This window comes from Delphinus delphis, chromosome 6 (genome assembly GCF_949987515.2).
Source record: "Delphinus delphis chromosome 6, mDelDel1.2, whole genome shotgun sequence".
NCBI classification, from domain to species: Eukaryota; Metazoa; Chordata; class Mammalia; order Artiodactyla; family Delphinidae; genus Delphinus; species Delphinus delphis.
Genome location: NC_082688.1, coordinates 3,740,487 through 3,977,639, shown reverse-complemented (window position 1 = coordinate 3,977,639; position 237,153 = coordinate 3,740,487). Strand labels below are relative to the sequence as shown.

Below are 237,153 nucleotides of genomic sequence, written 5' to 3'. Positions count from 1 at the left end.
TGTTTTCCCTGTAGGGGTTGGGGGGAAGTGGGGCCTGGGAGGGGAGGCCCTGATGGAGTTTCAGGAGGTGCCTGCGCAGCGTGAGGGGAGAGAGAGTCCGGCGGCTGAGCCACGAGGCAGGGGGAGGTGCAGAGGCCGGGATGCTGCCTCTGGAGAGAGGGCCCAGCCCCGGGAGGTGCTAGGGCAGGCCCAGGGCTCGGTCTGAGGTGACGGGGCAGAGGCAGGAGGGCAGGCCCGGAGGCCTGGCTTCAAGGACCCCAGCTGCCGGCTGGCACGTCACTGGCTACCGTGGCCAGCGCCAGGGTCAGATCTTTGCTGGAGGGACTCTGGGCTGCTCCAGGCTGGAAGGGGCTTTAGCCATTAGGCGTAGAGTCCCCAAGCTGCCCAGAGCCCGGAGGCTGGAGTCCTGGGCCCCGGCTGGCCTGGCCTGCTGAGCCCCGCGGGCAGAGAGCACCAGAACACCGGGTTCAGGTGTGCCACGGACCCGGGTGACCTCAGGCAAGTCACTTACCCTCTGCGGCTTTAGTGTCCTCTTCTGTCGATGGAGGGAATCACCCAAGTATCCTTCTAATGAGGTAAAAAAAATGGTGGGGGGAGGGGCTCATGAAAGAGGATCAAGAGCTCTGTCAGCCTAAGATGTCACTGTCCTGTCCCTCCAGGAGCTCCTCCTGGTCCTGTGGGCTCTGGGGGACCCAGAGGGGCTATTTCGGTGGGAGGTGAAGACAGGCCTTCCGAGGGGCTCCAGCAGGTCTCAGGAAACAGCTAAGTGTGTCTAGAGCTGCCTGACATGGCAACCACTCACCACATGTGGCCATTTACATTTTTTTCTTTTATATACTTATTCATTTTATTTATTTTTTTGGCTGCGTTGGGTCTTCGTTGCAGTGAGCGGGCTTCTCATTGCGGTGGCTTCTCTTGTTGCGGAGCACGGGCTCTAGGCGTGCGGGCTCAGTAGTTGTGGCGCACGGGCTTAGTAGCTCTGTGGCATGTGGGATCTTCCAAGACCAGGGCTTGAACCTGTGTCCCCTGCATTGACAGGCGGATTCTTAACCACTGCGCCACCAGGGAAGTCCCTACATTTTTTTTTTTAAGCAAATTTACTTTTCCCACAGATCAATTTCCATTACCAAGGAAGTATTTAATTTTAATTTTTTTTTTTTTGGCCGCACTGCTTGGCATGTGGGACCTTAGTTCCCCAGGCAGGGCTCGAACCCAGGCCCCCTGCATTGGAAGCGCGGAGTCTTAACCACTGGACCACCAGGGAAGTCCCCATTTACATTTAAATTCGTGAACATTAAGGACAATTTTTTTTTTTGGACAATTTTAAAAACATCTCAGTTGCAGTGGCCATGTTCCCCGCGCTCAGCAGCCACCTGCAGCCCGTGCCGTGTTGGACGGTCAGAGAGCATAGCCCTCATTCCAGAGAGTTCTACAGGACAGGCTGCTCTAGAGACAGCGGCTTCGGTAAACTGCATTTCCTGAGAGCACAGCATGTGCCAGGCTCCGTGCTGAGCGCTTCACCACCATCATCCCGTTTAGTCCCAAAGCAACCCCGTGAGGCAGGGACTGTTGTTACCCCGTTTTAGTTGTGAGAAACGAGGGGCTCCGAGGATCGGGTGACAACCCCGGGGTGCACAGCACATTGATGCTGGAGCCACAGCGCGTCCCAGGTCTGACCTGGTCCGCAGCACTCTGCTTGACTGCTCGCCGGGACTTTGCCTGTCCTGTGCTCCCAGACCCCCACACGAGGCAACCTTCCGGCCGCCTCACCGTCAGGACACACGAGACTGCACTCCGCACTCTTTATTGGCTGAGTTTCCAGAAGGTCGGGGGAGAAGGGTTCACTTTGTTCCCCTGGGGGATGCTCCTTTGCTCTTAAGCCATCAGGGAACTTTCTTGGGCAGGGGATTAATGATCCCACTCTCTATGTATTCAAAGACCGTGTACGGGTCCTGGTCCCCGTTGAGGGTGATGGCCTGCCCATAGAACTCCCGCAGCTCAGCGGAATTCCTGTAGAACTGCTCCATTCTGAGCCTGATCTGCTCTTCAGAATCCTTTGGGTTCTGCAGGAGGCGGGCCTGGATTTCCACGGTCGGAGGTGGCTTGTACATGAGGTGGTACCTGCGAGAGGAGGGGAAGCAGGTGACCCCTGGTCCAGCTCAGAGGACAGGGCAGAAAGGGGCCCTCTGTCCTACGGCCGAGCAAGCTGGTCACCATCACCGCCGCCACCAAACATTTACTCTGCACCAGCCGTGTGCACACCCTCAGCTGGGTCCGGGAGCCGCAGACAGACCCAAAGCCCAGGCCCTGCCCAGGAGAGAAAAATGCAGATCAGTAATAGGACAGAACATAGTAATATACCGAGGACCGAATGCCTCTTTCTTTCATTCCCTTCCTTCCTTCTTTCTTCTCTTCTTCATTCCAAACGATATTTATCCGCTGCCGTGGACGCCTGGCACACGTTTGCTATTGACGACGCAGTGGCAGGCAAGGCAGTTGCCTCTGGCTTTATGGAGTCCAATGGGGGATGGGACATTATAACACCAAGTGTGAGCAGAGATGACGGGAAGTACCGCCGTCACTGCTGGAGCGACCCCAGGGGCATGGCCGCGTGAAGGTCATGGTACTTGACACAGGTCAGTGAAAGGATGTCCCCCAGCAGCAAGGCGACAGATCAGACCTATAGTTCAGGATAATCCTGGTATTTCCTTCGAGCCCCTCCTCACTCCCTACTGAGAAACGTGGTCTGGTGACCGAGAAACAGGGCCTTGATTACTGGGAAGATGGAAGCGTCTACCTCTTTGCAATCGCAGAGACTGTACACTGGATTTCAGCACCAACACAGTGATTGTACTTGGTCAGATGCGGAATAGAACTCAGGATTTACCCCCGTAGCTGTGGGAGGGCTCGAAGGTGAACGGGTTCCCGAGGGGACGCGTCTGAACAGCAACCACATCTGGGATGTACTGTGGTCACAGCAGAGGCCTGGAGCGCCATTTCACCCGCTGAGCCCAGGACAGAGCCGGCGAACATTTCAACAACTGCTGTGGAGCCCCGGACATTAATTTTCTTGCTGCTCTTCCAGGAAAAGAGGGGCCGACAGGAAGCGCAGAGGAGCTATAGCTGGGGGAACCCCCTTTCTAGAGTCTTCTGTCAGGCGTCACTGGCATCATCCCTGGAAACATCGGTCAGCTACATGGGGAGAGGGAGTCCCTGGCGGGGCGTGGAGCCTGGCACAAACCTTTCTCCTGTGACAGGGTCGGTTCTTCTCAGGGTCAGCCGCTCAATGATGGAATCGTATGGCACATTCAGGAAAAACACCCTACGAGGAAGAACAAGCACCATGGTCAGCTGGAGGGAACCGCAGGCTGCACTCGTCCGAGACCAGGGTGGGCAGCAGCCCCCGAGAGTGGGTGGAGCCTCGGTAGCCATCACTCAGGCTCGGGGTATCAGTCTCTGGACGGTCACCTGGGAAAGATGCAGGCGCGGCCTCCCTGCCGAGGAAGCTCTCCGCACCCTGATTCAGGGACGGTGCCCAGCGCCCATCTCTCCCGGGGGTAGGGGAGACTCTATGGGGGGGGGCAATCACTCAGGTGAGCTTCGGGGAGCAGATGCGCCATCCTTGTGGCAGGACAGCGTGTTCTCTGGAGTCACACAGACTTGGGTTAGAATCTCACCTCCACCATGGACCTGCTAGGCGACCTTGGGCCACTAACACAAACCCTGTCAGACTCAAGTTTCCTCACCAGCAAAATGGGTGCAGTGATAGTTGCTGGTGTTGAAGATGTAAGGAAAAGAAGCATGTGACAAACTTAGTGCAGGGCTTCCTCACTTTCTCTTTCACAGAAGAGTCCTGGACCCAAGGGAGCAGGACCCTCAAAATCAACAGTCCCAGCAGAAAAGACACAGCTCTCACTTCTGATAACTCAGGACTCCGACTGGGCCTGCCTGAGAATCCATCTCCTGAACCCCTAGTTCAAATGGTTTAATCCCTTCCCTCTTTGGCGGTGGAAGTCTTTCTTTCTTTTTACTTTTTTATTTTTATTTTTTGCAGTACGCGGGCCTCTCACTGCTGTGGCCTCTCCTGTTGCGGAGCACAGGCTCCGGATGCGCAGGCTCAGCGGCCATGGCTCACGGGCCCAGCTGCTCTGCAGCACGTGGGATCTTCCCGGACCGGGGCACGAACCCGCGTCCCCTGCATCGGCAGGCGGACTCTCAACCGCTGCGCCACCAGGGAAGCCCTCCTTTTAAAACTTTTATTGGAGTATAGTTGATTTACAGTGTTGTGTTACTTTCTGCTGTGTAGCAAAATCAATCAGTTATACATATATCTATTCTTTTTTAGATTCTTTTCCCATATAGGTCATTACAGAGTATTGAGAAGGGTTCCCTGTGCTATGCAGTAGGTCCTTATTAATTATTTATTTTATATAGAGTAGTGTGTACATGTCAGTCCCAATCTCCCAATTCATCCCACCTCTCCTTCCCCCCTTGGTAACCATCAGTTTGTTTCCTACATCTGTGACTCTATTTCTGTTTTGTAAATAAGTTCATTTGTACCATTTTTTTTAGATTCCACATACAAGAGATACAATACGATATCTGTCCTTGGGAAGCCTTTCTTTATATAAAACCTGAGGAGAGAGGCTTTCAATCAGGGCCGATGTTGCCCTGAGAAGCTATTTGGCAACATGTTTGTGGCTGTCACAACGGGGGGCGGGGGGAGTGCTACTGGCATCTAGTGGGTGGAGGCCAGGGGTACTGCTCAGCATCTCACTCTGTGTAGGACAGGCCCTACCGCAAAGCATTACCGCCCCGTGTCAGTCGGGAGGCAAATGGAACCGGTGGGAGGTGCCAGCGCTCTGGCTGGGGTCCGGCTGGGGGAAGCGGGTCGGGGTGAAGGACCAAGTGTCCTGGCTCTTCCCCACAGATCTAATCCAGGGCCTGTCTTCTGGCATCAAACCATCTCAGTTTGTTTGTTTTGTTTTTTTTTTTTGGTACGCGGGCCTCTCACTGTTGTGGCCTCTCCCGTTGCGGAGCACAGGCTCCGGACGCGCAGGCTCAGTGGCCATGGCTCACGGGCCCAGCCGCTCCGCGGCATGTGGGATCTTCCCGGACCGGGGCACGAACCCGTGTCCCCTGCATCGGCAGGAGGACTCTCAACCACTGCGCCACCAGGGAAGCCCTCAGTTTGTTTTTAAAAAAATAAGTTCTGGAATATTCTATGGCTCACTTACGGTTTATTCATTACTCTAATTAATTCATGCCTATGTTTATTGAGTGCCTGTCGTGTGCCAGGCTCTGCAGTGAGGCCCTGTGGTTACCAGCCCATCGTATGGGCCTGAGACAGGACATTTAACAAGGTTGTCATCTCGGACATCAGCGTCCCATGACTGATGCAACTTCCACTGGGGACGACATCCGTGACAGTGGTAGCGGTGACAGCCTCACTGTGCACCCAACAGCTTGTTCATGTCACTTCCGAGGAAGTAAATTCAGGCGAAAAGCACCTCTAAGTGTAAGAGAAACGTACTCGGCGATTTCCCGCCTTCACAGGTGGGTGGGAGTCTTTTCAGGGCGGATCCTCTGTCTCCTCCTAAGTTAGTGAACAAGAAGCCTTCACCGGCGTCCCAGGAATTCACCAGGTGTGTTGATCAGGCCGCCAAGAGGCCAGGCTTTAGTGGGTCCAGTGGCACATTGGTCCCCATGGGCCCTGGACCAGCCTCTTGGGCCCACGTGCCAACCCTAGGGCCAGAGCCATGACCAGCCCCCAGCCAGTGTCCTGACACCCGGGAAGCACTCAGGAAAGGAAGGAGTAAGTGAACAGGTGGCACACCATTCTAGAGCTCTATTTATGTACTCTCTCTGCCTCCTGACTGACTTTCCTCCATCCCAGCCAAAGAACTCAACCAGCTGGTAGAGGTGAGAATGGTGCTAAATTCCGGAGTTGGAAGGGATCAGCGTTTCCCTAATTCCCGGGGACCAGGTGCATCAGAAGCCCCTTGGGAGACTGTGACTCTGCTGCATGCCAACACCCTGGCCCAGAAATGCTGATTCAGCAGACATTGGAGGTCGCCCAGTATTCCCCCCTCCCCACCACCCAGTGCCTGGAATCCGCTGCCTTGGAGAACACCTGGGCCAGGCACTCTTGAAGGTCCTGTGACCCCTGGAAATTACACACAAACTATGGAGTACGTGTGATTTTGGGGAAGGGATAGATCCATGTTCCACAACAGATTCTCAAAAGGGTCCTGGTTCTTAAAAAGGGTTAGGTGTCACCGGTCTGAGTTTCACAGGGCAATGAAGGATGTGGCCACAGCCGACGTGAGGAGGTGGCAGAGCTGGGCCGCCCCAGATGCCGCACTCTGTCTTCACACTGCTTCCTGGCGATTTTCCTGAGCCCCTCTGGGGAGCCACCCCGATGCCCACTTATCCCTATGACTTGTTTGGAGTTATCTCATCCCCGGGCTGTGGGGCTGGGCATGAGGGAGGCCCAGGTGTGGCCAATTTGAGTGCCAGCTCCTGCTGGCCACAGAAGTTGGGTCAGGGTGCAGACTGATCGAAGCCAGGCCAATGAGAGGCTGCCCCAAGGCTTGCCAGAGAGAAAGGAGCTTCACTTTTTCTGGGGCTGCTAAGCTGTTGGCACGGGAGCCTGGGGTTGCCTGGGGCCTGCACCCAGAGACAGCCTACCTGAGAATAAAGCCCACCCCGAGAGAGCAGAGAGATGGTGAGAGACACTGTTTGGGGCCCTGGATCAAGCTGTACCTGAAGCCAAACGCCCCTCAATGTTTCCCCGACATGAATACATAAATCTCTTTTGCATAAACCAGTTTGAGCTGGGTTTCCTGCAATTGTTATCCAAAGGCCATCTACTATATCTAGTCTCTCCACACCTGCTTCTGGAAAATGTGTAAATTAAAAAAAAAAAAAAGAGTCAAACGTGAGCCAAATGCTCTCCTTCAAGACCACCATCTCCCGGGCTTCCCTGGTGGCGCAGTGGTTAAGAATCCACCTGCCAATGCAGGGGACATGGGTTCAAGCCCTGGGCCGGGAAGATCCCACATGCCGCGGAGCAACTAAGCCTGTGCGCCACAACTACTGAGCCTGCGCTCTGGAGCCTGCGAGCCACAACTACTGAAGCCTGCGCGCCTACAGCCCGTGCTCTGCAACAAGAGAGGCCACTGCAATGAGAAGCCCCCGCTGGCCGCAACTAGAGAAAGCCGTTGTGCAGCAACGAAGACCCAACGCAGCCAAAAATTTTAAAAAAGACTAGCGTCTCCCACTGACTTTCTTCTCGTTCTCTCTTTTTGCCCACACCGTTTGCTGAGGTTCACTTCTGCCCAGTTGCCAAGAAGCCCCTCGCTGGTAGCTGATGAAAGCTGCAGCCTCCCTTCCACGAAGTGAGCACAGCCTGGGGTGTGGGCGGGAGCCATGAAAACCCACCTCTTCCCCCGCGCACATTCTCGACAATGATCTCCATTCCCCACGTGCCTCGAAATAACAGCCCCCAAATAAAACATGCGAGATCAGGAGCGTCTGAACACCGGAGCACAGATGTTTCAATGTGCTTTCATCTCTTACACTCCAAACATGCCTGCCCCCCCCGCACCCCCAGAACTTGAGAGGCCCAACAGCAACACCAAAACGTGGCTGTCACCGCAGCTGGCGGCTGACGGTGCCGCTCCGGATGCCGACGCCAGTAGAAAGGGAGCCAGTTTGGAAATCCGTGATAATGGATGCTACTTCATAAACAAAGGAGCCCCCGTTGAAAGATTTTTAACCCAGCATATCAAGATCGCTTGTCGTCATTCAAGGGAATGGCTTGTGAAAGGCTGGCGAGATCAGAAGCGCAAAGGACACCAAATTGGTACTTGAAACACGTCGCTGGGAAAAGCCTCTCTGGGGAGGAGCTGTGCTTCCACGCTGGAAGCTTCTGATTAGCCAGGCTCACGGCGACCTGGTGCCACAGCCAGGTGGCGGGGAGAGCGGGGAGCCCACTCGGCTCTGCTGCCCTGTGCGTGCCCCACCTGCCGGTTTCGGGTATCATTTACAATAACAGCTAGGAAAGACAGAATGTGAAAGCAAAGAATATTCAAAGCAGGGCGCACCGGGCAGAGACACCCCTGGCATATGTGCTTGGGTTCACCGGGGCAGGGAGCTACGCCTGCCTTGGGGTTTGCAGAATTTCAGGCTGGTGGCTGCCTCAGGAGGGAGCTGGAAGGTACCTCTAATCCCTCACTCCTCACTCCTGGACCAGCAGCAAAAGTACCAGCCCCGCCACCCACCCACTGAATCAGAGTCTAGAGGGATGTGTGTGCACATCGAGGCTGCAGAAGTGCCGCTCTGATCGCGTGTCTCCCAGATCTGCCTGGTGTTGGGGACCATCTGCAGGGCTTGTCTAAAACACAGATTCCGACCTGAGACTAACACAGTATTGTAAATCGTCTATTCTTCAAAAAATAATTATTAAAAAACAAAACAAAACATTCCAGGCAGCCCTCCCAGAGCTACCAAGACGAAACCTCCACGGGAGGGGCTGCGGGACCTGTATTTGTAAGTCAGCAGCTCAGGTGATCCTCCTGCTCAGGCAGGTACGGGAAGCATGGCTGTTATCCCAGGTCTCACCTTGGCCAAACCTTGGAACCGGAAGGGGAGCTTTGAGAATACTGAGGCCTGGGCCCCACCCGTAGGGATTCTGCTATAATTGGCCCAAGGGGAGGCCTGGGAGCGGAGATTTTTAAAAGCTCCCCAAGTGATTGTTGTATGCAGCCAACTTTGAGAACCACTGCTCTGATTCAATCGCTCAGCGTACAAGATGGGGAAACTGAGTCCCAGAGAGGAGAGGGCTCACACACTGTCACCCAGGGCACTGATGACAGACAGTGAATGACAGCGGGGAGCTCCTGACCCACCCCCATTATGACCCCTCTGATCATACTGCCTGGGGCTCTGTCTGGGGAGCAAAGGAAGCCTCTTCCTCAAAGGCCTTGAAGCTTACCCCCTGCTCCAGAGCTAAACTCACTGGGGACAGAGGGATAGAATTTTCTCTGGACCCATGGATAGATTTGATAAATTGAGAGATATGACATCTAAGAACTGGCTTTAAATAAATATGATGTCCCGTTCTGTCCAGAGGCAGGGGTCTGCCCTTATTAGCCTCTTGATCTCAACCAATAAGTCTCTACTCTGTGCAAAACTCCATACAAAGCACCATGATGTAACTACAATGAGATACCACTTCACACACAGCAGGGTGGTTATTATCAAAAAAACAGCAAAGAGACTTCCCTGGGTGGTCCAGTGGTTAAGACATCGTGCTCCCGAGGCAGGGGGCCTGGGTTCGATCCCTGGTCAGGGAACTAGATCCCGCACGCGCCAACGAAGGTCCCGCGTGCCGCAAACTAAGACCCGGCGCAGCCAAATAAATAAATACTTTAAAAAACAGCAAATAACAAGTGTTGGCTGGTGAGATTGTGGAGAAAGTGGAACACTTGTGCATTGCTGGTGGGAATGTAAAATGGTGCAACAAGTGATCCAGCTACTCCACCTCTGATATATACCCAAAATAAGGGAAGGCACAAATTGCAACAGATATTTGCACACCCAAGTTCACGGCAGCATTAGTCACACCAGCCAAAAGGCAGAAATAACCCAAACGTCCATCAGTGGATGACTGGATAAACAAAACGTGACATACACCCACAATGGAATATCATTCAGCCTTAGAAAGGAATGAAACCCTGACACCTGCTACAACGTGGATGAACCTTGAAGACATTACACTAAGTGAAATAATCAGACACAAAAGGGTAAGTATTATATAATGGCATTTATATGAGGTACCTAGATTAGTCAAATTCATAAAGACAGAAAGCAGAATGGTGGGGGAACTTCCTGATGGTCCAGTGGTTAGGACTCAGCGCTTTCACTGCAGGGGACCCGGGTACGATCCCTGGTGAGGAAACTAAGATCCCGCAAAGCCAAGCAGCTCGGCCAAAAAACAAAAAGAATGGTGGGAGCCAGGGGCTGGGGGGAGGGGAAATTTGGAGTTGTTGTTTAGTGGAGATGGAGTTTCAGTTTGGGAAGATGGAAAAGTGCTGGAGATGGATGGTGGTGACGGTTGCACAAGGAGAATGTACTTAGTACCACTGAACTGTACACTTAAAGATAGTTCAAATAGGGGACTTCCCTGATGGTTCAGTGGTTAAGACTCCAGGCTTCCACTGCAGGGGTACATGGGTTCGATCCCTGATCGGGGAACTAAGAGTTCACATGCTGTACGCATGGCCAAAAAAAAGAGGTTAAAATATTAAATGTTATGTTATGCATATTTTCTCACAATAAAAAATAAGCACAACGGTGTGGTTAATAGACATTATGATGAAGGTAGGAGGAGGGGTGGATTTCTAGCCCTGAATAAGTTTACAATTTAATGAGGTTCTTAGTATACATATGTATACAAATAAATGGATGGACCAGAAAATATGAACCTATAATAGTACTAATTCTATACTAATTATAAGGCCAATGCTATACATACTCAGAAAATAGAAAAGGAAAGAATAGAACTTAATTAATTAGGCTGCCTTTCCCTGATACCAAAAACCAGACAAAGACACTACAAGAAAACTATAGACCAATATCCCTCATGAATACAGATGCAAAAATACTCAATAACATATTAGCAAATTGAACCCAGCAATACGTAAAAAGAATAATACATTACAATAAATGGGGTTTAGCCTAGTGATGAAAATCTGGTTCGATATTTGAAAATCAATCAATATAACCATATTATTAGACTAAAGAAGACAACTGTATAATCATCTCAATAGATGTAGGAAAGCATTTAACACAATTTTATATCAATTCCTGATAAATATTCTAAGCAAACTAGAAATAGAAGGTAACTTCCTCCTCAGTCTAATAAAAGGTATTTACCAAAAAACTACAGCTAACCTCAAGACTGAATGCTGGGCTTCCCTGGTGGCGCAGTGGTTGAGAATCCGCGGGTTCGACAGGGGTTCGAGCCCTGGTCTGGGAAGATCCCACATGCCGCGGAGCAACTAGGCCCGTGAGCCACAACTACTGAGCCTGCGCGTCTGGAGCTCGTGCTCCACAACAAGAGAGGCCGCGACAGTGAGAGGCCCGCGCACCGCGATGAAGAGTGGCCCCCACTCGCTGCAACTAGAGAAAACCCATGCATAGAAACAAAGACCCAACACAGCCAAAATAAATAAATAAATAATTTGAAAAATAATTAATAAATAAATAAAAGACTGAATGCTTTCCCCTTAAGATTGGGAACACAGCAAGGACATCCATTTTCACAACTCCTATTCAACATCTTACTGGAAGTCCTGGATAGTGCAAAATATCAAGAAAAGGAAATAGCAAGCATACAAATGGAAAGGGAAGAAATAAAACTGTGTTATTTGCAGATGACACGATCAGCTAATTCAAAGCCCCAAAGAATCATCAAAAAGGTCACTATAGCTAATAAGTAGGTTTAGTGAATTCACAGACTACAAAACCAATAAACAAAATATAAACCAACTTTTCAAGACACTAGCAATAAACAACTGGAAACGGAAATTTTAAAGTACCATTTACTATAATATAAAAATGAAATACTTAGGTATAAAGCTAACAAAATATGTATAAGATCTGTCTGATGAAAATTACAAAACACTGGTGAAAGAAACCAAAGACTTAAATACATATGGGGAGCTATACCATGTTCATGGACTCAGAGACTCAATAGTGTTAAAATGTCAATCCTACTAGATCTGCAGATTCAATGCAATTCTAATCAAAATTACAAGAAGGTGTTCTGAAGATTCCACACAAGTTAATTCTCAAATTTATATGGAGCGTTTTTCTGGAAAAGAATTAGAATCACTAAAACACGTTGAAAAGGCAGAGCAAATTGATTTTGAGGCTTACTACAAAACCACAGTAGTCAAGACAGTATGAGTGTTAGTGAAAGGCTAGACACAATGGATTAAAGAGTCTGGAAGTTGACTCACACAAATATGACCAATCGCTTTTCAACAAAGCTACCAACACAATTCAATGGAGAAAGATGGTTTTTTCACCCAGTGTTGCTGGAATAATTAGATGTCCATATGCAAATAATGATAATAATAATAATAATCTTGACCCATACCTCACACCATACACAAAATTTAAATCAAAATGGATCATGAACCTAAATAGAAACCTGGAACAATTAAACTTCTGGAAGAAAATCTCTGTGACTTTGGGTTAAAGAGTTCCTACATATGACACCAAAATCATGACACATAGATTTTTAAATTGATAAATTAGATTTCATTAGAAATCTAAAAATTAAAGACTTCTGCTCTTCAGAAGACCTTAAGAAAATGAAAGAGATGCCATAGACTGGGAGAAAATAACTATGAAATCTATGTCTGATAAAGGATTTGCATCCAGACTACGTACAAATGTGAATTACACGCACAACTAATGACATAAAGGAGGACGCACAAATAGATCCCTTAGTACCTTGTGTTTCCAAATTTGATGTTCAAATTGGGAAAGTCTGGTCCAGGAAAACAGTTTCCTGAAAAAGGCTCAAACGACTCCTCCTTCCCCAGTTCCTTCAAAGCCCGGAAGGAAGGCAGCGGAATTACCCACGCTTTAAACCAAGACTCAGCCTCTGCCACGCGGAGCCCTTTTTCGGGGCTGGAGCGTAGGCAGCAGTGGCTCTCAAGCTTTGATATAATCAAGGGGTCTTCTCTCAAAGGGGAACTTTGCCATGACTGCCACTGAAGCAAGGAAACAGAGAGAAAGGAGAGCCACCAAGAAAAAAGGCCAAGGGACACTGTACCGTAGAATGGTCTGCTCATCTTTAAAACGTGTGCCCCGACACATCAGAGAGGTGAGGCAACATCAAAGCTATTGCAAAATAGTCCTCACATGACCGCAACAAGTGGGGCCGTTGGATAGCACAAAGCAGGAGTAACCATTGTTATGGACGCGTCAGGACAAGGCCTCCGCCTAGTCCAAGGGCAGGGAGAGGCCGCATCGTGTCTAGAGGTGGCTGCACGTGGGGACGGCAGTGAGGGATGGGCAAGCTGTTAGAGGACTCTAATGGGAATGATGAACGGAGAAAGATGGTAGGACTTGGGAGAGAGTGGTTCGAGGGAACAAGTGAATTACGCACAGACTATCAAAAAACCAAAAAATAAGAACTGGGTCAGCTGCAGAAGGCTCCACACCTCTGAGTACACTGTGGGAGGAGCTGTCTGAGGACAGGGGCTGGGCTGCCTTGTCTGTGCTGCAACCTTCGTACGGGGATGCGGGGAGGGCTGAATAAACGTGCAGCGAATGAGTGGATTAGCACATGAGGGAACCAGCTGTGATGCCAGGCAAGGCCCTATTCCATCTCACAGGGACGGCCCCGTCAGCTCTCTGGGATCGGCCCCCGGGTCCACCCAGCCACAGGTGCAGGCTGATTCCCGTCACAGAATGCGACGCTGGACAGAGTTTGGAGGCAAGGCCTCCCTGGAGACCGGAAAAGTCCCCGGCCACAGTTTTAAATTTTTTACTATGTATCTTTTTTACTCTGACAAGAGTACAATTTGAAAACAAAAGGCCAAACGTCTCAACCTCATTTTAAACCCCTGCGCAGCATGCCTCCTGCCCTCAGGTAGCCGCTGCAGGGTCCCCTCCCCGCCCGCTCTCCACTCCTTCAGAAAACAAGGCTCCCACTGGCCATTTCTTGTTTAAAACTGTGCATAATTGATAATGGCAAATCTACACGGCCCACCTCTAAAATCTCTCCAGGGGCAGGAAGAACAGTCTCCACGACTGTCATTAACTGGGAAATTAACAAGCACGCCTGGCGGTTCAGCATGCGCTGTGCAAAGTGCCCCAGTCCGGTGTAAGGAGAATGACCCCAGGTTCAAATTCCTGCATAATCCGTCTCCATCTGAGAGTCCTTGAAACATTTCTGCCTCCATCACCACTGGGAAGAAAGAGAATAATTCCTCTGTACACGGCCACCCAGACACTTCCTAGATGATCATGAAATGCACATCATTGGAAGTCAGAAAGTTCTGCAAACTTTTCCCAAAGAGAAAGGCAGATGAGCTTAAGGCAAAGAAAATGACAGTGGACAAGTGGAAAGCAAGCTAGAGCTACACTCCAGGACTAGCCAGTCTCTGCCAACTCGGGGCGCCAGCTATACCAGTGGCTCTCAGACTGGACGTGTGTGGACACAGGAGGACTCTAAAAATTCTGGCTTCCCCCGGGTCCAGGCAGGCCCGGTGTCCAAACTCTGGCAACACTGCCCTCTCCCCGCATCTGTCGTGCCCACACAAGGTCAGCAAGTCAGCCATCAGTGCAGGGCAATCACCTGGGCGGGGCCAAAACGGCTCTCAGGGGCCACTGGGCACCTACACTCATCACTGCCTTTCCCTCGGTCGTCCTTCAGCTCCGTGTCTGTGTTTGAGGGGGCCTGGCTCACCACCCAGCTGGTCTTCTTCTGTGTGAGAAGTTCCTGTGTGTTCCTGGAAACCCGTCTTCCCTGTGCAGTGGCCAGAAGCCACGCTGTGCCTTCTATCTTGCGCTCAAGCACCTGCAGCCGCACCAGCACCTGGCTGCCTTGGGGTCCCTCCTGACAGTGGGAACACAGATCAACGCTGGTCAACCGTGACGCATGCTGGCGTGGACACCAGTTCAGTCCCGAAAGGACGACTGGGCTGGTGAACATTCTGTCAGTGCCCCGTGGTCTGGCCGACACGTGGACGCTCCGTCGGATCCGCCGCTTCAAGAAAGAATTTGTGTCTCAGCTGTAAGGGGCAGGGTCAGCTGACAGCCTCCAGCTGTAAATATCTTCCAGGGACTTGAACCCTATGTTCTTTTTTTTTGTTTTTTTAAACATAGCTACTGAGATATAATTCACCCCCCTAAAAGCATACAATGCAGTTCTTTTTAGCGTATTTACAGCGTGTGCAACCGTCAACGCGATATAAGTCTGGGGGATTCTCATCACCCCCAAAGGAAACCCTGTACCCGTGAGAGGGCTGTCCCCACCCCCCCGCTCCCAGCCCCTGGCAACTGCTAGTCTGCTTTCTGTCTCTGCGGATCTGCCTCATCTGGACACGTCATACACATGGAATCACACAATGCGTGGTCCTCCAAGTCTCCGTTTAGGAAAATTAAGGAAAAAAAAAAAAAAAAGAGGACCTCACAAGGTCGTTTTAAAAGTTAAACATAATAGTGCATATAAAGTGCTTAATGCATAATAACAACATAGAATATCCACGTGGCCCTACGTGCCGGGCATCCTTCATTTAGCCTAATGTCTTGAAGGTTCATCCCCATTGTGGCATGTATCAGAACTTCCTTCCCTTTTATGGCCAAATGGTGTCCCAGGGTATGGATAGACCAGACTTTGTTTATTCATGCACCGACTGATGGACCTTTTAACCCAAGCTTTTGAGCAAGGTCACATTCTTCTGGGGTGGCCCTTGGCCAGTGAATGAGCACGGTCGGGTACCAGGGCCTGGCCACTTCTGCCCCACACAGCCCTCCCTCAGGAGGTCCCTGCTGGGCCGGTGGAGTCTGGGTCAGCCTGCCTCCTGATCCCATGGCTCCCCCTGCCCCATCCTGCTTCATCCCTTTTCCTGGCTCAGCTCTTACCTGCTCACAAAGCCTTTTCCACCCCATGACTGTCTCAGCCTCTGCTTCCAGGAGAACCCAACCTGCGACATGTGCCCTGAAAGGCACCAGGAGCCTTAAAGTATGCGGTCCCATTTATGTGAACACAGCTTCCTGTTTGCATGCCCATCCTCCACCAGGCTATCAGCTGTGAGGCAGGGACCAGTGCATTCGTGTGGCAGTGGAGAAAAGGGGACTGGCTTGGACATGGGTTCTGAGGTCAGAAAGACCTGGGTTCAAATTCCAGCGCCACCTTCTGGCCCACTGTGGGACCAGCCATTTTTACCCTCCAAGTCTCCATACGTGAGGATTAAAAAAAAAAAAAGTAACTTGCAAAGTTATTTTAAGGATTAAATATGAAAATCCATACAAATTACTTAGTGTGTGATGATAAGACAGAATATCTATGGGGCCTACATGGCAGGCAGTCTTCTAAGACTTGACCTACCTTAGGTCATAACTCCTCATTGTGACCTTACAAGGGGATTATTATTATGTCCATTATAGCATATGAGAAAACCGAGGGACAGAGAGATTCAACCTGCCATAGTGCCCCGGCTAGAAAGTGGCCATGATGGTTAATTTTGTATGTCAACTTGAATAGGCCATAGGGTACCCAGATATTTGGACAAATATTATTCTGGGTATATCTGTGAGAGTATTTTTGGATGAGATTAACATTTAAATTAGTGGGATACAGAAGAAATTAATACAATATTTTAAATCAACTATACTTCAATAAATAAATTAACAAAATTAATTAGTGGAATGAATGAAGCAGATTGCCCTCCCTAATGTGGGTGGGCCTCATCCAATCAGTTGAAGGTCTAAATAGAACAAAAAGGCTGACCCTCTCCCGAGTAAGAGAGAATTCCTCCTGTCTGCTTGCTTTTGAATTGGGACATTGGCTTTCTCCTACCTTCAGATCTAGTGGGGTGGAGGTGGGATTGACAAGCTCATGTACCCCATCCTCAAGGCTCACTGGACCCCACTTCAGCCTTCCTGCCTTTTGGCCCTTCCTGGGGCTCCTGCTTTCGGACTCACCCCACAGATCTTGCAGCTTGTCAGTCTCCATAACCACATGAGTCAATTCCTTACGATGAATCTTTCTCTCTCTATATAATACACATCCATTGGTTCTATTTCTCTGGAGAACTTTGCCTAACACAGTGGTGGAGCCAGGATGCAAACGCAGGCAGCCGGCTCCAGTGTCCGTGCAGCTGAGCACAGCACACCATCATGAATCTGCTGAAAGATGGAGGAAGGAAAGAAGGAGGGAGGGAGGCGGGGAGGGAAGAAGGAAGGGGAGAGGGAGGGAGGCAGGGGAGAGGGAGGGAGGAAGGGGAGAGGGAGGGAGGAAGGGGAGAGGGAGGGAGGAAGGGGAGAGGGAGGGAGGGAGGAAGGGGAGAGGGAGGGAGGAAGGGGAGAGGGAGGGAGGAAGGGGAGAGGGAGGGAGGAGGGGAGAGGGAGGGAGGAGGGGAGAGGGAGGGAGGAGGGGAGAGGGAGGGAGGTCTTGGTGTCCACTGCTCAGCGCAAACCCCAAACCTCAAATCCCAAATGTGTGGCCCAGCTTGAGCTCTCTGGGCTGAGCTGCAGAGTCAGCTGGAGTCAGAGCCACCTTCCTCTACTTTAAGCAGATCAACTGGAAGGGCTGTGGGGCAGGAGATGGGCAGACGCTCTGGCAAGGGGGCCTCCACCATGTGCTTTCCTCTCAGCCGCCCTGCTACCGGGCGCGCATCCCAGGCGCTGCTCCAGGAGCAGGAATTCGCTTCAGGGACCAGAGAGCAGGGTGCGCAAAACCTGGACCCTTGGACCGCCTGGGAAACAAGTGCACTCACCTCGTTGCCGCTCCCCGGAAAAGGGAAGCCGAGGGAGGGGGAGGGGAATTAATTTGGAGGTTTCCTTTCCCAGAGCCAGTCTCCCTCAGTGACAAATGGCACATGAAGACCTGTCCTGGTGAAGAGTTACATAAGCATGTCCCGGCCACCATCCGAATCTCCACTCTTGACTTTTCCACTCTCTATTTTTGTTAATAAGGTGCTGCAGAGAAGCTTTTGCTTTAACCCTTTCCACAGCTGGAGATTTCCTCCATGAACCTCTCTAGCAAAAAGCATTTTACTTCTCGGCTTCAATTTTTAACCCTTTGCCGCTCATTAATCTCCTCCATCACCATCATCACCTTCATTGCAAACCTTTCTATACTTACTACGTGCCAGGCACCTGCACTAATAAGCATATTACACATGTGTGTCGCGCCATTTAATCCAAGTAAGGTCCTGTGATCCTGCCCATCTCAAGGTGAAAAAACTCAGGCTCCCAAGAGGTTAAGTGCTGCCTCCAGGCTGGGCTCCAGGTCCAGCTGCCTTTAGGTCGCTCTTTCACTACCTTCCTACGTGTAAAATAACATCACTTGTTCCCTGCAGCTGTTGGAACATCCCTGAAGTCTCTGGTGAGAATCAGAAAGTGGGAAAGGGACCGACCCTGAAGCAGTTTAGGAGGGGAGCAAGTGGGGTGAGGTCCACACTGTCCATGCATCCCAACCTCAAGTTTCACTGAACCCCACCTCAGACTCCTTCGGGCCAAAGTCACTAGCTCATCTGTGTCCTCCATCACCTGACCGACAGCTCCCCAGCCGCTGGGACACCTGCCTCAGTTTGTCTCCCTGGGGACGCCGTGCACAGCTGCCTCTCAGGGTTAAAGATAAATAATGTGGATTCCAAAAGATCCTTCATCCCCAGTCGCAGCTGTCTTGCCTAAGGATTCCACCACTGTGTTTGTTAAACCCACACTTTAATTACTCCAAAATTATGTTAAAACCTTGCACCTTGCATAAATATTGCAGTGACATCTTCCAAAGAATTTCATTACAGCAAGTTGGGCTGCTGCCAGAGCTTCGGTTAAAAAGTAAGAGGAGAACAGACACATGCAGAAAAGATATTGTTTTCAAGATAAAAAGGCAGGGAGGTCATCCTTTGTCAGATCACCCAGGTGTCAAAGAGAAACAGACTCTCCCATTTCACAGACTGAAGGGGGAAAATGCCCTTCGGCCCTCCCACCTAATAGGTTTTACTTCTCGAAAAACCTAAATCTGATTAAATATTAATAACCAGTGGTATTAATTAAGGGGGAAAAGTCCATCAAGAGAACCCCAATATGTTTACAGTGTCCCCAGGAAACTGGGGAAATTCACAATCAAGTGTGTAAATGTTCTAAAAAAGGGTCCTGAATATTTTATGAATATTTGTCATAAAACAGAAATAATAACCACTGTGCAGAGCTATTAGAATTAATATTTATGCTGCCCGCCATGAAATATTCATGGGGACAGAGAAAGGGGGGGCCGTAAGACAAGAATTAATTTACATTGGGCTCGGTTTACCCGCTGGCTTGATGTTTAAAGACGGTTGACAAGCCTTCGGATGAATCCGCCAGTCACTTCCCGAAGCAGCCAGTGGAGTGGAGGGGGTGGGGACGGGTCCGGGCTGCTGACAGCTCACAGATTGAGTTTCTGACAGCCCTTAAAAAACCTAAACGGCCCCCCACCTTTTTTTCCTTCTTCCATTGCCCAAGGCGCTCTGTTCTGCCACCGCGCATCCGAGCTCCCCTTCCATCTGCTGAAATTAACGAATTAATGAGCGCGACCCGCTTTACAGCGGGGCCCTATGAATGTTTACAGGCGATTAAATTATAATGCGGGGCGGCTGTATAATTCATGAACCAATTAAAGGAAGTGTTAGTTGATTTGATGGGATGAGGACGTACAAAATGCATTTAACTAATGGGGAGCCACGGGCTGCGAGGGCCGGCTCCCTCTCTCTCGGATTACGCGGCTAATTGCCGCGCTTTATGGGGCTGTCACTGATAGCCATGCATATTTCATCGTTCTCAAATACTTCAATTGTGCGCGTCCGTGTCGCGGCTGTAATATGGAGAAGCCCGGCCAAACTTGGCTGTAGTTACAGCGGCCGGGCTGCGACGGAGGCTGGAAACCCGAGCCGGGGCATCGGGTGTCTCCTGCCATTAGGTGATTAAAAGGGCTCAGCGTAGGATCGCCTTTGCTTTTACTGACAATTCCGATGCTGGCTTCAGGACAGTGGCCACACCAGGGCCCTGACCCCCTTTTCTGTGGGGGAGGGGGGAGGGGAAGTCCACAGCCGCTGTATTGTTCCCAGCACGCCCACGTCTAGAGTTCAGGGGTCCCTTGGGTCACCCAGAGGGCCCAGTGTCCCCCAGGGCAGTTCACCAGGGACGCATCCTGAGCTAAGGGTTTCCTCCAGGCCCGACTTTGTCCGTCGGCACAAGGTAGCTGCTCAGGGTTTCATTATTCGCAGTTAGGGGCAAGCCTGGACCCATCGTGAAGCTCTGCCAATCAGCACGCTGCCGTGTGCTTGGAAGGAAATCGCAGAGAAGAGGAAGCCTATTCTGCTGCTCCGGAAGAGAGAACTCGAGTCCACGGTTCTGGGCCTGAAGGGCAGGGAGAACGCGGCCCAGCGGGTGCCTGGCTCTGAGAGACGCCACCTTCATGCCCACCATCCCGGTTCACTCTTCGAGGCCTGGGCGAGCGCCCCCCAATGCACCCCAGACCATCAGAGCTCTGCCTCAAGGGTCTGCTGCTCTCAGTAGCCTGGCCAACTGGCCGGCCTCTGAAATGGCTCCGCTCTCTCCCCTGGCTTCTAAGTCTGGATTTCACGGGCGCTAAACACACGTGCGCACGTGACACACACACCCCTAAAATAAATGATTTAAAAACCCTGGGGTTCATATCTTCGATCCCCCGGTGGATGCCTGAGAAAGAATTTCTTCTGCTTCCACTTTTGGCACCCAGAGCTGGGAGGAGAGCCTGGCCAGCGGCCAGAGCTGCACTCTCAGATCAACGCTCACATGCTTTCTCCACATCCGCGCTCGAGAGCTTTGTGACCCTGGGCAAGCCCCAGGCTCTCTGGCTCCACGATGGGGATGGGGTAGAAGAGACTCGGCCCCACACTTAGGGTTGGGTCCGGCAAGTAATAACAGCCCACGTCATTTCAGCCAATATTATTATCGTGTGATATTAGAGATTCTAACTTATGCAAGGAGGGAGGCCCATCTCGCCACTTTTCTCCTCTGCAATGCACATTGTGGTCAGGGTCGGCCTCCACCCCCCAGTTGCACACGAATGCTCTGCTGTCCAGTGAAGTGACTGCTGGTCTATCAGAAGGCCCAAGGAGTCAGCAGACCCTCCTCTTACAAGCACGGGGTGTCTCTTTGACTAGATCCAGGTGGAAAGGCTGCGGGAAGCGAGGGACCACAGGTAAGAAGAGCACCCAAACGGCTGCCTCTTCAAGGATGGAGGAAGGGCCAATGGCAAGCTAACAGAAAGTAAGTTAACTCGGCCTAAATTATCTCCTTGCAACCTACACTTAAAGAGCAATGGGTAGTCCAGGTGGATTTAACGCATTCTGGTTTAAGAGAAAACGAAAGTATCATTCATCAAGTGCTTACCATGGGCAACCAACTGTCCTACCTATTTTGCAAACATGACCTTATATCATCTTGCGAGGTAAACAGTAGTATTCTCAGTGCACAAACGGGGAAGCTGAGGCACAGGGCAACCGACCACCTTGGTTCAGGAATTTCTTCCAAGCAAACACTTGTGTTGACATTGGTGAAGAGGCCAAGACACACTCTTAAATTTAAAACAAAAAGTTATATAATAACATATATTATATGAGCCTGATTAACAAGAGAAGTAAATCTAGAAGGATGTACACCAAGCTAGCCATGATGTTTATTTTGGGGGGGAGGGAGTGGGGCAAAAGGGGACTTTTTGCTTTATACATATCTGCTTTTTTTTTACAATGAGAATGTATTATTTCTACAATTAGGAAAAACGCTAATTATACAATAACAAGAAAAAGCTAATTTTTAAAAAGGGAAATTATCGATGTTAAGCTAAGGACCAGCATGATGGTGCGAACGCATATGAGTGGACCAGGTTTTCTTGTGCCCACAATGTACAGAGTTATAGTTTCATGGGTCCAGGCACCAGCCTGACACCCTGACATCATCATGGAGTCAGCACGTCATTTCACAAGAGCGGACAGACTGGAGACAGGACACCACAGATGGTGGCCACCGAGAGCCACAGTGAGATGAATCTGTGTGTAGACCACACTGCTCACCTAATCTCCCACGTGCCCAGGTGTCAGAGGGGCCAGGTGAGAAAATAGCTCAGTGCAAACCAATGCCTCTGCTTTAGGAGAATCAACTTATGTTCATTCGTTAAACAAATATTGACCCAGTCCCTCCTGTGTGCTAGTCACCCCCTGTCCCAGGTACCACGGACCTAGCGGTGAACGAGCCAGACACGGTCCTGTCCTCACAAAGCTTCCAAGGTGTTCTCGTATACATACGAACAAAGATTTCCTGCTCTTGGCACTTGGGTTTGGTTCTGCTATTAAAAGATTAAAACATGTAGTATGAAAAGACCAGTTGGCAACCAACACAGAGATGAGATGCACAAGGTATTTGGCAAACGTGGTTCAGGCAAGGCGGGCGAAGCACACCCTAATGTCTTAAGTGAATAATTTTCCAATGAAATGGCTGTTGTTAATCAGCTAATGTTGACAGTGTTTGTTACGGGCTAAGCATGCTACAGATATAGCAAGTCCCCTACACATGAACGAGTTCCGTTCCGAGAGTTTGTAAGTCCAACAAAGTTAGCCTAGGCACCCAACTAACACAATCGGCTAGATAGTACTGTACTGTAATAGGTTTATAATGCTTGTCACACAAATAATAGATAAAAAGCAAACACAAGAAATAAAGACATTTTTAATCTTACAGTACAGTACCTTGAAAAGTACAGTAGTACAGGACAACAGCCGGGATACAGGGGTGGCGTCGAGTGAACAGGCAAAGAGAGTTACTAACCAGAGGAGGGAGAAGAGGTGGGAGATGGTAGAGCTGAAGGATCGTCAGCAAGAGGAGACAGAGGGCGAGCTGCAATTTCACTCACGCCTGACATTCGCATCTTTGAAAGTTCGCAACTTGAAGGTTCGTATGTAGGGGACTTACCGTATAATGTTATGTCATGGAATCTCTCCCTGTACCAGGCAGAGATTACATGACATTAAGCCCCATTTGATGGGTGTGGGAACTGGGGCTCCAAGCAGTGAGTGAAACTCCCAAGGTCACATCCTCATTAACAGCAGACTTTTTTTTTTAATAAATTTATTTATTTTATTTATTTATTTTTGGCTGTGTTGGGTCTTTGCTGCCACGCGTGGGCTTTCTCTAGTTGCAGCGAGCAGGGGCTACTCTTCGTTGTCATGTGTGGGCTTCTCACTGCAGTGGCTTCTCTTGCTGCAGAGCATAGGCTCTAGGCGCATGGGCTCAGTAGTTGTGGCACGCGGGCTCAGTAGTTGTGGCTCACGGGCTCTAGAGCACAGGCTCAGTAGTTGTGGCGCACGGGCCTAGTTGCTCCGCGGCATGTGGGATCCTCCTGGACCAGGGCTTGAACCCGCATCCCCTGCATTGGCAGGCGGATTCTTAACCACTGCGCCACCAGGGAAGTCCCAACAGCAGACTTTTTGAGTTCAGGTTAGTCGTACACCCCAGGCTGAGCTGTAACCATTGGGCCACAGTGCCCCTCCGGACGCTCTTGCGCAGAGCACCTCGTAAACAGCTCTGGCTCCTCAGATGTCCCGTGCCTGGCATCACGCTGAGGATGTGCGGACACCACCTCCCCATTTCACAGACGAGGCAACACACTCCATCGCCCTCCAGAGCATTTTCACTGCCTGTATTCAAAGGAGGCCTGTGCTCTGCTTTCTGTCTCTGTGGGCTTGCCTGGTCTGGACATTTGGTATAAGTGATGTCACATAGGGCGTGACCTTCCGTGACTGGCTCCTGTCACTCAGCACCGTGCTTTTGAGGTCGAAGTCGTTCTGAAACCAGCCCCATTTTACAGATGAGAAAATGGAGGCTCCACAGAAGGGAACTTGCCAAGGCCATGAAGCCAGTCAAGGGCAGAGCCAGGCTCTGACCGGGTCCATCTGATTCAAGAGCCCATAGCTGTACCAGCTCCGTGGCTAGGCTCTCAGTTTCCTTTAGATGATTTGTTTCAGGAGGGACCGACTGAACGTGTGCACGTGCTCAGCTCAGCTGCTGGGTGTTGGCTGCTCACAGACCCCCAGCCCCTCCACTGCCCCGGCTCCTGACTCCCCGGCCACACGGCCTCCTTGCTGCCAGGAGCACACCCTCCGCACAGGTGGCCCCTGGCCCTCGGACTCCCAGTGGCCACGGGGCCGCCCCTTTCATTGATCCAGAGCTCCGCTGAGACGTCTCTCCCCGGGCCCCAGTGGTGAGCAGGGTCCCGGCGTCTCACGCCTCCTGCTTTGTTCCCCTCAAAGCCGCCCTCCCTGGGAGACATCACAGATGCATCTGTTTGTGTTTACTCTCTGTAGGCACAGATGTGTCTGGGTTGTTCTCTGCCCTACTGTCAGCTCCTAGAACTGGGCGCAGCACACAGGAGGTGCTCAATAAACGTTTGTTGACTCAACTATGTTGTCCTCAAGAATCTCGCCCTGGGACTTCCCTGGTGGCACAGTGGTTAAGAATCCGCCTGCCAATGCAGGGGACACGGGTGCGAGCCCTGGTCCGGGAAGATCCCACATGCCGCTGAGCAACTAAGCCCGTGCGCCACAACTACTGAGACTGCGAGCCACAACTACTGAAGCCCGTGAGCCTAGAGCCTGTGCTCTGCAATAAGAGAAGCCACCGCGATGAGAAGCCTTTGCACTGCAACGAAGAGTAGCCCCCCGCTCGCCGCAACTAGAGAAAGTCCGTGCACAGCAACGAAGACCCAAGGCAGCCAAAAATAAATAAATTTATTAAAAAACAAAAATAGAATCTCGTCCTTTGAAGGGTGGGCTGGAGCTGAGGGCGGCTGGAAGAATCAGGGGGAGGGTAGCCACAGCCACAAGCCATAGGGACATGGCTACAAAGGCCACCACGCAGGGTGGATAGGGCTCGGCGCCTGCATGTGTCTCCTCTTATCTCCTCCACCATCTACTTCCCCTACCTTCCTCTGCATGCTGGAGTCACACTCAGCTCACCTTTACTGAGTTTCCGCCGTGCACAAGCCTCTGGGGGTGGGCCAGGCCTCACCCACCCGCCGTGTCCCCCTGAACTAGCCTCTCCTCTGTCGTGCCTCCACCAGCTTCACTTCGTCCACGCATTTTTCCAAAGCAGAGGCCGCAGAGACCCTATGGGAGACACACCTCCACGGCATTCCCGACACAATTCAAAGGACTTCCCAGAATGTTCCAACTCTAGGAGATCCCCTCTGAGCTTCCATTCCAGGAAAGGTACTTCCTCTTTCTTCTCAAATGTCTAAAATATGACAGGAAGCTCATACTTGTGGGCTAGAAAGACAGGCTCAGATTCTACAAAGCCAAATAGACTCCACCTGGAGAATCCCGGCACAGCTCAGACCTTCCCCCGTGGGCAGCCTCCGAGAGGGGCGCCCTTGGGCCCCGTCCCCTCCTGAATCTGCACCCAACTTCAGGGTGCATCCAGAGACAGTGACTAATGGAAGTTGGGTAGAAGCTGAACCCGGAACTTCATTGATCGAAACCGGAGGAAACTTCGATGTGGGGGATGCAGGACGCCTGTCCTGGGAGGCCTCGCTCAAAGCACAGCCCCGAGGTTTGGCACTGGCAGTGCCAGGAGAAGACGCCCCTGATCGCCTACTGAGGAGAAACCCAGGGTTAAACTGTTTATCTGGTTACACTCCTGGGTTAAACTTCTTAAGTGAACCTACCTATGAGGTGAAACCTGAGTCTCCAGTTAAAGCTTTTCCACATCCTTGGCTGCGGACACAGGTCTGCAACTTGAAACTTCTGGGTTTCGATAGTTGCCTAGGAATTGTATCTATTATTCGAGCCCAGAAGCCTACGGGCTCTGGAGTCATCTACCCCAAGGGCATCTCCCTGCAATAATCCTGTGTCTGTGTTGGGGCACAGCCGCTCTCAAAGGAGAGCTGTGCGGCCACTAACACAGGGGCCGGGAGAGTGTTTGTGAACAGGGATTCACGACACATTAAGTGCAAGAAAAGGATGGGATACAATGTATGTAGTTAAAACCCTGTTTTTGTAGCATAGCCCTGAAAATGCCAGAATGTGCACGCTATATCAAAATGGTAACAATGACTGTCTCTGGGTATTGGAAATATTCTTACTTAGCTACATTTTCTAGCTGTTCTACAAACAAATGGATTCCCTGTGTAATAAAATGTTTGAAATATACAGACAAGACCCCCAGGCGACCCATAGGTCCCAGGGGCCTCCCCTGGCCTTGCCCCGGCTTATGAAGGGCTGGGTCTCAGCCTCCCCGCTACGCCCTACCCCCGCCCCAAGATGAGCTGCCCTGGAACCTGCCTGCATGGCTCTTCCTTCCCTCTCCCCACCGCTGGCTCCTTTTCATTCAAGTCTTGGCTTAAACAGCCCCTCCTCAGAGGCGCCTTCCCCTTAGAACCTGCCACTTCGCCCTTCTCCGCCACACTCGGCAGTTCACCTCCCCCCGGGGCACTCTGTCCTGGCACACATTTCCCCTTTGCTTGTGTGTGTGGTGTGTGTCTCTGTCCATGGGAATGTTTTGTTCACTGCTGTAGCCCCAGGGTCTGGGACAGGGCCTGGCAAAGATCAGCCCGTAATAAACACACATGGAACGGACAGATCAACGCGTGGGTGCTTTCCTTATTAGTAGGAAAGGCAGCTGCCCAACTGGGCTCTGAGTCGACCGCTCTGCCCAGGGAATCACACGGCATTCCCACGGGAGAGGAGCCAGTCTTACTCTTGGCCTCTTTCAGTGACGACGAGTCAAACGTTCAGAGAGGCAAGGTCACCACCAAAGTCACCCTTCAACGAGCGTTCACGTCCTGGGCCTCTTCATCTTGCCCCTCCATTGCCAAGATGCCCACTGGAGGGGGTAGGCCTGGACCCAAGGGCGGGGCCCTGGAATATCTATCGGGGAAGGGCTTGGGGCAGTGGCCTGGTTAGAAGCGATGCATGGGACGCGTCTGCAGAGTCTCGTGCTGCTTAGACGATGGGTGGGAGCTCATGGGGGGAGGGGGCTGAAGCCGTCCTGGACTCTCCCCCAGGTGAGAGTCCTTCCCTATCCTCGGTAGGGAAGGGCCCGCTTAGCTCCAGGACATACTAGTTTCCTTGTGGGGGACTGGAGGTCATCCCCCTGAGGCGGCCCCCCTTCCCCCGCCTGCGGGGGTGGAACAGGCACCTTCACGTCGTGGGGCCCTGGCGACCACAGGAGATAAATGCGCTCAGGGCCCATCCCTGCAGCCTCCTGGGGTGGCACTACGGTGACAGTGGGTCGCAGGTGGCAAGCACAAAGATGTCCTGCCAGCTCTGAATTAAGAACTACTATCACCTCCATTCTTCGATGCAGAAAAGGGGCCTGGAGGAGAAATAACTGGCCTCAGTTAGTGCAGCTCAGAAGGGGCCGGCCCTTCGCTGTCACTCCACGGGGCCTCTCCCTCAAGCTGCAGGCCGACCTTGAGAATCCACTCAGCGCAGCACAAACTCCGGGGAAGGAAGAGACAAGGATGCCGACGGCCAGAATCTCTGCGCAACGGCTCCCAGAAGACGGGGACGTGCGAGGTCGGGGAGGGGAGACGCCCAGCAGATTGCTCTCTGGTGTTTCTGAAGTGCCTCGGCCGCAGGCACGCACACAGGCGCATCCTGGTTCAGGACAGAAATGGCTATTTGCGTTTCATTATCTTTGAGCAGGACTGCAGAGACAAACGGGGTGATGATGGAGCAAAGCAGCTTGCTGTTGGGCGGGGGGCGGGGGGAGCCCAAGGTGACCCCAGCCTGTAACACTGTCACTGCGTCACCGATCGCTCCGGATGATTACGTTTTCCTAGAAGATGGCTCAGCACGCAAGTGAGGGAACAGCCCCAAGCTCCCAGGCCTACCTGAGTGGACGTGGCGGGTGTCAGGAGCGCCTCCGCCTTTTAACAGCACGTCTCCATCCGGCCAGGTGGTGTTTGGGGCTCCCATCACTCCCGCCACCGCGCTCTCTGTGGCTGCTGGCTCGTCCTGCGGCCGGCCGTTCCACGCAGGGACACCTCAGCCAAAGGCAGCTGCCCTGACTCTTCCTGCCCAGCCATGCCTGCCTCGCAAAGCCAGCTGACTTCTTCCCTTCTGATTCCACTTTTCCCCAACCACTTACAGAAGAAGGCCTTGCGGCCCAAACATGACCGCTGACCCGATTAGCCGTGCTTTGCTGATATCTCTATCAGCATCTTCCCTTCTTCTAGCTGACAGCAGGGAGCGCTCACCGTCGGGCTGGGATATTTGGATTATAACTTGCTCGTCTGAAATACTTAACAGGGTTTCGTATTTTCCGTGTGTCGGGGACCTGGAAGGTCACGCGTCCTTGGCTCCCCCTCAATTGTTTTCCTGTTGAGGGTGTCTTCCCAGGGTCGAGTGCCCTACCCTACACCCCAGGAAACACCCCCAGGAGACACTGCTATGGGTTGAGCACCCGCGAATCCCCTTCTGAAAGGCAGACTTCCGGGGGGAGGGGACCGCGTCTCACCCATTTTGCATTCCCAGAGCCTGCACTGTGTGCACGCAACACTCATCATAGGGCTAATCCTAAATTTGCAGAATGAATAAATGACCTTCCTATTTGCTGAGATCCATGCCCATGAGCTCCAGAAGCGCAGCCCCAGTAGCGGTGCAGTATAGCACCCCAGAATCAAAGAGAAACCCAGAAGCCCTCCAGTTCTGCAGGCAGAATTGCCTCGGACCAGTGACCATCGCTAATTCTCAAAGATTTCCAAGGGAAGAGTTATCCCTCAGAAGCTTTGCTTTTTTTCTCTTATCATCACCTTTACAGACACAACAGTTCTTTTTGTCCAGACTCTTGTCCATTTCAATTCTGTTTCCCTTTGTTTTCCTCTCATAGGAAATCCCAAAGCAGCAGCTCACTCTTTATAGGTAGAGAGAATTACCCTCCCAAAAGGAGCCCCAGGTTCTACAGAGAAAAAGCTTCAGTTTCAAACCCTCTGGCCTTCTTCTGCGGCGTCCAGAGGAAGGACAACGCTCATTCGGGCACAGGGATGCTGGGCACGGAGGGGAAGCAGGGCGGGGCGTGGGGGGCGGGGCCTGAAACCTATAAGAACATTAAGTAAATCATTGGCGTATTTTTATTATTATTATTTTTTTTTTTTTTTTGCGGTATGCGGGCCTCTCACTGCTGTGGCCTCTCCCGTTGCGGAGCACAGGCTCCGGACGCGCAGGCTCAGCGGCCATGGCTCACGGGCCCAGCCGCACCGCGGCATGTGGGATCTTCCCGGACCGGGGCACGAACCCGTGTCACCTGCATCGGCAGGCGGACTCTCAACCACTGCGCCACCAGGGAAGCCCCATTCGCGTATTTTTAAACTTTCACTGTTCTTGGTAACAAATTCCTTCTGACCCACCTGCCCACCAACCACAGACCCACATCTCACCCCACAGGGCAAGGGTGCCCTGGCAAGGGGAGGGCACCCCGGGGGCCACGCTCCAAAACACACATCACACTTGAACCACCCTCCCGCCAGAATCGCTGGCACCCCTGCTGGCATCTTTCCAGACAAGTCCGAGTTCACTGGATTATCTCACTCTTTTTTTTCTGCCGCGCCTCACGGCTTGTGGGATCTTAGTTCCCCGACCAGGAATCAGTCCATCCTGGGCCCTTGGCAGCGAGAGCTTGGAGCCCTAACCACTGGACCGCCAGGGAATTCCCAATTATCTCACGCTTTGGAGCTGAAAATGTGCTCTCCTACGCAATGGACATGCATCACCTAATTGATTTCTCACCAGCCCGGGGGGCAGGTGCCATTATATCACGCCCACTTTATAGAGGAGGGGCGTGGCCTGCCCGAGGTCCATGGCCAGTAAATGGCAAAGCAGGATTTGAACCTGGGCAGTGTGGACGTGACTGCCACACGGCTGCTCTACCCAGCCTCAGGGACCACAGCAGGTCAGGGCTTCAAGGCAGGTCTTGCCCTGCACAGGTACACACCTGGCTGACCTTCTGGCTAACGCGGCGCTGTGTACCGGCTGGTACCCCCAGCCAGCTGTAGCTCTGCCCCTCGATTCAGGTAGCTGAAGGGCACACAGCTCGAGGCTTGGTGTGAGGCAGTGCCGCCCTTGTGGCTGTGCTCGTCAAACTAATGTCTGCACACCCATAAAACGGCGCACTCACGATCGTTACCAACCCTACGGATACAGCTCACTGGATTGGTATCTAGAGAGTTCTGCCCGCTGATTTTCTCTGTTCTTCTAAGTACTCCACAACTAAATGTTCCACAAAGCCATTTCCTCCCCAAATGTTTATGTTCTCAAATGCTTATTAGCCTCTCTATCATGATCAAGATTTTATGAGCACTCTACACCAACTGTGAATTAAAGACATAATTTCGAATCCATCAAATTCCAGGTTGGCGCTACATTTGTCTCTATTACGCTGCAGCAGTCGTCATGGGCGCCCGGCAGATGACAACTGAAAGCATCTGTCCAGGGGCAGCTGAAGTGACTGATGTTTCAATCCGGAAGCAAATGGGGGATTGGTGTCTACCGCCAGCAGCAGCAGAGAAGTTTCCACGGCTCACTGACACGTGGAGGATTTGAGAGCAAAAGGCAAATCTCCGGACGACACTCTCCCACCCTCGTTCTACCAACCAGGCCGCCCCCAACCCACTCATCTCTGGGACAGGAGGGCCGGCATCTCACAGCAAATGAAAAAGACAGATGGCAAAAAACAAGCAAGGCTGTACCTTCCTCTGATGAGCCTGCCTGGGGGCCTGTTGGCTAATCCAGTTCTCTTTCTGAAACACGGAAGGAACAACAGCTCACCAAGCTGGCACAGAAGTGCTAACTGCTACCGTTTATTATTCACATTCAGTAGAAGCCACCTCGTTGAACCTAACAGCGCCTTTACACCATACAGGCTATTAATTCCACTTTGAAAATTCCACTCCCACCTAGAGGGTAAGCTGGTCCGTCTGATCTGTTCACTGTCCCAGCACACAGCACGTGCTCACTACTTGTTTGTCCACTAACACCAATTCAAACTCAAGTCTTTCAGCCTACGGAACGGGAGAAAATATTTGCAAACGATGAGACCGACAAGGGCTTAATTTCCAAAATGTACAAACAGCTCATACAACGCAATGACAAAAAAACAAACAACCCAACTGAAAAATGGTCAGAGGACCTACATACACATTTCTCCAAAGAAGACATACAGATTGCCAAGAGGCACATGAAAAGATGCTAAACGTCACTAATCATTAGAGAAATGCAAATCAAAACTACAATGAGGTACCACCTGACACCGGTCAGAATGGCCATCATTTAAAAGTCTACAAATAACAAATGCTGGAGAGGGTGTGGAGAAAAGGGACCCCGCCTACACTGCTGGTGGGAATGTAAATTGGTGCAGCCACTATGGGAAACAGTACGGAGGTTCCTCAGAAAACTAAAAATAGAATTACCATATGATCCAGCAATCCTACTCCTGGGCATATATCTGGACAAAACTCTAATTTGAAAAGATACATGCAACCCAATGTTTATAGCAGCACTATTCACAATAGCCAAGACATGAAAACAGTCTAAATGCCCATTGACAGATGAATGGATAAAGAAGATGTGGTATACATCTACAATGGAATACTACTCAGCCATAAAAAAGAATGAAATCGTGCCATTTGCAGCAACATGGACGGAACTAGAGATTATCATACTAAGTGAAGTAAGTCATAAAGAGAAAGACAAATACCATATGATATAACATATGTGGAATCTAAAATATGGCCCAAATGAACCTATTTACGAAACAGACTCACAGACATAGAGAACAGACTTGTGGTTGCCAAGGACGGGGGCACAGGGGAGGGATGGACTGAGAGTTTGGGGTTAATAGATGCAAACTAGTACATGTAGAATGGATAAACAACAAGGTCGTACTGTATAACACAGGGAACTATATTCAATATCCTGGGATAAACCATAATGGAAAGGAATATAAAAAAGAATATATATATGTATATGTATAACTGAGTCACTATGCTATACAGCAGAAATTAACACAACTTTGTAAATCAACTATACTTCAACTAAAAAAAAAACAGGGCTTCCCTGGTGGCGCAGTGGTTGTGAATCTGCCTGCCAATGCAGGGGACACGGGTTCAAGCCCTGGTCTGGGAAGACCCCACATGCCACAGAGCAACTAGGCCCGTGAGCCACAACTACTGAGCCTGCGCGTCTGGAGCTTGTGCTCCGCAACAAGAGAGGCCGTGACAGTGAGAGGCCCGCGCACCACGATGAAGAGTGGCCCCCGCTCACCACAACTAGAGAAAGCCCTCGCACGGAAACGAAGACCCAACACAGCCAAAAATAAAAAAATAAATAAATAAATAAAATTAAACAAAAAACAAGCAAAAAAACCCCTCGGGTCTTTGAGTCCAAAGCTCATGTCTTTAACACTAAACCTACGGCTTCTAGAAGATGTCATGGCAACGCCAGCCAGAGGTCCGCCCCCAGGGGAGCCGAGCGCGCCTGCTTCCAGGTGGAGCTCTACGTCCATGCTCTTCCGAGGTGCACAACTGTTCTCACAAAGGACGGACGAGCCTGGCATGTTTCTGCCACCGGCACCAAGACAGGCAGCCTGAACGAAGAGCAGAGTTTCCAGGGCCTTGTCTTCCTGAAGGCTGGATGCCTGGGTCCCATGCCAGTGGCGAGTCGGCGCCCATGCAGACAGAGGCACTGAGGTTTCTTGGAGAGGCAGCACGGCTCTCACGAGAACCACTTTCTTTCACGATTGGCCTTTACGTTCATAAGCCTGTCATGTTTTAGCTGTGGCTAGAGGCTCAAAGCATTAAAAATTGGAATAATTGTCATTACTTAAATACTCTAAGTAAATCAAAGAGGAACTGCCGTGAGCAATACAACCATTCTTGAAAGAAAACATTTAGGCATCTTTTAAATCCATCATCGAGCCTAAGAAAAAAATATGCTCCCTAAAACTTAAGTTTCCTGCGGTCAAACATTTCCACGGCTTGAGCATTTGCGTGGTGATTCAGCCGAACTGTGTCACAAACCTGGGTGGTTCCAGGGACCCACTTTGCTGCCTAGGTGTCCTCTGGAGTCCTGCAGCGTGGTATCCCCAAACCTACATGAAGCCTTTGTTCCTTGGATGGTCTAGCGGTTTCCACACACACACCTCCTTTGGTCACACAGTGCTTTATCTCCGCCAGTAGAGTCTGGAGCTCTCGGGCACTTCGGTAGCACCCACTGAAAATAAAAATTACAATCCAGCAACTCCACTTCTTAGGATTTTAATCTGTAGAGATAGTCCCATGGATATGCAGAACCACACTACAGGACATCAACTGTAGCAGTGCTTGCAAAATGAAAGAAGGAACACAGTCTAAATGCTCTTCAGTAGGGACGTGGTCAAATTGCTTACTGCCTAGTCTAAGGCTGGAACACTATGTGGCTATTAAAAAGGATGAGGCAGAGCTAATGTGCTACATGGAAATATGTCCAGATACGGTGCCAAGAGAAAAGAGAAAGTAAGCAGTGTGTGCAGTATGTCTCCATCTATATAAAATAAATGCATATATTTATAATCTCCTCATTGATGCAGAGAAATTTTCTGGAAGAATACCCTAGAAACTACGAAGAGTTGTTGCTTATGGGGAAGGATGAGAAGAAAATAGTTTCCCCATTTCTTATTATGACATATTTTGATACATAAAAATAAGTTATGTAGCATATAATCATTCAGGCCACAACTCTATTTTTTTTTTTTTTGCGGTACGCGGGCCTCTCACTGCTGTGGCCTCTCCCGTTGCGGAGCACAGGCTCGGGACGCGCAGGCCCAGCGGCCATGGCTCACAGGCCCAGCCGCTCCGCGGCATGTGGGATCTTCCCGGACCGGGGCACGAACCCGTGTCCCCTGCATCGGCAGGCGGACTCTCAACCACTGCGCCACCAGGGAAGCCCCAGGCCACAACTCTTTCTGGAGCACCTACTATGTGCCAGGTATTATTATTTTAGGAGCTTGAGATAAATTGGTGAATCAGACAAAGAATCCTTTACTAGAATAATTTCTATTCTGCTGGATACGGTCACTTAAGAAATGCATCCCTCCAATATTGACGCACTCTGGATGCTCCTAACCCATCCCATCCCTCTGTCTGCACACACACCCCAGGAGAACCACCATCATGAATTTTGAAAAATGCGTATGAACACTTAAACAACACATTACTTATATATAGTATCATGTCATTTGCATATAATGACAATTTTATCTCTTTCCTTCCAATTTGGATACTTTTTATTTCTTTTTCTTGTCAGATTGCTATGGCTAAGACTTCCAATACTCTGTTGAACAGAAGTGGTGAGAGTGGGCATCCTTGTCTTATTCCAGATTTTAGCAGGAAGGCTTTCATGTTGAGTATTATATTAGTGGTGGGTTTGTCATAAATAGCTTTTACCCACTTTGGTAAGAGTTTTTATCATGATTGGATGTTGAATTTTATCAAATGCTTTTCTGCATCAATTGAGATGATCATGTGGTTTTTGTCTTTTCTTTTGTTGATGTGGTGTATCATGTTGATTGATTTGCGTATGTTGAACCATCCTTGTGACCCTGGGATGAATCCAACTTGGTTGTGGTGTATCACATGGCTTAGTTTTGCTTGTTTTTGCTATCATGCTGTATATGTTCTTTTACAACTTGTCTTTCCACTGACCATAACAAATGCATAAATGTGTGTGTGTGTATACACCATTGTTGCTGCATTGTTTGTAGCAGAAAAAAGAAAACAACTGTAAATAACTTAAATGCCTGCCAACAGAGGGCATTTAAAGACCTTATAATACATCTGGACTATGTAATCCTGTTCATAAACTATTACTATGTAATAGTTTGCAGTGTAATACTATGCAAGCAGTTAATGAGTTATAACTTTACGTAAGGATAGAGAAAGATGTCCAAAATATTTTATTAAGTACAAAAGCAAGTTACAAAAGGACATACACATGATTTTATTTTATTTTATTTTTAGACAAATTCATTGGAAAGCAATTTGGGTGTTAGTCCCAGCCACGCCACTTGAACAGTTCCCTACTTGGTTCAATCATCTATTTATCAAAGGTGAGCATGATACAGTCTCTGCCCTCATCGAGGAGAAGCAGACAAGGCTGTGAGTGGAGGGGGAGGGGCTTCAGCAAGTTTCCCAGGAGACAACACTAAATACTCAAAACACAGTGCAGCGGGGTTGACGGAGGTGCTGAAAAGGCAGGACAGTCCTGTGGGCAGGGGGCGTAGGGCAGAGCCGGGAGCACCAGACCCCATCCCACTGCCACCACTCCCTGCCAAGTGACCTTGAGCTCCAACCTCCCTGAGCCCCCAGTTTTAGGGGGTAAGAGATTTGAACTGACGATCCTTAAGGATTCTTCAAAGTCTGAAATTCTCTGCTGACATTCGTCAAATGCAAGGTTGACTCAGGGCGGAATCCCAAACCTCTGGGGGAAGCTGGGGGTCTTTAGCCCAAGGGAACCCTCTACGGGGACCCTCCCAAGGGCAGGGACTCCAGCCTCGCAGGCCAGAGGCACTCAGTAAATGTGAGTGGAATGAATGAATGACGGAATGAGTGAAGGCAGCGTGCAAGGAAGTGCATAACAGAAGGGTTCGAGCACGATTTTAAAGGGAAAATTTTCTAAAATGGTTCTTCAAGGTGATGGTGAGCTCGCCTCTAACACAGCCAAGTGCTGGGAAGAAAAATCAGCAGACAGGGCTCCCATCTCTCATTTCTCACAAAGCCGAGGCCTTCTGCCCACTGCCACTTGCCACTCCTGCTAGGTAATCAGACCGTTGTTAATTAATAAAGCTGTCAGGTGAATCGTCCTCTCTGGTCATTAGTGTCCTTCCAGAAAGAGGATCCTGCTATCACTACCCCATCCACCCCTCGGCTTGCAGCTCAATTAACTTAATGCTATGCAAATGAGAGGCTCTTCTCATCATTAGCTTATAGCCCTCGAATGTTAATCGCGTAATTGGGCCTTCAACAGGGTAATTAGACACGATTTCGTCCATTAGTCTTACAAGGCTAATTATTGTTGAGAGGAGAACGGGGGACGCTCCCAGAGCTCCACACGAAGAGGGGCCTCTGGTTAAAGCAAACACAAGGTGGAAGCTCTTGTGGAACCTCCACCAGGTACAAGGGCGGCCACATTCCAGGCCGTCCCAACCCAGCATCCTAATCCGCCGGGGGTCAGGCGAGGGAAGGGAAGGGGGACATGGGGAAGGACAGCAGGTGTGCCGGGTGGAGAAAAAGAATACACACGGCATTTAAAAGCAAAACAAGAGAGCGTGGGCCTCCCTGGTGGCACAGTGGTTAAGAATCCGCCTGCCAATGGGTTCCAGCCCTGGTCCGGGAAGATGTCACATGCCGCGCAGCAACTAAGCCCGTGCGCCACAACTACTGAGCCTGCGCTCTAGAGCCCGCGAGCCACAACTACTAAAGCCCACGTGCCACAACTACTGAAGCCCGCGTGCCTAGAGCCCGTGTTCCACAACTAGAGAAGACACCGCAGTGAGAAACCCGCGCACTGCAACGAAGAGTAGCCCCCGCTCGTCGCAACTAGAGAAAGCCCGCGCGCAGCAGTGAAGACCCAAGGCAGCCAAAAATAAATATAAATAAATAAATAAAAATAAAGAGGTGGTTAAGTTAAATGAAGTTGTCAGGGTGGGCCCTAACCCAATCTGAATGGTGTCCTAGAAGAGGGGGAAATCTGGACACACAAAGAGACACTTGTACACAGAGAAGAGAACACATGAAGAGGCAGGAAGAGGGTGGCTGTCTGAAAGCCAGGGAGAGACGCCTCAGAAGAAACCAGTCTTGCCAGCATCTTGATCTTGGACTTCCAGCCTCCAGAACTGGGAGGAAATGAATTTCCATGTTTTAAGCCACAAAGTCTGCGGTATAGCAGCCCTGGGAAACCTGTTCAGATTTCCTAATAGGTATCTCACTCTTACCATGTCCAAAACGGAACTGGTGGTCCCTTCCCCCAAACCTGCTCCTTCCACACCCCTGGTCAGTAGATGGCCAGCCCATTCTTCCCGTTTGCTCCAGCAAAAACTGGAGTTGTCCATATCGACCGTGTCTATTCTGCCTTCAAAATGTAGTCAGAGCCCAAGTACATCTTGGCACTTGCATGGCTACTACCCTGGGCCAGGCCACCAGGATCTCTCACCTGGGTGATGCCAACTGCCCCCTTCCTGGCCTCCTTGCTTCTGCCCTTGTCCTCATGCCTACAGTCCATTCTCCACCCAGGACTCCGAGTAATCCTTTTAAAACATAAGTATCACCACTCAACTGCTCATCACTCCCCACCCCCAGTGGCTCCCACCGGACTCAGAGGAAAAGCCCAAGTCCTCCAGGAGGCCTGTCTACCTCTGACTCACCACCTCCCCCCCCCCCCACAACGTCGCCGCTCCACTGACAACAGCCTCCATGATGCCCCCTGAACTTGCCAAGCACATTCTCACCCCAGGGCCTTTGCACTTGCTGTTCCCCTGGCCCGAACTGCTCTACCACAGATCATCCCAGGATTTGTTTAAACCTCTGCTCAAATGTGCTCGTAACAGAAAGGCCATCCCTGACTACCTTCCAAGCAATGTGCTACCCCGCCCATCCCTCTCCACCTTCCTGCCCACCTTCCCTTCTCCCCTTTACTGTTTTACTGCTCTCCATGGGACCCAACATAGGATGCATCTGTTGGTTGTATATAGCCTTTCTCACGCCAGCAGGAATGTAAGCCATGCGACAGCAAGTATTTTCGGTTTTGTTTCCTTTTGTTTTCCCAGAAGTCAAGCAGTACCTGCATGTAACAGATGCTCTGTAAATATTTGGTGCTTATCTGAACAAAATCATCTCTGTCTTACACAGGAGGAGACTGAAGTTCAGAGATGATAAAAAAAAAAAACCCTGCCCAGCCTCACACAGCCTATATGAGGCAAAGCCAGGTTTCTGAGGCCTCTTGCTTAACCACTGTCCTGTTAAGCTGCTTCCCATCCGCAGGACAACGTGTAAAGTGCCGTGAAGGTGCAGAGCAAGGAGAAGCATCAGGGAAGGCTTCCTGGAGGTGGTGGAGTTTGAGCTAAGCCTTGTAGGAAAGATAAGATTTGGACAAAAACCCAAGGTGCTCTGAAGGAAGACACATTAGGAGCGAACACTCGGTGTTTAGCAAGCAGGAAGTAGGCAGGTGTGCTCAGGTGCGGGGGCAGGAAGGGGAGGGATGGGTGGGAAAGAGGGAAGCCCTCCTCTCCTGATGCCCACCCCACTTCCTACTCTGCGAGCGGGAGTTCCAGGCCGGATGGGTTTCTTCCCAATGCACGGAGTCCTTTCCTAGGATCTAGAACCTACGCTTCATGAGACAGAGGCCCAGAGAGAAAGCCCCCAACAGCCACATGGGGGTTCCGACCCACTTGCCCCTGGGGGAAGGGGTGGGTGTTGGGTGGGGTCTGGAATCTGCAGACACCTCAAAGCCAACAAGGAGGCAAGGCCCAGGGTTCTATAGTCTCAGAAGAAGTAAGGCTGAACTTCAATTTGCGGGAGACCTTCCTAAAAGTCTTTTTTTAGTATTATTAAATAATTTCTGTGATATTTAGGGAGGAGAGCTTCAAGCTTTTAGACATCTGCCACACGAATCTAGCAGAGGCCCAAGCTTTTAAAGCACGAGCGGGGTTCAACAGTTCAGCACTTTATTCATGCCTCCAAGGAAGATGGAAAATTGAAGTACACTCTGATGCCTCCCGAAGTCTCCTATGGGTAAAGGAAACAAATATGATTCCTCCAGGTCATCTCGGCCTCCGTCCTCTTGTCTTTCTCTGGGAAATGAACTTAAGTCAACGGTCTAGAGTTGCACCTGCCAAAAATGGGGGCGTCTTCATCAGAGCTGGACTCAAATGCCAACTACCCGGGGCTCCATTCTGCGAAAGGTCACCTGTCACTCTCCACCGGGGCCTGGAGATGGCTTTAGATGTCTGATAGCAGGGAAGGTGTGTTTATCTCCCCTGATGTCTCAGTCACCACCGACTTAGGCCCAACTGTTACTGTTGGATAAAACCCGTTGCACCCCTAATAAGAGCTTAGAATCCACAGGGGAAACAGAAATTGAGATGTGCTTTGTCAATGAAGAATAGTCAACCTTGATGGGGGGAAAAGGGAGAGCCGGGCAGGAGAGAAATTTTCATGGTTAATAAATACACTGAGTTAGGGGCTCCCTTGCTGGCGCAGTGGTTAAGAATACGCCTGCCAATGCAGGGGACACGGGTTCGAGCCCTGGTCCGGGAAGATCCCACGTGCCGCGGAGCAACTAAGCCCGTGCACCGCAACTACTGAGCCCACGCGCCTAGAGCCTGTGCTCCGCAGCAGGAGAGGCCACTGCAGAGGCCTGTGCACCACAGCGAGGGGTGGCCCCTGCGCGCAGCAACGAAGACCCAACACAACCAAAATAAATAAATAAACAAATACACTGAGTTTCAATATACTCCAGCAAGACGGTTAGCGTCAGTCTTTAACTAAGAAAGTTACTAAGAAAATACCACGCAAATCCCTTGTTACATGTGTGCCCTGTTTCTTCCTAAAGACTAAACTCCCCGGCCCTCCATCACCCAGCACAGGCTGCCTCTTACGCCCCCGGACTGCCAGCTGCCCTGAAGTTTCCTGCCACCAGCACACCACGCACGCTGCCTGCTGGGGACAGCAGAGCTAAGCCTGTGGTCGTCTGCGCTCGCTCTCTTTCTGAGAATTCACTGTACTTTTATATTTCATACTCTGCAAGATGCTGGAGGCTGCAGGCAAAGAGTTCAAAGGTAATGTACATTTTTGATGTCCCTGCTTCAAAAGTAATTGCTCTTATGCTCTTCCAGACAGACGACAAACCTTAGTAACAGACTGTCATAAACTAAGTTTTAACCCTCGAAAAAAAGCGGGGCCGACCTTCCACATTTGCTCAGAATCATCCTCACCAGACTTTTTCTTACACAAACATTGGAAATAAAGTGGTAAAATGTCAACAGTCCCTAGGCGGGAAAATAATGGGAGAACTTCCCTTTTTCTACTTCAGTCCTTATTTACCGAAGGATTAAAATGCTCCAGCCCCGGGGGCCCCGACTCCACCACTGGCCACAGTCTTGAGCTGGAGGCCCAGGGTGCACCTCCTTTCCTAACTCCAGGCCCGGTGACCCAGCCACCGGCTCTGAGAACCACCGCCTGCATCCCCTCCGACCTCCCGGGTGGCTGCCAAATTCCCATCACCAGCTAGTATTTACTTTTGCTACAAGGAAGCGCAACACGCACTCTCAGAGCCGAGACAGTTGCTGCGTGCTTTCACTATGTGCTAAGCGGCTGTGTAACGAGTGTAGTGGAAACTGAGCTGGTGGCCTGGGAAGATGGCCTACGTCTTGGGGGGAGTAGGCGAAAGCGAGGACAAGGCAGTTTACCCGAACGGGACGCCGGAGCAGGTGATGGCAGAGATTTCAGAGACGCTGGAGAGATGCAAGTGTTGCCGGGATGCAAGACCCTTGGGCTGAGTTTTAATCTCTTCAAGGCTGTCTCCAAAAGTATGCCTCGACCGTGGAAAGGTGAAGCATACAGAATGAGGACAGGTGGGCAAAGTGCATCCCAAGAAGGACAGGTGTGATACGGCATTTCATAAGTGCTGTATCGACCCAGTTTTCAAGTCACGGCTCACAACCCTCTTGGGCAGTTTGCCAAGCCCCACTCCAAGCACTCGCCTTCCGGGACTCCTACACTCCAGCCGGGGACAGCCCCCAGGCCCCAGAGCCCCTGAAATTATTTAAATTAGCCAATCCAGCAAAAGCCTGCAAAACCTAGCTAACTGCCCTCCTGCCAGACAGAAGATGCCTTCCACGGCTCAGCTGCGGTCACCCTGTCCCCAGGGTGAAGCCCCCGCACGGCCCCATGTGGCAGCCACCTCTCGTTTGGAACTGTAAGTAACAGAGTTCTGCCTTACACCGCTCTGAGCGTCATTTGGTTGTGTCCTGCCATCAAAAGAATCTTTAGGGAATTCCCTGGCGGTCCAGTGGTTAGGACTCGGCGCTTTCACTGCCGGGGCCCGAGTTCGATCCCTGGTCGGGGAACTAAGATCCTACAAGCCATGTGGCATGGCCAAAAAAAAGAAAAAAAAAAAAAAGGAATCTTTAAATCTTACAGAACAACAGGGGACAGGTGACGCACGCTTTTTCACGGCCGCCACACGATCTGCGAGACTGTTCTAGCATCCCGATTTCCCTGTTTGTCTGGCTCCTTGGCTTCTCTGACAAAAGTGCAGTTTTGTCTTTGTGTATCTGCAGGATCATCTTCTGCCCCGCCCATCGCAGGTGAACAAGGAAGTACCTTCCTCCACCCAGAGGGGAGCAGTGTGCTCCGAGCAGCCGAGAGGCCAGCCCGGGCCACAGTTCCTTGGTGAGGAACTGGTCTGACCTTGCTTTGCAGAAGCTCTGGTCTCCACGCACAGGCCCAGAGCTCCCAATGTTTTAGGAATAAATGCGGCTCCCACACCCGGAGGCCCTCGTCCATACGCCAGGCTCTGTGCAGAGTGCTTCCCCATCACCGCCTCCTACCCCCGACCTGACGTCCCCAATGCCATGGTCCCTGGTCCTCAGTTGAGGAAACTGGAGCGCAGAGAGGATAATAACTGGCTGCAGGAAATGCAGGTTTCGATATGTATCTGTTGACATCATCATCTTGGCTGTACGGAGCATTTTCTAATTCCTAGTCCCACCCATATGCATTTTCCCAGCAAATACGTACATGAATTCAGCAAAGGTGAGGTAAGAAGGGCTGGGTTATCACCCCATTTGACGGATAAGGAAACCGAGGCTTAGAAAGGTTACGCAGAGCCCCCGGACCGCTTACCAGCGAGCCGCAAAGCAAGATTGTCAGAAACGCGTGTCGAACTATCAAGAAGGGGAAAGACGGATGAAAAAGAGACAGCTGCTGAATGATGAAAGAAAGAAAGAACCAGAAGAGACAAGGCCTGGAGCTGCCCCCACTCCCACCTCCATCACATGCACACTTTCTTTTTTACCCTTGACCCCATTTTGTTGAGACAATGGCTACTTCCTCCAAAGCCCTCGAACCCAAGTGGACATCTGCCCAGAGGGGCCAATGGACACCATCGCTTGTGCGACAGAATCCGAGTGGTTGGGGACCCTGCTGTGGACAGGTGCACAGCGACTCTGCTGTTAGGAGGGGCCTTCCGGCTCACCGATGTTTAGGGAAGATCTTTCTTCCAAAAACAAAAGGTGCCGTGGAGCACGCAGTCCATGATATGTATTCCAGCCCATGTCTGGTAAACTCTCGGATGGTGGCAGCAAGGCAGGGTCAGCCGGGTTCTATTAGCTCAATTAATGAGGAGTAAGATGAGGCTAACATCCCACTCGTTGGGCGGCTCGGCACAGGGCTGGAGTAATGGAGTTATTAACCTCAGTCAGCCACTGAATTTTGCCGCTGATTCCAGCTCCATTTCCTAGTTCAGGCCTCCATTAATGGGCTGTTTATCATCCCTAATCCACATAAGGATCAGCTGCAGAAATATGAGAGCTTCCTGGAAGGACCAAGTGATAATAAAAAGGAGAGAGAGAGAAAGAGAGAGAGGAGAGGCGAGAAACCCTCTCGTTGCGCATTTTAATTTTTCTTTGGTCCGACTGCTGCTCTCTTGAGAGATTATAACAACCTTTTCACTTGGGCACACGTCAGAAACGGCGAAGCCGTTCTCTGAGGGTTTCGCTGTGTTGTCCTCCGGAACACAGTGTCATGTGCAACTAAAAAATAATAAGCTTTCAAGTTAAATTAGAGAGCTCTGGCATATTAACTATATACCAGTTCAGTCTTTACTTTCATAACATACCATGAGTTTCCATTGTTTACATTTAACATAGCTGAACCCAAGAAATCAAACCAGCATTCAGCAGAATAATTTATCAACATCGTTCAACGCTCTGATCACAATTTTCCAGGTTGCCTGGAACCACGGGGCCCTTCCAGACAAAAGGGTGATTTTTGTCTTTGTCTATTTCAGGGCCACTCTCTCATCCCACGTGCCGCCTGGTGAATGAGGAGCTACCTTCCCCAATTCCAACCAACGGGCGTCTTTAAAATGTCTTCTGTAGGTAAGAAAAGCAAGCAGATTGTGACTAGATGGAAAATATTTTGAGTAGAAATGAGTTATTTGTACCAGCCCACAGTACCAGCCCACAGAGTAGATACAGCAATTACTCTCTGACGGTCGTCCTTCAGAGTATAACAGTATTTGCCATTTTAGCCTCTTTTTTTTTTTTTTTTTTTGCAGTACACGGGCCTCTCACTATTGTGGCCTCTCCCGTTGCGGAGCACAGGCTACGGACGCGCAGGCTCAGCGGCTATGGCTCAGGGGCCCAGCCGCTCCGCGGCATGTGGGATCCTCCCGGACCAGGGCACGAACCCGCCCGCATCCCCTGCATCGGCAGGCGGACTCTCAACCACTGCGCCACCAGGGAAGCCCCATTTTAGCCTCTTTTTTTGTGTAATAGGAATTCAAAAGCACATGGGTAACAATCATAATAAATGTTTGCCTGTTTCCATGCTTCTTAAAGTGTAGGCAAATCAGTAGCTCACCTATTTAGGGCATGGAGTGTGTAATTTATTTTGTGACAACAGGAGAGAAAACTATATCCTACACTTTGAATGAGAGTCTGTCCTCCCAGAAAGAGCTGTGGGAGGGATATTCAGAGCCAGCTCATAGAGCCCCCTGCATCCACGGCACCTGCCAATTATAAATCACACTCACACATATTCCACTTACTCTCCAGAGCACTGGTGCTGTCAGGTTAAAAGGGTAGAGGTTATTGCTCCATTTGACAGACAGGAAAACTGAGGCTAACTGTAGTTTTTTTCAAGCCAGCAAGCCAGGGGGCAGGGATAGATGCTCATCGCATTGCAGAAAGGGCACAATGGAGCCGTTCAGAGCAAAGAGCTGGGGTCCCGGTTGGTCTCCTCCACGTGGCCTGGGGCAAGGGACACGGCTCCTCTGAGCCCACATGCCTTTTACTGAACCAACCTACTTTATGGGGCTACTGAATGGATTAAAGGAGACGCAAAGCAGGCACACAATTGGCACTCAGTAGACACCAGATACCACTATCATCATTCTTGTTGTCAGGGTGACGATGAGGGTCCAAGATGAGGGGGCAGGACCGGGAAGGGGAGAAGTGTCCTCAGGGACGAACAAGGCAGGACCCCTGCAGAGCAGAGTCAGAAACTGGATGCGAAGATGCAGAGGGGAGAGGAGGAGAGCAAGGGATCCAGCAGCAGCCGCCTGGTCTGAACATTCTGGGCCGCCTCCGACCACTAAGCAGAGGCTTGTTTCAAGGGTCTGGCCCAGGAAATATGAAAGCTTTCAGACCCACGTGTCTGAGGGGCCAGGCTTGCACCGGGCAGGCTCCGCTTGGGTGTGGGAGTCCCAGCTCCTCCAGGCTGGGAGTTCACATCAGCCAGCCTGGGTCCCTTTGGCAGCTCTGCTCTCCGGTTCCCTGGGGGAAAGGGCTATGCTTTTAGCAAAAGCCAACAAGACACCCAGCACCAACTGGGATCCAAGTGCAATGAGAGGAGACCTGTCACTGCTTTCCCAGGGACAACCGAACCCCTCTGGGCTCCCACAGTTATGTGGGACACACAACTGTCTAGTTTAAGAAATAACAATAAACAGGGGCTTCCCTGGTGACGCAGTGGTTGAGAGTCCGCCTGCCGATGCAGGGGACATGTGTTCGTGCCCCGGTCCGGGAAGATCCCACATGCCGCGGAGTGGCTGGGCCCGTGAGCCATGGCCACTGAGCCTGCGCGTCCGGAGCCTGTGCTCCGCAACGGGAGAGGCCACAACAGTGACAGGCCCGCGTACCGCAAAAAAAAAAAAAAAGAAAGAAATAATAAAAAATTAAAACCCACCACACTCGAAAAGGAACCTATACAGCAGTTGCCAGTTTGCACAAAACAACCTGGGACACAACAAGCTAATCGAAAATGCCTTCCTTGGGTGATTTCTTCATAGCCCCAAATTTAGTCCAATGGAGTAGAGAAAGAGAGAAATACTAAAGAAAACAGCAATAATAAAATCTCTGCTACCATTCTGCTCAATTCTATTGCCACTGACTCAGCGAGGGTCCCCTCTTTTACCCTCTTTCTGGGGATTTCTGAGAGACGCAGCAGCAGCTCTGACCTGGGACCTTGCAGTTGGACGTGACCCGGACCTTGCCCGCTGGGCCTGCAGCGGTACAGCCCGGGGGCCGGGGGAAGAGGTTCAAGGCATGGCCCGCCCCGCCCCCTCCGCACAGCATCAAGGTGAGGCAGGATGCAAAGGAAAACAAACAAACAAACAAAAAACCACCAGTCTGTCTGATACACTGCAAACTTCCCGACATCAATCAGAATCCTATACTCCCTCTCCATAGTAAACATTAATTTTAAAAGGAAATACCGTGCTACAAACTTGCAGCATGAAATGAATTATTTTATAGCCAGGCAGAGGGCAGGTTTCTGGATGGAGCCTTGGATACTTCTTTCTTTGTTTCTTTCTTCTTTCTTCTTCTTCTTCTATTTTTTTTTTACTATTATTATTACATTTTAACAAACTTTATAGCCCATTTTATTTGTTCTCAAATAACTTTTTCTCCTTCTTTGTGACACATCAATTACTTGGTTTGTTTCCCTCACTGTGGGATGTTGGAACCAGGAGTTGGATGCTCCGCAGAACATAATTTAGTATTATGTGCCCTGGGTTTATGAGGTAGAAGTGAAACAAAACGTGGCATTTGAACACTATCCATTTATTAGCTCTAAGAAGAGACTCGTATTTGACAAGGAGACAATAACTTTGTTCCCTGATAAGCCAGAGGGGTCTCTTTCTGTGTCCAATACAGAGTAGCTTACCCTTCCCCAATAACTCTATTTACTAGTATGAATATATTTTACTAGTAAAATTGATAGATATGTAAATTTATTTTAATCTAATTTCATTGAATCCTCCTAAAAACAAAAAGAGCCTTTGTAGACTGTTTTCATATCTGAATTATAGATTTCTGTATCGTATTCCCAGATTGATTTCTAGGCTATAATTCTGTCAAGATTTCCTCCTGGTGTCAAAAACTGCAGCACCACAGCTAGACTGCTTTATAATTGGCATCACAACCGAACCAGAATTACAGCCCTGATACTCATCCCAGTGCTAGGTGGGTTCATTTTAGAATGTTTCTCTCTTCCTTAGCCTATATCTGGACTTGAAGGTTCATGGCTAAAATTACTTTCTGAATTAATCATAAAAAAATACTTAAGAGCAAGCTAAGGTGGAGGAAATGGATTGGTCAGAGGTGACAAAGAGGAGGAGAAAATACACCCTCAGTGATGGGAGAGAAATACAGAAGGATGACTGAACAGTGGCATAGGATTAAATCTATGTTGTAAACAAATATCTTTTTTATTTCTCTGCTTGTCCTCTGCCTTAGGGTCAAATAAATTAAATTGGCATTATTTACTAAGTCTTTAGAAACTGCTTTTTACTTCGTGGTGAACGGAGAAGTATTTCCTTGCAAGCTTGCCCTAAATCAAGGAGGTTCTTGAATAATCTTCCCTGCGGTGCTTTTCATAAACACCGTGTCCTCCCCCTGTTGGTCGTGCAGTCCTGGCATGGTGCACAGGGCTGGTAAATAAAACGGGTCTTCTTCCCCTCGGGGTTCAGAAAAATGAGCACTAGGTTCCCTCCCTACGTCTTGTCAATGACCCGCCCCCAGTCTTCTTCTAAGTGACTGTTTTTGCATTTTCCCTGATGCCTTTCATCTTCAGGTAGATGAGTTTACTCAGAAGCTAATTATTGACACCAAAGTCTGTTCCATCCCCAGCATTTCCCAGGGTGGAAACTTCGCCTCATAGCACTGTGGTCCCCTGGAAATTCCCGGTCAACACAGGTGGAAAGACAGGATGCTCAGGCTGCCTGCTGGGTCCCTGCTGCCCTAGAACTAAACAGACCTTTCAGTCTTCTAGGAGGAAGCTCTCCGGACCCAACTCCAAGGATATAATTAAGACAGAATTGAGGAGAATCCAACCGTGAGGGACAGAATAATGCCCCCCACCGAGAGGTCCACCTCCTAACCCCCAGAATCTGTGAATATGTTACTTCACATGGAAAAGGGGATCTGCACATGAGATTACATTAAGGACGTTGATAGGTAAGATTATCTGGGTGGACCCAATCCAATTACACGAGTCCTTAAAATCTGAGAACTGTTCCCAGCTCTGGTCAGAGGGAGATGTGGCCACAGAAGAAGACCAAGTGTTGCAACACTGCTGTCTTTGAACACAGAGGAAGGGGGCAGTGATCCAAGGACTGGGGGCAACCTCTAGAAGCTGAAAAAGTGAGGAAATGTACTCTTCCTAGAGCCTCCAGAAAGGAACGCAGCCTGTCTGATGTATTGATGTTAGCCTTACAGAATTGTAAGACAATAAATGTGCACTGTTTAAGCCACTGAGTTTGTGGTAATTTGTTACAACAGTCAGAGAAAACGAATTTTCTGTCTATTTTCTAAAACCAACTCATGCTATTCTTAGACAAACCACAGAGCTATTCAAGGACAAGTGATTTGCAAAATAAACCCACCTTGGGACTCAGGTATAGACATTGCCAAATAAGGGTCCTAAAAGTTAAAAGAGAGAGAGAGAGAGAGAGAGAGAGAGAGAGAGACATAGACAATGAATACCCTTTGGAAGAAGAAGTACTCTAGGAAACAGCAGAACATTTTAGATAAAACCTTATCAATGTGCTCAAAATAATTTAGAGAGAACAGACTCTGTAATACAAGAAATCAAAGAAAAGAGGATGAGATAAAATTTAAAAGGAGATGAAAGAAAACTGATAACGTTAAGGGAAAAAACTAAGGGAAACGTAAAAGCATTATAGAAATGAAAAATAAATTAGAAGCAACAAGAAATAAATATGATAAAAAATAAAGTTATCATGAAGGACAGATGTGAAAAATAATACAGAAAAGGGCTTCCCTGGTGGCGCAGTGGTTGAGAGTCCGCCTGCCGAAGCAGGGGATGCGGGTTCGTGCCCCGGTCCGGGAGGATCCCGCATGCCGCGGAGCGGCTGGGCCCGTGAGCCATGGCCACTGAGCCTGCGCATCCGGAGCCTGTGCTCCGCAACGGGAGGGGCCACAGCGGTGAGAGGCCCGCGTACTGCAAAAAAAAAAAGAAAAAAGAAAAAAAAACAGAAAAGAAAAGGAAAAGATAAAAGCTGCTAGAAAGAAATTGTAATTACGGAAACAGATAATAAATATCCAGCATGGACGTAATTGGTCTTCCTGAATAAGAACAAGTGAACGAACCAGAAAAATATTAATATATGAACTGGAAGAAAATTCTCCTGAAATAATGGAAATGGAAAGGATTCATAATATTCCAGAGAAAAGTAATAAAGAGAACCAAGACTGAGGCACGGCCTAGTGAATGTAAATGAACTGGGAGACAGAGCATCCAGACGTAAGAAGCACATCACCTATAATGGAAAAGAATCTCGCTGGCCTCAGACATTACTGCAAGCCCACAGGGGTCAGAGCACAGCATAGAAACGGTACAGGATGCTCAGGGGTAAGAAATGTGATGGGAGAACGTTTTACCTTGCTAGATGCTGTTGACAGATGAAGCTGACAGAAGGACATTCTCACATGTGCAAGCACTTAGGAAGTTTAGCATGTCTGTACCCTTGCTGAAAATGACTCAAAGACATAATCCATTCAAATGAACAATGAATCAAGACTGATAAATGGAGAGGTTGAATCATGTAAACAGCTGGCGTTGAAATCTGAATCCAGTTGAAGAGAGAATGAAAACTTCACAAGTACAGTAATACAGCTAAAAACAGAATGTAATTGTTATATTTCTAGAAAGAAAAGCTTAGCTATCTTAAAAATAATAATCTGTGTATAATAGACTGAGGCCAAAAAATTTCAGAATGTGTCTGTCCCTCCCCACCCCCAGCCCCAGCCTGCCACAAATGGAGAGTGGATGGGGGAGGGGAATGAGGAGGTGGTACATATGGGAGTATTTTTTTCTTTCATCTTTCACTGACAGAGTCAAAATATTCTGTTTCATTTCAGAACTGACAAATTGAGAAATACAAGTTTAATCAAACCACCTTGACAAGAGTAGTAGAACTAGAAACAGATTATCTTCGAAACCAACTTGGGGGGAGAGGAGAGAAGCCAACAATAGCAATAATAAAAGAAGGGGCTTCCCTGGTGGTGCAGTGGTTAAGAATCCACCTGCCAATGCAGGGGACATGGGTTCGAGCCCTGGTCCGGGAAGATCCCACGTGCCGCAGAGTGACTAAGCCCATGCGCCACAACTACTGAGCCCACGAGCCACAACTACTGAAGCCCGTGCACCTGAAGCCCATGCTCTGCAGCGAGAGAAGCCACCGCAATGAGAAGCCCGTGCACCACAATGAAGAGTAGCCCCTGCTCACCACAACTAGAGAAAGCCTGTGTTCAGCAACGAAGACCCAACGCAGCCAAAAACAAAAATAAATAAATAAATTTATTAAAAAAAAAAAAAAGGAAAACGCAGGCCATTAAAAAAAGATGGAAAACAAAGGAAACCGTGATGAAGCATAAAATAAAGTGATGAAAGTAAAAAATAAGTGGGATAAATTCAACTGTTCAAAGGAAAAGACAAGCAGGTTGAATAAAAAATGTTAAACCCAATTTCATTCTGCCCTACGTGACAACTTGAAATAAAGGAAGCAAAGGAGTTGAAGCTAAGAGACATGCAAATGCAACAAAGCAATCAAGGGTTGAGTTCCGGGTAGAAATGGCGCGTTGAAACACGCATCACATTCTGTTTCCTCCCCAAACCCGACAGAAGATTGACAGGAAAGGGATTCTGAGAACCTACAGCGACGACAGGGAGAAGAGCGGAAGGGAAGGCAACTAAACAAGTGTTTTTGCGGCTGGAAGGCAGCTGGACCTGTGACAACAAGCGACGGAGACGTCAGCAAAGGCCAGATCCCGAGTCAGCAGCAGGAAAAGCTGAGAACAAACCCGGAGTCCTCACCAGCACATCCTCAAAAGGCTCAGGCGGAGGTGCTGAAACGGAGCAGGGCCCTGCGGTCCCTCCTTCCATGTCCTCCACCTGCCTTTTGTCTGTGGAAAAACTTTAGCCAACGAATAAGTGTAATCAGAGAAAACGCAGAGGCAAAGAAAACAGTCAAACAAATAATCATAGTTTAGTCATTACGCAGAGTCAAGGACCTTTAGCTCCTCCTCAGGGGCTACGGATAATATTCTGAGCCGTATCCTGTGAACTGTCTCCTAGATACTGAAACCCCACCAGGTGGAAGAAGCTAACTACATGATGACCAGGCTGTAGCCATGACATAAGCTGCCACAATTCTGAGAACTGGCCTCAAGGAAATGGGAACAAACCGACCCTGGAACTGAAGACTAACTGTACCTAAAACAGTCAAGATGACGCTGGTCAGAGCACCGCAGGACCAGTTTCAAGGTGAGTGTCAGAGCTGACTGTGCTGTTGCTACATGTAGCGCCCTCCCTCCGTCTACAAAAGCTCTTGGCCCCTGACTGTCAGTAGGGGGAGTCAGCCTTTGGACAGGAGTCCCGCCCCTCCCCCGCTGGGTTGCCAGCATTGGAAATAAAGCAAACTTTCCTTTCCACCAAACGTGCCTCTTTACTGGCTTTTGAGCAGTAAACAGCACCCGTAACAGTCCACTCGGAAACTGGGTGGCTAAAATAAGGACGATTGGTTGAACTTGCTTAAGGAGAGACTAAGCCCCAGATGCCCTCCTCACTCCACCCAGCTGAGTGAATCAATCCTCCTCCGCTTTGGTAGAAATGGGAGGTTTATTCTCTAGAGAGGATATAATACAGGCTCCTTGGACTTGAAGAATGCTGAGCACAGCTGAGAGTCTGAGTCTGTAACCAAAATTAGGGGAATTAGGTTAAAAAAAACATATGCATATGGCGTGCAGTGTGTGAGACCTCTGCCCACCTTCTCCCAGTCTCCACTGTCCTGCTTCTCCCTCGGACCCCAGACCTTTACCCTCCAGCAGGAGATTGGGTGAGTCCTCTGTGAGGAATCTGACATTTCCAGAGGAAAAGACTTAAAGATGTTGAGTTGGTGGGAGGATTCTGCACAAAAGGCCCAAATCGTTCATCCTACACTGAAGACAAATTCTATGAGCTCCATCTATGCCCTCAGAGCTCCCAAATAGTTTTTTAGTTTCCCGTTCTTACATGTGAGCAAACAACCAAGGGTAACGCAACATCTTTCTACTGAGAAACAATGAGACCAAGACAAACAAAAACTCAGTAGGAACAGACTATGCAGGAGGGGAAAAAACCTCTCCTCATTACCCTCCTGCAAAAACAAGCTTGCCATTAACATCTTCAAGAGATAAAAAAAAAAAAATCCATGAAATAAGATCAAGAAGCTATAAAAGTAATATTCAGATGACAAAAAAAGACCTCTTGAATGTTATAAAAGTAAAAACTGCAGCAGAAGTTAGAAATTCAGTAAAAGAGTTGAAAGAGAAAGTTGAGGAAACCTCCTAGAAAGTAGAACAAAACAAAACAAAGGCAAACCACACACATACACAAACACAAAAACAACAAAAGATATAGGATAGAAGAGAGAAATTTTTTTTTTTTAATTTACAAGGCCAGTCCAGGAGATCTAACACCCAAATAGCGGGTTCCAGGGAGAACAGAAAAAAAAAAAAAAGAGAGAGAGAAAAATCAACAAAATAATTCAAGAGAATTTCCCAGAACTGAAGGACATGGGTTTTCACATTAATTTTTGGCCCGATGGAGTAAATGAGACCCAGACAAAAGAAATAAATGAAATTTCAGTGTGAACTTCTTCAGTCTGGAGCACACGTGATGAGGGTGTAACAGCCTACTCTCATCAAACCATCTTTTTAACTTGAGAAGCAACTGGAAGGTATGCTACACTAAAACAAGAGAGCATGTGAGAAAGAGGAAGATGTGTGATTCAGGAAACAGGGACTCCAACTCAGAAGACAGGCCAAGGGAAGCCCTCTAATCACAGTGCAGAAAAGTCCTGGAACAGCCCTGCAGTAAGCCTACAGAAAAAGCAGTCCAGACAAGAAAGGAACGGGAGTAAATAAGAAAAACCTGGAACTCACAGTTTACGTAATATGATGGACTTTGTGGACTATTGTTCTGAGGGACTATTATAAGCTGTAGGAATAAGTAGCAAATAGATACAAAGAAAACTAGGCAAGCGAAGAAACAAGGTGATTATTAACATCAGGAAAAACAAAACGAGAAGAGAAAGGGAAAACAGACAAAAAGGACATAAAAGACCTCCTTCCAGCTGAGTTAGCTCTCTGAAAGCAGGTTTTCCGGAAATTACACTCACAACTTTGTGCTTATATCTGATTGTCCAGAACTTAGTCCTGTGGTTCTACAGAGCTGTAAAGGAGGCTGGAAAATGAGGTCTTTCATTTCAGCCACCAACGCGCTCTACTGAAAACTGATGTTTCGTTACTGAGGAGGAAAGGGAAAATTCATGTTGGAGGAGACAAGTAACGGTCCTGTCACAGACAGTCGCTTTCATCAAGATGGCACTGCACAATGAAGACACAGCTGACAAAAACCTTTATGAACTAAATAACATGGCACCAAAATATATAAAGCAAAAACTACAGGAAACACAAAATCAAATCATTAATAAGCTACCTCTCCCCCAAAGGGTCAGCTCCAAGGAACAGTTAGTGTTTTAAAAACTATTCCAGATACGGGGGAAGAATGAAAACCTATGAAATGATCACATCCTTGATCCTATAAGCCTGACAAAGGACAAAAAAAAAAAAAATTCAGACCCATATTATATATGCATATTAATGCAAAAAATCTAAATAAAATGTGGCCAATACCATCCAACGGTATATTAGTTTCCCATTGCTACTATAACAAATTACCACAAATTTAGTTGATTTAAAAAGTTCAAACTTACTATACTACTGTTCTGTAGGTCAGAAGTCTGGTACAGGCCTAACTGCACTAAAGATCAAGGTCGCCCAGGATGACCTCCCTACTTTAAAGCCAACTGATCAGTTACCTTAATTACAAAAGTTCCTTTTGCCATGTAATATAACATTCACTGGCATGACATGGCAGGGAGGGGGACTGCTCACTTTTGATGGGGAATCAAAACTGTTCCTGCCACAAGCAATACATTGAAAGAATAACACGCCAAGACCAAGTGGCAGTCATTCTAGGAATGAAAGGCTGACTTATTATTAGAAAACCTGCTAACATAATTCATTATATTCATACATCAAAAAGGGGGAAAAAAACACATTTGTCTTAGAAGATGCTAAAAAGGCCTTCGAATAATATTCAGCATCAACTCCAGATATTTTAAATTCTAAGAGCTATACTTCTTTAACTTGATAAAAACTGTATATACCTCAACTGACAGTAGTGCCTTAGTGGTAGAATGCAGGACAGTCCTTCAGGTCAGGGAAAAAAAAAAAAAAACCTGTCCATCATGACTCAGTTCTGGATGTAATTAGACCAAAGAGTAAAATGATAAATATAAATATTGGAAAGGAAGAGGCAAAAGGATAAATATTTATAGATGTGACATGATCACCACCCTGAAAAGCCCAAGGGAATCAACTGAAAAACTATCAGAAGCAGTAAGAAAGTTCTAGTAAGGAAGCTGGAGTATAAAGCAAATAAGAAAAATCAATATCTTTCTTATACTCCTGAGAAATCCAGTTGGAAAATAAAATGCGTGAAAATACCCGCTTATCACAACACCAACAAGAAGAACAACAGGTAATATAATACCTAGAAATGCACTTAAAATGAAAAGCATGGGCCCCATAAAGTGTCGGTCATTTCACGAAGGGGCCAAGAGAGGACAGGGCCATAGACTGCAACAGACCAAGTGATAAACCTACTGCAATTCTAGTTAAAATGTCAATGGCAGGGACTTCCCTGGCGGTCCAGTGGGCAAGACTTCTCGCTCCCCATGCAGGGGGCCCGGGTTCGATCCCTGCTCGGGGAGCTAGATCCCGTGTGCATGCCGCAACTACGAGTTTACATGCTGAAACGAAGGTCCCACGTGCCGCAACTAAGACCCGGCGCAGCTAAAATAAATAAATAAATAAATATTTTTAAAAAGTCAATGGCAGTTCAGGATCAAATTATCATAGTACTCATTTGGAATAACAAACGTATAAAATAGACAATAAAGAAGAGTAATGAAAGGGCTTTGTCCTGCATTGACTTGAAATACATGATAAAACTAAAGTAGTTAAACAGTGTGGTACGACTGCAGAAACAGACTTGTGGGAAACAATAGAAAGTTCAGAAGTACAACCGAGTGTACTGAGAGACTGTATTTACGAGCAGACGGTGTTCAGACCATATGTAAATACCCACCCCCTGCAGCCACCAGCCCAGGACCCAATCACCATCTGCAGCAATCAGCCCCCAACAGCCAGGACTTGATCAGTCACTAACAGCTTCCCTAATTTTGCCACCATTTCCAATTTAGAACCAAATGAGAGAAAGCTGAACATGTTCCCCTAACCAAGCACATAGGACACCCTGCTTCCAGCTGGCCGCCCCCAGCTTCCCCAGGCCCACAGCCTCGCTCAGGGAAGCCCTGAAGCCTTACCTTTCCCAGTAGAAGGCTCTCCCTCCCCTCTGCCTGCCTTTGAGATCCGGCCAGCTCCCTTGCTATATATAGCAAGCTCTGACTAAACAGCCTTTGCTTTTTTCATTTAGGAGGTCTTTGTTTATTTCCACAATATCTACTGTGGCGGGGTGCCCTCAAGTTCAAGTGAGTGGGAGAAGGACAGAGTATTCAACAATATTCAACATTTGAGGGGGGAAAAAAAAGAGATTTGTACTGCATACCCACATCAAAATAAATATCAGACGCATCAAAGAACCAAATGTAAAAAAGGAAGTTGTGAAAACAGTAGAAGGAAACGTGGATCGCTCGGCACCACAATCCCATGAGGAAGGCCAGACTGGTTGATGCGTATTGTCATTCACAGGTGAGACGCTCAGGTCCAGCAAGGCGAGCGGCAGAGCCAGGATCTGAACCCAAGCTTGACTCCCAGCTCCCAGCGTAAAAGGGACGAGTGGGTGGGAATGGGAATGACTAAGAGACGCTCCCCTTCCAGAACGTGGTAAGGCTCCGGCAAGCTGCCAGCAGTCAGCTGGATCTGGACAGACAGTGCCTGGGGGTGGGGACCTTCCTGGGAGGCGGCGTGGCCAGGGCCGAGGCCCCGTCGGAAGCGGACTGCTCACCTGTTGGGCTTGTAGCCCATGCTATCCATCAAGCACGCCTGGTCCCTGTCTCGCGGGAAGTCGTGCAGCACCCACCCTCTCTCAACGCAGTCCTGCTGGTCCAGGCGCTGCTTCAGCACCTTCATGATGACGTAGCTGGGGACTGCAGAGAAAGGAAGACAGCTGGTCACTCTGCCGCCCTGGCCACCTCTCCTGACCCAACAGGAAGGTGAGGGAGCGTCCGCGGCCATGGCCCACGGCCTTCCTAACTTTATTTGACCCTGATTTGAACAGGTGAAGAGGCCGTTTTAGGTGGACAGGGCTGTGGGCGCCCGTTTCCCAGGACCCTCCGAGGTCCTAGCGATGGGAAGAACATGGCTACCCAAGAAGGGAAAAGAGCACTGGGTGACCTTGACCTTGAGCTTGAGTTTTCCCTGACTTTGACAGGATATATGCCCATCGGCCACCAGGGTAGCTCCCAGCCCTCCAGTGATATGTGGGCCTCCCTCCCCGATCCCCCTGCAACCACAGGGATCCAGTTTTTGCAGCAAAAAGACTTTTCACAGAAGCATACCAATCCCCAGTGGAAGGTTTGGTTTTCCTCCAGTGGGATGGCAATGGTGCCCCTGAGGCTCTCTGCTAATTCACCATACACAAGCCACCCCCTTCTTTTCCCCTTGCCCCAGTTCTCACCTCCTTGATGTTCAGAATCAAATCTCTCTCAAGAATCACAGCTTTAGTTATAACCAGAGACTGAAATCAAGTCTCACAGAGAAGGAGATGTTGAGAAGCCCCTTGTTTACATTACTGCAATTGACATTTTCCTGAAATTTATACCTCTCTTCTCAGATTCATTAAAAGGCCTATGTTGCTAGTGTACTGCGTTCTAGCAATTTGCACTGCATTTCCTGCACTTTGCATTCATTTTTCCAGAGATACTTGGTAAATATTACCATTGTTTGCTATGAATGTGGGCCCCCCCCCCCCCACCAACGAGCTGGTTTCCTGGAGCTGCAGTGACAGGCGGCTCAGCAGCCTTTCTGGAGATGCCCCGTTCCCTCCGTGAGTCAGCCAAGTGGCCCTAACGCACATGCCAAAGGCCCCCGGCTGACAGCCAGGTGAACGTGGCGGTGAGAGATTCAGAAAAATTACTGCTTTCCTCCATGGCTGTGACGTGCCTGGTTACTGCCCTGTGGCCAAGAACCATAAACCTCATCTAAGTCATTTGCATTTCCCTGATTTTGTTCTTTCTCACATCTTCAGCCTTTCTTCCCCAGTCCCTAGGAAAGAGCAGGAAAGGGATTTTGCTCTAATGAGAAGATTTGGCTGAGACAGATCGGTGAGAAGTTGATACAGCTAATCCCATCCCTTCCCTGCTCAAACCTGCCATGGCTCCCCAATGCTCTGGGGATAAGAGCAGTACCCTTCCCCGTGGTCAACAGGGCCCTGCAGGACCCAAGTCCTGCCTCCCCTCCCTGTGAATCTCCCCCAGCTCTTCGCCTCCCCTTGAATGTGCCGGTCCCTCCATCCAGAGCATCCTTCCCTCATGCCTTGCCCGTGGCCAGGCCCCAGAGGAGTGTCCGCTCCCTGGACGGCCCGTCGCTGGGTTAGCACCTGGTCTTCTTCACCTTCACTTGCCACCCCTGTTATTAACTCTCTGGCTAATTCTTTGTGTAACGCTGCCTCTCACGAGGACAAAGGACCATGCCCACCTCGCTCTTCCATGATAACACAGTGCCCGGCAGATAGGAGGCATGGAGGAAAGAGACAGGAACCTGCCCTTTTCAAAGCTGCAATGCAACTAAACAAAGATGTTAAAACCAACTCGACCAGGCTTTGGGGAGCTCAGAAGAAGAGAGGAAGGGAAGGAGCTGGGCTGGAGGCACACACGAATGCGGGGGCTGGTCTCAGCCCTGCCCTTAGGTGCCAACCGACCTCAGTCAGGCAGGCTCTCCCAGTCTCAGTTTCCTCAACCGCCAAAGAGGATGCTGGGACCTCTCACCACAGGATCAACACGACGCACAGCTCCAGGCATGTGGGAGATGGCACTCAGATGGGGGCTGGTACTTTCCAGTTTGGGAGATGTATGTCAGGAAACAATGTTTCATGAATATGCTCATGTTTTCCCCAAGGTCAAGGTCACGGTGTGCTGAGTTGGCGCCTGGGATAAAGGATGGTTGACTTCAAACAAGCCTGGGCAGTTAAAGATGGAGAGACTTAGGGCTTCCCTGGTGGCACAGTGGTTGAGAGTCCGCCTGCCGATGCAGGGGACACGGGTTCGTGCCCCGGTCCGGGAAGATCCCACATGCCGCGGAGCGGCTGGGCCCGTGAGCCATGGCCGCTGAGCCTGCGCGTCCGGGGCCTGTGCTCCGCAACGGGAGAGGCCACAACAGCGAGAGGCCCGCGTACCGCAAAAAAAAAAAAAAAAAGAGGGAGAGACTTAGGGACCTCTGTCCTGAGTCCTTTGTTCGTATTCCGGGGGTAGTAAACATACTGATCCCCCTGCCTCCACTCCCCAGGGGCTGTTTACATTCAGGGCAGCGGCGGGGAGGACAGAGGGGCAGCTGTCACAGCTTCGGCTTGTCCACCCCGTGCCCCCCTCCCCGCGCATGCAGGGCGCACCGGCTCCCACCGGCGGCCCCTGTGAGGAGTCAGGGTGCGGGGAGCCAGCACTAAGGCTACTGTGTGAATAAATAAGGGGTCTTTTCTCTGATCCAGAAACCTCATGTTTTCTGTCAAGAGAAATACAGATTAAAGACAATGTGTGCTAAGAATCTACCATAGAGCTTTCCAACCCAGGTCTACCCCTAAATATGTACAGATATCCTCAGTGAAGTAGTAACTAACACAAAAGCAAGCCTGTCCCAGGGATCCGTCCACTGGGGCGTTACGAGCATCTGTGCTGTGTCCAGGGACAAGGGCTTGACGCTGCCACACACACAGCACACAAGAAGCCAAGGGCCCTGCCCTCCTGAGGCTGACGTTCTAGCCAGCGAGACAGACAATACATGGATAAATGCCCATTTCAGAGTCATAAACACTATGAAGAAAGCAAACCAAACGATGGGATGCTGCTGCTTTGACCGGGTCCAGGATGGTCTCTGAGGTCACAACCGGCCGAGATCTGGACGGTGAGTCCAGCCTCATGAGATCTGGGGAGGATGTTCGGGGTGGCACTGGCAAAGGCCCTGAGGCTGGAATGACCTTGGCGCGTGGAAGGGATGGAGGAAGGGCCAGTGTGGCTGGAGCAGAGTGATCTCCGGGGAGTGTGGGTGGGGAGGCCCTGCCAGGTCTTCAGGAAGGAAGGGGATCTGGCCACCCCCAGGCCATCTTGGGAATGCCCATGCGCTGGCCCTTGGTGCATATCTATTGAATGAACACGTGGGGGTTGACCTCAGGATCCTGAGCTAGGACGTCCCGGAACGCGCGCTTTGCCACGTTCGCACAAGGACTGCTTATTTTGTGGAATCAGCCAGTGGAGTCCCCAGCTGGGGTCCCCAGGTCCCATGGATGTGGCGAGTGAAGAACACTTTACCTCCTAGAAAGTCTGCAAAGAGCTTGGGCTGAGGACCCCTGAGTGCAAACCAGCTGTGAACAGCTCCAGCTTTCTAAATTTCTAAAAGGAAACCAAAAATATTTTTTTAAAAAAAGGAATTCCCTGGTTGTCCAGTGGTTAGGACACGGTGCTTTCACTGCGGTGGCCCAGGTTCAATCCCTGGTTGGGGAACTAAGAGCTTGCAAGCCGTGTGGCACAGCCAAAAATAAAAAAAATAATAATAAATAAAAGGAAAGAAACCATCTTTTGCTGACCCCACAGGCACAGCGCCCTCAAGTCCTTGGGCACCCTGAGCAGCTGAGGGGCGCCACAAGCCTCCAGCGGCACCCCGTTAGAGAGAGGCCGGCTGTGGCAGAAAGAGCTCTCTGCACCCCTATCCCAGTCCCAGTCTCTGCGTCAGCAGACGGGGAAGGTGGGTGGCCTGAGCTCTAAGTGGGGGGCTGCAGGAAGATTTGTAAATACTGCTGCTTCTATGAGAGTTCCTTAGAATAAAACCCAGAAAAACTCAGCTCTTAGCTCCCCTGGGTTCCTTTCTTCAAGCAAGTGTGAGCGGAGAGCCCAGTGGTCCGGCTGTGGGACCTCCCTGACCCTCAGAGTCCTCCTCTGGGACACCTGCCTCACTGGCTGTTATGGGGCCTGGAGACAACTTGTGGGAGCTGCCAGATGAGAGCTCTTCTTAAGGGGTGGGTCCTCGCTGCGCGCGGGCTTTCTCTAGTTGCGGCGAGCGGGGGCTACTCTTCGTTGCGGTGCGCGGGCTTCTCATTGCGGTGGCGTCTCTTGTTGCCGAGCACGGGCTCTAGGCGCGTGGGCTTCAGTAGTTGCTGCACGCGGGCTCGGTAGCTGTGGTGCACAGGCTTAGTTGCTCCACAGCATGTGGGATCTTCCCTGACGAGGGCTCGAACCCGTGTCCCCTGCATTAGCAGGCGGATTCTTAACCACTGCGCCACCAGGGAAGTCCCTGTGTGCGTATAGTTTTAATTCCTCCTAAAAGTTTACCCAGATTCCCATCAGATGGCTACAATGAAGCTACTGGCAAGAAAATGGGACCTTTAAATTACAAACATGAAGTCCAACATCTGAGCTTGAATCTGGCTTTAGGAGAAACGGGCTTGCCCTTGGGAGAGGAGGTCATTGGGTAATTACTTTGCTGACCAGTGATACCCCAGGCCCATTAAGGCCTCAGTTGTTTGGTGGTGAGAATGGCATTGGGCCAATAATTTGTTTTCTTCAATAGTCAGGGCTTCCCTGGTGGCGCAGTGGTTGAGAGTCCGCCTGCCGATGCAGGGGACATGGGTTCGTGCCCCGGTCTGGGAAGATCCCACATGCCGCAGAGCGGCTGGGCCCGTGAGCCATGGCCACTGAGCCTGCGCGTCCGGAGCCTGTGCTCCGCAACGGGAGAGGCCACAACAGTGAGAGGTCCGCGTACCGCAAAAAAAAAAGAAAAGTCAGTGCTGTTTGGAAACCAAGCTGCACTCCAGGAGGGATGTCTGAGCCACTGGGCTTCTAGGGGCAACAGTGGGCTGCTCGTGCAGCTCGCAGCCTTGGCGATTCAGAGAGGGAAAGACCTGGTAGTTCATCCCTTTGACCACCCCCCTCATTTCAAAGTTGAGAAACCAAGTCCCAAAAAGATTGTGCCTCAAGTGACCCACCCAAGCCAGTTTCTCAGCCTGGAAGAAATCTGACTTAAGGTCAAGAAATCTGACCAGATAAAAACACAAAGAGACTTTTTGGTTTGGGGTGTTTTTTTTTCCCTATTAAGTTGGCAAAGATTTCTAGAGGGAACTTCCCAACTGGCATCAAAAGTTAAAATGTACATGCCTTTTAGCCCAGCAATCACGTTCCTAAGAATTTACACCTAAGATACAACAGCACATACGACCAAAGATGTGCACATAAAGATGTCCATTTCAGTGCTGTTTATAATAGTGACAATCGGAAACGATTTTAAATGTCCGTCAGTAGAGGACAGCTTAAATAAAGGATGCACGTCTATGCAATGTGATATTAGGTAAGCTCTAAAAACTCATTTATATTTATGTTGACTCGGAAAGAGGCCTAGAACAGAATATCAAATGGGAAAAAAGCAAGTAAGCGGCTTGTATGATACGGTCTAATTTAAATGCATATTTGACATACATATACACACATGCACATATCTACACACGCACGGGGGAGAGAGGAGGGCCCCACTGATGCCCCATGAGTGACAGACGGTCCCTTGGGGGCTCAGGGTCCTGGAGTTGAGAGAGACAATAACACAAGTCAACACATCCTGGCTGGAAAGGCCTGAGGACATGGGAGGCGTGGCAGTGCTGAGCGCTTTGGAGGCGTGCAAGGTCACATTTCTGGAGGACTGGGGAAGACGACGGATACTCACACGGACTCCAGCTTCGAGCCAAAACCAAAACAAGCCCCTCTCTTCAGGCTCTCAGATTAGCCCTTCTCCTCCGAGGGCCGCACCACAATTGTGAATCAATCATTACTGGTGCAGTATTTGTTTAATGCCTACATTCCCACCCTCACCCCCCTCTGGAGAAAGCAGGGACCCCGTCAAGGTGGTTCGTTACTAGACCCGCACATTCGGCATTGTGTCCCGCACATGGCGTAATAAACACACTTAGAATGAATGAATGAATGAATGCAGAGTACCAATTCCCCCAAACCTGGAGCTCTGAGTCAAGTCCTGTGGCAATGGGAAACAGCCCTTCCCCCAGGGTTCCCTTCATCCATGCCACAGCCCACCCGTGAATTAAATATGCAGTCAACAGAAGACGTGTTGACGTCTGGGATTTGTTTCAAAATACTCCTGATGGAGAGGGGGGATCTTCCTGGCGGATTCCACATGCACCGGGGGTGACCATGAGCTCACATGGGCTCCTCATACTGGTTATGGGTCCCTTCATGTTCCTTATTCTATTCTCTCTGCTTTTTGCATACATTTAAAGGCCTCCATTAACAAAGTGGGTTTTTTGTTTAAAGGAAACAATTGAAAGGCCTAAAGGAGGTGGAAATGACCACTGTGAGAGACCACTGCAAAACGACAAAGGATGAAATCTCCCTGGAGGTCTGTCCTTGCACCCCAGAAGCGGCTCCACTTTGGGGGGATCTGAGGGCTGGACGGAGCCCTAGCCCTTCTGTCACTCCGCTCTGGGCCCTGGAAGCACTGCCCAGGAGCCTGGCATCTGCACGGATCTGCCTTCCTGGGCAATCCCGGGGAAGCTTCTCAGACCCGCACACCAGGCCATTACCCTCTCTGTGTCTCAATCAAGGTTGAACGTTGGTAACTGGGGCTCCTGGGGCCTGGGAGACAGAGGCTGCGAGGCCACGGAGGTTCGCTGGTCACCTCCCCCTCCAGCACGGACAGCTCTGGGCAACACCAGGGGTCCCCTCGCAGGGACGGGCTGTGCTCCCCCATTGGAGGCTGGGAGACACTGCTGGCGGCGAAAACAAATGACAGACCCCTCTGGATACCGCCTCGGGGGCCCTCCCGGACACAGACACGGCGTGCGGGCCCAGGGGTGAAGGGTAAGGTGGGAAGACCCTGCCTTAAGTGCATTTCCCGGCCGAACCCCTACAACTCCTGTATCAGGTTTTCCGCTCTGTGCCTTCGTTTGGCTGCCGCCTTTTTTCCCCCTGTAGGCCATCCGCTCACTTTTCCAACCCCACATGGTCTGACCAGCCGGTTCAGCAAAAATGCAGCCTTTTCAGAGCAGATCTCGGCCGCCGTGTTCTGCTGGAAGTTGAAAGTCCCCTTGATAACGCTGTCCATCGCCCTTCATCCCCCTCTCGGAGAGAGAGATTTTCAGTGTAGTCGCAAGTCTTTCTCCACTGAGTCAGGTGCCTCAGGCTTGATTTCTGGGCTTGACAGTTAACATCTTACCCTGCGTATAAGCTACTGCCAAGGGCTACCTCTCCGGAATGTCCTGTCAACCCTAAATTTAGCAAAGTGCAAGATATGAATATCCCATTATTTCGTAAAGGCCACATCACATGGTTTCGGGTGTTTTTTTTTTTTTTTTCCTGCAAATCTTCCATAAAAGATGGCAGTCCTCACGTTGACCTCGAGGTTATTAAAATCTCAATCCACGTATTCCCTGCCGGCCGGCTGTGCTCAAGGGGTGGACGGGGAGCCTCGGTCACAGGCGAGAGGTTCCCAGGTCCCCCACCAACCCCACCCGGGACACCCAGCCCACCCTTGGTCTTGAAGGGGAGGCGTTCCTGTTCAAAGGCCTGGGCCCCAGGTCAAAGCCCCCGCCTGCATATCAATCCTACGGCTCAGACGGAAGAAAGTACCCCCCTGAGTCAGGCTACCATGAGGTGACTGGACAGGACTCTTCTTCCCAGGCTGCAGGTGTAACATGCTCAGTCAAGTCCAGCTCAGAATGCCAGTGGCATTCGTTAGCCAGGGCCCCGAGAGAACAGCTAAGCCAGCTCATGATTTGTCCTGTGGAAACCAGAGCCGAAGGCAGAAGGGACTCTCTCGGAGCCCTTCCCCCGACCCCTTCCTGCCGCCTGTGGTCCAAGCCTCTGCATCCCTGACCCGGGGCTCCGCTGCTGGGGGAGGGGCCCGAGGGGCACCGAGGTTGCTGGCGCTGGCCCTGAATGGCTAGGACGGAAAGTGGAGAAAAGGAAAGAGCTCCCTCAGCCGGTGCTTCAAGGTAAAAAGACCCAAGGTTGATGGACGCACCCAGGACAAGCCATTTAACCCTCCCACCACCCCCGGGCAGATCAGAAAACGCTGAGGACCTCACCACACACCCTACACACTCCCGACACACACACTCAGAAACCCACCGACACACTACACACACCCAGGCACTCACCTATAATACCCCTACACACCCCTACAGGACACGCACGTTACACACCTGCTACACGCGTACCTGCACCCTACACACGCTATCCCCCCTTGCGCAACACACACGCTCTACGCCCCACACCCTCCTACACACAATACAGTGCACGCGCTTACCCCCTCCCCTACACACACACACGTGGACGCACACACACGCTCTACGCCCCACACCCTCCTACACACAATACAGTGCACGCGCTTACCCCCTCCCCTACACACACACACACGCGGACGCACACACACGCGGACGCACACACACACACACGCACACACATACACACACACGCACACACACATACACACACACGCACACGCACACACACACACACGCACGTGGACGCACACACGTGGACGCACACACACGCACACACACACACGCACACACACACACACGCACGCACACACACACACACACACGTGGACGCACACACACGTGGACGCACACACACGCACACACGCACACACACACACACGCACACACACACACACGCACGCACACACACACACACGCACACACGCACGCAGCCTGTAACTGCCCCTGCAACGTCTTTCCCTCTTCAAGGCCCCATTTGAAAGCAAGTAAAGGGGACACTTGGCATCTGTCGGGGGTTGTGGGAGACTCAGCATTCCCCCCCCCTTCCCAACATCCCGGCGCAGCCCCGGACCCCGCCCCCTCCTGATCAGGCCCAGTGGGAGAGTCTTGGAAAGGAACCCAGCTGCGGAGGAGAAAGAGGGGTTGCTTTCGTTTCTGTTTTTCATTTCCATCTCATGCATACTGATGCTCCAAAGAAATGGGGCTCCCATTCCCCCCACACATCTGTCTCTTCCCCACATTGCTGGGGGCTTGACCCAGGATCTGGGTTGGGCTCTTCCGGGCCCCGACTTACTATCACTGTAATTCAGTGAAAGCTAAACTCCACTATTTCTGGGAGACCGTTACCCTTCGGATGACACTGATTCCTGGCAGCTGAGGCCTGCGAGCCCTCCTCTCTGCTGTAACCAGGAATCAGGAGTGTCTTAGAAGGACCTGTAGCGCCACAGTGCCAGGACCTCGGGCCAGGCTTTCCATTAGCGACGCTCTTTGTTTATTATTTACTGCCACCTGCTGGTCAACCATGGATCCTGCGCCCCAAGTGAGCACTTAAAATGATAAACAGAACATTTCTAAAACTCTTACAGCAGATGACAAGGAGAAACCAGCTTGTTCGAATTGGCTGTACTCCACAATTCTCTGGGGGGAGCAAGCCCCTGGGAGAGCTTGCCTCTTTCGAAAACTCAAGTCACTTCCCCCGGCCAAGTGCCTGCCTTGGCCAGCCAGTGTTTCCCAGGCACAAGATGGAACGGATGTCTTTTAAGACTTCTTCAGGTTCCAAAAGTCTGTATCCTAATATCTCTATTACTTAACAACAACATTTAAATCTGCTTGGCAGACAATGGTGCCAGGAAATAATGATTTTTAAAAAATAATTTAAAAGTTTTTGGGACTTCCCTGGTGGTCCAGTGGTTAAGACTCCACACTCCCAATGCAGGGGGCCTAGGTTTGATCCCTGGTCGGGGAACTAGATCCCAAATGCTGCAACTAAGACCCGGTGCGGCCAAATAAATAAATAAACAGATTTTTTTTTTCTTTCTTTTGGCGGTACGCGTGCCTCTCACTGTTGTGGCCTCTCCCGTTGCGGAGCACAGGCTCCGGACGCGCAGGCTCAGCGGCCATGGCTCACGGGCCCAGCCGCTCCGTGGCATGTGGGATCTTCCTGGACCGGGGCACGAACCCGTGTCCCCTGCGTCGGCAGGTGGACTCCCAACGACTGCGCCACCAGGGAAGCCCAACAGATTTTTAAAAAATAAATAAATAGAATAAAAGTTTTATTTCCTGCCACAATTAGCAAATGGGTTTCAACAGGAAGTTTTCTTCTTAGAGTTGACAACAATTTTTTAATATTGGCTTTTTTTCCAAGTCCAGAAGAGTACATTAGGCCTGGGACTCTGACCAACCAGGAGGCTGGTCTGTGCTCCTCATCCCTCGGTGAGCGGCTGCCCGCTTTCTATCACTCCCCTCTCTGCCACGTCTACCGGGGCCAAAAGCAAAGTTAAGACTGAGGTGCCAACATTGCTGACCCATTCACAGCTGAGAGGCGGCTCTCCAGCAGTGGCCCCTGGGCTTCTCTTGCTAATGAGGTTTTAGACGAGAAAAAAAAGACCATTTAAAAACATCCTTCTGGGGTGGGGTGGTGGCGGTGGTGGGATGAACTGGGAGATTGGAATTGACATATATACACTAATATGTATAAAAGAGAGAACTAATAAGAACCTGCTGTATAAAAGATAAACTAAAATTCAAAAACAAAACCATTCTTCTGTAAATAAATGGGGCTTCATTTAGCAAATTAATACGACTTTTAATAAAAATGCTCACTTAGACACACTGTGGATAATGATTTGGTAATTAGTTAATCTTAAAACGCAGCTTTACATCTTTCAGTGGAAAGTGAGAAGAGGCCAGCAGTCCAGGTGCGGACCAGACTGTTGTAAAGTGCAGAGTATTAACATTAACGGTATACTGCGGATCAAAGGGTTTAAGGGGCACGGTTTTCCTTCCATTTTAATGAAGTCGGGGCTCAGAACCAGTTACTTCCGCCCACATCTCAAGGGCAGCGAGAATGCCGTTGCCCACATGACCTGTGAGGAGAAAATCAGCGACTACTGGGAAACCAGGAAACAACCATAAGCCCCGTATTCTGGGGTCAAAAAGACGCGACGGCATATTACTTAACAAGCATGTGTGCCAGTGCTTACTATGAGCTCAGCTCTGTTCTGAGCATGAATTTTCTCTGATACAAGTATTGATTCATGTAATCTTCATAACAACCCCATTTTACGGATTAGGAAACTGAGGCACAGAGAGAGGAAGTAACTTGCCCAAGGCCACGCACTAATAGGTCGTGGAGCCCAGAATTAAACCCAGGCCATCAGGCTCTGAGGCCACCTGCTCCACCTCTGCTCTCTGCCTGCCTTTCAGGGGAAGAAACAGCATGAATTCTGCCCTCCGTTCTGCATTTCGTTTGCAGCGTGCCCTTGGGTGAGTGACTTTACCTCCCAGCTGGGGTTTCTTCCTCTTTAAAAGAGAACTGGACTCTCAGTTCTCTGAGCTCCCTGAAAGCCCCTACGTGGCACGTCTGAAGTCAGGCCACCCCCAGCTCTGAGGACCCATGAGGCCATCTGGGTTCAGCCTCACCGAGTCATGGGATGCAGCTAACCCTGAACCAAACCAGAATGTTCAATGCAAGCTTTCCCTAGGGTGGCAGATTAGAGGTGGCCACTCCTACCGCTGAGAGGGGACTCTAGCCCCCCCCGCCCCGCCTTGAATCTGGGCTAGTCTTATTGACTAGCTTGATGGAAGTTCACTCTGGGACTTCTGAGACTGGCTCAGCAGAAGACATAGCTTACCCCATCCACCACCCCATCCACCACCGCCGCCCTGGGCCTCCTTGGGATGCTTGTTCTGGGGGAAGCTAGGACCACATAAGGGTCCCGAGGCCGCCATGCTGGGAGGAAGCCCAAGCTAGCCGTGTGGAGAGGCTGTACAGAGAGAGGTCTGACCAGCCCCATATGGTCCAAGCATCTCACTCCAGGCCCCAGCAGATGCAATAGGGAGAGGGGGATGAAGAATCCTGCCCCAGCAGATGCAATAGGGAGAAGAACCAAGGAACCAGGTTGACACCAGAACCGAGAACAACATGTAGGGCCCCAGAGGAGCCAGCCCAGTTGCCTCTAGCTGTTCAAGCCATGCCAAGTAAGGCCCAAGGAAGTGCGGGGTGGAGCCGTCCCTGCCACACCCTGCCTGAAATCCTAGTGCACGAAATGAGGAGCATAATGAAACAGATGTCCTTTTATGCTGTCACATTGCAACAGATAACTGAGCCCCAGACGTGGAGCAGACTGGGCTTCTGCCAGTTCCTGGTGACCATATAGGGACCAACCACCCAAAGCTGACATTAGTCACAGGAAGAGAATACGATACCCAGAAAATCCACATATGAAACATCCGTCTACCGAACAATCTTGCTGCTACTACCGTGAGTTCTCCTACAATTACGACAATGAAAACACCGTAACTATTAATAATCATACTAGTAAGTATCGAGTAAGTGGCCTATCGTGTGCCATGCACAGTGCTAAGCATCTTACAGACACGTTTTCATTCAGGTACCTAACACGCCATGACTTGGATACTGTGAAAAGCTCCCCCTTGCAGATGAGGAGACCGTAGTTCTGAGCGGTCGGGTGACTTGCCCAAGGTCACGCAGCCGGGCAGTGGCAGGAACCGAGCTGGAATCAAGTGGTGATTGCACAGCCCAAACCTGCAGCCGCTCCCCTGACTGTCGAGGAGTGACCGTCGCTGGCCACCTGTCTAGAAACCCGTCAGGCTGCCTGCTGCCTTCTATCGCCTGTTCTCCCTTTGTTCCTTTGAGACAAACGGGGTCTCACCTACACAGAAATGCAGGCAGCAGAGGGGAGCTTCTGGGCCCCCGACGCCACAGGGCGTGCCTGCCTGCTCTTGCCGCCCCACACTGCCCCAGGGCACGTGCTGGGCGCTCAGCTGTGAAATCGTTCGTTCACCCACGAACAGTAGCTGAGCTCCTGGTATGAGCCACGCTGGCCATGGGGACTGGGGGGCAGACAGAGCAGAGCAGAAGCAGAAGCAGCAGCATGCAGCGGGAGGTGCTGGGAGGGGTCCCAGACGAGGTCTTTCTTGCCTCCCGGTAACCTAACCGTGACCCAGTGGAGAGAGGGTGGTGAGATCAGAGTTCTAGCAGCCAAGGTCACAGCTCGGGTAAATGGAGGTCTGAGGTGAGAGGTGACGAAGAGGGAGGTGTCTCTCCCCGCCCCCTCCCCTGGGTCCCAGAGCAGGCCCCAGGGAGGAGGGGTGGGAGGGAAGGGCACAGGCACTTCCCTATACGCTCTGTACTCTCCCTCACCTCCCGCTTCCTGCGTTTCTCTGCCCCAACCCCCCCTCCCTTCGTTCTACCCCGAGCCCACTTCTCGCTCAGGGCAAAGCTGGAGGGCATGGCCCCCGCACTCCCCTCCCCGGCCGATCACAGCTGTGCCACGTTCCCCATGGGGAAGCTGCAGCACTGCCTTCTAGCTGACAAACCCCATCAGGTCTCCAGGGACGCGACGTGGCGACTGTCCGACGTGTAGGGGCCAGAGAAGGTCACCGAGGGCAGCCTCCCCTCCACACCTCAGGCCTCACTCACAGCCCGAGGAGAAAGCCGGTGTCAGCTCCCCCTCCGGGGCATTCTGAGAGGGGAAGGGGCTTCGAGCTGCACCTGCCTGGAGGGGGTCGTGAGGGGCTGGCCAGACGGTTGCGCAGGGAGACCTCCTAGCTGGAGGAGAAGGCTGGGCCTTGGGGCCTGGCCTGTCGAAGACGATTTCACAGCTGAGTGGCTCGGAAACCACCAGGGCTGCCCGTGGAGGGGAAATGCTTCCAGAAGCTTTGGTCGGAGTGAGAAGGACACCCTGCACCTCTGGGCTCCCCTTCTGTTTTGTGATCTGCACGCCTGACACACAGCAAGCCCCCGATGAACATTCAGCCCAACAAAAACAGCTGAGCTGCCCCTCTTTGGTGACACGGCAACAGTAGACAGGCCCCACTCTTGGGGGGAGAGAGACGTTTCATTGACCAGATGAACGAGTGAACTGAGAGCCCCTCACTGCCTCAGTTTCCCCGCTGCTCTGGCCACTGAACAAACAGCTTTGCAACCTTTTGGCCACAGACTTTGGGCTGATGCCCCAGCAAAGCATCATTTTAATAATGATGCTTTTGCAAATCAAAGTCTAGTTTTTACAGACTAAGAGCTGGTCCCCCTAGGGGCGCAAACCTGTTGATAAAGCTTTCTACGGCTGTCCTCATTACAGGCCTCTGGCCCTCACGACGCACCCCGACTTTGAGACCCACTGCTTCTGCTGGGCCGTCTCAGCAGGAAGACTCCTACCTAGTTTCCAGAAGGAAACCTTTGTAGTAGTCCCAGCGGAAAAGTCAAAAGTTTGACTGGAAAAAAGGAGCTACTTCAAAAGCATTGTCAGACCGCGAGGTGCGGGTGCCTTCAAAATGCATAAATTACAGGGGTGTCCATTCATCAACCGACAGGCGGCCCGACAGTGGGGCTCTGGGTGGGGGCACCAAGGGGACGTGTGGGGACACATGCGCGGGAGGTGCAGTGCGTAAAATACACGCTGGATAGAAGAGTAAATTAATGTGTTTATTACTCACTGCTTGGAGTGCGTGCGCGCGCCCGCGCGCATGTGTGCGGAAAAATGAAAGAAAAATGTAGAGTTTTTTCAATAATAAAAAGGGAGTTGCACTGCGGGGCCCCTAAAGCTTGTGAAAAATTAAACTCGATGGATTCAAACTGTCCTATTTCCACTTCAAAAGAGAAGAGGCACTGAGCTCTTCCCAAGTTATCTTCAAACGCCCAGCACCCTAGAAAGTTTCTTTAAAAAAATAAAGGCTCCTGTTCCCCCAAGCACTGTACCGGTTACTGTACCCACTGTCTCTCCCTCTTCTAATTATACCCCTGTGAGTCTATTAATCAACTGGTAAATTATTTAGAGAGTCATGCGCTGTCTTCAGCTGGTACAAACACACCACATGCAAAGACTTGCTGGAAACGGGCTGGGGTCCCTCGGGGTCTCCCCTCTGCAGTAAGACAGCTTGCAGCTCACCAAGGCCGCACTGTCAAAAAACAAGAAATGGCGTTCCGCTTACCTCCTCGGATGGGAAGATTTACTTTGTCTTTCAACTCAGCAACTCTTTGCAAGGTTTTAACAAAGGAGAAAAGCGGATGTATTGTCGAATCTTTGGTGTGCATTTAGTGATGAGAATATTAATTCCCCCTAAAAAAAAAAAAGGCAGCACTCGGCTGAGCTCTGATCCATGCCTCCTGGGATGTGGACTCGTGGAAGGCTCTCGAAAACGCTCATAATCATGCCAATTTGGGGCTGGTTTGGCTTGTCTGTGCTCCGATGGCTGCGTTGGCTGTGGTGAGGTCTCATTACCAGAAAGGGTGCAAATTAGAGACTGGAATCTCCCTCAAATCTCCCACCTCTTCTCAGGTTCTATTAGGCCATGAGGGACCTTCTCCAGATAGAAATATTTCAGAGACACGGGGTATACGGGAGGGGGCACAGGTAACACTTGGTAATGATCTGTCTTCCACATTACCTTTTCTACACACCAGGACTTGCGCTTTCAGGGGAAAGTTATTACGCCAATTAAATAGCTGTTTTCTCAGCTGAAAGTCAGTATATGTGTGGCATGTGCACCAAGGAGTTTGGGCCTTTTTTAATTGAATCACTCTAGCTGTTGGAGTGCTGGCAGGGGCTGGTTACAGAGGTAAAGTGACTTAGGAGCTCCCTGTAACTTGGCCAGTGAGCCAGGTTGGCAGGTGCTGGGGTGCACAGTTCTCCCTTCCAAGGCTCCTGGAGAGACAGGAGATGGGAAAAGCTGGGGTCTAACCTGAAAACCCCACCCCAGGGACACGCCCTCGCCAGCGGTCCCCCAACCTGACAGTCCCAGCACGTTCGGAGCGCAGTGGGGACGGGTCTAGACAAGCATCTCACACACTTAGAGCAAAGACTTAAACCAACGAGGACAAAATATGCCTTTGGCTGTTCTAATATCTCCCCTGGGTCACCGGGCTCCGGAGGAAGCGCAAGCAATGTTCGAGAATGAAAACAAGGCCCAGAGCCCGGGTAGAAGGCAGCCCTGCTGAACCAAAGAGACGGTGGTGCACCACTAATTAGACCCAGCAATCTGGAAAGAGGTTACACCTACTGCCAACAGCCACGGGACCGTAAGTTATGGCCGAAATTCCCAGGAGAAGGACTAAAAATAAAGCAACGCAGACTTCTTTCTGATGGGGTGAGTTGAGGCCCATGAGAAGGGCTGGTTTTCATACTAAGTGAAACTTGGGAAATGAGACATTCCGATGGGCAAAGACGGGGGCCCCCTTCCTCGGGAAGCTCCGCGTGCTGAGGGTTAAGGAATGTCACCTTCCAGAAGGCCCTTTGGTAGGGATGAAGCCCAGAGAAGGCTCAGGGCACATCATTTGCAGGTGGTGGCCTCTGTGACTCACCGGTGATTGAAGCACAGAATTGAGCTCTAGCTGCCCCTTTGCCCGATTTGGGGGAGAAAACAAGAACAACTGCACACGTGGCCCTAGTGCGCACTGGCCATAGCGCTCACCAGCACCGACCGCGGGACTTTAAATGGCATACGAGCAGCTGAGAAGTTATTCTTCCAAAGGCCCAGAAGAGTTTTTACATGTTCTGCACCCACGTAAAAGCGACGGGAGCTCCCGGGCCGTCAAGCCTGCATGACATGCGGCCTGGCCCTGCGGGTCATGGGCGGGCCCCGCTCCGTGGCTGCCGGGGAGGTGGCCACGCTGGGAGCGCCGCATGGAGCGCAGCTCAAGTCGGAACGAGTTTAGGAGGTCAGACCTACATATCTCAAAATCCGGAGCTCGGAATAAGCATCTCCCCACAGCATCCAGAGAGGCCGCCAAAAGCCCAGGATCAAGAGACTTAGGACGAGCTAAGCCGGGGCCCTGGAGTCCTTTGCCCAGTACATGTGGAAAGACGGGAAAGCAACAGTTATTAATTTGCTGCTGATTTGAAAGGAGGAGGTGTTGGCAGCACCTGTGAGGACAAAAAAGAACGTAACTGAGCCTGCAGAGGTCACGGCTGGGACATCACATCATGAGGCCCCGCCCGGGGGAAAGAAGAGGAAGTGGCTCCCTGGGGGGAAGATGGCATCTGGATCTCTTCTCGGAGCTGCTGGTGGCGGCAGGGACCTTGAGGGTGGCCGGGATGCAGTGATAACCCTGCTGCCCGTCGCTAGGGCTTGCAGCTCCGAGGCACGTGGAGAGAGAGAGATGGGCAGCGGGTGAGGCCGAGTCAGCCAGCAGCCAGGAGCTGGGGCAGAGTCCCCAGTGGAGGAAGTCCAGCCCCTGGAAAGGCACTGCCTGACTTCAACGGGGGGGGGGATGAGGGGGGCGGCTTCTACACTAGGTTGGCTGCAGGGCAGGATGTTCCGGCAGTGACATCCGCCAGCTCCGAGGTGCTGGGGCTCTGCCCCCGGGGGATGAGGCCGCTGTGTCCTTATAAGAATCTCTGCCCCTTTAGATGAGCTCCCTGAACCTTGTAGGATTTCTGGAACCTTCTGGATTTCACATGCAAACCACTGGCAGGGGCTTCCCAGGAATGCTGCTGACACCCAGCAGAGATGTCCGACACACGCCCAGGGTTCTGAGAAGGGAAATCTGCATCGCCTCGATGGTCCCACAAGGCGGAGAGGCAGCCGTGTCTCCTCCTCCCAGAAAATTCCGTCAACGGGCTGAAAGCGTTCGGGGCCACGCCTCGCTGCTCATGAGGATTCGGGAGGAACCTTCTGATCCAGGGCAGTGCTGGGAGGATGTGCTGCCTCCACCCCGCCTCACTCTTGCCTGGAAAGGAGAACCACTCATCCGACGGGCCTTGTCCCTCCAGCTGGCAGGCCCTTCGCCCCTGGTGTAGAGGGATTCCCTTCCCACTTAAGCCTCTACTCAGGGCTCTTCCTGGGGAGCCTGGGCTGTTCTCCCCATCCTCACTGTCGGGGTGTGGCCGTTTATTGTAAGGTGTCACCCTTGCATCCAAACTGGCTTGTCCCCAGGCCTGGATTTGGGGGGCGGGGTTCATGTTAGGAAGCCCAGCTGTGCCCTCAGATCCCGGCCACATTCTCCATCCGATGCTCCCAGCAGACCCTGGGTCTGTCTCCTACTGGGTTCAGAACTCAGGTGTGATGTGGTTGATTCCCACCCCCAGATCTGCACCTGCACCTGAGACCCCAATGCCAGATGCCAGCGATGCTGGCTTCCAGAAGCTGTCAGCCGCTGTCATGAGAGGTGGCCACGCAGAGCTTCCGGGTTCAGTCTGACCTCGTTTTCAGAGCCGACTTCAGTGGAGAATCATTTAAATTTTGGTCCTGTTTCCGCTGGTGGTGATGCGGGCGGCCAGACCCGGGTGGTTCCCGAGCTCGTCCTACCAGCCGAGCACTTTGGTTCTCCCGGCAGCGTTTCCACAGCCCACTAATGAGCCCCTGTTAGTGGTGATGAATGTAAATGCATTCTTTGTTATCCCTGTGAGATCGGGATTAGTGAAATGACAGAATTTATTGCTTCTGTTAGGAAGATATGATATTGGTGGTTGTTGTGTCTTTCATTCTGTAGGAAGTGCAAAAGTATAGAGCTACATTGTCTAAGTAAAGAGAAGGTCGCAGAGGGAAAAATTTAGCGCAAAGCGTTGAAGATCGAAGCTACCAGGGTCTCGCTCACTTTATAGGAAATTGGGAATTTTGCACCGTCTCCTAGGTATACACCAAAAAAAAGAGAAAAAAACAAAACAAACCCCCTAAACATCTCTGCCTCTTGCCCACCAGTGAAAAGGCTCCTTGGGTTTATTTTCAGGGGCCAGAGAGAGAGAGAGATTGGAAGATGCTGTACTACTGACTTTGAAGACGGAGAAAGGGGCCTCTAGCAGCTGGAAAAAGCAAAGGAAACAGATTCTCCCCAAGGGATTCCTCAGGAAGGAGTGCAGTCCTGCCAACACGTGAGTTTAGGACTCCTGACCTCCAGGACTGTAAGATAGTAAATCTGTGTTGTTTTAAACCACTAAGTTTGTTTCAGCCACGATAGAAAACAAATAACCTGGCAATACCCAGAGATGGCAAAGCCGTGGAGGACTCGAGCGTTCCGGGCACGGCTGGGAGGGGGACACCTTACTTCAGTGTCACGAGTCATACCCGCTTATGGGTCCCAGGCATCAGTTCATCCTAAGATGCTTAGGGGTGTCTGCAAACCCGTGCCGGTACAAGAGGATGCTTCATAGTATTGTTGAAGGAGTGCAGATTTGGAAACCACCTGAATATTCACTTTCCGTAACTTTTTATGTTGAAAAAAAATTCAAAAGTACGGGAAAGTTGCAAGAAGAGTCAAGGAATTTCTGCCTCCCCTTGTCAGAGATTTACCCACTGTCAACAGGGCCTCATCTGCTTGGTCATCGTCTCTCTTCCTGAACCACAAAATGCTTTCTCGTGGAGAATTAAACATTACCCTCCAGTCTGTGCAATGGACTACTACGCAGCAACGTTTACAATGACATAAATCTATTAACTTGTTATCCTATTCACTCATTTATGCAACAAATGTTCTGTGGGGTGCTCATCACCTCCCCACCCCCCTGCCCCAGTAAAGGGGAAGCTGGCCTCGCTGGAGGGCAAGTGTGCTTGAGGGGGTGCCAGGCCCCCGTCCCTGCTTGCTGCTCCCACCCCTGGGTGCACACACCCCAGCCTGTCCTCACGGCAACCCTGCAACCCGGGGTTTCTGTCTCCATCTCGCCACTGGGAGGCCTGGGCTACGTGGCCGGGGTGGAGGGCAGCGGGATCTGAACCGGACAGGGAAGCACCAGAGCTGGCACTGGTTTTCACTGGCGCCCAGGGCTCCTGTTCACACATCATCCTCTTCACCACCCCAGTGACTCAGGAGTGAACAGACTCGCCTGCCGAGATCATCATGTCTCACCACGCAGATCCCTGTGCCTGAGGGATCCCATGCTGCCTCACCTGAACTTCACCCTGGAGACTAGAACACCTCAAGGAAGGCCTTGGGAGGGCCAGGGCGGGACATCCTTCCTGGGGGGCTCTTTGGGCTGAGGTCAGGAGCAAGCGGCCTGTCCCACGCCTCCCAGTCACAGCTTACTCCATCCGGAAAACGGTAGGAGAAGGGGAGGGCATCCTCACAACACGCGCACTGCCCATCACAACGGCCCCTCCTCTCTGGGTCGGTTTTCTTCACAGCAAGTACCTGTCCATATCAGACGTGATAACGAGCCTGTACTGATTGCACAGAGGAGCTACAGCCCTTTACATAAGAGTGGAAGAGATGGGTGTGGGAAACGCACTGCCCGGGGATGAGCCCAGACGTGAACTGGCTCTGAGGCCCTCAGTACCTCGGTCCCTTCTCTGTGGCTCCTTTGTGGACTCAGGAGACTGGAGAGAGTGGTCTCAGTGGTGCCCTTCCTGGGGGTCAGATCTGGGGGATGCTTTCAGAGCATAGGTCACAGAGGGGTCTGGAAAGATGATCTGGTCCAGCCTCCCCTGAGGACCAATGGCTGGTCAGTCCTCCCTATCTGCAAAGCTCTCTGAACCTTCTAGCTTCTGACTGCTGATTAAATTGGAATCTTGCCCGATGGTATTTTTCTGTACACCAATTAATGAGGTGGGCGGTACTATGGCCTCTCCCGGCTCCCAGGTTTTTTTTTGTTTTGTTTTATAAATTTATTTTATTTATTTATTTTTGGCTGCGTTGGGTCTTCATTGCTGCATGCGGACTTTCTCTAGTGGCGGCAGCTGGGGGCTACTCTTTGTTGTGGAGCACGGGCTCTAGGCACGCGGGCTCAGTAGTTGTGGCTCGCGGGCTCTAGAGCGCAGGCTCAGTAGTTGTGGCGCACAGGCTTAGTCGCTCCGTGGTATGTGGGATCTTCCCGGACCAGGGCTCGAACCCGTGTCCCCTTAGTTGGCAGGTGGATTCTTAACCACTGTGCCACCAGGGAAGTCCCCCCTGCTCCCAGTTTTAAGCGTTATCAGTTATGGAAAGCAAGCATTCTTGAGAAACAGGAACATTCCACACCACCAGTGAAATGCATCATGTCCACAGACCCCTCCCCCTCACTTGGAAGCCAAAGGGACCAACCAGGGAACAAAACCAGAGCCTTTGCCTGCCGGAAAGCCCAATTTCCATTCCCTGGTTCTTTTCCCCAGTTTGGGCCCCCGCGTGCCCAGAAAGCCTCACACAGAGGGCTCTCTCTTCAGAGCCTAGAAGGTCGTGGCAGTCATGGCAAGTGTGGCCTACCTGCGGTCTCCTTTTCGAAAAAGGGCTGGATCATCTCGCCGTACTTGGACTTGTCTGCCATGGCCTCTTTGAGCAGTTGCCCACAGCAGACTAGAGGAGAGAGGAACAGAAAGACGTCCGTTAAATTTTAAATAGAAGGAAGAATGAGAAAAAAAAGAACCCCTCCCAGTGCTGCCTGCTGCGGGGGGGAAAAAAAAAGGTCACTGAAAAAAAATATAAAAGTGTTTTTCTGAGTGTGGGTGTGTGTCCAAGTGAAAGTAAGTATCAAAAAGGAATAAAAAAGAAGCCAAGGAGGAAGATGCGGAATGAAAAAGAATGCATTTGGCAAAGAACATATTAAAAATGGACGGTGTGGAGAAGACATAACAAGGAATGTCACCACCAGAGAAGGCCCCGCAGGGCCTCGGTGACACCCAGGATTGCTGGCCCCAGCCCCGGAGGGTGTTGAGAGTGAACGTTCTGGCGGAGAACCGCGTGGACCTGCGTGACATCCATGTTCACGCTGTTATCACGCAGGGGAGGGTGGGGACGCTTCTTGTTTCCATAGCCCCCTGGGATGACGGCTCCACAGACATCATCAGCTTCTATCACAAAGGGACACACAGGTGCCTTCCTGTCACAAGCACCACTGTGTCTCTAGACCCCAGCCGGGGCCAACACACAGGGCGTGTCAGTTAACTAGTGTGGAAGGAATTAACACAGCTGCCCTCTCCTTGGCTATGAAAACCGTAACAGCCAAAGCCAGAAGGGCCCAGCCATGTTTTCATGAGTTGGTAATTGCACAGGCTTACTTTTCTTAACTTTAAAGCTAAGGACTTTACTTCCTGCCTTAAAGAAACCGAAACCAATCCTAAAATTAACTGCATAAAGGGAATGTTTAAGACAATGACCACCACCAAAGACGTATTCTTCCGTAATGACATGTTAATTCACTGTGTGATGGCGGTGATCGTATCCAGAGTGGCTGGCAGCTTCGCTCACTAAGGGAAATGTAAGGACTAATAAAGGCTGTCAGCTACTGAGACCTCTAGTTACGCCAAGCACTATGCTGGGCTTGCTTTGTATTGTCCAGTCCTCACAACAAACTGTTGCTTTGTAGATAAGGAAACTGAGAACTGAAGATGCTGTACATACTGTTCTAGGTCACAGAGCCAGTAAGTGGCGGAGCTGGGATTCACACCCAGGTGCGTGTGACATCAAACCTAGGCTTAGCTTCCAGTTCAGGACAGGAGGGAGGTGCAGGTATCATATTCACCTTCTGTCATACAAAGCCATAAAACTTAACAAAATATAAGAGGCAACTCTTTTCAGGCACTGGACAAGACAGGCACGGGCTGTGATCCTTGAGAGACGGGATACACACAAAGTGAGACCCTCACTCGCCCTGGATTTCGACCTGTGGGCACTGTCCAAACCATGGCTCCGGAGGAGTGGAACCCAAACACAGCAGCAGGAAACAAGGATTGGAATTTGGGGCCCTGAGGCAGCTGGACCATGTGGGACAGACTAATGGAGGGGGGGGTGGGGCAGGAGGGGTTCCGGAATCTGCCTGAGGGCTTACTTGAGTCACTAGTCAATGCAAAGCTGCACGTGTGCAGGGGAGACGCCACAGGGCCTGGGAGACAAAAGCTATGGGGAAGCTGGGCACTGAGTGGCATCTGCCAGCCAGAGTGAGAGATCTCGCTCAACACCCCAGACAGGCAGCTGAGACTCCAGGAAGGCCACGCTTCAGGTGTAGGGATACACGAGCCCTAGGGGAATCCCACCCTAATCCCATAGTAACAAAGACTAAAAATAAGCCTCAGTGGGGTCAGGTTGGTCCTCCAGTTACTTAACCGCCTGTTAGAACTCAATTCTTTTTCATGCAATATTCTCAAAGCAGGATCACACAGTCCAGACTCTCAGGAATGTGAGAACCACAATGTCCAGCATATAATAAAAAACTACTGGAGAGGAAAATACCACCAGGAAAGTGTGACCCCTACAAGGAGAGAAAACAGGCCATAGAATCAGATCCAGAGATCACACAGATATCAGAATCTGCACATAAGAACTAGAAAATGTCTATTATGAAAATGTTTAAACTTTAAAAGATGATTAAAATGAACGAAAAGATGGGGAATCTCAGCAGAGAAATGGAAACTATAAAAAAGAACCAGATGGAATTTCCAGAATATCTTAAATGGAAAACATCACTGGATGGGCTGCCATCAGTGAATCTGAAGACATGGAAAGAGGTACTAGAAAGCATTCAAACTGAAGCAAAGAGAAGGTGGGGAGGGGACCGGAAATAAAGAAAAGGAATAAAACCTCAGGGAGTTGGAGGATAATAGCAAACAGTTTGACAAACATGTACCTGGAGTTCCAGAAAGCGGGGGGGGGGGGGGGGGGGGGGGGGGGAGGGGGAGAGAGAGAGAGAATATCTGAGAAAATAATGGGAGGAGAATTTCAAAATTTGAGAAAAAATATCAACCCACAGATCCAAGATTCTGATGCCCAAGCAAAACAAACACAAAGTAAATCACACTTTGGTACATCATCGTTAAATTTCTGAAAACTAAACAGAAAATATTAGAAGCAGTTATGGGTGGGAGTAAGATACTTTATATATAGGAGAAAAAAATAAAAATAATCTCTGAGTTCTCATCAGAAGCAATGCAACGGAATGCATCAATGCAACAACGAAATGACATCTTGAAAGTGTTAAGGTTGGGGGGGACCCTGTCAACACAGATTTCTATAAGCAGCAAAAACATCCTTCAATAAGGAAGGTGAAATAAAGACATTTTCAGACAGATGAAAGCTGAATTTCACCAGCAGACTTGCACTACAAGAAATGTTAAAGGAAGTTCTTTAGGTTGAAAGAAAATGATATCAGATGGATCTTAGATCTAAACAAAGGAGTGAAAAGTGTTGATATTGAGTATATATAAAAGCTCTTTCCCCCCATATGTTGACTTAAAAAAATGACTGTTTAAAGCAAAAATAATTACAATGTACTATAGGGTTCATAACATATGTAGAAATGAAATGTATGACTACAGTTACACAAAGAACTAGAGCAAGGTGAAGGGAAATACACTGCTGTCAGGTTCTTGTGTTATACATGAAGAGGTATAATATTAATTCAAGATAGACTGTGATAAGTAATGGATAACAGTTAACCCCTAGAGCAACCACAAAGAAAATAAAGCAAAGAGATACAGCCAAAAAAGGCAACAGAGGAAATAAAATGGATTACTGAAAAAATACTTGATCAATCCAAAAGTTGGCAGGAAAGGAGGAACAAAGAACAGATAACACAAGTAGAAGATAAAAAACCCAGAATGGTAGACTTGAAACCAACCATATAAAAAATTACTTTAAATGGAAATGGACTAAACAATTAAAAGGCAGAAAACGTCAGGCTGAATTTTTTTTTAAAGCAATTATATGTTGTATTCAAGACACATATGTAGAATATAAGACACATAGTTAAAAAAAAAAAGAATAGAGTATATACTTATCAGACAAAGTAGACTTTGAGAATTTACTGGAGAGGTAGAGGAGCATTTCCTAATGATAAAAGGATGATTTCATCAGGAAGAGATAACGATCCTTAGTGTATACCCACTTAACATAGCGAAGCAAAGACTGGCAGAGAAATAGAGAAATCCACAGGTAAAGAGTTGGAGATTTTAACGCACCTCTCTCAGTTACTGAAATAACAAGTAGAGAGAAATCATTAAGGACGCAGAAGAAGTGAACAACACCATCAAACATCTTATCCTCATTGACATTCTTAGAGCACAATAGTCAACAAAAGCAGAATACATATTCTCTTCAAGTGCACATGGAATTCACCAATCGAGAGCATATGCTCGTCCATAAAAAGTATCAATACATTTCAAAGGACTGAAATCATATAGGGTATGTTCTTCGACCAAAATAGAATTAAAGAAACAAAGAAAAAAAAATCTGGAAAATTTCCAAATATTGGGGAAGTAAGCAATACACTTCTAAATAATACATGGGTCAAAAAAGAAACCACAAAGGAGATTAGAAAATATTCTGAACTGAAGGATAAGACACAACACATTAAAATTTGGGGAGAGGCAGCTAAAGAAGTGTTTGGAGAAAAGTGCGTAACGGTAATGTTTATATTAGGAAAGAATGGTTTAAAACTCCTGTCTATAGCCACCTCATTCTGCAAGATCCTATGAAGACAGTACTGTTAACGGTCTGCTCTTCCTAGAGGTTCCAAGTGCTAAGGCTTTAGACATACATGACCTGGGACAGTGTTGGGAGGAGCCCCGCCCCACCTCATTCCTTCCCCCAGCAGGGCCCACCTCCATCCTGAAGGGCCTCTCTTCTTCTTTCTACATGTTCCCTATCTGTGTACCAAATAACATGCACTGCATATAGCAAGCACTCAGTGAGTAAAATTAATAGTATTTTAATAAAATGCTCCATGGTTGTTCCTTGTCAGAAAATTCATGCTCGGTGCAGGGAAAAAAAAAGTCAGAATCGTGTAATACGTGATTCTACAGAGATAACCAGTTTGGTCCTTCAGCTGTTTTCTTGAACATAGATTAACACATTTTTTTGAACAAAAATGAGATCATTCGGGCTTCCCTGATGGCACAGTGGATTACAATCTGCCTGCCAATGCAGGGGACACGGGTTCGATCCCTGGTCTGGGAAGATCCCACGGGCCGTGCAGCAACTAAGCCCATGCGCCACAACCACTGAGCCTGCGCTCTAGAGCCCGCGAGCCACAGCTTCTGAGCCCGTGAGCCACAACTACTGAAGCCCGCGCGCCTAGAGCCCGTGCTCCGCAGCAAGAGAAGCCACCGCAATGAGAAGCCCGCTCACTGCAACAAAGAGTAGCCCCCGTTCGCCGCAACTAGAGAAAGCCCGTGTGCAGCAACGAAGACCCAACGCAGCCAAAAATAAATTACAAAAAAAAAAAAGAGACCATTCCCTGAACACTGTTGAGGGACTTGCTTTCCACCCCGCCCCGACATAACAATACCTCACAGACATCGAGTCACTTTGCAGGTTTCTTTTTAATAGCCGCCCAGAGCTTACTTTAACTAATCCCCTCGCGAACAGAGTTTGGGGTTGCCTTTATTTTTCATTCTGCATCCTTCACATCTCTTGCTGAATACTGTGGGGAGTGTTTCAGCAGAATAAAGTCCTGGGCGTGAAATCACTGGACCAAAGGGTTTGCACAGTTAGCCTGGAAATCAGTAGTGGCCTTTATCTTTCAAAAGGTTGTACCTGTTTATATACTCGCCGATTATAGACAGGAGCCTTTCAATAAACCTTGTTGGAGTGAATGCTGGTTATTTGTCTGGAGATGTATTCCCACGACCAAGAGGTTCATAAATGTGGAGATAAGAGCCAAGGCAGGGGATGGCCAGGGGGGCCGGGCTGCAGCGGGGCTGGGCGGGCAGCTCCTGGAGCTCTGGGTGCAGACAGGCCTCTGCAGAGAGACCCCAAAGGACAGCTCAGTGCTTGCCTCTGCAGACCACAGGTCCCCTAAACAGGTTTACGGAAATCTCATGATGTCTTGTATTTCTCAAGAACACCTTTGAGAAATGTCAACTTTCTGAGCCAGTCTCCAATTGCTCAGTTATTGAAAAGAGGCCCCAAATGGCTCTTCTGCTGCAAAAGCAAAAATGATGGTGAGCTTTTCTATTTTCATTTTTGGAAAAATCTGGGCAGGTAATTTCATTTCTTTATGATTGGTGTGCTGAAAACAATTTAAACTTAAAAATACTTTTCTTGAATGGGAGTGTCTGCATAAACAAACTTCGGCACAGTGATAATTATTTAAATTAAGCTGTGCACTATATTAAGGTATCACTGTTGTGTTTTTCAGACCCTGCCTCTGCCATTAAGGCTCTTCTCACTGTAACTCTTCATATGTCTTCACGTAACAATAAGTGCAGGCACGTAAATAAATGTGGGTGTGGCCACAAGCAGACTGTGGCCCATTCTTTACAAAGTCATCCCTAACCACAGCTGGAATTTTATTCTTATAATACTCTTAAGAGGAAAACTCCGAAGGAGAAGGAATTATTTGAATAATTCCATTAAAAAAAAACCGTTGATACAAGCAAAGCATTTTTTATCATAAAGTAGCCAGGTGAGTTTTCCATACTAATTAAATCAGAATACTACTATTTAGCATTTTTACTAAAATACTAATACAACTATTAGTGGTTTTTTTCCATACTAGTCAGAATAATTGCTCAGTTCTCCACCTTCAATCTATGGGTATGATATTTGTCATTGATTCCTGGCTGGGAATCTCAGTGGCTTTGGAATCTTAAGCTGGAGGAGACCTAATTGAAAAGGATTTTTATTCGAAACTTGATCTTTCTGGGGTGGCATGTATATATTTGTGCATGTCAGTATACATGTATATCTGTATGGTGTATATATATCATTTGCGGGCATATACATGCATATTTCTGTATTTGGGGGTGCAGGTCTCATGTCTCCTGCTTAAATAGAGGTTATTGAGGCTTCTGGAGCACCGAAGTGGGAGGGGGTCAGTGCCCTTAACTCCCTCCAGTGCTGTGTGTCTGCTATAGCCTCCCTTCCAGCCCTTTATCCTCCTGAAACCACGCTGGCATCCAAGACCATCTGGGACCACCCCAGGAAAGACCTGGAGGACTAATTTCAATATTTTCTCTCTTCCTGGTAAAATATTTATTGAAACTGTGCTGAACTAGAAGTCTTCCTCCGGTTCAGAAACTGTTTGCCTGTAAACACACTGACCTGGGTTTGGGGAACCAAACAAGACCGGAGAAAATAAATGAACAGCAGGTCCACATTATGCAAGAACTCCGGCTTCTGGGGAGACTGCAGGGGCAGAGCACAGAAAAACCACTGCGCCAAAGGACGTAAAAAATGATGACCAGAAAACGTTCCAGCTCTTTGGGCTGCGGGCGTGTTTTTATTGGTTAATGTTTTTATGGCCATATTCTTTGGGAGGCAAAAACCTTATCCCTGCAAAGATGGATTAAATGAAAATTGTTCGCAGCAGAGAGCAAGAAAGAGAAGTGATGCCGACCTCCTCGCCGCTCCCGTAACACGGGGAGGTCTGGGAGGGCAGGAAGCAGGGGAGGCTCTAGAAGCCGGGTGGCCGCCGGGGCACTCACCGTTGACGAGGCCATATTTCTGGGCCAGGAGGGCGGCCTGCCGACTTTTCCCGCTGCCCACGGGCCCGCACAGCAGCACCCTCGGGGTGAACGGGGCGTTAGATCGATGGATGGTTTGGACATAGGTCAGAGCTGGAACGAGAGGATGTGAGGATAATAAACCAGGGTCCTAAAGAAAGGGAACCAGCTTACGACACCTCTGCCTGGGCTCTTTTAACGGCAGTAATTATTTCTCTTTTACAGCTCCGTGGAAACCCTCTGTGAATCTGCCGGGTAACCACAGGGTGAAGCTGCGGGGAAGGAATTACCCTTCAGGCCGGGGCACCAAGGCGGGAGGGGACAAGGAGAGGCACAGAAGCCACCCTCCGAGCAGAGCACTGCCCTGGATCCCTCTGACACAGCACAGGGGCTGTGCTGCCCTCCTGGTCAAAGGACGGCTGGCCGCGTGGTTGGGGGCTGGTCCCAGGACACAGAACACACACTGAATACTGGGTTAGGGTGTTTCCAAATTGAATCCGGGCTGAGCCTCACCCTGAAGCCCCGGGACCAGGCCGACCTCCTAGAGTCAGACACGGGCTTTGATAAACACGACAGGCCACGCGGGGGCCTCGTACTCGGGGACTTCTAAAGGCCTTCGGAATTGGTGGAGAATAATTTGCAGCCGCGCTCCAGTGACACCAACTTTATTGCAAGTCTCCAAAGAGGCAGTGAACAAATGGGTCCCGGGAGTGGGCAGATGTCGCCCTGGCCCAGGGTGCCCCTGGCAGCTGAGGAACAAAGAAGTAGGGAGACAGGGCTGAGGCGCGTGCACCGTGGGGGGCACTGGATGCCCAAAGCGACTGAACATCAAACCAGGTCACCTCCCTTGAGAGTGGAGGGCAGAGGAGGGGGCACGGGTGGGCTGAGGAGGCTGCTGAAGGGCAGCCACTCGGCACCTGGGTGAGGGGAGCGGCCCGCCCGCTGAGGCAGAGGGCGGGGGTACCTCCTCCTCAGTCCCCCTTGCATCCAAAGGGGGTCTCCCTCCCCGGCCCCGCCTCCTGCCCGGGTCCCCGGACCATCCTGCGCAGGTGCCGGGCTGCCTGAAGTCAGCATGTTGGCCCCTCGCCCAGGATGGAATCCATCCGAAGACAGGAAGGTGTCCCCAGGCACCACCTCGAAATCCGCGACAGGTGTGCAGGGTCTTCCAACCTTGTGCTTGACGTCGGGGCACCTCCCCGGCCTCTGCCCACCAGTGCTGTCACGCTCCCTAGCTGTGACAGCCACAAACGTCTCCAGACATTGCCACGTGTCCCGCTGTGGCTAGAGGGCAACATTGAGAACCAATGACGTATATTCACTGGGCAAATTCTGAACGCTCAAATCTTTGTAGGATGTTTTCATTGGAAGGGACATGAGAGATGCTACGATTCCCCTCTGCTTTAGAACTAAAGGTGCAAGTAAGTTACCTGTCTTCAAGGTCAAGATGATAACCAGCATCTTCACGGCAGGGATGCATCTGCTGCTAAGCTAAACTCTACCGGCCTTACCTTATCTGATCCGTGCACGGTCCCACGAGGGATGTGCTTTCCTTGTCCCGGTTTTACAGACAGTTGGCAGGGCTGGGGCAGCTCTCCCAAGCCCACTGCCACGGGTAACACTTTCCATCAGCGAGACGAACCCGGAGGAAGAGATAAAGATAAAGACAGCAAGGCTGTCTTTATCCTCAGACCTTCCAGGATCCAGCCCGTCTGAAGAGCACGAATACTACAGGCAAAGCAGCCTGCTTACAAATGATGCTTAATTTACAGTAAATAACCAAGTTAATTAGAAGTAATGATCCCCCAGACAGTCTCAACAGCTAATTATTCTTTTGAAAAATATGTGGTTGCTGGATGCATAGCAGAGATATTAAAAAAAACAACACAGAGAGGATTTTGCATTCCAATGTTCAATTTCTCTCTCTGCATTATTAATTAATAATAATTAATATTCAGACACTCACATTTTTATTTACAATTTCAGGCATGAATTCTTTATGAACGATCGTATGAACTTTTAAATTTAATTAAGTAGTTTGGAAGTAATTAATGTGTAAATTCAGAATCATGGCATAAGATAAATGTTGTGGTTGTTTATCTTCGGAGTGCAATGTTTGCTACTAAAGACTCTTCCGAGATGCGAAATCGCTGGAAATTTATAAGGCATCCATAAGCCTGGCATTTTTCAAAGTAGCATCACTCTCCAGACATGCCCCCTCGTATACCGACCCCCTTCGGAGAGCGGGGCTGAGCCGGCTCTGGCTCTCGCTCTCGGTAAAGCAAAGCCGCTCAGACAACAAGGCCACCAGCAGGTGGGGGCCGGTGGGAGGGCCGCTCCGGGGAGCTCAGGACAACCTCCCCACCAAAAGTAAACGTCTCTTGAAGAGATTTGAGAGAATATACCAAAAAAGGGCATCGTAAACCATCAAGTGTCTTAAAGTCCCTGCGGAGCTATTTTCATTGTGTCAGGCACCGGCATCGCACAGAAGGGGATAACTGCTTGTGGAGACAACTGAAGCTCGGCAAGACTTTTAAAAAATGAGGGAATTCCCTGGCGGTCCAGCGGTTAGGACTCCGCGCTTTCACTGCCAAGGGCCCGGGTTCGATCCCTGGTGGGGGAACTAAGACCCCCAGAAGCCACACAGCGTGGCCAAAAATAAAATGAAATCAATAAAAGAAAATAATAAATTAAAAAAAATAAAAATGATAAATGCAGCTGCTTTGGGGGAGAACTCTTCTAACTTTCCTTGTCTTTCGGGACTGGATGTTGAATCCTGATGATAGCAACGTCCGATGTTTACTGAGCCGTTCTCTGCACCAGCTACTGGGCTCAGGGCTGCAGATACCTGCGTTGCAGGATCTCACAGAGCCCTCACCTAAGTCCGTGAGGAAGGAAGGATTTCTGTTCCCATTTTGGGGATGACAAAACTGAGGCTCAGAGGGGTTAAGAGAGTTGCCGCAGACTGCAGAGCTGACGTGTGGTGGGGCTGAGGTCACCTGGCTCCAAAGCCTCGGGACTCAATGGTCACACCCCTGACCCCCAAACAGGCCTCTTTCAGCCCATTTCTGAACATCTGTTACTGTTCCCAACGGCAGGGCCGTGGCCGGCATACAACTGCCTATCCCTGCCCTCAGTGGGCTCAGGACACCTGAGTTGTGTTGTGGTTTTTTGGGTTTTGTGGCGCTGGTGGGTTTGGTTTGTACGTTTGTTTGTTTGAATATTTATAAATTTTCTCTTCCTCTTCCTTCATCCTCAGGGCAAGACTTCTTGCTGCATGTCCCTCCCACCCCGGCCCTCACCTCTCCTTGCCCCCGCCCCCCCGTCACTGTCAAGTCCGCTGACCATGCGGGCTATAGAATATTAGCCCAGGGTCTCAGAGGACAACGCTCCCAGGGACCCCAGACTTGTTTCTGGGCAGGGACCTTGGGCCTTCCGTGACTTGACTCCCGGGCTCCCAGGCACACCCCGGACACTGGACACCGGACACTGGCATCACTGCCAGAAGAAGTGACACCAGGATGAGAGGGGCCGAGGGTCCACCTGGATTTACCCTGGTAGAAGACGTCCACGCACGGCTGGTCGGCAGTGATGACTTTCACGATTTTGGGGTACGAGGGGAGGATCCTGACGATGTTCCTGTGATACTCCAGCAGCCTCCGCGCCGTCTCCCCTTCCGAGATGCCTGCTGGCACTATCAGTCGGTTCTGGATTTCGGACTCGGGGGGCCAGTCGAAGGTGGTGTGATAAATCTCTACCAGAGAGAGGGACACGTTTAGAGTTGCCCGCCCGACCTGGGGGCAGAGCCTGCGGGTCCCAGGGGCGCTCGTCCGCCCACCCCGGCAGCACCGTGCTCGGCTTTGGCTCCGGGCCCGCCCCCCCGTCGCTATTAACGACAACAAAGTGGCGATGATGCTCAGCGCGAGGGGAAGGGTGGCCGTGACTTTCGGAGCGCTTCCTCTGTGCCAGGCTCCCACCCCCAGGCTCTCATGTCATCCTCACAGTGAGCAGATCACAAGGCAGGGCTCAGCGTTTCCATCCTCAAGTCCAGGTGAGAAAACTGAGCCTCAGAGACACTGGGCGACTTGTCCCATGTCACACAGCTAGAAAGGGGCAGGGACCACAAACCCGGGTCTGTCTGCTGCCCAAGCCTGAGAGTAAGTGCTCAGTGAGGGGTGGGCAGGGCTGTTACTAGGATTCCCTGTGAGACCCCACGGGGTGGTTGGGGGAAGGTGGAGACAGCCGTACCTCCTGTCTGAGGGTCGATTCTCTTCCCCAAATTTCTCTCAATCAGGACCGTGTCTGGAGCGCTCAGCACGACTGGGTAGAGAAGGAAAGAAGCAAAACCAGGCGTGGTGGGCAGCCGACCTGCTGCTGTAAAAGGCATTAGAGCAACCACCATCTCCCATCCCCAGCAATGCCTTAAAAGAGAGGTCAGAACACAAACACGTAATCTCAGGACAGAGGAAGCCCACGCCTGAACACTTCGCCCGAGGACAGGCTTCAGTGACATATTTGTGCAGGACGCTTCTGCCACATTTGGGGATTATTTCCTAAAGAGAGTTTCTCAGATGTGAGATTCCTGAAACAAGGAATCACCAGGGTCAGAGTAAAACCTCACGTTTCTCAGAACAAGCCCCGAATGCATTTAGCTCCGTGGAAAATTCGACTGTGCTGTCCTCCTTTTTCCTGTTGGCCCATCAAACCCCCTTCGTGGGTGGTGCCTGGGCACCGGGGAGCCGCTGACGCAGAGTGGAGCGCTCACTCGCGGGGGCTGCAGGTCTGGGGGGAGGGTTCTCCAGGCGCGGGTGGGGCTACTCACTGACATGTCTGGGGGAGACGCCAAGGGTCTGGATCAACAGGGCCTGCTCCCGAGTTTCAGGGATGCCATCCAGAATCCAGCCCTAGGCAAAGAATGTGGAAAGGTGCTCACCTATGTTTACTTTTCCAGATGTTTTTGGAACTATTATAAAAGGAACATCATACCTTTGTAGAAAGACTGGAACTTTTAAGGTCAGAGAAAATAAACGTTCCTGACAGCCGCCTCACCTCACTTAACAACTCCTCTCATAATATCACATCCCCTTCTGAATCTTACGTTTAAAATGATAGTCACACCATACGTATTTTCTGTCCTGATTTCTTCCATCCCGCGTTATAACCACCACTGTATTTTTCCTGTCGGCCCACCTCCTCGCTGGCCATATAACATTCCACCGAGTGAGCTGCCTCACGCGCTGAGCCGCGCCCCACGACCAAACGCTTCACCTGCGGCGCGTTCGCACCGTTACCAATAACACCGTAAGAACATCTCTGTGCTACAGCTCTTTCCACATTTCGGATTATTTCCTAAAGGGAGTTTCTCAGATGTGAGAGAAAAGGAACCACCAAGGGCAAAACAAAAACCCACTTTTCTTAAGAACAAGTCCCGAACACAGCATTAAGGGGCCCGAGTTCAAGTTTCTGTTCCTAAGTGAACTCGTTATACGGCTGAAATCCCTCAGGCGTCTTCTTGGATCGGCTGGGGAGCTGGTATAGAAGATTTATTTTCATTAACCCTTTAAGTCCAATTGTGAGAGTCACATATGATTGTTGTACACTCTGTGGGAACACTAAAGAGCTGAAATAATAATGCTAGTCACTGGTAACACCACCGACCCAAACTAGCCACTGTTAACACTAAGGTGTATCTCCTTCCGGGCTTCACATAGAGATATCTATTCTCCTGGCTGGCGGGGGGGGGGGGGGGGGGGGCAGGGGGGGGGTGGTGGAGTAAAGTCACACTGCACATACTACTTTGTAGTCTGTTCTTTTCACATAGTGAGAACGTTTCATGCATATTTCCCATGTCACAGAATGCTCCTCTCCTGGGAGTTTCTGTAGCTGCCAGGCATTGCATGAATTGACCTGCCAAATGCTAACGTACTGCTGCTCATTTAGTTTCATTCCATTATTAAAAAAAACAAAAACTATTATTTAGGGACTTCCCTGGTGGTCCAGGGGTTAAGACTCTGTGCTTCCACTGCAGGGGGTGCGGGATCGATCCCTGGTGGGAGAACTAAGATCCTACCTGCTGCGCAGCCTGCGGCCGAAAAACAAACAAACAAAAACTATCGTTTAAAAAGTGCTATAAGTACATCTTGAGGTACACAGAATATCCTCATGATAAAGTTCGGAAAGTTGATACCTTCTTTTATAACTTTTGACACCTTTTGCCTCATCACAGTTTCAAAATTGCCCACCAGTTTCTGAATCCAATGGCAGATCACCTGCTTCCCTGCATCTTTGTCAATGTCAGGCTTTATCCTGGGGGAAAATCTGTCCAGCAAACTAGAGTACACGGTAGCTGCTTTAATTTACATCTCTCTGATCACTAAGGAGGCTCAACGTTTTTTCCATATGTGTATTGGCTATTTGAATTTTTTTCTTTTCCAAAATGTCCATTCATGCCGTCTATTCACTCTGCCCTTGGGGTTTGGTCCTCATTTGTTTACAGGAGCTCTTTACATATTAAGAATATTAACGCGTTTTGGCAACTGCTACCACAGACTCTGAGAAAAATGATGTTGCCAACATTTTCCACAGTTTGTCTTTTGTGTATGGTGTTGTTTCTGTCACACAGGTTTTTGGCCAAATCAATCAGCGCTTTCCTCTTTGGATTCTGGTGTGTGGATGTATAAAAAGGCCCTTGCCACTGCCAAAGCTGATACGCGTTCACTTGCATTTAAGCTGAGTTCTCTTAACGGTTTACTCTTTACACTGAAATATTTAAAAGAGCCACATTTTATTTTGAAAATGATGTGAGCCTTGATCTCATCTGTTTCTTTGTGGATCTCCAACTGTCCCACGGTCATCTATGAAATAGCCTGTCCCCTCCCCTCTGAATGTCACCTTTTAGTCACAGCTACATGCTGATACGATGTTGGCTCTGACATCTTTCTGCCTGTAGACTCTTGCGCCATCCTCACACCATCTGAATTATCGCTGTTTTGTAGTTTATTGTTCTATCTAATAGGAGATGCTCCTCCTTCTTTTTATTTTTTCCAAAACTTTGTTCCTCCAAGTAGGCAGAAAACTATTTTGTCAAGTTCCAAAATATAAATTCTACAAGGTTGGGAATGACATTAAACGTATAGAGTAATTTATGGAGGATGGACATTTTTACAATATCAAGTCAACACATTACCTTCCTGGGAATCTCCTGGCTGTCCAGTGGTTAGGACTTGGCGCTCTCCCTGCCGGGGACCCGGGTTTGATCCCTGGTCTCAGAACTAAGATCCCACAAGCTGTGCGGCCAAAGAAGACCACAAAAAACCCCAAAAACCATGATCTTCCCATTTGCTTACGCTGTTTTCTTTTTAATGTACCTCAGTAATAGTCACATTCAACAATTTCTAAAGTCCTTTCAAATCCTATGAGCCTAGAGTTATACACACATACCCTAACGCCTTCAACCTGACGGTCAGATAAAGTAGATAAAGTGAGCTTTGGAAGAGTGAAATAAAGCCGCAAATTGTCTCAGGTCTCCATTCTTTTTTTTTTTTTTTTTTTTTTGGCTGCAGTAGAAAAGGATAGCTTTATTACTTTGCCAGGCAAAGGGGGACACAGCGGGCTCCTGCCTCGAAAAACTACGTGTCCCCCTCAGGTCTCCATTCTGCGGTGAGGCGGGGTCAGACAGCCCCAAGTAGAAGCCCAGGTTTCTGATGCGGGCTCCCAGAAGGGGCCCCCTGCTCTCAGTCATTAGAAGAACTTGCCTGCCGTAAGGTCAGAGGATGGACTGATAGGGTGAACTGAGACCCAAGGTCACCCATAACTCATAACACCTGATGTACAGAACACCGTGTGGTTGAGGGCAAGGAATGTCTTTCTTTTTTAAAAAAAATATGGGGGGAGAGCACATTTCTTCAATATTAAAATATTTAGGTTCCAACAGCCTCAACTGACAGTTAAAAAAAAAAAGCTAAACAAATTTACAGAGTAAAGAGTATTGGAAAAATCAGGCATGCTTTCATTAATTCCTTAAATTATGCAGGAGAACGCGCAGCCACGGAGCCCCTGGATTCTAGAACTAATGAAGCAAAACTGCAAAAAAAAATTTTTAACAGCCTTTTGCTCCCTCAAGTCCTTGTTATAGGCAGCCAAGCGCTGGCTGCAGCTCTTACAAAGAGCAGACACCTACAGATGTGCGCACCCCTCCAGGAATCAGGAAGCACAGGGTCTGAGAGCTCCCCCACTTACAGTTCTGGAAGCTGAACCCAAATGTTCTGAACTTTGGCTGCATTCAGACCCCTTTATTTTTTCCTTATTTGGAGGGGAGGGAGTCAGAGCCCCCTGACTGCTTCTTCTAGGACAAGGGCTGGTAATTCTGTTTCGAATCCCTTTTTGAAGCTGAAAGAAGGTTGGAACCCCGCCTTCACTCAGCACTGAGAAAGGCCTCCGCTTTTAATATTGCATTACTGAGCAATCATTATAATCTTGCCCATAAATTTGCAGCTGGTATCAGTATGTGGTCCAAAGCTTTTAGAAGTATTCAGGGGAACAGCTCTCGCCGACTGGAGAAAGCGGGCCTTCCAATTACACAGGAAAAGTGCAGCAAAATGAGGAACATCTCCCTAATTAACTGGCCTCATTGGTGCCTCATTCTGGTTTGGATGTGAAATTTAAGCAAGGAGAAGAGAAGGTGGGTGGGGCGTGCTCGAAGCGAATCCCAGGCCACCTGCTCTCTGGGTTACTCTTTCAGACTCAGGGAGACAGCACCATCACCCAGGTGCAAAGAAACGAGGGCCCTGGAGGACCTCTTAGGGCAGCAACCCCACCCCACCGGTGCAGCTGTGGAGACCCTTCACCCCCGCATCAGTCCGCTTGGGAAGGAAGGGCACAGTGACCACGGCCTCTGCGTCACGGAGTGTGGGTCCTGGAGCATCCTCAAGATGGGAGCCCCAGGCTTAGCGCCTGCCAAAGATCTTCCTTCCCAGAGCTCTTGACTTTATAGAGGTTACACGCAACTGCCCAGTGGCAAAATGGACCACACTTTCAAGGCGAAACAGCACTTCTGGTTGAGAGCAAGCTAATGGCTGCAAATTCTGGCAAAGCAAGGAGTCACCGATCAGTCAGTAGCATCCCATGCCGGGATGGGACGCTGGTGAGGTGCATCGCGAGGGTCGCGGTTCTGACTTCCAGGAACGGCTGGATGCGGAGAGAGCAGTCAGTCCCTAATTAGAATACATCATCCATCTTCCTGACACTTCAGTGAAATGTCTGTTCCACTCTGGAGCTGCAGCTTTGTTCAGAGCAGGTTAATTGATATTCTGATGCCTTCGCTCGCCGTACCCCTGTGGCTCGCTTCTGTTTTATCACACATCAAAAAGGCCGTATGCTCAGGGCACTCCCTGCACCGGCACAGAGCTGGAGGTCTGCACAGCTGCGAGGGGTACGGTATCACAGGAGGGACAAGCACCGAGCAGATGTCACAGATGAAAAAACGGGGAAGAAAAGCAGCCAGCCAGCCTAGGGAACGTGGCGAGGCCCGGCAGAGCGCTGCCGGATGCCGAGTGGGCGGCCCGCCCTGTGTGAACACTGGCCTCTTCTGCCCTTCTGACTGTTATTAAAGCGCAGTTAGCAACTTCACGCTGCAGGACTCTTGCCCTCTGGGCCCCCCGCCTGTTTGATGCGGTGCCCCTTGTCTCCTCCCCTCTCCTCAAAGACCAGAGCGGGGTGCTCCCCTGGGCGCTCCCTAGGACGCCCTGATCCAGCTTCCGGCTCCAACCGCAGCCTCTGGAGCCTCCATCCCAGGCGCTCCCCGGAGCCGAAGGCTGATTCCTCACCGTCCCAAGGAGGCCGACTGAGGCTGAAGGTTTGGACTCGATCAGACCCACTCAGCTCAGAGTGTGAACCGGGAGACACACCGCAAGAGGCATCATGGGCCGCCACCTCCCTCGCTTTTTTCTGATGAAACGTTATACGGTTTCCCAACATATAAAAGAGGAAAAACCGGGAGATTTTTATCAGCCAGAAAAGAAATGCATATTAAAAGATCAAGTTTGGGAAACGGATGTGTTTCAAGACAATCGGTGAGAACAATTTCGATGAGTACAAAAAAATGTTGACATCAAATTGCCCCAGTACTGGTTCCTTTGGTTTATACAGAAACATGACAGTCTTAGCCTGCCATGGCATCTTCGGATGCCTTCCACATGCAACTCATCTGAAAGGTGACTAGCGGGAAGTTTTACTTTCAAGTTTCATCTCAAACAATAGGCAGCAGCTGCCGGCATTCCTGACCACGTTCAAGCACGCGCTGCAGCAGGGTGAGACACTCCTGTAACTCGCCGGCACACGGGCTCTGCCGCCCCACCGAGGCTCGGCCTGGCCGTTTCCTGTGCGCAGCCCAAAAACGCACGTGCCCAGACAGGCTGAGACGGGCAGGAGAGATGTTTCTGAACAACTGACAGTGCCAAGTTCCACCCTTGCTAGCAAATCGGTGGACACAGGCCTGACGTTTTCCTATACAAAGGTGAATGTGGGAAAATCCGTACTCCTAAGTCTGCAGGTTAGAAGCCACTGATCTCCAGGGTGTTAAAATTCGGTAAAGCACAAACGTGAATGTCTAAGAGGCTTTTTATTCGTTCCAAATAGCTAAGAAAATGTTTTAAAGTCAAATTCATATAAAATGTCTGTGGGGCCACTCTGCAGAGGAAGATACAGTCAGAAAAACACACTGTTCCATCCCCAGCAGACCAGTCCCACCCCAGCTCCAAGGCTGGGCGATGCCGAGATGACCCACCGCAGAGATAACGTGCTTCACGGCATCACTGTCTCGTTCCCAGGTTCAGACACAGTGGCCTCTGGTTGAAAGCACAAGAAGTGGATCATCCAACAACGTCCAGCTAATGGGTCCATTCCTTTCAAACACTTCAGAGGATGTCTGTGGTGTGGACCCATCTCTTCAGAAAGACGATTAGTCTGTTAGGGTGTCAGTTTGTCATATGCTGGTGCAGAGCAGGGGCTTGGGAACCAGCCTGTGCCACTGCCAGCCGTGGGACTTTCAACCAGGGACTCAGTCCCTTGGGGCCTCGTTCTCCTTCTCTGCAAAACGGGGACACTAACAGCAATCTACCCCACAGCTGCTGGGACGATTAAATGAGGACCATAAACAAACAAACACATAAACAACAACAAAACAAGCACAGTGCCTGGCGATGGGGAAATGGCCCAGTCCATGTGAACTGGTTTTATCATTATTATACTTTTGAGCAAGGTGAACTCTGTTCTTTACCTCCTGTCAGGAAGGAACCCCACTTAAGACTGTAGAACTTAAGGGACTTCCCTGGCAGTCCAGTGGGTAAGACTTCACCTTCCAATGCAGGGGGTGCAGGTTCAATCCCCGGTCAGGGAGCTAAGATCCCACATGCCTCAGGGCCAAAAAACCAAAACATAAAGCAGAAGCAATATTGCAACAAATTCAATAAAGACTTTAAAAACGGTCCACATCCAAAAAAAAAATCTTAAAAAAAAAAAGACTGTAGAACTTAATATAAAGAATTAATATAAAGAATATAAAGAAAAGGCAATCTCAGGACTTCCCTGGTGGTCCAGTGGTTAAGACTCTGCACTGCCGATGCAGGGGGCACGGGTTCAATCCCTGGACGGGGAACTAAGATTCAACATGCTGCATGGTACGGCCAAAAAAAAAAAAAAAAAAAGGCAATCTCTTGGAAAGAGCAGTAACTGGCATCCCAGATGTGAACTGAGGAAAGCTTTCTAATCGACGAGGACTTGGGAAAAACACATTTCGGTAAAAGTGAGGGAGTCTAGCGAGTCGTGGGCCAGCGCACGCTCACTCCAGTGTGCTCAGCCGTTTTCCAGTGCCTGCCCAGGAGCCACCTGGGGCGCCAGCCTGGGTCCAGCAGACGGGAAACAACCACCATGCTTTTACAGTGGGGTGGGCATTTCCACAGGAAGACCTGGGGTGCATTCATTCATTCATTCACCCATCCATTTATCAACTCATTGCCGTATTTATCCACCACTGTGTGTGGTACACTGTTCTTTCATATTGAAAAGGTCAGAAGCCCTGGGTCTGGGGGCTTGTCCAATAGATAGCACCTGGGGGTGGTCAGTCACTGGTTCATGTAACTAACTACCCCCCCCCCCAAATCTGGCTGACCCAACTCTGTTACTTAGGACTCTTTCCTAATTGGCCATTTGACTTGTGCAAGGCACTGAACTTCATCTGTAAAACGAGAGGATTGGACCAGGCAACTTCTAGCAAAGACATTTATGGTCTAACAAAGACATTTTAAGAGTGAACAGCTACTCATAATTATGCAGGGAAAATAGGCATCAACCAGGACGAGGGACTGCCCTGCCTCTAAGGGTCTTTGCACATTAAAACATGATAATTTACTTGCAATCATGCAGCCTGATTCTCCTGTGAAATTCTGCCAGCTCTCGAAATCATGAAAAGAAGGGGGAAACCCCCGTAGGCAGTGGGGGCAGACCTTGGGGGCCGCTGACAAGTTACCTGGGTCTGATCAACACCTGTAATGACTCTTCTCCCAGGGAATTCCGAAGTACACGCTGAAGGTCAAGTGCTGGGTCTGAGCTGGGTGCACACGTCAGCCCAGAGCTCCTGGCCTCATTCTCAGAGGTTGCAGTGGCCCGAGTTCACTGACCCGATGGTTTCTCAGGCCTCATTCCTCTCTCTCCCTTCCAAATCCACTGATCCTGGCACGGCTCGCAGCCAAGCAGCCAGCCTGTAGCTTCACGCCTCCTCCTCAAGCTGGTGCCCTCTCCCCCTTTATCCTGGGGCCGCCACACCTGTCCATCTGGGCCCTGGTGCAGGGAAAGCACTGGCCATGGGCAGAGTTGTGGCTGGGTCCACAACTGGGCTCCAACCCTGGAGCCTTGTGACCATCGATTACCTAAGCCTTGAGTCTTAGCCTGTAAGGTGGGGGCAGTCAGACCCACCTAAGAGAAAATCCCTGTAATGATCGCACAAGATTATTGATGACACGTGTGAGGACAAAGCTCCTGACCCAAAGCAGGCACCTCACAGACACGGGTGCCTTTCTCTCTCCTAAGAACCGTCTGCAGTGCGAGGGCATTTGCATTTCCGCAGGACTGAAAGAGGCTGCATCTCCAAGTGGCTGACTTTACAAGGCTGCCGTTTCAGGCCCCAAAAGGTGGGCAGTAGTCTGGGGGACGCTCTGGGCCTCACCTTCACCAGGAACAGCTGTCCCTCCATCCCCTCCGTCGGTGGGTGCTGGTCACCACTGGTCACTTTCCCTCTGTCTGGCTGCCCCTGGAGTGTCTGGGTCATTTCCTTCAGAAACACACCCCATTTTCATTCCCTCTCTCCCAGTCAAAACAGCCTTCCACCGCGGGCTCAGTTCCTTGGGGACATTCACGCTCAACCCACCCGGAGCCCTGGACCACTTTCCACATCTTCCTGAGCTCATCTCAGCTCAGGCCTGTGTTCTCCTGCTGCCAGAGACCAGACACCACAGTGTTGCTCCAGGAAAACCCGACCTGACCAGCTGTGGAAAGCGCAACGTGAGAGGATCGATGACGTGTTCAGAGAATGAGAACTCATCAGTCTAAAGACTAGTGAATTCCACACAGTCTCAACAAATAAAAGGCACGCCAAAATATATATATATGTTTGCTCTGGTATTCTAACCAATACTCTCATTTATAATTAATATTATAGGTAGTACGTTTATAATTAAAATTGGGGGTACTTAATATGTTACAGATTATAGCTAAAATTCATCCACTTTAGTTTCCACAATTCTTCCAAATCCCACTGACTGACGGTATCAAGCTACAAGTGGACCCCCAGACTCCCACATACCAACTGTTTAACAATCTCCTTATCTGCAAAGTAGGGATAATGCTGACGGGCCCACACTTCCTGGTGTTCAAGGTTAGGCGCAGTGATGAGCGTACAGGGCCAGCTCAAGGTCTGGCCAATTGCAGGTGCTGGAGAACGGCAGCAGCAACCGTCTCCGGTCTCTGGCACACGCCACGTTTTCACAGTTGACAGCTAGCTGCAAAACTAAGCCACACCAAGAGCCTGGGAATGGGCGATTGAGGATGCCCCTCTGTTCCGTCCTCCTGGTGGGCGTTTCCAGCTCTCGGGAGGCAGGTCTCTGATCCGGCCCCTGGATCCGACCTCAACCTGCCGAGGGTGACGTGGTTGGTGGTTCTGAGTCCAATGCGGTCTCCAACATCACCAGTCCTCTCCAACGCTCTCTGCTGCTCCGAAGTCCACTTACAGTGGCTCGAACATCGGCCTCTGTCCTGCATTCCAGCCATCTTTTTTCCCTCCCCGACGGCAGTTAGAAGGATCCTAAGGGCATCCCAGGCATCAGCTGCCCGCAGAGCACCCGGGGTGCCTGCTGCTTAGCCAGCAGATAGGTGGGCCACACACGCCATGAACAAGCCCGAGACCACACCGCAGGGTCCAGAAACACCCACAAACGAGGGACCCACAAGGGGGTACTCACGGCGTCCAGCCCGGCCCGCAGAGCCCTGCCTCGCTGTGACGCATGCCGTTCAGTTTTCCGAGTGGAGTTCCGACCTCCCCTCCAGATGCCCAGCCATCCTGACTGCATTTGTGTTAGAAAAACACACAGCCCCGGGCCTCAGCAGAGCTGTTGATCAATAAACCCGCACTCCTCAGAGGACGCGAGTGACATCTACAAACCCGCGAGTGTCAGAACAACGGCAAGAAAATCCCGCGTTCCCACCGTCAGAGGATGGGAGCTGGGTAATTCATGCCAGCCCAGTGACGCCGCCAGGAGAAGTAAAACGAACAGCGGGGGGTTCTGTAGACCAGAATCGGGCTTCTGCGTTCCGTTAGCGTTTCCACCATAAAACACTCACTCCCGTTACGCGCAGGGACGCGTCAATCTGGGACCAGACAGGAAAAAGTAAACAAGAGTCTAGAAATCTGCCAAGTAAATGTTAGACTCTCGGTTCTACAGTCAGAAGTGTGCTCCCGCAACATCTCCTAAGTAACGGAGCATCTCCACGATATGAAATGAGATCAGAAAGAAGTTGACCTGTGAACGCAAAGTCTCACTTTACATTTTCTGTAAAGGAAACACATGCACTGATCACGGGGGGCGGCGGGGAAGCGACCCCCTTCCAGGGTGCCTCGGAGACCTTCTTCTCCCTGACTTAGCAAGCTGGGGGCGTGGTCAAAGTTTTGCCTTTGGTGATGTCGTTCTGCAGCTCAAGGAGATGGTGTGGTGCCAGACACCGGAACTTGCTGGATTTCTGGAAGAGCAGTTCTTTTTTCAGGCAACACACGGATCCTTCCTTTGGGTCAGCAGCGGGGGTCCGGCACTGCAGCCTCCTTTTCTGTAAAGTGGGAGAATCACAGTGCTAAACGCCTACCTGCACCACTAGCCACGGGCCCGTGAAAGCGGGCACTCTGTTTCCTTCGTTCTGTTTTGTCCCTCACACAACCTAGAATGGTCCCTGTCACACAGTAGGTGCCTGTAAGTCTTGGTTGTTGAAAACCTCGCAGGACAGCTGTGCGGATCTCACCAGAAAGTGCTTCCGAGCGTGGCAGTGACTTGCACCATGTGCTGGTCAAGGCTGGTTAACGACTATTGGTACCTTGACCTCAGTGGACCCGCATTGCTGCCCAGCACCTGTGCTGGGCTCAGTGTTGGCCTCTCCGGTGTTTTGTTTTTTAAATATTTATTGGAGTAGAGTTGACTTACAATGCTGTGTTAGTTTCAGGTGTAAGCAAGGTGAATCAGTTATACGTATACATATACCCATTCTTTTTCAGATTCTTTTCCCATATAGGTTATTACAGAACATTGAGTGGAGTTCCCTGCGCTGTACACTAGATCCTTATTGGTTATGTATTTTATATATAGTAGTGTGTATCTGTTAATCCCAATCTCCTAACTTATCCCTCCCCCGCCCCACGTTTCCCCTGCGGCAGCCACGTTTGATTTCGAAGTCTGTGAGTCGGGCTCTTGTGTAGATAAGTTCCTCCATATCACTTTTCATTAGAGTCCACACGTAAACGATATCACACAATTTTTGTTCTGATCTTCACCACAGTCTCAGACCTGACGAGTCATGGGCTGGGTTGATATTTCCTGAGCTCCCTGAAGGAGGGGCCTGCTTGCATCCCATTTAAGTAACCACAGGTCCCCGGGGAAACGTTCCGTTGTTCACGCCTCTGCTTTTTGTGGAGGCGTTGGGAAGACTTCCTGACCAGCGGCTGGGGATGAGGGGGTGGTGAGAACTCAGCACCCTGAGCGCAGGCGGGGCAGCGTCCCTCCGCAGGCCTCTGCCGGGCCGCCCCGGGGGACGCGGACGCAGCAGGTGAATATGTGTTATCAGGGTGTGTTATCCGCTCGGGTGGGTGGGACTCCAAGCACCCTGGTTTGGGAAACAGAAAGGAGAGGTGTTGCAACACAGAGCGCGACCGAGGGAGGTGCCGACTACCACGTGAGCGTGCCGATCCCAGCCCAGGTCACACTAAAGGTCGCTGCCGACGGCCCCGCTCAGCCTGCAGGGGCTTCTGGCCTCACACCTGGCGAGAACCAGCCCTAACCTCTGGAGCAGTGAACTCCAGCCCAAGTGGACGCTCACAGAAGGAAAGAAAAGCCAAGGCCAATGGACAGAAGCCAGGGCCGGGGAGGCTCCAGGTAGTTTTGAAATTTCATTGTTTTTCCCTCCAGGCACTACAATTAAAAGACTGCTGGGACTTCCCTGGTGGCGCAGTGGTTAAGACTCCACGCTCCCAATGCAGAGGGCCTGGGTGCGATCCCTGATCAGGGAACTAAGATCCCACATGCCGCAACTAAGAGCCCACATGCTTCAACTAAAGATCCCACACGCTGCAACTAAGACCGGCACAGCCAAACAGATAAATTAAATTAAAAAAAAAAAAAAAGACTGCCAACTCTCGTCCATGCAGGTACGGGATGTTCCAGAGCTCACTGGAGCAGTGACTCCAGAAGCATGCTGTGGGCTCGCTGGCGGGTCAGGAGCCAAGCCCGGAGGGTACAGGACCCCTGCCTAACACACAGGGAGGCCCATGGGGGCAGCAGGCTTCCCCCACCCCTTAGTGATCCTGGTTTGCTCTCACTCGGCTCACTTCGCATGGGAAAGCGGGGTAACCCTGCCCAGTGGGCCTCAGGGCCAGGCACGGTGCTTGTACGACGCGCTGCGCACCCCAGAGCCCTCGAGGCCTGCCTGCAATCCCCGGGCGCCCACACCGAGCCGCACCGAGGCCCGCCCAGCTCCCCCACCAGGTCCTGCTGCCGCCCACCAGCCCAGATGTGCGAGGGATGGCACAGACCAGCAGAGGCAGACACGAGCCATCCGTGGAGGCCTCTGACTTTTCATGGGTGATGAAACTCCTAGTGCCTGACAAGCCATCATCGTTGGGCACAGCTGCTTCCTCCCCACAGCTGGGCGAGGTGGCTGGCCATACACGGAAACATCTCTTCTGTCTCTCTTAGCCTGATGGTCCCTGTCTGTGACATTCCAATCGGCCTGGTCCTGGTAATGCAGAAATACCTTTGTCAAAGGGATGGCACAGGGTCCCGGGTTCCCGGGCTGAAGCCGGGCCTGGCAGCCAGGTGTGGTGGCAGGTCCACACCTGTCCTGGCCCGCTGGTCCCCTGACCTAGGCTAAGTCCCTTCCTCCATTCGGACCTCAGTTTCCCCTTTCATAAAAGGTTTCAGGTAGGAATAGTTCTCAAGACAATGTTTAAAAAAAAAGTTGATGAGGGCTTCCCTGGTGGCACAGTGGTTGAGAGTCCGCCTGCCGATGCAGGGGACATGGGTTCGTGCCCCGGTCCGGGAAGATCCCACATGCCGCGGAGCGGCTGGGCCCGTGAGCCATGGCCGCTGAGCCTGCGCGTCCGGAGCCTGTGCTCCTCAACGCGAGAGGCCACAACAGTGAGAGGTCCACGTACCGCAAAAAGAAAAAAAAGACAGATGCTTCTCTGTGTAACAAATACTCTTCAGAAGAATGTTCTTTCAAGGGAGTGTTAACAGCAGCTGACTCCAGGTCAGCTTGGTTCCAGGGAAGGGAACCAAGTGGCAGGGGACAAGAGTTTGAGGGGGACCTGGGTACCTTTTGAATTTTGAACCATATGAATGTTCTGCAGTCAAGAAATAAATCTGTTCATTTTTTAAAGCAATCTCTCTGGCAGCGATATGAAGGCAGGACTAGGAGGAAAGAGACCACGGTGGCTGCAGGGAGATGGATTCGGTGTCAAAGAAGGGAAAGGGATTCTTGGTAATCCAAAAAAAAATGGAGAGCAAACGGTGACTATGGTGAAGGTGAGATTTAGATTCTCTTTGGTACTGAGCCTTTCCCCTCACATTTCCTGAACTCCCTGCCTTACTTCTTAGCTTCCCTTTGCCCTACAGATGTGGTCTCAAGAACTGGGCACTCCCGGACTCCAAGAACTCAGCTGCCCCTAAAGAAAAGCCAATTGGTCCCTGAACGTACTGCCCACCTGCTTTCGATAATTCCAATACAAAGTGCTAATTTCTCTTTCTCTAATGTATTTGATGGTCACTTCAAAGACATTCTTCAAAGAGATTGCATGAGACCAAAAAAAAAAAAAAAGAAAGAAAAGGAAAAAAGGCAACATTAACTACAGAATCCTGAAGGGTTATGATTGCATTCTTTTTCCCTGAACACTTCCCTGCCTCCGTTTTGTGCTCTAAATTACCAGTTCTAGTCCCTGCGAAGTTAAATAATAATAATCACCATATAAATGAATATGCATATGTGCCATTTTTCTCCCTAAAAGCAAGAAAGCCTGTTTATTTTGGATGAGGGTTCGTTTTGTTTCTGAACAACCACAGCACATAATTAGGACCTCATCTCTTACTCTTGAAATCCTGTCTCCACCGGGAAGAGATGAAAAAGGTACTGGATGTCCCTGGAAGCTCAGAGAAATTTTCGAACAAATTAAAGAAGATATTTCTTTACTCTGCAGGGAACAATGGCTTGGACACGATCAGAATCAGAATGTCAGGCCAGAAGGAGCTCCAGTGCTCGAGCCCGAGTCCAGTGTTTTACAGATAGAGCAACAGAGGTCCCGGGAAGTGAAGTACTCGCTGTAGACACACAGCGTGTGATGGTCAGACAAGTACAGAGTGGCCCAAAGCACGACTCCACGTTTGTATCCTGGTTCTGGGACTGACTGTGGGGCTTTGTGCAAGACTCTGCGAGTCTTAAGATGCTACATCCCTAAAACAGGGGTGATGACAGCCGCGAGGCTCCATTGCGCTGTCGTACAAAGGAAATGAGATCGCTGATGTGGCACTCAGCCCTAAACCGCCAATCAGCGGTCACCATCAACAGTATAATAATTACAGCCTCTCTGCGTGGGGTACTCTCAGTGGGGTGTAGGGGACCAAGTGCCAGACCGGGGCTCCCAAGCCTCTGTTTGGAGTCCAGACAACATCTGCCACCATCATCAGAATAGGAATGATGATGATAATGAATATGATAAATATTAACACAAATAGTATTAATTCCACCGACAGTGTTAAGTGTAATGCACAGTACAGTCACAGAGTACGATGTAACTAACAGTGACATCACTTTGATATAATTAATTAGTAATGCTCATAAACGTTATGACCATTTTGAGGATGGTGGTAGCTGTCGGCAAGGACCTGGGATGCCTGGGCTCACGCTGTGTCCGTGCTGCAGGTGAGCTGTGCAGCCTGGGCTTTCAGAGAAGCTCAAGAAAGCCTTATAGAAGTTAAATGTGTGTTTGAGAGACTATTCTAGATTACTGAGGGCAAATCTGGGATGTCCAGTTGAAATCACAGAGAAAGTCATCCTATTTTCCCCAGAAACCATGACTCAGTGACTTACAGAGGTTAAAAAATTTTTTAAATAGACAATCAGGGCTTCCCTGGTGGCGCAGTGGTTGAGAGTCCACCTGCCAATGCAGGGGACGCGGGTTCGTGCCCTGGTCCGGGAAGATCCCACATGCCGCGGAGCAACTAAGCCTGTGCGCCACAACGACTGAGCCTGCGCTCTAGAGCCCGCAAGCCACAACTACTGAGCCCGCATGCCACAACTACTGAAACCCGCACGCCTAGAGCCCGTGCTCCACACAAGAGAAGCCAACGCAGTGAGAAGCCCGCGCACCGCAACGAAGAGTAGCCCCCGCTCAACCCAACTAAAGAAGGCCTGCGTGCAGCAACGAAGACCCAGTGCAGCCAAAAATTAATTAATTAATTAATTAAAAAAAAATACAGCCCCCATCCCGCTGAGGGGTTCTGGTCTGGGTGACTTGGGTGCACTCATACCAAAGGAGTGACACCCACCACGTGACAAGCAGTGCTGGTGAAGAGGAGAAACAGCTCAGCTCTGAAGAGCAAAGAGACGGAAGGCAGACCCAAACGCTTCCTGCCTGGGGATCCGCAAGGCCTGAGTTGAATTAGACTCGGCAACTCATAACCAATTACGGATTAAGGCAAAGAGTGTTTTGTACGAGAAAGTCCCGTCCCGTTTCCAGTCACTTAGGGTGCTCTGCCCTCCCCTTCACTCCTGACAAACGATTCTTTCACCATTTCCCAGATAAGAGGGTGACCGATGGGTGGGTCAGTTTTAGGAAGAGTTGGTCTGAGGTTGGTTGAACTAAGGTGGTGGTAGGGGTCAGGGGAGCTATATTCCCAGTCCTGCCTTGTCTGCCTGCCGGCCCCTCTGCCCAAGACAGCCTCTCCGCAGACTGCCCCGCCCCCATCTCGAGAGGCTTCGGTGACAACTCGACTCCCCGGGGCCTGGTTTCCCTTCACACTGTGTTTGTGGCCCCATCACGAGCCTTCCCAGTCGGCTTTGCTTTGAGCACGTGAGGCTCTGTCTCCAACTGCATGTGGTGAGCGTGGGGCCCAGGGTACCACCCTGCTCGTGGGGAATTGCGAAGGGTGAGTGGGGGCAGGGGGCAGGGTCCCAGCAGGATGGACAATGCCGTGCCTACAGCGGGCACTTGACTGGAGTGGGTGGAATCGAGCCGGGGGGCTTGGGAGCCGGGTCACTAGGAGGGAACTTGGTTACAACCAAAGTCTGTGGTTAAGTGGCCTTTCTCCTAACATTGCTGGAAGGTGGAGGTCTGTTTTTTATTTAGAACTGAAGAGAAAGGGTAGAAGTGTTTTTATCATCGTGTGAAAGTATCATTTAGGACAAGGGTTAGCAAACCACAGCCTGATGCCAGTTTTTATAAACAAAGTTTTACTGGAACAAACCATGCCCTTTCGTTTATATATCATGTATGGCTGCTTTCACATTACATCAGAACTGAGAAATTGCGACAAAGACTGTACAGTCTGCAAAGCCTAAAATATTTACTATCTAGCCTGGACAGAAAAGAATGTGTCTACCCCCGACGGAGACTGGCCTCTGAGCTCTGGGCGCTTGCCTAGGCCTGGGCAGCAAGAGACAATCAGCTCGCTGGGAACAATCTGAAGTCAGAGGAAATGAGGCTGTTCAGACCAGACTTTGAAACTCAGACTGCAGCTTACTTGAGGCTCTCTCGTGATTTAGACCCACGCGGCTGAGGACCATGCAGAGCAAGCCTGTGAGAACTGCTCCTCCTCCACCAGTGCCCTGGGAAGGTGCCCAGGCATCCTTCCAGATGTGGGCCTCTCAAGCAATTTTTAAGCAAGAGAGTGTATGTGTGTGTCTGTGCGTGCGCGCACACGAGTTCTGGTTCTGGGCAAGACAGAGTAAGCCCACTGTAACCTGTCACCTCCACTGAAAGCAGCTACGATGCACGGACAGAATGCAAAGGGCAGCCGTCTGAGGACTCAGAGAGTATAAATACAGTAGTAGGTGAACTGGGGAAGAAGATCAAAGTTCAAGATCCCTGTAAGCCGGCGTCCCCGAGCTGGTCTCTCCAGGCAGCCTGAGACCTGAGATGGGCAACAGGGAGGGACAGAGACGGGGCCAGGAGCCCCTATTTCTGGCTCGAGAAGTAAGAAAGGGGACTCCCGGGCTTCCCTGGTGGCGCAGTGGTTGAGAATCCGCCTGCCGATGCAGGGGACACGGGTTCGAGCTCTGGTCTGGGAGGATCCCACATGCCGCGGAGCAACTAGGCCCGTGAGCCACAACTACTGAGCCTGCACGTCTGGAGCCTGTGCTCCCAACAAGAGAGGCCGCAACAGTGAGAGGCCCGCGCACTGCGATGAAGAGTGGCCCCCACTCGCCGCAACTAGAGAAAGCCCTCGCACAGAAACGAAGACCCAACACAGCCAAAAATAAATAAATAAATAAAATTAAAAAAGAAATGGGACTCCCAACACGCAGAGAGAGCAGGGGAAATCTCCCTGTGTTTTTTTTTCTTTTCTGTTTTTCTGCACTCCTGTCTTGAGGCCATCCTGCCTGACAAAGGGGGCCTGCGGGGGCCTGCAACTCTTACAGCGCAGGGGACCCTTCCTCCCCAGTCCCTAGAAAATGTAGCAAAGTCCCATGAATTTTTCGTCTCACTGTCCTTCCGCCACTTGGCCCTGGTCACAAGCATTGTCACAGGAAGCCTGTGACAGAGCCAGGTAGATAAAGGCCCAGCTTTCTGGCCAAAAGATCAAATAGAGGGACACCAGGGAACTGGAGGTCACCAAGAAGACGGCAAAGAGGGGAGCGCGGGAAAGCAACCAAATGACGTCGTTTATGGACTCCCGGCTCACCCCCGAGGTGTGCACGCATGGGGCTGACCCCGAACAGCCTTCCAGCCTTCCTGAGAAATGACCTCCAGCACAGCCGCTGCCCAGGCCCCCCGGGTGGCACCCACACAGCACAGAGCTGTAGAGAACCACACAGCACTGCAAAGGCTTGCGAACAGAACTGAGGTGGAAACCACAGCCCAGAGAAGGTGGTTAGAACTTGCGACCCGAGCCCAACTGAATCAATTGTCTGCTAAGACGAAAATATCAACATACGTATTGCCGTAGGATTGCCGTAGGATTCAAGCAAGACCCAGAGTCTCAGGGCAATATTTTGCATGTTCAGGGTACAAAATTACTTAGCACAGGGAGAACCAGGAAATTTCAGCTCACGTGGGACGGGACATTAGACACCACTACCAACGTGACTCAAGGGCTGGAACTGTCAGACAAGACAGTGGAGCAGCCATTACTGAAACAACGACAACGACAAAGCTCCCTGTAGACAAAGGCACATAGAAATCCTCGGCAAAGAAACAGAAGACAGAAAGGAGAACCACATGGAATTGGCAGAACTGAAAAATACAATAATCAAAATTAAAAACTCACTGGGCGGGCTCAGGAGTAGCCTGGAGATGAGAGAGAAAAGATTTAAGGAGCCTGAAGCTAGTTCAATACAAATTATCAATCTCATCAACAGAGAGGAAAAAGGATAGAACAAAACAAAACAGAACAAAACAACAGAGCTTCAGCGACCCATGAGAGAACACCGGATGGCCTGACCTTCATGCCAGAGGAGTCTCCGAGGGGAGAAGAAAGAGAACGGTGTGGGAATTTAGTTGAAGAAACAACGGCCGAAAGCTTCCCAAGTTTGGAGAAAAACATAAACGTATAAATTCAAGGAGCCCCGCAGAGAATAAATCCCAAAAAATTCACGCCCAGACGCATCATAGACTTCTGAAAATACAAACAAAGAAAGCAAGCTTGAAAGGGCAAGAGAGAAAGGACACGTTATTTATGAGTTTGAATGACTATGGGTTTTCACCAGAAACCACAGTGTTAAAAGTGAAACATTCTGCAAAGGGCTGAAAGCAAAAACTGTCAGTCTAGAATTCTGAATCCCGAAGAAACTATCCTTCAGGAATGAAGGCAAAATAAAGACATTCCCAGATGAAGGAAAAGCGAGAGAATTAATTGCCGGCATACCTACCCTAGAAGAATTGCTCAAAAGTTTTTCAGACGGAAAGGGACACTTGGAACATCAGGAAGGAAGGGGGAACAAGAGCAATAGTAAATACCTGAATAAATATAGCAAACTATTCTCCTCTCGAGTTTTTAAAATATGTTTGATGCTTGAGACCGAAAATTATAACATTTGCCCGATGAGATTTTTGATGCATATAAATGAAAACATAAGACAACTACAACATAAAGAGAAGACAGGAAAGAGACCAATATTGCACATTCTGCCTGAAATGGTAAAATACCGACTCTAAGTAGACTGTGGAAATCTAAGTTTGTATATTGTAATTGTTAGGTCATCCACTAAAAAAAAGAAAAACAAAAACACCTACAAAGAGATAACAGTAAAACACACAAGGGAAAAATTAACATGGAATACTAAAAAATTCCCGAACAACTGATAAATTGGACGAAGACCAAACACACATTTCTTCTTATAAATCACAATATCACAACCCCCGTCCACGCCCCAGGAGGCTGACCTCCACGGACGGCCTCACCCGGACCCCTGCCCTCTGGCTTCACGGGGTCTGGTGGAAGAGAGCGCTGGCGAGAGGTCAGAGGATGGAAGGAGAGTCCGGGGGCCCCCCAATCCTCCCTCTGCCCCTCCAGGTCCGGGGCGTCTCCCTCCCCACTTCTGCAGCTGTCCTTCCATTAAAGGCTCTCCTGTGACCCCGTGGGGTGGGCCAGCTCTTTCCTACAGGAATCCCGATGGGCTCCCCAGATGCCACCTTGTTATTTTTCCTCCGTCCAAGGTGAAATCCACGTGTACAGCCTGACCTTCACCGAGTTTAGGTTCTTACCCTTCTCTGCAGGTCATCTCTGCTCTGGGACATAAACACACGGCCCTCAGTCTCCTTCATCTGGTAAAGGAGGCCCCCTCTCCCCGGAGCCCCCGCTGGCTCCACGCAGGGCTTCTCACCCGCCTGACGCAGTCCTCTTCCCTCAGGCGTTCCTGAAGCAGTCTGACGAGCAGCATGTTGGGCAACGTCTACAGGAAAGATGACACAGGATGAGAGTCTGACCTTCCGTGTGGGGCTCAAAGGGACACAAGCTGGCAGGCCAGCGGGCTCGCTAAGAACCAAGGACCCGGCCCTGTGGACGCGAAGCTTCTCCAGGTCCCGGACCAGGGCCCTGTGGCCTCTATGAAGCCCAGGCCCAGCCTGCGGCCCTGCCCTCGTCCAGCCTGGGCTCCTCTTTGATGACCCCCCCCAACATGCATGCGCGCCCACCTCCATGCTCTGGCTTCTCCTGAGCCCCCGCCCCAATGCTCTGCCCCACCGCCACCTGGGCGACTCCAGGTTCCCGCTGAGCCTCAGCCCCAAGTGCCACTGCCTCCAGGCAGCCCTCCCTGACCCTTCCCGGGCTGGGTCGGCGGCTGCCATAATCCTCGATGGCAAACTCTGTTACTGCACTAACCAGACGCCCTTCCAGGGGCCTGCTCACATGTCTGTCTCCCCAGAAAGTTTCACAGTTCCTGGAGGAAAGGGACTGAGTCTTACTCGCTTTGTCCCCCAGACAACGGTGTACGAGAGGGAGCCGGTGGTGCACATCTCTTCCCAAACCCACGTTCCGTGACCCCACGGTGGTAGCCTGAAGCAGGCCCTGGTATTCTGTGGCATTTGTACCACGGAAATAGGCAAATGCTACAAAGGAGGGCTTTTTCCCTCAGAGAGCTGGTTGTGAAACATTGACCAGCACACCTCTGCCCCTGTACCAAAACAGCGTCAGGGATGGAGGAAGCCCCTGCTGACTGATGACTTAACGAAATTTCACGTTCCCTACTTCGCTCAGTAAGTACTGAAAATGCTGGTGGTTTCTGCTGAGCGTGTGCTGGGTGCCAGGCTACAGTAGTCAACGTTTACAGCTCTGTGCAGTCTGTACTATTTTCATCCCCTTTATACGGATGGGGAAGCTGGGCGCCAGAGAGGTTAGGTCACCTCCCTGGGCTACACAGCCAGGCAGGAGCAGAGGCAGGACCTGAACCCGGGCCGGCCAGGTTTGGGAAGGACAAACAGGCAGCGGTCGCGGGGGACGCGGAGTGACACCTAGAGTGGCCTTCCTTCTGCTTCCTCTCTTCTCAGCTGTCTCTCTCGGATCAGAAGTGACATCCCATTTTTCACAACCAGGTCTGCTCTTTCTAACAAAACCTCAAATGCCCCAGAGCCCATGCCCCTGGAAAACCCACTCCCAGGTGTCCCCTTGACCTCCGGTCACTAAAAGCGGGTGCTTCTCCCCAAACTCCCCAACACTCGGCCAAGGGAGACTCCTGGGCCAGCCCTGGGCCACACATCCCAAGCTATGTCCGGGCTGACCAGCCTCCAGGAGGGGGCAGGACCTCTGCCACGTGAGGGTGAGGGCCGTCAGGGCCACGGCCCAGCAGGGGAGCCCAGAGGCACCCAGCTGTGCAGTGAGGGGCAGGGGAAATCTACCTTACACTCCTTTTGCCAAGCTGGGGACCCTGAAGGGGGAACACGTAGGCCCGGGGGAACGAGCACTTTTCCCTAATTTCCCGAAGTATCCTTAGGGCAAGCGGTGGGCCTGGCAACATGTCAGTGATGCTGGAGAAAAGTCTGGACCTCTCATTTTAGAGCCAGCGTCCAGAGTGACCAGATCCTGCCTCGGGAATGCTGCCGTGTCTGCCTGGAGTGATGAAGGAGCACCTAAAGGGACAGAGAGCTGGGACATCATGGAGCCTCTGGGACAGGCTGTGGGAACGCTTGGGGCTGCTGACTTAGAAATGGCGCTTTAATAAGCGTCCATGCACGTGGCAGAACCCGTCCACACCTCACTCTCGTTATGTCCTGGGAGCGAGAGTCAGGGGAATAGACAGCACTCGGCCCCCTCCATGTTTACCTGCGCGCAGTGAAGCGGCTTTGGTCAGTTCGCACACAGAGCGATTCCGAGAGAGGGCGTGGGGAACCAGATGTGCAGAGAAGGGCTGGGAGGTCGGGGGCCAATCCCCACGGGGGCTCGAGTTCTCCTTGATTCTACAGGCGGCACCCTGACCTGTCTTCTCTTTGAGCCGTTGGAATGGGTTCCCCGACAAGAGCAGGCTGGGCCTGGGCATGTGGAGGTGGCAGTGAAGGGTGTCCCGGGAACCGGCTCACAAGGGAGGGCCAGGGGCTAGAGGGGGAGGAGGTGGAAGGCCTGTGAGCTGTGATCCAGAAGGCTCTCTCCGGCTTCAGGAGAAGGATGGCCCGAGTGGGGAAAGAATGTTCCCAGGGAGCACCTTGGGGGACCACTGGATTGGCCGGGGACTCAGACACTCATGATTTGGACCTTGGTCACCTGCTGAGTGACCCTGGACAGTGCCTTCAGTGCTCTGAGCCTCACTTTCCGCGTCTGTAAATGAGACGAAGACCAAGTGCTTCAAAGAGTTGCCATGAGGATTAAATGAGGTAATATACGTGACGCCTGGGACGTGCGTGGCCCCCAGCAAGGGCTTGGTGCTATGGAAATTGTTACCCTCAGGCCCCCTTAATAAGCCCTGCACCTCCTTCCTCAGCAAGGATCTGGATGAGGAAGCAGCTCTGCCCAGTGGGCCACTGACGCCTGGGCCCAAATCTCTCCCAACTCCCACTCACACCTCTGATAAAAGATGTGGGAAGTCAAAATAAATTCCAAATGCTAAGGCCCATTGCTGGGGGGTGCGGGATTCCTGGAACAGACGTTTTTATGTAGAGCAGAGACTCACCCTCAGCATGAGGGCTCATCCCCCCAACCCCTGCCCAAGGCTGGCTCCATTCATGGTTCAAACTCCCACCTCTTGCCTACATAATGGCTGCTGCAGCTCCAGCCAGTTGGGTGACCTTGGGACTTGCCCTCTTCAGACCTCACACACTACACCAGTAGAAATGAGTAACAATACATCAGTGTTTGCTTTTATTTTCTGCCCAGCATCCATACACCCCACCTCCAGTAATATACAGTCCCCCAGAGTTCCTTTGAGGCCACACTGTCTTGTCCTTCAGCCTTTACAGTTTCTGTGGGGTCAAGCCCACCATCAGATCCAGAGGAGGGCCCTGATTGGTCCAAGCTGATCAGCATATCCCACTCCTGGCCACTGTGATTGTTTCAGAGGCTGCCCAAGGCCCAGTCCCAGCGAGTGAGAGTCAGGCCCAGGACATGAGTGCAATCATCAGGGGCAGGAACCTTGCTTTCCACTGGATCTGGAGCTGAGAGGATGTAACAGCTGGAGCTGCAGCAGCCACTTTGCAGGCACAGGGGGGAGTATAAGGGAATAAAACCAGTACAAAAGGGGAGAGAGAAACCAGGTCTCTCAGCCCCAGAATGGCTTTTCCAGGATGTGGAATTGGAAGAGGAAGAGCAGACAGCAAGAGGATAAGGGAGGGGGCGCCTCTGATGGGAACTTGTAATGTCTCCCCTTGAAAGTTATGGGGCCACTATGGCTTCTAGAAGTGGACAGCAAAAGTCAAGAACAAGAGTGAGCGGGGGAGAGAGAATGAATGAATGAGTAGGCCAGAGACAAGAGGGAGGCTAGCCGGCATCTGGTCCCTGGTTTCAGTATCTCCTAAGACATCTCTGTGTTCTTACATCTGCCCTCTGCCAATTTCCTGCTTAAGCCAGTAGTTCTCAACTTGAACGTGCGTCCCGGAAGAGCTTGTTAACTCACAGATCACTGGCCTCGCCCCAGGGTTTCTGACTCGGCAGGTCCGGGTTAGGCTGGGAATCTGCATTTCGAGTAGGTTTTCAGGTGATGCTGAGGATGCTGGTCGGGGGACCACACCTGGAGCATCACCGACTTAAGCAAATTCCAGCACCCAAGACCCTACCCCACGTGGAAGAAGTTGCTGGAGAGGGAGAGTGTCCTGCTGGTGCCCATATGCCCCAACGATCCCAGGAACCGCCCCACCCCCGAGGCTGCCAAGGGGAACAGGGAGCAGCCCTGCCCCTCCCCTCCACATGTCTTCTACCCTTTCCTGTCCCCTGGTGTCCCCCGCCGACCCCAGGCACAGCTGGTTTCCATCCTGAGATTCCTCTCCCTTCCCTGCCATCACCCATTCGGGAAGCAGCGTTCAAACAGGTTCTGGGATGCGGGAGACGAAGGGGGTGCAAGCTAATCAAAGAACACGGGTTGAGGGCTTCCCTGGTGGCGCAGTGGTTGAGAGCCCGCCTGCAGACGCAGGGGACGCGGGTTCGTGCCCCAGTCCGGGAAGATCCCACATGCCGCGGAGCGGCTGGGCCCGTGAGCCATGGCCGCTGAGCCTGCGCGTCCGGAGCCTGTGCTCCGCAACGGGAGGGGCGCCAGCAGTGAGAGGCCCACGTACCGCAAAAAAAAAAAAAAAAAAAAAGAACACGGGTTGAAAGGCGACAGGCCCGGGTGGAGCGCGGCGCCCCCCACGGCGGGGGACAGGCCGGCGACTTTGAGCGTGGCCCCTCGCGAGTGCTCTCCCCGCCGCTCACTGCCTCTGTGCTGTCTCGGTGCCAGCTTTGATGTGTCACGTCAGCAGCGGGGGCTTCCCAGGGGCCGCTGCTCGGAGTCCTGCCAAACTGTCTTTGCAAGAATCTGGCTCCCTCCTTCCCGAGCTCTGCTGTGCTCTCCCACCCCAGCCCCCAGAGCCTGGCTTTTGGGGGACAGTCAGGGACAAACGGATGGAGCCCAGTGCAGCCCCTGCTGGTCACCTAGAAGGCCCAGCCCAGGTGCAGGCCCCTGGCCCCCCGGCATCCCACTCGGTGGCAACGCGACCGCCAGCCTGCCTCCTTGCCGTAAAGGGCAGAATCAGCTGCGTTGGCCCCGGTTTGGACCTTTCTTCTCCTCCCAGCTCCCAGCGCCCAAGCCCGGGGCAGAACTGCTAGCCTGCGAACCTCGGAGGTGCCGCCCCTGCCCCAAAGACGCAGCCCCTGGAGGCTCAAGCCCTGGCTCTGGCCCCTGGGGCACCTCACTGAGCTTCTCCAGCCTGGGCTTCCTCCACAGGATGGCAGCAGCCCACAGGGTCCCATCACCAGGCCCCAGCCTCAGGGCCCCTGACGTCACTGTGTCACCTTCGGGTAACACTTGCTCAGGAGTTGTGGGCATGTTGTTGATCAACTGTATGAACTTCCATCTGGAGCAAAGCAGAAAGGGGAAGAGTTGAGACTCCTGGTCTGCCAGGAGGGGAGAGGCCTCCCTAGAGGGGCTGCTGGTGGGGGAGGGAAGGCCCATACTTGGACTTGCGCTCACTTAAGAACTGATCCGAGAATCCTTTAAAGACAACTCTCCTTTCAAAGTTTCTGCTGCTACTCGGGGCTGTCAGAGCAGGTTTACACGGCACGGACTCTCCTGGTTCTGAGAGGCAGAGCCCAGGCAGAGTCTGGAATGGGGACAGGAGGTGAGAGGAGGGAGAGGACAGGAGATGAGGCTTTGAAGGGAGAGCAGAGACCCCACCACGGGGCACCGACAGGCCCACAGAGGGAGGTGGCCGGGAAGGGAAACCCGGTAGTGGGAAAGGCCAGCGAACTTTAAAGGAGCTACAGACACTGGTCTTTGGGTTTCTCTGTCTCCATCCTGGGCTGTCCCCATCCTCCCCCCGCCCCAAACCTTCCAAAAAGGACCATTCCGCACCACTGCCTTGGGTGTCGGACAGGGAAGGACAGAGTGTGCGGGCTCCTGCTGGCTCTGTCTGAACACAGCCTCCAAGACAGAGAGCAGCCAGGTGGGAGATGGAATGGCCGGAAGGGAAGGAGACAACCCAGAGGACTTGGAAGCCAGGACTGCGGGGCAATCCCGGAAATCCTCAGAAATACTTGCAGGGGACTACACCTCTCTGTGTAGACAGACGCAGGATAAGGGCACAAGCGCTATTATTTGGACGTTAAAGAATGGTGACTGACAAGTGGAGGCTGGGTACATCATGTTACACCAGGTTCTTAAGTTTTAAACGGGACTGAAGGTGGGAAGAATCCAGCTTTGGCTCCTTCTGGTCTGAGCAGCCTTTGGAGTGTGGCTCACTTATTCACTCAACAAACACAGGCAGTCTGCTCTAACGCCAACAAAGAAACCTTGACTTAGCAATAACTGTGCTGTAAAAGTAGTAACTGCCATGAGAAAGGGGGAATGGTGTCTGGGCTGGGCTCCCAGATGACCAGACGAGAACTCCCTAGGGAGCGTGTTTAAATCCAGATGCCTGGTCCCCCACTTCCAGGGATTCAGACTACAAGAGTCTGGGGGGGCCCAGGTGAGTCTAATGTGCTGCTCAGGTTGAGCACCTCTGGACTATGCAGTTTTAAATTTGCAAATACATATGCTTCCTGCGGGGATTTCAATAATAAAGCTTTCCTTTTCTTTCTTTTTTTTTTTCAGTAAAAATCTAATACACTCTAGAGCAATCAGCTCCATCCAACTCCTGCTGCAAAGAAATGTCCTTTCCCCATGGAACCTGTACGCTCTTCCCCGCCCAGAGCCACGTCTAGGGCTTAGCAGGTGCTCAGAGGACACTCAGTAAATGAATTAGTCAAGCGAGCCACCGACTGACTGCATGAGGGCTTTCTGGCCCTGCATCCTCGGTTGGGTACCCTCGGTCTCCCCCACTGGCTAGAAGTTCCCAGGGGCGAGGAGAAGGAACTCATCTCTGGGTCTCCCACGGCACGGCACGCAGGACGGTGCTTGGCGTACGGGAGGTGATGAGGAAGTGTTTCAGAAACCATTTGGAAATTCCGAAGACGGAAGCGTCTTGGTTAACACCCGCTACATAAGAGAATTCTGTATAGGAGGGCAGAGCCAAGATTAGCAGGAGAAAATCATGTATTTGAAGGTATTATTGCTGCTTGCAGAAAGAGCTATGAAGGCTCCAGGTCAGCAGATGCTCTAAAGACAACACTTAATGAGTGGCCTCGCTGGGCGGCTGCGTCTGCGGCAAGGCCACGCACCCGCCCCCACTCCTCAGAGCACGTCCCTCCTTGATCAGTCCTGACGCCTCGGCCTTTCATCTTCCCTCCACCCGGCTTCCGAACCAAAGAGCCCCAACAAGACACCCTTGAAAGCACTTCGATGTAGTCTGAAATATGCTGGTAATTAGAGTAATGAAACCCAGGAGGAATTTCCTTAAACGCCCTCCTCGCCGTTGAATTTTCTAACCCTAATAAAAGCGTCTTTATCCTAGAAATGAGCCTGCCTCTCCCACCCTGAAAAGCTTATCTTCTGCAGGAAATGAGAGACCCACTTTCTTTCTAAAACTGAATTCCCACCCCAGAAGCTGGTATCCCCCAAACTCTGACCACACGCTCTGACTCCTGCAAGATGGCAGGGCAGTGCAGGGGCGTCACTTGCTTGCCCTGAGAGTCCCGGCCAGGTGATGTGGGGTCCGGAAGTGCTCTGGGTTAAGCGGTGTTCGAACCGGTTCACCATTTGGGTAGCGGGGCGGGGGGTGGGCACTGACCTTGCTGAAGGAGGTTTTCCTTCACTTCCCTCAAACTGTTACTATCGGCAAACTTGAGGTTGGGAGTTTGCCTAAGTGACACCCTCATCTCCAGGAACTGCCGGCACCCTGCCGGGCCCTCCTGGCCATGGCCGCGCTCCATGGCCTTGATGCACCTGCTGTGCACACCCCTCACCAGCTGGCCTGGCCCTGGGGCCATCCGACCAGCTAGCCCACACAAATCCCTTTTCTGGAAATTTGGCCTTGCAGCTGCCTCTGTGGGTGGTGTGAACCAAAGACACGGGAACCTGGATGAGGATGGTGGTCGTGAGTGGCCGTGGAAGGCAGAAGACGAAAGGAAAGGAGAACCACAGGGAGAATGGAGACAGAGACAAGCAGCTGCACGGGGCAGAGGAGGCCAGGGTGCTGCCCAGCTTCCGGCCACAGAGCCAGGGAGGTGGGTGCTCCCTCCATCCGGGGCCCAGGAGTCACTGCATCCCCCTTCCGATCCCCTTTTCTGCCCTGGGCAGCCCGGGCGATCTCTGCTACTTGCAGCCACGGGCTGGCCGTCTCTGCTACTTGTCCCACCAGCCATCATTCATGGGCAGCCCACGAGGTCAGGAAGCTTTCTTCCGAGTTCTTGGAGGAACAGTGAGCACACGGCCACATGGTCAAGACCCGGTCTGATGACTGAAGATGAACACAAGAGGGGCGGCGACCAGCTCTCGGCTGCGGCCTCTGCAGAGACGGGCAGAGAGCCAGGGTTCTCACCCCGACTGGCGGCCCGAGCCCTGGGCAGCCCCGGGTGGGGCCTGAATCCTGCCCTGGCCCTGGGCACTTACTCAACCTCACCAGGTACCAGCACACCTTGCAGGAAAATCGTGAGGCGAGGAGGGGAGGCCTGCGCACACTTAGCGCTCAGCAGACACCAGGATCCCTACTCTTCTCAGCTGTCTCCCCTTACAAACAAGAGAAAGCCTGCGTGTCAGCACAGGACACCTGAAGCAGCAGCCCCGCTGCTCTGGGCTGACGCCTGTGCCCCCGCCACTTCATGTGCTGAAATCCTCAAGGTGATGGTATTGGGAGGTGGGGCCTTTGGGTGCCCTAAGAAGAGGCTCCAGAGAGCTCCCTGCCCTCTCGCCACGTGAGGCTACCGTGAGAAGACGGCTGTCGGCCAACGCTGAGCCTGCGGCGCCATGGCCTTGGACTTCCCAGCCTCCAGAACTGTGAGGGACATTCTGCTTCCAAGCCACCCAGTCTCTGTGACAGCAGCCTGAACGGACTGAAGCATCTGCTTATGCTCCAAAGGGGATTTTGCAAAGATATTTGGAAATTTCTATTTGCATTTAAGAGAACCAACATGATCAAGCCCTATATTTCCCTTTTAAAAATGTCTTTCGGGCTTCCCTGGTGGCGCAGTGGTTAAGAATCCGCCTGCCAATGCAGGGGACACGGGTTCGAGCCCTGGTCTGGGAAGATCCCACATGCTGCAGAGCAACTAAGCCTGTGAGCCACAACTACTGAGCCTGCACTCTTGAGCCCACGAGCCACAACTACTGAGCCCGCGTGCTGCAACTATTGAAGCCCGCGCACCTAGAGCCCATGCTCCACAACAAGAGAAGCCACCGCAATGAGAAGCCCACGCACCACAACAAAGAGTAGCCCCTCCCTGCTTGCCGCAACTAGAGAAAGCCCACGTGCAGCAACAAAGACCCAACGCGGCCAAAAATAAATTTTTAAAAAAGTCTTTCAAATATAGTGTTGGTGGGATTTTAGAAACAGACCCCTGATCCTCCTGGGATGCCACAGGGTGCCCACCCTGAGGGGCGGAGAGAAGTGCCCCTGAGCCGCAGCACTCAGCGTCTTTCCACTCTGGGGAGAGCTGGACCACTGCCCTTTAAACTCCCCGCCAGCTCAGGCCTGCAGGCCCTGGTGCAGGCCAGCAGGCGCATCACCTATGGGATGGAGACCCCTGCCCTGCCCCCACCCACTTGATCGGGCTGACCCTAAGAAGAGCAGGGCTGGGCCACTCCATCGGTACAGAACAGCATCCTCACGGCTACTGATTCTTTCCCACCACAAACCCCCCACCTCCGTGCCCACCGGGACCTGTGTGCCCTACTGAAGAATTCTCTCCTTCCTGCTGTCACATCCTTCCTATATTCCATTTTACCCCAGTATTTTCTCTCACTTAATCCACCAGGAAATGGAAAGAGTGGGGTAGGTGATGGGGGAGCCTTCGGAGCTCTCACCCCGTCCTGCTCCCCAGGACCCATCCTACCTGGAACTTCTGATAATGCGTCCTGGCACTTGCAGCCAGAGAGGAACATTCTTTTGCTATCAAGCTCTCCAGGCTGAGGAGATTGCTATTCAGATGTTTGCCAAGCCACATTGCCTGAAGAAAGGAAAGAGGAAAAGAACATTTTTGTGAAAGGAATAATTAAGAGGACACCATTACAATGCCCGGGTCCTTCCATATGCTACTAGAAAAGGCTGTCACAGGGAAGCATAATTATTTCTGGCTGGAAGGAGGCCACCAAGGGAGACAAACCCATAAAACCCCTCCCAGCCGTGGAATTCTGCTTGCCTGCCAGTTCTTCTTCAACCAGCCATTGACTCTAAATGGACCTGGGAAACCTACGCTTTACTGCCCTGGGCCTGCCTCTTCAAGCTCTGTGGACCATGAGTTCTTAACTCAAGAAAGGTTTGGAACAGGAAACACGGGGACAGGCCCTAATAGGGGTCACGACCCATACTCAATGTTCCTTTTTTCTTAAAGAATGGGGGATGGCATATTCTCGCCAAGTGAATGTTTAGTTTATCAATGGCCACTATATATACTCTACCAGGGAAGAACACATTTGAAGGTATAATCGTGCAACAAAATGTTCTTAACACCAAGATTATACTGATGACCATTTCAGCAGCGGGATGATTCAAAAGGCCCCGGAGGGGGAATTCCCTGGCGGTCCAGTGGTTACGACTCGGCGCTTTCACTGCCGGGGCCGGGGTTCAATCCCTGGTCGGGGGACTAAGCTCCCGCAAGCCTCACGGCATGGCCAAAAAGAAAAAGAAGGCCCTAGAGGTCCCCCAGGGCAGGTATGAACCCTCATCTTTCTGTTCCTCGTGCTGGGAAATGTCAGCGACAAGATCAGGAAAGAGCCCATTAGGCTTTCACTAGGTATCATCTTATTGTAAAATGAGATTTGTGTGTCCCTACACAGCAGACAGGGGTGGGAACAGTGAATTTGCCCAAAGGCTTGTAGCTGAAACACCAGTTAGCGCCAGAGACTGCCAGGTCCCCAGGTCCAGGAGCCCCTGGTTTCTAACAGTGAAATGGTGATCGGGAGGGTGGACTGCGGACAGGAGTGAAAGCTGACAGCCTGACCCTGAGGAACGAGGCAGAAAAACTACAGAGAGATAGACGGATGGATGGATGAACGGATGGACAGACAGATAGGTGACAGACAAACAGAAGAGCTGGCTATCCTAACTCCAAAAGCAGGGCAGATGCACGTGGTTTTATGTAAGGACCAGACATCTTAATTCCTTTTCAGAATAAAGCCAGGCGCCAGCTAGTCGGGGGAAACCACCTGCCGCATCATCTGGGCCCAGGAGGAGAGCTGACAGCGATGATACAGTGATCAAGGAAGAGTTCGCTAATGTTTATTTTTTTAAGTATATAGTTGAGTTACAATGTTGCGTTAGGTTCTGGTGTACAGCAGAGTGACTCAGATGTATATATATATATACTTTTTCAGATTCTTTTCCATTATAGGTTGTTACAGGATATTGAATATAGTTCCCTGTGCTCTACGGTAGGACCTTCTTGTTTATCATTAACTTATGTTACCTGATGCTCACTAACCAGGCTTTTGCAAACACAGAGTTCCATCTCGGATGAGTATAACTGAAGACGCTTTGGCACTTCAAAAAGGAGCCGAAAGATTAAAACCATACATGGAATGAAGCTTCAGCTTCACGACAGGGGTTGCCTCCAAGGAGGGAGAGACAAAAAGGAGTGAGGGAAGTGGGGTGAGGTATTTGCCGTATCTTTAAAGTTCTACTATCTTTGAAATGAAGAGAAAGTCGTCAAAGCAAATATGACAAAATGATAAGTACCTGTAAAATCCAGGAGTGGGATACATGAGTATCTCTGGTGTAGCTTCTCTGCTTTTCTGACTGGTTAAAACATTTCATAATTAAAATTTTACGAGTGAATCTGAAGATTCCACACCAAAAGTCTTTGCAATGTGTGTGCCATTTGACCCAACGCTTCCCCTTCTAGAAATGTATCCTAAGGATGGAACCAAGGGTTTGCCAGGATGGTGGCCATGTAGCCATGAGAAAACCCTGGAAGGAATATCCCACACATTCAAAGAATGCTTATCTCTGGATGGTTGGGGAACTCCACTTTTGTTTTCTGTATTTTCTAGGTTTTCTACTACAAACACATACTGCCTCTTGTCATGAGAAGATAAGAAGTAGGAGAGAGAAAAGATGAAGAAAAGCTCAGTTATGTTGAAAATTCGCAGACGTGCAGTCTCATTCCGTCTCTGCAGGACAAATGAGATACTCCCGTATTACCACACTTAATATGATACACTTACTATAGTTGTTTTCCCCGAGGCGGGTGGACCTAATATTACAATCTTCGGCACTGTGGAATAAAGAGATTTGAGCGTCACCATTCAATATGACAAAGCAACCTCCCGCGTCTGCAGAGCTCTGGGTGTATGTATTTCTTTCCTCCCCAGATTTCATTTTCTGGGAGTGACGCGGTCGTTTGTAACCCAGTGGCTCCGAGATGCTCCCACCACAGAACACACTCTCTGTGTTTAGAGAGGTAAGTGATCACTGAGATGGTTTATTTTTCTGTCTCCAAGGGGATGTGGACAGGGTAACTTGTTTGCCAAACTAATAAATATGAAGAAAAATTGGGATTTCAAACACCATAAAGCATTTTAAACAGAGACTCTGTCTCAGGGACATGCTCTCAAATAAAGCTGTATTCTATGTAAATCGACCTTCAAAGGTGGTTTTTTTTTTTTAATATCTATGCCTTTTTATTTAGCAAATTGTATTCCCCATCATTTTACAGAGGGAAATAATGGGGAAAAGCCTGGAGTGTACGGGCCAGATTTATAAAACCCCAGATAGAAAAGGCTTTGTTTTCAAATATGGGCATTTCTATGAGGATGGAAACCACTGGCTTCGGTGTGATACTCGTGGATCTGGAAGGCTCCCGACCCTGCAGAATTCCCGAAGACACTACCAGACTAGCGAGTAGGTACTGGCCATTGGAAAAGAAAAAAAAAAAAAACCCAGCATCTTAAGAAAAGTGCTGGAAGGCTTGGGTCAAAACGAAGGAAACGTAATGTGGTGTCTGGACAGGTGAACCCACGCTGGTTCCTCCCTGAGTGCCACCTTGATGATGTCATCCCTCCCCCAGCTGTGGGAAGCGAGGGGTGCAGCACCCAGGTTGGGGAACCAGGCCTCTGCCTCTGCCTGTCAGCCTGGCCCCAGCCCACGGGGAAGGATGAACAGGTGTGCACAGCAACTCACAGGTCCCGTTCCTGCCAGGCCTCCGAGAGGGAGCCTCATCCAGGTGGAGGACCTCCTAGTTTGGGAGTGGACACAGAGAAGGAACTAGAGGGTCTGGCCCCCGAGTTCATGATCATCAGCAGACCTACACCTGGCCAGGCTGCTTGGGTCTAAACAGACTTGTGCCCCAGTTCTTCTCACTTTCAGGGGAAACGCAGAGGGCAAGTTCAGGATAATTCACTGATTCACTCCACAAACACCCATCGAGCGCCTCATCCAAGCTCGCACTGGGCTGGATGCCGCCAAGGAAAGCAAGGTGGCCTGAGGCCCGCACCGGGTCCGCGAGGTGATCGCGTTAGACCTGAGAGGGAGGGCCGGCCTCTGCCCCGTCTCCGCGAGGGAACTGCCTCTCCCCAAGCCCACGAAGGATGTCAGACACACGTCACAGCTTTCTGCTGCTGCCTGATGTCTGTGTGCCTCCAGCTGACGGCCTTAGAGCAAACACTGCCGCTGTCCATGTTTCTAACTCTGGGCCACTGGCCCCACTGTTGTGAAATGTAAGCAACTTGCTTCCCGGAAGCCCAAAGCCTTTCCTGGGGCTGGTGATGTGAATCAGGGCTGTGGGACAGGAAGGCCCTGGTTGGGGCAGCACCTGGCCTGCTGCCAGGAGGCACGGCCAGGCTCCAGCTCAGCAAACCCCTGCACATACCCTTTCTCTCCAGGTCACGCTCGGCAAGGGAGCCTCCGGGCCTCCTCAGCAGGGCGGACTCAGCTGCCAGTGTCCTTCTGGCCAAGGGGCTCTGTGTTCCTTTAAGACCCCTTGGACCCTTGTTGAGGGGCCTGACCCTCACCAGGAGGCTGGGATGTGTCCTGGCATCCTAACAGCCTCGCCTAGCTGGGGACCCTGAAGGTCGCCCAGGAGCCCCGAGCAATCCTCTCCCTTGACCTTGGACTTCCTCGCTCTTCTGATGATGTTCTTCCCATGTCCCTACCTTGTCACCCGTCACCTCCCCATCAGGAATGTCCTCCTCACCCCAACCCCCCGAGCCCCACTGGCTTCCTCTTCTGAGATCCTCACCCCACTCCTGATTAAGGGGCTGCTGCAGCCTTGGTGAGTCCTGTCGCCCTGCTGAGCAGCTGAGCGGGTCCCCAGGGGGCGGCAACCAAGTCTCATGCTCCTTTCCTGCACCGGCGCTGCGAGGAGCCACACACGCAGCAGGACCTTTGGTGGCCTCCTCCTCGGCTGCTGCCCTCTGTGGCCACTGAGTGTTTGGTTACCTTTGTCTCCACCATCACTACCTCCTCACAAAGGCGTCTTCTGCCAGCTGGCATTCTTGGTTGCAAGCTGCAGGAACCAGATGAGGCTGAGTCGGGTAGAGAGGGGTTTATTCAAAAGGCCAGCGTGGCTCAGAGAATCCTGCCCAGGCGGGAGGTAGGCCCGGGGCCACCCACCAGGAACAATGCCCCACGTGAGGCCACCAAGGGGTGTGGGCGGAGCAGCACACACTGTTGCACACACTGGGCCCCTGACACTGCAGCCTGCGTCCAGAACGCCGCTCACGCACGGCCACGGCCACCGGGAGCCGGGCTCTGCAGGGCCGCCAGGGACAGCACCTCCCAGACCGTGTCCACAGTCGGGGCTCCACTGAGTGGAGCAGCTCAGGGCACAGGCCCAGGGCAGGCAAGGCACTTTCGGCTCCGGGGGTGGGAGCCAGGGCGGGGCTTCACAGCCCATTCTCTGCTCTGGCCTTATAACCTGGGGCAAGGCCTGCCGGGGCCCTGCAACCTGAGGGGAGAAGCCACAGCAAGTGGAAAACACTGCTTATGGGATGAGCCTGGAAACCAGGTGGCTTGGGGAACACTTGGTCAGGGGAGATCGGAGCTGGGATGCCACGGAAGGCTGGCGGGGAGGGGCAGGATCAGGGCAGCAGGGAGGGAGGTCGAGGGCGGAGGGGACTGGTGCGCTGACGCAAAGAGCTCGCTCGGACCGCGGCTTGCCGAAGCCAGAGGAAGACAGGGCGGTGGGGCGGCGGGGGGAGGATGCGGGTCTGGCTCAGGTGCCTGACGCCCTGCTGCCTGTGCAGGGCTCTAACCCCAGGCCTCCGCTGAAGCTCCCTAGAACTTGGGCCAGACGCAACAAGGCCCAGGGCCTGAGGGACCGGGCAGACGGGGCTGGCCGCACCTTGACAAGAGCATTTTGGGAACGAGCTGACTCCCAGGTTGCACGTTCATTTTGACAAAAGTTATGAGGCTCCATGGCTGCTGGGGAAGCCCTCCCCTTCCTGGCTCTGTAAGTGGCACCCAAATTGTACACATCTATGAAAATACTTTAAAAGGGGAACATCCACGGCCTTTCTCCCCACCTAATTTCTTGCACACATTTATGTGATTAATTTCAGTTTCTTAAAATCTAACACCTTGAAACTCCAGGCCTGCTCATGAGTAATTATTTATAAACAGTGTCATAAAAGGCTGCTTGACTGCCAAGAGTAATCAACTTCTTCAACCCACTTCAAAGGAAATCAAAAACCCTTTCCATCCACAGAGCCTTTTGAGGTTTAACTAGGAGCATGATTTAAAATGCACAAGAAAACCCTTAGGTATTGGAGCTCTAATACACAGCTTTCTTGGACAAACGTTTGATAAAAAACGAAACATACCATTATACACACCATCGCCTTCTTTCATATTGCCCAGGGCTACTGTAAATGCTCACTTTGTACTAAATCTGGTTTTCTTGCAGCGAAGGGGCTGCCAGCCCCTGTGCCGGCGGCTCCCCTCATTCCCTCACATGCACGCTCACCGCCAAGAGTCCAGAGCCTTCTGTCCCTCTACACTAGCCATTGGCCATGCCACCGTGCGTCACAGCGAACCCCTACCCACCCGACGCCCACATCCAGGAGGCAGAGGGTTGAGCACCCGGCTGCAGTTAACACGGGCCACTGCGTGGCCGGGAGAAGGCAGGACCGACCAACCCACTAGCCCGGGGCTGCAGAAGTGCTCACTGGACATCAGGGGACCTCTCCAGGCCTCCTGTGCTCTTCTAGAACCACAAGGGTTGGGTGAAACTCTTTTCACCTTCGCCCTCTCCTAGAGAAATTCCGGAAGCATGGTCTTCTCCCCTCCTCCTCCGGCCCCACATTTTTCTTCACTTGCAGGTGGAGGCCTGGGCACGGAAGGGGAACTCAGAGATGCCCCTCTCTTCATTTAAGTGGTTGAGCCAAGGGGCAAAGATGTCCCAGCGCCCCTCAGAGCTGCCGGCCCAAGGCCTGGGAGTGGGGATGGAGGGCTCTGGGAACAAATCAACCCCGCAAAACAGTGGTTACTGGGATCCAGTGACTCGACTCCCTGAGAGAGCACCTGGACCAAAAGCCTGGACTCCAGCCATGGGGGAGGACAGCCAGGAGGCCGGCCCCCAGCTCCAGCTGAACGGGGAGTATCTGAACTCTCCACCCCTACTGGAGAGCAACAGAGCAGGGCTCTGTGGAGGGCAGCCTTGGAAAGGAGGCCCCGGCACGAATGTAAAGGGGTGCTGAGGAGGGTGGAGGGAGGTGGGAAAGGGCAGAGGAGCAGGTTCTTACAGGTGGCTGCAAGGCCAGCGCCCGAGAGGATGGTCCCGCCGATGCCGACTGCACTGCATCAGATGACATGTGAACTTAAGAATTCTGGTCAAGTGGCTAGTTTGACACTGAAACTCATTTCTGCACACAGAGGAGCAAGAGTAAAGCATAAAGATGGACTGTGCCTCAAATTTCAGGCTCTTGAATTTCTAGCCGGGAGACTAACGAAGCCTTCAGGTCTGTGGTAGAACACACAGTGTGGCGCACACGCCCCTAAACAGAATTTTTCAAACCATAAGTAGCAAAGGGCCACCGCAACCCAGCTCAGGTTCAAATGGTTGTATTATTATCAAGTGTGGTTTTCATTTAGAAAATCCTCATTAAGCTTTTTCACAAGTGGACACTTGCGTGGCACCACCTGAAGCCCGGCGGCAGCATCAGGGCCTTGTCATCCCTTCCCACGGTGTCACTGACCAGTCGCCATGGATGAGGCCGGAGCTTTGCTGCCTCCGTCTCTGTTACCAGACATGCCCATTTTACAGAGGAGGAAACTGAGGCCGAGAGAGAGCAATGATCTCTCGCCGTTTCGTCGCACTTAACTAGGAGATGTGAGCACAGATGTGCTGGAGGGTCCCTGGTGGGGGGGATGGCGGGAAGGGACACCTCCCCGAACTGCGCTTCCCTGCACTTCCCTGCTTTTGCTTCGCTCTTCACTTTGAGTTTACTTCACTGTTACTTTACCTTTATCTGGCCTTCAACTTTTACTTCTTTTGACTTTGCTTTGCTGTATTGATTGGGCGGGGGCAGTACGAGAGGGGAACACGGGCAGAAGTGCTCCCAGCAGCCCTCAAGTAACAGAACTTAGCAACACCGGGCCCCGCGAACAGCCGGGGGGCAGGGGGCTGCAGAAACGTCTTCCTCCGGCCAACGGACGCCACTTGGTGAGGCCAGGGCAGCAAGCTGGGGTCCGGAGCAGGGACCACCAGGAAGCAAGGGGACTTCTCACCCCACAGAGCACGAGCCTCCCTCCCGCCCCGACCAGAGCACCAGGGAACAGAGGCCCCTTAGAAGACTCTCCGCGGGGCAGACTGCAGCCCCCACCTCCGTCACCCCCCCAGCTCAGTCTCCGCCTGGGGCACACGCGCTCACACTCAGCGTCCATTCTCGAATATGCCTCCCTGGAGGCTCAGAAAATGGCACTCCTGGGGCTCTCCGCACCACACTGAACCGCCCTGCTTAGGCCTCTGAAACGGCCCCTCACTCCGATGCCCTGACCCTGCCCAGGCCACGTGGAAGAGGCCAGGTGTCCCTGGCAACCTGCAGGCTTGGAGTCTCCTCTCTCCCCGTTTCTTTTTTAAACTACTTAGCATCCCCTCTCATCTTAGGCCTCTGAACCCCATCACGGGGCACCTCAGGCCTCCATCCCTCTCGACTGCACCAAGCCCTCACTTCACTGGTGCGCTGGCAGCTCCTTCAAAGCGGCTTACGCTCCGGTGAAAGAACCATCACAGCTCCGAGACACTGGCCTCCCTGACAGCTCACACAGGACGGCAACGAGCCTCCACGTGGGCCGAAGCGCCTCCTCTCCCACCTCCCTGTCAGGGGCTCCGGCCTTGGGTCTGGTCGGCCTGCGCTCGCTTGGGCCAGGTTTAGGGAGCTCTGGAACTCATTAACGGGCGCCGACAACAAGACCATCAGGAAAACCCGAGTGTTGCCTGTCTGGGTAGACCAGAAACCACATTTACACCTGACAAGTGGAGTGATCACAGAGCTTAAACCCAACAGGCGACAGCAGCTGGGGCGTGCCAAGGCATTAATAATTAATTCTGCGGGCCATTCTGAGGTTTTCATTTTAATCACTTGGCAGGAGAATTTGTATGAGTTGTGCTCCAAAAGAAATTAAGGCATTTTTCAATTAACCACCTCCCCAAGTTGGCAAAACCTTTCCCCACCCTGTTCTGACCTCCCTTTAGACATGGGGAGGACAGAGTGGTTCCCAGAGGTTCCCAGGAAGGGGAGGGGAGGGAGACAGAGGGGGAGGGGGGAGGAGGCCCACTCCAGTGCTCACCGTAATCATTGTCTCGTTGCAAATGCTCAATCATGAATGTGATGGGGTCCTTGGGCTGCTGGATCAGGAGCTGCTCCAGCATGTTCTGTGGGCACAGGGCAGACACCCAGGTGGTTAGCACCTGCATGAGCACCCAAGGCCCCAGGCTCAGGTGGCCCAGCACCCTGGTATCGCAGTGGACACCAGTTACGGGGCCTGATCTCCCCCCTGCCCCCCACCCTAGCTGGCATCTGTTTGGGTCCCTGTGAGCAGAGGCGTGAGGGAGGGGCCGTGTGGGCTTTGCTGGGGAGGCACCCGGACGGAGGCGGAGCTGGAGGGATGGAGCGCCTGACTCAGAGCAGGCAGTCTCGGGGCCCTCGCCCCTCACTTCCTTGGTGACTCCCAGACCAGCCTCCTCTCGGTTTCTCTCCCGCGCTGCACCCGTTCACCCCTCAGAGCCCTAGCAAATGCTGTTCCTTCAGCTTGGAACACTTTTCCTCAGGCCTCAATGGAAACATACCTTCCCGATGATACTCACTAGGTCAATCCTGTCCTATGTCCCTGCAGCCCCCGTGCATTCCCTTTATCGCCTCCCCCTTGTCCCAGTGCCCGGCACAATCCCAGTAGGTGCCCCACGCGGACGTCTGCTGGGGGACGTGGCCATCGCTGCTACCTGTGTCCCTCCAGAGTGGAACAGATATCTAAAAGAGTCCTGGGATTGTCTGGTTATTTAACTCTAAGGGAAAGCAGCTTCCACGGTTCCAGAACAAAAGGCTCAGAAATTAACCAGGTGGCTGACAGCAGCCGGGCTGGTGCACTGAGGAGCAGCCTTATGCCCTAGGGACAAGCAGGGAGGGGCTGTAGCCCTTTGTGGGCAGAGGGAGAGCAGGGCAGTAAAAAACAGCATGAACCATGAGAAGTCCTAGCCCCACTCCGCTTCTCACCATCAACACCCTTCCTTTCTCTGGGCCTCAGGTTCCCTGCCCATTAAAAGGCACAGTTGGACGAGATCCCTAGTCATGTATCACTGGTGAGACGGTGTGAGATGATTTTAGATGGTTCTCAGATGAATATTTTAAATTTCACTCGGACACAGTTGCATATCTAATGTGCATTAGAAAAATCAGTATGTTGGGCTTCCCTGGTGGCGCAGTGGTTGGGAGTCTGCCTGCCAATGCAGGGGACACGGGTTCAGGCCCTGGTCTGGGAGGATCCCAGATGCCGTGGAGCAGCTAAGCCCGTGAGCCACAACTACTGAGCTTGTGCTTCTTAACGGGAGAGGCCGTGACAGTGAGAGGCCCACGCACCGCGATGAAGAGTAGCCCCCGCTAGCCGCAACTGGAGAAAGCCCTCGCACAGAAACGAAGACCCAACACAGCCAAAAATAAATAAATAATAAAATAAATAAATAATCTGGTTTATACTTAAAAAAAAAATTCAACTTGATGGCAATACACTCTGAAGAGTAACTTTAAAAAAAAAATCAGTATGTCAAACCTATGATTTCAAGAACATTGCTTAGGATGAGGTGAAATAAGTTAATATTTTTAAAGTGGGTTGATTTAAAGAAATGATTAGGTTAAAATGGAAATCTGGTTTTGGTTATATGAATCTATACCTGTGATAATATTTCATAGACTCATACCCAAAAAATGAGTGCTGGTAAAAATGGATGAAATCCAAATAAGGTCTGTACTCTAGTTAATAGTATTGTACCAATGTCAATTTCCTGATTTTGACAATGTACTACAGCTACCTTAGATGTTACTACTAGGGGAAGCGGGATCAAGGGTACACCAGAACTCTGTACGATTTTTGTAACTTCCTGTGGGTCTAAAATTATTTTAAAATAAAAACATTGGGAATTCCCTGGCAGTCCGGTGGTTAGGACTCAGTGCTTTCACTGCTGTTGCCCAGGTTCAATCCCTGGTCAGGGAACTAAGATCCCACAGCCTCGCTGCACAGCAAAAAAAAAAAAAAAGCCAGAAAATGGAAATGGTAAAAACCATGGAGGGAGCACACAAATGACTAAGGACTGGAACTACTGGACCGAAAGCTTCCTCAGGCTGCTCCTTCCAACAATTGCTATGAGATACACCAGATTCTCTAGAGCGCAGCACAGTGCTCCCAGGAGTTGCCCCATCCTGCCCACCACCCGGTGACTTAGGACTCAGCTAGCCATCTTCTTTAGTTAATTGGCCACTCAGTTTTAGAAATCTCTCGTGTGCCCTCTATCAGTTAACACTTTCCAAAGGAAGCCTGTGTTTGCTGGAGAGATGGAGACTCAGGTTTCTTAGTCTGAGTTCTTCTCTCAGAGCTGTCAGAGGCTCAAATGGCCACTGGCATCACTAAGGAGGTGCCTCTGGGGACGGGGTATACCCGGAGGAGCAGACAAACGCTCCAGCTTCCCTTTGGCCCTCAGAACCTCGGAGTGGCTGACAGTTCCTCCAGTCCGGCTCCTGAAAGCCTTTACTTCCACGAGATGCAGAAGGGAAACCTGGAGCACATGCAGGGGCACGGCTTTGCCTAAGGTCACACAGGGAGTAGGTAGGTCAGGTCAGGAACTCAGGATGAGGGCTTGGGAGGTGCCCTGAACTCTTGGCCCTGAGGAGGAAGGGCCAGGTATGAAATGCTGCTGTCCAAACCACAGGGCTGCTGTCCCAGGAGGTGGCCCTCTCAGAGGACGGAGAGGGCCACCTTCAACGCAGACACTCCCCAGCTCAGAAACCAACACTGCAGACGGCCTGGGAATTGTCAGCACCAGATGAGCCCCTTGGAAACCACCTCTTGCAACCTGGCGTCTCACTGATGGGGGAACTGAGAAAAGGAAGGGACCTCTTCCAGATCATGGACTTCACTGGGGCGGGGCCAGGACCAAATCATGGCCAGCATGGCCTGCCCCCTTTCCTCCCTCCAGGGAGGGTCAGGGAGCATCTTTTGGTCGAGCGGTCCCTTGGGATACGATGGCACAGGAGTCGAACAACCCAATTTGGGCGTCCTCTTGGGTAACAGACGTGACCCCTCCCTGATGCGGCGTCGCCGGCGCGCAGCCGGACCGCAGCAAAAGGTTCCCCGGCCACCGCCTGGTGTCGCGACAGGGCAGGGCTGCCCGGGTCACCTGCATCAACTCGAAGACGTGGTTCGCCTCCCCATACTGGGGCATTTCCGGGGGTATGCGGTGCGGGGCCGTGGTCGCGTCCATATCGCGGTACAACGCGTCCGCTCCCTGGTGACCGCTGTCGCTAGGGCCTCGCGTCATCAGCGCGCGCCGCTCCCTGGTGACCGCCGTCGCCAGGGGTGCCGCGCCGTTGCGTCATCAGCACGCGTCGTGCCCGCCCACCGGCGAGGCTGGAGCCTGGCCCGGGCACCCGCTTGTCCTCCGGCGCGCTCAGCCGCCTGGGGCAAGTGCTTCCCTGCCCTGGCCTCGTCCGCGCCCCTCTGCGCGCCGCCAGCGGGGCACCTCAAGTCTCCTCCAGCTGTGGCCTTCTGGGGTCAGAGGTGTGCCCTGATAGGGCCCCCCTGTGCTGAGAGACCCCAGTTAGGAGCTCCTTGAGCCACCCCGGCTATGCTCTCAGGGCCTCAGTTTCCCCATCTTTAAAATGAAGACGCTGAGTAGATGTGGGACAGGGTGCTTGAAAAAGGAGGGGCGGGAGGGTCGAGGGTCCCGTCGGAAACCCTCAGCCCAGCTTGCACCTTCTGAGCCCCCGAGACCCCGCCACTTGCTCCCGGGGCGGGGCGGGGCTGCCCCGTGACCCGATTGCTATGGCACCGGCGGTAACAGTCTGGCCCACGGCCCCGCCCCTTCTCACCTCAGATCTCCCCACCCCACCCACCCCTTCTCCCAAGCCCTGGGAAGGGCCTCCCCGCCCCTCCGGGGCCCCAGACACACACGGAGACACTCCAGCTTCAGGGCGCTCTGTGAGTGAAGGCCGCTCTAGGACAAGCAAGGTTAAAGCAGGCCCGGGGAGGGCCCACCCAAGCCCTGGATTTGGAAACTGGAGGGTGAGGGGGGTGGAGAACGGAGGGGGCCGCCGCTGCTGCCGCTGCCCTGAGAGAGAGAATTGGGGTGGGACGCGGAGGGGGGAAGGAAGTCTGCGAATCGTGTTAATGCCCGGTGGGCAGCCTGGTAGCTGACGCGGCACTGAATTGGGAGCTCTAGCTCTTGTCCGTTGCTATTTTTAGGAGGAGCTACCGTAATGTGAGCATTATGGAGCGGGAGTATGACATAGTCAATACAGATTGCCCAGAGTTCAAATCCTGGCTCCGCCCTTACTAGCTGTGCCAGCCTGCTCTGTGCCTCACTTTCCTCCCCTATTAAGTGGGGATTACGGAAGGTTTCCATGAACTAATATGTCAGAAGTATTAGTAACTGGTGTGTAGTAAGTGCACAATGCATAGGGGCTACTATTAGTAATATATCTCATTTAATCTTTGCACCAACCCTGAGAAATAGGTACCTTCATTCCCATTTTACGGGTGAGAAATTGGAGGCTCAGAACGGTAAAAATTTGTTAGCTGAGCCATTTCCCTTTTCTGGACCTCTTTCCTCATCAGCTGTTGATCATGGAGCGTTAGAATCAGACGAGCCCTTGAAAAGCCTCTAATCCAAACTCCCTCATTTTACAGATGGATAAACTGAGGCCTGGAAAGGGGGAAATTCTAGGCCAAGGTCACTTGTTAAAGGTAGAGCCAGGCTGGAACTACGCGTCCTGACTCCTAGCCAAAGCCTTTTCCAGCAGCTACCAGCCAGGAGACATGCCCTCCAAGGGGAAGAGGCTCGCTCCCCCTCAGAACTGCCTTCTCAGAGCACATACACACTTTGGTAGGCTTGTCAAATTCAACTGCAAAGACAGCTGGGGAAGAAAAGGAAGCTGCCTCACCCTGAACAAAGAACACAACCACCAAGCCTGCAATTTGCACTGGAGAGGTTCAGTTTGCTTCCTGGACATTTCTGAAATGACTTGCCTTCCTCCTCATTTATTTTAAGCCCTAGGCGCTTTTCATACCACGATTTAATCTTCTTTAGCAGCCTGAAAAAATACAAATCAATTAAAGCCTAAAACCTATCGGGTAATCAGTTTTTTCCTTCCTCCTCCCCCAGATCAAGAAGTGCCTGCACCCTGCGCCTTTCATCCAGACTAATCTGGCTGCAGTGACTCTTGTTCAAGGGACGATCACTTTGGATAGCTTATTACAGCTCCTCTCACAATACTCCTGGTGCGCATGTCACAAGTCGATAGGATCAAGAACCAAGTCGGTTTTGCTCTCAGGGGCTCTTGGGGCCACCAGTCAAGGTAGGGCTGCTGTATCCCTAGAGAACTTGGCAGTTCCAGGAGGGTGGCAGGGAGCTGGGCACACAGGGCAGCCCCCTGAACGCTAGTCCTCGTTGCTCTGCGATGGGGAACAAAGAACAGTCTCACTCGAGCGAAGTGAGGCCCAAGGGTCTAGGTAGTGCAGGCCCTTGGTATCCACTCCCCCCCCCACCCCCAGCCACAGTCCATCTGGTATCTGGCGTGTTTCTCTCAATGGGCCATCACTGGGGGCTGGGGGGCGGGGGAAGGAAGGGAGGTATCCAAGATCCCAGGCTAAAGTCGGGCAGAACTGAGTGGGGGAGCTGGCTTGCTCCCGTCCTAGCTGCCTGACCTCGGCTCTGTCATCTGTCGTCTGTCATGTGGGGGTGATCGTGGTACCCGCTGAAAGGGCTGTAGCAAGGATCTGAGGTGATGCCTGTCCAGGGTTTACCCAGAGCCTCATCGAACCAGCTGGTATTAGGAGGATTGGGCCGAGCCATCTGGGATCTCAGCTCCAGTTCACCCTGCCCTGCACCCACCCACCTCCTGCAAATGCCCCTCTTGCAGACTGTGTAGCCCTTCTGGCCATTCCCATCTGGCTTCCCTGCTTGCTTTTCTCCTTCTCTAAACGACCGTTCACTTCACTTATCCTCATTGTCTGCCTCCCACTCTTAAAGTCCCTCCAGGGTAGGGAGTTTGTCTATTTTGTTCAATGCTGTGTATCCAGCCCAGCACCCTGCAGGTGTCTGGCACCTGGTAGGCACTGCGGCATAAATGAATGAACGAATGAATGAACGCCTGGAGTGCTCTGCACCTCCTTGGCTAGAAGCTTCTGTGTTCGCTCCCACAGCTCTGCCCGACAGTGGGCCCTCAGCCTCACCCTGCCCACCGCCCCCGCACCTGCTCACGACATTCCCTCTTCCCACCCTCTGCCCAGGGTCCCACCCCTCCGCCCACCTGCCCTCCTCCTCTCCAAAGCCGGCCTTCTTTTCTTTTCTATAAATTTACTTATGTATTTATTTATTTTTGTCTGCGTTGGGTCTTCGTTGCTGCACACGGGCTTTCTCTAGTTGCGGCGAGCCGGGGGCTACTGTTCGTTGCGGTGCGTGGACTTCTCATCGCAGTGGCTTCTCTTGTTGCAGAGCACGGGCTCTAGGCGCGCAGGCTCAGTAGTTGTGGCGCGTGGGCTCAGTCGTTGTGGTTCGCGGGCTCTAGAGTAGTTGTGGCGCACGGGCTCAGTTGCTCCGCAGCATATGGGATCTTCCGGGACCAGGGCTCGAACCCGCGTCCCCTGCATTCTTAACCACTGCGCCACCAGGGAAGCCCCCGGCCTTCTTTTCAAACCTCCCCTCCCCCAGGAGGTCGAGCCCTCAGCAGCCTTGGCTTTTCAGGGTGCACATCACGCCTGCTTTTACCTGTCTTGATTGCTGTGTTTCTGGCACCCGCTTACCTTTTGCAGCAAGGTGTGGGCCTCGCTCTCCTTGCCCTAGGCCAGGTCCTGGTAAGCCTGCCTCCATGCGAGGTAACAGAAAACCACTGCACCCCAGGTCGACTCATTTCTGCCTCCAGGATGGGGCTGGGGGGCCTTGGCTGGCTGTGGCACGTGTTCAACAAACAGCGGGTCCCACAGCATCCCCACAGCCCGGCTCCCCTCTCAGCTTGTGCTGAATGGGGCGGAGGTTAAGTAGAAGGAGGCCACTGCCCTGCGTGGCCCTGGACCAGGCCTGTCCCCAGTGGAGCTGCGCTGCTCTGTTGGCAAACACAGGCTACGGCTCCCAGGGGTGGCCTCAGGACGCTGCCGCTAGAGCTGCTCCATTCAGTTTGCAGTAGACCCACCTGGGCTGGTGGGGCACGATTGTTGGGCCCCCTCCTGGCATGGTTCCTTTTTTTTTTCGGCCGTGCCTCACAGCTTGCGGGACCTTAGCTCCCCGACCAGGGATTGAACCCGCGCCCTCAGTGGTGAAAGCTCAGACCGCCAGGGAATTCCCTGGCGCGGCTCCTTTATGGCAGCGGGGCTGCGTTTAGCTCCCAGCCCAGGACTGCGGCTCCCAGCTCCAGCTCTCCAGCCCTCCCTCCTGTCCTGTCGTGGAGGCCACCTGGTGGTCTGTTCGCCTTTCATCCCCCTGATGCCGTCTCCTCTTACCACAGAGACTCCCTCATTCCGGTCCTGCTGTGTGAGGACGCTGAGGGGGACCCATTAGAAACAAGCCTCCTCTCCAGCTGGGAGCTGGCAGGAAGCCTGGCTGTGTTCTCCGCACCCCCACCCCAGTGTTCCGGCCCCTTCCACTTGCAGCATCCCACTGGGGCCCCACCTCAGCGCAGCCTCCTCTGACGCGGGGCACGTCCAAGCCTGGGCTCCATGTGTGCCAGGGCCTCGTGGTGCAGGGACAGCCGGCTGTGGCACCTTCAAGGATGCTGGTTAGACATCAGGAAACCCAGGACCTAGTGCGTCTCTGGCACAAGCTTGCTGTGACCCCCTGGGCCTCAGTTTCCCCCGGAAGTTAAGGGGAGTGGATCTACTGAGCTTCCTTCCAGCCTAAACGTTCCATAAATCCGTGACCTGGAGCAGTTTGCACGTGCCCAGCAAACCTGTGGTGCCATGGAGGGCAGAGCCCACTGCCCCTCTCTGCTCAGACGAGATTCTGGGCACGTCGCGCACCTCCTGGATGGCACTGGGACAGTCTGTGAGGCACCAAGAGACAGCACTCCCCGCAGCGTCAATGTTTCCAACCAGGGTCATCCCTGCAAACTCCACAGGAGGCAGGGAGGGGGCACCAGCGGCCAGCTGAGGCCCGGAGAAACTCACGTCTACAGCTGAGGGAAGGAAGTCTTGTTTCACGGCAAAGAACGTGCCCCTGGAGGGTAAAAGGGCTTTGGGTTGGGCTTGGCTCCGTCGCGGACAGCCTGCCGGGTTCTTGAGCAAGTGCACAGCCTCCTAGGGCCTTGTTTCCTTCTCTGCAAAATGGGGATGAAAACAGTCCCTGCTCCCCAGAGTTGTGGGGAGCTGCTGAGCCCTGTGCGCCGCTGAGAGGGGCCGTGGGCATCTCACAACCCCCGAGCTGGATCCGCGGGTCTGGCCCTGGGAGCTCGACTCTCCTCTTCCTTGCACAGACTCCTCCTCGCCTATGAATGAGCAGACAGGATGATGAATGAGGTGAAGGAATCCCTTCGAAGTGTGGAGCAGAAGTACCAGCTCTTCCAGCAGCAGCAGTTCACCTTCATTGCTGCCCTGGAGCACTGCAGGGAGAATGCCAGCGACAAGATCCGGCCCATCTCCAGCATCGGGCAGGTGGAGGCTCGCGGGCTCACGGGCGGGGCCGGGCCTCATCCCCTCACTTGAACGCTGAAAAAAAAACCCAAGGCCCAGAGAGGGCCAGTGCATGTGTGCCAGAATCAGGCTCAGATCCTAACTGGTGGAATGAGCCGTTCACTCGTTCCCTCACCAAATATGTGAGTGAATGGCAAAGCGGTTGAAAAGTGTGGGCTCAAGACTCAGCCGGCCAGGGTTTAGGTCCCGGCTCTACCACACGCCACCTCTGTGACTTTGGGCCAGTGATTCATCTCTCTTTATACACTTCATCTGGGAAATGTATAAAGAGCAGCGCACACCTCCTAGGGCTCTTATGCGGATTTAATGAGATCATCAGCAGAACCCACTCTGTTGGCACCTGGTGGTGTCGGCCTGGGCTCAGGACAGGGATGTATGGGGAACAGATGCACACGGTCCCAGCCACTGGGTTCCACTGCGGTTTAGAAACTGCGACCTGCCACGCACATTGCTAGTCACATTTGCAGACGTTGCAGACAGGCCAGGAGAAGGGGATCACAGACCAGTTGTTCCCAGAAGCCCAGGAAGAAGTGGGATGTGTGGAGCCCGGTCCCATGGGCGTCAGCACCACCAGCGTGGTTCCCTAATTCTGAGCCCTGGGGAATCCGCAGCACAGAGTACCAAATTCTGGAGGCAGCTGTTTAGATACTAGGGTAAAAAGAGTCAGAGGGGCTAAACGGTGTACTTGGGAGTGATCAGAGCAGGCTTCCACAGCTCGTGACCCACGCCTTTCACACCAGGATCTCCTGGGGGCTCCTGGGCCCTAAACCCGCTCAACCACCATGTCTGGCACCGAGAGCCTGGCCTGGTGGGCGCACAGCTCTAAAACCTCCCAGGGGGGTTCTGCAGCGGGGGCAGCTTTAGAAACCCCTGCCCGAGGTCTGGGCCGCGGCACGGGAGTCCCTGGGGCAGGGCTCAGCCGGCCCCTCTTGCCGCCCTGCAGGTGCCCTCCCGACATGGCGAACTACCTCAGCTGCCACGAGGCCAGGAACCACTGTGGAGGCGTGGTCAGCCTCATCCCCATCGTCCTAGACATGATGAAAGAATGGGTCGCCCACTCGGAGAAGCTGCCCCGCAAAGCGCTGCAGCACGTGAGTGAGCCCCAGGCCACAGGCACCCAGCCTCGGCTAAGAAAAAACAAGTGGGCAACCGACACAAGATAGCCTCAAACCTATAGGGGCAAAACAGTGTTCAAAACCGCCCTAGAGACCAGCTGGTGGGAAACTGTAACTCAGCTGGTGACCTGCTTGATCCCAATCCCATCCTGTCCCATCCCATCCCGTGGGGCACTTTGCTACTAAGCTTGGTTTCCACTGGTTGATCCATTTCCACTGGTGCCCACAGTCTTTGCCACTTATTAACCCCCAAGGGGACCGCCCCACGTATGACTGAGAACCTCTTTTCCTCTCGTGCTGTAACCTCTAACTTTTCCTCGCCTCTGAGCGTCAGGCTCCGTACTGATGAAGAGGACCCTCACTTAGTGTTGCCTGTAGAGGGTGTGCCGGGGAGGCCGGGAAAGGGCTAGGGCACCGACTGTCCCGCCCAGACCCAGCTTTCCCAGCTGAGCCGTGCAGCTGGAGGAGGCCACTCAGCTCCCTTCCCGCCGCAGCGGCAGCCAGAGGCGAGACGCCACTCTCTGCAAGACAGGGCTGCTCCCGCCTCCCGGGATGCTGAGGGCAGCATGCTGAACTGCTCAGTGTGATCAGGTCTCTGGACCAAAGCCCAAAGGGGAACGAACCCACCTTGCCTCTCCTTTACTTGGGAGAGACTGAGAGAAGCCGGAAGAATTGATTTTGTGGTTCCCGCCCGAGGACAGTTACCTGGTTTTCACAACATAATTGAGGCCCAGACATTGTAAAATGCGTCACTGGCTTCCGAGCTTGCCAGAAGTACTGTCTGACTGTTGGTTTTTGCCTCTTCACAGGGGGCGACTTAGCTTCTGTATTCTTGCTTCCTAGGAGGCGACAGTCAAGAATAAAAAGCGTTCTGCCACCTCTTTGCCTGGCCTGGTTTCCTGGGACTTATCCCTTAAAGAAAACGACATTCACCCTAAGACCCCAGAAGATGCTGGGCAGTAGCCTCACAAGCAAAACCACTAGCAAAGCGCTACCACTGTGGAGGGGAACACACCCCGCTCCAAACAGGGTCCGCTGTGAAGAGGTTTCTGCCAAAGGCCCACAGAAGGCCAGCCCAGTAACTCCTTGTATAGTTAGAGACCTACTCAGACAAGAACATCTGAACTTTCCAGACAAAACTTACAACTGCCACCTCGATGTCCTGTCCCGAAGGAGCTGATCCCGCTGTTAAATGGGCAGAGCTGACCGATTTCCAGGGCAGCTGGGCAGAAGCGAGCAGTGGAAAACCACACTGCAGACGTAGCTCTTCACCACTGGTCCTTTCCCAGTAAGGCCAGGGTGGATCTTGCAGTCGTTTAACGGTAGTTTCCCTCCTTCCTCCAAACACCTGATGGCGTAGGGAAGGTGGTGGACGCGAGCTGCACTCCCTCCTCAGCACACTCCTAAGACACAATCGGCAAGGCTCAGGGTCTGTAAGCGTTTGACAACTTCGGTGCCACCTGCGCTCCTCCAAAAGGGCTGTATTAAACCCGATGTGCCGGCCAACCCCCAGGAAGGCAAGCACACACCAAAAGCAAGGCTGGATGGCCGTGCAGACCCGGCCCGCCACCTGGTTTTGAGAGCTTCTGGTAGCGATGGCTCCGGTCACCTCCCCCCACACCACCATGACACTTGGTGGGAAGAGCGTGAATTTGAGGCAGATGCAGGTAGGATTTGTGGCTCTTTGCCAGAACAGAAGGATCTTACAGGGACTAAAGCCAGATTCCACTTGTCAGCACCCGCTCCAGCCACCCAAGGTCACCAACCAATCCAGACCCTGAGGCTTTCCATCTTTGGACAAGTTCCTACTTTGCCTATAAGCCCCTCAGAGGCCAACGTGAGTCACTTCATGTCAATGCAGCAAAGTAGTGCAAAACAATAAATTTTTATTTGTTCACAGTTAAACACAAGCAACTGCCTTGACATTTTAGAACGTTCTAAGAAGGACAGCAAACCCTTTTGATTCCAATTCCCATTCACTAAGATTGTACCATTTCCTCTTGCAGTTCGCATTTATGGCATCTGATGTGGATTGTTTGACATGCTTTTAAGATCAAGACGGGAAGGTGTAAACCTTTTGACAAGAGATGACTTCCTTAAATTTAGCTAAAAGCAGTCAGCCAAAACAAATGTTTTTCAGTGATGGGACCCCTTTAAACTGCAAGTCAGCCACATATGGTTGATCCATGATTGAGTTACAAAACTAGATTATGTCTTAGCAAAATCTGTTCCTCCATAATGTATTTATGGTCCATAGACGTCTTCTGAAAAGTGATCACTGATTCTTCCTAGTGCAAAATGCCTGGCTGCCTCTTCAATAAGCCAAAGTCTCTGCCGCCAAGAGCAGCGCCGTACCCTCCTGTCCAAACACTGTATCGAGGTGGGGAGAGGGAGGAAGGGTTGGCCTGGGGGGGAAGGGTCTCCTCTAAAAGGTCTACTCCAATGGTTCAACTAGTCTACTTATCCCCGAGGATGGACAATTTTGTGGCACCGGGACGGGAAGGGGGAGAGAAAGCTCCTCTGCCTTCGTTAACTCGTTTCAAGGCCAGAAGCCGTCGTGGGCCCAGGTGCTCGACTATCGCAGGCAGGTTCCCCTTGTAGCTACAACCATCTTCTCTCAGGGCGGCACATACAGACTGCAGGACGGAGTGGAGAAGACGGAAACACCACTCCCCCGGGCACATCAGAGTCACGGACGGGGAAATGAGCCACGTGGGGACAAGGGTCACAGCAGCAGCCCGGGGGCCAGGCCCCAACCTCAATGTGTTCTTTCATCTATAAAGAAAAGCTTAATCAAGTGCAATCAATTCCTCTGTTGTGGTCTGGGGGAGGGCAAGGGCACATGTCAGAGAACTCTGGATGTAAACAGATACGCAAACATCTTCGCATACTCGTGGCTGGTCAATTTTAACGCACGTACCTCGAACAGTGAAAATGCCCAGAGTGAGACGTGCCGATTTGGGTCATTCCACGAAAGACAGCTTTCTTCCCCACGCGAGACGCACACTTCTGGGTGGGCTCGGGCTGCTCCCGGAGCCACTCTGAGGAGACGGCGGCCTCTCAGAGCATCCGCACAAGCTGGGTGGCACTCCACCTCGAGAGCAGCTCTGGACTGAGTCTTCACTCTGCCCAAACCCTCCTTAGACCTGTCCACACTTTCTAACACCTCTTACTGCTTTTGGTTAGAAAAACCGCATCTCCACGTAGTACTGTCTTTCACTTGTTCTTCAGTTATTTCTTTCTGGCTTCAAGTGGTATGTTCTAGTATTTGGTGAAAATTCACATTGACTGGTCATAGCACTTTTGTTATATTCTCTACACAGAGACACCAATTTTTTACTCTTAACCGTGAGTCTGAACATCTGTGGTCTCCACGGACCCTCTCTCATCATCATGATCATCTTATTTATCCTCTTTACAAAACTACTAGAGTTTTATCTTTCTCAGCAAAAACACTGGAAACTACATGTGCTGTTGCAAATGGGGACGGCCCAGGTCTGGAGTTTTGTTTCCCACTGTCCTGGTTTTGCCCAGTGGGAAGCCGGCCTCTGTGGCCATGGTGGCACGGTGGGCTAATCTTTCCAACTGTCAGTGGCTTCCAGGACACTTCCCTGGATTGTAACAGTTTACCTTTTAAGAAGAGTTTGGACTATTTCCACCTAAACACATGACATATATTCTGGCTCACAAAGCAGCTTATCTATCACTTCTCTCTCCACTCACAGAGCCTAATAGGAACCTTCAGCAGCTTATTCCCAAAGGTTGGGCAGTTCTCCCTCCTGAAAAACCCTGCTGACAAGCCTAGGGAGGTCACATCTACCCATCCAGCTTATATGGTTGGTCCCAGCACTCATCTCCAGGGAAACCTCTGACCCAAGAAATGGTCTTCATCTCCTACCTTTGGATTTCAGTTAGTTTTCTTATTCATGACCAGATATTTCTTCCAATTCCACAGGGACAAATTTCATAGACTTGTGACAGAACCTTGTCAAAAGCTTTTAAAATCCGTGAAAGCTCTGTCTGATAGAGATTCATGTACTTACCTACCTGTAGTAGATTCAGGAGCCCATTCTCTCTATGGAGACCATGCTATCATCTCCCCTCCCGCCCTCCGCAACGATGCTGCAGTGCTCCCTTTTAAAACAAGGGTTCACGCTCCCAAGACTCCCAAGAAGCAGACTCCAATCTTCTCTCAGGGTCTACGCTGACCCTGGTTAGTGTCAAGTGCTGAGCGGAACAGGTTATGGACACTTTTGGCCAAACAGCTCTGAAGCGGAGGCAAGCCTGCTCCAAGCGACTCCGGTGGAGGTTAACCCTAACGTCTGTGAATACAGGCTCTGCCTTGAATGTGACTGTTCTACTGCCTTTGCCCTGCCTGTTCCCAGGCCTGAATTCTCTCTCGGGAGTTCCTCTACCACTATCACCTTTCCATCCTTAAAAATACTCACTGCAGCATAATCGACTGACCCGCTGACTCTTGGCAAGTCTATCATTTTCAAAACCAAACCAAACTTCACTATCGATTTACTATCGACTCAAGTCCTCTGCAATATAAAAGCCTAAATGTTCAGGCTGGGTACCTTCAGCATGACTCCAGGCCTCCGTCCCCCAGCCGTGGCTGAGTAAAATCCATGGCCTCCTAGAGCCCAGAGGAAGCTGCGTGCAGCTGCTGGGGTCGGCCACGGTTACGAAGCTGAGCAAACGCATGCCCCGGCGGGAGGAGCATGCCAAGGGCCTGCAGCCCGGGGCCCCAGTCCACTGTACCACGCCGCCTCCTTCTTCCCTGTATTTTTACAATCTGTCCATTAAACAAATGTTCTCCTTTCTTTACATTGGCCTCCTTGCTTTTGCAGTTAGGGTAAAGGCTTTGATTTAAGTGCCTGGTACCTTTGTTCTGTGGCACAGATCTCCTGGGCTTGGGGAGGGGATAAGCATTTAGAAACAGTTTTAATAGTTACCTTGTAACTTTTCTTTTCCTGGATTTGTTCACGTTTTCCTTTTCTAAATAAAACTGTAATAGGAAACCAGAACGTATTGGATTTTAAGCTTTCCTTTGGAAAAAGCTGAATTAAACATCCATGGTGTCATTAATACTCCACATCAGGCATCCAGCGGCAATTGCTGGCCCCGCGCTGGGCTGGAGCAGTCGGGCACACACCCTTCCTCAAGCAGGGATCCATCAGTCACACCCAGAAATCCTGTCCCAAGGAGGTGGTCTGCCAGTACAGCCATGGTGACGTGGAGCCTCATTCTCTAGCTCCCTTTGGTTATTTAGGAGGCTAGAATATTTATTGCCACACTTTAAAAAACAGACTTTAACCCTCATGTGCTGGAAGCTTCCATACGCACTAAAGTTTCGTACCATTTCAGTTCGCCGTTTCCCTCTTCATGGATGAACCCTTCTACACTTTTAACTGAAAGATGAGAAAGAAAAAAGCCAAGTTCACTGGCTCTTTCCTACCAGTCTCCCCCTGCCTCAGCCTCGGCTGGATCACCAGGCAACAATTCTTAGGCTTCTAGCATTCACTTCGGGAGCACCTGCTGAGTTCAGATTCTCTGCCACGACCCATGTTCTGACTTGCGTCACCTCTCCCGAGCATGTGCAGGCAGCCCACTGGGTCCAGGCAGCCAGCTCTGTCAACCCTCTCCAGGACTCTGCTTTAATGCTCTGCCATGACCAACATGTGCAAGGGCAGCAGCATCAAGCCCCCTGCAGGGTCGGCCCCTGAAAGTCAGCATTGGTGTGAAAAAGCTGTTACCTTTTTGGTGGCCTAGAATCTACTATAGCGAGGCAACTCTCACAGCCTGAGACACGATGGTCGTAAAACTTTGAAGAAACTCTTTGGACCTTCAGAGCCTTTCTGCTGCAGCATCCCAGAGAAGCTGACGTAAACAGGAGGCACATGGGACAGGGAAGAGAGGCAAACAGCTAGCACCGCCCCGCCTGCAGGGGCAGGTCCTCAGCCCCGCACTTTCCTTTTCAGGGAGCTGCTCCAGCCACCATCCTCCCTCCTGCAGAGAGCACGCCTGACCACCCACACCCCAGCCTGTAATCAGAACAGTACCAGCTTTCAAGCAAACGCCACATAGGCAAGAGGTAGTGGGGCAGGGGGACAGAGCGTTCCCGAAGGGGAGCATGGTCTCCACAGTGCCAGCTCCAGACTTTTCCAACAACAGACCTTTGTTCACATGGAACTTTCTAGGAAGCTTATCAGAACCGCCAGAAGAACTTAAGAGAGAATAAACCATCGTTTTTCTGGATCTGCGGCTTTAGATGATGGATGTTAGAACCAAAAGCAGTGACAACATCTCATTTAAAAGCTCTCATGTGAAGATGATCAACTTTGCATGTCACATCCTCCTGGAAAGGGACAAAACCAGACTTACCTGTGATGCCAACAATGACCTGGGCTCACAGAGAGCCCGCCCAGCTAACTGAGCTTCAGGAAAGGAGCGGGTGGTGTGTTAGACTCCAGGATTACATTTGGCCTCATATTGCACAGGTTCAAAGGACACAACGATTTGGGGGGAAAAGGAAGAAAATAAAGCTAGTGAGGAACGCACCCTGGCCCTCGGGTTAGTACACGCTGCCAGGTAAATGAAAGAGAGGGTGGCCGAAGGGAAACCGAAGAGGCATTTCAATGCCAGCTGCAAAAACCGTTCTGCATTCAGTCAACCGTCAAAGGACCCCCATCCCATTTCCTCTGCGGGAGCTATAGCCCCTCAACGCCTGGAAACAGGAAAGCTCTGAAACGGGCACTCGCGCCTCCCGTTCCAGGCCGGCGATACACAAGTTAACACTGATTGACACCGTCCCTAGCTGTGCTCGTGCTGCGCCTCATTGTAGTCCATGATACGGAGCTGTCCCACGCTGTCTGGCTTTGGGGGAGGTGGCTGCGGGCCGTCTAGGTTCAGGGGTGGCTTGGCTTCCACACCCGAGTCTTTGCCCAGCTCTGTCTTTAGGGTCTCAGAAAGGCTACTGCTGGTCAGGCTGTCCTCATCGCACTGGCTCTCACTCTTATTACGAAATAGCTCTCGAGCCTTCATGCCCAGGAAGCTTTTTGAACTAGGAAGTGAGCCGACAGTCATAGGGATGCCCGTAGTGGGCTCTCCCACGGCAGTCTCCCACCGACTGCTGCATGGGCCCACCCTCGGGTTTGGGGGTTTCTCTGGGGTAGAAAGCTCACTGCCGCCGCTGCTGCTGCTGCTGCTGCCGCCTCCGCCTCCTCTACTTCCGCTACCGCCCCGGGCGCCGCCGGGCCTGGGGGGCTTGGTCTCCCCGTTAGGGCCAGATGCCTCTTCATTGTTGTGCCCTGTCACAGAATCCGAGCAGCCGTCACGACAACAGTCGAGCCTGTAAGAAATCCGAGGACGAGAAAGGGAGCCGGTGGTTGCAGTGCCCGTGTTTGGGAAGCATGGAATTACCCGGACGCGCGCTCGCCCCGACGCTGAACTCTGCCGGCCCCCTCTATGTTCTAGAAGAGAGGACTCCCGTGTTGAGAGCTCATGAAGAGAAACCTAAGCCACAACGAGGGATATCAGATGGCGATCTTAAATAGGAACGCCTCCCAGGACCATTATCAAGTGCCTCGGGCCCCAGGACAAGGAACTCAGAAGGGTGGCTGGGTGCTCTGAGGGATGCAGCTGAGAGCTGCAGGCTCGCCTGTCAGGCTGGGACCGCTGCTAACACCACGCAATGCCTCCCTGCTCTGTCAGCGGCAGCCTCACGATGAGGCCATGGCTGCCGACTCTTTGCTCCTACCTTTCTTCCGCCGCTTCGGCTGCTTCTGTTTTTTCTTCTTCAAGTTTTTTCAGGAGGCCATCCTTCTCCAACCTGCCGTATAAATCTAAGATCTCCAATTCAAACACTTGGGTGATCCTCTTCTGAGCTTCATACCTGCTCTCTGCGGCCTGCAGCTGTCCTCTGAAAGATACAGACCACCCCAGAATGTGGGAAGTTCTACTTAAATACATCACAGCAAAAACCTTTCCCCCTGAAAGTTACCTTGCCTGGAGTTTGACATCCTCTAAATATTTTTTCTGTTCCAAAAGAAGGTGGTCTTTCTTGGCTAGATGAGATTCCAGTTCCAAAATCCGTTTTTGAGCAGTATCCAGCCTCTGATTCTGCTGGAGAACATGGCTTCTGTTTTTTTCTAGTTCTTTCCGATATGCAGTTTTCATCATTTCTACTTCCTGATAACAAAACAAAACAAACAAACAAAAAAGGAATTGGAGTTAGTACTTTTAAAAAATGAACATGCCATATCCACTTTGAAACATCAATGTAACAAACACTGAGAAGGTACTTTATTAGTATATTGCTAGTGGAAATAGAAACTAGTACAACTCTCTGGAAAGTAGGCTGGCAGTAAGTACCTACTAATCCTTCCCTGAAACCTATCCCTTAGGAAATCATTTGAAACATGAATAGACATTTGGGCACAAAAATAATCAGCACAGCATATTCAGAAGAGCAAAAAACTAGAAACTATGAAGTCTAACGTCAAGAAAGTAAATTAAAGTACATCTTCTATTTAATAAGATTTTTAAAATTATTTGTATCAGTAAAAGATAAAAAAGCAGATTATAAAGCCACGTGAATAGTGTGATCAACTATGTTAACACACACATTCTGAAAACACGCCAATATTCAGTTATGATTTCAACACAGTGGAGGCGTGGGCCGGCACAGTGGTGGTGCAGTTCAGTGCAGTGGAGGTGCAGTTCAGAGTGGTGGCGGTGTAGGCCGGCGCAGTGGCAGTATGGGTTGTTTGTTTTCTTTTATACTCTTCTCCCTCCCCTAATACCAACTAAGATAAAGCTAGAGACGCAACAGGAATGAACATCTGCAGACCAGGTACCCTGACAAGGTTTGTCAATCACGCCAGGAAGACAACCTGCCTGCTGACCGATGGAAACAGCAAGTGTGCGCTATGCTCAGAGAGAGGTGGAAAGGATGCTCTTCTAACAAGTATATGCTACGTTTGTGTTGTGTGGCTTTTTTATTGTGGTAAAATATGCATAAACTTGAAATTACCATACATTTGTCTTTTTAAAAAAGATAATAAACCATACGGAGCAAGGAGATGAGCTTCCCTGAAGGCACCCCACCTCGAAGATGGCCAGCAAGCCCAACGCTTCCTCGGTCAGAACGGGATCGAGTTAAGCTCAGGACTGGGACCAGATAATGCGGCCGCTCCAGCTATGCCTGATGGCTCCAGGCTTCGGCATAGGTTAGGTAAACAAACTGAACTCTTGTCGGAAACGACAGTAAGTACTTATGGAGAATCAAACAAAGCACTGAACTAGGAACATCTATGCACTATCACTAACTCTCACAGCCACGTAAGAGGGGCTACACCCAGTACCTACCAGCCATTCCCCACCTGACGCTCAGATACCCATTCCTCGTCCCCTACTTGACTGAACAAGAGGAAGCCCAGCTCCAGGTCCAAACACAGGTTCAAAGCCATGGCTAGCTAGGGATGGACACATGACATAATCGTGGCCAATAACAAGGGTGGGAGGTCTGGTGGAGAGTTCCTGGGAAAGGTTTCCTTAATGAGAGAGACCTGCAGGAGGCGATGCTCTCCTCCTCCAGGGGACATCATGACATCTACCTGTGACAGTGTTCACTGTGGCACACACTTTGCAACCAGGAGCACAGACTGCCCAAAGACAAGGTTGAGAGGATAGGTCGAGTGGTGCAGAAGAGGGGAAAGAACGAGGCTCCTTGCTGCTGTCCCTCAGCTGCTGACTTGACCAACCTGGAACTCACCTGCCTCGGGACTTCTTGTCAAGAGATATAATGAAACTCTTTATGGCTAAGCCGGTGAAGTCTTTTTTTGTTGCTGCTTACAGCTGAAGGTTGCAAGTCAGTATCACCATGCGCATTTTATGAACTGCGAAGCCAGGCCCAAAGAGGTCAGGTGGCTTGCTTGAGGTCCCAAGGGGGTAAGTGTTCCAACCAAAAGACAGCACCGTGGCACCCATCCACATTTCTCTCGGGAGAGTTAGGAGTGTGTTTAAGTAAGCTTTTTCAGAGGTTCTCTAGTCCCTCAGGTCTCTTTTCCCTTCTTTCTTTTTCTGAGGCCATTATACTTCCAAAATTAATGAGAGCTGGTTTCTAGAGAAAGTTCCACATTTAACATCCTTCTAAAGGGAATCTGAATCTGAGAGTTGAGAGAAGCTGAGAAATAAGAATAACTATTATGAAAATTCCATCTCTCTGATTCTAAGACTACTCCCTACATTTGGCCAAGGGAAAAGAAAACAAAGCTTTACAAAGCAAAAGCCCAAGAAATCCTAAAAAGAAAGCCTGTGTGTGATGAAGAAGTTAGTGACAGGAAGCATCTAAGCATTTATTCTTAAAATTCCATTCCCAACTCATTCACCAACATTACCCGAGGCTATTTACAAAGTGACATGAAACTTCTGCCTCGACACCACTGGTAAGGCACTAATTAACGTAAGATCATCCCGACACTGGCCTTGTTGCCAGGCCTGAACCACCATCTGCTGAAATCAAATTCAACATTACGAAGAAAAAAAATATTTCTAGCAGTATAAACCCACAGCCCAGAGAGTTATATGCTAAACAGAATTGGCTCCCCATCCTTTTTCTTTATCTGTTAGCCTGTCTCTCTCTCTTTAAAGACGGGGGCATGGGTAAGAGAAGGAAAACACTTTTGGGACTTCCCTGGTGGTCCAGTGGTTAAGACTCCACGCTTCCACTGCAGGGGGCACAGGTCTGATTCCTGGACAGGGAACTAAGATCCCGTATGCCACGCGGTATGGCCAAAAAAAAAAAAAGAAAGAAAAAGAAAAAAAAAGAAGAAAAACACTTCTATCACCTAGTCTGTACCAATTACCATTATGTGCTTTCACATATAACTGATTTAATTTCAAAGCAACCCAACTAAGGGAAACAAGTCTGTGTGACAGCTGAAAAGGGCCTGTGTTGCCAGACCAGGGAGAGGTGGAAATGACATTAGGTCTGCCACGCCATCTTTCAGGAAACAATTCATACGCCATTCTCTGTGCTGTGCCATAGACATATTGCCTGGGTCCTAACAGCGTCCCAGGTAGGGTCTGGTTCCTCAAGCCCACATACCTTTGTGGTGTCTGAATGCTTGTTCTGCAGTTGTTCCAAATACAGCTCGTTGACTTCCCCGAGAACCAACAGCTGCCTGTTCAAGAACTCCATCTGCTGTTGGACCGACTCACTATTTGAGAGCTAACAAAAACACAGAAACAAGCAAAGTGAAAGATCTGACGACACAAAGCTAGCAAATGGACATTCAACAGGGAACCAGCTAGGAGCACACTATTTCAGGGCTGAGTCAGTGTAAACAAGCCCCATGGTTTCAAAGGCCACACCAAAACGGCTGGTGGGGAGGAAGGGATACAAGGGCAACAAAAATGGACAGAAACGTACTTCAAAATTGTCCCTATGCAAAGGGGAAGAGGCGCAAATGCTCCACATCAAAACTGGCCACCCACAGGGCACCTCGAGGAGATGGGTATGTACACAACCACCACAGCAGGGACGTTAGGTCCAGTGGGATAAAGCCCTGGAGTAAACCCACAGGTTCTTGAGTAAGTGATTTACATATGAGTGCAATGACTTCCAAAGAGGGAAAGATCATAGCTCAAAAGCCTGAATGAACTCTTCACATTTATGTGAACGAAGTATTAAGAACAAGTTCCCAGGATACACACAGACCAGGGCTCAGGCTAGGTAGTTCCCTGCTGCAGGGCCGTCCATGCACTGTCTGATGTTTAGGAGCACCTCGGCCCCTCCCACTCAATGTCAGTAGCATCAAAAACGTCAACCAGTGGTGGTGCAGTGGTTAAGAATCCGCCGGCCAAGGAAGGGGACATGGGTTTGAGCCCTGGTCCAGGAAGATCCCACATGCCGCAGAGCAACTAAGCCCATGTGCCACAACTACTGAGCCTGCGCTCTAGGGCCTGTGAGCCACAACTACTGAGTCTGCGTGCCACAACTACTGAAGCCCGCATGCCTAGAGCCCATGCTCTGCCACAAGAGAAGCCACCGCAATGAGAAGCCCGCGCACCACAGCGAAGAGTAGCCCCAGCTCACTGCAGCTAAAGGGGGCCCACGCATAGCAATGAAGACCTAATGCAGCCAAAAATAAATAAAACACAAAACAAAACAAAAAACGTCAGCCAAAAATGTCTCCAGATATTGCCCAATGTCCCCTGGGGGGAGGGGAGCAGAATCACTCCCTGTTGGGAAGCCCTGACACAGACACACGAGTACTACGCGTGTCCTGTCTGGAGGAAGGACATCAGCAGTGGTGTGGGCATGGCCCAGCTTGCTCGCCTCTTACCTTCTGAGACACCTGGCTGAGCAGCAGCTCGGTGTGGCACACCTTGCTGTTGGCCTTCTTCAGCTCTACGCGCAGCTCCGCGATCATGTTCCTGCAGTCCTCCAGCTTCGTCTGCCCAAGGAGACGTGCCAGGAAGTTACAGGGTGCCAGCAGGCCAGGCCACGGGTGCACCTGGCCATCGGCCCACAGACAACCGGGAAAGCCTCGTGCCTCTGTTGCTCTACTATTCTTGGGCCATCAGGCTTAAAACTAACTTAGCTTTAAAAAGTAAGTTATAGTTAATTTCTGAGTTTCTGACTGATTATCAAAAGGAAAAACAAAAAAGCGCTTATTAAATCTGCAGTTCCCAAACTGTGCACCAAAGAGCCCTGGGGCTACACAGCAGGCTCACAGAGGCGCTGTGGGGCTAGTTTTAAATTTCGAGGGAAACACAGCGACATCTACTGGTCATGATGTGAACTACTAGCTAGAGGGAGCTCAGCGTTTCAGTTATCAGGTGCTCTACGTGCCTGTGGAACACGTATTATCTTTGCAAAGCTGGGCTTGCACATGGTTGCTGTGATAAACATCACCATGAGAAAACCAATGTGAAACAGGAATTGAGGGCGTCAGTGTCTCATCTGATTCCAAGGTCTGAGACTCGGCAGTGCCCAACAGGTACACACACTGCATTTGTAAGTGACCATGGTCACTCAAAAATGAGATTGAAAATTGAAAAAAAAGTATGTGTATTATTTTCTAACAGCTACTAAGTCATTAGGACCTAAATCCTAAGTTGTCTGGATCTACTTACTAGGCAGAACTGTTAGATGTTTCTTTTGGCTGTGGAGTACCAGGAAAAAATTAATGAAATGCCGACAGAACCGTGAACCCAGAAAGCTGGGGACCCTCTGCCCTAAATAAAATGTACCTGACGTGAAATCTACGTGCCACGATTTCAGAGCTGAATCAGGTGCCTTCCCGCCCTTTCCTGGCGGCCTCTGCCGGGCGCCGCAGCGCGTACCTGTAACTCCTGGCTCTGGTTGTAGAACTCCTCCCGGTCATGCTGAAGCTGTCTGATCTGGCTGTGGAGCTGGGTGACCACCGTGTCTCGCTGCTCCTGAAGCTGACTGTATCTGGCTTGTTCTTTCTGCAGACTAACCTTCCATATCTGGATGTCTTTCTCTTGTAACTTCAACTGGTCTTTCTAGCAGAGACCAAAGAGGCCATCATTTTAGCTGCCTTCCAGCACGGGCAGTGACCCTCAAGTTCAATGCATGCTGCAGACACTTCATCTGAACAGGCACGAGCTAACCACAGGCCCAGAATCTGACAGCTCACTGCTGTCTAACTTGGCTTTTGGGCAAGGGTTTCCAAATTCCACATTAGCAAATGGATCAAAAGTTGCTTAAAGGACTTTTCTCAGCGATCAACTTGCTCCTGATACTTTCAAAAGTCCTAAGCACCAGCAATGAAGTAAGTGCTGGTACTGGCCAAGGTCGCTCAAGTGAGGAACACTGACTGAACGCTTACCTTGCACCAGCAATGCGCAAATGCTTACTGACACGGTTTTTTTAACCACCACAGTTAGAAAGTAGATGCTGCTATTATTATTCTCATTTTACAGAATGGGTAACAGAGGCCTCCAGAGGCTAAATGACTTTCCTAAGGTAATGAGTGTTAGAGCCAAGGTCACTCTCCAGGTCTGACTGGCTTAACTGCCCTCCAAGTTTCTGCCATAAAACTGCTTCAGGAGAGCCGGTTTTACATTTGGAGAAACAAAATCACCTTTGCCTCTGTTATCATCATAGCCAATTACAGACCAACAGACACAAAAAAATCACTTGTCCCCGTGGATTAGAAGAGCTGCAAGGGAATTCAGGGATGTGGCCGTTCACGTATTAACCTCAGAGACGAAGTGACCTGCCCCAAGCCGCACGAGCGGGCAGAGGCAGGATGGAGAGCTCTGGCCTCGATCCCCGCCCGGGCCCCGAGGTGCTCACCATGGCAGCGTTGTGCTCCTCCAGAGCGGCTGCCCTGGTCACCTTGCGCAGGAGCCGCCTGTTCCGAAGCGCGTGCTGCTGCCTCTTAAAACGCTCATAGAGTAACTGGTTGTGCAGTAAAAGCAACTGGTTACGGAGGGAGCGGGTCTCATCTGAGGGAGCGGAGCCTGATTGTAAAGCAGAGGGAGGGTGGCAGAGACGCCTTTTACACAGCGTTCAGTCAAGCCCCAGCCAGCGGTTTGTTAGCTTAAGAAACACGATTCTTGAAGAAACAAAGTCACTCACTTTGCAAACGACCACCTGGTTTCCAGCCACAGTCACTCAATGGGGAAGGGGGAGGGGCAGTACCTACTACCCATCTTCCTTTTAAAGGAACGCACAGGGGTACAATGTAGGATGGCTCTTTGAGAGCTCCAAGTGTTTTTCCCCACAAATCTGCTATCTATCATCTATCTATCTATCTATCTATCTATCTATCTATCTATCTATGACTCCATTTCTTGCTTCTTGGAAGGTTATCGCTCAAGAACTGTCCCAGCACCACTCACTTCACTTAGATCTTTTCTAGGGAAGGCTGGCATGAGGCCTGCCTCTTTGCACTTCTGTTCTCAAGCACGTGGTACTTGCCACTTTTCAAAAATAGGAAATGCTAACTTTGCAACACGTGAGAGACTCTGTACCCAAGCAGATAACCCAGCTGGAGCAGTAGGGAAGGGGAGATGTTTCCTATAGGGCACCTCCTTCAAGGACAGAAAAGGCAACAAAGCAGGATCTCTATGGGCTGGATTTGGAGCTAAAGTAACAACTTTACCTCCGAAGTGGGTCCAGTCGACAGACTTGCTGGGTAAAGACAACCTAGGAAAAAAAAGTTTTTGAGTGAGAAAGTTACAGATCTTACCTAGAAAAATTTAACTGGACTTTTAATTGCAGCAACATTAAGTCACTTCCTTGTGGTCACAAGTGCACAGGCATGAGAAAGTTTCAAACACAAAGCCCACCTGGGGTAAGAGGAGGGGCCTTATAGCTGATGGAAGGGGCCCCCATTAAGCACCACCAAGTTTCCAGAGTGGAAAGGCCCTAACTCGGAGCTCATACTGTAGCCTCTGAACTTTGGTCAGCTCTCCAAGGCAACTGAGTGATCGAACACACTGAGAGCTGTTTTCAACCCTCTCTGTTGAGAAGCTACTGTCACCCAAGGTTAAGGAAAAAGCAGGTAATTTACCTGAGTCTATTACACTAAACTTCATTCAAAAAGGGATCATAAACATTAATCTGTCAAATTCCACCTTAGGTTATTCTACAGAAGAAAAATTAAAACTAGCATTCCCCAAGAGCCTGTTTAGAAATGGCATCACTGTGGACTAGTGATTCCCTTATTCTTTCTCTAGATCACCTTTAAAAGTGTAATAAAGAAGGGGTGAGAACAGTGCTCTCTGGCAGGTTCTTAACCCATGTGAGCAGGGGCAGGCTGCCATGAACTTGCATTGAAATGCTGACGGTGTTTACCTTCCATCTAATGGACTATGTTACCAAAACAAAACAACAACAAATCTGCAGCTGGAGAAGGAGACTTCGTGACCACTATTTCTATATTATTTGAACACCATAACCTCATCCTCAAATTTTCAGAGAGCAAAGATGAAAGCATTTGAGCTTCTTCACAGCACAGTGGCACAAAACAGCCCAATATAAAAGACTCATTTTTAAATGGCCTGTAACCTAAGGAATTACCTGAGTTTAACGCGCCTGTGTGGAGGATACACACATTCATGTACGTCAAAGGCAACAGGCTAGAAGGACGCCTGACAAAACAGCGAACCAACTGCCTCTGGTGAGCACAAGAATAATTCCTGTTTCCAACCACCAGCTTCTTGTAGTTTATAATCAAACGGAACGTTTAAAGGAAAAGAGAACAGCGCTGCCGCGCCTCACCTGTTGAGCTCCTTGCTGTGCGCGTCTGCCCCTTGCTGTATCAGTCTGTCCAGCACTTCCATGGGGGAGGCAGAGGGCATGAAGTCCTCCTCCGTGTTCCCTTTTGCTTTCTTTAGCAGTCCCTCCGTCTTCTTGCTGACAAAATGACGGGCAGTCTTTGGCAGTGCCACCTCAAAAAGATGATCGTATGGGGGAGGTTGCCCACCGCCAAACCCCACTCCCCTCTGAGGTGGAATTTTAAAAGGGCTGGGAGTGAGGATGCTGCTCTCCAGAGAGGCCTGGCGCTCTCTGTCCCCGGCAGGGCTCTCCTCGGCGCCTCCGCAGGGCAGGTCTATGGGGGTAAAGGCTTGCTTTGGGGTGTCAGGCCCCAGCCTGTCCAGGGCGGAGTTCAGAGGCTCAGGGTTCGCACCGGTGCCCTGGGCACTGGAGACGGCTGAGTGGGTCTTCCGCGGGCAGCCCGGGAGACTGTCCCGGTAGAAGGGAGAGTCAAAGCCTCCGCGAGGAGCTAGGGGCTCGGCGTCGGCTGTTGTGATCTCAGAGAGTTCTTTAGATATTGCCGCTGCGAGCAGGGAGGGAGAGAAGAGACAGCACAGTCAACAGGCCAACCTGGGTAAGGTCAGGCAGTGTGGGGTTGCACGCTGCCCTGGGCCCCCCAGAGGGACAGATAAACAGTGGCCTCCCTTTACTGGGCACAGGACTCAGAATACAACTCCCATCTCCTCCCCCAAGAGAAGAAAAACCAAGCAAGCCTGTGTGTGTTGACGCTAAATCCTGGTACTAGGGCACAACGAGGGCTTTATCAACTCGCAGCGATCCCACGCAAGGCCAGAATCCCGCACGTGTTACCTTCTTCTTTATCTTTTTCAATACTATCTTCTTCAGAAGCCAGGTCACCTAAAAACCCTGGAAGATCACTGAGAGTGACAGACCCTTTGCTCCCAGGTAGCTCTTCTGAAGAGAAACAAAGACAAAGAAACACACTGGTCACCCCCGTCACTGTGAAAACTGCTTCCACTGTAACAGAATAGGTCTACTATGGTTCCTTCTGCTGAAGACAGAAAGCTACCACAGAAAGCCAAAATATGACAATCATCTAACTAAAGGTACCAAAAAAGAATCCCACAGAAAATATAACTCTCTGTTCTTAACATCTCAGAGAACAGATGAAGCCACAGTTCGACCAGCTCAAAACACAGGCACTTAAGAGCTCTGGGGGCTGTTGTTATGAGGCTGGCTTTTCGAATTAATTATGTTTCATTATCTCTGGGCTTCAGTGATTTGTGGTGCTCCAGAATGTCCCTGTCTCCACACATAGCCCGTCAAGAACCAAGCAAGGTCTCCTGTTACCCGAGGTTTTACCTAATCCTCTGTCATTCGGAAGATGGTGTTGTCTATGTAGACAGGGCCTTGCAGAATCTGTTCTCTCTTCCTGAAAAGACAGGTACCACTTATATCACAAGGCAGAAAATTGTGTACATGTTCTCTAATATTAGAGAAATATCCTAAACACCTACAATTTTAGCATATTGTAGCGGAGTTTAAAGTTTAGCCCCATGGTTCTCAAACTGCTTGGTCTCAGGATGCCTTCCTATTCTTAATAATGATTGAGAATCTCAAGGACTTTGTTTATGTGGTTATACCTATTGATAGTTATCATGTTACAAACTAAAACAGAATTTTAAAATTATTAATTCACTTAAAAATAACAAACCCAGGAATTCCCTGGAGGTCCAGTGGTTAGGACTCCGGCTTTCACTGCTGAGGGCAGGTTCAATCCCCGGTCAGGGAACTAAGATCCCGCAAGCTGTGCGGCGCGGCCGGAAAAAAACGACCCAATACACGTAAACATAAATAACATTTTTATGATAAATAAAAATAAGTTTAGTGAGAAGCGTCAAGCTGCTTCACATTTGTGCAATCCCTTTCACATCTGGCTTCGGGCAAGAAAGCTGGGTTCTCATGTCTGCCTCTGCTCTGCTGCTAGGCTATTCTGGCTCAAGTGTATGAAGAAAACTCTAGGGCCCACAGATAAGTAGTTATAAAAAGTAAACAGACTGTTTAGATAACTGTGGATAGCCATCTTTGATACTACACTAAAACTTGACAAGGGGTGTTTCTTCAAGGTTAGTTACAGTGCAGAATCTGGAACCATGGCAATTCACTCTTCACACCGTGTCGAGATCCACTGGTCTGCCTTGTCCCCCAAATGCGTCTTTTACCTACGTGTGATTCTATAACATATACACTGGGCATGTAGAATACTGGGTCACCAAGGTATGCAGATCTTCTAAGTGTGGCAACATTTCATTATACAATATCAAAAACTCAAATTATTAACCAAGCTTCCCAAGACTTTTCAATCTCATCATAAAAGACTTGGGGAAACTGTTAAGCTCTTGGTGCCAGATATCAGTTTTTTAATATTCTAGTTTCACCTTTTTATCACTGGCAACAAATACCGTCAGTTGTTTGTCTTGAAGTGACAGACCCAGTTTGTCATCTAAGAAGCTAACTGCCTGCCAGACACTCAGGTATGAGTAACCATAGTTTGTCACCAGCTGTTCTTTCAAACAAAACTGCTGCTCCATGAAAAAAAGCACCTAGTTCAGCTCTTAACTCAAATAACGGCACAAGTGCTTGTGGTGGCCACCGCACACCGGTACGCACTCAGGTGCTTGATGTCCATTTCCTACTCCATCACAAACAATATTAAACATATGCGTTCTTTCTATGGAATACTCAAGGTTTGTTTTGTTGTTGTTTCTTTCCTTCTGTTAAACTGAAAGAACGCATCGAGGAAGAAGAATGCAATGCCTACTAGGAGAGTGTGATCGATACTAAGGGGCCAGCCCTTTTACCCACCATTGTTTCTGTGCCATGAGTATAAGTGCCAATGTGGTAAAGAGGGCGAATAACCACTTAGTATTACTAAGAAAGGAGTTCTGACCTGGCAGATGCCCTTAAAGCGTTTGAGCAGTGAGCAGATCTGCAGTGAGCAGATCACACTCTGAGAGCTGCTGGTTAGTCTATTTTTTCTACCTCAACAAAATAAAGGCCACATAGGGTTAGTCTATTTTGAATTGATCTGATTCAAACCCATTACATTTTAGGTCAAACTTCTATCTGGCATAACAGGCTTCACAAAGTGAGGCTGGAAGCACGTCACCGTGCTCGGGCGGCGGGGTGGGGAGGGCAGCAGAGGAGCCCAGGCAAACCTTCTTGGGGGCTGTGGCCATGGCCTGCGGGAGTGAAATGTGCACGTAGTCGTCCGAATGGCAGGGTGGGGCTGGAGGAGGAGAGGTTGCAGGGGTTCCCAGAGGAGTTCCTTTTCTACCTGCTCAGAGACAAGAGCAGAATATACACACTTGGAGGAAGTAAAACAATTAGGAAAACTGCCAAATTTGTTTCCGCTTAACTATTACTGCAAAGAAAGCTGCTAGAGTTAACTTTCTGGGGATCTAGATCAGTCTTTTTTTTTTTTAGATTCACTTTATGTGTTCTGAAAGCTCCAGGGGTTTGTATTGTCAAAAATAGGTTTACTACTACAAATGGCTCTCAAACTCACTATTAGATCTAAGAGATAGTTCCTTATCATAAAAGGCCGGCCCCAACCAACCAGTCAAATCTAACCTAAGACATACATACCCGCTGTACCAAAGACTTTACTGTAAGGGTGTGACAAATCAGGTGGGACATTTCCAGGAGAAGTTGGAGGAGTGGTCATCCCACAAACCACAGATGGGCTCCAAAGAGTAGCCTAGAAGTTAATAAGGCAGGTCAGCGATGAGGAACGAATAGCTACACCTCCCGAGTTTTAAGTCCACGATCAATGATCTTAAACTTAGCCTTTCAACTGGAAAAAGGCATCTTATTAAAGCCTTATCAAGAGACACATTGCATTTTGTAAGTCTAGACTCCAAGAGAAAGCCAAGTGGCAACAGTAACTTTTCTTGCAAATGTCATGCATCCTTAAAAACTAACTCCTGAAATGAGCAGTGAGAGATTTTCCCAACCATAGGCTAAATCCTGACCCAAATGGTCAGCTTCACCAGCAAGCAGAGAAGAAAGCAGGCACACTATTTGACACCATACTTGTGGCGGCTCAGTTAACAGCCGTGTCGACAGGGAACTCAGAGTCTGAGGTAGCTGCCCTGGCGTGTTTAACAACATCAGCCGAGAAGTAGAGTGAGGGGTAGAAGTAGCACTGCCTACAATGGAAGGGAAAGAACACAGGGGGTCAGCGTGTGGCTTCAGATTATCCTGATAAAGAATTACGGTCCTCGAGACCATTTGATCATTTAAAAGCCTCTTTAAATACCCTTTGGAAATAAAGTTTAGTAAGGTTTGATGTCTAGTTAAGCTTTAGGATAACTTGAAAAAGCACAACCTGTATGACAACTTTGCTGGGTGCTACCTATAGATAAGCCTAGACTTTTACATGAATCCAGTTCTGAATTGTCCAGGTTCATTCAAAACTGTGTCAATGTGACAGCCCAGAGGGCCTCACTAAAAGTGTCTGAAAAAATCTAAGATTCCTTTATGAGCTGGAGCCTAGAAGCCAAATCCTTTAATCCATTTTCTTTGTTAAGTGTTGACACATCCCAAGTCTGCTGACATACTATCAAGAAGGAGATCAAGGACATGGGACTGTAAATTAAATTTAGGGGAAAATGGAGCCAAATTCAAATTTTAAATATTTGGGAAACAGTTCCTAGGAGCTGACCTAAGTCTTATTCTAGGAAAGGGAAAAAAACTCAACAAAAATAAACAATGCTTTCTAGAGACAAAGTTGTAAAGCAGATAAGTACCAAAGTCACTTTTTACCATAGCTATTCTGTGTGTCAACATAAGAGCTGGCGGTGACATCGGCTGAACGATGAGGAAAACGGGCTGAGATTTGGTGAGACACAGAATAGCCATCTTCATATGAGGCTTCTGTAGGGTCCAGAGAGATTTTGGCACATTCTATGACAACATCATGTGTTTCTAACCTCTTCCACCTGTGAAGGCAACGAAAGTCAAGAAGTGCACGTTATAATGCATTTATTCAAACCATCAAATGCTGAAGAGTGCTAACTCAGTGCCAGCCACTGAGCCATGGCTAGCAAAGAACAGGCAGAACCGCGCCAGCCCAAGTACTAATCAGCACTATGATATAAAGAATTAGCCGTTCATTTTACAAACCTATACCCTCCCTATTTAAAATGGTTATATCAAGTTATCAGAAACTAGTCCGAAACAAAAATTCCATCAACAAAAGACCAGGCATAGCCTCAGAAGAGAACACAAACTATGCAGAGCAGCCACCAGGGGAAACTCTCCTTTGGCACAAAGGTAATCAAACAAGAGGGAGACCTGGAAACCGCCAGGTAGCTGAGGCTGACTTAAGGTCTCCTATCAAAGCCTCAGGATTCTAATCCATCCCTAGACCAGAAATACAATGCAGCAAGTCTCAAACTGAGAGAAAGCCCATGAGGATATCTGAAGAATTGTCTGAAGAGTCCTGTTATGTGATCCAGAGTTCCACTTCTAAGAATTTAGCCTATGGAAATAGACACACATCAAGATGGACAACACTCAGCGTAGCTTGTAATAGAAAGAAGAAAGGTCCAACCAAAGAGGAAGATTCTACAGAAGAAAAATTATTACACCACCGTGAAAAAGCATGCTTTCAGCAGATCAGTGGTTGCCAGGAGTGAGAGAGGAGACTGAACACCCCTCAAAGGGCATGAAGGAACTTTCTGGGCAGCTTCCAATTTTAGCTGCTTCCAGCTGAATTGTTACCCTACCTCCATATTTCTATGCTTCAAATTTCCTGATATCTGAATTTTTAGACATCAACTATTTTTTTAATTAATTAATTTATTTATTTTTTGGTTGTGTTGGGTCTTCCTTGCTGCACGCAGGCTTTCTCTAGTTGTGGCGAGCTGGGGTTACTCTTCGTTGCGGTACAAGGGCTGCTCATTGAGGTGGCTTCTCGTTGCGGAGCATGGGCTCTAGGCGTGCAGGCTTCAGTAGTTGTGGCACGCGGGCTCAGCAGCTGTGGCTCGCGGGCTCTAGAGAGCAGGCTCAGTAGTTGTGGCACACGGGCTTAGCTGCTCCGCAGCATGTGGGATCTTTCCGGACCAGGGCTCGAACCCATGTCCCCTGTGTTGGAAGGTGGATTCTTAACCACTGCACCACTAGGGATGTCCCAAGACATCAACTATTAAGGTCCTTATGGTAGGAGAGGAGTTAGGTCACTTCCGTATATCCTTTTCCCTTCTCCCCAGTGCTCTCAAAACAGTGTATCATTGTTTTGTTGTTTCAAAATTGATTTTGAACAATTCATTATAATGACTAGATAAGCACCACTCATGGCTGAGCCAAAGAATATACTACAGTATTTCCTTTGCTGCTCAATCTAGTTTCTCCTGGAGTTTGAATGTTGTTGCTCCTTTTCCTCAGTCTTCTAATGTGTCTATTACTAATCCTTCCTAATGTGGCTCTAGCAGTTCTGAAATAATGCCTAATATAATTTGTTCATAATGAAATGCAAATAGTCTACCAGGATTATTCACCCTCTCCTAAAGAGCTCCCTGCTGGAGCCCTCCCTCTCCCACTGGTTGTTCTCAGCATTGCTGTGTTATACCAAGACTTCCCTTGACCAAGACCCTAAGTTATGTCCTCCATTTCGTGAACTCTGTGTCTTCCTCGATTTTACTCTCGTTTTGGTGGAAGACATGCTCTAGTGGTTCACTGAGGAAGGGTACATGTGAGGTAAATTTGAGTCCTTGCATGTCTAAAAATGTCTCATACTTGATAGGCAGTTTGGTTGGGTATAGAATTCTAAGCTGATAACCTTTTTTCTCTCAATTTTGAAGGTGTTTCAGAAGCTAACCTCATTCTGATTTCTGATCTTTATAGTTTTGGTTTTTTCTCTCTGAAAGATTTATCCCTGGTGTACTGAAATTTCACAATATTGAGGCTTAGTAGCATTCTTTTTCATTGACTGTGCTGGGAACTAGATAAGCACCTTCAATGTGGAAACTCACATCCTTCAATTCTTGTATTTTCTTGTATCATTTTTACTTGTACTGGAAATTTTCTTCTGTTATTTCTTTCACAATTTCTTCCCCCACCAAAGTTTTCTCCTCCCCTTTAAAGACTTCTTTACTAGACTTCCTGGACTGATTATTTTAAATTTCTTCTTTCATTGTACTCATCTCTAGCCTTTGATTCTGCTTTCTGAGATATTCTCAACTGTACCTTTCAATTCTTTTACTGCAATGTTTATTTTGGCTATCATTTTTCATTTTCAACAGTGCTTTCTTTAGTCTCTGACTGTGCCCTTCTGTGGCATCCTGACCTTTATCTATGCACAAATGCTTCCTCTCTGTAGCTACTGTAGATGTTTTCTTCTGCTCTCTGTATTATCATTGTTTCTAGCTCCTTTTTCTTCTCTTTACATTGGTCTCTTATCTTTGGTGTTAGAACTTCCTTCAAAGGCCAGATGACCCATCTATCCAAGGTGAAGGAGGCTCTGTAAGTTGATCCAGGAGGCTTCCGAGTTAACACAGATTGGACATACACATCCAATTGTAGACTCTCCCCAAACCCCACCAAGCCTAGAGTAAAGATTCCTTTATTTGTTTCCTTTTAAATATAAACCCACAAGAAAGAGAAGAATGAGAAAACAGAGAACAGCACCACATGTTTTTGAAACTAGAAAGCAGATAGGCAAGTGGTGACTGACTCAGTGAATCCAGGAAAGCAGAATCCTAAGCTGCCAATGTTTCAAAGCTAAACGTCAACCTGATTTATACTGAGGAACCCTTAAAAAGCTAAAGAATTGGTATACGTCGAGTACTTCTGTACACCTGTACTTCTGGAGATGAGTGACAGGTAGGTGAGGGCAGCTAAAACCAGTAAGACAGGGTAAAATCTACCGAGGAGCAGTTAGAGCCCTGAGACTCTGACTCTACGCTCCCACTTTTCTCACCAGAAATCCAGATTATTCTCTGAGGAGGTTAAACAGAGAGTATCGGGACTGAGGTACTCCAGAAATGGCTGAGGGCACGAGTACTATTCAAACAAGAGGATTAAGTGAGCATGTACATTCTGAATGCCAAGACTACTAACCTCTCCCCACCAAGCAGCCTCTTCCCTCTAGGAGTAGCCAAATCCTGGCCAGATTAGACATCAGAAGACCCTTTCCTGAAAAAGTCCGACCAGCTCAAATGGAAACCAATACTGACATCAGCATCTCCAACAGATGCTCAGATCGACCTACAAGTGAACAAGCCCCATCCCTGTGAGCAAAGCTTTTTAGTCTCCTCACCCAGATATAAACCAATCTCTGCAGAAAGCCTCAAATTTTTAAAAAGAATAACAAAAGAGCAGTTTAAAGGAAACAGATTATGTAGGGAAAAGAAAACCTTAAAAAAACGCCTATCAATCTTATCAAAGACATGAGAGACTCCATCCATGAAATAAAAACAGGCTACTATAAAAAAGGAGCATTCAGAGAACTAAAAAGAGCTCTTAGGTACTGAAAACGTGGCAGAAATGGAACTATAATAGAAAGATCAAGAGCTAAAGACAAGGAAATCTTTAGGAATATTTCCTAAAGAGAAGAGGAGAGCAAAGAAAAGCAGAGAACTGCTCCAGGAAGTCCCAAGCAGAATACTAAGAGTTCCAGAAAGAAAGACAGAGACAGTCAAGGAAAAGAAATCAAGCACAAATAATTAAAGAAAATTTCCTAGAATTTAAAGATAGGAGCTTCCAGATTGGACAATGAGAACACATTCATATCAAGGGACATCACTAGGAAATTTCAGAATATTACAAGAACAACCAGAAGACAGTAAACACAGATGATCAGAAATCAAAATGTCTTTTGATTTCAATAGCAGCATTGGAGGCAAGGCAGCAATGGAATAATGCCTTCAAATTGCTGAATGAGAATGACTCCCAATCTAGAAATCTATACCCACATAGAAAATGACATCCTTTCTCTAAAAGCTACTAGAAGATATATTCCATGAATGTAAGAGTAACCGAAAAAAGAAGGCATGAGATACGGGAAATGGGAGAACCTGCACAGGAGAGAGGCACAGAGAAGCCCCAGGAGAACAAGATGATAGCTGTGTACGAGGCACAGAAGACAACCTGGTCAGATCAGAACAGACATGCCAAGAGACAAGTGTGTTGCAGGCCACCTCTAAGGTTTCTGCTGCCACCATACCCTCTTTGTAACTGAGGGACAGAGTGTCTAGGTGACAATAACTTGTTGGTACTGAGCTTGTCTTGTTATGCACTAATGAAGTTCCTACTCTCCCTTCTCTGCCAGGATCAGCTGAGGACATTCATTTCATCCCACAGAATGATTCTGCTCTGACCTATTCCTGGAAGCAGCCACAGTGAGTTCAGGAGCACAAACAGAGCAGTCCCCTCCCTCTGCCATATTTCGGCAGCACATCCAGCCCCTGGCCCTCACTATCTGGCCTCGCCAGATGCCCTGACTAGGGGAAGCCTTATGTTTCCCAGGACTTGTTCATGACTTTGCCCACCGACTTCCCTGGAAGGGACTCCTGTAAACTCTCAAGGAAGGGGACACCCAACCAAGACTCAGACACTCAGTTCCTCCTCTCGCCTCCTGGGAACCTTCACCTCATGATGACAAGACGGCCTTTTCCAAGGCCAGACTTTGCTTCCTAATTAGCTTTTCAAAATGAAACGATACATGTGGTCAAACTATAAAGAAAAGAAAGAGAATGATTAAAATAAAAGCAAGAATAGTAGGTGCCTCTGAGGTGAGACATGGAACAGGGAGAAAGATGGCTGCAATTGCGGAGGTTAATGTCCCATTTTTTGCAGCCAAGTGGTAGCTACACAAGTACCCATGTGTTATTACTAAACTTTTCTTACACATTTGCTATGTTTCTCTACATATATCTCACAGCAAGTTGCTTTAACCTGAGGTTCGTGTGGCAGAAGGAGGGCTCGTAGAGAAGTGAAATTTGCTGAAGGGGGATCATGCCGTGAGCCACCTTTCCCAGTGGGAGATCCTCCAATGTCAATACCCGTGGTCCCCTTGTCCCCCAGAAGGCTTCAATCCCCAGCCTGGGGAGCATGAGGCTGGCAGCCAGCCAGAGAGAAGCGGCGGGGAGGGGCTGAGCCTCTCACAGCTCAGTGTGTAGGATTTCACCCTGGTCCCCCCTTTCCAGTCATGACTCAGCTCCACCCTCCATCATGCTTGGCGTCCTCAAATCAGGAGCCTTGCAGGCTCCACTTCCCCAGAGAAGGAACCTGGGCACTTCTGCCAAGCCCCGTGGAGGATGGCAGTCGCTTGGCTAAGCAGGACAGAGAAAGGGACCCGGGGAGCCCGGCCACTCGACGTCCAGACTCTCCACAGTGCACTTGGTTCCAACCACACACCTCAGCGCCCGCCTTGCACAATCACACTGAGCTGCGAGCCTTTCTGGGGTTCTGCGGCGTGGGTACCTGCACCGCAACCTCCTCCATCCTGTCTGTGAGGAATACGCTTTAGACTCACGCATACAAAGTTATTTTACTGTAAAAGTCCATATGGACTTTTATGGAATGATTCCATAAACAGAAGAACATGCTTCCCCAACAACACCTCAGAAGGGACATCTCCGAGGTCACATTTTCAATTTCTTAAGTGAGCCTATAAAATTCTGTGTCACTAGTTCAGTTTCTATACCTTCGAGGGTCCAGTTCATGGTCCTTGGATCCAGTCACTAATTCTGGGTGAATTCGCACATGCTCCATCATTGGCTGGAAGAGTTTGGGTTGACAAGTTATAAAAGGCTTAACTTTCTATGGTATTTCTACACAATGAAATATTATTTGACAATAAAAAGGAATGAAGTACTGATACATGCCACAACATGGATGAATCCCGAAACATTATGTTAAGTGAAAGAAGCCATTAACAAAAGACCACATGTTATATCATTCCATATAAATGAAATGTTCAGGACAGGCAAGTCCTATAAAGGCAAAACACAGATCAGTGGTTACCAGGGCTGGGGGCAGTGGGCAGCACAGGGAGAAGGCTGAATTTCTTTTCAAATTTCCCTATCATTTAATACAAAAGTTATAAATGCAGCCTATCTACACAGTTGCTATGTAGCAAATAAATGAGTTTTTGCTACTTACCTTGACCACCTCTTCAAAAGTCTCCAGGTTCTCCTTCATACTGTAGTGAGAACGTAGGAAGGAGACAAAGTTGCAAGGGTACATCCCATACAGGCGATGGAAGAGAGCGTAAACGCTGGCGTGGAGGTGGACGAGATAGATTTCCGTTACGTGGCCTGAAAAAGAAAACATTGAAAGGAGTCACCGAGCTGAACACAAGACTGATGTGTGTGAAACAGACACGAGCACAGGGCTGCCAGCGTGACTCTGCGTACGTGTGCTCCTACCCTGCTCCAAAGACAGTTAAGTAAGTAAGAGCGGTTTTCTAAAATCCAAATCTGAACACACCAGACACCCCTGTCTGAAACCCATCAGTGGCTCCCCATGGCCTCTGGATAAACTCCCATCTACTTAGAGTGACCCATAAAGGCTCACACCGATCTAATCTCTGCGCTCCTCTCCAGTCACCCCTAAAATAGGACCCCAGACATTCTCATAATACTGAACCGCCTTTACAACGGTACTCCCTGAAATCTGTAATCACACTTCTCCACGGCCCTCCTCAGTACACGTCTCTTGAGAACAGCACTGACTCACTCACCTCTGTACCCTTAGTGCCTCGCACTGGGCTTGATGCGTGAGAGGCGTTCATATATTTGTGGAACGAATGTGTGAGAATGTTTTAAAATCAGTTTGTAGTCTTAGCTATGCAGATTTGTAACTATAGAGTGAAAAACTACCACCCAGAAATTAGCTTAAAGAGCTAAGAGTGGGAGAATTAGAAAATTTGATTCATCTAGCGTTACCTAGACCCTATGGAAAACCCCAAGTCCACAGTATACATAAAGCTCCTCTAAATTAATGGACATCCCCAGGAAAAGCCTACGAGACAAGCCGGCATCACATGCGCCTCAGGCTTGTCACTTAATCCTGCACAGGAAGCCAGAGTATTCCATTTCCCAGGGCTGACACATTTCATTCTTTCAACACGAATATCTCATGCTGGGATGACCAAAGGATTCCAAATTTTGCGTGTTTATATAGCTTCTGAATCATTTTGATAGAGCTGTACTACCTGTCGATATGGAAACAAAACCCCACTGTATTGGAAACTAGAACACTAATTAGGACGTGCTGCATTCTCTCTGCTCCTTCCACATTTACGATGGACAAGTTCTCTGAACCTGAAGCTTGTGTTCTGTCACTATAGACCAGCAGAGGAAGACAAAGATGTACCACAAGCTTAGTCCTATACTGCTATGACACAGATTGAAGTTGTTTTTCAGTTTATTGAAAATCAGGAAGTTGTACCCACCACTCAGTTTCTCTGACAACTAATCCTTCTAAGCCAACAATATAAGGAAGGTATCTCAACAGTCGTGCTGCTTCTTTTTTTTTTTTTAATTTGTTGGCCGTGCCACACGGCATGTGGGATCTTTGTTCCCTGACCAGGGATCGAACCTGCACCCCTTGCACTGGAAGCATGGAGTCTTAACCACTGGACCACCAGTGAAGTCCCAACAGTCATGCTTCTTATTTGTGCCTCTGGTGGACGTACCTGAGGTATTTCCTCATCTGGCTGGTGACAACCAGCCATTTGAGCTTTAGAATGCTACAAGTCCTTCCCTTCCAGCACATGACCTGTTAACCAATCATGAAAGCACTCACTTGGTGGGGCATGACAGGTAAAGAAGGAGATCTTTACCTGGTTTCTTCAGGCACCATGACGAAAGACGGCCAAAAATATCAAAGAAATCACGAAGGTGCTGCTTCCCCGACTGTGGAATCATTGGTAGCACGGTTACCAACACTAAGGCCCCTGTTGTGAGGACAATGGCGTCAGTGTCCACCTGCAGGAGGGACGGTCAAGAAAGAGGGAACACCTGTCAGGTGCAGCATTAGAATCCGCACGCTTGGAGGTTCTAACACCAAGGGGTCACAGGTTAGACGCCCAGCACAGACTCATCCTCCTACCCCTAAGCGTGGGGGCACAACACTGAAACAGACGCCACCAAAAGCCACTGGGGACCAGCCCGGCCATGCTAAGTCTGCAGGGACCACGCTGACGCACCAAATTCATCTGGGGTAGGGGCCTGAGCGGGGCATGGGGACACCCAAACCCAGAGACTTAGGATATGCTATTTCTAGCCCTTGGAGGGAAGCACAAGAAGTTGCTTTTTAACAGAACAAAAGAACGCTGCTATTCTTGTTCATTCAACCAAATCATAAAATACTTACTTTTTAAAAGTCAATTAAAAAGAACCTTATACATTGACAAGTCGTTCACTATTTTCAAAGGATTACAACAGAAGTATAATTTAACAAGAAATTAGTATAGCACTAACAAGTCTACTTAATGGCTCACCTTCACAGCAATATTTAGAGACCAGCAAATAAAAGAAGATATGGTGACCTCTGACCATGTCTACAGTTTAAATATCAAGTCATATAAAGTTAGACTAATTGAAGACACTTAATAACCAATGAATAATGAATCAACTCAGACTAGCTACAGCAGCTCACATGATCCATAATTAAATTATGAATGTTTGCCAAGTAACTGGAATTCAGATTGAAGAAACAAGATATTAATCAAAAGACTACCATGCAGGCTAAGACATTCATTATTCCTACTAAAAAAGGAATCTACGAGTCTGGAAATAAAGTTTTAAATATATTTAGCTTTTACAGCAAGCACCAAGCCATTTGTTGTGGCGGATATCTAGTAGGAAGAACATACAATACTGGTAGGAGAATCAAGAATCTATAATGAGTTTGGATAAAAAGGACTAACCCTAATTTTGGTTAACAAAACATTCTTACTGAAGGTTTGAATAACAGTCCGTAAGTAATTTTCAAGGTTTATCTTTTTGGAAAAGATAAGTATTTTGCAATCTGAACTAAACAGTGTGCCTCAAAATAGGATTATATTCTCGTCGATCCATTCACTTAAAAAAATTGTTAAAATTGTTCCTGCTTTTCCTTAACATTAAATGCACATTTTTATGATACCCTACCAATATGACTCCTTGAGATCCACCTCTAGGGAGATTAAAACAGTTACCCTTGTTGGCAGAGACAAAATCAATTTGCATCGTGCTGTGTCAGATGACTCCAAAGGCACTGCCATTCTGGCACAAACACTACTGGATATTTTCATGTCGTATCTCTGTGAGGTACAGGTAGTTCATATTAACCACATTTCCTTATTTTATAGATAGGAAACAAGTCCAGGAACTAAAACAGACTAAGCAAATAACGCTGAGTATTTCAGCAAGCCACGGTCAAAACTAAAAGCACAAAGTTCTACTTAGGTTTTGACTCCCTCTGTAGAAAAACACACTACGGTTAGTGCAAAAACGTAGAATGCAACTCAGCTGCAACCAGAACATGCTCCTAAATAGCTGGAAGAGCCTTTCAGCCATTTTTCTATTAGCCAAAAGAGAACTTAGAAATGGGGGTTCCCTCAAGACAAACCAGTATGTTTTCAACAGAGGAAAGGCTAGACAACGATGAAATCAAAAAGGGCTGCAACAGCATAATGTCAACCAATCTGACCGAAATGTTACCACATTTGCTTGGACCAAACATATTGCAATAGTCACAGAGATGCACTGAGAGCTTACTAAGTACCAATTTTGGACTACGTTACATTCGAGAAAAACCAAATGTCCAGAAGTTTTCAAACTCTCAAAGTTAAAATCTAGCTTGCTTGCTTTAAGGTACTCAGAATTTCAGAAATTATATTCACAAAGCTATTTCGTTCAAATCCTTACAAACACTGTACCTTGAGACATTTTAGTAAAGAAGGCAAAAGAGGTGCTTGAGAGAGCTTATGCTTCCAAGACGGCTGCAGCCTCACAACGTGGCCCAGTAACGAGAGGGTGGATAACCGAGAGGCGGCTTTGCCCACGTATTCATTCATTTTGTCCAAGAGGTGCTGAAAATGCACAAGAACAAGAGAAATATATCTCAGTAAAGCTGGGAAAAATCAAGGGAACCAAGGGAAACGCACATATGAATGTATGAAGTTCACACAAAGAGAGGCAGCAGTGATACAGCCCAGTCTCTCAAGTCTTCCCTTTGATGTAAAGAAAGGTTCATGCAGGTAGAGATCAAATTCAAGATTTTTTAAAACCATGCTAGCAAACAACACACTGTTGCATTTGGCCTGAGAGAGGGAAGCCAGTTTGCAACTTCTGAAAGAGGATCCCACAATACAGGTCTATAAGCCGGGGGGAGACTCCTTCATAGGCCCTCTTTCTGTAATACATATAGGCCACTTCTTATAATAACCAATGTTATAATAAGCCTGTGGTAGGTTGCTGAAGCTTCACGGGATCCTGCTGGAAGCAGTTACTTATTGCTCCCATAGCCCAGCCTACATGGATTTGGCCCCAGATATAAATCAGGTAGTAGTAGAAGTTAAAATTCGGCCCAGAGTTTAAAAAAAAAAAAAAACACCCAAGATGTACTGTAAAAGGCAGACAATGGCAAGGCCTTCAAATCCCAGTAAAGTAAATCACTAACACATACAAACTCAAGACGTACCAAAATCTGTAATTGCAATGCTTTGTTAGCTATTTACCATCAATAAAAATAAAAACAAAACATGAAGGAGTCTTCCAAGTGCCTGGTGCTGTGAAACAGCACTAGTCAATTAGCCCCATTAGTTGCCCACACTTACAGATTCTGCCATATTGATTAAAAGTCTGAAAATCCTACTCAGAGCATGGGTTTAAAGATGGATACCTTATGGATCAAACTGTCACTATACAATTATAGTTTAGGATTACAGGATTTCTTTAAGCAGAAAGAGCCTTAAAAGCCTCTTGAATATGTTGTATTTTGAAAACTTTTCAGGAAACATAGGTCCTGACAATTGTTCTTATATGTAGTTATAATCTGGAGGCAGTATCATCAATGGCACGCATAAGTTGAAGGAGTGAGCTCTGGACAGACTGTGCACTGGGGCTGCACAGACACTGTCACACCACTCATAGAAAATGTATCAAATCTCTACCATCAGTTCCAGCAGTTACCTTATCATGTGGCTCTTGCAAGGTAGTCAGGATGTGCAATACAGGCTGAGAATTGGTTTCCAGGTAATAATCCACCAAGGTGTTCACAAGCATCGGACCACGGTCTAAAGAAAGAAAAGGGCAGTTTATAATAATTCCCTTTAACATTCTAAACTTACCTCAAATAGTTGCCTGTCACAAAATCCAGAAAACGTCTCTTTGTATGCTACCCAAAGTTATATGAAGTGTTGTATTTCTGCTTCCTTAAATGAATTTAGGTTTAACAATAGGATAATACCAAGTTTATTTGCCTAAATAGCCGTAAGAGCACATGAAATACTATCTTCTTTTTTTTTAATATTAATTTATTTATGTATTTGTCTGCATCGGGTCTTAGTTGTGGCATGTGGGACCTTTCACTGTGGCGCACGGGCTCTCTAGTTGTGGCGCGCAGGCTCAGTAGTTGCGGAGCACAGGCTTAGCTGCCCCGAGGCATGTGGGATCTTAGTTCCCCAACCAGGGATCGAACCCGCGTCCCCTGCACTGGAAGGTGGATCCTTAACCACTGGACCACCAGGGAAGTCCCCTATCTTCTTTTTTTCTTGCTTTTTTAATTACAAAAAGAATTCATGTCTATTGTTAACAATTCAAGTTATATGAAAGTACATAACATGCAAGTGAACATCTTCCTCACCACCTGCCTCCCAACCCACTCTCCAGAGACAAACACCCTTGGGTTTGGTTCATGTCCTTTCAAAACTTTTCACACTTGTACAATCACACACACCTAGGCCCCATGTCCATATACCCATGGTCTGTGTATGTGTGTTTTTTCCACTCAGCAAGGTGTTGTAGACACCTTTCCATGACAGCATCTATGACTTACTTCATTCTCTTTACTGAGCTCCTTGTTCTCCACTGCACGGCTCTACATAATTAATTTAACCATTCACCTGCTGAAGGATACTTAGGTTTTCCCAAGTTTCCACTACATTTCATTCAAGGCTATAATGAAATACAGATTCTTGTAAGTCTGTAAGCCAAATGGCACACGCCTTTACGTTGATGACAGATACTCCAAAAGGGCAGAGTACCCATGTATTCGCCTGCTAACAGTGCCCATTTCTATGACCAATATTTGATTCCTGCCAGCCCGGTAAGGAGGAAAGGGTACTGCTTAAATTTATATTTCTCTGATAAAAAGACAGGTTAAGCATGTTTCATATTAAAAATTACATGTGATTTACAGAAGAAATGATATACCTGGGATTTGCTTTAAAATACCTGGGTGGGGGGAAGTCAGGGAGGTAAGATGAAACAGGAAAGGCTGGGTATATGGAGTTCATTATGTGACTCTTACTTCTATGTTTGTGTGTATATTTGAGTATTTCCATAACTAAAAGCTTGAAACACATGTAGAATGTAGAATGCATCCACCGATGTATGCTTTTCCTTGGTGGTTTTAAAGACTCTCTTTAGAAGATGAAAACCAAAATTTATCAGTAGGATTCTAGTCATCTCTAGGTCAATCTTGTCTGATTAGCAGATAAGCTAACCAGGGTACGATTCTGCTTACCAGAATTGAGGTTCTCTTTAAAGACAGCTGTTACATCATCACGCACACTCAGCATGGGGGAATCCAACATGGAGAGGAGCTCCCCAATATTTGCTTGTTGGGCCATTATCTTACACGAATGCGCTGTGCTGGGTCCAGGATGTGTGTTAAAGACTTTGAAGGCTCTTCATTGGTGCCACTACCAGACTGAAAAGAAGAAGAGGAATGGTGTAACAAAATGGCCCCATTTTTCCCCACAAAAAACTACCTGCCAGACAAACTGAGCATATATTCGAAACAGTGAAAAGTTTGTCCAGAACTTTGCTGATAAAAGAAGCTAGGGCGTGTAAATAATTCTGTCCTTGACAAATTTATGAAGAGGAGTTCTAGGGAATGCAACAGAGAGAAACCTAAAAATAAAAACAATACCAGTTGGAATCATCACAGCAACTTAATGATGGGACTAAATCTAAGTTTTATTCCTACTCTAAGTCTACCTTGGGTTTTGGCTAAGACTATGTTTATGTTTCAAATCAGTGATCTAAAGAGTAGATGAACTATTTTCAGAAAAAGAACTGAAAGCATGCTATCTTCTTCTTGACAACCCCATCAGAGTCTAGAAGTTAGTACGGCCAGTTAGGTCACAAGTGCATAAACCTCATTTGAACCAGGGATGGTTCCTCTATTTTTAGTGTGCGCGCCTCACCCCAGACATCTACCACACACTCAAATGCTGCTGGTTACAGGGAAGTAGGCATGAACGGGGGAAGCCTGCACCTTCAAAAACTCAGTCCTTTATGGCAGTGGATCAGTACCTTATCTCTATAGAGAAAAAGCAGCTCATTCTCCAGTGTCACTATACACATTCACAATTATTCATTTCTCCCCACTATGGTCCCTAAAGCTATATTTTCAAAACCAAGTAAAGACAGCTACCATTTATTAGACAGGCACTGCACACCTTTCACAAACATCATCAAATACACTCCTTATATAACTACAGTATGACTGGCTCTTTTGTCCCCATTTTACAGGGAGAGGAACAAAGATCAACCCCATTTGCTTACGGTCAGAAAGCTAGCAGGAGGCAAAGCCAGGGAGAACTGAAATTTGAGCCGAAATCTGCTTCACTCAAAGCACTAAGCCCATAAATGTGACATTAAACTAACTTGTGGTTTTGATCCTCACAGCAACTGTGAGGTAAGCAGATATTATCCTTATTTTACAGATGAGAATATGGATACTCAAAAAGGATAAATAATTTTGCCAAGGTCACATAGTAAAGCAGAACTTAGATGCCTCAGCTCCCAGGCCAACAACTGTATACATCACTTGCAGTCACATCAGAATATATTCTTATTTTCTATTTGCTTGTCTTGGGTAAGCTAAAGTAGCAGTTCTCAGGCTTCAGTGTGTATCAAAACCACCTCGGATCTAACTTCTGGGCCCATTCCAGAACTGGATTGTGGGCTTAGGAATATGCATTTTAATAAACACCCCAGAATAATTCTTATATGGGTGATAAATAAGCCGCATTTGAGAAACACCACGCTAAGGAAAAACTCCGCTAAAGAGTTAAGCTCCTACAAGGATGCCAAATGTAAAGTAGCAATGACCCCTGAAACTGGCGAGTATTAACTTACTATCATCTATGCTCTGGTTCAATTACAACCTGGTGATATTCACTTATTTTGCTCTTGGTGAATCAGAAATTCATTAGCCAGAAAAATCAATTAAAATGTATAAATGTATTTTTGATAGAAAATCCTGATGTAGAAAGTATGATGTAGGAATATAATACAAATTTATATTTACATAAATATAAATCTTACAGGTAAATCATAAAGGAAGTCAATTTCAAAGGACTCAGAAATGTGAGACCATAACTGGTAAGATTTTATTGTAAAAGTTCAAAGCTGAAAACAATAAAATTTCACCTTATTGTGAGATGGATTAAATTAAATTTACAAGTGAAGATAATACCAACCTGTCAGGGTTTATTCTTCACCAAGAGGATTAAATGACACAACGTGTATCACACAGTTAGCACAGCACCCGGCACAGATAAACACTCACTGAGTAGTACTCACATATTATCAGAAAGAATACTGGTAAAAATCTTCGGGCCACCACTTTCAAGATGACTGGAATAGCACATTTATCTAGCTAGCCTCCACATTCATTTCTACTTCAGGTAAATCACAAATGATTCTCAGGCTTAAAAGTAATTTGTCCCTAAGTTTCGTTTTGTTCCAATAAAACTGCTACTTACCCAGTCTCAGGCTAGTGAGACTCCACGTTTGTCTTCTGTATATTCAGAAGACAGTAATGTCAGAGCTGTCCCTCCAAATGCAGGCAGCCCAGAGCAGAGCGCCATGAGCTCAAATCTAAACAAAGATGGCGCCCATCCAGTCACCTTGGCGATACTCAGGGCTGACCGTCATGGGTCACCTAGCTTGTTTTTCAGATTGTAAATGTAATTTAGGTATAAAAGTCTGATTTCTGGAGCCTACTCTTTCCAGATGCTTTACAGAAAGCAAAAATAAGGTTTTATTCTAACATACATTAGTATCTATTTTTGGCAACAAGCTTTTGTTGCTCTTCTCTCTAGTTCTAAAATTCTACCTTTTAACCATATTGTTTAAACCTCAGAAAAAATATAAATCATGGGCTTTGTGTGGGATTCTTCATTTAAGTGCCTCAAGTTCAAGGATTTTTGACATTCTGAAAAGCCCTCACGGGAGTTCAAGCATAAGCTTTTGGAATTAGTTCCATGATTGGAATATCTCCCCTTTTAAACTTATTCAAATATTTCGAGGGACTGAGTGCAGGATGCTAAGTAGGAAAGACAGACTTAGCAAGTGCAATGAAGAACTATATGTACACGAGCAGGAAATGGACATGATTTAGTGAGTACACAAAGGAGGGAAGGGACCAGCTTCACCTGGATGTGGTGGGAATGGGTGCACACATGTTAAACACACTTTACAGCCTAGAGAAGATAAGGGGAAAGTCCCTGAGAGGTTAGCACCACAGGCACATGAAGCATCCACTTCAGCCATGAAAGTCTCTCTTCCATCTTGGAAGTAACCAAGTATAGAAAATAGACAGGAGAAGCCAAAAGTCAATATTTAGTTAATACATTTCTGTATCCTACACGCCAAAGCCACATTCCATTTAGTTTAATATTATCTTTGGGGCTTCCCTGGTGGCGCAGTGGTTGGGAGTCCGCCTGCCGATGCAGGGGACACCGGTTCATGCCCCGGTCCGGGAAGATCCCACGTGCCGCGGAGCGGCTGGGCCCGTGAGCCATGGTCGCTGAGCCTGTGCGTCCAGAGCCTGTGCTCCGCAGTGGGAGAGGCCACAACAGTGAGAGGCCCGCGTACCGCAAAAAAAAAAAAAAAAATTATCTTTGGCGCCCACAAGCCACAGTACCGCGCTATCGATGATGCTATTTACATTAGGGAGCCATGACTTCCAACGCCCGCCCCGCCCCCACCCCAAGACCTGTCACTCTGATAGTCTCCTGGACTTCAGTAAAAGGCATGGTCGTCAGTCTCTAGCAAACGTCTAGGTGACATCCGTGCTCTTCCACCACTCGTACCCTCACATCTAATCCGCTGGCAAACCCACTGACTTATCCCTTTTGTTGTCACCCCAGCCCAAGCCCCCATCATCCCCCCTTGGAGACAAGGGAGCAGCAGGCTCCCTCACTACCCTCGCCCTACAACTTATCTGCCACCAAACAACCACAAAAGACTCTGAAATAGGGAAATCAGAATCTTTCACTCCCCTGTTTAAAATCATCCAGTGGCTTCCCATGGAGCTAATAAGCGCCAGCTCCCAAGGGGCTGCAAGGTTCCACCAGATTGGGCCAGTTGTGAAGTCCCCACTCCCTCTGCCTCCGTTTCACAGCACTCCACCCCCTCGTCTCTCTGCTCTAGTCTCAGGCTCCTGAAACTCAGGAAAACAGCTTCTTGCTCAGGCCTCTGCACTTGCTGTTGCTCTTCTCCCAGATCCTCGTGTGGCTGTTTCAAGTCTCTGCTCAAAATGTCACACCATCTCTGAGAGGCCTCCCCGACCACCCAATCTAAAGCAACAGCGGGGTCCTTAGTCACCACCTTTGAATAAACCAAACTGAAACTCTACACTGGTAACCAGATTTGAGATTTATGGTTGGAAAATAGAGATTTACCAAAGTTCGATTTTAGTCTCTATACTTGGCCAAAATCTGGCTGCGGCCTTGGTCTTTAGGACTGCAAGCTGAACAATCGCCCACTTCTGCAGCATTTCTGGCATCTCTGACTGTGTATGTGTGACCAACAACTATATGTTAATGTTACCATCATACCTAATCCACATGATGTCAGTATTGCGGACAAGGCATGCGTACAGAAGTACTATTAATATCTGAATAAAGGTAAAAACATTCTAGATGTAACATCTAAGTTTTGTGTTTTATTAAGTTGAAATTCTGTCAATACAATACTTATTTATACATTTATTATTACAAAAATAAAAGCTTCAGTTAACGATGTGATTTTTATGTTCAAAAACAATTAAGGACTTTCAAACAGTTAAATATATTAACTAATATTATGAGTATTAAGAAGGTAGATTCGCTAGATAGCTTTACAAATAACAGTAATTATTCTTTGAGCCAAATGTTTATAAAAATTTTAGTAACACATGGTTAAATAACAGAAATTAAACTGTATTTTAATTCTAACTTTTATAGAATTGTTTTATAACATTTATTACGAACAGAATAATCTTTAAGAACTTCACCTAATTTGTAGTCCTGATTTGTAGTCTTTCAAGAAAAAGTCATATTTGGGAATACCTCACATCTTGTGAGGGTGAATTAAAAATAAAATGCCAACCTGTCACGTCAATTTTATGACATGAAAAAAAACCCAAAATCACAGTCAACAATATCCATGATAAATCATCTTCAAGCCAAACATAAAGAATATATAGAGGGGCTTCCCAGGTGGTGCAGTGGTTGAGAGTCCGCCTGCCAATGCAGGGGACACGGGTTCGTGCCCTGGTCCGGGAAGATCCCACATGCCGCGGAGCAGCTGGACCCGTGAGCCATGGCCGCTGAGCCTGCGCGTCCGGAGCCTGTGCTCCGCAACGGGAGAGGCCCGCGTACCGCAAAAAAAAAAAAAACCAAAGAATATATAAAGTATGAAGAAAACAATGTTAAGAAAAAATGAAATACTCAAACACATTTTGTACTCACTAATAAAATTTCAAAACAGACTTTACAAAACTGTTTTAAGAAGACAATTTCTTGTAGTTGTGTGTATACGGAGGCTAAAAATTTAATCAAAAAGCTTTTCAAAATGATTGGTATAGGGCTTCCCTGGTGGCGCAGTGGTTAAGTGTCCGCCTGCCGATGCAGGGGACACGGGTTCATGCCCCGGTCCGGGAAGATCCCACATGCCGCAGAGCGGCTGGGCCCGTGAGCCATGGCCGCTGAGCCTGCGCGTCCGGAGCCTGTGCTCTGCAACAGGAGAGGCCACAACAGTGAGAGGCCCACATACCACAAAAAAAAAAAAAAAAAAAAAAGACTGGTATAGATTGTCAACGATTTTTAGTAGCTGAAGATGAAGGATCCTCGAGGCTTGCCCAAGCTATGAATCCCAGGTACAGGTTCCTTCCAGAAAACAATTTACCAGAAACTCTCCCGAATTACATTCTGCTTTGTCTAAAAACGTTAGTGATGGGACTAAACGTGGCAGCTGAAGACAAATGTCCTTCCGGTATCAAACACGTGTTAACCCAGGAGCAATCTAGCGGCTGACACAGCTGACCAATTTGCTAAAATTTCAAATTTTAACAATCTGACTACTAAAACGGAATACAAATGCAATACTGAAAAATGTTTAATAAAATCTGAGATTTGTGGGACTTCCCTGGTGGTGCAGTGGTTAAGAATCCGCCTGCCAATGCAGGGGACACGGGTTCAATCCCTGGTCCAGGACGATCCCACATGCCGTGGAGCAACTAAGCCCGTGCGCCACAACTACTGAAGCCCGTGCGCCTAGAGCCCATGCTCTGCAACAAGAGAAGCCACCGCAGTGAGAAGCCTGCACGCCACAATGAAGAAGCCCCTGCTTGCCACAACTAGAGAGAGCCTGTGCGCAGCAACGAAGACCTAATGCAGCCAAAAAATAAATAAATAAATGAATAAAAATTTTAAAAAAAATCTGAGATTTGTGATGTGTGATGTTCAGCTTGGGTCTCAATGATTTGATCATGACCATCTGACACTGGGTTCAAATTCATATGCAGTGGATTTCCGACAAAGGACAGGGTGAAGTACACATAAAATATTTTAAAGTAAAAAGTTAAACTTAGAAAGCTTCCCCTACTCGTGAGGGAACAATACTTCCACCTTCTTGTTAGACAGTCTACAATCTGTATTAAGTCCCTGTTTGTGAACAGACACCAATCTTTAAGGCAAAAATCTCCACCTTATTTCACAATTCCTAGGAGGTAAGGTGAGGAAGACAGTGACAGAACACAGCAAATAGCAACCAGTGAGGCATTAAATGAATCCCATTAGCCATCTGTGTATAAAGACAGCAGACCAAACACTTCCCTATCTCCCCTACACCCTTCCTGCAGACACGGAAAGCTGTTGCACTGCACACTCCTGCCAGTAAACTCAAAATTAGAGCTCAGGGATCAGTCAGGTCACTCAGACTACACTAGTATCCACAGAAATGCCAAAGTCTCAATATTTAGGAAGGATATATTCCAGGGCTCTGAGAATCCTCCAATTCCCAGAAAACACGATAGCATGCAACTCATCCCCAAAAAACTAATTAAGACAATTAATAAATAAAGCCACGTTACAATGTAAATGCTAATTCCTTAGCTCAGGGGTCCTCAGCCCAGAACGTACATTAGAATCACCTGGAGAGTCCACACGATCCTGAGCAGGTTAAGGGGTGGGGTCCAGACAGGACGTCTGGCTTGTTTTATACGCCTGTGTGGATTGTTAAGGCACAGCCAGGGTTGAGAACCTCTGTTCTAGTTAAATGACTTGCTCAGACACACAGGCTTCAATTTTATCTAGGCGTTAGAACCAAATTCTGCTGCTAGATTGAACTGATTTGAGTCGCAGGTACACCGGGTACTAACTATACAACCTTAGGAAAATTACGTAACATTTCAGAGCCCAACTCCTCATCTGTAAAACGGAGATACACCAAAAGTGTGGCTGTGAAGAACAAAATAAATAACCACAGAATGCACTTAACACCATGCCTGGCACTGAATAAGCAGTTAAAAAATTACCGGTAATTTGACTAATTACTTCACGACACAGAAGGTCTAGTTCCTGGCAAGTAGCTAAAACCATCAACGTTAATCCTGAATGCAAAGAAATATCTTTGCCCCAGTACAACCACAGACAGGATAAATGATTCTCTTCCACCTTCTCCCAACCACTGGATTGAGTTTGCACCTTACCTGTTCTGGGGACAATTGGTACTTCAGTTTCCAGTGCTGTCAACCTGGTGTCTTTCATGGTCACTGAAGAGAAGAAACACGCATCTGTCAATATCAATCTCACAATGAAGTGAGATCCCAGAAGCAATCAGAGGAAGTTCAGGATTCACTGGCTTCCACCTCTTTCCTACTGCACATCCCTGACAGGTGGCCATCCGGTTTCCGCTGGAATGAACACTTATAATCACTGGGTGCACATGCCTCTCCCCGTCTACATTTCTGAACAGTTGGTTGCTGGAAAATTCTTTATATTGTGCTGAACTTGTAAACTCTGCCTTTTGTTAACTGTCTTTATTAGAGCTATAAACGAATGGGCAGGAAATGCATGGGCAGGATGGGCTCCAGAATTAGAGCTCCGAGTTGAAATCCAAGCTCTGCCACTGAGTAGCGGTGTAACTTTGGGTGATTTATCTTATGTCTCTAATGTCCAACCTTAAATTACGTCACTGTACAGTGAGAAGAACGGTGGCGTCTACCTCACTAATCCAGGAGAGGAACGCCCATAGCCCTCGGCACGGTACGTGGCACAGAGAAACCACCCGAGGAGCCCAAGAGGAAGAGCAGCGCCAGGCACGAAGCGCTTGGTGGGTCTGCATCACTTCAAACCCACCACGCCCCCTCCCTCCCCACGGCCCTGCCCCACTAGCCACACAGTCTCTCAGCCAAGCCACACATGTCCCCACTTCAGGACCAGGTACATGTTGTCCCTGTGCCCAAGAGACTCTACCTCTGCCCCCTCCCAAGCTCAGTCTTCACCCTGAAAAACCTCAGCTTAAACATGCGCTTCATCAGAGAAGCTTTCACTTCCCTCCACTCAGGACCAGACCAGGTCAGGCCCCATCACATACTCTCAGCAGCCTGTATTTCTTGGTGTCACGGACCACAACCGACTAAGCAAGTGTAATTAGTCACTGAATATGTCCCCCTCACCAGAACAGCAGTTCCAGCCAGGGAGAGACAGGGGCCTCTCCAGTACTGTGCCTCTTGCAGCTGCCACAGTGCCTGGGACTTGTTCACTGAACGATTAGGAGTTAAAATATTTCTTAAATAAATGTACAAAGTTGAATTCTGCCTTTGAAACCACACAACCTTAATCTAATCCTTCTACATGACAAGCATAAAATATTTGAGAACAGCTATCATTTCTCCCTATTTTCTTTCCCTTTTTGCCCTGCTTTCTACCTAAATTACCTCATATTAAATATCCTTGTTAAATATGAGTACATGTAAATACATTCCAGTTTGCTTTTAAAATGTGGGCCCTTCAAACTACGTTTAGGTACAGCCTGATCACTAGATTGTAAGCTCCATGGGGACAGGGACCCAGGGCCTATTGCAGCATCTGGCACACAAGGGGCAAATATACCCCGTTCAAGTCAACAAAGATTTCATCAGCTTCTTTGGTAGCCATTCCAGGGTTGAATACAGATATGAAAAGCTGAACCTCATACACTATATATGCCTAATTACACTGAACACGGAAGAGGTAGGAAACGAGACGTTCCACATACAGTCCTGGTCAAAGTTGAACTAGTGTGTTGAGCAGCTCTCTAACAATTAAAACCTCTTGCTCCAGATGACGCGGTAATTATACTTCCCTGTAGAACACATTCTAGGCACTAACGCCGTTAACTGTGGTCCTCAGTGGCATACTGCAAGTGTGTGCAGAGCTGGAAGGCGGGCTGGCTTCCCAAAAAGGCCAACGAAACCATTCACACAGGGGGTGCTTGCCCAGCCACAGTCACTCAACCAAAAGAGCTAGAATTAAAACACTGGAGCCTCTGATCTTTAGAATCTTAACTTCAGCTGTTACTCCACTGAGTCATGTAGACTTCCTCTTGCAATTAATCCCAGTTGGATCTTTTACCTGAAAAGGAATATCTAAGGCAAGGGTAAAATTAGGATGTATACAAGATGAGATCTTATAGCTGCCTAGCCAGGATCACTGTCCTATATAAAGGAACTGAAATAGGAAATCAGAATGGTTTTTGTCCAATGCTCGACATTAAGACTTCTTACCTTCTTTATTGCTATGCTAAAAAATGGTAATGGTGATAAATGTTGGCCAGTCAGGGGCTACCTGGCATTATTTATATTTTAAGTGTTTACTTATTCATTTATATTTAAATCCTGCCCTATGGAGGTACTACTAGGTAAAATCATGCAACCTGTGAACTTCCTGATCAGAAGTGAGGAACGGAGAAGACCCTCTTCAAAAATGTGTACCCTTGAGGGGTACGGATGGAAACACCTGTCAGAGCATAACAGGGCCAATCCATGTTCTTATCTTCGAAAGCCAAATTAAAAAAGAAACATGCCCTCAGATCTGGACTCTTCCTCTTGGACCCAAAAGTTGTATTCTCATCAGAAAGCAACACTGTAATTGCACTTCTACAAGTCTTTTTGAATAGAAATAAAGGGTAGGTTTGGGGAAGATGACAGCTCTGTGCTTTAGCGTTTTGAGATTAAGCAGAAGGAATATAGGTCAACTTGTTTTCACATTTCACCTTCATTTCATTCTGTAGGTGTCTACAGAGCGATGGTGTGTATATGTGGGGTGCACACAAACTCCAGCTCAACAGCCATGTAGAGATGTCATTAGCAGGACTTGTACACATTTTTTCACACATCTCTGCCCTAGGCAAGATGCATTACGAGGCATGAGAGACCTGAGAGCTGTAATATACCTTTATGAAATACTATTGGCAGGTACCTAAATGCCTTCACGAAGTATTTTATCTGAAAATATCAGCTGAATATTCAGACTTTTGGAAAATCAGTGTTGTGTGTGGCCTTCTATCCCCTAGAACTCCTCAGAACCCCAAATCACATAAAATATGTAACTGCATATCACATCGCCTAGATAATTTTGTGCAACTTTTCTATGATGTAAAAACACAACTACAGGTATAAACGAAAGCAGATGTCTCTTCACTGTAACTTGTTTTCTGTACTGAGGTTTTTATCTAAAAGTTCAAAGACAATTCAGATACAGGTTCAGGCATAGATAGACTATTTCATTATCAAGTACAGTATAAGTAGAACAGAAACATTACACAGATAATACAGATAATAATAATATGTCAATAACACACTACTGGGATTCCCTCGTGGCACAGTAGTTAAGAATCCGCCTTCCAACGCAGGGGACATGGGTCCGAGTCCTGGTCTGGGAAGATCCCACATGCCGTGGAGCAACTAAGCCCGTGTGCCACAACTGCTGAGCCGACGTGCCACAACTACTGAAGCCCACACGCCTAGAGCCCATGCTCTGCAACAAGAGAAGCCACCACAATGAGAAGCCCATGCACCACAACGAAGAGGAGCCCCGCTCGCAGCAACTAGAGAAAGCCCACGCACAGCAACGAAGACCCAACACAGCCAAAAATAAATAAATAAATAAATTTATTAAAATTAATAATACACTACTACACAATTACGTTTGGCTCAGCAACGCTCAGGTGATTTCTTAGAGTAATATTCTATCAAGTGAATAAAGTTGCATTCAGCACAAATGCATCCAAAAAAGGTAAGCTACAAGCTCCAATTCACTCTTCCTACCAATGCACAGAAGGAAAGAAAGGGGTAGGAAATACCACTCAGTGTGTGAAAGTAAAACAGCTGGTAGCAAAACCTGCCAAACTGTGTAGTCACGTGTGATTTACATGGTCTCAGCAGTTGTGGTCTCTCTCAAGGTTGTATAAACAGGGGCAGGGGAGCTCCAGATTCTCCACTCTGAACTTTTGCCATGAGGGACCTGGAAGGACAATTCACTGAAGCGTATACCTACCCTATTTCAGAGGTAAATCCTCTAGTAACTTGCCTGCAGGGACAGAGCTTGATTTTGGTAAGGTGTAGCTCTTCTATAAATAATGTTTCTTATGTTTTAACTTTCTATTAGCATGAACAAAATTATTTACCAAGAAAATAAACCAAATATCATGTATGTTTCAAAAACAGAGCTTCCCTTAAAAGAAATCTGAGAGGGGCTTCCCTGGTGGCGCAGTGGTTGAGAGTCCGCCTGCTGATGCAGGGGACGCGGGTTTGTGCCCCGGTCTGGGAAGATCCCACGTGCCGTGGAGGGCTGGGCCCGTGAGCCATGGCCGCTGAACCTGCATGTCCAGAGCCTGTGCTCCGCAACGGGAGAGGCCACAACAGTGAGAGGCTCACGTACTGAAAAAAAAAAAAAAAAAAAGAAATCTGAGGGAAACTGTTAAGATTTCTTTAGGTTTCAAGTTCACAAGACTAAAACAGAAATATCCTAGGGAATAAAGGCACAGGGTTTGATAGTCTAGGACTAACACATGTGGTTCTCAAATGTGGTCCTCACACCAGCAACATCAGCGTCACCTGGGGATTTGCTAGAAATGCAAATTCTTGGGCCTTGAGCCTTGGTGGCCAGAGACCTCTGAATCTAGAAGTGGGTCTTCCTGGCGATTCTGATGCCCACAAGAGGTTGAGAACCACTAGTCTAGGAAGAAGGATGAAGGCAAGAAATATTAAAAATATCTATTTTATATCTATTTTATATACACTTTTGAGGTTCTAAAGGAAAAAAACAGTGCATAAACCCTGGGGAAAAAAGCCCAATGGAATTCTGCCAGGTGCTAAAGGTACACATAGACCGAATGCCAAGCTTGACAAGCATTTAGCAAGTTACACACCTGAGTTCTCCACTTATAATTTTTTTTTAATGTGGCACCTAAGGTTGATCTCCCAGTGAAGTGTAAAGAACCTTTCAATATAAAAGTTTAAGAAAATGATTTATAATACAAACAGTACATAGTCCATCTTTAAAAGACGTGGGCCTTTCCTATCTACTGTTTTGTTTGTTGTTTGTTTCTTTTTTAAAGCCCAAGTCCATTTTTAAGAGCAGTAGTCTATCTAGAATGATCAGCTGGGCTTTAGGCTGGGTCTGTAAAGTTCCTGAAGCCATATCCAGAATTTCATATCTGTATGAATTTTGTTCTTGGTGCTGATGGGACAGAAAACGATATTTGGTCCACAGCTTCCCACAAATCCTCAGAGGGTAACGGAGGCCCCCCCAAAACTTAAGAACCATTGACCTTTGAGTTAGTTTATGAGATCAGCAGTTCAGACAATTTATCACAGTGCAAGATTAAATGTGTGTGTTCTGGAGTCAACCAACAGGGCTCAAATCCCAGCTCAGCCACCAAATAAGTGACCTTAAGCCTCAGCGTGCTCATCTCTCTCTCCCGCCCCTTAATGCTGTGGGAAGAGCTAACAGGATCACGCATGTAAAAAACATAGCACATTGTTTGGCACTGTGCCAATAAATATAAACTTTATTATAACAATATTACTACTAAACAAAATGGGTACATAAGCCTTGGAAGTCTACATTTAATAACTTATACTTGAAACACTGATACAGTCATCCTGTAGCTTAAAATGGATACACTTCATGTGTGTTGCTGTACTCATGTGCTCTGTGGAACTACTCAGAGCAGCACAGGTCTTAACAACTGCAGACATTACGGTCACCACATCTGTTTTTTCTTACCATGGCCCATTGTGTCCTCTATCACCGACCAAAGGGTAAAGTTGTCCCTTGTTACTCAAACACTTCTTGGCTTCTATTGCCATTATCTTTACTCTAGAAAGTGACCTGTGAATTCTAGGCCAGTAACTACCATGTCTTGCTCTGTATCAAAGCTAGGTTTTTAGGGCACTTTACTCATTAGATGACAATCTGAATCCACTCAACCTTAAAAAGTGTTCTATAACCTTTTGCTACTTCCCTGTATAGAACAAAAGTTAGTACTGCACAAGAGAATGGACAAGAAGAAATTAGCAAGGTCCTGGGATTACATATGTTTCATATATACATATTTTTTTAAATTCTCCCCCTCCCAAAAATAGACACTAGACATTAAATTACTAATGTCTAGGAACTACACGCTTAATAAGTAAATCAGAAAAAGAATAATCTAAAATTGCTGATGGTAATTTTAAACCAATTTAATTGGTCTAAAACCTTTTTCAGACCAATAGAAAAAATCAGTATTTCATGCAAACTAAACACTGAGGGGGGAAAATTCAGTTTTTGAGTATATGCTAATTATAAGTATATATGTATTTTTAAAGCAAAAAGCTCGAGGTTTAAATGCTATCGAGTACACTTTTCTTTCATGCTTGCAGCTACTTAAATGACAAACAAAACTAATACAAATAAAACTAATCTCTCGAAGAGAGATTTATAATATGAGGAACTTTTAAGGAATACCTTCTTAAAAATGTGACATAAAGGAAAGGATAAAAACAGGTCGCGCTAAAGGTCATCCGTTTGCTCAGTTATTATAAAGCCATTAACACTTTGATTCAATCAATGTAGAATCTTTAACTGAAGCCCCAGAAGGACTTGAAATCTCAGAAATTTAGACTTTGAAATACTCATTTACAATCCAACTCTCTCATTTCACAAATGAATAAACTGAAGCTCAGAGAACTTAGTGGCTTGTTAGAAGTCAAAAGCTATCTGACTTTTAGAAAAGCTTGAAATGGTTGATGTATTGCTGTATTTGGCTCATCTGCAGCCAAGAATATCCAGTTAATTCCAGAAAAAGTTAACTTTAGTCTACCATGGCCCTAAACCCGGAAAAGAACCATACCTGTACCTTAACAAACTCTGAAAGAAGACAGATCTGTACGATCAAGTCAGCTGTAATTCAGAGCCCCAAACTTACCCACCACTATATACACCAGAGGTTAGAAGCTATTTTAAGAAATGCCTCTGCAATAAATTATAAATTAAAAGAAAAATAGCCAAAGTGGCTACTTTAGCCACTGGTCCGCAACCCCTGGTGCACATCAGAATCACCTATGACTTCTTCCAAAATACACTTAAAGACCAAATATGCAAATCTACCTACTACGGGGCCAGATACCTGTGCATGAAGGTTCTGATGGACGTTACCGTTAGAGATCTCTCGTTTCCAGTAATTTCATTACTCTATAAACATCCCATAGACAGGCATGTATTTGATTTGTCCTAGTAAGACTGTTCAGTTTCACCTCACAAATGAAAACAGGTATGCACAGAAGGCATCTTATTACACCCGGACAGCAGCAGCATGGGACATCTTTGCTCTCAAGAAACCAGTGAGGAAGAGTACAACTGAGTCACAGGATTTGAGACACTCCAATTTCATGAAAACAAGTAAGAATGCATGTAGTTGCCTAGGAATCTGTCTAGCTAGGCAATTAGGAACATCCCAAAGTCTTTATGACACCAGGAAATGCGTGAAGCAAAGAAAGCTTACGTCGTTCGCCCTTCCATGCACGTGACGTAAGAGCGTCTGGGTAAGATATATAGTTTGGTAAGAGGATAGTTTCCATTGACACCCTCTATAAATACCCCTTAAGTTTACACCAGGTGGTTAGAGGGCGAACCTGTGACTCCCCAGAGAAATAGCAAAGAATCTGTCAGTGTTTCTGAGGCACCTCATTGGCCCGATGCGTGACTGTTAAAGGTGCATTTCCCCACTCGACCCTACATCAGTTTTCACACGTGCATGTTCCAGGTTTACTCAGGAATGGGCAACTTAAGAATCACAGGTGGTTGCTCTGTAAATCAAGGGCTCCCACAAGGGTTGGTTTTATGACGCTTCTCGAAATTTACAGCTCCACTCTGCCGGCACGTGTGGATTCAGACGACTCCAAGTTGATCCCCAAATTATAAACCGATGAATCTCAGAAGAGTATTATACTATTTTAGTACTTTTACAGCTTACGCTATGTAAAATGAAGGGCTATTTCCATGCTTTCTATAAAAAAAACCCAGCAAAGATTTTAGCACGACTTCTTTCTGCAGTAAACGCGTGAGTTTTATGAAAACATCAAATACTTTCCGGCGTAATTTAGACTAACATGTTTACAGGCACAACCCTGCCACCCCCAACAAAAGCTAAGGTATATAAGCAAGGGTGTCCCTCCTCAAAATTAAAGACACACACACACACACACACAGGCACTTATGCGCAGACCTCGGCCAACTGATTAATTCTAATCACCTACTTAGAATGACGGGCCAGCTTTGATCAAATAGATAAATAGAGAGTCATAGGTGTACAAATAGAGACAGGAGCACAGTCTGGGAGGCAGTTGGACCCCAGTTCCAGTCCTGGCTCACATAATCCTAGAGGGGTGACCTTGGGCAACGGACCCTCATCTCTCGGGGCCTCAGTTTCTTCATCTGAGAAATGGAGGCGTTAAGAGTGGCTGCCTTTCCCCTTTGTCTCGAGGGCTACAGGAGAGGATCAGTGCAAAGCACTTGCACAGCGAGCGCCCCATAAACAAGCTGCTGTTGTCGAGAGGACCGCGCCCCCTCCAAAGCCTCCCCCCACACCCCCAAATCCGAAGCAAAACTCTTGCAAAGGAAACACAAAGAAACAGCTTTCATTCTCAAAGGGCTCTCTGACTGCGGGCTCTTCACCCTCCAGTTCCTCAAATGAATGAATGAGCGTCTAGGAGTGGCTCTGCAAATAGCTGTCTCTTAAGAATCACCTCTGCTGACTCGAAAGCAACTGTCTTTCACCGTCGATTAAATACCCACGAGCACACCCGGAGCGACGCGCTCGGTCATGCAAATTTCAGCGGAGACACCGAGTCCAGGCGGGTCCTCGATGCCCACAGGCAGCCTCCATTCATCCCCCGCCCCCCCAACCCCTGACCCCTCTCAACAAGCCCGGGCGCCAGCCCCACCGCCCGGCCCCGCCCTCCAGCCGAGGGTCTCTCCCCCGCTCTCCGCACCCCGCGGGAACCTGTCACCCCACCCAGCGAGGGGCTGGCGACCAGGCCCACCTCACCCCTGCCCTCGGCTCCGCGGTGCGGGGGTGCAGCCGTCCCCTCCGTCGCCGAAGAGGGGCGACGTGCCGGCCGGGGCCGCCTCTCCTCCCCAGAGACCCGCCAGCCTGGCCGGGCCCCGCCGGAGATAGAGCGTAATAAGAGGGAGGGGAAAGCTCTCCGAACCCCCCTTCCCGGAGTCCCTTCTCCGGCAAGAGAGCCCCTTGCCCCAGCCCCACAGGGCCTCCCAGGCTGAGGCCATGGTGCCAGGACTGCCCTGAGAAGCCCCCATGAAAGGGAGGGGGCGACACCCTCAACCTCACACACCGTCTCCTCCCCCTCAGCTGTTTACCTCACAGCTCCTCCAGCCTACAGGGCGCCGCCATCTTGGACGTACAGCACCTCCCCCCCGTCGTGAAATGTCCGCGGCCGCTGCAGCCTCCGCCACGAAAAAGAGTCCCAGCGGGGTCTCGCCCCCCACCCCGTCGAACCCGACGACAGATGACCGCGGTCGGCAGCACCTTTGGAAGGAAGGGGAAGTTCTGCTCATTACTGATGATGCTAACCAGTCGAGAAAGAACCAAGGAGAGTTTGTAAGGTAGGGGGGCGGGGACGGGCGGAAGGATTCCGAAAGGGAGCCGCTGAGAGGTCTTGTGACTGCGAAGGAGGCAAAAAGAAGGGCCGGCGCGGCGGGAGGAGCTACGCGAGAGAGCGAGGGGCGGGGCGGCGGGCCGGGCCGGGCCGGGCAAGAGGCGTAAACAAGTTGGCCCGGCTGGGTGTGGTTGGAGTCCCTCACGCCTTCCGGAGGTTCCTTCTCCGCTCGCAGACCCGGGTGCCCCTTCCAGGGTCTCCGTGTGCCCGGCCGCAGAGCTGCGTTCATGTTTCCCGAAGAGCCCGTAGGGCCCCTGTGGGCGAAGGGTCTGCTGTGGAGCCTTGGAGGAGTGGCAGCTCATCTGCGGAAAGAGAAAAGCTGCACCAGGGCAGCCTTCTTTCCTTCGCGGAGTATTTACAGAAGCCCACTTCTGGGCCTACGGAGACCCACGGTGGCTTCTACCCTCAGATTGCTGGCGTTTCAGACCTGGTCGCGACGTCTATGGAAAACCACCCTGATCAGAGCAGGCAGCTTTAAAAGCAGAACCCCTCAGTTCAGTTCCTGCTCCTCTGCTTCCTAGCAGTGTAAACCTGGGCAAGTCTTGAAGGCCCTTGAGCCTCAGTTTCTTCCTCTGTGAAATGGGCATAAGAACAGGAGTGAAGTGAGGATTCAGGGAGAAAAAGTATGGAGCGTATTTAGCACGGCGACCCGCGCCGAGTGAATGCTTGAAGGGTGATGGCCCTTATCAGAGGCGGGGGATAGCGGACGCTGTGACTGGTGCAAAGCAGCCTGAGAGAGGCCGCAGTTGAGCTGTGGTGTCTGAAAGGCTTTCTGAAAGAGTGAGCATCCCGCCGGGTTTTCAAAGAAAGGTAGGTTTCAGGAAATAGGAATGGGAGAGGCGTTTGGGAAGAAAAGAACTAAAGTTTGGAAAGAAAAGAACTAAAAGAAGCAAGGGCCTGCCGGGCCGGGGGAGTTATGGAAATAACACGTTTGGTCATGGGAACTAGTTGGGTCACGAGGCAAGGCGGCATATGGCTTGAGGGGCCTGCTGTGTGAGTCGCTAGCAAGTTGGGTGCTGTCAGAATTCCAAGAGGCCCAGGGGGGTCGGCTACTGTTAGTCCGTGGGTTGCCTTTGTGAGAATTAAAAAAAAAAGGCACTCCTTCTGGGCCCATAGCCCACGTGAGCAGAGCCCGGGCTGTATTTTGGCCTCTACCCACCTACCCGCACCCACACTCCTCCTGGGGACCCTTGAGCCGTGCACATCCTGTATAATCATTCTGGCTTCTGGGGGAGGTGAGCATTGACCTGGAAATTCCACCAGCCTAACACACCATGGAGGCAGCTGGGGGAAGCCAAGAGGTCGTGATTCAAACAGACGAGCGTGAAGGCAGGTTTCTGCCATCGTGCGGACTGGGTGAGCCTTAGTTTCCTCATCTGCAGCATAGGGGTAATAATAATGCCTACCTAATGGGGTGGATTCAATGGGACGTTAAGATGTAACCAGCATAGAACCTATGTCAATAAAGGTTAGTTTTGTTAATTTGTTAACTGCACTCACAGCATGCAGCCACTGCCTGGAGTCAGGCCACCCAGTGCTGACTTCCGTGTAGTTACCCAACATAGTCGGCTCGGGGCCCAGAGATGGATAGTTTGGGGGAGAAGGGGTGGGGTGGTCTGGGTTCAGGAACAGATTCCTGCCTTTGCGTTAGCACCATGGCAGGAACTCAGGGACATTCTGAGACCACCAGTGAGTGGGAGAGTTAGGTTAAGGGATGGAGTCGGGGGATGGGCACTGCTCCAGAGCTCCAGCCCAGGAACCCCCCTTCCCCACCCACAATCTTCCTGGGCTCCGTGATCTCATCCTGCTGGAATGCTCTCCTCCATGGAAGGGAGCAATGATACAGGAGCCTCATCAGCTCCTGGACCTCGAGGGGGCCATAACCACGCTGTTACTGTTTATACAGTGTCTGGAAGAAGAATGGTAATTCTCTCAATATGGACCACCAGGGGCTGTGAGAAGAAGCTGGGAAGAAAGGCAGAGGCAGCCCTGCCACTGTCTCCGTCCACTCCCCAGGGGCTGCCTTGCTCTTTTCTGCTTTTCTGGAGTTGATTTTTGTCATTGGCTAAATAGACGTTAATCAGACCACTACCTTCCACGTACCACCCTGGAGCCTCCCCATGGCAGGGGCTTCCTGACCGGGCTTTCTCCAACCATCATGTCCAGCCTGTATGAGTGTGACAGAAGACAGAAGCGGTGAGCCCTTGGAGGCAGGTGGCACCCACTTGATGTGTGTGAGGCATTCATCTGTGCAGCAGCTCCCCCTCCCCTTCCTGGGGACAACCACAGCATCACCCTCAGGCCACAGGCACCTGGACCAGGTCTAGCCAATCCAAGGTCCTGGGCATCCAGCCAAAGGGCTTGGTACAGTTGGACATGTGACCCAAGTTGGGCCAATCAGGGTGCTTCCCTGAGTCTTTATACATGGATGCTGAAAGAGATGTTGTCTTTCCTCTGGGGTCACTAAACTGGGATGAGAAAGCTGTGACCCTCCCCCTCTCCCTCACCTACACCAAACGCTGTGAGGAGTCCAGCCAAAAGATGGAAAAGACACAGAGAAACAGAGACAAAGAGAGACGGAGATGGAAAGAGAAATGTAGGTTGCTACCCCCTCAAACTCCGGAGTCCCTGATGCCAGCTTCACCCTGGTCCTCCGAGTTCCATGAGGCAAAAACTATTTCCGCTGATGTTAGTTTCAGTTGGGTTTCTGTCCCTCACAAACAAAAGACCTTCCAGATGCAATGAGATTTGAAGGCCTTTGGAAGGACACCACTAGTCAAAAATATGTCCTTTTCTATGTCATAAGTTCATCCATTTGAGTAGTTCTCTTGCTTCAGCTTTCTGTGTGGCAGCCCCTTGCTTTCAGGGGTCACACATTTACTGGAGGGTGGACTCCAAGCTCCTGGCAGTAGCCCCTGAGACTCTCGGCAGCCCTGGCCTCTCCAGTCCTGTCATTGTCCTCTTGCTGTCTAGCACTGTGTCCGAATGGACACATATGTATATAAATATATGCATATATTTTTAACTTAGTTGAATGGATTATGTCATAAATGGCGATCTGCTTCTTACTTTTTTCCCCACTCAACTTTATGTCTTGAAGCTTCATGTTCCTTGCCCTGTATATGTGCAGCCAATAGCTTCTAACTGCTGACGATGATTCAATGATGTGGATCTGCCCTGATCTGCTCTCCACTCTCCCAGGGAGCAACACCCATAGTGCCACCAGAAACAACACTGTGATAAACTTCACTACTTGTTCCCGTACGCGTCCAGCTGAGAATTTCTTTGGGATACGTAACTAGGACTAAAACTGGTGGATCATAGACTATGCATGGACTTACTCTGTTGTTTTTAGAGGAAAAAAAATTAGCTTTACAGGGGTATAATTGATACACAAAAGATTAATGTTATATCTTGATGACTTTGGACATGGCATGCACCTGTGGTACCATCACCACAGCCCAGGTACTAAACATATCCATCACCTCCAAAATTTTTTTTCTTTATTTTTATTTTTATTTATTTATTTTTTTTACCTCCAAAATTTTTACACAGACTTACTTTTAAGAAACACCACCCAACTGTTCTCCAGGACAGCTGCCCCAGGCTACAGTCTCACTAGAAGTCTACAAAAATGCCCACATCCCTGCCAACACTCTTAATTGTAAAGTATAATAGGGCTATAGTGACCCATTCTTGTTTTAACTTACCTCTCTCTTAATGAGATGGAGCATTTTTTAATATTCTTGTCAGTCTTGTGGGTTTCATCCTCCATAAATGGTCAGTTCTTATCTTTTGACCATTTTTCTCTCAGGAGTTACTATCTTTTCCTTGTTGCTTTGCAGGATTGCAACACACGGAAATGTGTCCTTCGCTGACTATAGATATTTCAAGTGTCTTCCCCCACTTGTTATCTTCCTATTAACTATATTGTACTTTGCTGGAAAAGAGACATTAATTTTGATGTAATCAACTCCTCCTTTTTTGACTTATAATTTGGGTTTCTGTGGTTTTGTTCAAGAATGCCTTTTCCAGCCATTACTCATAAAGGACAGTTGGCATGGCGGCCACAGGTGTGCAGTGCGCGAACCAGCATCTGGGGAGGACAGAGGGAGTAAGGCTGAGTTGGGATCCTGGTTCTACAACTTGGCAGTGTGCCCTGGGTGAGTAACCAAACTTCAGTTTCTATACCTGGACGTGGGGATGCCACCAATAACCTTAAATACCCAACTCAGAGGGTCACTAGGACGGTCCAGTGAGAGACTCATGTAAATGCCTATCAGAGCGCATGCCAAAGTGTGGGCACCTATGAGTATCGTCATTACTGTTCCCTGATGCGTGAGTGTCCTCAGGCTGCTGTGACAAAGTACACAGACCGCGTGGCTTTAAACCACAGAAGTGCGTTCTCTCTAAGTTCTGGACGCCAAACGTCTGCAATCAAAGGGTCAGCCGGGCTGGTCCCTTCTGGGGTCTGTGATGGGGAATGTCCCGTGCCCTCTCCTACCTTCTGGGGGTTGCCAGCCGTCTCTGATGTTCTTGGCTTGCAACTGCGTCCCTCTACTCTCTGCTTCCCTCTGTGCGTGGCCGTCTCTCTCCCTGTGTGTTTTCACATGGCCTAAATTTGGTCACTGGGTTAAAGAGGTGACAGCAGAGAGGCGACACACTTCTCTGTATGTGTCACTGCGTGTCCTCTCTTTTTATAAGAACACCAGTCATGGGGAATTCCCTGGTGGCTCAGTGGTTAGGACTTGGCGGTTTCACTGTCGCGGCCCCAGGGTCAGTCCCTGGTCAGGGAACTAAGATCCCACAAGCCACGTGACACAGCAAAGAAAGAAACAAAGAAAGAAAGAACACCAGTCATTGGGTTTAGGGCCCACATCAATTCAGTATGACTTCATCTGAACTGAATTACATCTGCAAAGACCCTATTTCCAAATAAGGTCACATTCTGAGGTTCTCGGTGGGTGTGAATTGGGGGTGGGGAGAGAACACTTGTCAATCCCCTACACCTGCTTTTAAGGTGCATGGAGTCCAGCAGATGAGATGGAAGGGGGACCCACCGCAGTGTGACTCAGAGTCAGGTCCAGCCCAGAACCACTTTGCAAAGTGGCTGCACTTGGAACGATGAGGGCAACTTATTGGTGGGGATGATGTTTGAACTTTGCTTCCAGTTTAATCAGAAGTCTGATAAATGGTGTTGAGGCAGGTGGGCTTTTCAGGAGGAAGACCCAGCTTGAATAAAGGCATGGACGTAAGACCACGTAAGGCTCATTGGCTGATAAATTGTCAGATTTAAGATATACATGAAACAGGAGATAAGAAAGGCAAGGCATGGAGGGTCCCGAGCTGAAAAAAATAACGAAGACTGATGGATATAGATACGCTACCAAATGTAAAATAGACAGCTAGTGGGAAGCAGCCGCATAGCACAGGGAGATCAGCTCGGTGCTCTGTGACCACCTAGAGGGGTGGGATAGGGAGGGTGGGAGGGAGACGCAAGAGGGAGGGGATATGGGGATATATGTATACATATAGCTGATTCACTTTGTTATACAGCAAAAACTAACACACCATTGTAAAGCAATTATACTCCAATAAAAATGTGAAATAAAAAAGGAAATAAGCCTGAACTGTATCTGGAGGCAAGGAGGATCCTCTGAAGGTTTGAGAGTTGAGGAGAGAAGAGGCGGAAGTTGTCTGTTGAATATTGACAAAGGCTCAATCTTGACTTTCATGCTTACCAATGTAACTTTGAAATCCTGGGCTATCTGTCTCCTTGGCAGGCCACTTCCTCACCCAAATCCCCAAGCACATCTCTGTACACCCCTTGCAGTATGATGTGTAGGACCACAGTACGCAGTGTTCTCCATGTTTAAGAGTTTCCTGGGGCTTCCCTGGTGGCGCAGTGGTTGACAGTCCGTCTGCCGACGCAGGGAACGCGAGTTCGTGCCCCGGTCCGGGAAGATCCCACATGCCGCGGAGCGGCTGGGCCCGTGAGCCATGGCCACTGAGCCTGCGTGTCCGGAGCCTGTGCTCCGCAACGGGAGAGGCCACAACAGTGAGAGGCCCACGTACCGCAAAAAAAAAAAAAAAGAGAGAGAGAAAAAAGAGTTTCCTGGCCATCATGAGACCGTCCCCTTCCCCAAAGCAGAAGCATTCACAACCAGGGGTTTTATTTTAGCTGGGCCCCCCTTGAAGAATATGCAGGGACTATTTGGAAAAGATAAATCTGGATCCCTACTTCACACCCTGTAATCAGGAAAAAACTCCAAAGGGATCAGAGCTCTTAGGTGTCAAAAGTGGAACCATAAAAGTGCTAGAAGAAAACAACACAACAATTTTCTGTAATCAAGAGTGAAAGGGTGGGATAGGGAGGGAGGGATAGGGAGGGTGGGATAGGGAGGGTGGGAGGGAGGGTGGGAGGGAGGGAGACGCAAGAGGGAAGAGATATGGGAACATATGTATATGTATAACTGATTCACTTTGTTATAAAGCAGAAACTAACACACCATTGTAAAGCAATTGTACTCCGATAGAAACGTTAAAAAAAAAAGTGAAGAAAACCTTTCCGAAAATGGCTGAAAAGTCAGAAGCAAAAGAAGAAATGGCTGATGAATCAGACGACCTCCAAAACAAAGTAAAAAACAAAACAAAACAAAACTCCTTTTGTAAGGCAAGAAGAAAACAAGCAAAGACAAAACAAATAAGCTGAGACAAAATATTTGCAACTTATTTCACAAATAAGCCTCCTAATATAGAGAGAATTCCTTAACGTCTTTTTTTTAACTCACTTATTTCCTAGAAAAAGAGGGCAAAAGACATGAACAGTTCACAGAACAAGAGATGTAATTGATTTCAGACTTCCGGCCTCCAGAACTGAGAGAGAATACACTTCTGCTGCATAAGCCACCCAGTTGTGGTCGATTGCTAAAGCAGCCCTCAGAAGCTAATACACTGACCATAAAAAGGAATCTTTGGAATGTAATGTAAATCACTGAAAAAATACAAATCCATGAGTTCATAGTGATACTCAGAATTAAGGGGGGAAAAGGAGAGAGAAAATTTTAAAAATCCAATTATGCCAACACCTTATTATGGAAATCAGCAATTAAAAAGAAAAGATGAATCATTTACACCCTGATATTTGGAAGAACTCTGGCTCATCCACAGTTAATGAGGGAAAGCTCATCTTTACAGGAAAAAAACAAAACAGTTAATAAATGTGGAAGGAGTGGAAGAATTAGAAGGATCACCATTTTGCAACCATCAATGAAACAGTTGATTCAGCGGTGGAAGCTGAACCCATTAGGAGAAGCTGTGGGGAACAGGATGCTTGCATGACGACAAAGTCCTACTCGACAGCCTGCTTCTCACCTCACCTTTATGATGGAGAGAGCTGGCTGTCACCTCTTTAACCCAGTGACCAAACTTAGCATCACTAAGGTGGGACAACCTGACATTAGGTACCGCCAATGCTGCGGCACACACAGCATCACCTGAGAAATATCCTTGCCTAAGACATCTCAGCTGAACAGCATCAAGCCTTGGCCCTAACGTCCAGTATACATGGGATGGAGGAACAGGTTAGACGGCACCTCAAGGAAACAATCAGACAAATCCGGAAAGCAGACCCTTCTACCAGGCTGGCCTGAGCTCTTTTGAGGGGGTGGGGGTTGGGGGGGGGAGGGATCAATGTCAAAAGAAAGGGGTAGGGGGCGCTGTTCTATCAAAAAGGAGGCTAAAGAAACAGGCAAACGCAATGCTTGAAACTTGGCGCGATCCTGATTCTGAAAGAGCCACTCTACGAGAAAATGGGAGGAGATTGCAAAAAAAAAAAAAAAAGTGAGTCTGAAATGAATATGCAATGATACTAGGAAATTATTGACAGTTTTCTTAGGTGTGATAATGACAGTTACATGATGATATAAGAATATCTGTTTTTAGGAGATACATGCTCAAGTATTTATGGGTGAAGTGTCATGATGTCTACAATACATCTTCAAAATGTTTTATCAACACGAAACACATTTATATGTACATATATATGCATATAGAGACGTAAAGCACAGTTGGCAAATGATAACTTGTTGAATAACAGTGAGGGATATATAGGTGTTCATTAGACGTGTTTCACTTGCTTTCTTTTTGGAAATTTTTCATAATAAAAACTTGCAAAAATACGTGAAGATCGGAAAATAATAATTGGACTGCGCAGCGAAGGGAAATCTGAGATCCTCATCACGAGATGGTGAGATACTCCGGGCTTCACTCTCACTCTCTGTGTCTGTGAAAATGAAGGATTGGGCAGACGTTTGTTTTTAACTTTGGTAAACTGCGCATCACATGACGTTTGCCATCTTAACCATGTTTAAGTGTACGGTTCGGGGGCATTAAGCACATTCCCATTGCTGTGCAGCCATCACCCCCATCCATCTCCAGGACGTTTTCATCTGGCGAAACAGAAACACCGTACCTATTAAATAACTCATCCCTCACCCACAGCTTCTAGCCACCACTATTCTACTTTCTGTCTCTGTGATGTTGACTTCTCCAGATACCTCGTGTAAGTGGAATAAAGTATTTATCTTTCTGTGATTGGCTTATTGTACTTAACAGAATGTCTTCAAGGTTCATCTGTGTTGTAGCACGTGTCAGAATTCGCTTCCTTTTTAAGGCTGAATATTCCATTGCACAGATGTACTCTATTTTGTTTGCTTATTCATTTGTCGATAGACCCTGGGTAGCCTCCCGCGCTTGGCTGTTGTGAATACCGCTGCTGGGAAGACGGGCATACGGGTATCTCTTTGAGTCCCCACTTCGATGCTTCAGTTGCACACCCAGGAGAGGAATGGCTGGATCTGGGTGGGGTGATTTGTAAAGGATTCTTTCCTGCTTTCCAAATGAGCTTATTACACGTGTCCTTTTAAACTGCAAAGCACTCATCTTGCAGAAATGCGTGGAGAGACCACCTTTCAAGGATGTACCACCTGTAGTCACAAGACTGCTATGTCCTCACCCTCTCCCCAGCTTCTACATTCTTTTCTTCAGAGAAGGAGACCTCCCTACATGCTCTTGGGTAGATAAGAAACAACCGGAAGAGAAAAATGCTCACCCTTCAGGGGACAGTGATAAAATGGTAATTTGAAAACCTCTGAAGGTACAGGCAAAATAAATGTAAATTGAGTGCAAATCCTAGAAGCTGGAAGGCAGCGCCCCCTGCAGGTCACTTCTAATGCTGATCAGCCTTGAGATAGACTGCTCTTTCCCAGATGGGTTTGTATTTCGAGTTCTCTGCAGAGAGGTGTATGTCGTCCTGAATGTCTTTCCTCGGCTCTCACTTCTTTATGGGTTCCTTTGAGGCTTTGCTTCCTCGGTCTGGAGACTGAAGCCATGCCCCAGGCCCAAAGCCCCCTGACCCACGTAGGATATCGGGGGAGAGAGGGCCTCTCCCCGCTCAACAGCCACAGAAAACTCCTCTGATGGCTGAAACTACGCAGGCACCAAGGCCACCGCTCCCTGGGGCTACCTGATGGGGCTTGACCGAGGAGGTGAGGACCCACTGGGGATTTTCACCCTCCTCAGGCTGGCTAGTGAACCACCCCCCCCCCCCCACACACACACACGCACAGTGCTTGTTGGGAAGAATACAAACTAGCATCCATGCGTCACAAGCTCACTGATCCTGGAATGTGCCAGGCATGGTGCTGGAGAAACCCTGGGGAATAGGAGGTGGGGTCCTTGCCCTGGTTGCTCAGGCAGATGCCCCCATTTACCACTGTGTGGACTTGGCTGTGGTACCAGCTGCACCTGGGGGGTGGTGCTTGGTTTCCCATCATCTGGTCAATACTTCCAAGTGACAAAATGCTACCTGGGACTAAAAGAGGCGAGGCTTGTGACGGCCCTGCACCCTCTCTGGCACGGGTGAATGTTCACGAGACTCTCATTCCTTCCTCTGTGCCTGCAGCCTCGCGAGGGCTTCCTGTGAGTATCCAGAGAACACAAGCGCGGAAGTCACCGGGAGTTTATGGCGCAGTAACCAGATGCCGTGTGTTTCATTAATAACCAGCCTGCCATGTAAATTAGCACAGCCCACCTGGTAGGAATCAGGCTGACGCGCCCTGTTTGCTTGTTTGCCCTCAGCAGCTAAGGCTTCTGGACTAGCCCATGAAAGAGAGGGCAGAGTTCCACAGCTGAATATTTCTGGTGAGATGTGATAACTTACACATTTAAAGCATTTTAGCATTTATAAAATGTTTTGCATGTATTATCTCATTTGCTACCTACAGCTCCAAGGGAAGCTTTATCTTAGCCCTGTTTTAGAGACGGCAAGTCTGAGGCTCGGGGAGACTAATGTCTGCCTGTGGTCTGCAGCGGGTGTGTGTCAAGGCCAGGAGCAAGCCCAGGTCTGAGTACAGGCACGATGCACCCATTGCCCCCAAGTGACTCTGCAGAATCCGACGTTATCCGCTCTGTTAATTGCCACCGGGGATTTATGTTTTATAAAACATATATGAGGGCTTCCCTGGTGGCGCAGTGGTTGAGAGTCCGCCTGCCGATGCAGGGCACGTGCGTTCGTGCCCCGGTCCGGGAAGATCCCACATGCCGCGGAGCGGCTGGGCCCGTGAGCCACGGCCGCTGAGCCTGCGCGTCCGGAGCCTGTGCTCCGGAACCGGAAAGGCCACAACAGTGAGGGCCACAACAGTGAGAGGCCCACGTACCGCAAAAACAGCAACAACAACGAAAAAACAAAACATATATGAATCATCTAGAAGGGAGGCAATAAAACACCAGTCTCCATTATGAAGGGCTGCCTCCTGCCAGAGGCTTTCATGAAGTCACTGTGGGGTAGAAAGAGCAGACGAGCTACTTGACAGGGTCCCAGCGCTCTGTCTGATGCCCCTCCCGGGGATGCTGGGAGGCATCAAGCAGGAACGCTGGCCCTTGAAGGCTCCTCTCTTGTACCCCCTGCTTCCCTGCCTTCCCTGATTTCTCGAAGCCCCTCTTTCCTGTCGTGCTCCTCTAGGCGAACCAACCATCTTGTGAAGTGAAGGCACCCCAGAACCTCACGCCGTGGTCTTCCACCAGGAAGCTGCCCGTCCCCATCTCGAGACTCCTGGAGGCAGGAGGATGGGAGGGTTGAGCTCACAGACCGAGGGAGATAATGCCTGTGTGGTACCCAAGAGCAAAGGGCCAATAAAGATTTGTTTGAATCGAAAACATTATACACACATATGTATGTGTGGGGAGAGGGAGACTGGAGACAGGGGGAGAGGAAGGAGAGGGAGAGAAAGGGAGGGGGCAAGAGGCAGGGAGAGAGGGAGGGAAATTAAAAGGATACACGTCAGGATGGAGGTGCATATTTTATTTTCTTCTTTCTACTCTGATCATATTTCATTCTTGTAATTTAAGCAGTAATTAGATAGATGGATGATGGATGGGTGGATAGATAGATAGATAGATAGATAGATAGATGGATAGAGTTTTCGGGCTGGTTTTTGCTAAAGGAAAAGTAGGCAGGAGCGCCACCGTGTGGCGAATTGCTGCCTCCCGCGGAGCCCGGGCGCCTGGGAGGTGGGGTCGGCCCGCACGGAGTGCCGTCTGCGAGGGGCAGGCAGGGCGGGGCTCCCTCCACCTCAGCTGCCTGCAGCTCCTGGGCTTGGACAGAGCTCCCCAGTCTCCCTGAATGACTGAGTCGCAGCAGGACCGCGATGGGTGCCTTTCCGGCGCCAGGAGACAGAGGAGGATTGGTGGTGGTGGTAGGAGGGTCGCCGTTGGGCAGCATCTGGGAGCCCTCACCCCCAGGGCAAAGACCATCCTCTCGTCCCCAGGACGGGTGGGCTCAGCTCAGCTCCCGCTTGCTGCATTCTGTGGCCATTCTAAGCCAAGGCCATAAATGTACCCAAGGTCACAGAGCCGACGCCAGCTGATGCTGGGACCAGAGGCTGAACCCTGCAGCACACCCAGCACAGCACAGGCCAGCCTTACTGGGGTCAGTCAGTGCCTGTCGTCTGCTGAGACAGGATTCCACAGGATCCTTCCCCTCAGATAGCTGCTGGTCTTATTAAGAAGCAGCTGAGTGCCCATGACAATGGACAGAGACAAGAATCCAAGGGTTGTCGTGGTGGGCCAAATCCTTTATACTACAGGTGACCCAGAGATTGTGGGAAGTCTGGAAGGCTTCCTGGAGGAGTAGACTGAAGAAAAAGGACATTCCAGGCAGGGGGAACAGGAAGGGCAAAGGCAGGAGTTGGAATTTGGTCTGGTGGATAAAGAACTCACCTGCCATATCAGTAAACAAAGGATGTTGTGGCCACCAAGCCCTCAGCCACTGCAACCACACACAACGGTGCACCCCAGGGGATTCAGGATGGAGAAAAACAGGATACTGACCCTAGATAGTTAAGATGCATATCAAAGGAATAATTTCATTAAGCCCAGACTGTTGCATTTTCCCATTCATAGAAAAGCCCTAAATTCATTAACTTGAGGTGCCTGGGTGTTTTGGCTGTGCTGTGCGGCATGAGGGATCTTATTTCCCCGACCAGGGCAAACCCACACCTTCTGCAGTGGAAGCGCGGAGTCTTAACCACTGGATCGCCAGGGAAGTTCCCCGGTTTTTCTTTAATTAGCAATAATCTTTTGATGTTCGACTACCTGCTTTTTTGTTTTGTTTTGTTTGGTTTTTGCAAAAACTCCTATATATCCTGGCTCCTCCCTTACCTCTTTAGAACAGTCCCTCAGAGCTACCTGCGAGGCTGTCTCCTGGGCTTAAGTCCTCAGTAATGCCCCAAATAAAATATAATTCTCAGCTTTCAGGCTGTGCTTTTTTTTTTAATCGACAGTCACCAGCAGGAAGGACACAGCATATTCAGGTGACAATGAGAAGATGGTTAGAAGGTGGCAGCTACACCTCTAAACACTTTTCTGGCTTTATTCTGTGTCCTTGCCCAAACCCTTTTTCCACTCTCCCGTGGTTTTAGCAGGTCGGCCAGCCCGGGCCAATGAGAGGCCCATATCCCTCTCCCCGCTACAGTGAATGGTGCAGAAATGAGCCAATCAGAGTCACTCCCTGGCCTCTAACTGAAACTATTGAGAGAGCAGCTTTCTTTCCACTGGAGTTTCTAAGCTTATAGACTCAAACTGGTAATGCTGAGGATCTCAGCCGCAGGATAAAGCAAAGCTGAGAGATGGAAAGTGAGATATTCATGCATTGATTGATTGATCCATTCATTCTGTAACTACATCATCAGTATCTACCATACACTGAGATTCAGCTGTGAGCCAGGGAAATGAGACCCCCTGCTCTTGTAGTGCCCACATTCCTTGTGGGCAGTGAGGCCCCAAAAATAAATAAATAAAGAGGAAATAAATCCACAAGATATTTTCAGTTAATTATGAATGCTAAGAAGAGCAAGGCTGATGAAACAGAAAGTGTCTGGGGTGGGAAAGTCAGGCTTTAGTTAATGGCAAAGGAGGTCTCACTACAGCGGTGACATTTCAGCTGAGACCTGGATGACAAGGGGTCAGCCATGGAAAGATCTGGGGTTGGGCCATCCAGCAGAGGGGACAACGAATGCAAATGTCCTGAGGCTGGAATGAATGAGATCCAGGCAATGTCATGTGAGCATCTGGATCCAGCCATACCTGAAGTAGACGCTTTTCAGTGACATGAAGTAATTGTTTTGTTCTTTTTTTTTTTTTTTTTTGACAACTGTGTGGCCCCTGACCACAGGGAACCATTTTCTTTTTAAATATTTATTTATTTATTATTTTTTGGCTGCATTGGGTCTTAGTTGTGGCATGCAGGATCTTTCATCGAGGTGCACGGGCTCTTCATTGCGGCACGCGGGCTTCTCTCTAGTTGTGGCCCACGGGCTCCAGAGCACGCAGGCTCAGTAGTTGTGGCATGTGGGCTTAATTGCCCCGTGGCATGTGGGATCTTAATTCCCTGCCCAGGAATCGTCCCCTGCACTGGAAGGCGGATTCTTAACCACTGGACCACCAGGGAAGTCCCTTGTTGTTCTTAAACAAGTTTAAATCGGGTTTCTGCAAGTTGCATCTGAAAAAGTTCTGTCATTTGAAAGAGTTCTGACACCATGAAAACACTGAGCGCTAATCTCTGAAGCTGAGATTTCTGTCCTGTGGGCAAAGGGAACTCCTTAAAGGTTTTTTTTTTTTTTTTTTTGCGGTACGCGGGCCTCTCACTGTTGCGGCCTCTCCCGTTGCGGAGCACAGGCTCTGGACGCGCAGGCTCAGCGGCCATGGCTCACGGGCCTAGCCGCTCCGCGGCATGTGGGATCTTCCGGACCGGGGCACGAACCCGTGTCCCCTGCATCGGCAGGCGGACTCCCAACCACTGCACCACCAAGGAAGCCCCTCATTAAAGGTTCTAAGCCAGGCAGGAATCTTCCTGATCGTGCTCCTTCTTTCCTCTCTAGGCTCATCTCTCGAGTGTCCTATCCTTCCCTCCCCTTCCTTCAGTTGCCACCCTCCACTCAGACTGAACTTGGCTGCTGTCACTTCCCTGAAGGTCCTGGCCTCCAGCCCTTTGCACATCCTTCCCTACTTTCCTTCTCCCAACCAACTCAGCCTGGCGTCAACTTAGATGCCACTTCCTTCACTAACTCTCCAAGTCTGGGTCCATTTCCCGATGCCCCAAGCTCCTTGTTTACATGCAAACCACGTTCACATCACAGCACTTATTAGCCCAAATTGTAAATGTCTGGGTATTCTGTCCCACCTGCTAGACAAAGAAGAAGCTCACTAGGGCTCCTGTCTGGTTCTTGTTTGAAACCCTAGCATCTGGTACCTAGTAGGTACTCAGTAAACATGTATTAGCTAAGGGAATGTAATGGACCAAATGTCTGTGTCTCCCCAAAATTCATATGTTGATGAATGAATGTGATGGTATTTGGAGGTGGGGCCTTTGGATGGGAGATAGGTTTAGATGAGGTCATGAGGTTGGGACCCCCATGAGGGGATTAGTGTCCTCTTAAGAAGAGGAAGAGAAACCAGAGCTTGTCCTCTCTCTGCCATGTGAGGCCTCAGCAAGATGGCGGCTGTCTACAAGCCTGGAAGCTTGTCCTCACCGGAGACTCAATCTGCTGGCAACTTGACCTTGGACTTCCCAGCCTCTGTGAGAAATAAATGCTGTTTAAGTCACCCAGTATGTGGTGTCTTGTTCTGGCAGCCCGAGCTGGGAGGAGGGAAGGGGGAAGAAGGAGGGACCTGGCACGTGAAAGGTACCAACAGAACTCGAATGAATGGGCACAAGGATGCTGATGTGACCTAGCCCTTGGAAGAGTCTAAATGAAGGCATTTAATTTCCAGGACTGCCTACCAAGAGGAGTGGTGTTGGCTCTGCAGGCAGCCCTGGAAGGGATCCAGAGGCTGGGAGGTCTCAGTCTGCAAGAGCCTATGAGAGGCTGCCTGGGGCCTCCTGGCTTCAACTGATGTGGTCATGGGGCCTGGCCAGTGCTCTCCCATAGAGGGGCTCCCAGGTGGCTCCAGGGAAGGCCTGCCTTTACTTGCAGGCTGGGATCCTGGTCTAGGAAAAGAGTCCCTGAGTTGGTTACTCAAGGGGGAAGAGAAGGACCCTAAGTGGGACTACATCTTAGAACAACAGCTGAACTGTACATGCCGGATACAGCAGCCTTACACTAGAAAATACCTCACAAACTAAATGCCCTGAATGGAGAAGGTGATTGGTAAGGTAAGCCATGAAAAGCCGTGAAATCATTAAACATGTTAATGAGAGCCACAAGAGAATTTAGGAGGTCCTGAAACAAAATAACATTCGGTGAAAAGAAAAAAAGACCTGCTGGTTGACAATAGCAAACTGCGGACATGTGTGTATACCAAAGTGAATTAAGGGACAAGTCCTTGAATTAATTTTTATTTTTATTTCTACTATAATCATTTTTCTAATTATTTTTTTACTTTTCTGAACGTCCTTGAACTCTTTGCATAATGACAAAGAGTTCCAGTTGACTATGGGCAAACTGCGGCATCCAAAGAATATTCCAGGAGTTTCCACTAATCTCTCTGTCCACCAAGAAGAGAGACCAGTCGTCTCCTGTGTTTGGCCTGTGGTCCAGAGAGTACCAGCACCGCACAGACCAGGGTGACCCACAGGCTGGCGCTCCCTCGATGGCCTGGCCCAGCAGCAGTGAGACCCTGCCCGAAACCCCGCCTTTCTCTCCATGTCGGACCTTGGACTTCAGTTATGTCGGGGCTTCCTGTTGCCAAACTCGTTTTCTTTAGGAGGGAAACATAATCTCTCCAGCTCTGGGCTGGCAGTGCATATGCAAATCAGCCTAACACTGCTCTATTTTGTGAGTTCTCATATGCAAAACCTCCTGAAATAAATCAGCCATCCCGTGAGCTGGGGGAGGCTTGAGGGGCAGAGGAGGAAGAAGGAGGTGGCTTCTGTGCCCAGTGGGCTGAAATGTCCGAGACTGGCCATCCCAGCCTTCCCGCTGGTGACGGACACCTGGAGGCAGCCCCCATCGCCCGGCCCTCCCAGTACTCCACAGCGGCCACCAGATGGCAGCACACGCGGGCCTTGGGACCCGAGAGCAGCCTGCCCGTGGGCCTGAGCGGCTGAGGGTCCCGCACATGCGGGAATCACCCACGTTCAATATCACACCTGCTGCTCCCCACTCGCTCTAGCGTCAAGTCTGGGGAAGCGTGGATTTGACTTTTTTCTCAACGGCGACCTCTGCAAGGACAAGAGGGGCCCCTCTAAAAGCAGTTTGCAGCAGCACAAGCCAAGGGCTTTGTAGGGGAGTGCTCCAGGCTGGGGATGCTGAGTGCTGGGCTCCTGGAGTGAGGGAGGGAAGGAAGGAGAAGAAGGAAAGGGAGAAAGGAAGGAGGGAGGGAGAGAGGAAAGAGGGAAAGAAAGAGAGAAAGAAAGAAGAAAGAAAGAAAGAAAGAAAGAAAGAGAAAGAAAGAAAGAAGAAAGAAAGAAAGAAAGAAAGAAGAAAGAAAGAAGAAAGAAGAAAGAAAGAAGAGAGAAGAAAGAAAGAAAGAAAGAAAAAGAAGGAAGGGAGGAAGGAAGAAAGAGACTAACTTATGAGTTCTCTACACAAAATCAGGTTTATAAGTAAATGTTTTATTTTAACTTCAGCTTTTAAAACTTCAGCTTTTAAAATAATTTAGCCATTACTTTTTAAATACACATGTTATTAAAAATTTCCGGAGAGTGCGTGCTGCTCCAGGAGTGGCGGGTTAGAGAAGAGAATGGAGAGTCTTGGCTCCTGGAAAGCTTTGATAAGCAAATACAGCCCAGAGCTCTGGCGCACTCTCTATTGGCTGTTCCTTCACCGCCAGATTTTGACACAAATAATCAGATTGAAAATCAGGTAGGGAAACAGAAGAGGAAACACACACGCGCGCGCACACACACACACACACACACACACACACGGAGAGAAGGGGGGGGGAAAGGAGAAGTATCTACTTGAGCAGAGAGTCACAAATTGACCGGGTGGCACCGTCCCCATAGGGAGCAGCAAGCTTCCCACCGTGGACAAGGAGCTCCGGACAGGTGAGTGAGTAGAACGCCCCTGCCTCTTCTTTTGAAATTTGCATATCCGACTTAGATCCTTTCCAAGCAGTTTACCTAGTCCCTTTGGCAGTCCTAGGAAGACTAAGGTGGGCTGGAAAATCTCTTTTATGAGAGGTGGCTTTTAGTCCTTGAACCCAGAGAAGAGGTGGCAAGGAGACCGTCTCCTCTGAGATGCTGCGAGCCCCCCCCCCGTGTACCTGTGGAGGAATTACCTTCCGCCAATTATGTATGTATACCCGTTGTTGTTGTTATTTTTGCTTTTGTTTTTTGGCCGTATGGCATGCGGGATCTTAGTTCCCTGACCAGGGATGGAACCCGTGCCCCCTGCAGTGGAAGCGCGGAGTCTTAACCACTGGACCGCCAGGGAGGTCCCATGAACGCCCTTTGAAGGTTTGATTTTAGGCTGACGGAGATCACCTACCTGCACGATGTCATACCCACACCCCAGCTCTCCCAGGGACCTGGGCAGGCGAGGCAAGACACAGGTGGAAGTGCCCGAGTTGGTGTCCATCTTCGGAGACAGACTGGCCCTGTCCCCAGGGCACTCTGAGCCTTTCTTTGGCTGTGAAATAAGAGAGTGGGATTGAGGACTCTGAAGGAAGTCTTAGCTTCAGCACCCACAATCCCAGGCGACCTTCCCCAAAGTTCCTGGGGCACTTTGAGAGGGAGGCATTTCACATGCAGAGCCTCCTAAGGGGAGCAGGGGACTGACATCTCCACAGCACCGTCCCACCCAGCCTCCAGGAACAAGAGATGGGGAGGTGGTGCCTCAGCCGCTTCTACCTAATTTTGAAGAAAAAGCCAAGTTAGAGTCTGGGCGTCTGGGGAGAGGTGCTTGCTCTAACGTAGGGCTTGTTAAGGGGGGCAGTCCACTGAATCACCGTGGGTATGTGCCTGTGTACGTTTTGCTGGGAAGAAAGTCCGCAGCTTTCATGAGATACTATGGTGGGAGGTGCAAAGTAATTTTCGGTCTCTGGACGTGGATCTGGTGGGAGCCAGCTGAGCTGCACCTGCCCACACGGGCTCACTCCTCTGCACATTGCTTAGTGGGCAACGGGTACAAGACTTCAGTCTTAGAGAAGGGGCAAGTTTCTTGTCCTCAGAGGTGGTGCAGAAGGGATTCTTTGGATAAGAAGGTGTGTGAGGTTTCTTCCAACTCAGATTTGGGGATCGGAGGGAATTCCCTGGTGATCCAGTGGTTAGGGCTATGTGCTTCCATTGCAGGGGGCACGGGTTCGATCCCTGGTCAGGGAGCTAAGATCCTGCGAGCCACTCGGCCAAAAAAAAAAAAAAGGTTTGTGAGTTGGTATGTCCGTTTCCCAGCAGAAAGTTCTTGGGGACCACCAGGGAGTTATACTTGGGTTAGGTTTGATTGATGGAGTCACTCAAAACCAGTGCAGAGCATTTTCTCAAGGCTTTCAGGAGACTGGGTGGTGGTGTCCTACCGGAGAGTACAAGGGCTCCCGAAGCCTTTGGGGCCATATCCCCACCCCCACCCCCCGCCCCGGGAAAACTAACATGATCACATGTGATACTTCACTGTGACACAACCTCTCAACCCTTTTCAGAAACAACAGAAAACTTCACCCTTCCTCAGTCTAGAGGGTGGTTTTTGTTCCTTTGTTTCCAGGAATTCAAACCAATGGGAACTGCTTTAGCTCTAATTCAGAGATGCTCAGGAAATGTTTTGTACACTCCTTTTTGTTTTTATTGAGGTAAAATACATATAACATGAAACGGACCATTTTAATCATTTTTTAAGTGGCCAGTTCAGTGGCATTAAGCACATTCACATTGCTGTGCTACCGTCACCACCATCCATTGATAGAACTTCTTTCATTTTGCAAAAAACTGAAACTCTGTCCCCAGTAAGCAATAACTCCCCAGTCCTCCCATCCCCCAGCCCCTGGCCCCCACCATCCTACTTTCTGTCTCTGAATTGGGCTACTCTAGGTAACTCACATAGGTAGAATCCTACAGTATTCATCCTTTGGTGTCTGGCTTAATTTCAAGTGGCATAATGACCTCATTGTTCACCCATGTTGTAGCATGTGTCAGGATCACTTTCCTTTTGAAGACTGAATAATATTCCATTGTGATGTCTATACTATATTTTGTTTATGCACTCATCCGTTAATGGACACATCGGTTGTTTCCACCTTTTGGCTATTGTGAATAACACTGCTATGAACCTGGGTGTACAAATATCTGTTCAAGTCCCTGCTTTCGATACTTTTATATACCCAGAGGTGGATTCACCTCTTTTTGACATTGCATCCTCTGAACTTAGGAAGAGACATTTGAGAACTCCTTCCAAATTTTGAATAAAAGTAATGACTACGCTCTGCTGGGGCCCCAAAAAGGACCTGGGCTCACGTCCCCTGACTCCTACATGGAAAGGGTGATTTTTTGTTTGTTTGTTTGTGTTTCCCCTTGAGTCGCATCTTTAAGCATAAAGGAAGTCCAAAGCGTCCTCTGTAGCAGACTCTGAGAAACAACGGAGTGTCTTACTCAATCCTCCCAAAAAGGGAACCCGAGTGATGAGTTTCTTAGTCAAGGTAGGTCGGTCCCATGCTAAAAGTCAACGAACCCCAGCATGGGATTTTAGCGTAAAAGGGAAGTTTAGAAATCTCTTAGTCCAACCGTCCCTTCTGAGAGATAGGAAAACCAAGCCCCAGGTTGACGGCTGACGTGGTTAGGCTCAAGGTCACAGAATCCGATTCAGCCCCACGGGAGGCGCCTCGTTGCACGGAAATCACAGGCCTGCTGCTCTGGCTCCGTCTGGAAGTCAGGGTGTGGGGCTGCCCCTCTTCAGAAGTACTGGCCGAGATTCTGACTCAGGGTCGGGGAACCCTCTATTGGGATTGGGGGTTTTTGAAGAGATATTAACAGCGAGGCTCTTTCCGGAGGCCCGATACCATCAAGGCCTCTGTTATGAAGAAATCTTGGGCTTCTTACACAATCTCTGCTCGTAGCTCTTTCTCAGGACAGGTTAGCGTGAATCAAACCGTGTGGTTGTTAATTAACTACAGTATAGGTGATTGGTTCCTTTTTTTTTTTTTTTTTTTTAACTCAGCTCACAGGGGTCAAAAGGAAGTTCTCTGGGTGCATTTGGCTTGATGGCTTCGGTGAGCTTCATGGCTTCGCCACTGTCACTTTGCCAGGCTGAGCGGAGAGAATGTTCTAGGGAGGGAAGGGGAAGAGATTGGGGGCCCCGGGGGGATCACTAGAGTGGGCCCCGAGAATCACCTTCCTGGGACCCCCTTGCTCCCCTGTGTACGTGCTTCTGAACCCCAGAGAGCCATTGTGTTGTCATGCCAGGTTCCAATGAGCTGACCTCTAGGGTCTCCTTGGGTTCTGAGCCAAAGGGATCACTGAAGCTTCCTAAAAGAAGCCTGTTCTCTCGCCTGCCTCTCCACCCCAAACTCCTCACGAGCCTAGATGGGGCCTGCTGGATCCTGGAAGAGTCCAAAGATCAGGGGAATTTGATTTGTCCCCCATCTCGCCCCACCAATGAGACTTCTCCTCCCTTCTCCAGGCAGGCTGTCTTCATCCGGTGTTGAAAGGACCACAGGTGCAGATGGGCAGAGCTTGGGGCCAGGAGTCAAGTCCTAGCAAGCAGGGGCTCTGGGTCTGGCTCTGCTGTGAGGCCCTGGACAAGCCACTTGCCTCTCTCAGCCTCAGGTTCCCCCCGTGACCCGGGAAGACAATCACTGTTTCCCTTGCCCCGGTGGGTGTCAGATTCAGTGACGCAGTACACGCTGGGGAGCTTCACGCGCTGTCCTGGTTTCCTCCTTAGCTTGTCAGCTCAGTTGCCACCGCCCCGAACAAGAGCCCACCCCGTGGTCTGACAGCCAAGAGCACGGAGGCCTGGGAGGCAGATGACCAAGTCCAGCTCCGCCTCACTCTGCCCTGGGATTGTGAGCCGGTCTCTAAGCCTCAGTTCCTCCTCTGTAAAGTGGGGTAATAGCCACACAGCTCACAAGCCAGGATTATCAGAGCTGAGGCTCTGCAGATCCAGGCTGCAGGAAGTATTTCCTGGTGTTCTAGCTCAGCGGCTTAAAGCCTACTTTTGGTTCTAGTTGATTGACTAATAAAATACTATGTTTTTAAAAAATCATGGCTACGGAGGTCCCCCCAGAATAAAAGGCGAGGGGAACCCAGCCCCACGGCCCTCCCCCAGAACGTGAGGGTCTCCTCTCGCTCTGCCCAGGCTCTGGCCTCTTCAGGGGGCTCCTGAAGCCAAGAGTTAGAAGGGGGCAGGAAGGGGCAGTGTGTGGAGCCCCGGGCGGGGGGAGAGGGGGAGGCATGAGGAAGAACACTGTCCCTGGGAGATAAGAGCTGCCCCACAAGCCTGGGGAGGACAGCAGGCTGGCTGAGCCTCATGTGGTCAAAATCTGACAGCTGGACCGGACCCCAGAGGCCATCAGGTCCCACGCCCTCATTTCAGGGCCCAGGGGGAGGGGCCTGGAGCGTGTCCCGGCTCCTGGTCAGGGCTTGACCCCATCCATAGAGCGTGCCGGCTTTGGGTCAGGCGCTGGGGATGCCACCAGACCAGACAGGACCCAAGGAGTGCCTGCCCTCCCGAAGCCTCTCCTCTGTGGGCTGAGCACCTCCATCCCCCCAGCAGCCCAGGCACCGCACTGGGCCCTCTACACAATTGTTTGTAATAAATAAAGTTCCCTTCTCTCCCCAGCAGTCCCAGGAAGTTGGTCTGAGATCGCCATTTAGCAGATCCGGACACTGAGGCCTCCATTCAGGAAGGCTGGGCCTGGGATGGCCCCTGGCAGAGTGGCATGGCCCAAACTCCTGCTGCCCCCAGAGGGGCGGGCAGGTCTGGGCACGGGTGTGGGTACCTCTTCTGCCTGCTCTGGGTCATCCCCTTGGGGAAGGGGTGGCTCCCAGGGCCTCTCCCAAGGCAGAGCTCCAAGCTCCCTCTCTAATCTGCCTGCTCCCAGCCGGCTCCTTGGCCACGGCCTTATCAACCAGGCCCTCGCTGTTGTTCAGAGCTTTTTCCCGCGATCTGTTTCCCCGCGCTTGGCCCTATCACGCCTGCAGCCTTGCCTGGTGCCTGGGCTGGCCCAGGAGTGGAGGGGTTCCTCCTCTGAGGCCGGGGGAATGGGCCCAGCTGAGCTGCCATCAGCACCGACATCGGCTGGGTATTTCCTCTGAGCTTCTGCCTGGGGGGTGGCGTGGGGGGTGGCGGGGACAGAGGACCACCAGGAGATGCTCTGTCTCCTGGGAGCCCTCAGGAGAGCCTCCTGGCTGGGCGCAGGGATGTGAAACATCTTGGGGGGTTGGGACAGCGGGCAGGAGATGCTCGCTGCCCCAGAGGGCTCTGCACCAGAAGCCAAGAGTACCGGGTAGTCAGGCTGGTCCAGCTCTGCACTCCCCGACCCGCTGACCCGTGGGTTCAGTGATGGGCCTGGGCTGGGCTGCCCTGTGCTCAGTCCCTAGAGTTGGTGGACCTTGGCCTCTTCCTCCCTGTGCACAAAATGACCTCAGGCCTCCAGTGGGGTCCTCTCAGGCCTCGAGCTCCACATAGAAGCTCAACCACTTCCTCCACCCCCGAGGAGAGAGGAAAAGCCCCTCCCTCTCTGGGGGCCAGATTCCGGGCCGGAGCTGTGGACAAGGTGCAGCCCCGCCCTGGCTACGTCAGCACCCAACTTGCACGATAACGTGGATTTGCGATTGAGGTGGCCCCCCTCGTTGCAGCCCACCTGCCAGGTTCCTCCCTGATAGGCGCTGAGCACATACTAGGCACTCACCAGCACCATCAACCTGGATTACCATCTTACAGAAAAGGTAATAGGCCCAGAGAGGTTAAGCGTCTGCCCCAAATTGCACAGCGGGTGAGCTGGGATTCTAACCCGTGAGCATCTGACTCCAAAACCTGTGCTCAGACCACAACTTTCCACAGCCTCTGAATGCAGACCCCACCGGGATGCAGATGCAGTTTTCTGGGTGCAGGGTGCAGAGTGTTTCACAAATGGAGGTACCCCTGCCCTTCCTTCTCGGCTCCCAGGGTAACTCAGGGCATGCAGCAGGGGCAGGCTGACCTGGGGTTTTCTAGAAGTGGCTGTATTGGTTTTCCAGCAAGAGAGGAGTGAGGGACACTAGGCTTTGTAGCTGCTGTAAAAAAAAAACATAAACTGGGTGGCTTGACACAACAGGAATGTATTCATTCAGGGTTCTGGAGTCTAGAAATCCCAAATCAAGGTGTCGGCAAAGTCAGCTCCTCTGGAGTTTCTGAGGGAGCATGTGTTTCAGGCTTGTCTCCTAGCTTCTGGTTTGCCAGCAATCCTTGTCTTGAAGCCGCATCCCTCCAAATCTCTGCCCCCATCTCCACGTGGTCCTTCTTCCTGCACGTGTCTGTGTCTGTGTGTCCAAGTTTCCTTCTTCTTATAAAGACACTTGTCACATTGGATTTAGGGTTTCTCTGCACCTAGCGTGACATCACCTTAACTTGATTACATCTGCAAAGACCCTATTTTCAAATAAGGTCACATTCACAGATTCTGGGTGGATGTGAACTTTGGGGGACAGTATTCAAACCAGGACAGTGGATTTTGATTTTAGGAGGAGGTCCTAAAATATAGAGGAGTATCGTCCTCTCGTCCTTCCTAAACTTTCTCGTCTTCTCCCCCTATAGGTGTGGGGCACCCGGTGACGATGCCACGCTCCTTCCTGGTGAAGAGTAAGAAGGCTCACACCTACCACCAGCCTCGTGCCCAGGAGGATGGGCTCCTCTGGCCTCCTGCCCTTGGTCCTGGTGAGTCATAGCCCGGGCTGGCCTTCTGCTGTACCCACCAGGACTCCCTGCCCATGTGATGGGGGTGCAGCAGCATCCCACCGGAAGTAGCCGCTCTTCCAAGTCTGGAAACAGGAGGAGTTCAGTAAATGTGGGTTGAATGAATGAATAAATGCACCTATCTCTTCTCACCCCATGGGGGTGATGAGAGCATCCTGATTGGCGCTGTCCTCAGCGGCTGACGTGTGACTCGTAATCAGAAGGCTGATCTAGGGCTGAGGGTGGGTGCTCAGAAAGATGGAGACTGGTCCGAGAGCTCTCCTCGGTGGGGGGGAGGGGGGAGGGGGAGGGGAGGGGGAGGGGGAGGGGAGGGGAGGGGGAGGGGAGGGGAGGGGGAGGGGAGGGGAGGGGAGGGGGAGGGGAGGGGAGGGGAGGGGAGGGGGGAGAGAAGGGGGAGGGGAGGGGAGGGGAGAGAAGGGGGAGGGGAGGGAGGGGGAGGGGAGGGAGGGGGAGGGGGAGGGGGAGGGGGAAGGGGAGGGGGAGGGGAGGGGGAGGGGAGGGGGAGGGGAGGGGGAGGGGAGGGGGAGGGGAGGGGGAGGGCAGGGGTCTCCTCCTGGCCTCCACGCTGCTCCCACCATCCTGGGAAGAACCAGGGGCGGCAGCAGTGGTCTCTTTCTGGTGCCCCTCCTTCCCCCAGTCCCTCCGGACTTCCCAGAGCTGAAGTCTGACGGTCTTGTCTCCCCACAGTGGCCAGGGACCAGGTCCTGAGCACCAACCCTGTCCTCAGCACCCTGTTCCCAAACCAGTGCCTGGACTGGACTGACCTCAAACGGGAGCCGGAGCTGGAGCTGGACCAGAGCTTGATGACCAGGATGGCCTCCGCCCCAGGTACCCAGCAGGGGACCCCCGCCACTCCCCAGCGGGTGCAAGGGGAATGCAGGATGGATGGGCCTGTGGAAGTGGGGCCCCTCGGAGTTGTGGAGTCAGGGAGGATCGACAGTCCAGGCTCTCAGGCTTCTGCTTGAATCCCTCCAGGACGGGGAGTTCATTCCCACATGAGAGCTTCTGTGTGGTGGGGCAGAGGAAGCAGCTGGACAGGCCCACGTAGTGGGTGAGGTGGGCACTCTGCAGGGCTTGGGGCACATTTCTGGACTGAAAAGTCAAGGAGCCACAGTGAGGACCCAGACCCCCCCCAGTAAATAATCGGGGCTACACACCAAAGCCTGAGCATGAGGTCACAGTGGAGGGTGGCGGGGAGGGGGTGCCCTGCTCTTAATGTCACCACTAGGTATGTGTCCCACTCTCCACAGAGGGGCCTGCTGTGACGTCCCGACCCCAGGATGAGGGCTCGCCATCCTCCGACTCACCCCCGTTCTACAAGCCCAGATTCTCCTGGGATGCCCTGGCTTCATCCTACGGGCACAGCTACCAGCAGGCCCCCTCCACCATGCAGTCTGCCTTCCTGGAGCGCTCCGTCAGCCTGTATGGCAGCCCTCTGGTGCCCAGCACTGAGCCGCCCTTGGACTTTAGCCTCCACTACTCTCCGGGCTTGGACGCATACCACTGCATCAAGTGCAGCAAGGTGGGTGGCCGGGATGCGGGTGGGCTCTCGGGTCCTGCTTGCATCGCCTCTCCAGCACCCTGGCAGTTGCGAGTGCTCAGAGCTGGGTGCCCCCTGTGATGTGACTCTTGGGTCCTCTGGTGGGATCAAGGACTCACAACATTCGCCCTCATCACCGTTCATTGAGCCCTGACCATGTGCTCATCCCTGTGCTAAGCACTTGACATGCATGAGCCCCGGGAGGTGGACGGAGGGCTAAGGTTCAGAGACGTTGAGTCACTTGCCCAATGGCACGCAGCAAGTAGATATCACAACCAGCATTCAAACCTGGCTCTGCCCAACTCCCACTTTTTAACCGCCATTCAGCCTCCAGATAGGGCCAGGAGGGGCCTTCCAGATCCCCCCTCCCAGACTCCATTCTATAGACAGGAAAGCCAGCCGCAGAGAGGGAAAGGGACCTTCCCAGGACACACAGCACATGGCAGCAGAATCGGCAATCCAGTGTTCCTTTTCCTGTACACCCACCTGTGGCTTAGCTGGGTGCAGAGGTGGGACCCTGGACCTCTCCCTCTCTGCACCCCCAGGGCCTCATGCTCTGCCCCTCCTGCAGGTGTTCTCCACCCCACATGGGCTCGAGGTGCATGTCCGCCGCTCCCACAGTGGGACCCGGCCCTTCGCCTGCAACGTCTGCGGCAAAACCTTCGGCCATGCAGTGAGCCTGGAGCAGCACACGCACGTCCACTCCCAGGTGGGCAGCTGGCTGAGCACAGCACCCTCACTTCCCACCCCTGCTCTGTGCTCGCCCCAGGAAGCCTAGGGGGCATCGGTGGGTCTCTCTCTGTGCCCCTGAAGGTGACAGATTGGGGGGCCCTCATTATCTGCCGCCCTGATCTGGGTCTCCGTCACCCGCCCTTAACACATTTGAGTCCCTGATGGACCAAGCTGGCTTCATGTACAGTTGGAAGAGGCTAGGAGCTCAGGTGGGATTTCGGGGGCAGCGAGATGTCTGGGATGCTGAGGAATGACCCCACCTCCTGGGTGGTCAGGACAAGTTTCTCACCTCTGAGACCCTTGACTCTTAGAATCTTGAAATCAGGCTTAAATGTTCATCTCATCCCACTTAGCCCTACCTGATGCCGAAATCCCTTCCTCAGAGTCCCATTCCAGGGAAAGCACCTGACACTGACCTGAGTTGCTAACACCTGGGTAGATATAAAAGCTCAGGTGGGAAACGCAGGAAAAGATGGTTAGAATGTGCCACGTGCCAGTTGCCAGCTCAGTTCCCGACCTCCAATCCTCCCAACGATCCTTTGAGGTCACTACCCATAACGATCCAATGTACAGATGGGGAAACTGAGTCCCAGGGAGGTTAAATGACTTGCCAAAGGTCACGTGGCGAGTAAGAGGCAGAAGCCAGAATTGGGCCCCAATAATTCAGCCGCTTAAACAAACCACAAGGGGAAATCCCCTAATAGGAGGCCACTCAGGGGCCAGGCCACGGCCCCTCCTAGGAGGCAGGAATGGGGGTCCCTGGTTCCTGCTCCTCCAGGCCCCATCCTCGAGGCCACCCCAATGGAGTGTCCTGTTCCTCAGGGGATCCCGGCCGGGTCCAGTCCCGCGCCCAGCCTGGCAGTCCCGGGTCGCGAGGCCCCACCTGCGCCTGACCCCCCGGGGCCTCGTTTCCTCCGGCAGGGGCGCAGCTTCGAGTGCCGGATGTGCGGCAAGGCCTTCAAGCGCTCGTCCACCCTGTCCACCCACCTGCTCATCCACTCGGACACGCGGCCCTACCCCTGCCAGTTCTGCGGCAAACGCTTCCACCAGAAGTCGGACATGAAGAAGCACACCTACATCCACACCGGTGAGGCCGCGGCCCGCGCTCTGCCCCAGCAGAGCTCCTCCCCGGCCTGGGTCCGCCGACCCTCCCCCCACCCCGCCCCCACCAAGCCCCCCACCCCAGGGCCCAGACAGAGCCTGCGGGCACCCGACCTTTCACTGTTAAAAGGTGCGGGCTTTAGGCCCCGGGTGGGGAGGGATGGGGGTGTCAGGTTACACAGGGGAGGCCACCCCGCTCCAACAGGAGGGCGGGGTACACTGTGTTACTTACTGCGTAGAAAAAGTACTGGAAGGAAATAGCAAAATGTCGACACTGATAATCTGTGTGTAGAAGTGAGACCAGCAGGTGAATTTCTCCTTCGTTCATCATTCCTTCATTCGCTCATTCCTCCAGCCATTCATTCCTTCATTCCCACATTCATTCATTTCCCATTTGGTCATTCATTCAGTCATGCTGCTACTCACCCTTTTGGTCCCCCACTCATTCACCCATTCCTCGTTTGGTCACTCATTCATCATCCCTCCAACCATTCATTCATCCTCATTCATTCCTCCATTCCTTCATTCCTCCATTCCTTCATTCCCCACTCTGTCATTCAGTCATTCATTCCTCCATCCATTCATTTGTTCCCCCATTTGGTCACTTTTTCGTTCGTCCTTCCAGCCATTCATTTATCCATTTCCCCATTCATTCTTTCCCCATTCGGTCATCCATTCACTCATTCTTCCAACCATTCATTCATCCCTCCATTCATTCATTCATTCATTCCCCATTCATTCATTCCTCAGCTGTTAGCCAGTGCCTCTTTTGTGCAGGGTCCTGTACCAGGTGCTGGGCTTCATTGATAAACAAGGTGGACCCAGTCCCTGCCTTAAAACTGGGGTACAATTGGCCGAGGGGTTGGGTGGTCAGAGTTGTATTTTTCTTGTCTCCCTTTTCTAATTATTTTCTAAAGTGAACGTGCAATAAAACATAATAAAATTCCAGAGAACAACTGCAGGGCATTGGGGCAGCAGGTCTGGTCCAAACGGCCCTGACCCTGTCCTTGCCGCCCCGCAGGTGAGAAGCCACACAAGTGCCAGGTGTGTGGGAAGGCTTTCAGCCAGAGCTCCAACCTCATCACTCACAGCCGGAAGCACACGGGCTTCAAGCCCTTCAGCTGTGAGCTGTGCACCAAAGGCTTCCAGCGTAAAGTGGACCTGCGGCGGCACCGCGAGAGCCAGCACAACCTCAAGTGAGGCTGTCCCCGCTCCCAGCTCCTGACCGGCCTGCCCCAAGATCGTGTCACCTGGAGGGAGGCCAGCCTCACACACCCAGATCCCCAGTCTCCTGGAGGCAGCACTGGACCGGACTCGTCAAGCTTGTTTTGAGATTCACGAAATTGCTGTGTGACCTCGGGCAAGTCACTTTCCCTCTCTGGACCAACAATTCTCCTGCTACAAAGTGTGGCAGCTGGATCTTTTCTGAGCTGATGTTGTCTACAGGTCTAAGGGCTCGGTGCCTTCCCCCCGGGGCAGAGCCCAGGAGGCCAGAGTAGCCCCAGGTGCACTGCGATGCCAAGAACAGACCAGAGCTGGGACCCACAGAGAAATCCTCCCCCTGCCTGCTGCTCACGGGGATCTGGTCAGCTCGGTTTTCAGCAGGCCCCTTTCTGGCTGCCGTGGGTGGTCAGAGCTGTCTCCTGCCCCAGTCGGAGACCTAGAACCCCTCTGCTTCAGCCAGCGTGCTGGCTGTTCCCCACTCCTGACGGGCGCTCAGGCCACGGGGGTTCTAGTTCTGCGGTCAGACCACGGGGAAACCAGCAGTTACTGCTGTCAAAAGCCTGTTGCTCTCAACAGCTGTAAATAAAAGACACAGATTTACTTACATATCGCCACCATTTTTTAAACGCATACCGGGTGCAAGCTAGTGCCTGAGGCTCTGGGGAGGGATGGTGGGAAGGCTTGAACAGCATAGAAAGCTCCGGAGTCGCTCGCAGACACATCGGGGGACCAAACTGATAAAGTGCTGAAACAGAGGCGTGAGAGACCCGCATGACGAGACCCCAGGCGAGGGCAAGGTGGGTGCAGCTGGGGCTGTAGCAGCTTCCTGTGGCTGCTCTAACAGGTCACCGCAAACTCGGTGGCTTCAAACAACACGAAGGGGGACTTCCCTGGGGTCCACTTACTCAGACTCCGTGCTTCCAACGCAAGGGGCGTGGGTTTGATCCCTGGTCGGGGCACCAGGATCCCACAGGCCAAGGGGCACAGCCAGAACATTAAACACACACACACACACACACACACACACACACACACACACACACACACACACACGTATTCTTTTACAGTTGTGGAGGTCAGAAATCCAAAATGAGTCTCACGGGGCTAAAAGTCAGGGCTGGTTCCCTCTGGAGGCCCCAGGGGAGGTTCTGTTTCCTCATCTTCCCCAGCTTTTAGAGGCCGCCTGCATCCCTCAGCTTGTGGCCCCTTCCTCCATCTTCAAAGTGCGTCACCTGGACCTCCCACCAGCCCACCTCCTTCCTCTGCTTTTGACCTTCCTGCCCCCCTCTTGCAAGGACCCTGGTGATCACATCAGGCCCACCTGGGTCATCCAGGGTAACCTTCCCATCTCAAGGTCCTTAATGGAATCACCATGGTAGGCAGAATAACGGCCCCCGAAGGTGATATCCACGTCCTCACCCCTGGAACCTGTGAATGTTATAAGGCAGAAGGGACTTTGCAGGTGTGATTAAGTTAAGCCTGGTGCTGTTCCTCACTAGCTGGGTGACTCCAGGCTGAGCCCCCTCCCCTGTAAAATGGTAAACGTAGCAATCCTTTCCTGTGGGTTGCTGGGAGGATCCCCTGAGGCCACAAGTATACAGCAGTGAGGAGGGCCTAACACAGGATTAGTGTTGGTAGGCCATGAATGTGCCCTCTTGAAATCCTGCCCGTCCTACAGGCCTGCTCAAATGCCACCTCCTCCAGGAAGCCTCCCTTGGTCATTCCAGCCAGAAGTCTTCTCTTGCTTCTAAACGGAGCTCTTCGGGCTCTTTGCTTACAGCTCAGGACCCACCGAACCTGGACTGGCGGTTATCTGTGGGTAAGTTTCCGCTCTGCTAGAAGGAATTCCCTCTGGGCTCTAGCTTTCAGCACTACGCTCGTCCCTGGCCCACCACAATGAACACTTCTGAATGAGTCCCTTCCGGGTAACAAGCTGGGCTCAGGGTTTCCATACGTTGTCTCTAACCCACGTAGCCCTCTGCAAAGGAGCTGTCATTACCCCATTTCACAGAGCAGGCAACTGAGGCTCAGGGAGGTTGGCCGTCTTGCCCAAGGTCACCCAGCAAGCAAGTGCAGAGCTGGGATCAGGATATCTGATCCAAGTCTTCTTCTTTGAGTCTCTGTCTACCCTTCCTCCCAATGACACCTGCAGATGTTTCCTCTCTTCCGCTGTGAATCTAGAGGATTCTGAGGCTCCTTAAGGAACGGTAAATCCCTTGACTCCCAGGCTCTGGGTTTGGCTGGGCAGGACCCCATGGGTAGTTCATTGCAAAGGCTCTTCCTGTTTACTTTAGCAAGAATTCCCCTACACAGACCTGTCAGGTGTGCAGAGGATGGGGTGGAGGTTCGGGATTTGCATACGAGGGTGGTCTGGTCTCCTCAGCAGGCTTTCAGATCCTGTCCTGCAAGCCTCACTCTTGAGGTCAAAGGAAGACAGCCTCTGGCAGCCAACCCACCAGAGCCACCAGAGCCTTGGAGAACACCTGCTCCCCCCTCCTCCTCTTGCCCATGAGGACCGTGTAGCCCAGAGAGGGGAAGGGACTTGCCCAAAGCCACACAGCAGGGCCAGGCTCACCCGGGCTTCTGAACCCGGAGTGCGCCTGAACTTCCCAGAGGACGGACGGACACACACACACACACACACACACACACACACACACGCACACACACACACTCACACACGCACAGAGGAGCTACTTTGCATGTTCCTTGTTTGCTAACTTCTGCAGCAGGGCGGGTCAAGGAAGAGCAGCTGGACAGTGTGTCTTTCTTCAACTGCTGAGGTCGGGAGCTGGGGATTTAGTGTGTCGACCCCTCCACTGAGTGCCCACAACGGTGGGAGGGCCCTGCAGCCTCAGAGCAGGGGGTCTGGACCCCCATTTGTACACACATTGCAGAGAAAGGGGGCCAGTGGGTGGGCAGGTATGGGGGGGCGGCGAAACCTGCTTCCCCGGGGAGAATCGGCACCGCGTGGAGGGGGAGAGCCAGGCTGCTGTCCCTTCCCCACGCCCACCCCTCAGCCAGCTGCAGGAACCACAGGGCGGTCACAGGAAGGATGGGCTGCCCTGCGCACGCAGAGCTGCGGCCCTGGAGAAGGCCTGCAGGTTGGCACCAGCCACAAGCCACCGGCAACGTTCCCGCCAGTGGGAGCAGAGGTCCCGTCAAAGTCCCGTCTCCTGCGGGATGCGAGGGCTGCGCTCATCATGCTGGGGTCGGGGGCCCAACTCAGTGGGTGCGGCGGGGCCCCCAGCTGCTGTCTGTGAGTGGAGGGAGTGCAGTCAGCCGTCCTCAGCCTTCGCTCCGCTTCCACTCCCCACCCCCCGTCTGAGATTCCCAGCATCAGAGTCACAGCGTGTGAACCGGGAGGCCCCGTCCAGCCCCGTGAGGACTGCCCGTGGCTTCCCTTTGCTGCACGAGGGCACGGGCCCAGGGAGGGGGCAGCGGTGGCCCCAGTCACATGGGCGGTCGGCAGCGACGTCACACAGAATCCAGGCTTCCTGACCGCCCAGCCTAGGGGCCTCTCCACCAGAACTGTGGGGTTGACTGCACAACTCCAGGGGGCTCTACTCACACAGACCGCGGAGCCAGTGGCGGCCCCTGAGGCTGCACGGGGAGATGAGGGGCTGCCGCTGCTGAGGGCTGGGAGGGCGGGGGCGGAGCAAGTGAGGCTTCAGGGTGGCGCCAGAGACTCAACCCGTAGGATCGACATTCTCCACGGGAAGTAACAAAACCAGAATTTTAATATTAAAACAAAGCAGTCACCTTAAGGCGCAGAAACCAACACCGGAATTCATTTTCCGATGAAATGTCCCGCCAGCGGTGTCAGCTTCAGGCAACATCTCCGGGCCCTGCCAGCCCCTGAGGGACATTCTGGGAGGTGCCCGGCAGCCCTCCAAGGAAATCACTGGTAAGGATGGAAAGGCACCTCCCAGGGTCAGCCCAGGAGTTCACACGGGTGGCTGAGCTGACCCCAGCCTGTCCCCAAGCGTGACCGCCCAGAGCTGACTGCACTGGCCCGGAAGGCGTGGATGGATGCGGGAATGGAGGTGGCAGAGCCTGGGCGCTGGGGCAGTGGGGGGAGTGGAAGGATGTAGGGTTCTGGATCATCTAGAAGAATAGGACTTGTTCTGAAAGTTCACCAAGTGTGCCTCCGTCCATCACCTGCAGAATCGAGTCCAGCCCCTGGCCATGACCTAACCTTCCCAGCCCTGGATGGGCTCCCCCTGAGGCTGGCACAGGCTACTCCGTAGGGGAGGAGCAGGATGAATAAAAGGGTGAGGGTGGAGGACAGGGGATAGAAGAGACACGACCAGAGAATGATGAAGAAGCTGGGCCGGCCAGGAGCATCCAAAGCTGGGAGGGCCACACACCTTGGGGCAGAGCCTGGCACGGGCCAGGGGCAGCAGGAGAGACCCAAGACCCAGAAGAATCTTCCCAGGACCCAGAAGAATCTTCCCAAGGCACCCGAGCCATTGATTGTTTTGGACCAAGGGAGAAACCCAGGAGACAAGGAAGCTGAGCTTCAGAAAGACAACCCATGGTGGACACACGGTGTGGTCTGGGGAGCCCAGCGGGAGCACTGGGGACTGGAAGCGGTTCCAAGTCAGGTTCTGAGTCAGTATATTGGGGATGATAGCGGCACCAGCTGCCCTGAGCTCCTCCTGGCTCCCTGCTGAGGCAGGTCAGAGAGGGGAGCCCCCCGGGATGGAGGGAGGATGCACAGGAGACCGTCGCAGCCGCACCATCCCACTTCCCTGGGATTCTGGACAGGAAGCCAAGTCTTTCCTGTTATTCCCCCAAAGACCTTTAGGGAATTCCCGATGCCATTTCCCACCCTTTGCCCACAGTGTTCCCCCCTCTAAAATCCCCTCTCCCCTCCCCTGAACCCTTGAAACGCAGCTCAACTGCATAGATTTTTCTTTTCTTTGTTCTTGGCCGCGAAGCGTGCGCGATCTTAGTTCCCCGACCAGGGATTGAACCCGCGCCCCCTGCATTGGAAGCAAGGAGTCTTAACCCCTGGACCACCAGGGAAGTCCCACAAGTGCATAGATTTTTCAACACTTGTTCACCCCACTGACCCTCCGTTCCACTCTTAGGAATTTGTGTGAAAGAAAAGTAGTCATGAATGGGCCACAGATTAGCTACAAGATCATCTTCTGAAGCCTGTTGAAAATGGAAAAAACAAATTGCAACCGTCCTAACCTCCCAGGAGAGGAGATTGGCTAAGTGACCGATGGTGCACCCAGGCAATGGTCATCCAAGCAGCCATTGAAAGGAGCTGGTGTGCTTTATTTATTTATTTTTTTGCCTGCATTGGGTCTTCGTTGCTGTGCTCAGGCTTTCCCTAGTCGCAGCGAGCAGGGGCTACTCTTTGTTGAGGTGCGTGGGCTTCTCACTGCGGTGGCTTCTCTTGTTGCAGAACACGGGCTCTAGGCGCGTGGGCTTCAGTAGCTGCAGCACGCGGGCTCAGTAGTTGTGGCACATGGGCTTAGTTGCTCCGCGGCATGTGGGATCTTCCCAGACCGGGCCTCGAACCCGTGTCCCCTACATTGGCAGGCGGATTCTTAACCACTGTGCCACCAGGGAAGTCCCTGGATCCAGTGTGCTTTATAAGGACTGACCCAGAAGGAGCCTGGGTGCTGGTGTGGAGTGAGAAACGTTTGCTTCACGATTGCGTGCTGGTTCTGTAAAAACAGCACAACGTACATTTGCAGATGCTTAGAGAACCAAACCCGAAGAAGGTCCGTCAAACCATTGATAGCCGTTGCTTCTGGGGGCTGGGAAAGAGGGTTGATTTCACCCTCGATGCTATCTATAAAAGAGACTTGGATTTGTCTCTTTTATGTGTGTGTGTGTGTACTTTTACTAAAAAAAAAATTGAACAGAAAATAGATTTTGCAGAATAAATGCATCAACATAGGAAGCTGTTCATGATATCTTAAGTGAAAAAGTGGTTTAAAATCAGTATACACCATACGATTCCATTTTGTTAATTACACACACAGAAGGAAGGTTGCAAGGATAAAGAGAAGCGTATCAACAAGGGCTGCACAGAGGGGGCTGTGTATTTTCTTCTTCCTTCTCAGCGTGTATGCTGTGTTTTTCCGTCATGGGCACGCATGATAACATTATCACTGGCGTTACAAAAAGACTCCTTCGGCTCAAATATTATTTCCCTGCTTTGAGGTTTGCCTCCCCACTCCTCCCTCCAAGCTGCTGGCCCTCCACAGCTCCTCGGGTCGGTGTCCTTTCTCCTTCATCAGGGCTGGCTCTCTTGAACCCAGCCCCCAAACCCGAGAGCCATCTCCCGGCAGACACTGCGGCCAGTCCTAGCACTCAGCTTAGGACCCAGCACCTAGGAGGTCCCCAGTAATTCTGAGAAGGATGTGTAAGCCCATCAGGGCCCCTGGCTCCTTCGTGGCAGGTGGGGTGGGACCCCTAAGGTGGAGCCCCTGGCTTGGGAGCAGCGGGCCAGACACCGGACCCCCAGCTCTTCCTCCTGGTCTCTGTGGAGGGCTGTCCCCTCCCACCTCCCTGGGGTCCGGCTGGGATTGGGCAGGGCCTGGGGTTCCAATGACGGGGGCCGGGGGGCTGCAGGAAGGCAGGAGGAGGGAAATCTGAGACAGAGGCTCGTGCTGAGCGGCCCGTGCCCAGGTTTGGCCTGATAAGTTTATCAGACGGTACCGCCTGCCAACCGTCAGCGCGGAGCAGGCCAGCGGGCTTCGGCGGGAGGGTGCTCCCAAGCCGATAGGACTTTCCAAGTGTTATCAGGGGCCTGGTGGGCCAGAGAGCGGGAGAAAGGGAGAAGCAGAGAGAGAGAATGAGAGAGAAAGAGAGGGAGGGAGCCTTCCAACCACTTCGCCCAAATGACAAGAGCCAGGGAAACGAGGCCTCTGAGGTTCCTGGCGGGGCCTTGGCATCCCGGCCGCACGGGCAGAGGCAGCTGGGAATCAGTACCACAGAGGCGCGGGTGGGAGCCTCCATGTCTCCCTGGGCACGGCCTTCCAGGCCACAGAACGGGCCTGATGCGGCCCTGCTCCTCAGCAAGGCTTAAAGAAAAAGTCCCCTTTTCTGGAAAGTTCCATGCCCCGAAAGGCACAAGGGAATAGGAGGGTACCTCTCCACCATTCTTTCCCACTCCAGCCTTTCCTCTCGCAGCCCCTGTGGTCTCGGGGTGAAAGTCAGTCTCCGTTCACATTAGGGACCAGCCCCTCAGGGAGTCGGGTCGTGGTCATCCCTGCCTTACGAATGAGGAAACCGAGTCTCAGAGTGAGTGTAGACGAGGACCCAGGAGGCCAGGAGCGGGAAGACAGAAGGAGGAGGGGTGAGAGGCTGAGGCCTGGGACCCTGCCCCCGCGCCCCGGGGCTGGAGCTCCCGCACAGAGAGCCTGGGCTCTGCAGGGGCAGCCGCTGCAGACGTGGCGCTGGCCCCATGCCCCCAGGCCCCCGTCCTCGGCGATGGCCATCCGAGGGAGGGGCAGATCCCCAGGTCTGCAGGGCTATCTTGGGGGGCAGCATCACGGTGGATTTTTACAATTCCCTTTTCTAGACTTTTCCTGACTTTTCCATGATTTCTATGATAAGAATGTGGGGGTGTCGGGGGCCCGGGGGAAGAAAGGTGATTTGCTTACTTTAAGAGGGAGAGAAGGAGAGAGGGCAAGTGTCCCTGGTGAGCCAGGAATGCTGGGCCTTCCAGCCCAGGAGCACCACGCCTCTGCCCATCCTGGGGCACAGGCATAGGGCCAGGCCTGCCACTGTCTGCAGAGCCGACAGCCGAGTCCCCCAGAGTCCCATATGACAGCCCGGGTCCAGGACCTTCCAGAGGCGCGAAGCCTGCCCTAATGGGTCGGAAAGCGCTCATTCATCAGCTCCTATCTACCGAGCACCTGCCGTGAGCGAGGCTCCTTTCTAAGTGGCCGAGGAGAGGGCAGTGGGAGAAGCTCACAGTGCCCGTGCTCACGGCACCGAGCGGCGACACAGAGGAAAAACAGACGAAGCCAGGAGGAACGGGCGCAGGGTGTCGGCGTGGGGATCGCAGCGCATGGTACTGGGGCGGCCTCACCCTGGAGCCGGCCTTGTGAGAGGTGGGGAAGGAGAGATCCCAGACGGGGTGTCGTGAGGCTGGGATGTCGCTGTGGCCCCTGCCTGGCCGGGAGTCTTTCGGGCACTTCCTTCTAGTCTTCGGTTTCTCTCATCTGTACAATGAAACCCGTGGTCTTCAGAAATCTCAAGATTTGGTCCTCACCCTCCAGGTCTCAAGATGTCCTTTCGTCGACTTTTCTTTCTTTTTTTTTTTTCTGCAGTCTTTTGCATTTTAATTAATGGATTAATTAATATTGAGATCGAGTTGACATATAACATTCTGTACGTTGTACGTGTAGCCCCTAATGATTCGATGTTTGTACATATGGTGAACTGCTCGCCCCAATAAGTCAAATTAACGTCCGTCACCACACAGAGTAAAAAATTTTTTTTCTTGGGACGAGAACTTTTAAGATCTCCTCTCTCTTTCTCTCTCTCTCTTTTATTGAAGCATAGTTGATTTACAATATTGTGTTAGTTTCAGGTATACACATTTTTTTTTTTTTTAGGAAAACAAAGTATTTTATGAAAGAAAAGTAAGTTAAAACCCGGTCTCCACATCTACGAGCCGCAAAGATGTACAGCAAAGTGATTCGGCTGTAAAAACATAGGATTTTTCAGATTCTTTTCCTTTATAGGTTATTGCAAGATGTTGAACGTAGTTCCCTGGGCGATGCGGTAAGTCTGCGTGGTTTATCTATTTTATCCACAGCAATGTGTATCTGTTAATCCCATACTCCTAATTTATCCCTTCCCCCCTTCCCCTCGTGGACTCTTGAACAAGGGAATGGAGGGCGCAGGTGACAACTGTCGGAGACAGACACTGGAGCTAGCACATTCATGGGCCGCAGCACACGTGGCTTCAGGCCAGCGTCCAGACATGCAGCACGGTTTGAAATTCGGGAAGATAGAAAAGGGGCGACTGACACCTTTCTGCAGCTTAGACCTCTGCTGCTCGCGCCTGGTAACACCTTGACTCTGAGCCTCTGCCTTTTGTCCACATTACGCACAAATAAACGTGGCTGTTGTTATCATCTTAGCCAGTGGCTCTGACCTTGGAGCACAGGCCCCGGGCTGGATCCCCGGGTCCAGCACCCTCCCGGCCACCGTGTGATGAACTGACCCAGGCCACACTCGTGGGCTGTCCCTGCTGACAGCTGGGGCCAGGCTGACGTTCAGAGCTATTTCTGCAAAGGGTGACTTGGGACTTCCTCTCGGATCTCTTAAAAATAAAGGGGTTATCGTGGTCCTCAGGCTCTTTCCTCCATGTGAGGAACCCTGACATGATTTCTGGGGAAGAACTGCACCCCCCGAGCCTCCCTCAGCCCAGCGAGGACTTATCTCTGGGCTCAGTCGGGCAGCAGGAAGGGAGAGAAGCGACAACCGCGGCCAGCTCTTCCTGCCCCAGAAGCCCCTTTTGGGAGCAGCAGGGGATGTGGCCACTGACTCAGGGGCGTCAATCACCCCTCTTCCCCGGGGCTGCGGTTGCCCACTGGACTCCGGGGGGAATCAGAAATCAGGGGGGCAGAGAGCGTTCTGGGGAAGCCTTCAGCTCGTCCAGCCCAGCCTCTGCCCTGGGCCTCCCACTGCACCCAGCACGACCCTGTCTCTGTATGTGGCCCACGCCCTGCCCTGCAAAGCTGATGGGACATCAGTCTCCACTAGATCACCAACTCTAGCAGAGGCTGGGAGACCCGCTCCTAGAGGCCAGGCCAGCCTGCAGGGAGAGTGAGGGCCGAGGAGGCAGAGGCTGTGGCATCCAGGGCCCAGGTGGGGCCCACCTCCCCCTGCCAGGGGGGTCCACTCTGCAGCAGAGAGCAGCCCAGGGGCCAGCCCATCCACTCTGGGGATTCCTTCCCACCTTGCAGGCCCCAGGATTTTAGTCCCAACAGAAGGCAACTCCTCTCAGTGTTTCCGAGGAGATAACCTCAAGGTTCTGTACAACAACCTGGGCATCCACTCAGGGCTGGGCCCTGATGAAGCAAGACCCAAAAAGGGGACATCTAGGGGACTCTAGGAGGCTGAGAGGTCACCAAGCCCAACCCTGGGTCAGGGAAGTCTTCCTGGAGGAAGCAGACATCTGAAAGATGAAAAGAATTTTTTTTTTTTTTAGGCCACAGGGCATGTGGGATCTTAGTTTCCCAGCCAGAGGTCGAACCCCTGCCCCCTGCACTGGGAGCAAGGAGTCTTAACCACTGGACTGCCAGGGAAGTCCCATGATGAAAAGAATTTGATCTGTCAAAAGTGGAGAGGGTTGGGGCTTCCCTGGTGGCGCAGTGGTTGAGAGTCTACCTGCTGATGCAGGGGACATGGGTTCGTGCCCCGGTCCGGGAAGATCCCACATGCCGCGGAGCGGCTGGGCCCGTGAGCCATGGCCGCTGAGCCTGCGCGTCCGGAGCCTGTGCTCCGCAGCGGGAGAGGCCACAACAGTGAGAGGCCCGCGTACCGCAAAAAAAAAAAAAAAAAAGTGGAGAGGGTTGCCCCAAGCCAAGGAATGGCAGGTGCAAAGGCCCTGGGGAAATATAAGGTCTCCATCTGCTCCCAGCTCCATTTCCAACCTGCTGGGGGCTTTGGCGCCAGCCAGTGCCCTGTTGGGGCCACAGAGGCCCAAGTGTCGAGCGAGGGTGACCTGGAGGGGTCACAGGAGCCATCCTGGGACTCCCGGTGCCCAGTCACATTCACCACGGCTTGCTGTCGGCTCTCACGGTCCCAGCCAGCCAGTCCCTGCCGGCTCAAGGATGCCCACCTGTGGCCGGCCCTCCTCTGGGAGGAAGGTTCAGCCCCTGAGCTGAGTGAGCGCCCCCAGGGCAGCTCTGCAGAAGCTAACAATCTTAGCTGGAAACCGTCGCAGCTCGGGGTTTCCTCCCTGCCCGGCGCCCCGCGCCCCTCAGCCCAGCCTCAGACTTATCACTGCCCTCCAGCTGCCTCACCCCACGGCCCCCTCCAACCACCTCCCCTGGATGATTCAGCAAATCTTCCCTCCCTGGGGGGAAAAACAAGGGTAAAAAAAAATCACAATGTCAGATTACAAAGCCCCAACTGTAGGACAGGCCCCTGGTGGGGAGATAAGGGTCCCACTCGCCCTCAAAGCCCCCTCTGGCAGATAAAGCTTCTAAAACAGCAAAGGCTGCCGCAGGTGTGGGATGTGGAGGCCTGGCCCAGAGGAAGTCGCGGAGGCATGCCGTCGGTGGCCAGAGGGCCCAGGGCCACCGCAGAGCTAGCCAGGCAAAGAGGAAGCACCCCGCCACAGCAGCAGCTGGACTAGGTGCTGCCGTCCCACCACACCGGGGAGGGAGAAAGAGAAGGGTGGGGGCCTTCACAGAAAGTTCAGTTGGAGGATACCCACGGACGCCCTCCACCCCGGGTGGCCCTCTGCAGCCCGGCCTGCAGACCCTGCTCCGTGCACGCCCAGCCACATGAGGAGGTGAGGGTGCCCGTCCTCTGCAGGCCTGCTGGAGGGAGCGGCGGGCCACTGCAGGGCTGGGAGCATCCTCCGAGGAGGGCGGGGGGAGGCCGAGGTCACCTCAGCCACGTCAGCCCTGGACACCTCTCCAGCGGGAGTCCAGGCTTCCAGGCCAAAGTCGGGCCAGACCTGGAGCCCCACCCTGGGCCTCTGACTCCCTCTCAGGAGGCCTCTGGACATGGGAGGGGGCGGGGGACTGAGGCCACTGGCTTCCTCTACCAGTGGGGTCGGACAGATGGACCGATGATGGGTTTGAAGTTAGGGCTTGTGTGGGGCTCTGCCCTGCTAGGCAAGTCATTTCTCTACTTTGGGCCCAACTGCCCGTCTCTAAAAGCGATCACAAAACCCGTGGCAGGGCTGTCCTGGGGAGTGAAGGTGCACATGCCCGACAGGAGCAACCCCAGCTCTGACCTCCGTCTCCGAGGCTGGGGGTAGAGGTCAGCATCTGACCTGGGGACAAATGCCCACACCGTGCTCGGCAGCCACACGGGGCCGAGGGTCCGACTACCTGGCAGCTTTCTGAGGCCATTTCTCGGGAAAGGGTGAGATGGCTGGAGTGGAACTGGTACTGGAGGGGACCCCCAGGCACAGGCTTGGGTCCAAGGGCCTTACGCCCCTTTAAGTCCTCCGAGCCGACTTGGAGCTCCTCAAGCCTTTGCTGTGACTTTGAGGGAGTCCTCTTCTTCCTCTGGGCCTCAGTTTCCCAAGATGCAAAAGGGAGAGAGCTGTTCACGAGGGGTCTACCATCCCTACATGCCACAAGTTCGCAAAATATCAACTGCTCACGGGGTGTGTGCTTGGCCCAAGGTGCTGAACAAGAAGCAAGGAAAGCCAGCGGGGTCACAGCAGCCAAAACGCAAGCAGCCCGTGTCCATCGAGAGACGGTGGATAAACAAAGTGTGATCTGTCCATACAACGGAGTATCTTTCAGCCTTAAAAAGGAAGGAAGTTCTGACACATGCTGCAACATGGATGAACCGTGCGGACCTTATGCTACGTGAAACAAGACAGACATAGAAGGACAAATCTCATTTCTATGAGGGACCTAGAACGGTCAAATTCATAGAAACGGAAGTAGAATCGTGGGTGCCAGGGGCTGGGGGCGAGGCGGAATGGGAGTGAGGGTTTAATGAGGACAGAGCTGTAGTTTTACAAGATGAAAAGAGCTGTGGGGATCGATGGTGGTGACGGTTGCACAGCAATGCAAATGGAATTAATACACTGAACTGTGCACCTAAAAACGGTGAAAATGGAAAATGGAATGTCATATATATTTTAGCACCATAAAAAAAAATTTAAAAAAAGCCAGTGGGTAGAGTGTAGTCTTAGTGTTTGTTGAACAAAGCCTTTGGAACCAGAGCCCAGCAGCAAACAGCTCGTGGTGCAGGTGAAGAGACGGGCAGCAATGTCCTCCACCACCGAGGCCAGCCAGGCCAGGCACGCTCTGAATGGAGCAGGAAGGGACCTGGGGGCTGCGGGAGAGCTCGGGGAGAGGCCGCTTCCCTCCAGGACCAAGCAAGTGAGCACCCACAATGCAGCTGCGCCAGAATCCCAGTGTCCTCCTCTTCCTCCCAGAGGGGATGTGCTGGCCTCAGGGTCTCCCAGAAAGCTGTCCCCTCTGCCTGAAAGCTGGTTCCCTCAATACTTCACCAGGTTCGTTCCTTGTTCATTCTAGTTTCAACCCACATGCACCTTCCGAGGAGGCCTGGCTTCGCACGGGACAGACTCTCACAGCCCTCAGTGATTCTCCCCTCTGACATTGATCTAATTGTCATCAAATAACCATTTGTGCCATTGTCTGAACACAACCCGTGAAGGTCTCCCCTGCTTCCCCTGCATCTAGCAAGTAAATATTTTTCAACGGATGGATGGGTGGATGGATGGGCAAACAAAATAATGGGCCTGTCCCCCCTACACCCCAAGGGGCTGGTGCATGGTGAGGTCCCAGGGCTGGGGTGGGGGGCTGTGACTTGGGGTCCGGAAGCCCCGGTCAGTCCTACCTGAGCTGCATGGACTTCCCGGCCATTAGCGAACGGATGTGAGACCCTACCTCAGGGAGAGAGCCCCACTACCCATCGGGAGGACCAGCCCTCAGTGTGATCCGATCGTCTTGGAAGACCCATCCCAAAGGGGACCCTGCATGCACACGGAGGACTTCCCGTGTAAATAGCTGCCGCTATGTATCCCTGTTTTACAACCGTGGAAACTGAGGCGTAGGCTTGTCCATAGCTTGGATGAATTTTAAGGGACCTCTGCCCAAAGGCTTTTTAATCTGAAGGTAAGCCCTGCCCCAAGGATAGGGGAGTCAGTCCCGGCTCCGTGGCCCGCTCTCCTCCCGACACCCACACCTCTAGTCCTGGGTACCGAGGTGGCATCCCTGCGTTGGGCAGACCGCGAGGGGTCGAGCCCGGAACGCTGGCGGTAGCATCCAGGACCGCAGCGCCCCTTCCCTCCCTCTTCCCCTCCCTCTTCTCCCCATCCTCCTCCCCACTCCCTGCTTCCCCCCTTTCTCGCCCACCTCTTCTCCCTCCCCATCTCCCTCCCCCTCTTCCAAGCGTCAGGTGGGGCCGTAGCCCTGGCTAGTCCTGAGGCCGGAAATGCTGAATTATTAGGGTCGTTCATCCTTTTCCCGCGGGCACCCGGCCGGGATCCTTGCGGAGTCGGGAGGGCACGGCGCCCCCTGGTGGCCGCGCCCGCAGGGGGCGGCGCAGGGCGGGAGCGCGCGGGACTCCCGGCGTGGTTCCGCTTTCGCTCCCTGACGATCTCATTCATTAGCCGCCCTCTGTCTGTCTGTGAAAGGCGCCGGGAAACGGGCCAAAGAGACCCCACCAACCACAAGCAATCGGGCGGCGGTGGGGGGTTCGGGGTAGTGGGCACCACGTGTGCCGTGTACAGGGGCCTCTCCAAAGTGGGAGACGGACACCTGTTCTCAGAGGTCGCCCTGAGAAGAAGGGGAGGGCGGGGGCAAAAGCACGGAGGCTCTGGGGGGCCCCTGGAGCCACAGGGTTAGGAATTGGGGGCGGGGGGGTAGGGGGCAAAATGGATGTGGTTTGGAGAGTCTGGGGGAGCAGGACCCCAAGAATCTCTGTTAAAGGTTTTAGGGTCCCCGCCTCCCTCAACCCCAGCAATGAGCACCAAGGCTCATTGAGCGAGAAGCGCCCCCTGGCTTCTGCGGGGCGGCAAGGCTGGCACCAAGCCCTGCGAAGGCGGTGAAGCCGGGGAAACGGGGAGGTGGAGGTGCCCAAGGCGGTCAGGGCTGGAGGATGGCCTGAGGCCCCCACAGGTCCCTGTGACCCTCACACAGCCTGGCCTCGTGGGGGGTGGGGAAGGAGAGATCATATAGGGTTGTGGCCCCAATGGGAGGACCTTTGGTGCCTCCTGACAAAATCACAGATGTACATGCCCTTTGAGCCAACAATATCTTACAGATATCTGCCCATGTGTTAAGGGACACACAACAGTGATTCATTGCTACCTTGTATTTGCAAAAGGTTGGAAACAACCTAAGTATCCCTCAAAGAGGACTGGTTAAATAAATCATGGTCCAACCATATAGTGGAACACTGTGCATCTGTTCAAAGAAATGAGGAAGTACCATGTGAACTGATACGGACTAATTTCCATGACATATCGTCACGCGAAAAAGGCGGGTATGGAAGGGAGTGTATAGTAAGCTATCATTTGTCGTCAATTCATTTAGAGTTGACTTTTTTTTTCTTGGCCGCACTGTATGGCTTGCGGGATCTTAGTTTCCCGACAAGGGATCGAACCTGTGCCCCCTGTAGTGGGAACACAGAATCCTAACATAAAGCAAGTCCCCCCAAATTTCAAAAGGGTGAAATCATACAAAATATGTTCTCTGACTATGGTGGAATTAAGCTAGAAGTCAATAACAGAAAAGACAATTTTTAAATTCCCCAGTTTGGGGATATCAAGCAATACACTTCTAAATAACCCTTGGGGGCTTCCCTGGTGATGCAGTGGTTAAGAATCCGCCCGTCGACGCAGGGGACATGGGTTCGATCCCTGGTCCGGGAAGATCCCACATGCCACGGAGCAACTAAGCCTGTGCACCACAACTACTGAGCCTGTGCTCTAGAGCCCACGAGCCACAGCTACTGAGCTCACACGCCACAACTACTGAAGCCAGCGCGCCTAGAGTCTGTGCTCCACAACAAGAGAAGGCACCGCAATGAGAAGCCTGTGCACCGCAACGAAGAGTAGCGCGCGCTCGCCACAACTAGAGAAAGTCTGCGTGCAGCAACGAGGACCCAACACAGTCAAAAATAACAAATAAATAAATAAATAAATAAATAACCCTTGGTATAGGTGCTACAGGCATTGAAAAGACCCTAAGAGAAGTTTCAATTTCAGTTAGGATGTAGAAAGTTGTGAAGGACAATTGCCTCCACCGTAACAATGAAAAAATTGCGGACAGTTCCAAGATTTGGGGGACTTGATGCTTACACAAGCTTAGGGTCGTTCTTTAGGCCAAAGAAAACAAAATTAAGAGTAAAAAATAGGTATCCAAGCAAATAGCTATGTGGGACGAGAGAAGAAATCCTAACAAATGATAAATATTTTTTAAAAAAAAAGATAAATATTTAAAAAAATAAAAAAGAACCCAAAACAAACAAACAAAACAAAAACAAACCGAAAAAAAGTAAAAAAGAAATTTAAAAGGAAGAAAAAAAGAAAGAAAAATTTTAAAATCCAGAAAACTATGTATGTGAATTAACTGTTGGACCTCTCTTTACGTACCTTTTCCCTACATTTTTTTGGGTCCACACTCTTTGCTTGCCTCCTCTTACAACAATGATGTTGTAATATTTTCTACAGAGAGAATGGAAATTCTTTAGCATGGTTGATCAAAATGTAGCTTTTGGGGGCTTCCCTGGTGGCGCAGTGGTTAAGAATCCGCCTGCCAATGCAGGGGACACGAGTTCGAGCCCTGGTCCAGGAAGATCCCACGTGCTGCAGAGTAACAAAGCTCGTTCACCACAACTACTGAGCCTGTGCTCTAGAGCCCGCGAGCCACAACTACTGAGCCTGTGTGCCACAACTACTGAAGCCCGTGCGCCTAGAGCCCGTGCTCCGCAAAAAGAGAAGCCACCGCGATGAGAAGCCCGCGCACCGCAACGAAGAGTAGCCCCCATTCACTGCACCTAGAGAAAGCCCGCGCGCAGCAACGAAGACCCAATGCAGCCAAAAAATAGATAATAAAATAAATAAATTTATTTTTTTAAAGTGGCTTTTGTTACCGCTAGTTAAGCACTGTTTTTTCAGCTTCATAACCTATGATTGAGGATCCTGAGGTAAGATTTGGTCAAATATGTTTAGGGAGCATGAAATATGCCACTTTGCCCCCAGATGTGCGGCTATCTGAGGTGCTGCTACAGAGCTGGGCCCTGCACAGAGTTCTGATAAATCCTATTTTGTGTGAACGTCATCAAAAATAAAAATGTATGCTGCATTTATACCTTTATACTTTGCATTATCACATCTATTCCTGATGGGAGAGAACTTCCATTTTCACTGTTGATGAGAACCGAATCTTCTGCTTACAATTTTTTACAAAAATTGTGGTGAAAAAAACATAAAATTTACCATCTTCACCATTTTTTAGCGCATAGTTTGATAGTCTTAAGTACATTCACGTTCCCGTGGAACCATCACCACCATCCCTCTCCGGAACCTTTCCATCTTGCAAACTGAAACTCTACATCCATTAAACACTAACTCCCTATTCCCCCTTCCCCAGCCCCTGACAACCAACCTTCTACTTTCTGTCTCTATGGATTTGATTTCTCTAGGTCCCTCATATAAGTGGGATTATACAGTATTTGTCTTTTTGCGACTGGTTTATTTCACTTAGCAGCATATCCTCAAGGTTCATCCATGTTGTAGCATACGTCAGAATTTTCTTCTTCTTTCTTTAAAATTAATTAATTCATTTATTTTGGGCTGCACTGGGTCTACATTGCTGAGCACGGGCTTTCTCTAGTTGCAGCGAGCGGGGGCTACTCTTCGCCACGGTGCGTGGGCTCATTGCGGTGGCTTCTCTTGTTGCAGAGCATAGGCTGTAGGCACGTGGGCTTCAGTAGTTGGGGCACGCGGGCTTCAGTAGTTGTGGCTCACGGGCTCTAGAACGTAGGCTTCAGTAGCTGTGGCGCACGGGCTCAGCTGCTCCATGGCATGTGGGATCTTCCTGGACCAGGGCTTGAAGCCGTGTCCCCTGCATTGGCAGGCAGATTCTTAACCACTGCACCACCAGGGAAGTCCCATAATTTTCTTCTTTTTTAAGGCTGAATCATATTCCATTGTATGAACGGACTGTATTTGTTTATCCATTCATCTGTTGAAGGACACTTGGGTTGCTTCTGCCATTTGGCTATTGTGAATAATGCTGCTATGAACGTGGGTGTACAAATGTGTCTTTGAGACCCTGCTTTTACTTATGTTGGATGTGTACCCAGCAGTGGAATTGCTGGACCATATGGCCATCCTATTTTTAATTTTTGAGGAACTGCCATACTGTCTTCCACAGTGGCTGCACCATTCTACATTCCTCTGCTTACAGCTTTACACGTCTGCAGGACGGAGGGATTTTCCATAGACAGGCCTCTGGCTCTGGCTGCTCTACTGCCTTTGGCCGTGGACCTTCATATCACACCACCAGCAAACCGTCACGGAAGGCGGTAAGAGGGTATTTCTGGAAGCCATTCTTACGTGGGTTGGCCACCAATAACTTACCTATCACAGAAGTGACTACATTCTCAAACTAAAAACAGAACTATGACCCAACAATTCCACTCCTGGGTATATATCTGAAAAAAACAAGAACACTAATTCAAAAAGATACATACACACCAATGTACATAGAATCATTATTTACAATTGCCAAGATATGGAAGTAAACTAAGTGTCCATCAACAAACAAATATATAGATATAGATATAGATATAGATATACATATATATATATATATATATATATACACACAATGGAATACTACTCAGCCATAAAAAAGAATGAAATTTTGCCATTTGCAACAACATGGATGGATTTGGAGGGCATTGTGCTAAGTGAAATACGTCAGACAGAGAAAGACAAATACTGTATGATATCACTTATATGTGGAACTAAAAAGCCCCATCAGACTAAAGAATATAACAAAAAAGAAGCAGACTCACAGATGTAGAGAACAAACTAGTGGTTACCAGTGGGGAGAGGGAAAGAGGGAGGGGCAACGTAGAGGTACGGGATTAGGAAGTACAAACTACTCTATGTAAAATAAGTAAGGTTGAGAGTCCGCCTGCCGATGCAGGGGACACGGGTTCGTGCCCCGGTCCGGGAGGATCCCACGTGCCGCGGAGCGGCTGGGCCCGTGAGCCATGGCCGCTGAGTCTGTGCTCCACAACGGGAGAGGCCGCAACAGTGAGAGGCCCGCGTACCGCAAAAAAAAAAAAAAAAAAAAAGCCACAAGGATATATTGTACAACATGGGGACTATAGCCAATATTTTATAATAACTATAAATGAAGTATAACCTTTAAAAATTGTGAATCACTATATTGTACACCTGTAACTTACATAAGATTTTATATCAACTATACTTCAATAAAATAATATATATAATAAAAAAACAGAAGAGGAGAGAGACACAGACACAGAGGGGAGAATCCTTCGAAGATACAGATACACAGAGGGAAGATAGCCCCGGGCCCATGCAGGCAGCGACTGGAGTGTTGTATCTAATACAACCAAGGAATGTCAAAGACTGCTGGCCGCTCCAGAAGCCGAAAGAAAGGCGTGGAACAGGTTCTCCCCCAGAGGCTTCAGAGAAAGCCCGGCCCTGCCAATATCTTGATCTCGGACTTCTAGCCCCAAAACTGTAGGGAGAATAAATTTCTATTGTTCTAAGACCCCACCCTCAAAAGTGACTACAGATCAGGCACATATATTCCACTCAGTCGAAACGGAATGTACTCCCAATGTGACTTCGCCGAATCAAGCCTCCCAGAAATACCGGTGACCACTTCAATGCCTCCCAACGCAAGGGGAAGTGGGACAGGAGGGCAGGTTAGATGGAAAGAGACAGCAGTCTTAACCAACGGCAGTTAAAATATCTTACCTTTTCCCTTTTTATAAAGACATCTGCCCGTGTGAACACGACGCCAAGGGGCCTTGAAGGAAGGTACCTGCAACTGAGGAAGCCTGATGCTTAAATTTTATTAGCTGCGTGGAAATTTGCCTCTGCCTCTCACATTTTTGAAAATATTTAACTAGGCCACAAAAGCTCTATTTACGAACAGTCTTTGACGTTCAGCCTTGTAGATGTTTAGTTTAATTTTGCTTTGGAGCCAGTTGACTAGGAAGACGAATGTCCTCTGGAACAGTGTGTCCCACCTGGAAGTAAAAAGCAAACGGAAACCTCTATGTAAACCCCATCCTCCACGTTCCCATCATTTGCATCGCAGCGGCGGGGCTGTGTGAGAGGATGACTGGGCCTGGGCGGGCTGGTACCTGTGCAGCCGGGGAGAGGGGTGGCCACGCTCCCCCGCGGTTGGACTTGAGAGGGAGCTGGCTGCTGACCCCAGCACAGACTTCTTAGGAGGTCCCTGGTCCGTTTCCCTTCCTCTGCGGCCACTTTGCCCATTCTTCCAGGGTGTCATAGGCGTAGCGTGACCACCAGGTGGCGGTGTTTGCCTACGTGGACGCTCTGTCGCCACCTCGTGGCCGAAAGTGAACACTACGCCTTCTGTCCCGTTCTAAGGGCGCAGCGAGAATCCAGTTCCGGCTGGGGAGTGTTAAA

At 50.4% G+C, this 237,153-nt stretch overlaps 4 protein-coding genes and 1 non-coding gene across 11 annotated transcripts; 3 read left to right on the top strand and 2 right to left on the bottom strand.

Moving 5' to 3' along the window:
- Nucleotides 1-1,810: 1,810 nt before the first annotated feature.
- On the bottom strand, nt 1,811-130,363 carry AK8 (adenylate kinase 8). 2 transcript variants are annotated; one of them, XM_060013269.1, is made up of 13 exons: nt 130,234-130,363; nt 127,137-127,221; nt 120,575-120,624; nt 118,246-118,359; nt 108,530-108,598; nt 88,512-88,593; nt 87,938-88,009; nt 87,243-87,443; nt 83,675-83,806; nt 76,521-76,610; nt 55,184-55,325; nt 3,242-3,322; nt 1,811-2,121 (listed from the first exon to the last, which is right to left on the bottom strand). In XM_060013269.1, the coding sequence occupies exons 1-13, from the start codon at nt 130,315-130,317 to the stop codon at nt 1,884-1,886; spliced, it is 1,440 nt and encodes a 479-aa protein (XP_059869252.1). In that variant the 5' UTR covers nt 130,318-130,363; the 3' UTR covers nt 1,811-1,883. The 2 variants fall into 2 exon arrangements, with proteins under 2 accessions (XP_059869252.1, XP_059869253.1); XM_060013270.1 differs by lacking the exon at nt 127,137-127,221 and having other exon boundaries at nt 130,234-130,317.
- TRNAG-GCC (transfer RNA glycine (anticodon GCC)) lies at nt 95,270-95,342 on the top strand. Its single transcript has one exon. It is a non-coding gene; the product is annotated as a tRNA-Gly (tRNA).
- Nucleotides 130,364-131,016: 653 nt separating the features above from the next.
- SPACA9 (sperm acrosome associated 9) lies at nt 131,017-137,812 on the top strand. The gene is made up of 5 exons (XM_060013647.1): nt 131,017-131,063; nt 131,742-132,409; nt 135,518-135,691; nt 136,678-136,825; nt 137,693-137,812. The coding sequence occupies exons 3-5, from the start codon at nt 135,549-135,551 to the stop codon at nt 137,810-137,812; spliced, it is 411 nt and encodes a 136-aa protein (XP_059869630.1). The 5' UTR covers nt 131,017-131,063; nt 131,742-132,409; nt 135,518-135,548.
- Nucleotides 137,813-140,975: 3,163 nt separating this feature from the next.
- Nucleotides 140,976-187,553, bottom strand: TSC1 (TSC complex subunit 1). 4 transcript variants are annotated; one of them, XM_060013892.1, is made up of 23 exons: nt 187,519-187,545; nt 178,323-178,385; nt 170,859-171,044; nt 169,304-169,407; nt 168,049-168,201; nt 165,967-166,111; nt 164,283-164,437; nt 163,825-163,898; nt 157,941-158,116; nt 157,209-157,324; nt 156,762-156,873; nt 156,332-156,450; nt 154,476-154,545; nt 153,963-154,067; nt 153,117-153,675; nt 151,996-152,039; nt 151,185-151,351; nt 150,206-150,388; nt 149,203-149,313; nt 147,963-148,085; nt 144,855-145,042; nt 144,612-144,773; nt 140,976-144,203 (listed from the first exon to the last, which is right to left on the bottom strand). In XM_060013892.1, exons 3-23 carry the CDS (start codon nt 170,962-170,964, stop codon nt 143,666-143,668), a joined length of 3,510 nt encoding a protein of 1,169 aa, XP_059869875.1. In that variant the 5' UTR covers nt 170,965-171,044; nt 178,323-178,385; nt 187,519-187,545; the 3' UTR covers nt 140,976-143,665. The 4 variants fall into 4 exon arrangements, with proteins under 4 accessions (XP_059869875.1, XP_059869876.1, XP_059869874.1 ...); XM_060013893.1 differs by lacking the exon at nt 170,859-171,044 and having other exon boundaries at nt 187,519-187,553; XM_060013891.1 differs by lacking the exon at nt 187,519-187,545 and having other exon boundaries at nt 178,323-178,655.
- Nucleotides 187,554-212,058: 24,505 nt separating this feature from the next.
- Nucleotides 212,059-216,770, top strand: GFI1B (growth factor independent 1B transcriptional repressor). Of its 3 annotated transcripts, none has more exons than XM_060013267.1 (6): nt 212,059-212,158; nt 212,885-213,025; nt 213,448-213,719; nt 214,309-214,446; nt 215,391-215,556; nt 216,592-216,770. In XM_060013267.1, the coding sequence occupies exons 1-6, from the start codon at nt 212,059-212,061 to the stop codon at nt 216,768-216,770; spliced, it is 996 nt and encodes a 331-aa protein (XP_059869250.1). The 3 variants fall into 3 exon arrangements, with proteins under 3 accessions (XP_059869250.1, XP_059869249.1, XP_059869251.1); XM_060013266.1 differs by having other exon boundaries at nt 215,292-215,556; XM_060013268.1 differs by lacking the exon at nt 214,309-214,446.
- Nucleotides 216,771-237,153: the final 20,383 nt, after the last annotated feature.

What these genes read in the sequence shown, in the direction of transcription:
- AK8 (XM_060013269.1), bottom strand. Translation starts at nt 130,317, where the DNA reads ATGGACGCGACCACGGCCCCGCACCGCATACCCCCGGAAATGCCCCAG. An exon ending in GAAATATGGCCTCGTCAACG is followed by an intron (nt 76,611 to 83,674) that starts GTGAGTGCCCCG and finishes TCTCTCCTCTAG; the next exon opens with TCTGCTGTGGGCAACTGCTC. An exon ending in GACCCTGTCACAGGAGAAAG is followed by an intron (nt 2,122 to 3,241) that starts GTTTGTGCCAGG and finishes CTCCTCTCGCAG; the next exon opens with GTACCACCTCATGTACAAGC.
- SPACA9 (XM_060013647.1), top strand. Translation starts at nt 135,549, where the DNA reads ATGATGAATGAGGTGAAGGAATCCCTTCGAAGTGTGGAGCAGAAGTAC. An exon ending in CGGCCCATCTCCAGCATCGG is followed by an intron (nt 135,692 to 136,677) that starts GCAGGTGGAGGC and finishes GCCGCCCTGCAG; the next exon opens with GTGCCCTCCCGACATGGCGA. An exon ending in CCCGCAAAGCGCTGCAGCAC is followed by an intron (nt 136,826 to 137,692) that starts GTGAGTGAGCCC and finishes CTTGCTTCCTAG; the next exon opens with GAGGCGACAGTCAAGAATAA.
- TSC1 (XM_060013892.1), bottom strand. Translation starts at nt 170,964, where the DNA reads ATGGCCCAACAAGCAAATATTGGGGAGCTCCTCTCCATGTTGGATTCC. An exon ending in ATGGTGCCTGAAGAAACCAG is followed by an intron (nt 164,438 to 165,966) that starts GTAAAGATCTCC and finishes TTTCTTTTTCAG; the next exon opens with GCCACGTAACGGAAATCTAT. An exon ending in GATGTCAAACTCCAGGCAAG is followed by an intron (nt 144,774 to 144,854) that starts GTAACTTTCAGG and finishes TGTATCTTTCAG; the next exon opens with AGGACAGCTGCAGGCCGCAG.
- GFI1B (XM_060013266.1), top strand. Translation starts at nt 212,059, where the DNA reads ATGCCACGCTCCTTCCTGGTGAAGAGTAAGAAGGCTCACACCTACCAC. An exon ending in GCCTCCTGCCCTTGGTCCTG is followed by an intron (nt 212,159 to 212,884) that starts GTGAGTCATAGC and finishes GTCTCCCCACAG; the next exon opens with TGGCCAGGGACCAGGTCCTG. An exon ending in ACTGCATCAAGTGCAGCAAG is followed by an intron (nt 213,720 to 214,308) that starts GTGGGTGGCCGG and finishes CCCCTCCTGCAG; the next exon opens with GTGTTCTCCACCCCACATGG.